At 33.8% G+C, this 260,149-nt stretch overlaps 18 protein-coding genes across 25 annotated transcripts; 7 read left to right on the forward strand and 11 right to left on the reverse strand.

Annotated features, from left to right (window-relative positions):
* The first annotated feature begins 9,771 nt into the window (after positions 1-9,771).
* LOC106720996 lies at positions 9,772-12,613 on the forward strand. Its single transcript, XM_014515810.2, has 3 exons — positions 9,772-9,880; positions 12,114-12,323; positions 12,401-12,613. The coding sequence occupies exons 1-3, from the start codon at positions 9,820-9,822 to the stop codon at positions 12,610-12,612; spliced, it is 483 nt and encodes a 160-aa protein (XP_014371296.2). The 5' UTR covers positions 9,772-9,819; the 3' UTR covers position 12,613.
* A 1,733-nt stretch (positions 12,614-14,346) lies between these two features.
* Positions 14,347-20,035, reverse strand: LOC106720924 (polypeptide N-acetylgalactosaminyltransferase 3). Its single transcript, XM_045681261.1, has 7 exons — positions 19,859-20,035; positions 19,622-19,770; positions 19,450-19,547; positions 19,030-19,210; positions 18,311-18,449; positions 15,981-16,166; positions 14,347-15,742 (listed from the first exon to the last, which is right to left on the reverse strand). The coding sequence occupies exons 1-7, from the start codon at positions 19,859-19,861 to the stop codon at positions 14,708-14,710; spliced, it is 1,791 nt and encodes a 596-aa protein (XP_045537217.1). The 5' UTR covers positions 19,862-20,035; the 3' UTR covers positions 14,347-14,707.
* Positions 20,036-20,480: 445 nt separating this feature from the next.
* On the forward strand, positions 20,481-32,140 carry LOC106720937 (ATP-dependent DNA/RNA helicase DHX36-like). Its single transcript, XM_045681199.1, has 12 exons — positions 20,481-20,813; positions 21,076-21,717; positions 26,421-26,590; positions 26,940-27,102; positions 27,543-27,822; positions 28,214-28,676; positions 29,761-29,991; positions 30,086-30,264; positions 30,677-31,004; positions 31,186-31,448; positions 31,643-31,820; positions 32,011-32,140. Exons 1-12 carry the CDS (start codon positions 20,676-20,678, stop codon positions 32,114-32,116), a joined length of 3,141 nt encoding a protein of 1,046 aa, XP_045537155.1. The 5' UTR covers positions 20,481-20,675; the 3' UTR covers positions 32,117-32,140.
* A 271-nt stretch (positions 32,141-32,411) lies between these two features.
* LOC106720981 (enoyl-CoA hydratase domain-containing protein 3, mitochondrial) lies at positions 32,412-34,662 on the forward strand. The gene is made up of 7 exons (XM_045681289.1): positions 32,412-32,445; positions 32,529-32,641; positions 32,710-32,845; positions 33,286-33,384; positions 33,467-33,558; positions 33,809-33,897; positions 34,037-34,662. Exons 1-7 carry the CDS (start codon positions 32,428-32,430, stop codon positions 34,324-34,326), a joined length of 837 nt encoding a protein of 278 aa, XP_045537245.1. The 5' UTR covers positions 32,412-32,427; the 3' UTR covers positions 34,327-34,662.
* Positions 34,663-36,019: 1,357 nt separating this feature from the next.
* LOC106720955 (ADP-ribosylation factor 2) lies at positions 36,020-37,252 on the reverse strand. The gene is made up of 4 exons (XM_014515761.2): positions 37,001-37,252; positions 36,629-36,891; positions 36,430-36,555; positions 36,020-36,352 (listed from the first exon to the last, which is right to left on the reverse strand). The coding sequence occupies exons 1-4, from the start codon at positions 37,065-37,067 to the stop codon at positions 36,266-36,268; spliced, it is 543 nt and encodes a 180-aa protein (XP_014371247.1). The 5' UTR covers positions 37,068-37,252; the 3' UTR covers positions 36,020-36,265.
* Positions 37,253-38,143: 891 nt separating this feature from the next.
* Positions 38,144-74,043, forward strand: LOC106721011 (putative uncharacterized protein DDB_G0282133). 8 transcript variants are annotated; one of them, XM_014515832.2, is made up of 10 exons: positions 38,144-38,239; positions 64,135-64,461; positions 64,668-64,697; positions 66,418-66,554; positions 68,330-68,532; positions 68,858-68,979; positions 69,089-69,233; positions 71,280-72,836; positions 73,029-73,261; positions 73,470-74,043. In XM_014515832.2, exons 1-10 carry the CDS (start codon positions 38,224-38,226, stop codon positions 73,676-73,678), a joined length of 2,979 nt encoding a protein of 992 aa, XP_014371318.2. In that variant the 5' UTR covers positions 38,144-38,223; the 3' UTR covers positions 73,679-74,043. The 8 variants fall into 8 exon arrangements, with proteins under 8 accessions (XP_014371318.2, XP_014371313.2, XP_014371320.2 ...); XM_014515827.2 differs by lacking the exon at positions 38,144-38,239 and adding an exon at positions 51,763-52,620; XM_014515834.2 differs by lacking the exon at positions 38,144-38,239 and adding an exon at positions 51,763-52,620 and having other exon boundaries at positions 66,463-66,554.
* A 1,553-nt stretch (positions 74,044-75,596) lies between these two features.
* LOC106720986 (transcription initiation factor TFIID subunit 11) lies at positions 75,597-77,479 on the reverse strand. Its single transcript, XM_014515797.2, has 5 exons — positions 77,268-77,479; positions 77,086-77,190; positions 76,415-76,841; positions 76,053-76,237; positions 75,597-75,869 (listed from the first exon to the last, which is right to left on the reverse strand). The coding sequence occupies exons 1-5, from the start codon at positions 77,317-77,319 to the stop codon at positions 75,736-75,738; spliced, it is 903 nt and encodes a 300-aa protein (XP_014371283.2). The 5' UTR covers positions 77,320-77,479; the 3' UTR covers positions 75,597-75,735.
* Positions 77,480-77,922: 443 nt separating this feature from the next.
* Positions 77,923-85,717, forward strand: LOC106720925 (succinate dehydrogenase [ubiquinone] flavoprotein subunit, mitochondrial). Its single transcript, XM_045681302.1, has 13 exons — positions 77,923-78,090; positions 78,402-78,663; positions 78,791-78,864; positions 79,276-79,451; positions 79,975-80,127; positions 80,618-80,775; positions 82,475-82,639; positions 83,049-83,248; positions 83,765-83,962; positions 84,233-84,377; positions 84,528-84,763; positions 84,847-85,025; positions 85,195-85,717. The coding sequence occupies exons 1-12, from the start codon at positions 78,043-78,045 to the stop codon at positions 85,000-85,002; spliced, it is 1,971 nt and encodes a 656-aa protein (XP_045537258.1). The 5' UTR covers positions 77,923-78,042; the 3' UTR covers positions 85,003-85,025; positions 85,195-85,717.
* A 5,115-nt stretch (positions 85,718-90,832) lies between these two features.
* LOC106720991 lies at positions 90,833-92,543 on the forward strand. The gene is made up of 4 exons (XM_014515804.2): positions 90,833-91,058; positions 91,376-91,507; positions 92,027-92,156; positions 92,375-92,543. Exons 1-4 carry the CDS (start codon positions 90,941-90,943, stop codon positions 92,478-92,480), a joined length of 486 nt encoding a protein of 161 aa, XP_014371290.2. The 5' UTR covers positions 90,833-90,940; the 3' UTR covers positions 92,481-92,543.
* A 1,290-nt stretch (positions 92,544-93,833) lies between these two features.
* Positions 93,834-95,417, reverse strand: LOC106720994 (iron-sulfur cluster assembly 2 homolog, mitochondrial). Its single transcript, XM_014515807.2, has 2 exons — positions 95,031-95,417; positions 93,834-94,068 (listed from the first exon to the last, which is right to left on the reverse strand). The coding sequence occupies exons 1-2, from the start codon at positions 95,270-95,272 to the stop codon at positions 93,891-93,893; spliced, it is 420 nt and encodes a 139-aa protein (XP_014371293.1). The 5' UTR covers positions 95,273-95,417; the 3' UTR covers positions 93,834-93,890.
* A 2,478-nt stretch (positions 95,418-97,895) lies between these two features.
* LOC106720977 (msx2-interacting protein) lies at positions 97,896-161,098 on the forward strand. The gene is made up of 20 exons (XM_045681137.1): positions 97,896-98,258; positions 111,765-112,079; positions 136,153-136,341; positions 139,601-139,889; positions 141,769-141,900; positions 142,249-142,443; positions 142,562-142,852; positions 142,996-143,196; positions 143,468-143,586; positions 143,977-144,093; positions 144,265-144,403; positions 145,530-155,077; positions 156,576-156,904; positions 157,009-157,073; positions 157,330-157,436; positions 157,613-157,740; positions 158,007-158,152; positions 158,549-158,740; positions 158,884-159,042; positions 159,329-161,098. Exons 1-20 carry the CDS (start codon positions 98,176-98,178, stop codon positions 159,455-159,457), a joined length of 12,873 nt encoding a protein of 4,290 aa, XP_045537093.1. The 5' UTR covers positions 97,896-98,175; the 3' UTR covers positions 159,458-161,098.
* A 10,974-nt stretch (positions 161,099-172,072) lies between these two features.
* LOC106720926 lies at positions 172,073-178,809 on the reverse strand. Its single transcript, XM_014515731.2, has 7 exons — positions 178,743-178,809; positions 178,417-178,534; positions 177,698-178,335; positions 177,436-177,613; positions 177,242-177,284; positions 175,705-176,964; positions 172,073-172,099 (listed from the first exon to the last, which is right to left on the reverse strand). The coding sequence occupies exons 1-7, from the start codon at positions 178,807-178,809 to the stop codon at positions 172,073-172,075; spliced, it is 2,331 nt and encodes a 776-aa protein (XP_014371217.2).
* Positions 178,810-179,674: 865 nt separating this feature from the next.
* LOC106721000 lies at positions 179,675-181,042 on the reverse strand. The gene is made up of 5 exons (XM_014515814.2): positions 180,980-181,042; positions 180,569-180,899; positions 180,377-180,439; positions 180,124-180,285; positions 179,675-179,738 (listed from the first exon to the last, which is right to left on the reverse strand). Exons 1-5 carry the CDS (start codon positions 181,011-181,013, stop codon positions 179,699-179,701), a joined length of 630 nt encoding a protein of 209 aa, XP_014371300.2. The 5' UTR covers positions 181,014-181,042; the 3' UTR covers positions 179,675-179,698.
* Positions 181,043-181,776: 734 nt separating this feature from the next.
* On the reverse strand, positions 181,777-183,539 carry LOC106720927. The gene is made up of 3 exons (XM_014515732.2): positions 183,101-183,539; positions 182,377-182,560; positions 181,777-182,068 (listed from the first exon to the last, which is right to left on the reverse strand). The coding sequence occupies exons 1-3, from the start codon at positions 183,192-183,194 to the stop codon at positions 181,777-181,779; spliced, it is 570 nt and encodes a 189-aa protein (XP_014371218.2). The 5' UTR covers positions 183,195-183,539.
* Positions 183,540-188,332: 4,793 nt separating this feature from the next.
* On the reverse strand, positions 188,333-189,184 carry LOC106720975 (uncharacterized oxidoreductase TM_0325). Its single transcript, XM_014515784.2, has one exon. It carries the CDS (start codon positions 189,138-189,140, stop codon positions 188,364-188,366), a length of 777 nt encoding a protein of 258 aa, XP_014371270.2. The 5' UTR covers positions 189,141-189,184; the 3' UTR covers positions 188,333-188,363.
* Positions 189,185-193,906: 4,722 nt separating this feature from the next.
* On the reverse strand, positions 193,907-234,588 carry LOC106720998. The gene is made up of 5 exons (XM_014515812.2): positions 234,307-234,588; positions 229,632-230,137; positions 196,448-196,566; positions 194,414-194,507; positions 193,907-194,188 (listed from the first exon to the last, which is right to left on the reverse strand). The coding sequence occupies exons 2-5, from the start codon at positions 229,785-229,787 to the stop codon at positions 194,027-194,029; spliced, it is 531 nt and encodes a 176-aa protein (XP_014371298.2). The 5' UTR covers positions 229,788-230,137; positions 234,307-234,588; the 3' UTR covers positions 193,907-194,026.
* Positions 234,589-235,902: 1,314 nt separating this feature from the next.
* LOC106720995 (glutaredoxin-C3) lies at positions 235,903-238,404 on the reverse strand. Its single transcript, XM_045681315.1, has 3 exons — positions 238,182-238,404; positions 237,924-238,028; positions 235,903-236,080 (listed from the first exon to the last, which is right to left on the reverse strand). Exons 1-3 carry the CDS (start codon positions 238,323-238,325, stop codon positions 235,982-235,984), a joined length of 348 nt encoding a protein of 115 aa, XP_045537271.1. The 5' UTR covers positions 238,326-238,404; the 3' UTR covers positions 235,903-235,981.
* An 11,273-nt stretch (positions 238,405-249,677) lies between these two features.
* On the reverse strand, positions 249,678-251,689 carry LOC106720943 (clavesin-2). The gene has a single exon (XM_014515749.2). The coding sequence runs from the start codon at positions 251,598-251,600 to the stop codon at positions 250,608-250,610; it is 993 nt and encodes a 330-aa protein (XP_014371235.2). The 5' UTR covers positions 251,601-251,689; the 3' UTR covers positions 249,678-250,607.
* Between the last annotated feature and the right edge of the window lie 8,460 nt (positions 251,690-260,149).

Here is a 260,149-nt window from a genome sequence, read left to right on the forward strand (position 1 = left end):
TAACAATTAAGGATTACAGCAATAAATTAGAGCTGCATTAATTCCATGCAGACAATGTGGGTACCTATAAATGTGGGCAAAAATAACCCTAAAATGATAGAAGTGGAAGAAACTCAGCAAGGGCTAAGTAAATATAGAAAGAACTTGATTACGCGGAAGATATTTGTCAGATAACACCACGTGACTATCTGCATATTATAGCAAATATAACCGAATACTTTAATACAGATAAATCTAATATCATCAAGATGTACAAATGTAGTGTGAAATTAAGAGTCAGCTGAGACGTACGGGGCCGGATATAATCGATTGTTAGACCACAAAACTCATTACGCAGCGTAAACGTACAATGTGAAATTTTGATTGTGATGAAACTAAATAAGATTCGAGTACGCAATATAAAGGCGGTAGTCAATGACCCATTTACGTAGAATAGAAAAATCATTGTTTATTTCGATTTTGATGCGGGACCGATATAAACCTTACGAAAATAATGAAAATCACGATTGAGCGACTATGCATTTATTTGTAATACCTATAGTTATCAGTAAGAGAAAAAAACAATAAAACTCCGAGTAAAAATTGATATTAGAATAAATTATGAATATTTATATTAACACAAGCTGTCGCCGCGTGGTATTAAAATCAAACTTAATTAGTAGCCTATGTGTTTTTTCAGGCTACATTCTACATCTATGCCAAATTTCATTGTTATCCATGCAGCCGTTCTGGAGATACCTTCTAACAAATTTTCATCTATCTATCCAAACATTCGCATTTGTAATATTAGTAAGATTAAGATTTTAAGGTGTGACGTTAAATAGCTGAACTGAGTAAGGCAAGTTTGTGTGAATAGGCGCAAAAACTTTGCAAATGTACTGAATGCGGCACATAGAAACGTTTAACAAAACATCCACAAGCGTCCCAGTACATTCTCAATTGGCTCTTGAGTTGACAAAATACGCGTGGTATTCGACAGCGGTGGGCAAACGGCTAGCAAACGGCGGTCGTCAGGTGTGGCCACTGAATGACTCACCGCTGGTCGAATTCCATAGATAACCGGCAACTCCTTTATTCTCTCTATATCGAGCAATGCTTTATTATTCACGATGCCCTTTAACAGCCGCGGCTATTATATGCACTGTGTAACCTGTTAACTTGGTAGCTCTATAATGACCCTCATTGTTAACACATCTATGACTAATTAAATTATCACGTTGTTATCATTATCGTGATGGATGTCAATCGCTTTACAAACTTGTTAAAGTGTGTTACTTACAACTTGTTTAAAAAATATGTTTTGGCCTTGCCTAGGATTTATTTCAAATAATAAACACGTATAATATAATGTCCATAAACAAATGAATTAATTTGAAAACGTCCTAATTAACAAAAGCGCATCGATCGTCAATAGAAACAGCTAGAATTGAATTTGAATAACCGGATTTGGTGCCGGCCGAAGATAACACGAAATTCCCTTAAGGCGAGCCGACACAATGGTCACTGTGAATGGTAACAAGTATTGAGTCCATTACACTACTCTTTGACTTTTAAGAGTCAGGACCAGTCTAGCATGTGCTTTCCCCTCTATCAAATAAAAAACTAACAATAAATTTTAAAAATTCTTGCTTATATGCTCATTTTGTGTGAGTAAATATTTTAAACAGTACAGTTTCATAAAGATGTACTAAAATGTCAGCATGATAAAAATATGATTGTTATCTTTTCCTGACCGCGGCGAAAAGTGGCACATATTATTTATCACAACGCCGGCTTTAACTGTGTCCTTTTCTCTATCGACATAGACACTTCCTTAGCCGCTAACTGGATTCGTGTTACATTTTGACACCCAAGAATTAGAGTAGACGAAGCGGTTGTTTTGATGCTAGATATAGAACAATCAGCTGTGTCTAAATGTCAAACACTAGAACAATGAATTCATAATTTATCCTACTTCACGTAAACTGACATACGATGTCCGTATAAACTAAATACATAATAGTAATTGACGTTACACTTTGTTTATTTTGCTGTAAAGAATTATTTATACTTTTAAATATGGTGTAAGAGAGTGTTTTTTACTTATTTTTTTATAAAATATAAAGTGGCAAAGGAGCAAGCGGTCTTGTGAATTCGCCATAAAGTAAACAAAACGAATTAACCGCTACCCATAGACATCCGCAGTTACAGATGCGTAGCGTAATCTGCACAGAAAGAGAATATATCTCTTTCCTATTCGTCCCCTCCTCGGCCAAATCCACTTCACCTTCTGATCCTTTCCGTATAAGAACAGGGTAGAAAGGGGAAATAATTGAGGCCTCCGTCACGAACACTTATCGGACGTAACGCAAAATGACTTCCACTTCACGCCTGTCTCCGTGGTGGTATTGGTTTGGACAAAAGACAAAACTTCTTGAATTAAAACACGTAAAGAAAAAAATATGATACTCGTATAACAGAAATAATCTGTTCTGTTCTGTTCTGTTCTATATTACCAATTAATCTATATAACAAACACATCGGCAAATTTAACATTAAACTATATCCCCACAGCATCAGACCTTATTACTTACTTCTTTCTCCACACTCCACTCATAATATAACTTCTTAATTAACATTAAATTAATCGATGTCTTTATGCGAAATGAAATTTATTAAAAGTGCAAAGTCATCGTATTGCAATTACAATCGTACGTCTGTGTTGATCTGATCCCTATCTTTGGGTTATTACGTAAATCTCGACATCATTATATTATTTCATATCTCATTTGTCTTCTAATCTTTATTAGATAATAAAAGTGACGAATTAAAATCTCGACCAAATGTCATATACCTATGTTTTAAAGATTACCAAAGGATCCATCCATCCTTCCATCCATCTAAACATTCGCATTTATAATGTTATTTATAATTTTTATATTCAAAATTTATAATATGATTTATATTCAATTATTTAAATTTTTATCTGTGATTTTCGATATTTAAAATCGAATATCGCAAAGAAATCACAACGTTGATGGTGAAAAATGCACACTAAGAAGATTTGAGATAGTGTAAAATTCTAGTGAGATAAAACAATGTAAAGATCATATTTATTGATTAACATGAAGGAAATGTTTACGTCATGTCGTCACATAATTAAATCCAAATGAAAAATATATCATATATATCTGACAAGCGGTAACTTTTACGGCATTCAAAACACAGTTTATTGTTGCTTTACAAATGTTATACTCATATTGTTATAAATTACAGAAAAGCATATTGTTTGACATAAACACTGTAATTGCAAACGTTCGTTGGATCTATTAATTACATAAAAGGAAACTTAAGCACCTCTACACCTGAGTTATTAAACCTATCCAGATAATAAATTATATCAAAAATATTTTTATTTCTTTTTCTATCGCTTATTACGTGGGATTTATGGATCTAAAGGGACAAATAATTCTCACAAAGTCTCATAAACAAACAGATCATTAAAGGTATCCATTTCCGATGTTTAATATTATTTTATTGTTATATCGTCATAACTTATAATTGTCACACAATAAAATCCAAGAACAGGAACATGTATGTAGTGTTAATGCAAAAATGTAAATATAGAAAAGCATACTCAGGTTTCTGTCCATGTTTATTAACTTGACCTATGTTATGTATCCGTCTATCGATCGATGAAAATCATAATTTTATTGTAATCGTATTGTAATGTGCAGTTTTCATTGGCTAATTATTTCGAATACTTATTTGCATACTTTCTAACTACTTTAAACCTATAACTATAACCCAATATTATTACGATTATTAATTACTTTTAACAATCAATATTAATTACACTCAAATTTAAATATATTTGTACAATATAATCTACAAAATAACACGGTTAATTATAAATCAATTCTAAATATCCTTGACATGAGAATACTCTCCAGTGATCACGTCCGATTCCACTATGATTAAGGTTAGTAAACAGTAATTCTTTATAACAATATCACAATGGGCACGTACGAGACACAACTGCGACCTAACCTGATTACTGTGACGTCACAAGGACATCTAGAGACGCACTAAACTAATATTGCATTATCAATGCCAAAGAAAATGAATCCCAAAGTGAAGATAATATCGTAACTTAATTTTGCTTATTTCATTGGAAGACTGCAGTAGGTACCCTTTTCGGTGATATTGCATTTGCCGCTCAAAAAGTATGTTATGTCGAAAAATAATAATGGCAACAACGTCGACATACGTACTAAATCATAGCTCTTCGGGTGACAGTATGCTGGATGATATTCGATCCTAAGGGGGAAGCAAATTTAATTCTTTGACTATACCGGGGTTGTTCGCGTAATAAATATATTCATCACATCCACAGCTCTATATATAATATTAAGTGTGTGAACGCAGCCTTAAGACTTTCCTTACGAATTCTCAGTAATGAATGAAAGGAGTAATTGTTTCTGCTTTCCTCAGCTCGTAAACTGTGCCTGGATGCATGTGCCTTAGTAATTACAATATTTTCTCTCGGACAATCTTTAATGATATTTTAAACTGTTCTTCGACCAATTTTCGCGCCTTCATTTCTTATTTCCGCCGCTCCTCGAATTCAATTTAACACGCATCCAATTTTATGTGCTTACTTTTGTAATTTAAATTATGTAAATAACCAACGCACCATAGGCGGCTCGGTCATAACTTTTCAGATATTTCACGAGACGAGAAAGGATCGAAATTGACTACGAAAATGTAATTACCTATATAAATACTTCAGGATCGACAAGATGCCATCAAGGTATCATAAAATAAGAACATATAAACCGTCAATTTATCGATTTATATAATCGGGAGGTAATTGATTTGATGATTGTTATTTCTTTGAAATTATTTTTACACTCCCTGTTCATTGTATGATTGAGTTTATTTTAATGTAATACTGATGGTCGCAATACTTGCCCTTGCCCCGGTTTATGTAAAAGAAACGATAAAATCGGGGAGGAGTCCGATGTTATGTTAGATACAAGAAATATTCACAATTATTCTTGAACAATAGTCGATGGTTGTTCTGAAATCCCGCGTGAAGCCTCAATACATTTTTATAGAATTGCGCCACAACATTACCTTTTATAAAATATACAAAAATACTGTATTTTCTTGGTTGCATGAATATGGCTATAAAACTACTAAATACCTTTGGCAAATCTAGCAACACTCTTACTTAAATCATTCATAAAATCACATCAGACAAAAACACCCATTGCTGAACAAAAATAAAAAGGCCAGACTTGAAATGGCGTAGTGAGTGACTTTCCTTGAAAACATTCTCAATATGTAAGCTTAAAAATGTGTTGATTAAAATATCAAAACGCTTCCCAATGGCGCGAATCACGCGACCGCGGGGTGTTAGTGTCGATTCAATAAGCAAGATAGTTCGGTAATGTTTTTATTGCACGACAATTGAACTCAATTAGATTCAGACACGACAGCGTTACACACCAAGAAATCTCTTGCGAAGATAAAAATTGCGTGCTTTACACTCTTACCATAAATCTTGTTTCCTCATTCTGCGTAAACATTACCCTAATACTCCCGTTAAGATATTTCCGGTCAAAGTACATATAGTGTTCAAGTGACTCAACTTAAGATTGGTGCACTGTAAATTATTACAGGCAATTGACTGTATTGTTAACACAATTGCCTTACAGTCAAGTTATGTACCTTATTAGAAGCATAGGTGTAGAGTAAGAAGCATAGCATTGCTGCGAGGGACTATAGGCATATTTATCTCGTGGTGGCCGAAAACTACCCAATTAACCTAAGATCCACATCTAAATATAAATTATTTGGATCAACGCGAAGTTAAAAACTTAAAAATTCAAGCTGACATATTTTTTATCTTATAAAGTTTTCGCACACATTTTATGTGCTGTCAAAATTAGATCCGGGATGTCATTTATAAAAGTGAGCTGCTGGACTACACAATAGTCGTGACGTAACGTGCCTACTCAAAAAACATTTGCTCGAAGACAGAATGAGTCGCTAGATACAAAAAACTATGGCGTAAAGGTACGTGCGAAGTACACGTCAGTATGCAATAATACGCAAATGCATATCAGTGAATTTGAAAGTTTAGATGCGGTAAGAAGAAATAAATTAAAATAACGGCCCAGGCTCGTGAGGGCAGTGGCGAAGCGACGACGAGGCGGCGGCAACGCGACGTGCCCGCGGCTATCTCACGCGATCGCCGCGTGTTCAAGGCGGCGGCGACGAGGATGATCCTATCGGCAGGTCACTGTGTCGGACATTTTGGCATCCCTCTAATCTCTATACTATATCGTCTAATAAAACCGAAAGCAAAAACGGTCACGTAGAAAATGCGCCGTTTAGATCACTCTCGGCTACGCCTTATAAGAAAATTATACGGTCTTTTATCACGCCTTTGTCCGCTCAAGTAGATGTTACTGTTAAAATTTGTTTTGTTTTCCTTTTAAATACGTTATGTCGAGCAACTTTCTATATCAAAGAATCCAATAACAAAAAAACTAAGATGTGAATACGTTATAAATTAACTAGTTGATTAATTTAAAAATATATTTCTTAATTAAAGAAAGCAGACTAATATTTTGTAGATAAACTAGTATCTAAAATTGGTAAGAATAGTAAATTACGCAGTGTAAAAGGATTTTAATTACGACAAGAGATATATAAATTAAAGATGCCGCTATACTAATCAAGGTAGCTCAATCAGGCGACGGCAATAAATCTTCGAAAACCAGAAGATTCAATTACACGGCTACCGGAAGGCATGAAAAGTGGCAATAACAAATTGTTCAAGATAAATAAAAGCTCTTTAGTGCAGAGAAGAAGTTCCGAACTCGTTTCTCTTATCGGGTACTGGACGCAACGTTTTTTTTTATTTTCAAGAAATTTATCGATCGCTTAATGTTGCGCTCAAAAATTAATTAGTCCTTCGCGGTGAAAGCTGTGCCGCTTTTAAATTATAACACTCGAAAACACTTAAGTTGGGAGATCACACCGCAGATAAAACCCCGCCTGAGGATGTGCCCAATCGAACCTTAGTTAATGATGGACACTTGATTAGGATTTGATGAGCGTAATAATGTGCTACTGTGAAGATGACTTAAATGCAAGAATAACTCTCGTATATTTCGGCACCGACTGTTTTCACATAGTTGTGCATATTCACTGATTTTTAACCCATGTATCATTTATGTTTTTATTTTAAGTGCATACTTATAAAGTACGTTCTGTAGCAATAATTCACTTAGAAAAAAGTTCACGAAGTCGAAATCCAGAACGCATATTGCGATGAATAAATATTAAACTTAGACTACTTACTTACTTACTAAATTTAGACATAAAACATAAAATTTCCTACACGTATAAACTAAAAATATTCCTATCATTTTTGTCCGAGATAGCAAAAAACGCGTGACATAAATATTTAGTACATGTTCAATTTTGTATCTGTGGTAGTAGCCACTTTATGTAAACTTTCGGATATTTAAAACGTTGTTCACATAAATTATTTTGGCCTTTAAGAAGCCGCGACGTCGATTGTCGATATAATATAAATTATAACCAATATCAACTGAAAGAATTTTAATGTATTTAAAAATACCACAGACAGTAAAATATGCATTTGCATGAATGTATATCGACAAACCGAGTGAATTGATTTATTTATAGCGAAACAGGTTAAATCCTTGTATTTATCATCTGATTATTTGACATTGACAACCATTTTTAGGAGGTTGCATGTTTTCAAAAACAAAGGAAAGGAAATAGATAGGAAGATAGAACAAAGAAGAAAAAAACTATATATAATTATCAACTAAAATTATGTTACTAGCTGTCGCCCGTAACTCCGTCCGTACAAACTTAATTAGTAGCCTATGTGTTCTTTAGGGCTACTTTCTACAACTATGCCAAATTTCAGTAAGATCCGTTTAACGTTTCTGGATATAACTTCTAATAAACATCCATTCCTCAATCTAAACATTCGCATTTATAATATTAGTAAAATTAGCAACATGAAATAAATGAACCTTAAAAATGTAGTTACTCAAAATACATCTTTCAAGAGAATAATAAAATGTAAAGGAAAATCCCGAAGAAACCATTTCATTTGTAATGATAAAATATTAATTTGGTAATCACAACTTTATAAATCGACGTTATCGTGTATTTTATTTAAACAATGTTCATATATGTTTACAGCTTTAAAAAATCCTTTATCGTATCAAAAGATAAACGAAGTCTCCAAATGTATAATACTTTATAAGGAAATCTGAGTTTTGCGGGCAGCTGCAGTACAGGTCATTTCATCTCCAAATCTGGACGCTTGTTATCAATCGGAGGCATCCATACTCGACTCCTGCATACCGACACGACACGTGAACACTACTGTAACACCGTTATACTGAAGACTCTACAGATATTTTATGATAGTCCTACTAAAAAACTATTCTTGCATATGATAAAAACGCTTGTAGTTACTACTATAATTAATAATGAGGAAAATAAGGATCGGTAATTCCAAGGTAACAACAAAACGTTGACTTGTGACAAGATTTTCTGAAAGCTTTCAAAAACAATTAAAATGTTCGTTTGTTATTATTATATTAACTTTCCTTTAAATAAATAATAAATACCGATTTACTCCGATTTGATAATAAGCGGCGCTTTTGTATGTTTATTTAACGAAATCACCTAAAAAGTCTTCTTCGAAAAGTTAACGGCCATGTTCGTACGGAATTTAATTAAAAAGAGTAATTCTTTTATAATCGCCCACGCGTATCTGTTGGTAGCGAACATCTCAAAAGTCCCACGCATCGTTACACTAAGTGGCTGATACTGTATAATCGGACTGATGTACTGATAATGCAATCGATTGCAGAACAAAACTTCATTACGGTACCATTTTAGTTAACAATATTTACTTATTCATGAATTTACTAAAGCAATTATTGAGGATAATGAGTTCTTATCTCGACTAGGTACTACACGTTAATTATCAAACAAACCTAAAAGGATCTGAATACTGCATATGTCATTAGCGCAATTCAAGTTCAATACATCTTTTTACCGTCATTCCTTATAAAAGCTACATATAAATATGTTTATAAACACACTCTCTCTCTCACATTTTGTTATCCCTGTTTTGTCAAAGATAATGTTTTATACATAGTATTTGATGTCAGAAATCAACAAAACCGTACTGTTTCTTCCACTACGAACGATCGACCGAACGCAAATAGAAGTCCATTTCATACTGGATAATTATTGTTTTCAAATAGTTTCCCCAACCATGAACAGATTTTTATATTTTGGCCGAATTATATATCTCTATACCAAATATAGGTATATCGCCTATTATGAAGTTATGAAAGACTATGAAGTGGTAGTAGTTCTTGTGTATCTACGGTCCATTTATAAACTTTAAAATACATTTACGTTTTGCAATCAATAGTACTGTAAAATAAGAATATTGCAATATTTTTATCAAAAGCATTACGACAAACGGTCAAAATCCTGTCCGCCTAAAATAAGACCAGGTCACGATTTATTTTTATCCAGAGCTTACGCCGATGCCTCATGTGGATTAGATATTGGAAAATTCTGATTTTACAATCTAATTATCCAAAGATAGTCTTTATTTTCCATAGCAAACGTCAAAATAATTTACTGGGCCATGATAACGAGACACGCAGGTAAAAGATAAAGGCCGCTGCAAATTAGTTCGATAAAAGACGTCCTAACGGAGCGCACGTGCTTTTAACACTATCCGCGTTCATTCGAATGTGTTGTAACAATAAAATGCTCGTGTTTGTTCTTTTTGTATCCGGACTGATATCATACGGTAAGCTTATTTATATGGAGATTAGTTATTCTGTTTATATAGTGACTCACTTACACTTTTCAATGAACAACAAAAGAGTCATTTTTGTATCAGTCGGCCGTGTTTAAAACAAAACAATGTGTTACATCACGGCGGGTCTGCGGTCCGGTCGCCGCCCGCGCATCGCATCGCACACAATGCTTCTCAACTCGTCTCGCAACTACCGGTTAATAAATATTTATTTAATCCGCTGTTGACAATCGTATTTACATTGTTATAATGGTAGGGACTGTTGTGTCGGCACGACACCGTGTGGGCCGGACTTTTTGTACGCTGAACATCACTTGTTTTAAATCCAGGTCAGTGCCGCGATTGCGATAACTGATATCTGTAGATGAGACAAATAGAAATATCAACAACGGCTGTTAGTCATTATTGTTGCTCATGTTTAATTTCGATATACAAAAATATTTGTAGCTCTATCTACCCCGTTTTTATTTATAATTCTTATCTAGTTTATAAATAATAGCACATAGTATCATACAATAAAGTATAATGTTACAATAGAGACGCTTGCAGCATGCACAATTATGTCGGCCGCCCATCATTGACTTTCTCGCACCACACTCGACCGATCTCTTACGCGTGGATTGACTTCGGACCACCTTAACGTCTCGTCTATACAAGTCTCGAGATCACACAAGCAATCAGTAGAGATGAGTCTCTACAGATCGCTTGTGTTTGCAACTACGACTAGCTCCAACTTTGTACTGTCACAATTAATTATCGGCCGACATCGTTTACTCTAAACCAATGAAGTTTAACAAAGGAAAAACGGTTTAATCCATGTAGACGGCTTAATCTGAAACCTTTGCCTTTTTATTTAAAAAAATGTATGTACAAACATGTTAATCAGCATGTAAAATACGTAATGTACATTTAATTAACATTATTGATTGCATTTCTGTAATTTTACTTAAATGTCTTCTTTTTAGATGTAATCCTCGGCTCATAGTTAACCCAAAAACCAATACCTTTAAAGTAGCAACATGTTCTTAATAATTGTCATAATTAAAACCAGTGTTAATTACGGCCATTTAAAATACATAATAAATTTTAATGAAGATTCAAATTGCGGCATACCGACGGACATTTCTTGTTATTAATTGCGCAGAAAGCGCGAGTGTATCAGAACTTTGTCATGCTGATGGTCGATAAAATCGTGCAAAACGCGACAAAATTACATATGATTGTTGCTTGTTAAAACAAACGAAGCATCGTTCGCTGCGATTACGATCCTTGCAGCAAACTTGGTGGTCGGTTACGATCAAAAAATATCGCAAAGAAAATATAGTACGTCATTCCCAATTACTGCTACGAAGTAAATCAATCAACACTAAGTGTCTACTGAACTTACGATTAATTAAATAAAGGTGTAGTAATAAAATGTCACGAGAGTTTAAACAATTTAAAGTTGTAGTACCTAACAGTTAATATGATTAACTTTAATTTAAATGATAAACATCCCTGTTCAATATATTCTTAAAGATAAAATAATCATTAGATTAAGCCACGTAAAACTATAAATAACATTTCACACTCCTAAGTACACTTTTTGTGAGTATATTAAATTTACACAATGCGACGACACATTACAGTTTTGGAACGAAGTTCCTTATCGCGCGTTGTGAAAGGGAGCTAGACGGAAAAAATTCTTACGAAAAGTTGTCACGACACTTTTTGCTATAGTAACCATGGCAACGACGTGACAATATATAACGAAAATTCATAAGAACTTCGTTCCATCGGGGTGTCCCTTGACACCTCTCAAGTTTTTTCACTCAGTATTGATGATTCTATATCATTCAATTAATGTTCCGGAAGTTTCAAGCACTTTAGAGGACTTTTCAGTCACGTGAGAGACTGAAGGAACTTGGCGTCATCGTACTAATGACAAAATTAATGCCAAATTACCCTACTTTTTAAATTTTATTTCTGTTGTTTCTGGAGCAGAAAATTACTGGTGTTGCCATCTGTTCCGCACAATTTTGGGCGCCTTGAGATCCATTAATAATTTTTATTGGACGTAAATTGCATGACAAGTTCTTTAAATGGATGATGTTTTATCAAAACGTCAATCTAACGATTACATAATTTTTCTTTTCTATTTAAATACATATTTTAATCATTTAAAATTCTTACTTTTTTATAGTATGAATATTTTTATAACTCTCAAAAATTACTTATGTTGTAGTTTCGCCAGAAAGCTGCTTCTACCAACGTTGTCTAAGCTGCCATCCCCAAGAGATTATATGGCCGGGCACACCCTTAGAGTGTCATCCATCAAACTGGGTGTCAGCACAATGGGTGCACAATATAGGACACCCACCACCATCAACAGACTCAAAAGTACCAATAGAATATCGTTGCTTGAAAATGGTAGCAACACCAGATGATAAATCATGTAAGTTGACGTTACTTTTTATACATTAGTTTTTTTTCGGGTAATTTAAAATTAACAATTATTATCTTTAATTTTAGTTGGCAACACTGTGGACGTTATTCGAGGCTGCGTACCACGTGCGCAAGTCGATTCAGTCTGTCTCGCTCTAGAGGCAGTAGAGCGCGCCCGGGGCCATAGTGATGCGCGCTGCTTTATTTGCAACAGGAATAATTGCAACTCAGCCGCGCGGATAAATCTCGAAATAGCAACACCGGCCGCCATTCTGATTTTATATTATGTTCTAAGGTGAATGACAATAATATATTTAACATAATATTATTATTATGAAGAACTCTTATATTTCCATTTTATACATATTTTTAAATAAAACACAATTTAACATACATCCAACATTTTTATTTTTAAATGTATAATATAGGTACGTTAATATTTTTGTGCCATAAATCCCTGTTGTGTAACAGCTTTTTATTTAAAAGTTAATTTAGTTTAATAAGAGAGTTACATAAAGTTTTTATATAAATCAGAGAGATTTCTTTACATTTTTAATTTTTTTAGACTAGAAAATAGCTTAGAGTTAGTAAAAGAAATTGATAATTTCAATATCAATAAGAAAGTAAATTGAACAAAATAATGTGAGTATTTATAATAAAGTAATATCAAAATAAAACACTTCATTGGTTTCTGAGACCAAAATCTCTGTATAAAACATATTGTTATCTCTGTTTTGTTAAAGATAATGCAAGGGATGACGATATGTTTTTTTTACAGCGATTTTGGTCTCGGAGACCAACGATATGTTACCACAAGACACAATTTAAAGAAACTTATAGAATAATATCATAAATTACGTTTTTATAAACATAAATTATTTTATCTTAAATGTTAATTTATTGCCTGGAAATTAATATTATAATTTATCACAACATTTGAAGCTGCCGCAAATTATTTATCATTATAAAGAACTACTAATATACCATTAGCAGATTAAAATTACATATGTTGGTAATTTTCAGACTACTCTTAGTAACACTATGATAAGTTTGTTAGTCCTAACTAATCTTTACCTCAGTGACATTTACAAACGCAAGGCACTTGAAATATAAAATTGCAACAAGAAATCTTTCAACATTCCCATAAGAATCCAACAGAAATAGAAACAGTTTCCTTTAATTATCTAGCAATTAAAATATTATTAATGGCAACTTCCATTTTCAACTATAAAAAAATGAACTTTCAATTATGACGCTAGCAACATTTTATATCAGTGGTAGATACATGAAAACTAAAAAAAAACGAACAAATACTAACTGATCCAAGTTTGTCGGAATAGATTTACTTGCTCAGACTAATGCACTTTGAAAACAAACAGACAGACAGAAACATCTGTAGACGAACTTATTAAAGTCATACTTAAAGTAAATTTAAAAAATGCTGACAAAAAGTTATTAGTATGAAAATCGTTGCACAACCAGTTTTGAATCTATTCTTTACTTTAAAAAATGCGATTAAAAATAATACAATAACTACATATAAGTAATGTTATAATTTAATAAATGAGTTTATGTAATTATTTTGTACTTACCTAAGACAATGAAAGAGTGATTTATTATTACATAAGTTGTTATATTAAATAATGCACTTCTATGTATTGTGTAATATTGCTTATATCTTACACTAATGGAATCTCTTTATTTAATAATATTTATTCAAAGTATTGCTTATATAATTTACATAACCTAAGAACATCACAGTTGTACATATGTACTATATTATCCCGTGATCCAATACATGGCCTAAATATTTTCAACTATTGATAAATTGCAAACTTTATATATAGTGCAACAAATAAAAAATGTAATTGCACTATATTATCCAATCACTTTTCATTAAAAATAAAAATAAATATAAGTTTAAGTAAATTGTGTAGATTGGAACGTTTTATTTGAGATATTGACATTCTTGTGAGATTGAGATGAAATCCTAAGAAATCTAAATTTTCTTATGTATCATTAAGTTATTTCTTTGGGTTATTTTTTAAGTACTATATTTTTCAAATTTGATTACGAGTATTGTGGTCGGCACTATTTAATACACACAAATTAAATTACTCACGTTCAAAACATAAAAAGATTGTAAACTAAAATCAGTCTAGATCTAGATTCATTTCATAAGTGGGTAATATAACATTGATATACTTCTTTACACCTGCAGTCTTATGACAAATATGGAAAAAGTTAGTACCTTGTCTTGTAGTCAATATATAATAGTGTTACCTAAAAATAACTACTTTTATTATAATGAATTGCAAATCATTGTAAAGCAATAAACTGGTTCCTTACCACTAATACAACCTTTTGATATGTTCCATGATATTTAAAATTATTTCATCTCCAGGGAACTCTTTCGAAATGCCATATTTGTTCATCACTTTTCACACATTTCTTAGAAGTTAACGGATTATCTGTTACATTAGAGCTGCTATTTATTATAGAAGTTAAACAAAGACCATCCATCGTTTTCAATCTCGGACCTTTTTGTTTCCAAATTTGTTTTCTACTATCACTACAACCTTTCCATACAGCTCTACCATTTCCTTGTTCTAAACATAATCCTTCGTCGGCCATTATTCTGCCTTCAGGTGTGTATACTACGAGACTGTCGAGATCTAAGTCACTGCCGCAGTGCACTTTCGAGGCAGGCCCACCTAGACCTGGTGTACTGGATATTACCCCGATACAACCACCTTTGTCATTGCGAATTCTGCCAAACCACCTGTCCTTAGTAGGAAAGAAATGTTGAGGCCATACATTCATCAAGTACCATTCGAAGCTCTTACATTTCAAGTCTTCGCGCAGCTGTACTCTGTCCCCTACATTTTGCTCATCTCGAATTACTGCGACAGCTGGATTGAATTTGAAAAAGAAATCCGCCCATTCGTCCATCCACACGGTCGCCGCTCGAGCTAAATTAGAATTCAACACTTTGGATACTCCACCGGGATACTTGTAAGGACTATGTCTTCTAAATATATGACCGACACGTGAACATGGCGTTATTTCGACCCTGGCCCCGCATTGCCACGCTCTCCAGGATAGTTCTAAATTTTCTGCGCCCCAAATCATCATACCCTCATCATACCCGCCCAATCTCCAAAACAAACTTTTTGTGACAGCAAAGAGACCTCCGGCCATCGCAGGCGACGGGTAGGGTTTAGAGGGATGTTCTGCTTTTTGCTTCATCACCTCAGTGCTCGGCATTAGCCAACGAAAATGTAAGCGCCAACTGAACGCACCCCAGTGGGCGTCGATACTTTTCGTATATGCAAAAGTATCCTCCGATAGAAGATCGATATGAGGGCAAATGAAAACGTCATCGCTGCCCGCTCTTTCTAGCAATGGCTCTAACCATCCCGGGGTAACCTAGAAAACAAAAATGTTTCCAATATACAATCTAAACTGTCTAAACTTTCATGAGACATTATAATAAAGAATAAAACAGCTAAACTTCATCTGGTGATACCCAGAAGAGGCCCTGATCGGCTTGTAACTAGTCGGTACCGACAACAGATAAAGTCAGAGTCTGTAAGAGTAGCCGTTTTTATTTAGTTAAAATCCATTTATTTTATATATGTCAGGATGAAAAAATATAATACATTACCTCACAATGTGCATCTAAGAATACTAAAACATCTCCAACAGCAGATCTTGCACCCATTAACCTAGCACCAACGAGACCTTTTCTCTGAGTACTGCGCAAAATTTGTACGTTTTCTAGTTTCGCGACAGCATCTTCCAATTCTTTACCTAAATATTTCCTATCACTCGCATCATCTACTAGAATAATCTGTAAATATAGCATAAGATATAAGATAAATTAGTTGCGACATCATAATGGAACAAGAAGAAATATCAAAAACTAGCTGTCAGATGCAACTTTGTCCGTGTGGAATAAAAAAACATAAATTAGTAGCCTATGTGTGCGTACCAGGCTTTGGTCTACATCTATGTCAAATTTCACCTTGATCCATTTACCTGTTCTGGAGATACATGATTATAAACATCCATCCATCCAAACTTTCGCATTTATAATATTAGTATGATATAATAGTAGAATTTCACTGCAGTGACATATTAATACATATTATGTTTTATCTTGACTTGACAAAATATAGACAATATCTATACAAAAAAAAATGAAGTGTCAGTATATCGAAAAAAAAAATATATATCGTACACAAAATGTCTTTGCATTACTTATAATGAAAAGTTTTTTTAAGTTTGGGCTGAAGCGACTTTGATGGTAATTTTACTGGATGGCAGCTAATGTGTTACTTAGGCTATTTTTTTGTAATTCCGAGCTAATGAAATTGCAGACAACCTCTAGTGTTAATAGTCTAAGATCCCGCTGCAGGATTGGTGCGCTCATCGACTTTTTGTTTAAAACCAAATTTTTATGTTTATTTATAGTTAAGAGAATATATATTTACTAGGGTGCCTATCAAAATTTGGCCGCCATTATTTTTAAAAAAAATATTTTTAATTGATTTTTGGTAAAAAATTTCGTTTATTTATTTTTTTAATAAAATAACGTCTACATAACGGTAATTAATATCAAGATTCTAAAAAATCACGGTTGCCGTTGCGCACCTGGCCGCACCTCTTTGCAGCCAGGTGTAAACAGGTATGATTTCGATAAATTTATACGTCTATAACCTATTTTTATTAATTATATGTCAAATTAAAGCTAATTTTTTTCTATTAATTATCATATAAAGTTGCTTAATTAAATCTGGCCGCAAATAAGGGTTGCTGGCTGTTAAATATAATAAATATTTAAGGTAGAGTGAAAGAGAGTTAGCGCGTAACATCATTTGTCAGACGAGGACAATTAAATACTTGAATAAAATCTAATAAAATTTTTGAATAATACTTTCGCAATAAAATTTTCTTTTACTTAAGTCACCTTGGTTTTATTTTTTTATTTTTTAAATTAATATTAAATATCGACGTTCTAATTAGCACATTATCTAACTCCTTTTTAGAGAATCTTTTATTTGTACGAAAAAAACAATTACTTCAAAATTTATTATCATTTAAAAAAACCATTTAAAATTATTTATATCTAATAGAGATATAATATTTAAGTTTGAATCATTCAAATAATTTGTAATTGGATTATTGCTTCATCAAAATGTTAAAAAAATCACCCTCTAAAAAATTCAGAGTTAGACAAATTCCTAACTAGACCGTCGATATATCAAATCAATATTAATTTTTTGTTGCAATTTTTAAATTTGTCATTTTGAAAAAAATTACATATTTTTTGGAGTATTTATTATAAGTCGTCTCTATTACTCCCCGGTGGTTGAGAACACTAACGTTCGACGCATGCGCAATGGCTTAAAAGCGTCGCACAGCCGGCAATCGCTGTCCTCGTCTGACAAATGATGTTACGCGCTAACTCTCTTTCACTCTACCTTAAATATTTATTATCTTTAACAGCCAGCAACCCTTATTTGCGGCCAGATTTAATTAAGCAACTTTATATGATAATTAATAGAAAAAAATTAGCTTTAATTTGACATATAATTAATAAAAATAGGTTATAGACGTATAAATTTATCGAAATCATACCTGTTTACACCTGGCTGCAAAGAGGTGCGGCCAGGTGCGCAACGGCAACCGTGATTTTTTAGAATCTTGATATTAATTACCGTTATGTAGACGTTATTTTATTAAAAAAATAAATAAACGAAATTTTTTACCAAAAATCAATTTAAAATAATTTTTTTAAAAATAATGGCGGCCAAATTTTGATAGGCACCCTAGTAAATATATATTCTCTTAACTATAAATAAACATAAAAATTTGGTTTTAAACAAAAAGTCGATGAGCGCACCAATCCTGCAGCGGGATCTTAGACTATAATAAGTGTCACAGCAGTCAAGTTCTACGGTAACAAGAACAAATAGTTTAAAGCTTAATTACCTGCTTCAATAACATTGAAGGGGACCTTAATATTACTGACATCACAGTTCTCATCAGAGTGGACCAGGCCTCATTGTGAAACACTATTATCACACTAGCTGTTGGTAGATCTTCAATGTTATACTGCACGTCTTTACAGCTAAAATCAGAAGTAATTTAAAATATAGAAAAAAATCAAGACTAATATCAAAATACAAAAGAGTTTTTGAATACAGTTAGATGTAGTCCGATATAAATTATAGTTAGACCATTTATAAATGACCTATTAGGCCTAGTGGCCCTGTTATTGTAGTAATTTCTGTTTGTATTAATGGAATATATTCCTAGGCATAGAAAATAACACTCAAGACAATACTTGATAAGACTGCTAATGTCCAGCAATGTTTTATAACACATTTTGTCTTTAACAGCCTTTTAAATAAATGTAGTGTGCTAAGTAGTAAATAATTTTTCTATTTGTTTACAATATGTAGTCAAATTCAATAGAAAAGTGAAGTTATAACAAACCAATCTATACAATTTTATTTTACTAAAGCTGTATCACAGAGTTATTAAAAACAAACATGTCATAATCAATTTAAACACAAACTTTTCAAAATAATTCATTTACAATGAGATTGTTAGCCACTGAAAATTGTAAACATAACTTCTCACTTCCATTGAATTCAACTATGGTATGTATAATACACATTATAAAATTATATAATTGAAAATAATACCTCTCACTTCGAACATCAGGAAGACTTCTATTAATAAAGATTCTATCACCAACTAATATGTTATACGAATGCAGTGTATAAAGTTCTCTTGCTGTTATAATTTCTCTTGGGGAAAGCTGGACTGGTCTCCCACCTTCACCTGCTCCTTGGACTGGAGCATAGTTGTTAGCATTTACTGTTTCTGGAAGATAGAAACTATAATATAAACTAACTGACTTTCCACTACTGAAATGTCAATTAACTACATCCACTGATGAGCATAGGTCATACACATTATGCAGTTGAAACATTAGTTAATAAAAACATTAAAAAATTTATGTTTTCTTAATTTTTTCTGGACTAGTACTTTGGCAGTGGCCATTCACAGAGGTTAACAGAGTGAAAAAAGTATTGTAAACTACACATTATTATAATATTTACCTTGTGATAAGTTACCTCCAGAATTACCACCAACATAGTGCCCCACTATAACTCTCATGCCACTTTTATCTACATATGAATTCTGGTCATAGTGCAATCTGAAATAAAAAGTTTCACATTATTTGTTAACAACATCAGCAAAACAAAATGCTTACAATTATCTTTTACTCACCTTTTATACCATGGACTTTTGTGACGTCTTTTAATCGTATTATATAGTTCGAAGCTAACGAATATCATAGCGTTTATAAGAAAAACTAAAATAAATATAAGAATAGCAATCTTCTTCCTTCGGCCTCTACATATTAAAGCCCTGAATTCCTAAAATACGTTTTTTATTAAATTAAATAGTTTAAAGCGTTACGCGTCCAACGAGGTCTTTATACTTATAATTTTCATTTATATTTACCATGGCGAAGAAATAGTAACTGATAGTTTTGTCAATCTGATCTGCACCCAAAATATAGCCAATTTCAGACAAAAGTTAGTATCATTTTTGCATAAACTTATTTATTAACATTAGAGTTCCTAAGTACTATATATAAAAGTACAAATATTCATTTTTATGTAAAATTGTATATCTTAAATTAGTCAAAAATTTATGAGTATTAATTCAATTCAACGACGATGACATATTGTATTGTGTTAAATGTCAATGTCATTATTATAAAGTAGTAACATTCGCTCTCCGTTGTTGTGGACAGCAAAAAGCAAAAATAAAAGGGTTTTTTTACAATTTTGGATTAATTAAAAACTGGATATTAACATTAATACTTGATTTCCATATGTGTAAAATTAAGGAAAAGACCCTTAAAACCAACAATAAAATCAAATTTGCTAGCAACACTTGTTGTTCGTTGATTTTTTAATTTGTTTGAAACTGATGACCTAGGAGCCTAGGACCAAGTATATAATTCTTTATCTGAGCTGATGATTGACTAACAAGCACTGACACTGACATTTGATTGAAATTTGAAATCAATAATCAAAGTGAAATATGAAATTGAAATCACAAAATTTCATTAAAAACTTGGATTGGGAATGGCCGGCTTTAACGCAGTTTAAATAAATAATTGATTTGTGAATAAATTCAGCCTCTAAACCAATCTTTAAGAATAGATATTATACTGATCAAACTAACGACTGATAAAACAAAACTTAGTAATCGATCGATGATAAAATTAAGATATTTCTTCAATTTATAGTGGCTTATCATACAAGAAAACATGTCTCGTAACAGTTGGAATAGACGTGATCAAGGCTGGAAGAATAACCGAAACAAACGACCTCCTGGTCTAAAGGGACGAGAAATCGGATTATATTATAGAAACCTTCAAATAGAGTCTAAAAAGAAAAATGAAAATGTTTGTACAATAGAGTTTTATTTTAGAAATTCGTTGGTATTTTAGGTGCTTTTAAATACAACACAAAAGATTTGGCGTTTACCTTGTGATGTTTGAAAATGTAATATTTTTTTAATTGCTTTATCTCTATTCTAAAGTGATTGATTTAAAAAAAAGTTATTTTTTGCTTTACTGTTAAGTACCCAACTATACCATCCATTTTTAGTCCCTTCTCTAACATTGGACAACGCTAAACTTAGTTATAAAGTTACTTATTTTTTAGATATCTCTTACAATACCTCAGCCTGTGGTAACCTCAGTTAAGAACAATTTGAAACAAATAATATTTACTGCTAAAGAGCAAGACATTAAGCTACCAAATATTGTCACAACTCCATTTTCTCATGTTGTGACAAAGAACATAAAAACAGAAGTTCCTGATATTACAGATGTTAGTAATGAGCAGAAATATGATGAATTTAAGGCTCCATATCCAGTAAAAACTGAAAAAGATGCTGATACATTTTCTAATGAACCAAGCACATCATCTCTTCCTGACTTTATTCCAATTTACAGTGAAGATGAAATGGACTTTGATAGTAATGAAAAACAACTATCACTTAGAAGTTCAAAATCTTATAAATATGCTTATGAAGATATAATAACGGGAACATTTGATGATAAACTTGTGGAAAGTTTATCTAAAGGTATTACTATAAACTACATAGATGAACATACCAGTGATCTAAATGTTTCCTTTCAAGAGGAATACAAAGATATGATCACAAAACCAAAATACAAAAATTTCATGAAATTTCGTGAAACATTACCAACATATAAGAAATCTAAAGATATACTAGATCTTATTAACAATAACCAAGTTATTGTCATAAGTGGTGAAACTGGAAGTGGAAAATCAACGCAGGTACGATTTATTTCAATACATTATATGCTTATTATTTCAATACATTATATCGCTGTCATCGCGCGGTCGTTGCCGTGTGCGCACGTACAGGTGCTCCGCGTAGTTAGTACATCAATATGGATATCGTGAAGTGTAATAACTGTAACATAGTTATTTGTGAGCTATTGGCTTTTGTGCAAAATAAAGCTGATGTAATGGACGAAGACAGTATACTTCGTCTGTGTTCTACTGCGTTCACGACGGATGAAATCACACAGGCAAAAAAATTACTTTTCGAGTCTGTACAAACTACTTCTCGAAAAGTAAATAGGAAAGGTGAAGGAAAAAATAAGCGAGACATGGAAGATATTCTATGTGTGATCAAAGAAACAGACCCTGACTTGGTACCTATTTTTGTGGCAAGGGACTTACAACGTCTTCCCCCGGTCACATTTGATCATGTAGATGTCACGAGATTGTTAAGGGACATTATTAAACTGCAAGATAATGTGTTATTTATAAAAGAAAATTACGCTACGAAAGAAATGGTTTTAAATCAAATTGGTCGTCCGCATATTTCAACGGAAGAATTTCAAACCGAATCAACGGATATCATTAATACTTCTTGCATTGACAACTCGATGACTCAACGCCCGGTTGCTCATTCACTGTCATCTGATTCGCTCGCACGCAAGGGAGCATGTAATTACGATCTCTCACTTTCGCGTCCAACTGAGCGGCTGACCGGAGAAACCGGTTCGGGAGATAAACGTTCTGCAGTGTCGCCTGCGCGTGTAGCATCGCGCCCGGCGAGAATTGAAGTGAGTCAGCCTGGCAACAACTCATATGCCGATGCGGCTGCGCGCGCGCCTCTGGCTTCGGAGACAGCGGGTTCGAGTACGAGTGCGAGTAATATGAAAATTTGCAAAAATGATGATTGGGTCCTGGTGCAACGAAAGCGTAATAAGAACAGATTCACTGCGATGACGGGAAAAGCGGATAGTCATTACAATACATTTAAAGCGGCAAATACGAGAATACCATTTTATATATATAATGTTGATATGAAATGCCAGACGGAGGATATTTCTAATTATATTATGAGCAAGACCGGTGTTGATGTGCAATTAGAGAAAGTAAATATGAAATTTAAAAAAGATTACGGAGGATACAAGTTTATGATCCCAAAAGATAAATTATCGATATTTATGGATGAGAATTTATGGCCTTGTGGTGTATCTTTCCGCAGGTATGTACAGTTTAATAACCATTGGAAAACTAGGGATGAACAGAAATTAATTACTCAAAATGGACAAAAATAACAATAAGACACATAAAATTATGAGTTTCAACTGTAAGAGTCTAAAGAGATCTATGGATTGCATACGGATACTGAGTAAGCAGGTGGATATAATAGCTCTCCAAGAAACCTGGCTGTTACCAACTGAAATACATGAGTTGGGGTTGATAAACAAAGATTTTTCTTATTTTGGTAAATCGGCGATGGACATTAGCAGTGGGTTATTGCGCGGCCGTCCTTACGGTGGCGTAGGCCTTCTATGGAGAAATGATTCATTTCAATCGGTGTCTGTGATCCCCTGTGTTAGTGAGCGTATTGTCGCGATCAAAGTGTGTGTCGCGGACCGGTCTATGTTATTTTTTAATGTATATATGCCTACAAACGATCTTGATAATTTATGTGAATTTGTTGAATGCCTAAGCGAAATATCTGCTATAGTTGAGAATGAAAATATTGAATCTATATATGTGTTAGGAGATTTTAATGCTCACCCTGGCAAATTATTTGGGAATGAGATGTTAAGCTTTTGTGCGGAGCAGAATTGGCTATGTGCGGACATTGAGATACTAGGTATTGACTCTCAATCATATACTTATACTAGCGATGCGCATAGTACCTGTTCGTGGCTCGACCATTGTTTAACTACGATGGCCGCGTGGCGGACAGTAGTAAATGTAAAAATACATTACGATGTTTTCTGGTCAGATCATTTTCCATTGGAGGTCGAATGTAATCTTGAAAGGGTTAGACCCACAACTATTCCGCCTACTATTAGTAATGTAAATAAAATTATATGGGGTGAACGCACAGGAGATCAAATTGACATGTATTTTAAATATTGTAATGATAAATTGAAATTAATAGATTTTCCTCTAGAATTAAGTAAATGTTGTGATAATATGTGTACTAATGTGAATCATCAATCTGTGATAAATAATTTATATATGTGTATTATTAATGTTTTAACTGAAGCCTCTATTAATTGTTATGATAATTTTAGTAAAAAGTGTGGAACAAACCATAGAAGTATTCGACCATTGATGGGGTGGAACAAGCACGTCCGCAATGCTCACCAGGTGGCTAGACAAAAATTTCTTTGCTGGGTATGGAATGGGAAACCTCGGGAAGGAACTATTTACAGGGATATGGTAGAATCGAGGAAACTATTCAAAAATAAGGTTAAATTTTGTCAAAACCATCAGGAGCAAATAAAAATGAATATTCTTGCTACAAAACATGAGCAAAAAGACTTCCGAGGTTTCTGGAAACAAACAAAGAAATTGAGTCCTAAAGCTGGTATCCCAGTGAGCATTGATGGCGAGTGTGAGCCGGTGAGGATTGCTAATCTGTTCAAGAACCATTTCAGGGTACAATCACTTGGACAGTTAAGTGTGGGTGTTGATGCTGGGGTGGCGGACCCAAGTCGACCATTACAAGTACCACCCCGGATAACAGCGAAGGAAATAACTAAAATCATAAAGAATATGACTAAGGGCAAGTCTCCCGGTCATGACCACCTCAGCATTGAACACCTTCAGCACGCTGGTCCGCATTTGCCTAGGTTGCTGGCGCTCTTGTATACCTTCTGTATCAGACATTCGTATCTGCCCGGGGCGTTAATGAGAACGGTCGTTGTCCCGATTTTAAAGAACAAAACAGGCGACGTATCGGATTGTAATAACTATCGGCCGATCTCCTTGGCAACCATAACTGCGAAGGTACTCGATGCAGTGCTCGAGCGGCAGGTGAGTAATCATCTGAAATTTAGTGATGCTCAGTTCGGTTTTAGGCCGATGTTATCTACCGAGTGTGCAATCCTGTCGCTTAAGCATGTGGTAGGATACTACACGGAGAGGAATACGCCTGTCTATGCAGTGTTTCTCGATCTTTCCAAGGCCTTCGACCTGGTCAGATACGACTTGTTGTGGGGTAAGATGAGGCAGTCGGGCGTACCGGGACCTTACGTGGACTTGTTCTCCCATTGGTACCAGCACCAGACCAACCAGGTAAGATGGTCAAACACACTGTCGGAGGAATACAGGTTGGAATGCGGGGTGAGGCAGGGGGGTTTAACCTCACCGGCGCTTTTCAACCTGTATATTAATGAGCTGATCGAGGCACTCGGTAGTACACGTGTCGGCTGCTCGATTGATGGTCACTGTGTGAACAGCATCAGTTACGCTGACGACATGGTGCTATTGAGCCCATCGATCGCTGCTCTCCGGCGGTTGTTGTCCATCTGTGAGAGGTACGCTGAATCTCACGGGCTCCGATATAATGTTAAAAAAAGTGAACTGCTCGTCTTTAAGGCAGCAAAGAAAAAACCTAATTATGTGCCACCTGTAACGCTCGGAGGTGTTCCACTGAAGAGGGTTACGGAGTTCAAATACCTTGGCCATATTGTAACTGAGCACCTTAAAGACGATGCAGATATCGAAAGGGAACGGAGAGCGTTGGCTGTTCGCTGCAATATGCTGGCCCGCAGGTTCTACCGTTGTACCGCACAGGTTAAGGTAACCTTGTTCAAGGCGTTTTGCCAGTCCTTATATACCTGTGCCCTGTGGGTTCGATATACGCGGCGGGCATACAATGCTCTCCGAGTGCAATATAATAATGCTTTCAGGATGTTGTTGGGGCTCCCGCGGTACTGTAGCGCATCAGGTATGTTTGCGGATGCACACGTGGATGACTTTTCATCAGTCATCCGCAAACGGACAGCCTCACTGATGCGTAGGGTTCGTGCGAGCACTAACAATATCCTGATGGTTATAGGCAATAAGCCCGAATGTGTTGTTTTGAGACACTGGGTACATATACATACCCATGTACCTGGTGCCTCGAAACGACGCAGATTTATGAATTAAATGTTTTATTAAGTTTGTTAATTTTAATTTGTATTTATTTAATAATTTTGTCAATTTTCACTTTTAATTTAATTTAATTTTTAATCTTAACTTTACTAACATAGTTATAAGTATTATTTTACTAACAATGTATGGACTTATAATGGTCTGAATTAAATGATTTTTATTTTTTTATTTTTATTTTTTTATTAGTACCGGAGTAGTGAGACAGTCAGTGGCTCAAGGGTTAAGCACTTGACTTGTAATTTGCAGGTCCTGGGTTTGATTTCCGCCATATACCAATGTGTTTTTCCAGTTTTGAATTTCATATGTACATTTATCTGAAGTCTTATGATGAAGGAAAACATTGTGATGCAACCTGCATATATCTGTAAAAAAGAAGTCAATCAACCCACACTTGGCCAGGTTAACTATGGCCTAGTCAACCCTGATTTAGGGTATGCTATGAGCCCCTCAGTGTGGAATTATAGTGAGCTGATGATGATGATATTAGTGCTTAAAAATGTAAATAAAAATACTTTGTCAGATTACATCCTTATTTGAAATGATGGTTCTTTCAGATACCGCAACTTATCCTAGATGATGCGATAACAAATGGTAAAGGTGCTAATGTTAAAATAATGGTGACTCAGCCGAGGAGAATAGCTGCTTCATCTCTTGCAGCTAGAGTTGCTCAGGAGAGGTGTGATGCTTTGGGAAATTCTGTAGGCTACTCTGTTCGGTTAGAGAGGTATGTAATTTTTTTCTGAATACCTTTTTTTTTTACGTCAGGAAACCCACGACACATACTTTTTTATGTTTATAGTAATAGGTGATAAATAATACATTTAGATATATTAAAGATACATTAAAGATAGTGTTTGTGTCAATGAGGGCTGCTGAGCCCCAGATTTCCTGGTTAATCTGTAATATCTTTAGTCTTTTTTTATCCTATATTTAAATACACCGACATATTACATGATTTGTTACATTATGATCCTCTATAAAAATAGTATACTCACTAGCTTATTTTTTTAATTTGTATAACATTTAGGTGTTGGTACTGCATAGTGTGCATAGATAGATATAAAATGTTTCAGAGTAGAAGAAAGACCTCGTGGCAGCATCCAGTATTGCACAACAGGGGTGCTACTTGTCGAACTGGAAGTACATCAGGGTCTGACAAATTGGAGTCATATAATACTAGATGAAGTCCATGAAAGGGACTGTCATGTTGATATATCTATGTGCATGTTGAAACAGGTAACCTAGAATAATTAACATGTTCCAACATAACTATTTCAGTTACAAAGCAAAAATTCAAAGGGACCATCCATAAATTACGTTACACGAATTTCATGATTTTTTTACCCTTCCCCCGTCCCTATCACATCTGTTAGACCCTCCTACCTAGTGTGATATCACATGTTTTTCAATTTTACATATACACATTTGAGAAATTAAAAAACAGTATATAAATAAAATGTCATATTTGTGAATCTTCCCCAACCCGTTGTCACACAATGTCTCACTTTGTCGATTCCCTTCCGCCTCCTTAACATGTGTCATAGTCAATGGATGACTGCTAAGGTGTTTTAATTTAAGTGTATTTATAAGAAATTAAAGAAAAAATATCATGATGAAAGTAAAATCCCAAATTAACATTGCCTATGAATTCCAAACATGAGTATAATTTATTTCAGGTTTTAAAAAGGCGTCAAGATTTAAAACTGATATTAATGAGCGCTACTTTAGACGCTGAAACTTTATCCCATTATTTTGATGATTGTCCTGTGATGAAAATAGAGGGGATAGCATATCCTGTTAAAGATGTGTATTTAGAAGATATTTTGGACATGACAAAGTATAAACTTCCGGAAACAACCAATAGACAAAGGAAGCTGCCAAAGTCTAAGCGATATGGAAACAGGCATAAACAATCAGATGAAATGGAAAAAGATATAAAATATAAAGCGGAAATTAGTATGTATTACTATACTTGGCTAATATTATCAAAGAAGATAGATATTGAAAGTAATAGAAAGGGATTAAAAAAACTTAATATAGGCAGAGATTTTATAGTTATCTATGATCATTATACAAACATGATAACTTAAAATCATTGCTACTAAACGAGTTAAATTGAAATATGTGTATTTCTCTATCATTTTTTTTTTAATTTCATTACATTACTACATGAGCGAAATATTTGTATCCCTTTTGAAGGAAATTACGCAGTTAAAGTTAATATGGAAAAGAAATGCATAAATTTCTTTTTATCAAAAATTAAAAAAAAGCACCTTTTTGTAATTACGGTCGAATTTCAACCAATAGGCGACCACTAATTTTAATTAATGTGCTATTATTATTACAGATGGTTGGTTAGAATCAAAGAAACGTGAACTCGATTACGATGTTTACAAAACACTGCAAGACTCGAGGATTGAAGAATTAAATCTAGATCTAGTTCTAGAACTTCTGAAACGTATCTGCAGGGGAGATCCTGGTGCTGTTCTGATATTCTTAACTGGCATCGGAGACATATCAAAGTTTCTAAGACTGATGAACGAAAGTAATCTATTCCCAAAGGAACGCTATGAAATTTACCCCTTACATTCAAAACTACCGTCGCTAGATCAACATAGAATATTCGAAAGACCACCGGATAATGTTAGAAAAGTTATTGTAGCAACAAATATAGCTGAAACTTCAATAACTATAGATGATATAGTATATGTTATTGACTGCGGAAGAATTAAATTGAACGGATTTGATGTTGAAGATAAAATATCAACGCTCCAGTCTGAATGGGTTTCACAAGCTAACTTACGTCAAAGGTAATTTATTTTAATTATTTACTAGTGTCTCAAAATTCTTTAAGAAGAGGTGATTCATGGCTCTGTATATAGTGGTGACTAAAGCACCTACTAAACAAATTATTTAGCAAGTTTGTTCCATCAATATCATCAATAGATAACATCAGGAGGGATTGTAGTCAAGCGCCGATTTATCTATCTATATATATAAAAGAAAGTTGTGTTAGTTACACCATTTATAACTCAAGAACGGCTGAATAGATTTGACAGAAATTTGGTGGGCAAGTAGCTTAGAACCAGGAATAGGACATAGGATAATTTTTACCCCGTTTTCTATTTTTTATTCCGCGCGGACGGAGTCGCGGGTAAAAGCTAGTCTAATATATAAAATTCTCGTGTCACAGTTTTCGTTACCGTACTCCTCCGAAACGGCTTGACCGATTCTCATGAAATTTTGTGAGCATATTCAGTAGGTCTGAGAATCGGCCAACATCTATTTTTCATTTTTTTTTTAACTGCGCGCGGACGGAGTCGCGGGCGACAGCTAGTATATGTATAAAAGAAGGTCGTGTTAGTTACACTATTTATAACTCAAGATTGGTCGAACTGATTTAGCTGAAAATTGATGGGGAGGTAGCTTAGAACTAGGAGACGGACATAGGAACTTTTTTTATCTTGTGTGCATTTCTTTTATTCCGCGCGGACGGAGTCGCGGGTAAAAGCTAGTTAAATATAAAAAAAAATATTTAAAAAAAAAGAAGTACTTCAAAGAATGACCAAAGCATCAAACAATGCCATTTATAAACTAGCTGTCTACGGTCTCGATGTTCTTCCGGACTATATTCTACATCTGTGCGAAATTTCATCTAGATCCGTTGAGACTTTCCAGAGATACCTTCTAACAAACACCCATCCATCGAAACTTTCGCATATAGTAAGAGTAAGGTTATTTGACAAACTAGTGAAATCTGACAAAATATTTATTCATTTAGTTCATTTAGACACTTACCAGTCAAGTTGTAAATAACTTAACTAGACTTAGTCATTTTTATTTGATCACTTGACTATGGATAGCATTTTATCTATAGTGAATCTGTTTTGACAGACGAGGTCGTGCGGGCCGCTGCCAGCCTGGTATTTGTTACCACATGATGACTACATACCGTGCCTCCACACTTCCTGAACGTCTGCTGCCCGAGTTACAGAGGAGCAATCTGTTAGAACCGGTGCTTACTGTGAAGAGATTAAGACTTGGGTTAGCAGCTGATGCATTTAACATGATGCCCTCGCCTCCTGTACCTTCAACTGTACAATGGGCTGTTAACCATTTGCAACAGTAAGTATTTGTGAGTTTTTTTATTATTATTATTCTGTTTTTTCCTCATAACCGATGTCGTAATAAACGTTTTCTACTGAACATTTGTGTGAAGGTGTGGAGCGCTGGACGCGTGGGAGACACTGACGCCTCTAGGCTGGCACTTGGCACGACTGCCGCTGCATCCCGCAGCTGGCAAGTTGCTTCTTCTGGCCACACTCTTCGGCTGCCTCGACCGCGCCGCCAGCGTCGCCGCTGTATGGAGCTTCAAAGATCCCTTCCAGCTCGTCATTGGTAAGCTAACCTAGATGATAAAGTCTCTAATATTCCTGTCTTTCTCTTAACATATAAAATGTCTTTTAAAGAAAGAAACAAAATGTATGGTCGGTAGTGGATTTTTTTTTGTTTCGGTGTTTAGTGTTTTGGTTAATATAGTAAAGGCTCCACTTTATTCATTGTAAAAAAGAAATGTAATTTTTGATAGTGATATATAGATAAGTAATTTTATTTATTTATTTAGATTAGATAAAGTTACTTTATAAAACTGTCCGCTAACAATGATAATCTGATAACGCCTAATTATTTTAATTTCATATTTTTAATATAGATTCGCCTAAATATAAAATGGAAACTTAAGCTAAAAATTTTTTGACCGCACAAGTGTTGCTCTATCTCGTGCTCTAATTACCCTACCCAATTATTTTAGGCAAAGAAGCAGAAGTTGATGAGGTGAAACGTAGCTTTACATTGGGCGAGCCTAGCGACCATGTTGCTATATCAGAGGCTATATTACAATGGGAACGATGCAGATCGCGACAACATAGAAATTCTTTCGCTTACTCAAACTTCTTATCAAATAATACTCTAGAACTATTAGCCGATATGAAGAAGCAGTTGGGTGATAATCTAAAGCAGATGGGCTTCCTTGCCTCCGGTGATGTGAAATCTCGCTATGAGAACAGAAACGCCAATAATATGAGCCTCTTCAAAGCTATCGTTGCGGCAGCACTTTATCCTAATATAGCTACAGTTAGGTCAGTTATCTATTAAAATACCTCTATATAAGATTTCCTTAAAATAAAGTGAGTAAATCATCGCTTAAGCCACATTTTATTGCATTTATCAATCGAAAAATATCAAGTTTTTACAGAAAACAATCATGTAGTAATTGAGTAAAGAGTGTGATAAACAAATTAAATGTCTTAACCTTTTTAGATGGAGAAACATGCACTCAAGGCATCGACCCGCACAACTCAAAGTATATACTCCCGAAGAAGGTAACATATCTCTCCATCCCAGTAGTGTAATGGCGTCGTCGAAGAACCCGAGGTCTAATAATAGACCGCTGTGTAACCAGCCTGGAGCTAACTGGCTGGTGTATTGGCTTAAACAACGATCTACCTCACGTTTTCTGTTAGAAGTTACATTAATATATACTCTACCTCTTCTCTTTTTCGGCGAGTTTGTAGTGAGCGAGGGTAAGCAATTTTTAATTTTTAACAGCTTTTATATTTACAATTTTTATGACCATAAAGAAGTAATGTTGCCATCTCTTATATAGTTGACTCCCGATATTGACCAGATTATTTTCATCTCTACGTGGCCGCTATTATTTTTTTATTTTTGTTATTTTATAAAAGTCAAACTAATCAATTCAGTGTTACTATTTTAGGTAAAAATGAAGACCCAGACGAATGTTGTTTTTCAATAAAGACAGTCACGGTAAAGGTGAAAAAAGAAGCCGCCGACATCCTGCACAAATTGAGATCGTTACTAGACTTGGTGTTAGCTCGCAAAGTTACAACAGATCAATCTTCATATCACAGTAGATTTGAAGAGGAAGTAATTGAGTGAGTTTTTGATATTTTAACAAACCTTATTCTAGACCCATGTTAACTTTTAAAAAAATTGAGGCACTCTAACATTTGGCATACATTTTAAAATTACCTATGTAAACAAAAAAACATTTATTTAAAAAATAATCACCGAAACTGCTTAACTTTTCAAAATTTTTTATTGAATGCATTTTTTACATTTTAGTGCTGTCATCAACCTTATAACGGCAGAAGATGAAGGTGTTGAGTATATGGATGCCGATAATTCTGAGTCTGACTCCGAGGACTCGTTTAGAAATAGAAGATACTAAATACATTTTATTTAATTTAATTTTTTTTTTTTGTTATTTTTACACCGTAACCCGAATTAAGAAAAATACCAAAGCTTACATTTATGTAAAATTAATTTAATTGTATTTTTTTATGATTAGATTGGAAATATTTTCTCAGCAACATTTGGTTCACCTTGGTTTGTGGTTAATTTTTTTAATGGTAACACACTTGGTTGTCACTTGTCAAGCGATTCATTTTGATTTTGAAATGTAAATATTGAAAACAAGTTTTGTTGAATTATTATTATTCAGATAAGCGAAGAAGTTTAGATAGAAGTTAAAGCGACAAAATGTTCTTAGCATTTCGGGTATGTAACCTCTTTTTATCCTATGATAAAACTTTTGATATAAAGATATTGAAACATATAACTACTGTATTTTACTTTTGCAGAAACAATTATTTACTCCTTTAACAATAAGAATTCGTAATACACATAATGAATACATAATAACTAATGAAAACGACGGCACTCGAGAGATTATTTTAAACCATGAGAAAACAAAGTTAGTATATTTAATGTTGTAAGTTAATTCTGTAGTATATTCTTTAATTATCTTTATTTAATACGCAGAAATTCACTATCAATTAACATGATGAGCAACTTAATACAAGCTATAAACGCAAATAAAGAGGACACATCTTTACGAGCTATAGTGCTATCTGCAAAGGGTAATGTCTTTTCAGCAGGACACAATTTAAAAGAATTAGTAAGTAAATTTATGCAAAATCAGCTAAACCGCTATGCGGTAGTGTCCTTACGTAAGAAATATAAAAATTGGTGGAACTCCAATAAGAATCCAACACAAAGTTTAACAAAAAGAACATAACTTCAGATTTATTCACTACTACCGATGGCCTGAGATGTTAACGCAGAATAAAAAAGTAGCTTTTTATATGCCCACGTTCATCAACTACTGTAAGGTACCACATTAAAGTCCCATCAAAATCACTCCTCCCGCTCTGGAGATTACCTGGGACAAACGCAACCTTACAGATGGACAGACAGATTTTAAAAATTGATTTTTTCGTCACGCAAATACATAATGTGTATGAAATATATATATTTTTTTCAATATTACATACATCAATTTTATACATATGTATAGATAACATACAAATAAAAATAGCACTATAATATTTTTTACAGCAAATTATTGATGGAAAAGAACAACATAAACTAGTTTTTAAGAAAGCCGTTGATCTGATGAAATCAATAATAGATAGTCCTGTTCCAGTACTAGCAAAGGTAAAAGTAAAAATTTTATCAAATATTTTTTGTATCTTCTGTATTCATGACACATGTATGACTAATTTTATAAACTTTAAAGGTAAATGGATTTGCAACTGCTGCAGGATGTCAATTGGTTGCATCATGTGACATGATTGTTTGTTCAGACACAAGCAAATTTTCTACACCTGGGTAATACTTATCTATCAATATTCTCAGATTATTATATTTATACTAATATTATAAAGTGGAAAGATTTATATTTTTGGATATAAAAAATATACACAAACTACTGGACTGACTTAAAAAAATATTTTACTATTAGGAAGATATATCACTGGTTGTAACACAGGTTACATTCCTAAATTTTATTTTATACCGCGCGGACGATGTCACGGGCAAAAGCTAGTGTTAAAATCTTTTACATATTTTTGTGTCACAGGGCTAATTTTGGAATATTCTGCTCAACTCCAGGGATACCATTAGCGAGATCAGTACCAAAATCTAGGGCAATGTATATGTTGCTAACAGGTATATTTTTATTTTAAATTAGATGTATTTATCACTTGCAGTTTAGCATGATTTAGCTTTCAAAATTAAATATTAGTAACATAACCTGTTTGTAATATAATTGAGTATTTTACGATTCTCAATGTTAGCTTTTTTACAGGACAACCTATTAATGCTAAAGAGGCTTACGAGAGTGGTCTTGTAACAAAAGTAGTGCCTCCTGAAAATCTAGATGAAGAAGTAACAAAAATAATTGATCAGATAAAACTGAAGAGTCGCTCAGTAATCACTTTGGGAAAGTATTTCTTCTATAAACAAATAAACTTTAACATATTTGATGCATATAAATTAGGCCAGGAAATAATGATAAATAATACTGAAATGGATGATGGACAAGAGGGTATTAGGAGTTTTGTAGAAAAACGTAAGGCTAAATGGAGCCATAAATAATTAATGTGTCATACAAAGTACTTTTAACATAATTTTTTTTTATACTAAGATGAACTTGTGGTTAGCGATACTGAACATGTTACCTTAACTATTGTTAAGACTGACTCATTTGTCTCTGTATTTTCGAAAAGAATGTGAGGGATGACTATATGTGTCAATCATATCACTGGAGTCAAAACACAAATTTACATGTTCTCAATACATTGATTACAAAATCATACTCTTTTGTATGCGTAGAAATAAAACAAAATTTATTTACACCTAGCGTTTTATTTACCACTTCAATGCATCTCCAATATATAAAACAGGAGTTTTATAAGCAGGACTCACAATCACATTACATATTAACAATAAATTATTTTGCCGAAAGGTTATTTGACAACATATATACATTAATTTAAAAAAAATATATGGAGACATAACATACTGTAGTGTTTTATAATTGTGCATGATATTAATGTTTTTAAATAAACCTATATTATAAAATATGCATAATTGATATAGGTATTTATTGTCTACACTCTGTTTTTAAATGTAAGATAGTGCAAAAAAACTATATCCCAACAAAAGTTCTGATACATCTAAACCACACATGATAGACAAAGTTTTGGAACAAAATAAGAAACTAATAACTAATTATACACTATTTTAAGCAATATTATGACAAAGAACCAGAAACTATAGAACAGAAACTATCATGCAATGAAAAAGCAGTTATTTGGATGGTGTACACCAGCGATTCTCAAACTTTTATGAGTACGGAATGATTTTGGGAATACTCCATATTTAATGGAACCCTGGATTCTAGATTGAATTATTTTAGGGCAGTGATTGTCAAACATTTCTTTCACCGCCCCCTTTGAAAATCAATTATATTTCAGAGCGCCCCTAATTTTTATTTAGCCCTAAAACTTAAAAACCACAATTTCATTACTTTAATTAATTTCAAAGCCCCCCCATTTTTTGGGCTCTTTATCGCCCCCTCCTAGGTTTCAAACGCTCCCAAGGGGGCGTTATCGCCCACTTTGGGAAACACTGTTCTAGGGCCTAGAATAATTAAACACTAGTTGCACTTGCAATTCCTTAAGACATAGTGACATGTGGTGTCAATTCATAAGTTATTGTAGAAAGGTATTTATATACTAATTTTGATCAGTACCTACTTTTGTTAACCTCTCAGGAAGGCTTCGCAGAGTCCCAGAGCTCCAAGGAGCACATTTTGAGTAAAACTGGTATACACAAATAAAAACTAAATAACACTATTGATTCCAATTGGTTATAGGATCAATTTAAAAGTATGCTTAATAATTTGAAAAAACAAAATTACTGTTTAAATGTTCAAAAATAAAGTAGCAATGACTGTTTTTTGTTAATGGCTCAGTTTCCTTGTATGTCAAAATAACATTTATAAGATGCTTAGAATATAATCACTAAAAATTAATTCAAACTCAATGAAACCACTAAACTAAGAATCTTTACTTGAAAATTACACTTAAATAAATAAAATGTGGGCCTTTTTCCACATGCCAACAAAACATTTTAAAATTATCAAATGATAAGAAATACAAGGAAAGACTTTTAATGTTGAACAGATAAATAAAAACAATTAGATACAATTTTTATGTTTATATATTAATTTTAAGAAAATCCATTGAAATACATAACTTTATATTTCAAATTTGAAAAGGTTATAGTTCTTGATTACATTAAGTTACAATTGCATTATCAGGATGAGAATATAATGTAAAAAATGCAAGTATAAAGTCAAAAGTTAACAATGTTTTGTGGAAAAAGACCATTTAAACATATAAAGTTTATAATTAGATATAATAGTAGTCTTTTGTATCCAGTATTACTGGAACTGCATTCTCATTATGGAAAGGTTTCAGTCATTTCGGGAATGTCAATTTTGTTCCCAGTGACTGATTAGATCTAGAACCTATTTCTTTGCAAGTTCATTGGAGAGCCAGTCTAATCCCTCATAGAGACCTTGGCCTTGTGTTGCACAAGTCGCTTGAATATACCACTGGAATGGTGCAAGTGTTATGAGTCATTTTCATCCAAATACTAAATATGTAGCAAATATTTTACTGATATACTTACACGGCGGTTTCTAAGGTTGTTTAGATTTAGAGCGTTTGTTAATTCAGCTGCTGTCATTGCATTGGGCATATCTTGTTTATTAGCAAAGACCAAGATAACGGCATCTTTCAATTCATCTTCTTTGAGCTAAAACGTAATTATGATGTAAATGAAATAAAATTCATGAAATATAAAAAATATTGTACAAAACAAGACAAACCATATTAGCCAGTTCATTTTCAGCTTCCACGATTCTCTTTGTATCACTTGAATCTACTACAAATATAAGTCCTTGTGTGTTTTGGTAATAATGACGCCAGAGAGGTCTAATTTTATCTTGACCACCAACATCCCAAACCGTGAAACTAATGTTTTTGTATTCCACCGTTTCGACATTGAAGCCGATAGTCGGAATAGTAGTGACAATCTCGCCAAGCTTTAACTTGTAAAGTATTGTAGTTTTACCGGCGGCGTCTAAGCCAACTGCAAATTAAAATGTTAACATTCATTTTTTGTTTAAAATCTAAACAAAACACGTAATTTATAAAAACAGCTACACAGTCCTAAAACGATGAGCTGTCACTCGACTCACCCATTAAAATACGCATTTGTTTCTTGCCGAAAAGTCTTGTGAAAACACTCGATATTGTCAGTCCCATTTTGCTGTAACACTAGTGGCCTATAGAAATAAATAATAAACACAATCGCTTCTTCGACAACTACCAAGTCTCCTATTTTGAAATGATAATGAAATTTCTTTTATAAGACCTTATATTTAAGAAAAAGATGTGATGATCTGTGTAGCAGAATGTATTTAATGATACGTCAACCAGTTCAACGCGGCCCTAGGGTTGTCAAGAGAAGTAAAGGTGATATCGGTTTTTATTATCTGTGAGTTTTAATGTTTCTATTTTCCTAAAGGATTAAGTCAGAAGATTCTACAAAAGGCTTTCTTAAACATAGCTAACTAGATAGTATAATAATAAATAACATTAAAAACATTCATGCAAGATGTGTATACAAAGATACATATATTATTTCAAACAACACTTTATCAATAACAATAATTTCATGGTTGTAAGAGGTCATTATTTTAATTTATTTTTCAGAATATGATTGTTACAAGTGAAATGAAATAAACCATTTTGTCGTGTCTTTATTGTGTGTCACTTTCAAATTCTCTGTTTTCTGTGACTCAAAAATATTTACTGACAGAATTAACGGCGGTGACATCATCACTCCTGCCAGATCAAGCTTGTGAGTCTACGGTCTTTTTTTAAGACATAAGCGTATCCAATAGGACTGGAAAGCTATAGTGAGCATGTGCCACGAACACGTAATAGATACTCACGATTGTCATTTTACATGGTTTTAATTTATTTTTAAAACACTATTTTCAGACTGTTTATTAATGTTTGCTAAATAATTAGTTTTATGACTTAAGCACAGACGACAGAATATGGATAGAAAGAACTGTTGTCCAAAACCGGAATCACACATCCCTATTGAAAATCTCAGATTAAATATTTTACGGTTTTACGACATTAAAATACAGAAATCAAAGTAAGCAATTAAATAAAAGAACATTTGTGCTAAATTTGCAGTAAAATGATGTCAATAAAAATAAGTCTTATATATTTTAAATTAATTTCTAAAGTTTTACTTAATTTGTATATCTGTCTATCGAAGGCAGAAGGCAGTAGCAATACAAAGATTAGGTTAATCAGTTGCCAATAGGAATGAACTGCTAAGAATCTGTCATGCGTCGTCATAGAAACGTTTTCGAAAACTTTTGATTTTGTGGCTGTTTTCGACATGGAGATTTATGAAGGTATGTAAATATGATATTAAATATTAGTATATTAAATACCATTAGCCAAATAAGCGTTGCGTTCAGGGCCTACAGTCATGTTAAATTCAAAACAAGTTCAGCGCGAAGGACCTTTTTAGGCACCCTGTTATGTTGATTTAGACTGTTTAGACATATATTTTCATGACTTTTTACTCAATTAAAAAAAAGACATGCTACGATATATTAATCCTTATTTTGTAATGTAAAGAAAAAGTAGATATAAATATCATTTCATAGTAAAATATATTTTATTACGTATAATATTTAATTTTTGGAGTAAAAAAATTATAGAGGCTCTACCACAGAGAGATTTAAAAATACGCCCGAAATTAAAACGTCTTTTCGTTATCCACTATATAGTTTACACCCTCAAGACTCACGTTTATGAAAATACTTTGGCATACAACCAGCCAGTATCCATTTCGCCGGCAATTGACATTCGTTCCGGAAACTCTCTCTAGATTAGATCTAATATCCATGAATTTTCTTGAACTCAAATACTAGGAAACGAATTCGTTTGCTGTGTTTCTGCCCTAAATGGTTGTAATTGTGAGGTGTTAAGAGCGGATGAAAAGACCCGGTAGATACTTAAAGATCTAGCCGCCTAGATCTTTAACTATCTATCGGGTCTTTTCATATTTTCTATAGTTTGCATCAGGTGCCTTTCGAATATCTATCTAAAATAATCCAATTTGTTGCGCTTTATTACTGCAAATCGTGGCAATTCAAAGACTACTTGCGCCGTTGATGGTAGTCTACAGATGATTTTGCGTAACTTATCACGGTGAACTGTCTTGTGAAGATTTTCTTCAGTGGAATACAAAGCCGAGAAAAATGCATACCTTTTGCTGAAAAACCACTTCGCTCTCTTAATACCACATTAGAATCAAACAAATACAAACAGATGTTGCTTTATAATCCGCATTATACATAGATTAATGGTAAGAAGCAGTCGAAAGCTCAATGTGAGTTTATACTAACTTTATTTTTCAGAACCACATTATCCGTTTATTAAAAACGGCGTAGTTATTGTCCGTCAGCATGGTTTCTACGAGCAATAAATATGCATTGACGCGCTATAAACCGAATTACGTCATAGGCCGGTCCCTACTTAATGTTTAAGGCAAACGTGCGAAAGAACATTCATATGACACATAGACAAAACATGTTATCGAGAATATTGGCACCTTTGCATAATGCAAATTTAAAAGCGTTTATGATACAATTTTTCTCATTGAAATAAAATTTAAAGTCAACATAAGTAACCATTCATATAGTTTGTTACTTACTTACCGATGTCCTTGAAAGTGAAGGACGTTCTTAGAGAATAACGACTTACGCCACAGTAGCCCTCTCTTGCGTTAAATTTTTCAATTATTTCGAGGTCACATAGCAAAGCTCTTGAACCCTTGATGCTAAAGCTTAATGTTTGAAAAACATCGTGCACATGAAAAATATTTTATAATGCTCGTGAGAATAAATAATATGATTTAATATATAAAAGCGTTACGTATGCCATAAGAACACACGTTTGAAGGCTAGAGATATAGGACCTAACCACAAAAAACTTAGTGTTTCAATTACATTTTTGCTTCAACATATGTCAACCCTTTTATCCTTTTTATAGCACGATGATATTACATACATTACCAAAAATCATTCCGGAATCAGTTTTGGTGATACATATTTAAGGATAAAACATAAAATAAAATAGTATCAATCACCAGCGATCAAAGGGTTAAAACACATTTTTAACTAAACATAGAGTTTACGGATAGATAGAGTTTACGGATATCTCTTTAGCACAGTCCTTGCACACCTCTCCTCTCTCGTTTCTCTAAATCGCTTGTCACACATAGTTCTGTATCGCCTTCATTTTGTATTTCACCATTCATCTATACAATTTCGTCTTCGTCGTTATTAACAACTTTCATAACATTTAAATGTTGTAATGTAAAACGTGGAACCAATTTTACTTTCCACGTTGTCCATTTCTTGTTGGCTCAGTTCATCTTTATTGCACAATGTTTTTTACCAACATTGCAATAATGTTGTTTTGAGATGTAACAGTATACAATGTATTAAAAAGTAATTTTAAAGCATTTTCTGACTTTTTGCATATCAGTTATTAAGTCAAAAAGTCGGTATTTAATTTGGCAAATGCTGAAATAGATTCGTTAAACTCATAATTTGTAGTAAAAACTTATTTAACTTTATGTTATGTTGTAACTCTTATGTAACTAATTAATTTGATAGCTCTATAAATGTTAATTATCTTTATTTTAATTGTCTATTGTTAAAACATTTGTTTGTATGTAACGTGTTTTATTCTCAGGAAAGTTAACCACAAACAATAAATAGTACGTATTTAATACTTTATGTGGTAAAAGTATATAGCTTGCATATTTTATATGATGACCATAAATGCAGTTTGATCGGAAAGTTTCCTTCCAATAAATCATCTAATGCAATTTCTAGCTTAACTTTTTATACCTGTTTTTTGAAACGCGTTGAATACGAAGCGAGCTGTAAGAATAGTCTTGTCATCGTACCATCATAATGACCGGAGATAATGATCGACTACTAAATTTAAATATAATCGACACTATTAAAGATCTGTATTGTCATGTCATAAAATCAGAAACATTCGACGTTACGATACGAGTTCAAATGTGCATAATTTTGATACTAATATTACAAAGATAAAAGATTTTTCAACAGTGGTAGAGCCCGCAAACAAATATCTGTTGCACGAATATCCCGGTCGATGAAATACCATGATCACACAGAAGACAGATATGAATGGGAAGTAATTCCGCGTTTCATCTGATGATTTTGTGTGCCTGAACCTTATTTTAGTCCTCTTTACCTTCCCACCCGGTCGGAGGATGAGATGCATAGGAAGAGGAAATGTCTTACTGTGCGGCAATACATCTGCAAATACGGATGTCTGTAGGCAGCGGTCGCTTCGTTATTTCGGCCAATTTATGTAGAAGCTTGCTCGTTTCTCTTATAATATAAAAATAATATTAAATAAGCTTTGTGATTGACAGTCATTGTTCATGTTGTTACAAACCCGAACTTCGTTCACGAACCAGTTACTTTTTTATAATTCGAATACATCCTCCAAACCTAAGTCCAAGCAAATAGTAGAATAGCAAGTTGCAGCCGTTCCCGAAAGTGTTTCTTTTGCTTAGAAATAAATATTTAATATTAATATATAATAGTAGTATTTGAGTGTTGCCCGAAGGCCTTATCAATAAAAGATGTAAGAGAATACTATAAACCAGGCTTCAATGACCCAATCTCACAATAGTTTTGCTTTAGTATAAATAACTAAAAAATTATTTCTGCAGAAAGAATCTTTACATAAATTTCAGAGGCAATTTATTGTCAGATTATTAATCGTTATTTCGAAATAAAACTTAATTATCTTTTCTTCTTACTGCATCAAGTGAGTGAAAGTTAGATGATTCATTACTTCATAGAGTATCATGTAAATGTTTGTTAATTCACATTAGATCTTGTGATTTTTCATCAATCACTGTTACGTTATTAAATTCTGTCGTCTTAGCTCTTCCTTAATTTTTTTAGATGACCTTAATAATAAAAATAAAAAACTGGTGTACATCTTAGTTATTATAATAAATTTGTATCCCTGCATAAATATATGTATATTCTATATCTATGTATTCTCTATGTACCTATGTATTCTCTCATAAACATTACAGAATCTATTTATCAGAGATCAAAACGATTTAATTTGTCACAGTGGTCGTTTGGTATTCAATATATGAGATCGTAAGATGTTATATTTTAAAAAGGATTCAAGTGCATTAGCCGCATTTCATGTGTGGGATTCAACATCGCCCACATTTGATGTAGATAATATATTATGATGACCATTGTATCCAATATATTTATTGTAACATTTTGCATCTTGCACCTCCTGCTTATATTGACTTATGTGCGCTTCGCTCGTGACATCTTTACTTATTAAAAAAAATGGTTCCATTTGTTACAAACAACACAATGAAACGAACAAGATAGCTCTTGTGTATTTAAATGTATGTTTACTTGAAAAAAAAGGACTTATCTAGTTAAAACTGCTCGCTTTGATAATTTTAGGGCTCTTTTAATTTTTTTTAATCTAAAATAATTCTTCTTAATAGCATAGGTATTAAACAGGAATAAAATATGACTGATTTTTGTCTAAAATTCATTACGCTTTATAATGGTTAATAGTGATCCCATTAACTTCTTTTGAGAGGTGCGACTTTCACAGACTATTCGTTTGTAGAGTCTGCACAGTATGTACTTTTTTTAAACTAAAATATTTAAAAAGCATATGTTTATTTACGCCTTTCTTCAATTATAAACCTCTCCTATTAAAAATGTATCGTGCAAAGTAGGTTGGAATTTTTTACACCATTTAGCAGATCTTTTATATAGTAATATTTGTCGCTGTCTAAAAGCATTTTACCTTTGATGGTATTTAATTATTTCTACTATATATATTTATTTATAAAATATCGTCGATAGAGTTACAAAAACAATAATTGCTACATTAATCATTGTTGCATGTTATTTTGGTTAAATTTACTATGGGAACTATTATCAAGCCATTCAATTTACGAAAGTGATTTACTACTAAACTTTCAAACGAACTTTCAAAAAGCTTACGACTTGTCTGTTGTGTTTTCATTTTTTTTCTGAATAATTTTTAACCTGTTTAAAATAATAGACTCCTTCCTTGTTGTGTTGATATATCACGTGAATTATAATCCTACATATGTAGACAGAAACACTTTTGACTTCTTTAATTAGGACTCCCATACACGGACTGCTCGACGGATTCGCAGTATGGCGCTCTTTTTATTTACCTCGGAGCCTCTTGAATAATATTAATTAGAGGGTTCACATGTAATAATACTAAATAATTAAAAAATATATATTTATCCACAAAATTTTACAATTTTTTAGGACTCTGCCTCCTGTGGTAGGTTACCTGTGTTACAGGAGGTAGTGCCTTCTCTTAATCTAAGTCTTAAATAGGTAACTTATTTATACAGTATGCTTGTATGTGTACGCGAGCGCGCACGTATGTATATATGTGTTTGTGCTTGCGTATGTGTGTGTGTATGTGTTTTTATTTTTATTATTGTTTGTTTAATTATGAAAGTACTTATGAAATAGGTTATTAAGTCAATTGTAACAGACTTACAAAATAACGCAACTACGCATATAGGAGTAGTTTACTTAAGATATACATATCATTACGAAAAGTTAAATAAATAACAGGCTAACTATGTTAATTAACAGCTAGTAACGACTGCTAAGTTTTGTTCTAGTTCTAGTAGTGGACTAGGTGTTCCAAAGTTTATTTATTCCGCTTTAATATCTTAATGTTCTATCCAGGTTATTACTTGATTTTTAATTACTTTAATACGCCGATTGATCTTGACTATGTTGTGGTATTGTTGTCAGTCTGATTTTAGAAAAAAAAGTCTAGACCGTATAAAATTTATCAATTTATTAACCGCTTTGTCCGGCGAAAAGTTTATCTTGATTAGCAATTGAAAGTCGGTCTGTTTATGTCCTCTTAAAACGAGTAGTTTTCTATAAACTAAATTATTATTTTGTGACTCTATTGTCAATTGTACGAGTCCGTTGTCTAGATGGACATAAGATTCCCCCTTATTCGTTCGTTATTCGTGTAGACTCGTTGTCATCGTTATTTTCGTCTGTCTCATAAATTATATTGTTAGGCATCTTCCGACAAATACGATTGTCTAGTTCTAGTCATATTTGAGTATTTATAATAATTTCCATTTGTAAAAAAGAAATTAAAAAAAAATTATAACAATGCCTTTATTCTTTAAATATAAGCTTTCTAACTTAATTCAAATGAAATATTGAATCTATTTAGATAAAAATATCTGTTTTTAAAAGATCTAACGTGTGTATCTAATGGTATCTACGCATTAGCCGTAATGTTGCAACACTAGTTACGAAACAAGACTCAAAATATATCAAAAGTTGCATCGATATTGAATCATAATGTACATAATATATTGATTTAAAAATCTAGAGATCATTGTACCTTCATATTTAGCATAGGGCAAGACTTTGATCTTTTAACGATTTTTTTTTCCAAAAGTTTTCAAGTAATTTTACCATCTTACCACAATAAAATTCATTATTTACCAACAAAAAAGTTTCCACTTATTATTTTTACTTTCCTTTATTTCCCAAAACTCTACCTATTAATGTCATAATTCTTCGTAATTTAAGGCACTACCATTGTTTATAAGATTGTCGCTTTTAATTATGTTTTAAAAGAAAAATAAACTTGCAACAGTCTGACTTACATTGAAGTCACGTATCGGCCATTAGGTATAAACATTATAATGCAAGTCAGTGCACTGCATTAGTATACTCGTTATAATAGCATTTGCAACACTATTAGATTTACTTTAATGTAACGTGATAAACTTAAATGCTTATTAATCTGATTACGTATTAAAAATAAGTACAAAAAAATATAACCCTGGGACTGTTATTTCCATCAAATAAGCACATAGAATGTAGTGAAATTAGGTAACATATGCATTGTTAAAATGTAGGTACCTACTTTGTGGTAAAAGAAGGATAGCCATCGGAGAAGGCAAACGTTATTCTGTCTACCGAGATACCTCACTAGATATACGATAATTAGAAATTCTTCGTGTCTTCTGGACATGGCTGGCCATTCATTTTATGGCCATAAAAAGCCTACAAGTAAACGGGCAAATTGTCTTAATATGCATGCACGCTCCCAGAAGTGAAAGTTGATAAGTCTTCATTTGTTTTATAAATGTAACTAGCGACCCGCCCCGGCTTCGCACGGGTGCAATGCAAAATATATCTACTACAGAATAAATGCACAATTTATTTAAGGTACTTAAATGGATAAGGATTAATGCTGTATTGTTTAAAATCACTTCGTAAAAGAATAAAAATGGTTATGCTGGGTTATCCCTAAGAGATAGACATATACCATCGCGGACTTTTTTGTTGAACTTTTTAAGGTGAACAATACTGTAATACATTATTTTGGTCTATCTCGTAGGGTTCAGCCAGCGTTTGCAATATAAGCGCAAAAAAACGTGCTTATTTACGACATCACATTAGAAACCTTTAAATTTATCAGTGTTTCTCTACTATATTATGCATTTATTATACATACAAACCTTCCTTAAGAATCACTCTATCTATTAAAAAAAACCGCGTCAAAATCCGTTGCGTAGTTTTAAAGATCTAAGCATACATACGGACATACAGCGAAAGCGACTTTGTTTTATACTACGAGTATGTATTGATAAATATGACGTCTGAAATTATTAAAACCAACAAACCCATAAGTACAGATATGTAAAAATATAGCATTTGCTATTTCTATGAACTGCAAAACATTTTCCTTTCCAGTAGGTGCAATGCTGTTTAAGGGCGGTTTGTGTCTACCATCATGAACATCATCTCCCTGACCTTATCCTACTCACATAGGGACGGTGCACCAGATTTTCGTCCATATCGATTAATCTTCCGTCATCTCAGTCGTCACTCCCTTTTTTTTCTCCTTGTTTCGTCTTTAATCTTTCCGGCACAGTTTGCTTTTGTCTTTTAATTAAATATGTAATTCTTTCAACTACACAAATAAAAACAGCCCGTAGCTTTTCTGGCCCAATCTTAAAAAGTGTGTTAAGATTATAAGTCGTTTTATCTTTCTTTTTTGCGTCTGATAATAAGATGTTATTAAGTTGGTTATATCAACGTGCGGCGAGCGATAAAGATGACATTCATTGAAGAGAAACTGGTTGTAAAGGTGAGCTCCAAATTAAGAAGATTCGAATCGCTTTGATAACTACGCATACATAAAATACAAGCAATGACTTGTTTTAATCAATTAAAAACATATTTTTTGGTACACTATAATAATAAAAGCTTTGTCCGTGACCTTGTGAACTATGTGACTGCATAGTCCGAGTATGTTCCTACGTATTAGATTACTACCTCACCAATCTGAACGGTAGTATAACTTTTTTTTTAATTTAAAAATATTTTTCATCATCAACCTCAATTTCAAATAATTTCATTCATCAAATTTTCCGTTTATTATAACCAAGATATTATCAATTACTACAAGTATTGCAACATGTAAAATATTTCTATATCAATTATTTTAATAGCAAATTAATTTGTTTTTGGTCTTTTAGTAGTTATAAAATAATTAAGGTAGCCAGTATTCTTAACAAAATTATGATAAAATTGATTACGATCAATTGTCCCAAGGCGATACCAGAATGACTTCATACGAAATTTTAAAGCCAGAGACTTGAAACGTGGGTGGTAACTTATAAAAATATCATACGACTCACGTCAGGTTGATAATGAAACTTCGTAATATCGCCCACACGCGGTCTTACGATCCAGTAACACCTGTTGCCTTCGTGCCTACTCCAATGTTTACTTGACGTTCATTCATAGGAATTTATTGCTTTATCTATTAAGTTACTGCTTATACAGATATCAACATGTTTGATTACAGTACTAATAATGAAGGTTTAAGAAGAAATTATCATTTTAAAACATATTTTTTAAATTCACTCTAAAAAGCTGGAGAATCGTAAAAGTACTAGCTTAGTTTAGACCAAGGTCTTCCAAAGGGGTCGATGTCGTCCCCAAGCATTGCTAATTCTCACTCTGTCTTCTTCTATTGACCTAAGTTAGAATTAATAATAATAATAATAGATCTTAAAAGTAGGCAATTTGGCCATGGGGATCTGTGGTAACGGTTCATTTTGGAAAAGGGGTTCACTTGTCCAAAATAGTTTGATCCCTGGTTTAGACTCTACCATTTTATTGAATAAAGGCATTTATCCAATCAACGTTAAATAAATATGTCTGACGACGCCGACAAGGTTTGACTGATCGGTCAATATTTATTTTTACACATATTACATAATGCACACTCGATAGCTTTGCCCATTTTGGAAGCACAGCGGTTACTTACTACAAGTACTTACATGCTATGTATATTGTGAAACAAAATATTCGTATCGCAAAGACCCCATTTCCCTTACGGACCTTCATTTCAAAATATCTGTATTGTTAAGAAGGATTTTGTATGTAATTTATAAATTACTAGCTTTTACCTGCGACTCCGTCCGCGCGGAATAAAAAATAGAAGACGGGGTAAAAATTATCCTATGTATATATATATATATATATTAAAGAAAGTCGTGTTAGTTACACTATTTATAACTCAAGAACGGCTGAATCTCGTAGCTTAGAACCAGGAAACGATATATATATATATATATATATATATATATATATATATATATATATATATATATATATATATATATATATATATTTATAATTGAAGGTAAAATATTCTCTTATTGTGCGTCTCCTCTTTCATCGATTGAGGGTAGGCAACACATCTGCATTTGCGGATGTCTTTGGGCAGCGGTCGCTTCGCCATTTCGGCGAATTCATGTGACCGCTTGCTCGTTTGCCACCTAGTAATATAAAAAAAATGTTTATAAGTATTTAGTGTAAACGTAGTAGTGAAACGTTTATTAATCTTTATTTGAGGTACTTACAACAGATTAAGTTCTAGTTGTAAAGCCTCTTTGTTTTGAAGTTTGTGCGATGTCGTGTCATTGACTTGTTTAGTAATGTTGTCAGGTCACATTGTTTGCATAGCATCTAGTTACTAATACTGTTGTCGATTCACGCAAAATCCATGCAATATTGCTCACGTAAATATTCTTATATGGTGGGTTTACTGTATATATGGAGTTAACTAGTTATGATAAAAACATGCACTTTACGTAAATTGCTATAATTACGGTTCACTCCTTTGTAGAATCACATTGTTTCTAATGATGTAAAGATCAAAATCTTGCTTTTTGCTTTGTGTTTTCGAACTAATTAGAGATTAAATGAAGATGCCATTTTAAAAATCTTTTAGAAAATATTCATTTCATATATTTGGAAATTGTTGCATTGCTTTAAAGTAAAATACGTTCATCGGTCATATGGTAAATAAGAACTAATTGAAATATGAATATAATATAAAAGTTATTTATTATGTTTGTTTTAAGTGGTGTTATTTTTGGAAAAGTTCAAGTGTGCGGCCCCCTGCTTGCTTCTAAATTTATTTTATTTACATTTGTTGGACTTTTAAAAGCCCTCCTATACTAGTGGGGTTAATGCCTTACGTTCGGACCGTGGAAACGTACACAATTCAACCTGTTGTATTGCGATGCCTCAACACTTACGTAATACAAATTACGTACGTTATATGCGTTAGGATTGTTTAGTTTCGTATGAATTGTCCACGAGAACAGAACTTGGCTTTTGATCCCGGTGTTAGATCAACGTCATTAACATACGTGTATTTATTAATAAAATATATATTTATTTTCGAATTACTAACGTAGAGATGCGTACAGATAATAATTGATAGTAAATATTATTTACCGCTATTTTCTATATAAATTTTGCAACAAGAGACACGATTTGGTACAATTTTATCTCATTTCAAAGTCACGACGTAACTAAAGTACTCTTTCTTAGCAACTTAAAGAGTATAATAGACTTTTTTTTAAGAAATATAATCATTTTCCTAGAGGTAGGGTAGAGCGGGGTTAGTTGAGCAATTTTTCACCTGAGCGGATGTAGCTCCAAAATGATAAGTCTCAATGAGTTGTAATGCGGCTTGATGGATTAGTAATTTATCCCTTAACAAAAGTGTCCATAGTAATTTTTTGTAGCAAATCGAATTTAAGAGCTACAGCTGTTTAAATGCGGAAAGTCAAGTATGCTCAATGTACCCCATAGGTGAGGTAAGTTGAGCAAGGGTATGGGGCAAGTTGAGCACTAAGAATGTCTAACTATGAGTTCAATGTTTACTAGAGATGAAGTAAAATATGTGTTTGACAATCAGCTCTTTATTAATATTCTTTTAGTAACAGAACAACAAAAACTTAAAATAATTTTCTTTGAATAATTAACTGAAAATAGAGTAAACAAAACATCAACGAATCTTAAGACTAACTTCAGGATTAAATTCAGTGTTTTTGTTTAAAATCAGACTTAGATATCTTAAAAAAATTATTATAAGATTTTAGCAACTTAATAAGTATGTTAGTATTGCAGCTTTCCTTTCTTCTGTTAGTCTTATCTGCTTCTCTAGAGCCAGCCTTTGAGTATGGTCGTACAATTTCCGGGGAAAATACTGGTACAAGGTCGTCTCGTTTTTTTATTTGTTGCTTGGACAAGCTTCGGGTTCAGCTTGACTGGTTGAGGCACAAGGAGTGGGATTAGGATCAGTACTGGACACCACAGCTTGCTCTGATGATCTTTTTCCGACTCGATAGTTTCTGGTTCAGAACGATCGACTACAAATGATGGAGAAAACTCATCCTCAACAAAAATGTTTGCATTATACGGAAAAACGCCTGTCTTTTGGAAACCGTTAACAATATTTATACTTGTTTGAACAGTCGGCAACGAATCAGCCACTATTTATGGTATATCATAAATAGTGAGGGTTTTCCCCGGGTTGTTTCGTCGTATGGTAAGTTGAGCAACTATAGCTCAACTAACCCCAACCGGGAATTTTAAAATCAATGCGTCTTTATAAATAAATCATAAGAATTGTACCCAGAACCTCTTTATATATCAAAAGTACAATAACTCCATAGAAGATTAACACTTAACTGATTGTAAACATTCAACAATTGACTAATACAGACGAAAAGTTGCGATAAACGACGTATTTACTTTTTGGTCACAAAATAAACAAAACGCTCTGGTGCTTCACTCGTTCGTCCAGCCCCCATTAGCGAACGCGTGGTGATCATCCCTCCCAAAACTCTTTCTTTTCGCCATACAAAGCTTATGCGTACAGTGAATATTTTGCGAGATATTTCGATTGCCCAACTTGCCCCTATGCTCAACTAGCCCCGCTCTACCCTACTAATACCGGTAGATTGGCAATAAAAAAGCAAAGAACATACAAGAGCCGCCGGTTAATAATAAACGGTCGAGAAAATCAGACAAACAAGAAAATATCTAAATGCATGATTTGCTTTACCTATAGTGAAAGAATATGGAATGTATTATTTGTAAAATTTATTTACGCACATACCGACTTCAACTTAAATGTAATAGATACTTATTAGAATATTTTTATTTAAAAAAAAAAACAACCGAATTTATAACCTCCTTCTTTTTGAAGTCGGCTAAATATAATACTGTAACACACATTTTTGCAAGTAACTTTTGTATTTATCGAAAATTCACCCTCTAATATTCTCAATATGTGTCAAAGGTACTTAAAATAAATTATATTTGATTTTAAAATTCCTACCAAAAGAAACCCGAGACCTCTACCTCTGTGTGTGTAGACATTGTACTAACTCAAGTGTAACGCAGCGGTTCGTCCCAGGCCATCGCTTTTGATGCTGCCCATAGAAATTGGACGAATTGATACGCTCTCTCTTTCACACCTATGAATTACACCGAGACAATGGTTAATGAAGCTATACATGCTGGGCTAGTAATACAAACTTTCTTTATGTCCTTTTATATTTAGACACGTATTAATCGATGTATAACGAACATTCATCTTTTGTAGATGTTTTATTAAATCAGTGTACGATGTCGTAAGTTGAATTGATGATTTAAATTTTCGGTACTAATTTAGCTCAGTTTTAACAACTAGATACAGTTTTTCGAATTAAAATGTTATTAAATGAAATGAAAAAATACTCATGCTTAGCAACTAATGCAATTTCATTCATTTCTATTAGTTTGCTCTCGACCCTGACACAAAGAGATTGGCTATTTGTTTTGCTCGTTTACTTTGTTACAACAAGACGTTTCCATTATACATTTGCAATAGTTTAATATGTTTGCTTATCGATTGGACAACACTAGAATACAAAAGTTTAATAGTAGAGTTTCGTGGTCGGTCATAAAAGTGTTTACGAATATATTCGAGCTATTATTACAAAAAAAGTTTTGAAATGACAACAATATAAATCTAAATCTTAATTGGAGCTTAATTGCATTACCTGTTTTGATTATTAGTTACTAAGTGGAAATTAGTCCTGTTGTATAATTAACACTGAGCTATGAACCACAAATAAGAACCGTGAGAATATCTCGAATATAATTGACGCAAAAATCGTTAAACATTCCTTTTGATTTTTTGCCTTGCTCGATCCCGCTCACCCTTGCAATGTGTGTACCCTTCGCACCCTTTGATTTATGCCCGGCCCATTATCCCAATCGAGATTCTTCCCAAAACTTTCCTGATCAGAAGACTAGCACACGACCAGTGTACATTTTTAAAATGCAACGGATATATCGCCTCCGGTGTTGTCACCACGGCCGACGGCTCGCTAGTTAAACTGGCTCTTCTATGCATCGCGTTCGAGTCCATTCTATTTCGCCGCTCGATCGCGCTCGCACGGAAACGGGATTCTGTTAACGGAAGAGGGTTCGTGGTTTTATAACGATTTTTGTAACAGGCCAATGTGTACGGATGGACCGCGTGTATGCGACTCGTGCGTCGGTCGTGTGTCGCTCCGTGCGTAGTGCGTACCCTACTCAGTTGCGTCCACAGCATGCACTAGAATAGCCGCAAGCGCTTCCCGCTCGTCGAGGCTCGTTTACTTCGTGAACTGTTACTACATAAACGCTCATGGAATTGTGTAATCGCATCTCGTACGTCATCTAAATTCGTGGCGACCGGTACGCTCAAATTTATTAATTTCCTAATTTTGTTATCCATTTGTACTCCGGTCCAGTTTTATAGCAACGCTTGTGTCGGCGACTCGTATTTTTTGATCGTCGTATGTGTGCTTTAACTTTGTTTAACTTTTTTATCGTAACGAGCACTGACATGTGATAGCGGTGATAAGTGTCGAACGAGATAAGGTCTTTAGTAATATTTGCATTCTATACCAGTGTAAACGTATCGCGCTTAGTTGATTGCATAAAATGCTTTCTTAATTATAAACCTAGTGATCTAATTTGAAACATAATGTGTATATGACTGATGCGCCAGCGCCGGTATAAGTGTAACGCTGAGCCTATTTTCGTAGCACGGAAATAAGAGCGGCAAAAGGAGCAAAAAGCTATGTCTGCTTGAAAAACTTGAGGACGTTGTGTTGAGTGTATTTCTGTCTGTTGTAAGCTGATGTATACAACCGCTTAGTGATTCCGTGTTTGTTCTATCAATAAGATGAAGAAACGAACGATATCGAAGCTAAAATCATTGTTTGGTTCCAAGAAAAGTAAGTAGTTCTAATAATAATACTCAAATTAATTTCATCAAGATCAAAAAACAGTATTGTTCCTTTTTAGTACCATAAACAATTGTTGGTTGACGAATTCTTTCACGTTTCTTACATAAATTTATGGTCTTTGTAATAAGCAGTATTGTTTTCGTAAGCTTTTTGAATCGGCTAATCTACTTTTTTCACTTTGCTTCAGGAATAATCAGCAATTAATATAATATTAATATAAAAGTTCTCAGGATGGTTTTTTTGGTAAATATAGGTAGTTTATTTAATTGTTATGAGATTTTCCACACTGGACTGTGATCATCAAAGACACTAAACATTATGTTAGTGTATAAATAAAAAAAAATTGTGTAGACATTTTAAGGCTTTACTGAAATTTAAACAAGTATCGACAGTTTTATTACGAAGAATTCAGAGACTGGCTTCCTCCCAAAAAAAATCACTATAAAAAAAATTTAATTTTACCCAAATAGTTGACAGTATAAAGTTAAGGAGTAGTGGATAAAACAATAAAACAGTTTAAGTAATTGTTTTCAAAATATCTTTCATATAAGATGGAAAACGTTCGGAGGAATTGCAGGAGATATTTAAAAAAAAATTATTACTAAAAAAAGCATTAAATCCATGTCTATTATCCGCGGTTGATTTGCGCGCTCAAGCCATCTTATTTCTCATTGGAATGCTATTCAATTGCATATCTTCACGCAATATGCAGCTGTTGGAGATTTTTTTTCTCTCAACAGTAGCACACTCCCCGAGCGAGACACACAGCTGCTTCGTATTTTAATAACAAGCACCATTTGAAGTGATTTTAAAAAAGCCCAATAAATTTATTTATAGCCCACTAGGATGTTCTCTATCTCCATAATTTTTCACACCGCTTACTTCGCTTCCGTTGCTTAATAAATATAATTTCGATTGAATATGAATTGGATTATTGTTGTTCTTTTCTTAGGTAATGTTATATTAAAAAATATATTTACTTTGGATCCAATTATTAGTTTTCTATTAAAACAAAAAATCGTATTACTCTTAACCTGTAAAACAATATGAATGAAATTTTAATCACTTTCAATTAAGCGCTATGAAATCCATGAAATTAGTTTTGTCCAAATTTTAACGTAAATAAATAACCCGGTCAGAGTTCAAATAACCACTGATGCATACTTCAGTGTCAAATCTTTAGAATAAAATTATGTAACAAAAATATGCAGATTTTTCTTGGTAATCTATGGACAAATCTCATTCATATCAATCACGTTTGTGTACTAGCATTAGCTTAGTTGAATTTCCATTACCGTAAGAGCAAATCAATGTTTAAGCATAAGGAAAAACACGATCTTTTTCGTTTTTTTTCGATCGTCAATTTCTGCCCGAACAAGGTCGCGATTCGTTAGCAAGGCGTCATAGTAATTGTCCATTCTTGTCATTTTGTCGCATGCCCTTGAAGTGGTTAGCGTCAAATTGGTATGCAAAGTGAGCTCTTTTAACTTACGAATATTTACTATAGTTACACACATGTATGCCAACGGGCCAACTGATAAGCACGTGTGTGTCTCAAGTAGGGTTGCCAAAAATCAATAAATGCAGACCCGATTACTGGCAGCGAATAAAAAAACAACAATCACACACTTTAAAATTCAACTCCTTTGTAGACAATAATATTAGAAAAATGAAAACCACAACAAAACACAGTCAGCGACTTGTTTCACACCACCTACTCTGATCCGAAGAAATCGATATTAAACCCTGAGGCCGAATATGTACTATAAAAACCGAAAGAATTCGAACCAAAATCGATGAGGTGACAGCCCTAGTCTCAGGCCGATATCAGAAACCTGTGCAGTAGTACACGCATATTGTTCTACGTTCAGTGTTGAAGTTATTGTGCTGAAAGTTACACATGTTTAATACATTGTAATGCTGTAAGTGTACGAAGTAAAATGTTGTCCTGTTTCTGTGTAACTCGTAAAAATGGTAAGGAATGTTTAAATTTGTTAATATCAATCAATATTTTAAAAAAAAGACCTTTGAATATTTCACATTATTTAGCAGTAATAGTCCAGTCATTTAAGCTTAAATTAGGTAAGAATCTCGGAATTCGAGATACCCAGCTGTAAGTCTGTAAATACTTGTATATTGACACCCTAAAAGTTATCTCAAAACCTACATATGGTAGGGTGTAAGCAACCATTAAATTGCAAGGTCAAAGGTCACAAAAATCGGTTTTTCGCGCTTTTTTTGGAAATATCTCATTTTCTATGGGTTTTTTGCTATTTGTATTTCTTTCAATATTGTAGAATAAAAAATTCTCTACAAATTTTGTTGAAGAATTTTTTTTATACGGTGAACCGTTTTCGAGATAGAGGGCGGAGAGCGCGCGGTCACAGCATCACTTCAGCCTCCGGTCGAAAACGCGCCATATAGTTGATGAACTATCAATAAATCAATTATTATAAATATTTGTCAAATTAATTAATTACTGACAAATTTGAATGAACTAGCTGCAGCATTTGAGGAAGAAAATTGTTCGGCCCAGAAATTATTAGAGAGTGGAACTCAAATCTTATTGGCAGTCTATAATGCTCCGAAATCTGTGAAAAGTCTCGATCATCTTTGTTACATGCATTACGTCAAGTCTACAAAACTTAATAAACCTGTACAGCTTTCAAATATTCCACCAACAAGTGAAGCTGCTCATCAACATTTCAACCGTGTATATTATCAAGTTCAAACTTGGTTAGGACATGATTTGGAACCCCAGGTATGGGGTTTGGCAATGCGAAACGATTTTCTGGAGCCTATCATGACAATTTTACCACCTGCTCCAGAAGATTTGCTAAATACAATTTTCTGCAACTGCAAGAGTGGTTGTGGTTCGCGATGCGGATGCAGGAAAGCGGGCTTGCAATGCTCTTTAACTTGTGGCCAATGTAATGGGCAAGCTTGTCTCAATGCTCTACCATATCAGAGCGACATATAATTCCTATATTTTCATTAACAATTCTGCAATTACATGGGCAGGTAAGTGTTGTTAAATAAATTAATACTGAATAAAAAGTGGATAAGTTAGGAAAAAAATGATAAAGTAGAATATATAAGTTAATAAAAAATTGACAAATATTTATAATGATTGATTTATTGATAGTTCATCAACTATATGGCGCGTTTTCGACCCGGAGGCTGAAGTGATGCTGTGACCGCACGCTCTCCGCCCTCTATCTCGAAAACGGTTCACCGTATAAAAAAAATTCTTCAACAAAATTTGTAGAGAATTTTGTATTCTACAATATTGATAAGAAATACAAATAGCAAAAAACCCATAGAAAATGAGATATTTCCAAAAAAAGCGCGAAAAACCGATTTTTGTGATCTTTGACCTTGCAATTTAATGGTTGCTTACACCCTACCATATGTAGGTTTTGAGATAACTTTTAGGGTGTCAATATACAAGTATTTACAGACTTACAGCTGGGTATCTCGAATTCCGAGGTGAACTTACTAAAATGACTGGACTATAAACGATTACTTTCGAATGGTAATTGGTGAATAAACAATTGCGTGTTATTGTAACTTAACAAGACATTTACTCAATTCCTAGCTATTTGAAATGAGTAAAAGTATTACAGATTTGTTTATTGTATCGTATAAAACTGATATACACGGATATTATTTCATTTAAATAATCTTGCTTTTAACCATTTCATATAAGACTAGCGCTTTTTCTTGGATATGGTTCACGTCAAAAGTCAAATGAATTCGAAAAGTTGCAATAAGTAGATAACATTAGTGCCTTATATCTAACACCAAATAAACGTTTTGTAATTTTACCCAGTTTGCTGCTGTTAATATAAACAAAAATGTCATGTTGACGAGGCGTCCTAGTTTGGTACTTACCAGATGATATAGGGTTGCTATCTACTATTTTTAAATAAATATAGTTATACATTAATACAAAATACATTTATAGTTATACATTTAAACATTAACAATAATATCTTGTTAGCCACATATTATTGTTAATGTTTAACGTCTTCGATTAAACTCAAAAATGGAAAGTTTAGTTTCAAGTTGATTTGTATAGAGCTTACCCTATTCTATAGCATTTTTAAAAAGGTGCAGAACTAACCATTTGTTTATTATAATAAAAATTATAACAAATAATACTGAAGCAACATTCATTCGACATCATCTTTAACATTCTCCTGTGATATGAGAAAAATAGCGTTCTAAAAGGGAATAAAACTGACCGATGCGGCGGAAAGATTTACATCTCATATGAGATCTTTTAAGAAATATGACATTTCGTTGCATGGGTCTGAACTGGTTCCTCTATTTGACAACCCTATACTGGTAAAGTACCCGGGTTTGTTTGCGCGTGGGAATCGGACAGGCTCGTGATAGTGCGAGACATTTGTACATCATGCCTCCAGGTTTATTATCCTCGCGTGCCCGCCCAACTCTTATGTCGTGCACTTTACTTTTTATATTACACATTTCTCACATGTTATTGTTGACTTTCTAATTACTATATATTGCTACACTAAAACTTGTTCACAATATTCTAATTTACTTTTGCATACACCGGGATGCGTTCTGTCTTATAGGTTCTGAAAAAGCCTCGCAACGGTTGGGTAGTAATGTAACTTATACTAAGTTTTACCTGTAGGCTTTCTAATCCAAGTCTTGTCACAACAAGTACAGTGTAAGTATGAAAATCAGAGAGACTATTCGTTTACGTCCCACAATTCCATACGTATTTAAGATCTTAGCCTAGAAATATCTATTTACATGATAAATTTACAGTTGACTTTATACCTATTTTCATATTACATCCATAATCCCAGAGATATATCTAGGTCAAGTGTCAGAGTGTTGAAGCTCGTCACATTGTTTGCTTATCTCAATCGATTCGTATACAGTAGGATGCATTTGCACTTAACTATAGCAACTATATCTATCGCAATAGCGTTCAAAGCTTATAACTATTTACGTGTTACTGCATGACTGTATCGTCAATAGAAACTGCAGCGAACGTTTTCTAAGAAACTAAGTTCTTAAGCGTATAATATGAATTCGTCAAGGTCCACTAACGTGCTATACCATGTTATAGTTTGGTATATTTTACGAATAAATAGGAAAGGTTCAATTGGGAAATTTGACACCTAAATAACAAGCTATTTTATAATGTTATAGAAAGAAATTTGTTTTTACTTATTTCTATAACGATTAATCTAATCATTACAGTATCCGAAGAAGTGCCTCAGTATTTACCAGTTATTTAAACGCCATAGTTTAGTGATTGTGAATAATTTCGTAAAAATAGACAATGGTTTGATTGCTTACGTAACAATTGTGTAAACTGTAAACACTCAAACAAAATTCACGTCTTTGCATAAAGCATTCAGTCAGACACTTGTGCACAATTATACGTAAACATTGTAATTTCCATCAGTATTTTAAACAGATTTAATTTTATTCTATGTTTATATCAGTCGATTATAAAATTTTATATTGACTCTTAATTTTTATCTGCATGTGAACTTTTTAAAGCCAATTTTTAGTTTTGTCGAAACTTGTTTTACTTTTGCAATAGTTTTGGGTGCGACGAATTCGCGTGAAATTAAATTGAAATTAACGCATTTGACGGTCGAATATAAAGATCAAAATTATTACTATTCTTGATACTAAACTGTTTCATAATTTATTTTATGAAACCGCGCAACAAATGTCCAACTTTATAAGGCTGTCCTCAGCACACGGTATATAATAATACCGTTAGAATTAAACCGTAAATTAAAACGTATACAGTATACACATTGAGACTCAATGCACCATCAAACACACTATAGGAAATATGCGCAAGCGCAGTTACAACTTTTTCATCACGAACGATAGTCTTTAATGCCAATTTTAAATATCACTTTACCTCATATTAAAACGTTATTGTCATGAATAATATAAAACAGGTGTACCAATCTTAAAATCTAAAAATTAAAGTAAGGTGTACGTAGAGAAACGCAGTTGGTAAAGTTTAGAAGCGTTTATTTAAACTAAACACTAAAGGTAGACCAAATTTAGAGAGTGCCAAAAAGCAAGTAATTACGTAATTAAGTAATGTTAAAATGTCACATTTAACAACTTATAGTAGTGCGTATCGTTACATGCTTGACTATAAAATTTTGATTAAACTAAAAGTTTATAAACTCTGTACTAATCTAATAGATTACAATGAAAGTAATCTGCAGATCCGTTAGTACGTATAACATTATCCGGATACCAGTTCTCACATTATCTCACTAATTTACTGACCTTTATTTACGTAAGAGGTGTGAAGGAGGAACGCTCGCTCAGTCTCGCAGTTAGCAGACATCGCTCGCCCGTTCCCACGGCTGCTCGGCCGAGTTTTAAAAGTTAACCTTTTACAGAAAGCGCCTGACATTGTTTTATGATTCGTGTAATGTATCATGTGGTATCTTGCGGTCACTTTCTTTAGTTTCAATATTCAGGTCGTTGCAAATGTTGCGGCTGTCGCGTCTACGTATTGTAGTGGTGAATTCATAAAATTTATTGTCTTAATAATTTTCACTATTAAAAATTACGCCTGAAATTCTATTATTATAAAATTACTAGCTGTCGCCCGCGACTCCGTCCGCGCGCAGTTAAAAAAAATGAAAAAAGATGTTGGCCGATTCTCAGACCTACTGAAAATGCTCACAAAATTTCATGAGAATCGGTCAAGCCGTTTCGGAGGAGTACGGGAACGAAAACTGTGACACGAGAATTTTATATATTAGATGACTTAAAATGTTTAAATATATCATAGCACAATATTCTGACTATCATTTCCAAAATTAGCAATTTCTCTTCGTATATTCATAATGTTCGATGGAGAACATTGGATTATAACAAAAACTGATTCACTCAGCGCGTTGTCACGCCGTTGTCTCGAGAACAGGAACTAATTTTGTGCTTTATTGACTCTTCGCGCGGATTATGTTGTTTAATTACTATTTTTAATATTGACGCGCTTTCTTTAGCTTTAAAAAATACCGTTTATCTTTAACGTTACTATTGCTGTGATGTCTTAAGACTTTCCTGATTATATTCCCTGATTAGTCCTGCTTTTTCAATATTAATGACATTAATTATAACTATTTTATTCTCACCATTGTGTGAGAAACAAACATCAAATTTTTCATTAATAAGTTATTCTTGATATAGTAAATATAATGGTTAAAAGTATCAAATTTGAATTATTTGTAGGTGTACATGAAAAACTACAAAACATTGTGTACATGATATTTACTTTATTATGATGAACTTTTCACTATAAAAAATGTTTTTCCAATGTTGTTAATTACCAATAAATAAATTAATCTTCGTTAAAAAATATAATAATGACACAACAAAGTCATGAACCATTGCGATAGCAAACTTATCAGTTATGTCTTCAACTTAAACAAAGTTTCTTGCTCGTAGATGATTTATTTTTTACAATTTCTTCTGATTTCAGCAACATTTATTTATCATATTATGCCAATATTCTTTTATGAGCTACAAATCATACTTATCGGCACGAATCGTACTGCATAAATAATATTTTAAACAATAATTCCCCTATAAAAAGTTCCTTTATAAAAGCATTGTCATATATGTCTTCATTATAGTATTAAAAATTAAAATAGACTTTTTTGTATAACTCCAAAAGCAACAGCTAGATACAGTGTGTTTTAACCCTTTCACAGCCGGTAGTTGATATTATGGGTGTCATAGCGGTTATGAAAGAGTATGTGTTACCCTTAAATATGTAACACCAAAACTTATACCATTATAAGTAGTTTGTTTTTTATTTGTCAAGATCGCATTTTGGAAGCCAACGCTTAATCGTATTTCAATAACCATCATTTCTAATAATGTCTAATAATAAATGGATTGATATATCTTTAAGCTATAAAAAAAATAGAATTGATAACCTCTTTCTTTTTGAAGTCGGCTAAAAATGTCATTGAAATACTGTATAATTTTATAACGGTTAAGCCCTTACGATATTACGAAAATCTAATTTCCAAAAAAAAACTATTTTTTAATTTAAGTAATTTTAACTGTATTCTTAAATAAATTAGTTCTAAAATTGTGTTAAATAAAAAGTTAGGCAAGTCAACAATTAACAGGTGTTGACAGAAATACATCAGCGTGCATTAGCTTGACTCTTCCGTTGCCTCTATCCGTTTGTGTGCACTCGGGGAATATTAATAGACGGAACCTCTCTCCAGTCAGACAATCACATCAATAGTATCTACGTCACGAATTTATATAGGACTCTGACCCTAACAAGTAAACAAAAACAATTCTCTTATGTTTTTTTCATTATCGCATGATAAAGAAAAATGTTTAAAAACTTAACTTTTTAATGCTTGCTTGACGAAACACCTTTACAAATCATATAGCTCACTTTTTTTAGTGAAAATAATAGAGATTACAATGTTTCGACAGTGATATTTGTCAATTTTACACTTTGTTTATACTTTAGGTATTATAAAGTAATCTTCCATAGGGTGTTTTTCTCTAACTGTACCAGGCAATGCCTAGTACGATTTCCACCCTTATGTTTCCCTTATTTTCCGGACAATATCCCTCAGGTTAATTTTGAATATAATTTAGATAGTTACATGTGTACCAGATAATAATTAGCATCAATTTGTTTTTGAAGCTTATTTAAAAAATCTGTCGTGATTAAAAAAAAAATTATAATACATCATTATTAGTGGACAAAAGTTATGATATAAAATTGAAGAAATAAAAATTTAATAGCTATAAAAATCCGATCGTCAGTTACTCGTGATATTATCTCAATGGAAGATATTTAGGACGCGTCTGGCTTGCGGCTGCAATTAAAAAATATCTTTAGTACAGAACAAGTCATAAACGGTAAACTAAACAGTTTATTTATTACCCTACAACTATCCTAAACGGTAGTCTATCTTATTTGGTACAAACTGATATAAAACCTCACGTATTCATTAGTTCAAAAACATGTAACACAGTAGGTAGGTTTTCGCTTCCCATCCTTACTGGATACTTGCTCTTATTTAGTTCGAGAACATCCGAAAACTTTGTAGCTATTAAGGAATGCACTTCATTTTGTCTAGTAATGTTAAAACCGCGTTATAACACTAGGTCTAATAGCAAAACTTTTTAGTCCACTGTGTAGTTTATTTCTACTTGAAATCAATTTGTCACAAGAAGCATGTTATTATTTATTCTTTATACCATCCCATAAAAAACTTAAGCCGAAGGATTTTTTAAACGACCACTTAATTATATTCAAGCGTGAAAGTTGAGACAGAACTTAAAACCGAACATAAAAACGTATAGTAATTTGGACAAGGATATCCTTAGCGTTCCAGTCGGCTGTAGACACATCGTTAACGCCATTAATAACTCCAACCCTGTTCTCTCCCCGCTTATTACTTACACTCAGCTCTTTGATGTAGGCAGCCGGCAGACTTCGACCCGCTTGTTAACCACTGTTAAATAAAACTTGTAGCAATTTACGTTCATGGCACGCGTCAACTCATCGTGCGCGGCATAAAGAAGACATATTTTGTGTTGAGAACGGCCAATATGTTCTCGGAAATGCTAAAATCGGTGATGATAGTCTCTACTAACACGGAATTTTAAATCCGTAAATATATTATTTCGGTTTGTAGCACAGCGTATTTGCAAATATACTAACAGTTTATCTTATTTGTGGTTGCTTTAACAGATATTTAGACAGACGCTTTACTGCGTTTACATTTTATCTTCGCTTCCGGAGGAGAATGCTTTTAGAATTATTTTACTTTTAAAAAGAGGATGATATAAGATTATCTGAATTAATTTTAAACTTTATTTAATCTATATTTTTAAAACCGTAACTTTTCTTACAGCTATCACAACTCTATTTGTAAGACAAACTAGTTTGACGTCTTTAATTTAGTAAATACCCGCTTAATAACAATTTTTAATCACCGCCTCATTAATGGCAATTGATTATTATGCATTCGGTTATGAAAACCTAAGTCAAGGTCGTATTACAAGTTTTAACTTGATACATTAAACACTTGCATTTATAAAAGAAACATAATATATTTAATTGCCTAGTGTAGTGAATGAAACCGGTTTTATTTGTCGTTCACGAATACGTTAAATGAGGGGAATCAGTTGCTTGCAGCCTTGTTGTGATAAAACGGAATATAAATAAGCGTGATATTAAAAGATCGAATATAATATTAATTTAAAGACAGTGTCATGTTTAATTTAACGTTACGTCTTCTTTGTTGCTATTGTAAGTATATAAATGTTATTCTTTTAAGCATGATAAATAGAAATGATTACACCTGTGATGCAGGAAGATAAATATTCAGAGATTCCTGACTGTTTTTTCTATCTACACAACTATGCTTTAATATTTAGCCCCTTGCTGAAAAATGTTGTCTTGATCTTAATTTCTTCTATACAATATATTCTATCATTAATTATTTCCACTGTTTTCAAATTGTGGTATTATTCTTATCTGGAAATTGTCTGTTAGGTAATATTTATTAAGTTGTATATAACATGTTGCGTGTTTTAATAGTAATTTGCCTAATCGATGGTCGCGGCCGATGGCTTGCGTCATGTTTACCTTCAACGCGCCCTTGAAAATTATGTTATTGCGCTTAGAATCGCGTTACTATTATTAATTATAATCCCTTTTTCATATGAAAATGGGACGTAAGTAGAAAATATAGAGCAGACAACGACGAGAAAATTATTATAGCAGGTGAAAGTAGGATCAAAAAAAAATTAATAACAGAAGGTAATTAATTTATTATGGTTATTAAAAGTGGTTTCAGAGATAAAAATCCCCCTTAAAACATATTGTTATGTCATTTTTGACAAAGATAGCTACAGGGATGACAACATGTTTTATACAGAGTTTTTGGTCTCAGAAAACAACTTATGAACAAATTAAGTTATGAATCGTGAATTAGTATATTATTTTCATTTAGTTAGGTTTAGTTAGTTTACTTTTTTCGTAACATACAATGTTAGGCTACACTTGCTACATAACAGACCCTATGTAATTTGATCGCTTCGGAAAGTGAAAGAGATGAGTAATTTGAGTCAGGGATAGTAAAAGTGTTGCTGGATTTTACCTAATGATCATCATGTGTCGGAAGTTGTGAGAATTTCTATTTTTAATACAACCTTTCTATTTCGATATCATCAGTTCAGTTGATTAACAGTTTAAGAAAATTGTAATTACATTTTATAACTTCATTTCCCTCACTTTCTCTCACGATATTGTTCAATTATACAACTGTTTACGATACCGTGTATTATATCATTCGTATATAATTCGTTTACAATGAGAATTCTTTTTTTTATTAACCTAACTAACATTGTCCTTCAACATTATTTTTCACTTCATTTAAAATGTCATTGAATATAGTTCACATAATATATCAATTGTTTCAGGTAAACGTCAACAACAAGAAGTATCAGCAAAGTCGTCTCGTTCTGCGTCCCCAGAGCCGGCGGGGGATAGTTCCCCGTGCGAGTCGTACCGGCCGCTGTTGAGGACACCCCCGCCGAGCCATGTAGGACCGCCGCCCTCGCCGCCGGTGCCCACCAACCCCGTGGCCCCTGTGGCGCCGCAGCCCGCGGGCCCGCTACCCCTTATGCCCTGTCCCGTTTGCGCCCGCACCTTCGTACCACAGTCCCTCGCCAAACACGTAAAAATTTGCGAGAAGACCATGGCTAAGAAGCGAAAGACCTTCGACTCATCGAGGCAGAGACGTGAAGGTAATTTTCGGTTTTGTTTTTTATTACAATTATTTTGTGGTTTGCTTGTTGGTGGATTATTGTGATGGAATTACATATTATTTTATTCTTTGTGTGGGAAATATATCATTTATGTTTAATTAGAAACATACTAATATTCTGATATGTTCTTTCTTCTTTTTTTTCGTATATATTTATAAACATGTATATTTTCTATGGATAAAAAGGGCTGGCAACAACGAGCTATCCCAGTTCCGGTGAGTGGGTGAACCATTTACATATCATTGCCTCATTGCCTGCCACAACGACACCAATGTAACGGTGACACCGCGCATTGTATGCGGACATTTTACTAACACCTACAATCATCGATGTAATGAGAATCAGTGCTGACTCTGAATAACATTAGAATTTATAAGATAACTGCGAAGTACCCCACTTACGTGAAGTACATTAATAACTAAATCCATACGGTACCGTAATATTTCATTTCATTGCAAATGATTGTGTTGGGTAATGCTCTTCACGTTCCAATTGTGATAAACTCTAATGATATTCATCTTTGTATCATAACGATTGCGTCGTGTATTGAGTAATACGATAGGAGTTATCGACAGAAGAGAGTTTGGTCTTCTAGAGACGCACTTAAACTAGAGCTAAGCGCAATCAGTACAAACCCAAAATGTCTTCAGGGGTTCTGTGAGTTGAATAGGTAACTTGAAATCGCTGTTACTATTTATTCTAGATTTTACCAGAAGTATATAGAACAGTCTGAAAACAAAGAAAATGATTGTAGCCGTAAACAGCACGATTGTATGTTCTAAACTGTACGAAACGAGGTCCATGTTTGCATAATATATTTGTTCCTACGCTGTGTTTGCTTACAATCGCCTACCATAACCCATCATAGTTCTATGTACATGATTCTCAATCTTTCATCAGAAATGCTCTCGTCGACTATAAATAAAAATCAATCAAACAGAAAAAATAAAGCTCTGAGTTTTGCTCATAGTCATTGGCCTGAAATTTTTCTCAAACATAAAACTTTCCTTTAAAATTTACTTTTTTTTTCGTATTATATTATGACAAATTTTAATATGGCAACTCGATTATTCTGGATAACCTTCATTAATACTCTAACTTATTACTTCCCAAACCTTTTCTCAAATCAAAATTGTTATCGTATCTGATATTTTTGTAGGCATTGAAGTTTGAGAACGACTGGTTCAAGAATCGAATGCGAAATAAAACGATGATTCATGTTTATTAAATCATATTAAATGCAGGGATTGTTTGTCTCGAGCCGTGCCTTGGGTGTGTCGCTTATAGTTCAGTGTGGTTCTGATTGCATATAGTGTCGTTGAATATATCGAGGCAAGACCGCAAAAGTTTACGGTTAACCACGAAAAATAGCATTACATGCCAAAATGCAACCAATACATCGAGAAATAATTGCACAAACATTGCGAACAGGTCGTAATTGCAAAATTTAGGAGTTCTGTTATGAATCTGCGTATTGTGGTCTAGGATTGGCTTACCGCATTTGGCAATCATCTGGCATTGCGCCTAATCCTTTGTACGTATTGACTTCTTTCGTTTTTTTGATTGCGAATTGGTTCGGACGATTAGTTTGACGATTAATTTGTCTTATTAAACAATACATTACTTCATATTATTTAGTACGCAACTCTAGTCACTTTACGAGTTGAAAATATACTTATGCATAAAATAATTGCTATAACATTTACCTAAGAATTAATTATAATAATAACTTTTGGCTTTAATTTTGTTTCATAATTACCTTTAACATAATGATAATTCTGATTAATTAACTTGTATTTAATTAATGGATTCGACCAGATCAGCTATCATGAAATATTCACAATCAATAAATGTAAAGGGAGACATTTTTTGAGTAAAATGTTTAATTATATATTTACTTATAACGTACTGTATACTGATTGTGCGATATTCCAGGCACAGATTTGGAACAGTACTTGCCAAAGAATTTCGGTCTTCCAGAGAACAGCCCCTTCCTCGAGAAGAGCCCGCCGAATACTGCCAAGCCGACGCCCAAACCCAAACCACAGTCAGTTAGGAGCACAATAAAAAAGGTACATACATACTATAAAAGTAATGAATTGAAAACGTCAAGCATGAGTGCATGGGGAAAAACTTTTTTATTATTATTGAATAAGCCAGCGCTTGACCATGATCCCACCTGATGTTAAGTTATGATGTGTCGAAATATGGTGCGCGCTAAAAAATTATGGAACCATTTTAAAATTTGTGTTGATAAAAATATTTTATAAAAAATATTTACTCTTCAGATAGCGATTGAATTTTCTGTTTGAGATAGTTTAGAAAATATTAAAACTTTATATTTTAGAACTGTTATATTTGATAATATATAATTCACTTTATTATCTTTTGTAAAACGTGCAATAAAAAGTTATTTAAGATACGAAGCTTAAAACTTTCGCCATTACTAGATTTTAATCAGTAAAGATGCGAACTAGATAGTAAATACCAGAGCAGACTGGTCGCGATCTTGCTGTCCCGATGCTTCCGCACGTCAATTACATTCGGCCCATTTAATTGGAGCAATTCTTTTTAATTCTTTGACATTTGTGATGCAGTGAATCGATTTTAAGTATCCAGTTACATTGGTAATCCGTATTTCACCAACATCATCATCATCATCCTCAGCTCACTATACGTCCTCTCCGAGAGGCTCGGAGCCTACCCTATGTATGGCCCTGGCCTAGATATAAGCAGGTTGCATCAAGATGTTTTCCTTCACCGTCAATCGAAAAACACATTGGCATATGGCGGGATACGAACCCAGGACCAAATTAAAGTCAAGTGCTTATCCACTGAGCAATAAACGCTCGCTACCGGATTTCATTAAATGAAACTTATTAAATTGTACAAATTAATATTTGATTTAAAAATGTAGTTAAGATAGTACTACTGTAACGACTTCTTTTAAGGAACTATGATTCAAAGTATCGGAAAAATCTTATTATCCATAAATGGAAATTAGATTGTACATACAAGTAGTCACTTATGACTGTGACATTCCTTTATACTTTTTTGTATAACATTCATAATCATAAAACAATATGCTACCATAAGTTAACCTGGATCCGCAGTCCTAACATATTTGTAATTCCATTCCATCCGCTGAAGTAGGGCCTATTTTTTGTTACCAACACGTCTGATAATTTTTTAAAGATGTTGGCCAACAATACGATGTGCCTATATCTTAATACGCAAAAGACGACAAATGAAGGCATTTGTGTCCGATTTACATGACAGTAAGGAATCATTGTGAAAGTGGTTTTCATGTCACGAACGTAAACACCTCGCTAATATATCCCAGCGAGCATTTTAATGTTAATTTGTACTTATTAGCTCAGAGTCTCGTGTGCCGCCTTTGACTTGCTAAAATATTCTCCACGCTCCAGTGCAAAATGACTACATTGATAAAGAGTTCGTACACCTTTGTTATGAAGTAGGAAGAACTGGCTCTATTCAAATAAAGTAGTAGCGAAAAATGCTTGCTTGAGTTACAAGTAAATTGTTACATTCTTTGTTTTTGTCAGGGCGTGTTACAATGTACTTATACAACCTGTACTTTTTGCAACAACACGTTACTTGAGATTTGCGTGCAGATTTGAAAGTAAAAATCTTTGCACCTTTTTCTAGATTACATGATGCTATTTAATTTTTATGGATATTAGGTATTTTAATATTGCTAGAGGTAGCGGTAGTCTATGCTTTATAACATTGGTTCGACTCGGAATCTTTCACGACTTCACAGACAGAAATAAATTTTCTGATCTCCACGTGATTTAATAACGAAGGGGTACTTCTAACATTGCAGCCAGCAGCGGAGCTACAGCGGTGCCCGCACTGTTCCCGCGCGTTCGGCGTGCGCGCGTTCGAGCGCCACGTGGAGTGGTGCGCGGACAAGGCGAAGATCCTGCCCGCCGCTGCTGCCGCGCCTCCGCCACCGCACATCGCCGACGCCAAGCAGCGCCTCAACGCCCGCACCCAGTACAGGGCGCCGCTCGCGCGCGGCAGGAAGTCAGTATACACCCACAACTATCACTTAGTCAAGTTAACTTGTATCAATATGCTTGAATGAAGAAACTACAAAGCAATTGCAACATCTATCAGAGATTTCCTACTCAATAGGTAACCGAACCAGAGTTTAGTGAATGTTTATTAAAACAAGTAGTATTCGAGTTCACTTTTATTCAATATCTTCTTACCATTCTGACTGCTACTTACTACTAGGCAAGAATTATCAATACGTAATAGCCGTAACGTGATAATTGCTCTAATTCTTCTGCTGCTAAAAACGTCGACTAATTATGTTATACCTACTCAACCTACAAATATTCCGCAGGTCATCGCAGTCCCGCGACAAAACGGCCAGCCGGTCGACATCAGTGGACTCTTCCCGCGGGGTATCGCCTCCGCCGCCGCGAGAGTTCGGCGACTACAAGCAGGGCCGCACCAGAACATCCGGTAAATACACAATCAGTTACTCTCACTATAATTTACTCTGTAGTTGTTTACTACCTTAGGTTTTGTATAAGATCTGCCAGTCTGTATAAACAATTGACTTCAATTACAGAGTCAATGTCGAGTAACGACTGCCACGAAGACAGCGCACCTCATGTGCCTGTCATAAGAAATTCAAGAACAACTCAAAACAATTCAGGCGATGCGAATGTTAAGGCGAGACAGGCGAGACTTGCGAGAGACATTAGTAGTACTAGGTATTTTCCGATTTATTTTTTCTTTTATATTACATAGTTATAGCAAATAAGGGGAAAGGAAGGTTGCTTGCACTTTTTTTTTGTCATTTCTTTTAAATCGAATTGATAGCATTAAGCGTTCCTGTCTCCTTGTTTGTCTTTAAAATTCAAAGCATACTGAAACCCTTCCTTTCCTTTTCCATAGAAACTCCCGAAATTCCAAATGTTTCTTACAAAGTAACGCCGATCCAATATTAACCAATAAACCATCTTCGAATAATCTTAGAAATCGAGTAAATGTAAAAAAAAAGCAACAACTAAAAAAACTTGAGGAAATCACTAATAAATATAATGAAAGAAAAGAGAAGATCATTGAAGAAAAAGGCGGATTACCTAAACTTACTGAAGATAGCAAAAGTCAAATACCTGTTATAAAAAAAACTGTATTGCAAAAGAAACGTGTGATAAAAACAGTAACTAATTCAAGTGAATTAGGAAGTCTCAAAGAAGATGATAAAGATACAATGCGTTCGGCACAAAAGCTGAAAATTGAGAAACGAAATCCATCATCAACAAGAAAACAAAAAGATAAACCGGAGTTTCCAAAGACCAAAAAACATAATGTTAAAGAAAGCACGATGAGTTTAGACAGTCTCGACGATGTTCAAACTAACAATATTAACAACAAAAACTGTCTGTCAATCGGTATTAACACTGAACTGTTTTGTCCCAGTATTCCTTGTAAAATTTATAGCAGCCAAGAACAGAACAAAGAGGAAAAGAAGAAAACAAAATATTACGTGAAAGAACTTAACGTGCCGAAAAATTCAAATTCCCTGGTGACAGATGCCTCTGTGGAAGTTTTATATAAAAACCCAAAAATGGAAATGTCTTATGATATGCAATCAAAAGAAATAAGTGAATCGCAACTTGATTTAAAAGAAATAAGCACTGTTTTCCAAGACACTTTGTATGTAAATGAATCAGAAAAGTGTTTTAATAATAGTCTCGCAACGACTGCTGTATCAACTAATGAAGAATCGCGAAATAAAGACAGTGAAAATAAATTTGACGAAATAAATAATTCGTTTGAAGAATTCGAAGAAAACAACAACGAACACGATCTAAGTGAGGAAATGTTTAATGATTCCGTTGAAGATTTTCGGCAGCCCTCAACTAATAATGAAATGAGTCGTCATGGCAGTGGGGATACCTATACGAAGATATCGGAAGGTCCTGCTGAATTAGAAGAGTTTTTTAATTTAACAGATCAAATGATAAACAGTAAAACTGCAAAAGATAAATTAGACAGCGATATGGATGGCTTACATACACCTAACTCTATTTCTATTGAAGCTTTAAATAAAACAGATTTACAAAATCAAAATGTGGACAAGCATGAATTTTCCGATGCATTGGAAGAATTAAAAAGTGATTTAAAGGATATATTGAATAAAACGACTGATGTTAACAGTGATGACGTTAAAACAAACATACACGACATGGAACACATCACAGTTTTTGAGCTGAAGTTCTATGAAAAAGAATGTGTTGAAGAAATCCAAACTTTAGAAGAAGTTAAGCCCCAATTAAAATTGCCTTCTATATCTGAAACGAATAATTTGATGACAAAAGAACAATCTCATAGAAAATTGTTAAAAACGTCAAAATCGAGTAAAAAATATAAAAGTTTTAACAAAGAAACTCGGAATAGCATAGATAACAAAACGTTTATTGTTAAGGAACATCATCAAGGAGATAATAGCGATTCACATTCGATTTCCTCTGAAGCGCCGCCATTAAAATTACCTAAAATCGAAAACAAAAGGTTGTTCCATTCATTCCTTGTACTTTTTGTATGTCTGTATTTATTTAATAACCCTTATCTTAGTAAGGTGTGTACTGTAGTTTTACATGTACTAGAACATTGAGGTAAGTTTTTGTGTGTATTTTATTTACCTTCCTTATCATTGCAAAAATATCATAGTGCTTAGTTTTCTTAGCATAAGCTGTACAAACTTTCCTCGCATATTTTTACAGGGCATGTTTTTACTATTGACATTACAGGCTTGACGACAATTATGATCCCTTCGCGTCTGCAGCTAGACAAATGAAAGAGCTCATGTCGTCTGACACAAATATACCTAAAAAAATGCAAACCTCTGCCAAAGAACTAAATAAAACCCTTCCCGTCCTTCGCCCAAATAAAGATAAAATATCACCTTCGCATCTAACAAACAATACTAAATTAATGAAAGATACACTAAATAAGACTTATCAAAAAACACCCACGTTACAGAGAATGAAATCATTCGGAAGTCCCAGTAACGAAAATAAAAGTTCATTCGGTGGTAGATGTAGTTCGTTCAGAATAAACAGAAATGATAAAAATTCTAGTCAAAAATTAAACACAACGTTCACTAAAACCAGCAAAGAAAATATTAGTACACCAGACAGGACCAATTTTAATAGGAGTAGTAATTTAAATAGATCGTTTTCTAATTATTCTTCCAATTACAATTCGCCCAAGTTAAAAGATAAAATTCCTAAAATAGCACCATCCATGTATCATAGTTTTCAACGCACGACTATAAAACAACCTCTTAAACTTGATAAGATAAAAAATGACGAAGATAGGAAAAATTTCGTTAACCTTGATTCTATTTTATCATACGATAACGCTTCTATGACCGACAGTAACTACATAGATCCCAGGCTGATCAATGAAAACGATAATTTACCCATAAACGTTACCACTATTCTTAATAATCCAGACATAATCAGTAGCATGGAGTCATTACTCACTACGGAAAATCTTCCTGCTAAGTTTGATTCGTTTAACTTTAATGATAAAAACAGTAAAAAATCTTTGGCACAAATTAAGAACGGATCAATTAAAAACAATAACACGAACAATACTAATGCAGCCTCTTTAAACGATCTTAATTCACAATATGAAAAATTTATGTCTTCCTTAGAACAAAGTATAAATTCAAAGACATCGGTTAGGGACGATGAATCTCTTTGCCAAGATTTCGATCTAGAAGAGTTTATGACTTCCTTTGACGAGGAGGTCAATAAGCAAAAAAGTGAAAAGAAACGCACATATAGTTCTACAACTAGGATAGTTAAGCAATCTGATATTTTCGATACGCACAAAACTTCCAGTATAAATGGTGAAAGTACTCCTATTGCCAAAACTTTAAATAATAATGGTATGATACCAGTTAACAAATCGATGTCTCTTGTTTTTAGCAATAATAATATAAAGGGCGAAAACCTTTTCCCATCCTCCGTCAAACGCTCCACATCCCTCCTTGATTCCATACAGAAGAGAGGCACGCTGAAGGCAGACGCCTCGAAGAACCGCCATAAAGCGGACCTGCTCGAACAGGACGTAATGCAATCTCTAAAGGACTTTGATAAATTCTATGAGTCGGAGAAAATAGAAAACAACCAACCCAGTAAAGAAATAATAAGTACCAAGAATGTTCACAATACGACCAAAAAGGAATCACGATTGAAGATCGAAAAGAAAAACAATAAAAATGAACAAATTTCGAATGGTCATTTCTCCCCCGGCGGAAAGCCCAGCAACGATTCAGCGTATAGCAGGTTAGTCAGGTAATTAATTCGTACACAACTGTAAAGTTAAAGTTATATTCTAGAATTTTCTAATGCACTATAACACTAATGATTACCTACCCTACATATCTAACAATGACAATTCTTAAATCTACTGATTGAACTCAATAACATGAAAATGGTTTTCAAAGTTTTATAAAAGTAATGTTTGTATTTATATTTCAATTACAGCTTAAACAGGATATCTCCATCAAAATTATCGCTGTGTAACTCCAAAGAGCCGACCGACTCTGAAGCACCGGAGCGAAGCCAAGCCGGCTCGGAGTCTGTCGACAGTCACAAAGACGAGGTCAGGTCCGTCTCCAGCGAGGAGTTCCTCGCCATGGAGCGATCGGCAGAGATGAGCGAGCCAATACCCAAACTAGACGCACAATACAAAGATCTCGGCAGCCACACGTTAAGCGGTAAGAATAAATAACGAAATTTTTTAACACATACTTCGATAGATTTTCTTATTGACAACAATGACGAAAATAAAACAAGTCAATGTGGTACAACTGTTTTTTTTTTTCATATTTTCAATACAGCCTTCAAACCTCCTTTTGTGTGGTCGCTACTAAGTATTTTTTTACAATAAGTCGATGTTATACGATATATTTTCAAATTTGATAGAAAAGCGTGTTAGTTCCCGAGCGTCGTCGCAGCGCAGCGGGGTATGGCGGTCGCGGCAGGAGCTGAGTTCGAGTGGGTCGGAGTCCTCTGTGCACGCGGAGCCGCCGCCCGCGCGCCTCTCGCGCTTCTGTCACGAGTGCGGCAGCCGCTTTCCTGTCGACTCCGCCAAGTTCTGCATCGAGTGCGGTGTGCGCCGGCTGCTCGTCTAGCTGCTCTCTCACACATCTATCGAAGCTTTGTCTAGTCTATGACGCGTGACGTCATCATGGCGGGAATTCAACATGTTAACAGTTGCTGTCAGCCGAAATGAAAATTCGATCTTTTATTATAAATCGATTGTTTTAATTACTTTGTATGAAATAGCGTACAGAAACTATTTGATCGCCGTCTAAATCGATCCATCATGTTTATCGATTTCTATTACGATCGTTAGATTGGTTCAACCAAATGAATTATTAAAAATACCCCGGATGTAAAAATTATTCAAGATCGAATATTGAGAGATTTAATGATAATAACGAATGCTAATGAAATAGTTCGTTATTCATTAGTTTCAAATCTTTCCAACTCTATTCATATTACTTGGTGCCTTAATTTCATTCACAAATGCTTTTTAATGTAATGTTAGTTATGGATGATTTATTTTTGTGACGGTAAGCAACTGAGTTAATTTTTTGATATAAACCAATTAAAAACTGAAAACAAACACAAACTTATGTCCATTAATGCAAATGTCACATACAATGATTGTATTTAAATAGATTTTAATTTATGACCATAATTTACGACGAAAAGCTGTTGAAAATCCGCTTTGATTTAATAGGAATGTAGGTAATATTTAATTAATAAGTAGTTTGTACTACTTGCTATTAAACAATATGCTGTATCTAAATTTATGACGTGATGTGAGTTATATGGTAGACCATATATGAATGTTGTGCCTTCCCTGTATAGTTTCTACCTAAGGCGATAATAATTACTTTTGAGTATTTTTTTTCTATAACACTATAACCGACAGCATTTAAAAAAATTAAGCAACTGTGATATATGGTCTTTTCGGTTTTAATACTTATCCAAGTATTTCCTTAGAAATTGTGACTTTTAACTATTCTTAAGTGCCAATAACTTTGGTTTTTAAAAGATTTTTGTGTAGGTATTTATATTTTTATTTTTGTTTTGCACTTGTTAACAAGGATATTGTTTTTATTTTATGATTTTATTACCCATGCGAACAAATTCTAAATCAAATCTCGTCTGCATAGTTAGCCATTTTAACAAGACTGATTTAATTTTTGGAATATCAATGAACCTAACTATAACCTGTATCGTTTTAATGTCTGTATTGTGTAATAAAATTAACATTAATATAATTGTTTTTTAAAAATAAAACAAAATCTGTAAATTTTCGTTTATTTATTTACCTAAAAACATTTTTATTTTTATAAAATCTGTGATTAGTACCTATTATAAGAAAACAACACCACAAAATTTTATTTCACTTAAATATACTAAAAATACAATATTATTTACATATTACACATACATCAACTAATTTTTTCAATTCAGTTACTGTTGGTAAATATTTCTATGTCATATAGTACAACTAACTTATCTGGCCCAAGATCTTTATCAGATTATGTAATTTTGTGAGACATGTTGACATGATGACATCAGTGATGAATACATCATCAACTGAATATGTCTGTGAAACTTGAGGTTTCAAAGGAAGGAAGTATGTTAATGATGTATAAGGCGATGGCGGGGGCGTGGAAGTGCGGGAACAAATCCCTACAGCTGCGGCTATATAAAAGCAATTTTTTAACTACATGATTCCAGTGCTTTGTTAAAAGTTGCATTCATAGGCAGTTATTTTGTTAAAAGTAGATTGAAAAGTTTAGCATATTAACATTGGCCAACATTTGTCACACATTCATTATTTTATTATTTCTGTATAAAGTAGGTAGGAAGGCGTAACAAAAATGTAAAAGGGAAATCATAAAATCACAAAAGGGAATACGAGTCTTCTAACTTCTCAAATACAATGTTTTATTATGATACTAGTTTGTTAAGGATTTAATTCACTTATTTTTATTATTTTTATACCTAATATTCAATATCAATGGGTGTCAAATACACTTTAATAAATTCTTAACAATATTTATTATCTATTTACATGACTACTAGACAACTAAGTAATTGACTGTAATGAACCAAATGGTTCCATACATTAAAGAAAATATATTTACAGAGTGAACAATTGAAAATATCAAAGTCTAAAAGTACTTCTGTAGCCTCTCCTCACAGGTATGGCGCCGCGCACTCGCAGTCGACGTAAAGCCTCTCTTAAATGTTTAGGCTGTAAGGGTCCAGCCTCACCAGACTTCTCAAGAACTTCTAAAGCTAAAAAAACATACACATATCAAAAGCTAGGTCTTCCAAATGTTTCACTTTTAGCACCCTAAATAATGATGTTCCTATTGTTACTTTTTTGCTCAATCATTTAATGTAAGCAAAGTTTTATTACTTTTATGATAAAATAGTAGCAATATTTATGATTTGTGTGAAATTTAAATATTTTCTTACCTTCTTCTACAACTTCTCCAACAAATACTTTAGCAATACCTGACATCGCAATTACAACATTTTGTCCGACGGAACATCCTGTTATTGTTTGCATCAAGCGTTTCACAGCTGCTTTGGGAAAAGCCGCTCTTCTGTACATTTCATACCTATCTAGCTGTTCCTCTGTAAAATTTGAGACTAAAACTCTGAAACCATACAAAATATATATATATATATATATATATATATATAGTGCATGCAATAAATAATTATGTTTTCTATTAATATTTCTAACATGAAAGATTTGCTAAGTTTAAATTTTTCTGGGCTCTATTTGACAAACTGATTTAATTAAATAAATAAAATCTATTGTTTATACTCACTGCATTTTTTCTCTCTCCTCTTCTTCCAACTCTTTTTTACTTTTCTTTTCCCTCTCTCTTTCACTTATTAATAAATCTTCATTATTTTGTGAGTCATAATTCTCATTTTGAGATTCATTTATGTTGGACATAACTCCATCACCATTGTCATCATTAGTATCATATTTATGCTGCATATCATATTGTCTATCTTCTGATTGTTGTGTTTCATAACTGTATTCATTCATATAAGGTTCATATGATTCACTGATGTCATGCAAATCAGATTGTGTTGTAATGAAACTATCGGAGTTTTCCGTATAAATACTATTGCCCAGTTCATCAGTGGCATGAGTGATGTCAACATTGTTTAAATTGTCAGAGTAACTTTCAACAATATTACTTTGTGAATCCTGGATATTGTCTCCATAATTAACCAATGTTGTATCTGAAAAAATTATACAATGTGTTATATTCACGATTGAATCTTGATCTTGCTATAGATTAATTTTTATAAGTTACTTTGTTACAATTTGGTAAATACAGAATTGGAAAAAAATTATAAACAATTGTATACAATTACTGTATGCATTTATACCACTTATGGAATTTTGAGCCATCACCTCAACCACTATAATCTAATCATGTTGATAGATCTTGGTAACAACAGTTTACTCCACGAGTATACTTACACTCAGGTTCATCTTTAAGTAATTTTTCTTCAATTTCCAAAGATATTTCTTGAGAATCATCTTCATTGGAGTCACTGTGCTCCAATTCTCGAGCCAATTCATCTTCTAAAAAATAAATCATTTATTGAAAGATAGTAGTTCATATTATAACACATAACATGTTTATCTAAAAATACCTTTACCTCTCAATCTATCTGCTTCCGAAAATCCATCACTGCTGGGATTTTCTGCCATCGTGAACTCAAATTAACCAAGTACAGTAAAAGGTCTGTTATAGGCGTTTATAATTTTAATTTATATCCAAGTTCATTCATAACATTAAATATATCTTCAATTTGTTAAAAAATAAAAATAGATCATAATGGTAGGCTTTGACACTTTGACAGCTTTCAAACTGAAACTTACCATCGCCATCTGTTTTGAGTTTTGAGAAGTGTAACTTTTACCTAAGGCTACCCTAATTGAAGTTGTTTTTCTACCAAAAGGTACTAAAAAGTAATTTTCAATAGTTCTTTCGAATCCCATGAGAAGTTTTTAAAGAAATACATTAAAACCGGTCAACATGAAACAAAAACGCAATGCAAAAAATTTTGGAGAAAAACTACAGTCGAAGTAAACAACCAACAATGTAGTTCGACATTGTTGGTTGTAGATCCATAAAAATGATTGTTAATTAATTTATAAAGTAGTTTTTTTTGAAAATAAGAGTTTCATTAAAGAAAAATATTTTATTTTAATTTTACTTATACATAAAATGGAAATATCAGTAGAATTTTGACATTGGCAGTTTGACAGATTGACACATGATTTGCAAGACAGACAGATCCTGTCCCAGTTAAATTTTTATGTCACAAATGGTCACAAATACAACCGGTTGTGTGGATGCCTAGCGTTACTGTGCTCTTCTAAAATTTAAAGTGTGTTTTTTGTGCTCCGGTGCGGACAGAGAGTTCCATCATGAGCGCTTTATTGAAAGTGGCTACCTCCCGTAGCCCTGCATCATTGGTTAGTACTCGAACAGAGCATATAAAAAAACATTCGTTATGTAACGTGGTAATAATTTTGGAATGTTTTTACGAGTTCGGACATGGTTGGATGCTGATAAAATTTAATACAAACCAGTTTCTCAACACCTTTAAATGTTAATAAATATTCTTACTTGATTTTGAAACAACTTAAATATCTTTTCTGCGTAGTGTAGTGAATTTTAAATAATTTTTGCGTATTATCATCCTTATTTTAACTTTACTTGTACTAAGATAATCTTTGTACAAATTGATTATTGCATAACATTAAACATACATTTAAAATTTCAGGCTACATATCTTTATAGGAATCTTCATTTATCCGTGGGTGGTGCTAGGGCTGCCAAAGATGAGTCTGTAAATACAAATACATCTAAAGCATATAATGTTATTGACCATCAACATGATGCTTTGGTGATTGGTGCGGGTGGTGCAGGTTTGCGGGCGGCTTTTGGTCTTGTGCAGGAAGGCTTTAAGACGGCTGTTGTGACAAAACTATTTCCAACTAGATCACACACCGTTGCTGCACAAGGTGGAATCAATGCTGCATTAGGTACTTTCATTTTTCTGTTGCCTTTTCCTTCTTACATTCTTTTAATGTAATTTATTAAATGCTTAACACATGACGAAGATCTAGAAAGTTCTAATTCTATTTATATGCTAAAAGAGATTTGTTTTAGGTAACATGGAAGACGATAGTTGGCTTTGGCACATGTATGACACAGTAAAGGGCTCTGATTGGCTTGGAGATCAGGTACATTTGATTTTAGAAATCTATTATTATGTTTAATTCAAACAATAACAAAATATCTATTAGTTAACTAAGATACATTATTAGTTTAAATAAAATAAAATTATTTAATTACAGGAAAAAGGTAAAAGTATATTTTTAATGTATTTAGAAATGGAATTTTTCCATTGCAAGTAAAGGCCACACTATTCTCAAGAAAGCTTATGTGTCCAGCATTTAATTACATAAATTTTAATAAAAAATGGTCTAAAATGATGCTATTGGCAAACAGAAATGAATCTGATAAGAATAAGCTTCAATTTTTTAATGAAATTCTCATGAATTTTAAACTTATTTGAACATGTTTGTGTAAATTTTAACAATGGTAAACTTTATTTCAGTTAAACATATAATAATATTGAAACCATTTCACAGGATGCCATTCACTACATGACCAGAGAAGCACCGCATGCTGTTATTGAATTAGATAACTATGGAATGCCTTTCTCTCGCACACCTGAAGGTAAAATCTACCAGAGAGCCTTTGGAGGGCAATCACTTAAATTTGGCAAAGGTGGTCAGGCTCACAGATGTTGTGCTGTAGCTGACAGGTATGTCTATTCTAAATTATCTATGGTAAGGTTTAAAATATAGTGTGGTAGTGAATTGAAAATGAATAGTTGTTGTAGTAACTTTTTTCAGCTGAATTCAATAAAGATTGTTGAAAACATAGATAATATTTCAAAATTATGTTACATTAATGACTACTAACTGTACAACCTATTATTTGTAATAAAAATATTTATGTTGGGATTTAGTAGAAGATTTATATGATAACATGTACAGTCAGGCCCATTTGTGGTATTCCACATACAGAAAAAATACCTTGTTCTGTGCAAAGAAAAAACTTTACTCCTGCTCACAAATAACCAATTAGGCTACTGATTAACCTTTATTTGGACATTTTAAAGCTGTGTTCTATTAGTTATGGATCCACATTGTCCCAATGCATACGAAATATTCAAACAACTGTTGCTTTTAAAGCAGATTACTGCTAGATTCCTTAATAGTACAGTAATTATTTTAACATTATAATGTTTTATTTCAAACCGTTGACTATAAATTATATTTTAGAACTGGACATTCCCTTCTGCATACATTATATGGACAGTCATTGAGATATGACTGTGAATACTTCATTGAATACTTTGCACTGGACCTGCTGATGGAGGACGGTGTTTGCAAGGGATGCATTGCTCTTAACCTTGAAGATGGAACACTGCATAGGTTAGTTTTTAATTCTAATATCTTTGAATTCACATTTTTTTTTAATAAAATCATGTTTTGAACATGCTTTTGGTATACATTGTAAAATCAAGCAACTGTGTAAATAAAGTTTCCTAAAACACTCAAAACGTATCTCCAGATAATGACTGCTAACAGGAAATAATTTAACTAAACTAAACAAAAAGTTTATTATTTTAAATAATGATATATCTGTTCTATGAATGATTATGGAATTTGCAGCAAAAACAAATATTTTTGATGTGGGCAACATGTAGTAAAATTATAAACATGGGTGTTGCCAGGAGGTGGAGACAGCAGTCCCTCCAGGGAAGTAGGGTAGCGCCTCTGCCTCCACCCTCCTGGTGACGTAATGTAAAATATTAATAAAAATTAAATGATATTAGCAAACCTCTTCCCATAGACGTAGCTTAGATCATCGTCTAGCGAAATCCCTGACTAAAATAATATAATATGTTATTTAATGTGTTAGGTTCCAAGCAAAGAACACAATTCTGGCGACGGGCGGCACTGGCCGGTCTTACTTCAGCTGCACGTCTGCGCACACGTGTACAGGAGACGGCACCGCCATGGCCGCGCGCGCCGGACTACAGAACGAGGACATGGAGTTTGTGCAGTTCCATCCCACTGGTAATATACCTCACCTTCATTGTCACTACTCACTACACTGCAGAGACACACAACAAAAAGACAAATCTATATAAATAACACACATAAAAAATAAAAAAATACAGTCGAATTGATAACCTCCTTCTTTTTGAAGTCGGCTAATAAAAGAAAGTCGTGTTAGTTACACTATTTATAACTCAAGATCGGTCAAACTGATTTAGCTGAAAATTGATGGGGAGATAGCTTAGAACTAGGAGACGGACATAGGAACATTTTTATCTTGTGTGCATTTTTTTTTTATTCCGCGCGGACGGAGTCACGGGTAAAAGCTAGTTTAATATGTTTAATGTTTGAACGAATGTTACTAAATATCTTCAGAACGGCTGCATGGATCTCGCTGAATGAGCATAGATGTAGAACGCAGTCTGGAAGAACACACAGGCTACTAATTACGATTTTTTTTAATTTAATGCGGACGGATTTGCGGACAAAAGCTAGTTAATAATAATTTTACGTACTTCTCTGGCTATTTTTAACTTAAATCTATATTAATACAATTAATAAAATTCAAGTGTCTGTATGTAATATTGTAATACATAATAATTCTGTGAAAATACTTTACTTGTAATGAAAAATCAATTCTAAAAATTTTATCTGTCTGTCCGTAAGTCTGGTGTTTGTTTCGGGTAATCACCGAAACGGCTGCGTTAATTTTGACGGGAATTTGAAGGGAAGGTAACTGATGTTTGCGGATACATTATAGTCTAGTTTTTACTAATACATATATTCTCGTTTAAATGACCTTATACGTCTCTCTAAGTTAGGGATGACTAGGCCTTAGTCAAGTACGTTTGCCCAACAATGTACCACTATTGGTTAAACAAGGTTATCATTACTATATTGTCTCATTATGTTTAAAATTATCGATAAACTTTTACAATAAAATTCTTTTATGAGTTTTGAACCCATTGATAAGTTTAAAAAAAACTTTCCAGTAGTATTTCATAATAGACTAGCTGTTGCCCGCGACTCCGTACATCTGTTTTGCCAGACTATGATCTCCATCTAGGCTACAGCGTGATCCGTTTAGCCGTTCAAATAATCTAGTAACAAACATTCATCTATCTAAATCTATATCTATATATATATAGAAGAAAGTCATGTTAGTTACACTATTTATAAATCAAGAACGGCTGAATCGATTTGACTGAAAATTGGTGGGCAGATAGCTTAGAACCAGGAAATGGACATAGGATAATTTTTACCCCGTTTTCTATTTTTTATTCCGCGCGGACGGAGTCGCCGGTAAAAGCTAGTTTTAGAATATTATTTATAAGACTGTTTAATAACTTAAGATGAAGTGGTATTAATTAGCATAGTAAAGACAAAGGAGCGATGTTAGAGATTACTGTCATTATCCATCAGTTGTAATAGATTTTTAATTACTGTTAATTACTACGTTGTAACATGATATTACGTGAGAATAGCTTTAACATGATTCATAACCACAATCCTTCTTATACTTTACAGCTCTGATGTGCTTATTTGAATTATACATTATTGTATTACTTTTAATACAAAACTTAAATTAAGCTGAAAGATTTTTTCAATCATAACGTTTAGATTAGTCGAAATGTTAAAAGATGATTCAAGGTCAAATATCAGATTTGAAGCTAACATTAAAGTTATATAGACTGTATTTATGTACATGTATGTGAAGGTATCTACGGAGCCGGATGCCTGATGACGGAGGGATGTCGCGGCGAGGGCGGGTTCCTGGTGAATGCGAAGGGCGAGCGCTTCATGGAGCGATACGCGCCCGTCGCCAAGGACCTCGCCAGCAGAGATGTCGTCTCCCGCGCCATGACCGTAGAGATCATGGAGGGTACGATAATATTCATTATATTATCAATACTTTATAAATATAACACATTGTTGATGAAAACATAAAATTCACTCATTAAATTGTTGTATAAAAAGTTAATACAAAGTATAGGTCTAAAGTTATCTATGCATAATAATGAAATTGGAGTGTCTGTAATATTGAGAAAAAAAATCATATTTCTTACACTTACTATATTTGGCGTTGCTGACAACGAAAAAGCAATTTTCGACATTTTTTTCTGTCTGTCTGTCCATCAACAAGGTCGCGTTTGTTCCGGATAATCTCCGGAACGGGTGGACCGATTTTGATGGGACTTTGATGGGAATGTAGCTGATGCACGCGGGCATGTTATAGGCTACTTTTTTTTAAATTCTACGCTGATGAATAGAAAGGTTTTTATGTATTGTAGGTCGCGGATGTGGTCCCGAGAAGGATCACGTGCACCTGCAGCTTCACCACCTGCCGGCGGAGCAGCTGCGCCAGCGCCTGCCCGGCATCTCGGAGACTGCTATGATCTTCGCTGGAGTCGACGTCACCAAGGAGCCCATACCAGTGCTGCCCACCGTACATTACAACATGGGCGGCACACCGACCAACTTCCGAGGAGAGGTATCTACATATTTAAATAAATTCCAATGCCGCCGAATGTAACGCGGCATACCAGAAAATTTATTTCCTTTTTTGTTTACAAATATATTACGTGTAGTAGACGCCAGCAACAACAACATAAGTTGCACGAATTGTCTGGCTGGCTCGGTGAAATACCACGACCACACAGAAGATTGGCGTCAAGTGGAAGTAATTCCAAGTACAGTCTGATTAGTTTGGTGCCGGAGACCTAATTTTAGTCCTCTTTCCCTTCCCACACCTTTTCTTATAAGGAAAGGATGGGAAGGGGAGGTGGATTTGATGAAGGAGGAGATGCATAGAAAGGTTAAATATTCTCTTTTTGTGCGTCTCCTCCTTCGTCGATTGAGGGTAGTCAACGCATCTGCAATTGCGAATGTCTATGGGCAGCGGTCGCTTCGCCATTTTGGCGAATTCATGTGGCCGCTTGCTCGTTTGCAAATTTAGTTTTCATAATTTGAATATAATAATGATATAGTTTTGTTTCTGTTACGTCAGGTGATAACTCATCACAATGGTGCAGACCGTGTGGTGCCAGGTCTGCTGGCTGCGGGCGAGGCGTCCTGCGCGTCTGTACACGGCGCCAACAGGCTCGGCGCCAACTCCCTCCTAGACATCGTCGTGTTCGGCCGCGCCTGCGCACTCACCGTCGCAGAGAACAGCCGCCCCGGGGATGCGCAGCCGCCTCTCAAACATGTAACTACTATCCCTACTTATTTTATTACCTTCTAACAAGTTTTTTACCTTTTAGAACAGGGATCCCCAAACTATTTTTGGACAAGTGACCCCATTTTCCTTATTCCATGGCCAAATTACCTACTTTTAAGATCAATTATTATTATTCATCCTGACTTAGGTCAATAGAAGAAGACAAAGTGAGAATTAGCAATGCTTTAAGTTCGATATCGACCACTTTGAGAATCCCTGTTTTAGAAGAAAATACTTAATTCATTAACTCTTTTCCAGACAACGGGTGAAGCGAGCATTGCCAACTTGGACAAGATCAGATACGCTAACGGCAGCATCTCTACTGCGGACCTGCGCCTGCGCATGCAGCGCTGTATGCAGAAGAACGCCGCCGTCTTCCGACAGAAGAGCACCCTAGAAGAAGGTACCACAATACTTTACTTGATGGTACTTACGAACTAAAACTTGACCTAAAATCTATCTATCTAGACTGGATAATAGAAAAGTACTTTGACTTAAATTAATTTCTATAATGTGTTAATATTTCATGAAAAAAAAATTGTCATATTTGCAGGTCAACGTCAAATCCACGAGATCTACAAGCAGATGAAGGATGTGCGTGTTTCCGATCGGTCGCTGATCTGGAACTCAGACCTGGTGGAGACGCTGGAGCTGCAGAACCTGCTTCTGAACTCGGTGCAGATAGTGGAGGGTGCGCTGGCTCGTGAGGAGTCTCGTGGTGCACACGCACGCGAAGACTTCAAGACTCGCCGAGATGAGTACGACTACTCCAAACCACTTGATGGACAGGTATATAGACTTAGATAATCCAATTACATTCTGTATTTTTACCTTTATTATTTATATAAAATAAAATATATTTAATTCAATAGACGAAGCTACCGTTCGAGCAGCACTGGAGGAAGCACACGCTGGCGGAGACGGACCCGGAGACAGGATCCACCTCCCTCTCCTACCGCCCCGTCATAGACTCCACACTGGACCAGCGCGAGTGCAGCACTGTGCCACCAGTCATCCGCACATACTAGACCACACACATATAGACAATTAGGTACAATATTTATAGGTAAACTAGGATATCTAGACAAAATTCCGTCTTGAAGAAAGTTCTTCTTTGAATTACGTGCTGATGAAGTCGCAGACCGCTAGTTAAAAAAATTTTAATTTTTTACCTACGATAATGAGATAGACAACAATTTAAATTTTAAAACTTGTTTCAGGTAATCTCCGAAAACGGGTGCTGACTGAGCTAAGCAGTATTTAACAACACGAAAGCAAAGAGTTTGTGTTCATCTCAGATATTAATTATTTATAACATAATTTATTTTTAGATAAGATCGCTTAGCTTTATAAATTCATGATTTTAAAAGAAAATTATATAACAAAAAACAACCTCAAGAAAAATTACTCATAGTTTTTAAACGTTTGACGGCATTTATTTTCATAGTCAGCACCGAAGCAGTACTTAAATAGGGATTTTTATTTATCAACATTAAAACTCTTATTAAAAACAGATTCTTGCTGTTCACAAGAACTTACCTACCTCAGTACAGTCACAATTTAACACTAGAACACATCTCTGAACGAACGCAGCTCGCAAAATGACGATAAAAGGCAATGTAACACAAATCAACAATTTCTTTGTTAACAATTTTTACTTTATGAAATTATATGATTATGTACAATCGATTATGTAGAATATAAGGATAATGATTTAAACCAACTGTGAATAAATGAACTGATATAAATGTTACTATTGTTTTATTTATGCACATTACAGTGAGTATATTTTGAAAAACATAACCCAAAAACATATTGACATGTCTTTCATCTATATATATAAAAGAAAGTCGTGTTAGTTACACTATTTATAACTCAAGATCGGTCGAACTGATTTAGCTGAAAATTGACGGGGAGGTAGCTTAGAACCAGGAAACGGACATAGGATATTTTTTACCCCGTTTTTTATTCCGCGCGGACGGAGTCGCGGGTAAAAGCTAGTTCTTTATAAAAAAGAAAACAAAGAATTTTTTTATCGTTCATTAACATAAGTTTCTGAGACCAAAATCACTGTATAAAAAATATCGTCATCCCTGTCATGATCTTAAACAAAACAGAGACAACTATATGTTGTAAACAATTATTTTGATCTCAGAAACTAACAGTATGACGTCAATAAACAGTGAAATAATCGGATCATATTTACTGCCTAATATCAAGTTGTATTAAATTCAAAACTGATTTACATTACGTACCTATGCTATTTAAAAAAACATTTTATCTAACGTCGATTGGTCACATGTAGGGATTGCAATCCGGCGTCATTTTCAGTCCGGCCGGATACGACCGGATTCCCATCAATCCGGCCGGATCCGACCGGATCCGACCGGATTGATTAAATCAAGATGATTTTCGCTTTTTAGTACAAAATAAGTAAGTTAATCGAGTGTCACTGCACGTCTATGTAGGTAGTTTATTAAAAATAATTCACAAATATATAAAATCGACTTTATTTCTTAACCAATGTTAAGACAAATAGACAACAAGAAAACAATTAAAATTTAGTAGTGTAGGTAACTAGTAATAATTTTACGACGTAACGAGTAGCTTAGTCTTTCTAGATTTCACTTTCACAGATAGATCAATTTATAAGTAACAATATTAATTATCAAGTAACTATAATATCTAATAGATACAATTAATCTTACGTTATTAACTGAAATGAGATCAAAATCATTATTAAAGTATTTGAGAATGCTAACAAACAAGTCTTATAGGTATTTATGATTATAACAGCTAACATCATGATTTGATGAATCTGTCGAACGAATGAATGACAAAAATTATCACAATAATGAGTTTAGAACTCTTTAGTTTAATCAACTTACGATAAATAAGTACCTACTCATGCAACAGCTATATTATTTTCCCACAAACTGCTAGCACCGGATCCGGTTTTCGGATCCGGTATATTGGTACCGGATCCGGTAACTATTAAATGATGCCGGATCCGCCGGATTACCGGATCCGTTTTTCCGGATTGCAATCCCTAGTCACATGATTATTTTAATGATAAATAAAACCGTTTAATAACATCACATGTGCCTACTAAAAATATGTTTTGTTACAAATTAGGTTATGCGTTGACGTCAAACTTAATGTAATAATATGCAATCACTTTATGATTTTAATATGACGCGAATTTCTTATTGACCTATTTGAAGATGTCATCAAATACGCAATCACGGTGCAACAAAAACAACACTAAAAACTTTACAGGACAGAAATTTGAGGTAGACACTAAATTTTTTCAACGAGCTTTCTAAAATTGGAATGTGCTATACTAACTATTGGTAATTAATGCCCAGTTTAAATTATTCCAATCCACACAATGCATTCTAGTGTGGATTGACGTTACATTTGGGATAATGTTAACTGGGCATAATACTAATTTGCCGCGGAAGGAATGTTAGTTTTTAATCTTATAAGCGACATTATAAACCTGTCTTAATATAAAATGGCAAGCACATGTCCCGCGTTTAAATACGTTTAGGGACGTTCAAAAGTCAAGTTATGTTTAGTGCAATAATTATAGCGTGGAATATCTTAAATACTTTGGCACGAGGTCGTCATTCGTTCTGCCAAAAACGTTCATTTGATTCCTATGAGGTGATGGAGAGTGTAAGACAATATTTGCAATTATGCATCTTACGTATAGCTGTAAATTATATATATGTATATTTGTGATAAACTATAGAAAAAGCTAGAAGGCCTACATGGTATGCGGAATAACCGCAGTGATATGAAATCTTAATTTTAGAGAAAAATTAAATCGTTTTGTTCTATAATGAAAGCGATTAAATGTTATTCAATTGAAACTACATATCACGTTGTATTCTAAATAATCACAAGATGTAACTCGCATACTAACTAATTAGGCATGGCCTGATACGATTTCAAACGGTGTTTCTTTTTTGTACCGTACAAATACTATAGGAAGAAGTACCGTTGACTACCACTCGCGTACTTGCATCTTGCAGCGTGCAATGTCGCGCTCCAAGCGACATCTGGAACGTGAGAGTTTTATCACTTCTTACGTTTATTTAGAAATAAGTATAAAATGTCATATTTTATAAGAAACGTATACTAATAATGATCAATTCATCACAGCATTTGATATAAAACTTATGCATTCATTTTATGATCATACACAAACAAAGCTATAATTTTTTTACTGACTGTGATTAAAAATTACTCTATTACTACTTACTACATGTCATAACAAAGTTTAACGTTAACTTTAAAAATAATTGACCGATTAGTTTAGAAGCTATATACAAACTAACGAATAAAAATTGTAAAATTGATAAAAGAAATGGCGTATAAAGGCTTATACTGTTACCTACAGAAGAACTTTCCCAGATCAATGAAGTTCATTGACCGTTAACCCGTTCACAGTATTCGCTGCACACGTATCTCGGGTCCGCGTGTTAGTCACGTACTCCTATGTATAGGTAACTATGTGTTCATACATGCATTTATTTAATTACAACTGTACAGACAATTACAACTACAATATAACATATATTTTAACCGAACAAGATCTTATAATATAACCGAATAATTAACATCTAAAAATCTAGCATCGTAAGGCCCACCTCAAAGTATTATAATGGTTCTGTTTAACATAAGTTCACTGCCCCATTACATCTACCGTAAATATGTCTTGACTTAATGTTTGCCATAGTTACACTAGACTAGATCATAGTTAGTCTAAAATAATTGGATACTAAAATTGATCATCAGCTTAAATTCGTCCACTGTTTGACATGCGATTTATCCATGGCCAAGAAGTCTGAATAAATTTTACAAGTCCTGGTGCTAATGACTTGGTCAGAAGTCGTAGAAAAAAAATTGTTATTATGTCTTATCACCGCTAAGCCTAGCAACGCTAAAAACCAATTCTTTTTGTGACTTCACGACACAAATCATGTTGCTAAGCGAGTTTTATTAATAATCCTCGCTCTTATTAAAAAAATAATGTAAAACAAAATAAATTAAAAATACCGCAACGAACTCAGAGGTCGCAATGTGATAACGAAAGGAAGTCGTTTGTTGATTTGCGAAATTTTTAGGTCACGGAATTTTTTAAAGTTTCCTTAATACCTACTTTGTCGAAAAATACATTGTCAACTTAGGTGAATTACAAACTATGTTTGTCACAAGTAAATTTACTAGACTAGTGTTTAGATACAATTAAAAATGTATTTTCTGCCATAAAACTAATGATGTATAATTAACATTAAGCGACTTTTTTAGGTTTATTAAACAACTTGCTGTCGTCGCCCGGAACTCCATCCGCGCGTCATAATAAAAAAGTTTTATTATAAACCAATATGTTCTTCCAGATTACGTTTTATATTTATGCCAAATTTCATCGAGATCTGTTGAGCCGTTCTAGAGATACCTTCAAACAAACATCCATCCATCCAAACATTCGCATTTATAATATTAGTAAGATAACAAATTAATTTCCATTTATACAGGTACATTTCACGAAAGTTAGTATATAGTTAATCGACAAATTATTTTAAAAATAATTGAAGTTGAAATATCTTCAACCATTTTTATTATAATTTAATATGTCCAGCCAAATTAGATCAGGGCTTACAGGTCAAGATGACGACTAACTTAAATGACCTCGACTGAACGAAGCTATTCCGTTTTACTTACCGTAGAATTCCACTGCTGTGACACTTGTATTTTTACATATTTTTATCTCTTTCACTTGTTCTTGACAAAACAAAGAATACAAGTATCACGGCAGTCGAATTCTACGGTTAACGACATATCCAGACTAAGATGAACCATATTTATGGAACCATGGATCAAATATATCTGAGGTCCATTTATATTGGTAATCTTAATCACCAAAATAGTCATAATTAATTAACACAACTTTCTTATTTATCCCTCTAAAACAAACAATAATGATAAGCGAAGCGTAGACGAAGTCATAGACATTAAATTTGCTGAACAGTTTAATATATACCAAGTTATCTAAGGGAGATTAAGTATGAAAAATCTGCACTAAGGGACTGCGTTAATAACCAACAAGACTCTGAGTGTAGCAGAAAGTCACGACGAAGAAATACACGGACGGATGCAAATAATAAAACTCCGCCAACATGTCCGTAAACAAATCGGTAGTCATTTAACCCTATCAACTCTTAAATGTAATACAAAACAATATTAGATTGTCGTTGTTTTTTACTATTAATAATATTTTAGATTCCAAAAACATCTATATAAAATCAAGGTAAATAGATATATAATTGCTCATAGAACGGATCGCCGATGTTATTGAGATGTTATAGAACTGCGACACTTACACAACAAACATGAGAAATTATTTCTGTGAGTATCTACCTATAGTATTCCTGAAGTTCAATTATTGAAGATAAAAAGGAACTTCGCAGTAATAAAGAAACTCTTCGTGTAGTTTACATAATATCGTAAATAGATCTATGCACGTCTTTGATTGATGATAATGACGCCTAAATCAAACAAATGAACATCAATCAGCGTACAAAACATGAAATTAATCTGCGTGTGTTAAAAATTTTGCGTAAGTTGAAAAATCAAATAATACTTGAAAAAAAATGTGTACTTACCAACAAAAATCGTACTAGATAAAACAAAAAAATAGACTGAAAGGTATAAAATACGTAAAATATATTTGTCTACCCACATATTTAATGTTATTACAGAGTACCTAGTAAAATCGACGCTTTATCTTTAAATGACCCATTACATTGGCAGCGGCTGATAACATCCCCTGGGGTCAGTATTTCGTAGCCGCCGCGCAGCGACGCGACCAGTCTTATATCTGACACGTCTCTCTCAGCCCGTGTGATTGTGCTCCCTGGGCCTCTCTCTCTTTTGCATTCTCTACACAGTGATTTCATGGTGCTAACTGGTGTTCACCATTCGTACGGTTTCAACAACTCTCGCTTTGTCCCCAAAGGCGATAGTGAAGCGTTCATTTTGACGCCAGAAAATATTGTTCTCAAACTGTGTGAAGGTAACAAAGTGCGATATATCGTACAGATAATTGTAGTTCGTGTATAAGCTTCGAGATGTGATTTTAATAACAATTGTGTATCAATATTCAAACTATAAATTGTTCTTGTTAAATTTAATATTCCTTATATTTCCATTCAAATTCCATAAAATTAATATATTATAAGTTTTTTTTAATTCAATCAGCAAATGCTTATATGCAAATAACTAGACTACATATAAGATTTAATCTTTTATTTATTTAGTTCATAAACAAAAATACATTTACTTACGATCATTTTGTCTTCATTGCTAAAAACTTTTTCATTTTTTTTCCAGCGTGCCAAAGCAACATGGCGTCAATTCCTCCATCAGCATTCTCAGCCAAGCGCATTCGCGAGACCGAACGCAACATGAAGATCTCAAACATCGACAAGCGAGGCCCATCTTCTAAAGTCTTCAACACCAATAGTAAGATTCAACATTAGTTTTCCTTCTCTTCTACACAAAACACTTCGTAAAATGTTTTTGATTGATACTGTTTGCGCCAGATGGCGACACAAATCATTATGTATTGACGGAATTTATTGAGTGTTTTTTAAGAAAGCTTTCAATGAATCGAACAAAAACATTACTAAAGAGTATACCTATAACTGTTTTTAATACTTTTATAAAATACAGAATAGCTAAAAACTGTTTAAAAAATTGAAAACGATTATTTGATGTAGTTCAGGTTAGTTAATGACTAATTTTACCTCTATTGCGATGCGCAGCGGAATTGGAATTTAACAGATTTGATAAAGTACAAAATTACTTATTACTTGTAATTAGCTCATCGGCGCACATTCTTTTATCTACATTAATGTTCTGGTTTAATTTTAGCGACCGGCATACCTGTCGCCAAGTCTTCTTGTGGTTAGGTACATTAAAATATCAAATTAAAGCCTTATATAATTAGGATTATATAAGAGAAAATTTTAATAATTTCAGTGATAGAACTTACTCCGTTGAAATATAACAGCAAGCTAATGAACAGCATTTGGGGCTCCTACAACCGCTACTCGCCGCACAATGTTAAGAAGGTTAACGATGCTCTTACCTTTAATGTGGAATTGCAGCAGTGAGTATCAAACATTTTAACTGAAGACTAATTTAATTACAAATACAAATGTATAAAAACTTTTTCAACCAGAGAAAAAGTTTTATAATTTTTTAAACAACGTAATTATAGGTTGATTAAGAATAGAAATTGAGACATTTGTAGGCTTACACTTTCTTTGATTTAGAGAGCCTACAAAAATTATTATACTAATTAATGGTTTTTTTATTTCTTTACAGATCCGCTGCCAATTCCTCAAACAAGAATGAACCTATGATAATTTTACCAGCTCCCAAACTCGACAATTTTTGGGCTTTAATTAACATCTCGCAATCACAAATATAATCAAATCTTAAAATCTCATTAGCATAAGTGAACTAATTACTGGATCATTATACTTTATAATATAAATAAACATTCTTTTTTTATTTATCCCACTTTTTATTATTTTCTTTTTTACCATGGCCTTATTGCTAAATTGAATAGGTAAATATGAATAACGGCTGTTGTATAAAGAAGAAAATGAGCTCGAAAGGTTTTGGGCCTGCTTCCTACGGTCATACAAAAAAGACCTAGGTACTCAAGCAAATGAATTTGCTTGCGACATGCATAATATAAAGATTAGCCCTAATCCAAATTTCGCACAATTTTAAAGAGATCCAAACAAAACCTTCAGTCTACAGAGAAATTAAAACCCTGACCAGTTTATGACATAGATATAGCATAGATCTCTAGATTGAGCATTTCAGATAAGTTTGATGTTAATCCTTAGGCCCTTCGTATACAAGGAAACGTAAATCTTTGGAACCCAGAAATTTAAGTTAGGCAACGCGATGTCTTAGTGGTCGCGCGTCGCCGACTTCTACCTGGAGTCGGAGTGGAGTCTACTTCTGTCTGGAGTTCTATCGCGCGGACGGAGACGCGGGCGACAGCTATTAAAATATAAACATGAAAAGAGGTTGTAGTCAATTTACGTACATATAGATGGCAACCCTGGGAAAGTCTACCACAAAAAGAGGCCTGTGAAGGCCTTCTAACATGCCTCATTTTTGTGCTACGAACGCTATATTCTAGCGCTAGAGTTCTAGAGGTATAAATATATTAGGTACTACATATCATAATAACAGTAACGTTTGTTTGTATTAAAGTTGTTGCTATTTAAAATTGCCAGGCGTTGCGAAATATTAAGTTTTCATTTATTAAATAGTAAAACACATAATTGAAAAAACAAAAAGCTGGACAGACTATATCTGACAATGACAATCATGAGAATGATACGAATCGAACGACACAACACTAATTAAAATAGGTTAAATGGTCTAAGTTACAGGTAACAATGGACTTATTTAAACTAACATTCACAAGAAAAACATTAAACTTCTGCATCAGTTGTGTGAAAAAATCAAGACATTAAATAATCATACAAACCATAAAACTCTTTGCTTTTGGTTCATGGAATGGTGGAAATGGATTTACAAAAGAACACCAATGCAAACAATCTATAACTTTTATATCCAATTCATAAATGTCTTGTTTTTCAATGTCCACATTGTTTTATTTATCAGGGTAAGAAAAAAAATATCACATTTTTAATAAATTACTTGTACTGAAAAACTCATCAAGCAAATAAAGGAATAAGTAAATGAAATTTGCACATACTAAATATTTTTATTAACAATCTAAAATCTATAAGTGGGTATTAAATCTTTTATTAACAAAACAAAAAATAATTTATATATTTAAAGTCTATACATCCTAATCAATTTTTATAGAGAAGCTAGCTCCACAAGAACAACCAACATCTGCATTGGGGTTTTGGACAACTCTAAATGCAGATCGTATAAGCTCCGTATGATAATCAATAGTGGATCCCCTTATATACTCCAATGATGTCTCATCTACAACTACCCGCACACCATCCCTCTTAAATATTCTGAAACAACCATTAAATGGATTAATATTATATAATTAATTTTTGATTTGCATGTACTCACAATTTCGATATTTCTTTATATTAATAGTATAGGTCATGTTCCAATTATTTTTTAACTCTTCGCTATTAAAGATTTTCTTTATAACTGGCTAAATTTAGCATGCATCACAATAAAAAAAAAATTAAGTAAAGTTATGGTATGAAGAAAATGCTCAATGATAGCACTGCTCAAAGACAAAACTAATTTCTCTAAGTAAGATCAAATCATATTCAATGTCATCTGCAGCGGAATCATAATGGGCATTGCCCATAGCATTTCTAAATGTAACCATAGATTGCCTCTATGAAACATTAATGCAAAAATATATTGTAATCCATCTATTTCTCTTTGAAGAAAAAAACAGGAAAAAAACCTTAAATATATACTATAGGTGGAGTCGTTCATAGAAATTTAACATTTATAATTGAGTGCTGTTTTATGAAATGTCATTTTGTATTGCATATGAAAACACTCAAGGAATTTTTTTTATAAAAAAAGGCCCTGGAGAACTTTTTGTCACCTGACCTTTGAGTTCTACCTATACAACAGTAGTTGCTTAACCTATACAAAAGCATATAGTTTTTTTGTAGATATTTTATGTTAAAACATTAAGTGTATTTTACTCTAGTCAAATCTATATATATAAAAGAAAGTCGTGTTAGTTACACTACTTATAACTCAAGAACGGCTGAATCGATTTGACTGAAAATTGGTGGACAGGTAGCTTAGAACCAGGAAAAGGACATAGGATAATTTTTACCCCGTTTTCTATTTTTTATTCCGCGCGGACTGAGTCGCGGGTAAAAGCTAGTTTGGAATAAAATGGATACTAATGTTGAACAAATATCCTAGATACTATTTTTGTTTGCATGTTTTGCCTTTTAAGTCGTAATTTTAAAAACAAGTTTTAAAGAAGAATTACCTGTCGTCTTCACCAACTTTATCATCTAAATGGAATTTGTATTGAAAACCCGAGCATCCACCGCTCTCCACACACAATCTTAAAAAAGATTTATCACCTTCACAGAGTTGCTTGAGTTTCTGTACACAACTATCACTAAGTTTTATTGCGTCATTTGCTATCTTTCCCGAAGATAAATATTTTTGAATTGTTATGTAACTATTGCAACTTTTCTTAAAAACTGTAAAATATTTAAGGAACATTTCAACTTTCTTTTTAAATCCCTGACACAGAATCTGACATGCAAAAAATAATACAATTAAGCGTGATAACTTTATGTATCATTATATATTAAGATTGGCCCTTTAACTAACAAAACCAGGCAATTTTGGACAATGTAACCATTCAACGAAAACACTAATCATGTACCGAAATAAATTATAAAATGTCAAATGTCAATGTCACCAGTGACATCCCATCTTGCTAACAGAAAAACTATAAGAACGTAAAACTTAGTAAAACTTATAATAAAAGAACTTTTTAAATTGATACTTAGATCGACATAGATTTTTTTTTATATTTATAATAAAATTATTTTGAAAATAAAACCGTTTTACGATGATTACTTTGACAATTCAATAAGGATGTTTAGTAAAATCGGTTGTGAATCTTTTCGGTTTTCGATTATTCGCATAGAAGTTGGAATCGATAGACGCGGAAAAGTGGAAAGTTATGTGAAAACTTTGTTGCTGTGAAAAATGCCAACCATCGAGGTGGTGACGATGAAACTTGGCGCTCTGTCGACTTGTGCAATAGCAAAACTCTATGGCTGGGATAGTTCCAAACAATTCTTCAGAACACTCCTGGTATAAGCGGTAAAAATGCAGAGGGCCAGCGAGTCAAGCCGATCAGTAAGTCCTTGGTCGTTGACGATTCGAGTCGCACGTCGTTTTACTTGCTCAAAAGGAAGAAACTGGTATTTAGGAGCTCCGACCCAAAGATGCTGCTAGTTTTTTGAACGCTCCACAACTAGTAATTAGGAACACGTTCGCAAATGTAAATAATTTTATTGTTAGACAAATTAATTATAGTTAATGGTTGATATAGGTTAATTATAGTTTTTTATTTAAACAAACAAAATACAGATTAGTAAAAAGGAAACATAGACAAGTAAATAATAGGTTAAAACTTAGTTAATCGTTGATTCGTTGGTTAAAAAGTTAACTTCGTTAATCATTAAAACATTAAATTCTCGAAAATTTAACGCAAGTTAAAGTTAATCGTTAAAAGTTAACCATACCAAAATTATGCTGCTTTTGGGACTGAGAGAAATAGGTAAAACAAGTGAAAAGAAGATCTTTTGATGACTTTTGATAATTTGCACGAATTGCACATACTTTTGTAAACAGAATTCACAAATTCACACTTATTGTGGGGACACTTGTTTCACATATTAATTTCACTATATATTCTCTACCACATTAATTCGATCTTTTCACACATTTGGAATTTGATTGCAATTGAACCTGTAGTCAGTTATTGGCATTTGTATCTGAAGTATTAGACAAAGTGTAAAAGTATGAATGCAGTAAAGTGTCCTCGAACCTTCTTTTTTTTGTCCTGTTCAAGTCTTTCCCGGACGCTCTGATGCATCACACTTGCACGCGAACTTCACATATATCTATTACCAACTCGTTCGTTCACCATTCGACTCGCTGAAAGTCGCCGAACATAGCTGAACTTATGAGCGTGGCGTGGCGCGTTGTTTAAACGAAATGACAGCACGTAACCATTAACGGAGTAAATTAACGAAAGTTAAGTTTAACGTTAAAAAGCGTTAACACTTTTTAAAGTTAAGTTAAAATACAATCCGTTAAGCAAAATCTTAACTTGGTTAATTATCGGATTAACGAGTTAATGTCTACCTTTGGTCGCCATATATGGAATTACACATTTCTCTGTTTATACAATTCTAATTAGATCTAGATGAAATTCAAAAATTGTTGTGCCATTATTGGATTTGATTCAATTCGGATTTTATTAGCTTCTATAACTTTAAATTTAAACGTCTTTATAGGTCGTCCATTAATCACGTAATATTTTTGTAGAACCTTTTTGACCCCACCCTATACCTAAAATCAAGTCTGTTTTTGGTAAAAATAAATATGGACATTTTCATAGTATTGTTAATTAATTCAGACGTCATTAGACAGAATATAAAAACTCGTGACATCTAATTTTATCCCTCCGTCCTGTTGTTGTTCTTTTATAAATATGAAGTTACTATGGGTTTCGACAGAAGTGACACTTGTATTATTATTTCTCCATTCATTTAAAAAATAAAGCAACAATATACGTCAATATAAATGTCACGGTAGTTGAACTCTACAGTTATAATCCTATTTTGTAAAACAATATTACCTAAGTTATTGGTAATGATTTATACATGGTCACACCAATTCCCCGAGTACTATGTTAGAACAAGAACGAAACATACCAATGTGAAAGAGATGAAAGAGTTTTGGGGTAAGCTGGCCAACGGTCCGATATTGGTTATAAATGAAATGTCTTTCTTTGGATTTATTTTCTTAGTTTAAAAAGTAAGAACGAAATTATGGAGCGTAAATCAGGTGCTTATCTGTATTTCTTCTGTATCATTGTGTTTTAAACAAAAAAAAATTGTAGTTTAATATTTCACATAATTTGAGATAATTAATATACATATTAGAGAATATTTAAACTTACCCATAAAATTTTAATTACAATTTTTTTCCTCAATTAAAATTGGTTTTATTGAAATTTGTAATTTTGTGCTGGATACCCTACTCCACTTTGCGCGGCAGCGGTCAGAAGGCGGAGCTTATCGGCAAACTCGCGTCGAAGCTGGTCTCACTGTCAATTCGAGAGCTGCGAAGTGTACGCTCGCGTCTATTACGTAGTGTGTTTGTAGTGAAGTGTGTTTTGTGAAGAATTTTCGAATGTCGTGAAGTGAAATATAGAGTTGTTTATCCTCAAAAAGTGCATATTGTGTGATTGGCGTTATGTTTATTGTTTAATTCCATAGTGTTAAAATCAAAATGTGTATAGCACCGTGGTGTGCAAAATTGATTTTTGCCACGTAGTGACGCGAACGGGTAATGATTCCTAATGTGGAGTTCGAAGCAAGATGGTTAGAGAGACTCGGCACCTGTGGGTTGGAAATTTACCCGATAACATACGTGAAGAACGAATAAGAGAGCACTTTAAACGGTAAAATTTTCAGTTATGTTTTATTCTAATAATCATTGTTATTATGTACGTTATATTCACTGTAAGATTCTTGGATAAAAAATGCAAGACTTGCACATTGTAAGGAGGCGTCGTTATTGCTGTCTATGGCTAATTATAAAGCAGATCGATCCATACATCCGCGACCAAAATAGACGAACACACACCGGCATAAACACAAACCCTTAATGAGTATACTTAGTAATAATTTACATTAGCAAATTGTAATTACTGGTTTGCTATATAGTAAATTATTAACTTTAACACATTATATCTACAGACGCTTATCCACTAGGGAAAGTATAAAAAATATTCACTAGGAAAAGATACCAAGTATGTTTTGTAGCTTATTATTCAAACTTAGAAAATAGCAGTCTGCTGTTTAAGGTTACGACGATTTCGATCAAGAAAATAAAGATAAAACACGTTTTTGTGGGAGTGCACCTACCTTCCATGAGATGATATTAATACCGATTACGTATTTGTGTTTATATTTAAAGGTATTTTACGCGAGAGCATACATTGGGTCTGGTATTATTGTGTAAATAATAAAGCAGCATATAAAATTAATATTTTAGCAGGTGTAGGTTTTTTATTTAATTTTTGTTTCTTTCATCATTTATGTTTTGTATAATCATAATAGAAAACGAATGTTTTAAAGTGATTACTAAGTGCAGCAGTTTTAGTTTTTGTAGGTATTACAGGAGCTGTTTCTGCTGACATAGCTTACTTATTTTTACTTTTTGCACAATTTTTACAGGATGGGGGTTATGTGTTCAAAAGTAGTATGTATGTATTTTATGTATGAGTGTTCCTGCCGGATAATCTGATAAATAATGAGTATAATTGACGAAAAGGTCATTAGTAACTTTTTTTTAAGTAACTTGCCATTCATGAATAAACATTTAAATTAAAAAATAATTTTACCTGGTTAGTTTGTATGTCTAGGATATCTGGGATATAAATGATGAATACTATTTGCAAATTTTAATTTAATTATAATTTCTGATGTATTATTTGAGTTGGCTAAAAATTTTAGTACACTGACCTATTTTGTCATCTCACCGTACCTATCAACAATTTCAAGATTAAAAAATTACAATTACAATCATAAATAATTAAAACATTTTTTTTTAACAAGAGTTGATAGTTTGGAAAGTAGTTTTGTTTTTGCTAAGGTTTGATTTTTTTTTGTTGACAATTCTAACATTTTCACTTTACTAATATTATAATAGACGCTGAATAGATAAATAGATAGATAGAATGTTTTAAATATTAATATGTAATAAATTAGTAATATTGAGCCCATGTTTAAAAAAATGAGCCTGTGTTTTTTCGTATTTACTTAATTAAGAATGATAATGTAAATGATAAAATGGGCAAAACCACGACCAAAAAATTTCTATTCCATATTTTCTTCAGAAATGCCATAATTTTATTGAAATCGTACGAGTGAAATTAAATTGTATATTGTCGACTTAGCAAATGCTACATACAATCGAACCTGGATAAGCGAGAGTACAATGAACGGCGTTATTTTTCTCGTATATAGAAGTTTCTCTCTAACTCGAGTTTCTAGCTTAAGAGGTATTGAAAACTTCACATTTAGAGGTTAAATAAATTATGCAGGAAATATGGAGAATATAAACGATCTATTTAATGGTTGAGATAGTTAAAATACAAAGGAAATTCAAAATTAACATAGAAACCCAGGTTTTTTTAGTTTTACGTTTTGAAATTACTTCTAGCCACGGCTTATGTTTTTGTATAGATATAACGGTGGGTTTCCACTGTTGTAACACTTGTATTACGACAATGTTGTCATTAATTATGATCTGATTATATTGTCACGTAAAATAGTTCGTAAAAGTAATATCAATTCAACTAATTAGAGTAAGCCCCAAATGTGCTAAAACACTCTAATTACCAAAATTCCATGAATCATAAAAAACACATAAAAAGCACAGATGATTTCGTTGTTAAATTTACAGAAATTTGTTTTACAATATTTTATAAAAAAAAAACTAGCTTTTACCCGCGAGTCCGTCCGCGCGAAATAAAAAAATGCACACAAGATAAAAAAGTTCCTATGCCCGTCTCCTAGTTCTAAGCTACCTCCCCATCAATTTTCAGCTAAATCAGTTCGACTGATCTTGAGTTATAAATAGTGTAACTAACACGACTTTCTTTTATATATATAGATAGATAATAACTGCAGAAGTGCGCACAACACTACTCTCACAAAGATATGTAGCAGTTTCTTATTGAGGTTCGCGTAAAATCTAGGGTTTACGATTCTCGCTTTCAGAGTTTATGAAGTTCTCGCTTATCTAGTTCGACTGTAGTTAAAGTAGTATACCTTTTGGAATACAGTACAACCTAGATAGACGAGAATCCAAGGGACCCGATATTTTTCTTGGTTTCTATCCAACCAGAGTTACTCGCTTATGGAAGTACAGAAATACATTTTCACTAATAGAGGTTACTAAACATGCAGTGAATAATCGATCCATTTCGTTGTATTAGTATATTTTTTTAGAAAGATGATAAATAAAATTAATCACACAAACGTTTTTTAACCCTTTTTTTTTGTTATTTTTTAGGTTTCACTTTAAAATTTCGTACTTTTAGACATGATTTATATCTTTTATATTGTTATTGACTATTGATGATAATGTTATTGGTGCGTCTATAATGTCGTTACATCTGTATTACGACAATATTGCCATGACATGACCACAGACATTTTAATTAGCGAAATTCCTCGAAAGACTAAAATGCTATTCAGGATTGTTTAATTTAGAGAATTTTAATAACGTGTCGTAAACTAAAAAAAACTGCAACTGCAGATGTGTGCCTACGCTCAACCATCGCTTATAAAGGTATAGATAAGAAGCAGTCTCACTCATAAGGTCCATGCACAAAAACCTGGGGACGCGACTTAAAGAGGTAAAAATTATCGCAATTCCAGGTTCGACTGTATAAAGGTTTCAGCGTTAAAATTTTCGGTGTTTTTATATTGTTATTGTTATATCTCACTGCTATTCATTTCTTATGAATTAGGTAGTGGTTATAATGGATTGAATATCCCTTAGCTATACTAACATAAGATTCTTCGATTGTTATTGCCATAGTAATTTTAATTTATCATTTCTTAGATATTAAAAAACAAGGTCGATTATTGGGTTAGGTTGTTAAGGAAGAAGCTGAAAACCGAATAAACGTTTCACCTGATACAGTAATATCGGGAATAAAGAAAATAATCACTAATAATTATTAAAAAAATACAACCAATCGTTGCTACAACTAGCATTTTGCAATGTCGCGCTCTAAAAGCAATACGAGCTCGCAAGCGGTGCGTCGCTGTCGGGTCGTCGAACTCGCCACGGACGACAATATGATGTCGAGAGGATATATTACCGATTTACTTGGATCATAATGTTTGTTTTGGTTATTATTTTTTAAACGATCTATATATATTTCATAAGTTTTCAATGAATTTTACTTGAGTTTTTATAATATACCTTGCTTAATAATTTAAACATAAAAATATGACGGCACATCACTACCCCACCAAGATTATGCGAACATTGCTTCGATAAATAATTTCATAAATAATATCTAGTGTAGCTACGGTGTAGAAGGACTACCTTCTTCTACGTAGTCATGCTACATCTTATATTATAAATGCAAAAATTTTCATGGATAGATGTTTGTTAGGTGGATCTCCGGAACGGCTCAACGGATATTGATAAAATTTGGCACCGATGTAGAAACATAGTCTGAAATAACACACATATACTACTTGAGTCGCGGGTGACAGCTAATACTAAATATCCTAGATACTAAATATCGTTTACTACTACGTACGACGTAGTCAAGAATAAATATCGTTAACGCCAAGTGCAGTATTATAAGTATTTTTGATTAGTTTTAATAAAATTGCATTGCATTCAACTTACATTTCTAAATATCGTTGAAATTTGAAATTAATATTTTTTTCTATAAAGGTTATTGAATTGAAGTAACTGGTGACTGAGCCATCGAACGGCACACCTTACGGCTCAGTTCGCCTTGGGTAAATGTAGTGGCGCCTTGCGGCAGGCAGCGCGACGAGAAGTGCGGCAACGCCGCATGTTTTTGTACGTGTGTCCGGGCGAGCCGCATGTAGCTACTTCGTCGATACATAGGTGTTGTTATGTAGATTTGTATTGAACGTTTATTCTGCGCCTTCGCCCACGGACGTTGATTTGTAGGTTCTTTGTTAATAATAAGGTTATATGTTAAATTATAACAAGTAAGTCAATTTCTCAACTACTGTTATTGTAAAAGAAAACATTCGCGATAGAAAACACGAAAAACTACGTGATGCATCAATCTAACATCTTATCTAGCCTAAATAAAATGCTTTCGACATCGAGGTAAAAATTGTGATAAGCTACTTATTATAGCGGCAACCACATGTTTTGTTGATTCATATGTTCTACACAACCATTCCAGTCCCTAAGGTATTGATTTTATACGTTATATCAGAAAGTTAGCGGTACGATTGTGTCTGATTTGGTGGCTTGTCTTGTTTTAGTCTAATAAAGAAGATTTATCTTGGCTTTCAGTCGCCTTCGCCGTGAAACGTTAAAAATTAAAATTTGCTTTTGGGGTCTACTTCTAATATGATATCTGTTAAGTTGTATAGTAAAATAGTAAAGTAATTTAAATTTTATTTATTTATTATTTTCACAATTAAGAATACAAGCCCTTCTCATCAACAAAATATTTGCACGATCGACATTTATTCAATTCGACAAAGGTCGACATTAAATTAAAGTCAGACACGATTTTGGTAATGTCACGCCGTGAACTTTTGCCATGGGTCCAAAAGAATGTAAAATTGTTGTACTAATAGAATCCACATCGGTGTTGTAATGTTATTATGCAACTTTTCCGTGGTAACAGTCAGGGCAGCACCCCGTGCAGCATTGCCCGGCCCCACCCGCGCCGCGCTCTATCGACCTGCGCAGGCAACCCGGGCCGTCGCGGCGGGCTCGGCGGGCGACCCGACCGGTTTCAACCCCTATTCCCCCAACCCCGACTCACGGTTGCGCGGTCCGTTTTATCCAATTCGACTCTTGGGCGCCGCATTGCTCTCCCCTACCTACCTCTGTATAAAGTAGATTGTACTGCACATATTTTACTTTTGCTGTTTTTATGTTCAAGATTTTTAGAAAGGAAATATCTAATATAACGAAGTAGACATTATTCCGTACGATCATCTGTCATCTGTCGCCCTTATTTATCCAGGAAGCCACGTCGTAATCTTGCCCAGATATTGGTTGCGTTGAAATCATTTCCCATTTTTATGAACTTTGCCTTTTTTTCATGGGACTGAGATAATTTTAATTTTTTGAATAATTTCATATTAAATAGTATTATTTTTTCAAAAGGTGCAAAAGAAAATAATATTTGCATTATCTAGTGTAGTGTAGTGCAGATTAGTGTAGGTTATGAGGATTGCTATGACACCAATAATGTACTAAATTACAATAACTTTTTCAAAGCCAAAGGAGAATGGCATAGATATAATGTGAAACAAGCCAAATAAATTAAAGTAATTTACAACATCAAAAGTATTGTACATTACCAACATAACTGCTTGCAGCAATATTTTCAACTATTATCTAATAAAAAAAACTTTCTTAAACTTTAATTTGTTATTGTGTTAAGTTCTACTACCTAACAAAGTAGTGATAAATATCATAAATTGAATGTTATGATTATCGAAAGTTCATTTGAATGCATTTACCAGTGGATATAAAAGATGATAATTCACAATAAGTCTTAATACATTCAAGTATTGATATATTTTCAGACAAAAAATTACGTTACATATTTATTATTATATTATGGAACATATCTTTAATTACTTCATTGCATCACGTGCAGTCATGTTTAAGTTTAGTTTTAAGATAAAAATATGTTTTTACTCCTTTTTCATTGTCTATATGTAGTTCGTGTCTAAACTTTTATTTTTGATGATAAACATGACCAAAAATCATTAAATGTATTTCATGTTTTGTTAGGGTTGTTTATTTGTTACGTATAGAAGTCAACGGCCTATGAAGCTTTTTCTTTGATTGTCAAATATAGTAGGGTACAGCAGCGAAAAGGTTAATTTGATGGTGGACATGAATATGCGATAAAGTATTAAAAAAGTTATTCAAAGAAGTTCCGTATTTTGTAAACTCCTTTGAATTATTTTTTTATTTTATTTTTATTGAACCTTTGATACATGTACTATTAAAAGTTTCTGGATTATTTATGCACTCACTTGCCTTTGCCCGCGACTCTGATCGCACTCAGTTAAAAGAACTGGATGCTTATACCATGCTTTATTCCAGACTATGTTCTACATCTGTGCCAAATTTCAATAAGATAATCGTTGCAGAGTTATCGAGTAAATATGTAAAATCCAAATAAACGTATCCCTCTGGAACCGTACACGTTTCCTGGACAAAAATCTATCATATTTCACCGAGATCCGTTTAGATGTTCTGGAGATACATAATAACAAACATATATCCAAACATTACGGGGTACCTGGTATAAGAAAATGCTTATACATGGTTTGTTATCATCGAAAATGATAATGAGTGTAATTGTGTTTGAACGAACCTTCTATAAGCGGTTGTCTTCCGCTTGTTGCAAACCCCGTACGATCAACGGTATTGCACCTCTGATTTAGACTGAACGACTATTTTAAATAAGCACATTTTCTTCAATTGCATTAAATGTTTGGTTCACCTATCGATACTATCCAATTAGGCGTTACCTTGTTACTGGAGAAATAGAGAATAGGTGGGTACGTAAAATTTTAATGTTTCGGTTTGTCACAATTTAACCCCAAAAGATTCTTTGTACACTAGAATCTCGACATCTCGAATGTCAAGCGATATTGACAAAAATTCGTCTTAACAAGAAATTCAGGTATTCGACGGGGAATTCCTAGTAAGATGTCATTATTTTTAACAACTACGACTTACATAGTGTGATTTTTGAATTAGGAGTTATCGAGAATAAATATGTATTAAAATGACTATACAGGGAATTAACTTTTTGTTCTATTTACAGTCTAAATAATTTGAGGTTCCTTTCGCTGAACCCTCAAATACTCGATTATGTGAGGATTCATGGAAAGGGAACGGCATATTTTTTTTCCAACTTAACAAGGTCAAGTTATAGCGATTCCACTGTATTATATTATTTTAAATAATCCTTTTAGCTGTAAATTTCAAGGTTTCTTAGCTGTATAATATTAGGGCTAATAGGGTAGCTAGGTAAGAGAGCCTTTTACTATAAATATTATAAAACCAATAAGATACTATGCCCGCGACTCCGTTCGGTATTAAGTAGCGCCTATGTATTTTCCAGAGTATGTTTTACATCTGTGCCAAATTTCATCAAGATTTGTTGAGCCGTCATCCATCCATTCATCTAAACATTCGCATTTATAAGTAAAATATATATATTTGTTACATTTTAAGCTTCTAAGCTTTTGGTAGTATATCTGAATCCACCTTTGGATATAAATAAACAACAGTTCAATAATAAATGGTGATACATATTCATTCGAATACATTTGGAATTGCTATAGGCGAGCATAATACACAAAGTAGTTATTCAGAAAGTAGACTGACGTCACCGAGCCGGTGTCTCCCCCTCCCGTCCGTTTCCCCCCTGTACCAGTGTTCGTTTCGGTTCGCGCTGTCTCCGTCGCCGTCGCTCCACTGCTAGCAGCAATGCTGTATACACAGCGCAGTTGTGTCGGTTTCACACGGAAACGGGCACGGCGCGGTGTGGCGGGGCGGAGCTGGCGCGGCCATGTTGTAGTAGGCTTGGCAACGTCGCACTAGACATCGACCGATTTAATCATTCTTTGGTGTCGCTGCTAAGTTTCTCGTTATCTGTCTGTCCACGTAATATTTTAACATCGATCGACGCCTGAATTGATAGTAGAATTAGTACTTGTTTATAAAGTATGATGTATATAGGTGCTGAATTTAAGATGATGACGACTTTTAAATTGCTTATCTGTTTAGTTTAATTTAAAAAGCTAGGTTTAAAAATTGAATCATAATGTTTCAGGAGTTGTAGATTACGGTTAACGTTAAAAGTTAATTTATAACTAAAGAATGCAGGTAATTGAACGACATATTTTGTATTCCATTGCATTCCATTCCATAATTCCTCAAAAATGTTTAATCCTTTTTTCTGATGATCACAGTTTTTCTTATTTATTGTAAATAAAATTGATGATGATTTTTTTACGAACTAATACACCCGTTGAGCAATTTAATGTAGGTATTGGTATAAACTAGACGCTACATCTAGTTTATTTTGAATTGGATATTAACAAGTGGCAGAGGTAGCATCAAAAACATCCGTTGCCAAATGGGCCGGTTGGACAAATATTAAAATCGCAAGAAAGAAGTGTTGAATTCTGCGTTTCGTCTAATGAGTATTACTCGATTTAAGTCCGCTTTTTATCTTTCTTTGCCTTTACTAATAACGATGAGAAAGAACTGTTAGAGGAGGCATGCATTCCCTCTTCCATATTATTAAAGATAGAATCTTCAAATTATTACCATGTTGGGTGGTTGTCCAGGGACAGCAGCGATCGCTTCGCTATTTTAGCGATATCTAGATAGGTGTCACCTTGCTCGTTTGTCCGTTTTCCAACTATATGTGTATTAAAACAATAGTAATGCCGTAAAAGAATAAACTATTGACGAGATATAAACGGCAGAGATAATATTGTCCGTTGTATAAAGAAAAATACCGGCTGGTAGGTACGTCGAAAGAAACGAGCGGAGTGGCAACAGCGCACGTTGTTCCATAGCTTCGTAAGAGCGACAACGTCGCATTTTTTTTTGTTTCGCCGCGTCATGGAAACGCGCGGTGCGATCGGCGCGGCAGACCGGCCACTCGCTCAACTCGTTTTGTGAATACGTTAAGAGTAATTATGTAGTTATTTATTTTAAATGTTGTTCTGATAGTTATATACTAGTGACCAGCTTTTCTACTGTGAAATTAACTGTGCGCTTTAAGAATGCAACAGCAGGCAAAATGTTTTTAATAAAGGTTCGCTATAATTATAAAATTATATCATAAACAATATGTTAATAAATGAAGCACTCGTTTACTTTGCATTTGTACATAATTATAAGGTGTGAAAACGATTAACGAAATTTAGTAAGCTATGATAATATAGGTTCAATCATACTCACAACTAGTTGTCAGATACAACTTGTTTCGCGTTGTCCTGTTAAACTGGCGTCGGTTATATTACGCTGAACCCTAAATATCGTTCCAATCCAAAAACATTTTCACCATTGACAAACCTCACCTTTGCGCTAATACACATTAATTACAAAATATTTATATTTATAGACTATGTTCTACATCTGTGTCATATCAGCGAGATCCGTTAAGCTATTTTGGAGATACGTAGTAACAAATATCCAACCTTCGTATTTATGAGTATGATTTCAACGTTGGATCCATACGAGATATATGGGCTTTCAAACAACTCTGAGTTCATCTAACATTGGGAAACTTTATGTGTAAAACAAGGACAATTCGATAAACAAAAAAACCAATCGTTGTTTTGAGATGTATACTGTTGATAAAGACTATTTAAATTTTTATTATTAGATACCGATCAGTTTTGAATGCGTAATTAAGTTTTTATGTATGTTTTATATGAAGGTATATAATTCCATTGTCTTAAACGATTGGACCAGTGTGAGGTGTCATGCGATTCGTGTTCTTTCTCGGAGTGTTTAAGTGATTAAATAGTCTGGTTCCTTTTTATACGATGTCTCAGTTTACTTATGTAGATTTTACATGTATGTAAGTAATTTCAGGATATGTTAACTCTTAACCAATACTGGCGAAAGTTATGTTAAATTAATGTAGTTAAAAAGCAATTTAAATCATTATTTTAATATTCAAGAGAATTTTTTTTAAGGAAATTACGCGAACAGATGAACGGGAAACTTAACATAGTAAAAGTAAACGTGGATGATTTTAAATTTTGATTTTAGAATTTCAAACAATGAGCGATCAATAGTTACTACCAAGTAAACTTTTTTTTGCTCATTGTTTGAAATGGTAGTATGCTCCTGATAACGGACAGATAAGGATAATATTAAAAAAATAAAAAAAGACGTCGCAGATATACGTGCGATTTTCAATTCCTTTTTCTGAGGCAAGCCGTAGCCTACTTTTCATAGCATTTTACATAACTCTAATGGAGGAAAAATTAAGTCATGGAAGTAGATACATTTTAAAGGGTTCAGACATTTTATACACGTAAACTGAACATATACTATGATTAAATATAATAAACCACAAGATATCAATTATCTACGTGATGGTGAAAATAGTTTTTTAATTCGTTTTGTGGCTCCGGAAAACCTAAAAGTCATTAAAAGCGAAAGTTTTATGGGATTTAAAGATAAAAAAAAAATTAAGTGGTAATCCCGTAAAAGTTCTTCGGAAAGAGAGATTAATATTGTATGAGAGTCAGGTCCAAAAAGGGTCGTAGCTATAAGGTGATCCTTATTATATCCTTACGCGTACAATGATACTATAATTTTAAATTTTCCAAGGGACGATCGTATTAAAAATTGAACATAAATAAAACGTTAAAATATCCTAAAACTCACGTCAGACAGATGAGTTACTTTTTCTTATAATTTTAAATAATGGAGCTTTATTTTCTGTGCACGCATTGGTAGCTATTTTTAAATAAATTGGCGAATATTATTGTTAGGCACCTGACAAAATACAAAATAGTAAGTGAACTTTCCAAAAAAAAAAAATAACCATCAATATTTTACGTGTATCAAAAGTTTATCTTATAATGTTTCAAGTGTTATCAATATCATACATAGTATAAAACAAAGTCGCTTTCGCTGTATGTCCGTATGTATGCTTAGATCTTTAAAACTACGCAACGGATTTTGACGCGGTTTTTTTTAATAGATAGAGTGATTCTTAAGGAAGGTTTGTATGTATAATAAATGCATAATATAGTAGAGAAACACTGATAAATTTAAAGTTTTCTAATGTGATGTCGTAAATAAGCACGTTTTTTTGCGCTTATATTGCAAACGCTGGCTGAACCCTACGAGATAGACCAAAATAATGTACTACAGTATTGTTCACCTTAAAAAGTTCAACAAAAAAGTCCGCGATGGTATATGTCTATCTCTTAGGGATAACCCAGCATAACCATTTTTATTCTTTTACGAAGTGATTTTAAACAATACAGCATTAATCCTTATCCATTTAAGTACCTTGAATAAATTGTGCATTTATTCTGTAGTAGGTATATTTTGCATTGCACCCGTGCGAAGCCGGGGCGGGTCGCTAGTTGAAAAATAAATTCAAAACATTTTTTTCTATAGTGAGTCAACGATTTTAAAAGTAATAAGAATGACGTCACCCGTGATCCGTCGTCTTAGTTATTTCGTGTGACGTATGCTGTATACACTGAAAGCAAAGAAATTTAACATATAACAATATACAAGACGATGTATCAATATGCTCAAAACGATTGCTAGCAACTCGGATGTAAAGTTTGACACGATGAGACGTAGTAACTCTACCTGGAACAAATGCAGTGATCCTTCTAGGTTTAGGTGAATTACTTGTATAGAGGTTGTGTTGCGCTGTAATTGCTACAAAATATACGGATACTTGTGTGCGCGTAACAAGCACACGAGTATCTATAACTACAATTGTTTTTATGTTACTGTCTATGTGTTGGTAACGTGCTGAGTGATTAAGCTCACTGAGATTTGCCTTAAAATTAGGTAAAAATAAATTCGATTCAAATCGACCTGTAATTTATTTCATTTTGAATTAATTTAAATAACATATTTTTCGACATATTAATGACTAGTTTGTAGTAGCGACTTCGTATGCGCAGAATTAAAAAATTATAGCGCCTATATGTCAGCCTCAGTGAAAATGTAGTTTTTTAATGATGAAAGATTTTTTTTTAAATAAACTCAGTATTTTTTTAGTGTAGTTAGTGTAGCGTAGTACAGTCAGTAGTTAGTGATATTAATATAGATGTCGCAGGTATATTGTGTAATTACGCCAATTATAAACGGCGTTGGTGTTTTACATAAACACGGCGTGTTATAAAATGCCTGAGGCAAATTGAACTCTAGTTCAATTGTCGTTGGTTGAATCTTAATTTACATTTTTTTCACATCACAAAACACGTTTTGGCTTGTTAGTTTGTGATATTTATTAACATGTTCTAAACCTAACCTAACTTATTCACTTTGTTTTTATTTTTATTTATAATTATAATGTTCCAAACTTAACCAACTTAGCTATTGCATTATCCGCGTGTTTTTAATTGCTCCCGTTTGATAATCGAAAGCTTTTTTTTAACTTACTATTATAAATATTTTTCAACTCATTATTATTTTGTAAAAAACCTTTTTAAAATATAGTATTTTCATTTTTTTTAAACACTACTTGACGCCGTTTTGTTTGTTTAGATTATCAGCGGCGCCAGAGTATGAAACAGAACTCAGTTCTTCAATTTGCCTAGGCATTTTATAAACGGCGTTTTAATCGACGTCGAATGTTTATAACGCCAACTTTCTGTAAAACGCTTGCGCCGTTTGTACACTGCGATTTACATGGCGATTTGACCTTTCCAAGTAAGAACTGTCGTTAATTAGCGTGAAACGGCCATAAATTACATAAACTTGAACACACTTGTCAACGACCGAGCTCTTACTGATCAGCTAGACACTAGCTTTGCGGAGGACGTTAGTTGCCTCTGCGTTTTCCTGTCACCGAGTTTCGTCGTCTGACGACAGGACAGTCCGCACGTCTACACCATCTCGCTGGCAATCCACAACCGTGCGGTTTTCGTGAAACTTTCTGTCTCGCACAGCCGCGTTGAGGAATGGTCTGACCTCGGTGGTATTTCCAAACAACTACGACTTAAGGTCTTTCAAGAAGCGAGTGTGTCACCTTAAAATCCGGCAACGCATCTGCAGTTCCTCTGATATTGCAGATGTCCATGGGCATCGATGATCACCTCGGTGTTCCCGCTGCTACACGAGCCCTCTTATCTTATAACCACCACCCACCCTTCTCTAATTAGAAAGGATGCAAATATCCTCTTTCTGTGCGTCCCCATCTCCGTTGATTAAAGGTAGACAACGCATCTGCATTTGTGGATGTCTATGGACATCGGTCGATTCGCTATTTCGCTTATTCAGGTGGCCGTTTGCTCGCTTGCCACCTTTTGATATTTCTGTAATTAGGCATCATATGTCTATGGGAATTCTTCCTTTTTTAAACGTTTTTATTTTTTCCCTCTTCCTTATATACTTAATCTATCTTTAGTATCTCTTTTAGATATTGTATTATAAAACTCAGTTTATTTCTTTACAGCTATGGCCGAGTCCAAAATGTCAAGTTATTGGGTAGAATGGAAAACGCGAACGCAGGTGCAAACGGAACGACAATTTCCGGTTTTTGCGCCACGGTCGCCTTTATGGACATCAAGTCTGCTTCGAAGGCGCACAACGCGGAGCACGTATTGGACGAGAGGACTCTCACCACGGAGTATTACGAGCCCGCAGCGATACCATCGGCCGCGGGAGCTACCTCGGCGGGCTCTTCTCCCGCCGGCTCCGGCTACTCAGGCTCCTCGTCCTCCGTGAACTCTGCGCCTGCACCCGCTGCTATCGCACGCTTCCACTTATCGTAAGTACACACAATTTATCATACATTGACCTGGATATTATCTGCGAGTATCATAAGCCCCGAATGCAATCAAGATGTGAACTAATATTGTTAACATTTCTGATGATTTATGCACACTACGCTAATATTAATAGTTCTGTATTCTCCAAAAAACGAACATTTCCCCAAATTTATCGAAGTATTTACAATTTTTGTGGTAATTTTTATTTTTAATAAAAAACCAACAATTTTTTCAGGAAATTAAACTTTACTTCTTTATTTTTTATGTAATAATTAAAGAAATTTATGTTAAGAAAATATTTTTTTTTCTCACAATGAATTCTTTGGATAATAAGTAAATTGACTAAGGAGACAATAAAATTTTAAATAAAAATTAGAAGATATTTATTGTTACTAAGTAATAATTTAATTATTATTTAAAACTGTAAAGTGGCTTTTTCCAATATTGTCGTTGTAAAATTATTGGCTTATAATCTCAGTAGAGATATTTTAAATTGAAGCTTAATAAACTAAACTATTTACTTGATAAATATTAAATTACAATTATTATCGTTGCTTTGTAACATCATTATAACTATTTATTTTAATTAGCATGATGAATGAATGATTTCGGAAATAACACTTGGTCGCTTTTACTGTGAGTTTTCAGCGCCTAAATAGATGCTGAAAAACTTATCTGTTTTTAAAAGCCAATGATGTGATGGCACTATGTTTTTGCGCACGTATTCCGGCAGTCATAGAGTGAATATTACAAACTGAGTCCCTCATATTAATGTACTTTTAAATAACTATTTTCATGAATGCGGACACTAATCAACTAGCGAATTGGTCACTAATTTTTAGCCCGCGAATTTTGAAACCGCGGGTAACGGGGAATCGGGGAAAAGGTGACTACTGTTTTATCACGTAATTAAAAAGTTACTCTCTGTAAAAAGGCCAGAAATGCATCTGCAGATCAATGGGTCTAAAGCTGATTGTAGTTCTTCTGATCTCACGATGATTGACAGCACTCACTGAATCTCAGAGGCGCGTGTGCGATGGTCAGCTCTGACGCCTACACGGTATTGACTCGCAATGCGTACGGCCGCTGACCTGACCATCATCTGCGCAATTTACAATTAGGCGAAGCATTGCTAGTTGATACTATAAAATATAAAAATGAATAAAAGGAACATAACAGTTTATGAATTAAAATCTATAGCGATAAAATTATTTAAATTTAAATGGTTTTTCCATAATTCGACCACAAATTATAACAAACGATGTTAACGTTTTAAGTGTATATTTATTTACAAATAAAACGATTTATTACCAAAGTATTACTAATTCAGTAATTAATTTTGGTAAGTGTTATTTTGTTTTAATTGTGAGATTAACTGGTAACACTGTATTTTTAAAAACATTATTTTTTGAAATTATACTGTAAATAAACTTAAACTGTGTTTTAAGGTATTGTGCATAAAACATCGTATAAATATTTTACTTCAGATTTTACAGATTTAAATTTGTGCACTATCGAGAATAATTGTACATAAAAAACAAGAATTATATAATGTTATTACAAAATAGTAAAGTATAATGTCTATTAAATAAATGCTAATGATACCTGCAGATGAACAGATATTTTTTTTTATACAGCAACTTGCCTTTTGACGGCAATCATCGCTACTACATATTATGTACCTACATTATTACCCCAAATTGTTTATTTTTGATTAGACCCTTAATGAAGAAATTTAAAAATATACCATAACCGCATCGCTTCATGCTTGCAATTATGTTGTGGTTAAATAATTTACTATATAGCAACAAGCATGTTCGTCTTAGTTTCTGCACCAACATTTAGGGTGCCGCCGCCGCCGAGACAGTGATCTCGCGACTGATTGACCGACCTGCCTGCGTTTAAAGGATTGCAGTGTAATTTGGATTGCAGTGGGATACGCACCCGAGAACAGTGTAAAAGTGCAGTGATTAATTGTGCAAGTGAACGATGAATTGTGGTGTCTATAGTGTCGTGAGTTCGTAACAATCTGAGCATATACGATCCATTATAGGTATGTACGAGTTATATGGATTGTTAAAATCACTGTGGCTGGCGGCGGTCCCAACTACGTTTTATATGCACCTATTTCTAACGCTATGTAATATATACTGTCCTTTTGAATGTCATAACTCATAACAGATTTATTAACATACGTGTTAACAATTTCATTGCAAATTTTTTATGTATCGAGGTATTTTTCTTACTTTAAATTTTGTGAATTATACTTTTAAAGCATCTCGTTTTATACTGCAAAACTCCGATCAAGCGTCATTCAAAAATAACCAAAAACCTTGGTTGTGCTTGGGATTCGAACCAGCAACCTTATGCATAGGGTCGGCTTTAGCATTTCCGGCGCACTGGGAGAGATTTTAAAGGCTCCCTCTAATTGGAATTCAAACCGAAAATACGTAAAAATGCGTACAATGAAAACCATTTCTTAAGACATTCGAATTGCTTTATTAAATAAAATGCATGATGTTATATGGAGACAACATATTGTATAGTAGTATAAATACAGGGTTAATAGACATATCCCAGATAGGAGGTTATAGGAGTGACTATTTGGGTTAAAATTAAACCCCATATACATTATGCAAAAGAGAATCATTTATATGCAGCGCCCATTTTTGCTCGGCGCCCTGGATGGTCCCTACCCTAACGCCTCTACTGCTTTTGCACACCAGTCGAGTTATGCCACTCGGCTGTGCCTTGCTTAATAACGTCACCGTCACGTCAACAAGAACGTGACGGCGCCGAGGTAGCGACAATACATTTACAACAGCGGCTTGTCCATCATCCTCCCGTCACCCGAGCGCCCTCATCTCAGCCGCCGATATTTTGCGTAGATCGGCGATACCGGTAGGTCATGACGGCTCGATGCACATGTCCAACACGCAGACCCCGTCACGTCGTAAACATGCGTTTTTGTTTGTTTTTATAATAGAGCTAGCAGAAAGAAAAGAATGTCTGTTGTAAAAAACGAAAAATGTTTCTTGAGATGAAGTATTACGAAAATACTCCACAGAGATCGTCGCTGTGGACAAACGACCGCCGTCACGTCATTTTAATCTCGGACAGAAATAAGCTGGTAACGGCGACGGTGACGATATTGGTGGACAATAGCTCTTACAAATGATTTCGAAAAAGAAGTACAATGCTTTGTCGTAACGATAATGTCACTTGAGTATTTAACGGATAGTTTTGCTATTTAAGACGCGCGGCTCTGTGCGGATATCAGCCCCATAGACAAAGTTCATTCGCTTCGAAGCGATTCTAAAACGAATTTCAAATGATTGTCATTTCTATGGGATCCCGCAATTAGTCATAATCCATGAAAATTAACAGACTAGCTGTTTATATCTATCTACCTAATAATTTTACTATATTTATGAAAAAATATTTTGTGTTATTCACTTAGCGATGTTAAATAATCCATTTCTAAAGCTTTTCATAGAATACTTGTTAAATGCAAGGAAAATCTTAGTTCCTTTGTTTTTAACAAACACATTCAGAGGTATAAGTACAAAACTAACTATAAGATATTAAAAATTTAAAACAGTATAAAAATGGAATCATAAGAGTGCAATAGATATGTATTATGTATAGTATGATAATAATATTAAACTCAAGACATACTCCTACATTCCTGTGTCTAAAAAATGTTTGCGGAAATTGAAGACATTGTGCTTTTAAATTATTGTATTTATTTTGCAAAATTCAGTAAAATAATAGCTTGCCTTCACAGAATTTCTATTCTGGTAAGGTCTCAGTTTCTATGTCTATACTGTATCTTTTTTATGGATCTATTCCTTCTTCCCTTAATTTTATCATCTACTATTTAAACTCTACCTAGGATATAAAGAGAACTAAAACACACAACCTCTACTAAAACATACAATATCCACTAAAAATAGAGGTTTCTGTTACTTCCTCATGTCAATTTACTTATCACCACGAACTGCTTATATACACTTACGAAATTAATTCACCCTTTTGACTTAGGAATCTATAGGAATTAGAAATCCTATAGATTGCCTCCTTTTTCATTTCAGGTAAACATTCTACAATAATTTTTCATCTGTTTTAACCGTTTTTGCATTCTAGAAAATCTTATATATAAAATTCTCGTGTCACCACTATTGTCGGACACTATTGACACACGGTTGTCAATCGACCAACATCTATTTTTCATACCCCTATTAAGTTTTTTTTTAACTGCTCGCGGACGGAGTCGCGGGCGACAGCTAGTAAAACATAATAATTTTAATGCCTGTCTATGTCAATATCTATTTGTGATGTAAAAGACATTACATATACTCATGTACATTACATATACTTCTAAAGTTCAATAAATAAATTCACGAGTCAAATGTGTATCTTTAGACTAACCAATCCGTAAATTTAATATTGGTTTAATTAATATAGAATTGTAATGAACTATGATATTAGATTGTCCAATACGACCTCCAATAAATAAAGGTAAAATCTTTACATTCTTAACAGTTATTTTATAGAACTACAGAATGGGATTTCATTTTGTCCCAACTCAATAGGCTCAGCTTATATTTTGGTTCACGGTGGGAGATCAAATGTTACTTCTTAAATGTTTTTTAAACAAATAGAAAAAAATCACTACTACAAATATAAAGTTTATGCTTACAACACAAAATGTGTATACAAATTATGATTTATATGCTTAGAATTTTATAAAGGTTATAAATAACCGACAACATAAAATAGTAAGTACTCTGAAATTAAATCCCTTATACTTATTTATAGAAGTATCTAGAGCTATGTTTTCTTGCTGGTGATATAATGTATTTCCGTTTTAACACGTGTCATATTAATGCGCTATTGACAAATTTTGAGGTTATGTACATACTGAAATTTATAATCTTTTAGCAGCATTCGTGTATAGTTTGCAAGTTATTTTAATAATTTTTATAAGACTCCTTATCACATGTAATGCAATATAATTTATTACAATACAATTTTATTGGTAATATATAAATTACAAGCAAAAAAGTAAAAGTATATTTACAGTTGCATCTTTCAATAAGTTGTAAACTTCTAATAAAGCTTTCAAAAATTTGAAAACTTTACTCAGCTTTAACAACTATGATATAAAATGTAACATCAACATACCATACCATCAACATAATATGCCATTTGAAAACTTCCAAATCCCTGTGCAAGTGCCGGAGATAATAAAAATTCTGTGCCATCAACCATTACATAATGGTTGCTTTACATGAAACAATTACGAATAACATTTTTAAACTATTTTTATTCTATTTTTTCACTGTTTTTACTGTATTTTTAGCCGCCTTCAAAAAGAAGGAGGTTATCATATTACTTTTTGTTACACTGAAACACTTGATTTTAATGTGTAACCGCAATTGAATTTTAATGTGTAACCGCAATTGATGAAATTACAACAAAGGATTTTGCCATTAGCTGAGGATTACCGTTACCAAGTCTCCAACTATTGTTTAGTTTAAATATTCAAAACTAAATTTCTCCCCTTATAGCCCGGGAGCCAGGTACATTTTCGGTCAATTATTTCCTCTCGAACGAAACTTCGTAAAATGCATAAGGGACTTATACTATGAATACTCGCGACCATTAGCTGCGGCTCGGTGGGTGGGGTGGGCAACGGCAGCCTCCCACGCATGGAGAAAAAAATTGTTTTTCAGTCATTTCCTCTCATTTGAAAATTTATCAGAGTATAGTTTATGTAGTATTTTAAAAGAAAAACATAGTCAGCTGACCATAACACGGTGGATTACACGTCAGCTGGCTCCTTGAAAATGAAAAAAAAAAAAAAAAATTTCAAGCTTTCAAGGTACCAGCTGACAAACTTTCCATTGAGATACAGCAAGCTGACATTAATTTTCATTGGTAGAAGCATATAAACGATCACCAGGTAAATTTTTAGTTGAGAGGAAATCATTGAAAGAAAAAAATCTTTTTTTTTTCATCTTCAAGGAGCCAGCTGACGTGTAATCCACCGTGTTATGGTCAGCTGACTATGTTTTTCTTTTAAAATACTACATAAACTATACTCTGATAAATTTTCAAACGAGAGGAAATGACTGAATTTATTTTTCTCAATGCGTGGGAGGCTGCCACTGCCCATTCCACCCACGGAGTCGCAGCTGACGGTCCCCTGTATTCATAGTATAAGTCCCTTATGCATTTTACGAAGTTTCGATTGGGAGGGACTTGGTCATGAAAATCTGTCGGTGACTCCCGGACCATTATTATATATACCTTTATAGGATATATTTGAAGAAAGTTTAAAACAACTAGTAGGCAGTTATTGTTTTGAGGAGTGTTTAGATCAATTTTCACGTATTAGCGCTAATGGAATATCTCCATACATTCATCCCCTGTTATGGGATGAATATAATAAAAACCTCTACGGTGCTTATACGATTTATTTTTATTATTATAGATACAGATATGCAAATTTTCATGTCTCTAGCCTATGAAAAATATCTAGATATGAACCATTTCAGACCTCTAGGACCTTAACAGAAAAATTTGCCAAAATATGAAATACTAATTTTTAATAATTTGTCAAGTATATAAAAAATCTAAGATTATCGCAAGTTTTTTTTTTTTTAAATTGTTATTAGAAAACCATACACTGCCATCCATACAAATGGTTTGATCGAAAATTATCTGTCCTTAGCAACTCAGTCTACGCGGATTCAAAAAGAGACGTAATAAGTAGCCTATGTTTTTATCCAGACTATATTCTACATGCCAAATTTCATCAAGATCCGTTGAGCTGTTCTACACATATCTTCAAATATATCAATCCATGCATCTAAACTTTCACATCTATATTATTAGTAAGATTGTAATTTAAAAATAATGGGAAATATAACATCGTTATTATGTTCTCACTGGCCGAGACAATTTTTTTCGGTTTGATTCCATACAAAAGTAATGATTTCCTTTACACTGCCCCCTCACACCCGGATAAATTTAAAAAATCTTGAATGTCTTGATCGACATATTGATTGGTTTTTTAATTGAATTTTAAAATATACGCATACTGTAAAAGGCGATCATTTTTTTATTGCACTATCCCGCACAAAAATTGTTGTTTGTCGTTGTTCAGTCAGAACATGTTATATCGATATGTTTCCTTATAATCTCTAGATTTCAATTACAATGATAATCAATTTTTAAGGTTTCAAAGGCGCGCACACATTTTCGATGTTATTGAACAAAATTAAATGTCAAATAACAACAACGTAATGATGGAGTTGCTTTTTTAACGTTAATATCTAACCACAGAAAACAAGAGACGCAAATCGCTGCCATCTAATTGTGCAAGCGAGTGATACTTACAGTAATTTATTAGAGAGTAAGCAAAATACAGCTACCTTTTCGTTTACCTTTTTCAGCTTTTTGAGCCTCGTTTGCCTTACAACTTGACCTTGAACCTTGTAGTTATTGAATGGATAGGCTATAAGCCGTAGTATTTTGTCTATTTGATTTTCGCCATTTTGGGGCTGATGGTTGCGGTTGTTGCGGTGGCGATAATTCGAATTTAATAATACAGAAATTGGAACAAAAAAGCTGTTATTTATGATTAATGTCCTATCCATATATACCGATCAATGGCTCGACATGTGTTTGTCACAACTCTATGTATTTAGATATTTTTTTGAAAATGTTATAATTGTGATAAATTTATATTTAAAATTTAAATTAAAAAAAATAAATTAAAATTATATTTCGTTGGGATTAATTAGTTCATCTTAATTCACCTGATAAGGTAACTGTTTCCGGTATAAAGCAAAATAAACCACAAATTAACGAGAAAATAACGACTCAAGAAGAGACTGAAATTTTCAACGGCCGTGAAATGGCGCTATTTGCAACTAACTTCATGACCAATATTAAAATTCAAACAAGGATTTGACGTTGAATTGGTAATATTTTACGCGAATATCCAACTTAAACAACATTCTACGCACTGATTTATGAAATTCAACCCAAAGGACTTTACCATAAAAAACTTAAAAAGTGTTTAAAATACATTTTGGCTTAAAAATGCGTCGTCGACCCTTTAATATTGTGACTGAGCCATGATTAATTCTAATTTAAAAACAAGCACGTTTAATGCATTTTAAAAATCAATGCAAAAAAGTAATAAATTAATATAAAAACGGTATATAATTTTTAATATACTAAATAAGTACATAGAATGTCTAAATAAGTACATCGATTTTCCAAAAATCAACTCTTGTATTAGCTCATATTAACTGTGGGTTTATGATACCGAAATCTCTGTTTGCAACATATTGTCATTTGTTTGACACAGATAATAAACAGGGATGACGATAACATATCGTAGATTATGTCGTCCGAAACCAACGGTAAGTTTTTGATGACTGTCACACACTGAACCTCTATAAATAGACTGGCTATACGGCGTAGTATTTTGTGCGTATTTGATTTTCGCAAATTTGGCGCTGATGGTAGCGGTGGTGTGGATTCGAATTAATAATATATATATATATAGTACTAGCTGTCGCCCGCGACTCCGTCCGCGCGGAATTAAAAAAACAAACAATAAGTAGCGTAAATGTGTTCTTCGAGACTATGATCTACATCTATGCCAAATTTCATGGAGATCTGTAGAGCCATTCTGGAGATACCTTCAAACAAACATGCATCCATACATCCATCCATCTAAACATTCGCATTTATAATACCCAAGAAAGGCAGTGCCTTAGCCGTTGAAACTTAGTTCAAGTAGACGTTATAGTGTGTCTATTTAAGGATGATCAGTTTGACAATTCAACAGAGATGGGTTGAGTAAATTCTGTTTTGAATTTTTTTCGATTTTCGATGGTTCTTCTCATAGAACTTGAGATTGAAAATTTCGCGATTATTGTTTTTGAATTACAATATAAATAAAATTGATTCTTTTGATTCCTAATTTATATTATGAAAATTACAAAAATAAATTAGAACATCAAAGTAAAAATTGAGGTGTTGACGATCAAACAATATAATGTATTTAATGTTTTCTACTTAATTGTGCGATAAATAGCCAAATAACTGCAATGAATTCAAAAAGTTATAAAACGCCTCAATTATAGAACTTATTTGTTCGTATAATTTTTATCACAAGTCTGTCTTGTAAGAAATAAATAACATCTGGTTATTTATTTCTTTTTTGTTCGTTATTCGCGTACGGTTCGACACTACGACAACCGTCCATTAAGTACCGCATTAATCCTCATACAAAACTAATTCGATACTTCATAGGCGTCAGTTCTCAAACTAATCCTTAAATAGACAACACTATATTGTGAACTTACAGAAATTTCGCCGTTTATTGGCAACTTCACTGTTGTTGAAGTTTTTTTGACATTAAATATCATTCTGCGATTGTCAACATACGGTAATTAAGCAACGAACATGTGACAAATATATTTTGTAAATGAAGTCGATACTTTTTCGGGTTTTTTACATGTTATATGTCAAATAGCGTGACAAGTGACATCTCTCAAAATGTCAAAGTGAACGTCAAAGAGTTAAAAGAGTGATATCACAGTCGTAGGGGATGGCAATAGACAAAACACGACAAAATTCATAAGCAATAAAGATGTCGGATATGTTTGACTTTTGAATCAAGAACAGACAATTTAAGGTTACTTTTACATTCTACAGTGGTAGACGCTAGCAACAACATCTGTTGCACGAATTACCCGGTTCGCCTGGTGAAATACCAGGACCAGACACTGTCTTCTATAGGAATGAAGTAAGAGCAATTCCGCGTTTCGTCTGATGAGTATGGTGCCGCAGGCCGAATTTTAGTTATCTTTCCCTTCCTACCCTTTTCTTATAAGGAAAGGATGAGAAATGGATTTCGACGGAGGAGGAAATGCATAGGAAAGGGATGTATTATCTTTCTGTGCGTCCCCTCCTCTGTCGATTAGAACTACCTCTGAAATTGCATATGACTATAGGACTACTCAACTAGAATTAAACTTATAGTTAATACTAATGAATGACTTGGTAATAATAAAATAAATGGAAACTTTAGCACCCCAGTAAATTCTGTTTATTTCTTTTTCATAAGTCTAATTGTAACAACACAAGCACAATAAGGTCAAATTCTGTAGGCAATATTTTATTTTCAAACTTTTCCATTATTGCAAACTTACTTTAATTAAATTATTGAGCGGTCTTTAGGCTGACCGTACAGACACAAAGCTTTCAACTACCGTTAAGCTAAAGCTTCTTTCTACTGCTCGAATCAATTGCCCAATGGGAATATGCATGTATTTATTATTTTATTTTTAAACATTTCTACTAGTTGTAACATAAACAGAAAAAAGAAACAGAAAAATAAAAGCTACATTAAGCTACAAAGAAATATCAAAATCACAATTATTTTTGTCCGCTTAACCCTTTCGCTACGGAGCGCTTACGCCACAATGTGATTGCTCTAAACGGACCGCATTACTGAAGTACGGAGTGCTATGAAGTAATTTAATTTTTTATTATAATTTTCATGTAATATTTTTAATGCAATGAAAAATACTAAAGTATTTAAAGCCGAATATAATATTAATAATCAACTTTGGTATGATAAACTTGAAAGCATGAAAACACACATACCATGTACGAATCATTGGTAATCAATGATTAATTTTCATTTTAAAGATAGTTTTGTATCGTTCTCACAGTAAAACAATTTAAAAGAGAATTAAAAAAAATTGATTTAATTACTGTAGATTTTTTGTACATTGGCAACACTGCGTTATCTTCCACGAAAAGAGTAGCGTTATGGAACTTAGCAAGGGAATTTAAGAACAGCCTCTTTTTAGTAATTAAATTGTAATATATTATAAAATATTTCATAGACATAGATCTAGGATTTTTATAGCAATAGGGCATATAAAAAAACATTTCATCAATTTTGGTGTCACATGCATATTTCCTATTGAAACTACACGGGATATGTGTTCGTTACCACTGGCTGAATGTCGTAAAAAACGGTTTATGCTGGCACAGAGAGTACAAAAACGGGGTGACACTACACATTGTTTTTATTAAGTTGAAAGTTTGAATAATTATATGTAATAACGTGCTATTTCATTATCAGGGTAATTTCGGCACAGTAATTAGAATTTGTAGATATTATCTATCATAAAATTCAATTATTTCACATTATTTTTTCATAACAATTTTATTGTATTTTTAACAAAAAAAATATAGTCAATGTTAGCTACGAAATACTGAAAAACAAAATTTGCACATTCGAATTGCCATGTGTGTGTTTCCCGTTAGATTTTTTTGAAAAAACTATGTTAGATTCAGAATCTACCACACTATTATAAGAAACAATAAATTATTAAAAAATGAGAGTAATTGTAAGGTACTTAAAAATGTATTTGTATTCCATTTAACTGACTAATAAAACGTTTAAAAAATATTTACTTTAATTTGTTTTAACCTACTGTGACAATACCAAAATATGTAAAAAAAAATTAACGTTTTATAAGCTTTGTCACTGTACGGTGTGTCTCTAAGCCTTTTCGTCATAATTCCAAATTCAAAACCGTAGACACAATTTGACTTGTTGGAATGTTATAGAAAGGCTAGGTTTATTGATGTAAGCGGCGACCGTAATCCCTTCGTTATTTACCGGGAAATTTATTTTTATTTAACAGAACCATTTATAAATTACAATAACTATTAATTGATACTCGTCTTACGTCATGTTAAATTATTTTTTTATTGTTTCATCTTAAATTAATTTTTATTACCAAGATTTGGAAAAATATAAGGTTATCTTCTCAACCTGTGCTAAATTTTAATAAAACATGTCGAACCGTTGTAGAGCTATCAAATAAATATATATTAATCAAACTTTATCCCACGAGTACCTTACACATTTCCTGGAAGGTAGTCTATTTGTTCTTCCAGACTGTGTTCTACATCTATACCAAATTTTGTTCAGTTCAATTCATTTTAGCAGTTCTGAAGATACTTTGTAAGAAACGTCCATCCAAACCTTTGCAATTAGAATATTAGTAAGATATAGTATGTACAATTATTGCGTTTTTTTATTTTATAAGATTTTTTTGTTAGGTCTGACAGAGAAACAATTGTTTCTTGATTCGTAGGGATATGATTCGATTGCTATAGAGATTTTGAAACTTCTGATCAAAAAACCGCGACAAGTGGTTTTAGCAGTTCTAATGTAATGTTAACCCGACACTGCCTATTGAATTCTGTAAAGACCGAAACAGGTGGAAATCTGAAGGTGCAAGATCAGCCAAACATTCCTAATTTTTCTGAGTGGTTAAAGATGTTTGAGGTTTAACGATATCGTGATAAAAAACCACACTCCTTCTGTTAATTAATTCTGACCGCTTTCTCTCAACGTCTTGTTTAATCTCCTCAGTTGTTCGCAGTGTAGCTCAGAATTGTCATCTGAAATGCCTGTTCTAACGCATAGATTTGACTATAATTTTTTTTCCTTGCGTGGTATCGTCGATCTGCTCCGACGCCAGTCACACCTCTGCGCTCCCACTGCCACTTTTTTGCGAAGCCGCGTTATTTTCGCACGTGTTTGTCGGCAGAGTGCACACGGTTCATTATATTTCTTTCAGCGAGCTCGTGAGGCACGCAAATATCGAGCTAAATGTGAACCCAGTTTTTTTTTTCAAATAACTGTTTTGTGGTCAATTCCTAGTACTTCAGGATCCAATGTGGAGTTTGAGCATGCATATCCTATACATGATTAAGGTCAAGGCTTCAGTTCAGGCTGGAAAATCAAATCGGCGAATGCCAACGTATTGAATATAAACATAAATATTTCTGGAACGATGGGCATGAGCGTTATTTTATCTTACTAAATATTATAAATGCGAAAGTTAGATGGATGGATGGGTGGATGGATGGACGGATGTTTGCTTGAAGGTATCTCCGCAACGAATCTTGATGAAATTTGGCACGAATGTAGAACATAGTCTGGAAGAACGCATAGGCCATTTGTTATGTTTTTTATTAATTCTGCGTGGACGCGGGTAAAAGCTAGTCATTCATAAAAATTAGAATTTATGTTGGTACTTGTGTGCATTAAGTGCACTATTTACGACACGGACTAATTCGGTATTATCTTCAGGAGTGATGGCAGCCAAAAAAATTACGGAGGCTCCGCCATAGGGGTTTTCTTCCAAACAGGCCACTGCATAACGTTCCCTTGATCTTCAAACACTCGCCGACGACGATCCTCGCCAGATATCCGGGCATCATCTGAGCATATACCGTTACTCCATTCCACTTGTCTTCAGTAAGCATAGTTTTGAGCGAATCTTCTAGGAAACGCGAAGCGTCTAGGAAACCGGCGTTCACGGAGTAATCTAGTACCCCGAGCTGGCCGATGAACGTATATCTTTGCAATAAAGCTTTTTGGCGGACTGACGGGTTTCTGGTAAACCCCTTGACTCTTTCAGTGTCTTTAATACTAAAGTGGCTTTTCGATTTTTAAGTGCTTTGATAACTAAAAAAGCGATCGTCCTGAGGCTCAGTGGATCATTTTCTTCCGGAACTTGGCGTTCTATCGCAGGTTGTCGTCGCCTGACGCTGCCATGTAATTTGGACAGTTTCACGACTAAAATTTAACCCACCGAGACACGTTATAAGCTACAAGCCTTTTGTCAACCCGCGTTGTAAGTTTTCCATCTTTACTTTTAATGTCCATTTTAACATCAAAACTTACAATATTACACATAAAAGTTGGGTTAATAAAATAGTTAAAAATGTTATTTACCACAGTAAGAAAATGATGTAAGTTTCGCACTATTAGATTTTTCAGTTATAAATAAAAATTAAAACTGCCAGATTTTTTCTCCGACTTCCGATATACGTGGCTTGCGGACAGACTGGAAAGAATTAAAAAAAATGGTCTCGTTATCAGCAACGCAAATAGATCATGTGTACGAAACATGATTTTGAAAAGGTCTGATTATATTATTGTTATTGAAGTCACATGGTCTATGATGAAAAGGATGATGGGGTCTGATGATACGTACATTATTTAATAGAGAAATACTTAACCTATATTTGGTTTCGATTGAAAAAGATTGTTTACGATTTGTTAATTTTTATGAGTTTATTATACGCCTTAGAACGAGGCAAAAAATAAAGTGCATTATTGGCGTTTTTGACTTTCTTTTACTAAAAAAGCAAAATTCCAGGAATGCTAATTAAATCAAAATCAACCACATCAACATATCACATACTATGAAGCTTGCAAACGTAATCCATATTGATGTATGGTTCCGTACAATATACGGTACAAAATCTGTTAGATCGTATCTCCATTTGAGACTTTCTGTAAAAACGCGACAAGAAGATTCATTTATGAAACAATGAGGGATGAAAAATGAATATTTTTTTTAAATGTTCAGTGTAAAAGGTCTTTGCAAGAGACTGATGAATCACCTATATTAACCTTAAAAGATGGTCTTTATTTGAAAGAGCTAATGTTCTGTGGCTAGTGGAATAAGAAAAAAATCTTTCACTATGTTTTTATATAGACTAATGAAACGATGCATTCCAAAAAGTATTGTTCTAAACTAGATAAGTTGAAAAGCAGCAATCCTACAAAAGTCCAGAAATAATGAATCGGAAGGATGTCATATTTCAACAGGAAGATGTCCAATCTCATGCGTGTTTAACAACTGGACAAAAATGTTTGCAGTTCAATTAGGATATTTCCTCCCAACCATCGTATTCTCCTGACCTAGCACTATCAGATTTCCACCTTTTCCAGTCATTAGTAAATTCCCTTAATTGGAAAAAGAACAATGGCAGCCGCCTATATATCAAAATAGTTGAGGCTAATTGATAGCGTCTAACAATGAAAAATATCTTCAAACAATGAGAATTAGTTGCGGAACAAATATCTGAAAGAAATTCGGCCTGAGATAGCCGCAAAAAATAGATAATTTGATTTTAATTTTTAGTTTTTTAAGGTTAAATATACTGACGGATAAAGATAATTCGCAATGAAGGATGTTATTTAAGTAAATATCTAGTAAGTGATTTTATTTTGTATATTAAATCAGGACTGTATCGTTATAAATCAGGCAGGTGGTGGTTACTTAGTAGTTATGTGGCTGATTTTGAAAAGTATAAGAACCGCTAGCTGTCACGCGGCATGTTGGTACTCTTGATTATGCTACGAGCGCGTAGCGACGCGCCGCGATCGGTGCGGTTTGCAGGCATTTAAAAATGCCTCAAGCTCAAAAAACTAACTTTTTGACGAAGTATACCTATTATATATAATTATTGAAGTTCTCTCAGTATCTTTTGGAAAATAAGTATTGGAATATCATATATAATAATAATTTCTAATTCGTACACTTTGTTAAATATAATTACAAAAATACGGCTTTTTTAAGTGGTGGGAACACTTTAATTGGTAATAATCAGATTAGTCAATATAAATTCTTTACATAATTATAATGTTTCTGTGGCATCAACAAAAATACAATTATTTACGTAAATTATAAAAAAAATATGTAAATTAATTGTATCTATATGACATTTCTAGACGGTTATTCTTTTTTTCAACTATTTTTCTGCCATTGTTCTTTCATCTCATTGGCTGTGATGATTGTTTGTCGAAAAATTTGAGAAGTTCTGGAAAAATTGAACTCTTAATATGCGTATAAGAAGGAGGTTATGAAACAGTATGGTAGATAATCCTTACTAATATTATAAATGCGAAAGTAACTCTGTCTGTCTGTCTGTCTGTCTGTCTGTCTGTCTGTCTCGCTTTCACGCCAAAACTACTGAACCGATTTAAATGAAATTTTGTACACAGATAGTCTAGAGCCTGAGGATGGACATAGGCTACATTTTAACGCGAAAAAGGGGTTGTAAGGGGTTGAAAGTGGGGGTGAGAGTTTGTATGGAATTATGGTCATTTTTACAGGTAGAAGGTTGAAACTTATTTTCAAGGCTGATTTGATAAAGATAAATATGAAATTAAATTTTTCGAAAAATTTTACCCCCAAGGGTGCTAAATAACAATAGGGGATGAAATTTTGTTTGGCAATATATTCGGTTTTGGTGAATGTTTTGTTTAATATGCTTTGCTGTAACCCTTACTAATATTTAGTCTAGAGCCTGAGGAAAGACGTAGGCTACATTTTAACGCGAAAAAGGGGTTTGAAGGGGTTGAAAGTGGGGGTGAAAGTTTGTATGGAATTATCGTCATTTTTACAGGTAGAAGGTTGAAACTTATTTTCAAGGCTGCTAATTTGATAAAGATAAATATGAAATTAAATTTTTGTAAAATTTTACCCCCAAGGGTGCTAAATAACAATAGGGGATGAAATTTTGATTGGCAATATGCTCGGTTTTGGTGAATGTTTTGTTTAATATGTTTTGCTGTTATCCTTGCCAATATTTAGTCTAGAGCCTGAGGAAGGACATAGGGCACATTTTAATGCGAAAAAGGGTTTGCAAGAGGTTGAACGTGGGGGTGTAAATTTGTATGGAATTATCGTCATTTTTACAGTTGGAAGCTTGAAACTTATTTTTGAGGTTGCTAATCCTTACTTCCTTACTAATATTATAAATGCGAAAGTAACTCTGTCTGTCTGTCTGTCTGTCTGTCTGTCTGTCTGTCTGTCTCGCTTTCACGCCAAAACTACTGAACCGATTTAAATGAAATTTTGTACACAGATAGTCTAGAGCCTGAGGATGGACATAGGCTACATTTTAACGCGAAAAAGGGGTTGTAAGGGGTTGAAAGTGGGGGTGAGAGTTTGTATGGAATTATGGTCATTTTTACAGGTAGAAGGTTGAAACTTATTTTCAAGGCTGATTTGATAAAGATAAATATGAAATTAAATTTTTCGAAAAATTTTACCCCCAAGGGTGCTAAATAACAATAGGGGATGAAATTTTGTTTGGCAATATATTCGGTTTTGGTGAATGTTTTGTTTAATATGCTTTGCTGTAACCCTTACTAATATTTAGTCTAGAGCCTGAGGAAAGACGTAGGCTACATTTTAACGCGAAAAAGGGGTTTGAAGGGGTTGAAAGTGGGGGTGAAAGTTTGTATGGAATTATCGTCATTATTACAGGTAGAAGGTTGAAACTTATTTTCAAGGCTGCTAATTTGATAAAGATAAATATGAAATTAAATTTTTGTAAAATTTTACCCCCAAGGGTGCTAAATAACAATAGGGGATGAAATTTTGTTTGGCAATATGTGAGATTTTGTTGAATGTTTTCTTTAATATGTTTTGCTATTACCCTTACCAATATTTAGTCTAGAGCCTGAGGAAGGACATAGGGCACATTTTAACGCGAAAAAGGGTTTGCAAGGGGTTGAACGTGGGGGTGTAAGTTTGTATGGAATTATCGTCATTTTTACAGTTGGAAGCTTGAAACTTATTTTTGAGGTTGCTAATTCTATATAAATAAATATAAAATTAAATTTTTGTAAAAAATTTACGCCCAAGGGTGCTAAATAACAATAGGGGATGAAATTTTGATTGGCAATATGCTCGGTTTTGGTGAATGTGTTGTTTAATATGTTTTGCTATTATCCTTACCAATATTTAGTCTAGGGCCTGAGGAAAGACGTAGGCTACATTTTAACGCGAAAAGGGGATTGTAAGGGGTTGAAAGAGGGGGTGGAATATTGTATGGAAGTATCGTCTTTTTTTACAGTTAGAAGCTTGAAACTAATTTTTGAGGCTGCTAATTTGATATAAAGAAATTAATATTCAATATTTGAAAAAAGTTTACTCTTAAGGGTGCTAAATAACAATTAAGGATGAAATTTTGTTTGGGAATATTTTAGATTTTGTTGAATGTTTTGTTCAATATGTTTTGCTGTTACCGTTACAAATATTTAGTTTAGAGCCCGAGAAAGGATAAAGACTACTTTACAACGCGAAAAAGGGTTTGTAAGGGGTTGAAAGTTAGGGTGGAAATTTGTATGAAAGTATCGTCATTTTTACAGTTAGAAGCTTGAAACTTATTTTTGAGGTTACTAATTCTATATAAATAAATAGGAAATTAAATTTTTGTAAAAATTTTGCCCCCAAGAGTGCTAAATAACAATAGGGGATGAAATTTTGTTAGGAAATATGTAAGGTTTTGGTGAATGTTTTGTTTAATATGTTTTGATGTTACCCTTACCAATATTTAGTCTAGAGCCTGAGGAAGGACAAAGCCTACTTTTTAACGCGAAAAAAGGGTTATAAGAGGCTGAAAGTGAGGGTGGAAATTTGTATGGAAGTATCGTCATTTTTACAGTTAGAAGCTTTAAACTTATTTTTTAGGCTGCTGATTTGATATAAATAAATATGACATTTTAAATTTGTAAAACTTTTACCCTCAAGGTTGCAATGTAACAAAACGGAATAGGGGATGAATGTTTGTATGGGAAGATGTTTATGCGAATATTTTGTAAGTTTCATATTTTTTTGGCATTTTTTATAAGTTTAAGTAAAAACCACAACAACAACATAATTCACGACCCGTAACCCAGAGGGGTAGGCAGAGACCCAGGACCTACATTTGGCGCGGTCCGGGCACACCTCTTTCTATGTTCTTCTACATACATCAAAGCATAGCACGTTGGTTAAATAAAATAATTAGCCCAAAAAAAATGCTACCCAAAATAGTATTTCACGCGGACGAAGTCGCGGGCACAGCTAGTAATTAAATGAATTTGAATTAGCTGGGTTTCAATTTCCTTTGAAAAATCGGCACGAATTTTTCTTACAACTCAATGCATACAAACGCTTCAATTTTATTAACTGTATCTAGATAAATAACTAAATGAGTGAAAAAGTGAAACTTGTGGAAGCTCTCCCTTGTCACCCAACAACCCAACATATGTGGTACCGTTGGCGCCGTGGTTTCATCTTGATCTTACAAAACGATACGTTTCGTCCGTAGAACACTGCGCGTATTGTAAGCGTATCGTATCTTTGTTTTAGCGCAACGCAAGAAAAAAGTGGAACAAGTTAAAAAAATCGGTTCTATTTTTAAAGAAAAAATAACAGTTATAATTCTTTACGCTTGTTTTTTACGCCAGTGTGGCATGTGTTACGTGCAAGATGCATAATTTTTAACACCATAATTTTACGTGTAATGTTATTATTATATTATATTTAACATTACATAAAATAATACATAAAACTTTGCGATAAGTACATAAATAAATGTAAATAAATATAAATATTCACTCTTTTCACAGATGACAAATCAAAAACGATTTTACGTATACGTGAAAATTCTGTTTAAAAGTTTGACATTTTTTTTGTTTTATCATATTAATTACGTACCATTTGCGCAGTTTATCTTTTATCAAAAACTGAATTTCATTTCAAAACAATTTTCATAATATTTACGACAGCCGGCCGAAATAATTTATAGCCTGCATAGATTATGTGCACCGACGCAAATGTGTGGCGATACATATGTACGAGCACAAGAATTATGCAGTTTGCCGTTACGTGTGGCCCCAGCATAATGATATGCTGCCGCACAGCTTTATGTGCGGGCTTGTTTGAACATGTACGAGGTCGTATTGCTCTCGTCTTGCGCTTATTGCTATACGCTTACGGTACGCCGTAATGTGCGAAGGGCCTTACGTATACAATGCTGACATATATATATATATATATATATATATAGTTTAGAAGATATCGTACTAGTGTATGTGTTTGTCTATCTCTCCGTAAGTCGCGTTTGTCCCGGGTAATCTCCGAAACGTCTTGGCCAATTTTGACGGGTCTTCAACTGGAAGTTAGCTGATGTGTGCGGTAATATTGTAGCCTACTTTTTTGCTTTCTAAATCCTGTGGTGACACTCACTGGCTCGCATCTCTGGGAGCACCGCATACAACGGAGACCGAATCTTCAACGACTGAGCTCTTGACAACGACCGATCGGTTGGATTCTTCCTGGCCTTGCGGAGGAGGGACTTCAAAACCTGCATGTTTGTCTGCATCTTTCCGTATATTCAACAGGTAGTGTTCCGAAGAATTGATTGGAACGATTCCTGACGCCGAATTTTACCATCGGATGACAAGACACATGGCGGAATACCATCCATATTACCTTATTTCTTTTCTATATAAGGTGGCAAGCGAGTAAGTGGCCACCAGATTTCACCGAAATAGCGGAGCGACCGCTGCCCATAGATATCCGCACTTGCAGATGCGTTGTCTATCTTAAATCGACGGAAGATCAGACGCATAGAAAGATAATATTTACCCTTCTTATGCGTCCAGTCCTTTGTAAAATTCACTTCTTCCCATCCTTTTAAATAAAATGGTTAAATAAAATAAACTAAAATTAGGCTTTCCGACACGCATACTCATTAGACGAGACGGGGAATTACTTTCACTTCACGTCTGTCTTCTGTGTTTTCGTGGTGCAGGTGCAATCACCTGGCGAGCAGCCCATTCGTCCAGCGGATGGTACTGTTGCTCACGTCTACCACTGTTGAAGTTCTACTTGGATTGACTGATATTCCACACCGGTGCTATTCTCACGGAACTTCTTTCCACATTGTGTGTTGTCTATACTAATATTATAAACAGGAAAGTTTTGACTGTTTGCATTGAATAGAATCCCATATGGAATACTGCTCGCATCTCTGGGCGGGAGCACCCCAATACCAGTTTCGTCCATTTAACCACATACAACGGAGGGCGATTTGTATCATCAACGACCGAGCTCTTACTGATCGGCTCGATACTCTGGCGTTGCGGAGGGACGTTATTTCCCTCTGAATTTTCTACTAGTAACTATCACGGGGAATGCTTTGAAGAATTTTTTAGAACAATTCCCGCCGCCGTCTTCCGTCATAGGACGACGCGACAAAACGCCAGGTTCAATCCGCACTTTCTTTCTCGATGGCTGGCAATCCGCAATCGTGCGGTTTTCTCGAAACTTTCTGCCTCGTACGGCCGCGTTGTGGAATGAATTGTCCTCGGCGGTATTACCAAACCGCTACGCCTTAGGGCTCTTCAAAAAGCGAGCGTATCATCTTCTCAAAGGTTGGCAACGCATGGGTGTCGATGAGCATCTCGGTGTTTCCGCTACTTGTTTGTCCCCTTATCTTATAAAAGAGTCTCTGAAACTACTGAACCGAATTGAAAAATTCTTTTACTGATGGGCTGCTACGCAATTTATTACTAGATTTTTTTTTGTTATGCGCGGTCGAAGTCGCGGGTAACAGCTAGTTAATAATAATTTGCTAATGTTTCTAATATTAAATTAAACAATACTAAATTGTATTTCTATTCAAGTAAACATTTATTATTTATATGGGTACAGATTATAAAAGTGGAGTTTTTGTATGCAGCGTCAAAATAAATTTTTATATTAAGTACACGTGACGTTTTTGCGTTACTCACAACATAAAACTATTTTTTTTTGACTGTGTCTGCAAGTTCGCGTTTGATTCGGGTAATCGCCGAAACGGTTGGATCAATTTTGACGGGACTTTTAATAGAGTTGCTCGATTAACACGTGGTATTTTGAGTCTTATTTGATTTTCGCCAGTTTGGTAACCCGATAACAGATGGAACAAAACGCGTACAGATAACACTTGTCTGCAAAAAATCTTCCTTTAAGAAATTCTTTTATAAAGAAGGAGATTTTATTGCCCTATTATTATAGTAAGAGCTGAAAACGTCGATTTCTAGCTATTCGTAATTGGGGATGAAAACGAAATTATTTTCGAACGAACCATTTTTATGCGGTGTTCAGTATATTAACGATAAAAAACGTAACACTTGTGATAGTGTTTAATCACACTGTCATACTAATATAATATTATAAATTCGAATGTTTAGATGGATGGATGGATGTTTGTTTGAAGATATCTCTAAAACTGCTCAACGGATCTGGATGAAATTTGGTATAGATGTAGAACAAAGACTAAAAGAACACATAGGCACACATAATAAAGTTTTTTTTTTAAATCCGCGCGGACGGAGTCGCGGGCGACAGCTAGTATAGTTGAACGAGTTTTGAGTGAAGTTTTACAATCGTAATTGCGTAATGAGTTAATATAGGTAATTTAAATAAAAAAAACGATAATATTAATAGAGTAAAAAATAATTAACAAGGATAACGTAAAATAAAATCTATTTTTTTTAATATGTAGCCGACACGAGATCAGATATCGATAAGGCATAAAAATGTATTTAAAAATCGAAAGAGCCTAGATTTAACGACTTATTACATAACTGACCAGACAATTTTATTCATTTTGACGTTAGCCACCATATCAACGTATATTGAACTGCAATATAAAAGACTACATCTATATTAAACTCATTAGAAAGAAAGAAAGACATTCATTTGTTCAGTATACAGTTGACCTGGAAAGACTTGTACAACGAAGTACCACAGATTCCTTGGTCGAAAATATGACTACTTTTTTTTTTTTTTTTTTTTTTTTTTTTTTAAGTCTGGAAATGCATTTACGCACCCCTACGCCGGGCTGTGCAATGGCGTAGGGAGTGTGGAACTCGCCGGCCGCAGAAGGCGACCGGAATACCCACTAAAACCAGACTGCCCTCTGACGCGTTACGGCGGGGCCACGGGAAACGCGCTAGCTTACTTCCGTGACCCCGCCTGCGTTTGGCCCTAAGGAGCCCTCAATTTTGAGGCGTGGGGAGAAGGGCAGCAGCAAATTGCCGCCTCCTTCTCCCCACTCTTCTGCGCCGGAGCGGGGGCGCTAGGGGATCCCCTTCGCGCTCCCGCTCCCTCTCCTCCTTCTGCGATATGACAGTTTCGCAGAAGGAGGAGACCGCGTTCCAAGACCTCTCACTTCCCAACATGGCGCCCACGACGGCGGGAAGTTAGAGGTCGCCGCCACCAGGGTGCGGCGCTCTTCTGTCCAGGCGCAGCACACTTCAAGTGTGTGCTGCGCCGTATCCTCATCGGAAAATATGACTACTTAACCCAACTTACCTCAATCCAAAGTTGCTTCGTTTGGTCACGAGAGGGCTTAAAATTTGCAAATTATTTCGCCTTTATTCAAAATCTCTTATAGTCTTTAATGTATATAAGTCATATTGAAGCCATAGTTTTATTTGATAAGATAAACCTTTTTGTAAAACAAACCTTTATAATAAAATCAACAGGGGGCTCGAAAACATAGCTCAAATAAAAATTCAATTATATTTTTGCAACCGCCTGTGCAATGTCAAAATTTAATTTACTAAATACTGTTTTATTAATATAACTAAATTCTGTTTTATGTATTTATAATTATTTTGTAATATGTTAGTTTTAAGTACGTTGTTATGGTGCAAAGGATTAAATGTTATTTTATTTTATTTAAATTTCGAGACGCCTGTACGTTTTATGACAAAGGTTTGTTTCATAGAAAGGTATATAGTTTATGGAACAAAAACCGTGTTTACAATTTGAATAAAATCTGTGTAAGACTTTTTGATCAACGTATAATAATTTTCAGTTAATTTTGTCATATTTGTGTTACACCTAAATAAAACAGATAAATATAATCTAAGTAAAGTTTAAATGTAAGATAATTTCCATTATCTCTGTGATTTTATCGACGTTTTTGTAGAAGATTCAGCCTGTGCGAGCTAAATTTATAACCTTGAAAATTTGTAAACAGTTTGGACGAGACAAAAATTTCTTGTAATCAGCAGTTTCAGTATCGGAACCATAAACATCATTCACAATTTCAGCCACCTGACATACTTTTTCACCTTCAAATAAGATATCGTAATGAAACGAAATTTCTTTGATAAAGTCCGTCTTTAACAACCTGTAACTCGCAACTTAATGTTACAAAAAAAAAAAAAAACAGCCAAAGGTTATTTTAAATGTGAACTGTTATAACGAGAACAAATCTAAAATTGTATGCTCGATACTCTACGATAGCACAGCCTACCTAAAATAATGGATTTCTTTTTCCCCTATCTACTATTATTTAAATGTGTTTTATTTGCAGGGGAGAAGAGAGCGCCGGTAATGCATGTGCCATGGCCGCGTCGGCGGCGGCTCCGGCCACGTGGCGCGGCACCAACGACAGCGCTTCCGAGTTCTGTCGCCGGGGCACCACACCTACCACCTATGGCCGCTACCAGCGGAGTAACAACACCGCGCCCTCATACGCTACACCACCCTCCAACGTAGAAAGGTAACCTGACGGGATGTACTCATTTATGTCACCAAGTTAAAGATACGCCCTCCGAAACTCAGTCCTTAAAATTTGTGACCTGGTTCGACCGACCGCTTCCTGGTTTACGTAATGGTCTATTTTTACAAGTTATATAATGTTTCAAATTGATTAAATAATTGTTATTAATTAGTAATTAAGGTGTCAGTATATTTATTAGTACATTTTAAACCATTAAGCGACAAGACGATAAGTTACGACTTTGCGTGTAAAGTGACCCGTTTTTGTATGATGGCAAAGACATTTAAGAATATATATAAATGAGACATAGTGAAATAAATTTTCCCAGTATTTAAATTATAATTTCCATAATTATAAGACCTTCGCAATATTGTAATAAGCTCCCTCCAGTTTTGAATATTTTTATTACTACAACACTGCCAGGGCCGTGTTTTTTATTTATTTTGAGTTATCGATCAATTAAAGTTTTTATGCAGTTTTGAAGCTGATTTATTGGTCAATGCTATGGTATGTTTTATTTTGTAATTGCGAAGTCAGTAATATATAAAAAAAATTATAGCGTATAAGATGTAAGATGGTATAAGGCAAGTATGCGCCTTGGTGAAGGGCAAAAGTGGTAGTCGAACAGTTCGAGTAATTGATTTTGTATCTGAACTGAAGTGAAGTGGTTTCTCAAGCTAGTTGTAAAGATAAACCGGTTCCGTTGTCACACGAGATCGCGGTTTTCCTTGACGACGAACGAAGCCGCCAGTCTTTAAGTACTTTTGATAAACTCATCGGACAGTAGTACGGCTTAAATTCAATTGTGCACTCAAATTTATTTGGCTATGCAAGGCATGTAAAATGGCTACAGCTATGGCGGCAATTTCAGGCCGAGTATCCATATTTTTTGGTCCAAACTGGCTCAAAGTTTAGAGTAACCTTATGGAAAAAATAATCAGAAACATCGGTAAAAAAGTCCAACTTTTGCCAATTAAAGTTTTCTCCTCCCTTAGGCAATGAAAACAATGAACAGACTGGAATTCCTTTTCTTTTTCCATAATTCTGAATTTGAAATTTAAAAAAGCATACGAAAAAGATGCTAATAAATCAGCTTCAAAACTGCATAAAAACCTATTGCTCCACCTAACATTTATTTTTAGCTAGGGGCAGTCAAAACCTAAAACACTAGGTGGACAGATAGATGTCTCTGGGAGTGTATTTTGTTAGCGTGTAGGTCTTTAATGTATCCACGATCAATCTACATACGGTAATTTTGATTTATGCTTGGTCGCATTCAATTTACAAACTAACACAAAAAGTATAAAACATCATATTTAGGGCTAGAAGACTATTCTGAGAACGCTTATAGAACACTATTTTGACTATAATTTTCTTAGATAACGTTAACACTTTCTTACCAAATTATTGACGAAGCGGCGTTATACTTTAAAATATAAAAAATATATTTGTTGCCGCATAAAACGTATAAATTTCCGTATATGCAATTTCGTTTGAATTACAATTGCAACATTTTATAAAAAAATGGATAAATGTGTTTCCCTATCATGTATTTTCAGTCTTGAAATATTCTTGTCATTATTATATATTATTGGCCATCCACCGACGAAACTAATTTATGTGCTTTTGAGTTGAAATCATGTAGCCAACGGCACCAGATGAAATTTTTTATTGTAATAACAATAAACACCTTACGATTCATGCCAAGACCCCATTGCCCTTCGTACACAATTCAACGTAAATCTTTGAATCCCGGCAATTTAAGTCGCTAACCGACTTACGCCATAAAACGTCATAGAGGTTCATACACAGCGTGCGTCGCCGACATTTCTATCTGTGATTTCCAAAGATAGTTGCTCGCAACCTGTTTCTTTGAGAAAAGTTGCTGCAATTGTTAAGATGGCGGACCAAAGCTATACAGATGATATATAGTCGCAATGTCTGTACTGACCTAATAGATAACTCGCGTCGACGATTCGATGTTTTATGTACGGAGCGCGCGCAACGTGATTCTCGTGACTTATAGAACCTAATAGAACAGAACCACTAAAAATTAAAAACTTGGCCTAATAGAACAACTAAAAACTTAAAATAGATTTTCTATAAGTAGTCACTTGAATCCTTTCATTTATTGCCCATGTCAGGAGTTTGTACAAAAATTTCGGTATTTCATTCGCCATTTTGTATTTTCATATAAAGTTTTATCTTCTATTGTCCCTTAATTTGAAACCCATGATGGGGTGGTTGTATAACAATAGGTCATACGCCATTTTCTGACGTTGGCCATTTTGGATTTCTCATTGGGAAAATAAATAAATACAAATAAAAATTAAGTATTGTAACCATTACAAACTTAATAATAATAAAAAAACATTACTAGATATAACATAAATCGTAAATAAGTGAAAAAAAAGAAATAGTGTTGCAATGCTGATCCGATAGGATACTCACTCAACTTTGTATGCTCGATCTTCCGCGAAAATCATTAGAATATCTGCATGTTAGTTGTCGCAGTGGATAAACAAATATTTTTGAGTTCACATATCGAATGTATAAATTACTAGAGTTTACCCCTGAATCCGGCCAAGAGCAATGAAAAAAATCTTTATTAGTTGCCTATGTGTTCTTCTAGAAAATGTTCTACATATGTATATGCAAAATTTAAGATGGGTCTCCCATTCAGCCGTTCTGGAGATACGTAATAACAATCATCCATCCAAACATACAAACTTTCGGATTTATAATATTAGTAATAAAAATAAACTCCATATGTGTTTCGTGATGAGCCGTGAGCTGCCAATTTAATTGATGAGCCGCAGTTTATAGGTTCAAATCTATGTTACCTGAACTTTTGAACCGGTTCAGAACTGATTTTCACACGTCTACATAATTTTGTACAATACCCCAACATGGGTATCTAATTAAAGGGCTTTACGAGTAGAGTTCAAATGGCCAATGAGCCAATGACACACTTTACCATGCCCTAAATTTGGCTATCAAATGAAAGGAATTGACAAATAGAACAACGTGCTAAAGTCAAAATCAATACATATTACCTAAAAATATAAATGAATTGCTTCAAGTAAAATCAACTTAAAATATTTTTTTATTTTATTACTTGTTTATTTTATATTTAATCCTTTTTATGTCTTTAAAATAAGGTTTTGAGATGATAAAAATGGTATTGAATTAATTTGGTTTTATATATGTACCTTTAGTTACAGAATAATTTTAAGACTAACATAGTTGTCATTATCAGAACTACTCCACATCATCGTTGGTACGCGAGTGGGGATCGGGCTACGAGCGGTGGCGCAGCGGGCGCGGGTGGTGCAGTCGGAGGCGCGGGCGGCGGGGAAAGCACACCGAGTACGCCGGGCGGCGCCACGGAAGGCGGCCGGCGGCGGCGGCGTTCCGGTTCGGGCTCGTCGCGCTCCGACACCAGTTCGCCGGAGCCCAGCGACACGTCGCGCGCCTCCACGCCCGCCGCGCCGCCGCTCGACCGCCACCCGGCCGCGAGGCGCACACCGCCCACCCATCTGCATCAGGTACAGACATGCTCGCTTTGGTTACTTACACCGGTCCTGTGTTACCTCCATTCGAAGATTGAAGAGGACGACTTTGTAGAATTTAGTCTAGACCGTAGAATCTAAGCCAAAATGTAATTTTATGGCTGGTGAAAAATTCATCTTTAAAAATTAAAAAAGTACATTTCGATGTACAAATGTAAAAATTTAGTACGCACAGGCTGGATGATCGTAAAAACACAGATGTTACAAACGATAAAATCACAAAGATAATGGAAGTTAGTGTATATGTAAGCCTTAGTTAGATTACATTTTTATCTCCTTAATCTTATTTATTATATTTACTTAAACGAACGTATGACAAAATTAAGTTAAAGATAATGGATAACTTTTCCCCAACCTCATATGAAATTATTAAATAAAAACTATTAAATAAAAGTAGGCTAGATGTACAATCAATCAATGATTGCTATCTAATAGTAATGCAGAGAGAAAACAAAGGGGATAAAAGGGGGTACTCGAATATTTGTAATGTATTTTTAAATATTTAACAACGATATTACCACGGGAGCCCTTGGTACTGTTTCTAAAATGAATAACTATCTCGTCTTTCGCTTTGTGGTATGAAATAAGGAAATTGCTTTGTATCTTTTGGCACTTCTGAAAAATATTTACTTTAGCACTATTTAATCCCACATAAGTCACTTTTCTTATTTATTATATTCTTAGAATTTTATTTTATATATTTTTTACTGTGGAAAGGTCTGTTCTCGGCGGTATTTACAAATCGTGTTAGACTTATGGTAGACGTCGTTTTTTCGAACGCATTAATAATCTTACTAATATTATGAATGCGAAAGTTTTGATAGATAGATGGATGGATGTTTGTTTGTTTGTTTGTTAGAAGGTATCTCCAGAACAGCTCAACTGATCTTGATGAAATTTAGCACAGATGTAGAACATTGTCTGGAAGGCTACTTATTAAGTTTTTTTATTTCGCGCGGACAGAGTGGCGGGCGACAGCTATTAAAACTATAATAATATTATCATCTGCATGCTCCAATAGCTGCTGAGTAACTTTTTCCTAGCTGCGGATAACTAAACATCGGTTGGTGCGACCGTCACAGGCGGCCATGGTTGCGTAGTGCGTAGTGGCCTCGGCCGCGTGTCGCGCGTCCCGTAGAATCGACAGCTATCTTTAGGCCGTTTGTCCACCAACACCTTTACCGTCACATCAACGAGAACGAGATGACGGCGCCGAGGCAAGCGACAATACTTTACTGAAGCGGCTTGTCCACCGCACGCCCGTCATCCCGAGCGCCGTCATCCCGGTCGCCATTATCTTGGCCCAATATAAATATAAAACAATATATTGGGTCATAAATATAAAACAAAATAATTTAGGGGTAAAATGTAAAACAAAATATAAAATTATATAACTTCAAACTTTTTACGTTTTTACTACTGTACTGTTGGTAAGAAACGGGATTCTTATCACGGAATATCGGGAGCTCAAACAGCCTAATCGTGGTAAGAATCCCATTACTTACGAACAGTATAAAATATAAAATTAACTATTTTTAATCCACTGTGAGCCAAAGTATTAATTTGTGTTAAATTTCTCGGCAATACGAAGATTTTTTTTTATTGTACTTACCCCTCGCCAATCGGTTATTAAAATGAAACAGTTTTATCTATCTCACATTTTGTGATCTGCTTGACATCTTTGTTATTTATTTATTTTAATATTAAAAATTTCAAGCCTTTTCTTTAAAGTATGTTCATCCATCTTATTTGTTGACATGAAAATTATTTGTCGAATATAATATTGTTTTTTAATTAGCTGCAATAAATTGTAAAACATATTAGGTGTTCTGTACAAAATTTGATGGATAAACAGTGGGCGTCGACAGCGAACGGGCGTCCGCTTGCGATCTGCGTGCGCAACCTGCCGACGCGCTCCACCGACAGCTCGCTCAAAGACGGCCTCTACCACGAGTACAAGAAGCATGGCAAGGTGGTCTGGGTGAAGGTTATTAATTATGTTTTTTATTTTAATGAATATCATAGTCAAACGAGTAGTGGATCACGTGATGTGGTGTTTACTTGTGTTTGGCGACTACCGCTCACTATAGGCATCCGAAACAAACAAACCGCTTCCTATTTCTATCAGGTGTTAGAAAATGGTGAATGATGAAAGGAAAAAGTGTGTTAGTTGGGCACCTGGCACCTCGATTGTTAACCGAAGCGCTGTAATATTTCTTCCATACATCTCTCTTCGGTGTGCAAGTAGCATTTGCATCCCTTCTTACAGATTTTATCTGAGAGAACTGTTAGTTAGTAACGACTACTTAGTTTTTAATGATATTATTTAATGTAGGTGGTCGGTCAAAATGCAGACCGGTACGCAGTGGTGCGATTCAAGAAGCCGTCCGACGTGGACAAGGCGCTCGAGGTGTCGCAGGACAAATTATTTTTCGGCTGCAAAATATCCGTTGCGCCGCACCAGGACTGCGACGAGGACGCCGAATCTGCCAAACCTTACGAGACTGATATTGATGAATACCATCCCAAGGTACTTTATATTACAAATGTCCCATTATTAAAAGATTGTATATTACTAATAGCTTTATACTAAAAGCTAGAAACGTAATGAAAATAGTAGAAATATTTGAAACCAATGTTATTTACAGGCCACCAGAACTTTGTTCATTGGTAACTTGGAAAAAGATGTAACACAACAACAGTTAAGAGATAAATTCAAACACTACGGGCGGATCATTGAAATCGACATTAAGAAAGGAAGCGGAGGGGGCGCGGGCTATGCTTTCTGCCAGTACCAGTCGATATCCAGCGTGGTGGAGGCGATACGCGCCATGGACGGCGAGTACGTCGGTGGGTCGCGCGTCAAGCTCGGCTTCGGCAAGCCCGTCGCCACCACTTGTGTCTGGGTCGACGGACTCACGGAGCACACCGAAAAACAGGTACCCGCATTATTATTTAACACGACATGTATATTTGTAAATAACACTGTAATGTAAAATTGAGCGTGCAATGCTGTCGGTTGATTTGTATAAATGCAATGCAGAGATGTTACGGTATGTGTATGTCGTGTTGCGGTTGTCAGGTGCTGAGCGCGGTGTCGCGGTGCGGCGCGGCGACGTCGGTGTGCGTGGACCGCGCGGCGGGCGCGGCGCTGGTGCACTTCGAGCAGGCGGCGGCGGCGGGCGCGGCGGTGCGCGAGCTGCGCCGCGTCGCCGCGCTCGCCTCCGCCGCCGAGCCCGACCACCCGCGTCTCGCGGTCGACTACGCCTCGCGCGAGTGCCAGGTACATACACCCCCGCATACCGCAACACCACATCACATCACATCACATCACATCTTGACCATATATCCTAGCCGGATGGTATAGTGACTTTCGGCTTTCGGCGAATTTTATATTAAATTGTCCTCAAAAAAGTATCAAAATTAGTTTAAGGGATTTTCAAGTAGTGCTTCAAGACAAATTGCCAGGTACTAGGAGCGTATCCAGCATTTTAATAACATATAATATGACAATGTGTTACATGGTTATTAAGTACCCACCTGTTATCACTTAGGAGGCTTTCTATGAACAACTGGAGAAACACGGGGGTTCGGCGACCATGCCTGGGTCTGAAAGATTGGCGGGTGATCTCAGTACGCGCTACTTGCCCTCTACTAGGCATGAACAACTCAGGTCAGTTAAACACCATTTTTTTTCTGTACAAGAAAGTGACAAACATAAAAGCGGGTCTTTCGGGTCGCTCGATGTCACGCTACCTCTTCCCATCGGCATCTGCCAGTGATTTGCAAATGTGTGATCAATTAATATGATAATTGCACAGGATAAAAGTGAAAAAGAATATTTCCTTTCCTTCTCGATCGAATCCATAATGAAATTCACATTCTTATTCCATCTTATCCCTGTTAGAAAAGGGCGAAAAAGATCACTTAAATAAGTCCTTGATACCTCATACAACAGATGATGCGTAGAAAACTTGTGGACTGTGTGTAAGGTCAGAGTATTATTTTGGTCGTATCGACCCAATCAGCAAAAGACATTTGTACAATATGTTTATTGAAACAGGTACGATGGGGCCAGAACGCGAACTCCAAGTTTTAGTCGCGCGTCTTCACGGACTCCTCGCTATCCAACACATGAACATTACGATCCCGCCGAGTATGCGGCCGATAGGCGGTACAGGTAACTTTCATTAATTACATACTATGTAATATCTAAGTTAAGTCAAAGCCCAATCATTACAGATTGCACAGTACTTATCTTTGAGTTCAGAGTCCTATTGGATCTTATTTAGCTTAGCATTTAATCTTATAATAATAGAATAAAACTCATGTTTTTTAAATTAATTTACAGGGTATATGAAGAGTTAGGGTCGAGCCCACAGACTGATGAGACGCCATACGAAGATCGCTTGCAGTCAGTTGTGATTTCACCTCATCGGACACACAGGCATAGGCGAGATTCGAGCCCCGAGGACAGAAAACATTCAAAAGTAAATTTTGTAAACTTAGAGATTCTCGTGATATTGTTGTAGGTTGTGTGACAAAACGGTAAAATTCAAAAATACAAAAAGTTATAACACGATTTCGAGCTCAGTGATACTGACATTGCACTAGAAACACTGGTATTTTTACAGAGCTTAGAGATCTTAGAGCAAAATAATAATTGAACTGTGGTACATCCCGCAACAACAATATTTGTTGTTTGCACAAATGGGCCGGGTCTACCGGTGAAATACCACGACCACAAGAGTTTTGTTTGAGATGAGTGTGCGTGCCGGAGGACTAATTTTACTCCACGTTTCCGTCCAAACTTTTCTTATAAGGAAATGTTTTGAAGTGGGACGTATAGCAGGGGAAAATGTCCTCTTTCTGTGCGTCCCCTTCTCCGTTGATTGAAGGTGGGCAACGCGTCTGCAATTGCGGATGTCAATGCAATGCGGATGCTTTGAAATCATAGCTGTCCGGTTATTTGCAAATCAGTTTAATATATAGTATGATAAAAACTAAAATGTAAAATAATCAGCCTGACCACAAATGTTAAAACCCAAGCCATGATGCGGTAAGCAACTATTCCAATTCATGGAACTTTTTTCTTTTAATGACAAAAGTCGTTTAAAAACAGCGTTATCATTACATTGTGTGTATTGATTATTTTGAAGTTTTCAAAGTTTAATAAGTAATCTACATTAATACTAGCTGTGCCTTCGACTTCGTCTGTGTGAATACTGTCTTCTGGTAGTATTATTTTAAAGTATTTTGGCTAATTATTTTACTTAAACTTATAAAACATTAACTTACAAAACATTCACATAAACCTTACATATATACCCATACAAAGTTTCATCCCCTATTCCCTGTGCTTACTTTTATAAACTTTGAATGTCGGGGTTATTTATATTCTCGCATTTCAGTATTAGACAAATTAGATTTTTTGTTTACATTAACTAACCTCTGAAACTACTTCACCGATTAAGAAAATACTTCTACTGCTGGGAAGGACTTTAAATTGACATAGGCTTTATTTATTATTAGCTTTTTTTAAAATTCCTCGCAAACGCAGTCGATGGCAACTACTAGTATTTAATATTAATAAAAGTCAACCTAATATGTTACTAGGAGCGGCATAGGAGTGCCGGTGGAAGCTCTCGGCGGTCGCGATCAGGGTCTCGCGGCGGGTCGGCGCATGGCTCTCGCAGACGTCATCGTCGGAGAAGAGATGGATCAGAGTCGCGGGGCTCGCGCGCTGGTACCCCGCTTCGCGACGAGCATGATGGGCTGCCTGCCGAGCCGCGCCGCCCGCCTCGAGAACGGCCGCCGCTGCCCATGAGCTTGCCGCTACCCAAATTTGCCGCACAGCTTCTTCGTACGGTGCCCTCCGCCCCGCGCCCCCCTCAAGCCTCCGCCCCGGACTCACCGCCGCGACCGCCTTCCGCGTCCTCCTCCAGTACCGGTTCTGCACCCCACTCACCCTCACTGGAGGAACGTATTCGCAGTCTTGACGAGAAGTACGAAAAGTGGAGCGGCTCACGAGCTCTTGCAGATGCTCCCGATCGCGCTCGGCTTCGTCATAGACTGCTCGAAGTCGATATAAATGAAGTTAAACCATCGGAGGTTGTGCGATCTTTGCTGGCTAAGCGATCGGTGTTCGATGAAGACTCTGAGCGGTTAGAAGGGGCAACGCGACCTCCGAGCCCGAGCGGGAGTCCTCATGCGCGCCCGTCTCCGTGTGCTTCTCGTGCCCTTCGATATCCTTTTCCGACCCATCCTCCACACTTGCCACTTGTATCACCGGTGACATCATCTGGGTCGACATCGTGTTCCGTCCCTTTAGCGGTATCTACTAATGTACCGCCTTTGCCACCGTATCCACCGCCACTCGAATGCGAAATAGAGTCTTCAGACAGGCCGGCGGACCCCCGCCTCAATAGACCAGAAAAACCCTTCAGATTAGAAAGACTAGGCAAGTTTAATGAGAGTGATTATAGAGCCGATACACGAATTCGCCTAAGAACCCCCTCTGTTGACAAACAACAGAACGAATTATCAGACCACAAGACCTCACCTGGATCTGACAAAGATAGAATAGAGCTTGATAAAGAATGTAAACGTGAAAATGAGAGCCGTAAGCGAGATTTATGTTTCATTGGACGAGAACAGGAAATAAAGCCGCTTATTAAGGATGTGTTTAAAGAATGTTTTGATAAGATTGATTCCGTTATTCAAAATAGAGAAAGTTTGCCAAACCAAGAGATGGTCGAAAGTTTAAAAAAGATTGAGGAAAAGTATCCACTCAGTTCTATTAAAACCGAAAAAATATCTAATCATATTGAACTTTCTTCTGAAAATGATAGTAAGATTAATTGCAACCATATTGAATCGGATGGAAAACGAGATAATGAAGATTTCATTATATTAGATCCATTTTCTACTAAACAAAACTCCGAAGACATCTTTTTTAAACATGAACACCATAAAAAGTTAGAAACATCTAAAGATAATACAAAAGGAAAATATAATTGTGAAGATAAATTAGACAATTGTTCTCCGATATTAAACAATTTTGATATGAATGATATTGTATCAAAAGAACCTCAATTATCGAATCACATTAATGTAGAAACAAATAGAAAAAATGACACACAATTGGACATTAAAAATAATGAAAAAGACAGAGAAAAAACGATTTTAAATTTGTTTGATGTTTTCAGTAATCAAAAATTAGAAAAAGAGAATGAAGAATTGGATCATTCTGAACCTAGATTACAGATTATAGAACCTATTATATCAAATACGTTGGATAAAAAGTTTGGCGAGTCCAAATCCTTTGAAGATACTATCCGGAGCGATCACGAAAAGTCAAAAAATTGCAAAGATCGCGCAGAAAAAGACAAGCATGATTTGGAAAAAGAAAAGATAAAGAAAAGCAATAAAGTGGAAAAGCATGACATGGATAAAAAAATAAAAGAAGAATCAAGCAACCATAAAACCCATTCTGAAAGGCTGGATAAAACAAAAGCGGAAAAAGATGCGGGGGAAAAATATGACAAAGATAGTGAAAGAACTAAGCATACTGAGGATAAATTACGTCACGAAAACCATAAAAAAGACAAGGCAGATAGGGATAAAAAAAAGGAAACCGTCGAAATTGAGGTCAATAAATCAAAAAGAGAAGACAAATATAAGTCAGAACGAGTGAAAAAAGACAATTTCGACACCAAACGGGATCATGCTAAAAAGGAACATGATTCAAAAGGTAGCAAATCTAGAGATGATAGTTCCAGGGACCTATGTCGAAAAGATTCTACTGATTCGTCTACATCAAGGGCGTCTCATGATTCCTCGAAAACAAAAGATTTAGATAACAGTGAGGTGAAAGAAGAGTCTAAGGTGAAAACTAAATTATGTACCGATCAATTAACAAAATCCAATTTAGAAAAAGATTGTTTGCAGAAATCCAATGATTCTAAAATTGATAGTAAGCATAAAGTGGTGAAGTACGATATAAAAGAGAATAAACTTGGTTCTGATGGCCATTTTAAGAACAAAATTGAAAATATTTCTGATCATAGTACTAAAAACAAGACTGATCCAAGTGAAAAACAAAGACACTACTCTCTAGACTCCCCCGGTGTCGACTGTAAACGCAAAGAGCGTCTAAATTCTTGTTCAAGTTTACCCCCAAATATAGGTAATAAAAGACGATTATCTTCGCAGGACACCTTTGATTGTCTTGAAGAAGTTAAAAAGTGTAAAAGTGACACAAAGTGTCTTGAAAAGAGAGACTCTAAAGATCGCAGTGCTGATAGACATAAAACAACAAAATTCAATAAAGGACATTTTGCCAAACTAATAGAAAGCAAAACCAAAGATGATAAGAAAAATCTAGTTAAGCCACCTGATGAAGGTTTTGTGGATATTAAAGATAACGAAATTAAGGAAACATCATTATCAGACAAAATCAAACATTTAAAGAAAAGTCCTAAACCTGTTGACTATGACAAATCAAACGATAATTCCGTTATTCATACGGACGCTTTGCGAAACGATTTAGATTTTTTAGCTACTTTAGAATTACGATCAAGTGAAGAAGATGAAAAACAAAAAGCTCTAAGAAAAGAAATGAAAGAAAAGAAACGTATACAACAACTACAGCAAATACAGGAACTGCAAATGCAACAGGATGCGATGCAGCAAGCTGAATTAATAAACAAAATTAAAGAAGGAAAAAATCATAAAAGTGATGATAAGAAAAAAGAATCAATGAGAGATAAACGCATGTCAACTGAACGCAAAAGTAAAGACGAGAAAAATGAACACAAGCGGAAGCATCGCAAACCAATCCACAGTACAGATAGTTCTGATTCTGATGAACCTAAAAAGCATTCTATCTTTGACATAATTGATGATGGACCTACCTACATATCAATGTACGATAAAGTTAAAGCCCGTTCTTGTAAAAACATGCAAAAACAAGAAGAAGAAAAACGCCAAGAGAAGATTAAAGCTAAATTTAGTCAATTAAAGCAAAGTAGAGCGAAACGGGAAGAAAAGAAAAGATCAAGCTGGGATGAAGACAGTGATTCTGAACATGACAGAAGAAAGTCTTTTAAAAATTCTATGGATAGTTCTTCAGAAGATGAACAAATAGTGCTTCATAACAAGAAACGCGATAAGTCTCAAACTTGCTTAGATTACAACCGTGTTAAGGCTGTTGATTATTTCAATGGTCCAACCACTGAAGACGAATGTCGCAACAAGCTTTCTCGAAAAAATTCTCGATCTCGCATCATGTCTGATACTTCGGATGATGACAGTTCAAGAAGAAATTTTACTAGAAGTCCTCAGTATGCTTCCAAAATAAAGAAAGAAGTCCTCTCTGATTCTGAGTCTCTTCACGGTACTAAGGATACGAATTACCCCCTTAAAGAACTGAACGATGACAAGATAAAGAAAACATCCCTTATCAACCTTTTTGGAAAATCTGACTCAGATGATCACAAAGTAAAATCCCAAGAGGTCGATGACGTAGATTATAAGCTTCATACTTTAAAAACAATTCCTAACGATCTTTCGTCTGAATCTGAGTCAATTAATTCTAACCGAAATATGTCAGAGAATCGAAAGAAGCATAAGAAAAAACAAAAGAGGCATAAATCGTCATTTTCGGATGAAGAAGTGAAAAGTAATAATGAATTAGATGGCGATGTTAGATACAAAAACTCCGAAAAAGTAAGGCGCCATACTGCTAAAAAGGAAAAACGTAGAGACAAGATTCGCGATAGCGTAGATACCGATGAAGCTCAATTAAAGGATGAAAAATCAAAACACAAAAAGGATAAAAAGTCACCAAATCACTCGTTTGAACTTCAAGAATTGTGTCCAACGGCTAAAAAGGATGGAAAAATGGAAGATATTTTTGGACCTTTATCCGATGAGTCAGACAAAGAAAGTCGTAGTCGCAAATCTTCTGGTAACAAATTAGAATATATATCACAAGATTTAGATGCTATTACTGCTCAATATGCCAAATCGAATTCCTTAATACATTCAGAAGAACATAAAGAAACGGATAAAGACGATAACAAACGCAGGAAAGACAAGAGGCGAAAAGATAAAAAAAATGTAACTAAAGATGATGACAATAGTCTGGACGTAGATGCTGTTAGTAAAGCAATTGAAGCCAGGTTATTCGCGGATTCATTATGCCTAGATGATAGCCGAGCAAAAACGGTTTTATATGAAAATCAAGCTTCACCTGAACAAAGTGATCACAAGTTTGATGAAATTACTACAAAAACTGATTATTCAAAATCACACGAGAGGCATTATGAGAAGTTCAAAAAAGAATTTAAAGAAAGAGAAAAAAGAAAGAAGAGAAAGAAGAACAAAGAAGACCGACAAAACCGCCGTGAACATCACCACTTTCATCATCATGATAAAACCAAGGCGGAAGAAATTGTCTCTGTTGTACAACCTGAGGAGATGCCTAAAACATTGCTTAAAGATATACCTTTACCTTCCGAGATACAGAAAGTTGAAACCTCAGATAATTCAGAAGATTCCAAGCTGACTCTAGAATCTCAGAGTATGCCTCGATTAACTGATACACCTCCCATGTTAGTACTAGAAGATAGGATCAAACACGAATTTGACTCTAATAAGATTATGATTGTTGAAACAGAGAATGATGTACAGCATATAAAAACTATCGAAATAAAAGAAATTCCGATGCCACCGCCATATAATAATACAATTGAAAATATTAGTGAAGTTCCATTGCCTAAAGATCCGCCCAATATTGAACACAAAATAGATAGTTACATTCCTGTTATTGAAATTGACGATAACGAAACCGCAGTGCGCAGTATTTCAAATTTAGAAAAAGAAACAGAAAAACCAGTTGAAAAAGTTGATCCGCATTCTTGCAAAGTTGATAAGAAATTAGAGGAAAAGCCCAGAGCTATAATTTCTCAAGAAGAAACGGAGGATGCTGTCGCCGCATTGCTGGGTGAAAGTTTCGGTGGTAAAGAAGATTCTTTTAATATTTGTTACGAAAAAGTTGAAAATAGTAGTGTCCGCGAAATTGAAATTGAGAATACAGCTATAGAAAATGATAATATTCCTGAAGAAGACGCAGAAGAAATGAGACAAGCTGTGCAAAACCTGAACGCAAGTGAAATGGAAATAAAGCCCGACACGCCGGTCTCCGATAATGACCTGTTGTTGATTGATACAGACACAGAAGAGGCAGAAGATACTAGCCAAGATGCGATTGAAAGATTACCTGTGAATATAATCGCCACCAATCAATCTCTGAATAACAATACCAAAGTGAGTACTTCTAAATCGGAAGAAGTTTCTAATTCCATCGTATCAAAACCAAAGACAACTGTTGTCTCTTGTAATAATAATGAAACAGATGACACTAAAAGTAAAGAATCTATTATCACCTGTGCCTTACCTAAAAGAGACACAACTGTGGATCAGCCTACTTCCACTGCAACGCCAGTGATTACCTCGTGGACATTATCTAATAAATTATTAGAACCACAGTTATTAAACATATCTTCAAGTCCGGCACCGTGCAGAGATACAAATGACAAGAAACCAGCGAATATAGCTGCCAACATTGTTCAAATTAAGACGTCAACGACTCAAGTTAATAATTCATCGAAACCAGTCCTCAATGCAACACGAGTTAGTGCACCGTATCAAGTTATTAATCACATCCGTCCGCAGATAGCGAATATGCAACCTCCTACAATCAAGATACCAGAGTCTCATATTCTTTATCAAAAACAACAAGGCATTGTAATTTCACCTAAAACAACTTGTGATCCTCGATTGACAAGTCCAAAAGCTAGCCCTCAAGGAGATAATGTAACATCTCCTAAATTATCTAATATGGCCATTTTAAGCACATCCCCTCAAAGTTTAAATAATGTTGGTATAAAATCGCCTAATGCTCTACATCAAAGACCTCCGAGTCAAGTTACTGTAGTGCGAATGCAGCAACCGCCTTTAAGCCCAATCCAAACAATGCACATCCCTGTTGGTGCAAGAACAATGGTATCACCTAGTCGGCCAAATTCGGTCTTAGTTCAAACAGGAGCTCCTATACATTTGAATCGTTTGCCAGTTGCTCCAGTGCTGACCCCTATATCAAAACAAGTGAGTGCAAGCAATATGTTTCACCAAACTAAAACCAATAACGTGAATAGTTCGTCTGTAACAAATCAGCCTCCAATTTTAGGACCAGAATGTAAAAAAAATGATAGCAGAAATGTTCCAGAAAACATTGCTGAAAATACAAAAATAATTCTATCGCCAACGCGAATACAACCAAATGCTACAGTTTTGACACAGAATCGTATTATTTCGATGCAAAATGCGATGCACGCTGGAAGTATAAACCCAACTTTGCAAATGCCCAATAAAATAATGATCAATAAAAGTCCAAAGACTGATAAGCAAGAATTTCAATGTCAAAAATCTGAGCATAGTAACATAACCTTTAACAACAAACCTATAATACATGTGGCTAATGTTAGTCACTCAGGAGCATCTATAATTCAAAGTGGATCAAAACCAGTGATGTGCACAATTCAGGAAGCAAACTCTATCAATAGAGGACAGGGGTCTAACGTTATACATACACTTAGTTCTCAAAGAATGTTAACATCTTTAAATAATGTGATACAGTTGGATTCAAATAAAATTCCAGCATCTGTTCTATCTGTTTCTGCTATCAGACCATCGACTGTTCTTACAAAAACAGACAGTAAAAACTGTACAGCTACTACAACATCTAGTCTTACAAATGTTGTTATGACGCCCTTAATATTAACGACGACTACAGGTGCGAAAACGCCTATAAGAATCAATCTGAAAAACGATACGGATCACGTGGAAAACACTTTTGGAATAACATTAAAAAATAACGTTCCACATGACAAAGAGAATGTTGTTACTGAACAAAAGGATTTCGTTTTTTCCAATACGAGTGGGTTCGGCAAAGAACCTCTTAACAAGCCTGCAATTGCTACAATGGAAGTTGACAGTGGCAATAAATGTGAAACAGATTTTGAGGAATTGTTAAAAGATAACACAAATGAAATCAAGGTTACAAACGATCCCGAAAAGAAACTTGAAATCAATGTCGGAAAAACAGTTACATTAATCACACATTGCAAGGAAACAAAAAACAGTGAAAACAACCCTGAGAGAGAGGAGACCACGAATGTTCCGATATTAAACGAATGTAATGAAAATAGTGTTGCAGTGAGTAAAAACAAAAACGATAAACCAATTAGTAGCCAAAACGATAACACAGATATTTTGAACATGGCTAAAGATTCTTTTAACAAAATAAGCGAAGACTCTGTTTGTAATGAAAATGTAGAAGGAAGCGAGGCAACTAGTAATTTTACGGCAAATAGCATAATATCTGAACCTGATAAAGTTACCCAAACAGAAACTATCAAATTGAATAAAGAAAATACTTTTAGTTACTCTAATATGTTATCAACTGAAAATGACAGTGAAAGCCAAACTAAAAGCCTAGACGAAAATGATTATTGGTCAGCTAAAGACATCAATATAGAATCGGTGATTAAAAAAGTTGATTCCTTGTGTAACGACAACATTGAATTAAATGAGAAAAGAAACGATTTTAAAACAAATACAACAGAAGTCATTACTTCAGTTCTAACATATCCCGTTATTTCTAACAATTGTGACAAAGAGTCAACCAAATCGCTGGAAACAGAGAATGATAACATACTTAATAATCAATTTGATGATGATATTGTTGAAAAACAAATCACACCAACTAGTAAAAGAGGTGGTCGGAGTGTTAGAGGCAAGAGAGGTGAACGAAAGCAAGATAGAGTACAGACACGGCAAATTGCGAAACCCGCTCGAGGAACTGGATCAGGTAAACGCGGACGAGGTCGAGCAAAAGTTGATAAAAAAATTAAAAGCTTAGTGAATAGTACTGTGAATATGCCCGGAGACGTCTATGACTTTCACGAAGATTCTGGTGATGAAACAGCTACATCACCAAATAAAAACGAAACAAGACCAAGGCTCATTCTTACAATCAAAAGTCCTCTATCTGGCCATTCTAACGTAATCGCTTCATCAACTCTCAGCATTACAAGTAAAGATCAAGAAGAGCAAATTAAGAATAGCGATAAAACTAACAAAGATGAAAAAACTGAAAACTTTGCATCGCCCTCGCCTAACACTAGAAAATCAAGAAGGTTGCAAGAAAAAGATGTTCAGCGTGTCAATGTATTCGATGTAATAGACGACGCTATTAAAGGCCTTTTGCAGACCAAAACTAAGGAAAGTCCTAAAAGGCGACAAACACGGCAAGCACTTCCTAAGGCCGATAAGGCACAAAACGCGGATACAAGAAAATCTCCAAGAGGTGTTAAAAGAACCAGGGATAGGAGCTTGTCAGATGCATCTATAGACAGTTGTGATGAGAAATTGAAAAAAGAGGAAATTATTAGAGACACTAAAATCCAAAAATTGACAGAGACACCCGTTGTTACGAAGCCCGTATCAGAGCCCGTCCAAGTAATTAAAACTGCCCCGTCATTGGTTATTACTCAGACACCGAATCCGGTACCGACATCGACACCGATGCCGACACCGACACCGACACCGATACCGACACCGACACCTATGCCGACACCCACACCCTTTATGAAACCACCAAAGAAAATGATATCTGAAATTAATGCCAAGTTGGCGAGCGCATCAGCGTCTGCCACTACTATCATGGGCGCCACTTCTCCTACTGTAGCCGGCGTGCCGGGAGTGCCCGGAGTGGCCGGCGTGCCCGGTGTGGCTGGTGTGCCCGGAGTGTCCGGTGTTCCGGAGCGAGCCGCCCAGCATCAGGCGGACAGGGCGCCAGTGGAGGCCGACAAGCAAGGAATACCTCTGCGGGAACCCCGAAATCCAGACTACGTATCTGCCACAGGAGAGTCGAATGATACGAGCTTCGTGCGGCGCCTAGTAGACAATGTGCCCGGAAATATGATGCCCGTCGGCGCCACCGAGGCTACCGACGCCAGAGTGCAGTCGCCGGCGCTGCCGCACAGACCGCCCTCTGCGCACCGATCCTCCGACCGCGCTACCCCCGTTCTTGTGAGGTTAGCTATATGTTTTACAAATGTTACAAAATACATATTCTTTATTAATAAACTAGCTTTTGTATGCGACTTCGACTGCCCTGAATTAAAAAAGGATAAAAAAATCTCATATGTTATTCGAAGTACCCACCTTTAAATCTGTGCCAAATTTCAATAAGAAGTTTTAAATCGCGTCGGAGTCATCGAGTATATACGGGAATTAAAAGTACCTCACGGGAACCATACACGTTTCCGGGATCATACGTAGCCGATGTGTTCTTCCAGAATATGTTCTACATCCATGCTAAATTTCCCCAAGATCCATGAAGCCGTTCTGGAGATACCTTCTAACAAACTTCCATCCATCAAAACTTTCGCATTTATAATATTAGTAAGATAAGCAGATAAAGGCTTCGATAGTCAACATTTTATAACTAGACGCTATCTCTATTTCAATCAGTGATTGATAGATCTTACTTTCATCTCTTTCAAATACCATTTATCTTTCGTGTTCTCTACATTTATCCTCATACCTTTACTTTCTAGAGATTCTTTCAATACTATTTATCATTTCCTGTAAATCCTCATCCGACGACGAATAATAATATACAATCGAATAATATTTGTATAACATTGGATTCTATATCTTCCATGTAGTCCTTTTTTTTTGCTGAAAGTTATACATTCATAAATCTACTTCTAATAGATTTATCCTTAAATTAATTAACAACGGCTTAACTCACGTATGATCGTCCGATGACGACGGCACCGACTGCATATAGTGTGCTGGACACCAGAGTGGTACGAAACTAGTTGGTGCAGTCACCGGACGATCATATGTGAGTTAAACCGTTCGTAATTAAAATGTTTCACGATAATTTAACCAATTTAGGTTTATCCTTGCTATTTTTTTAATATTATAAATGCGGAGGTAACACTGTCGCACTTTCACGCCCAAACTAGTATATCGATTTATATGAAATTTGGTACACAGTCAGTTCATAGCAACAACTAGAGTTCTAGAGCCTGAAAAAGGAAGGCTTAAAGCGAGAAGGGGTTGTAACGGGTAGAAAGAGGACATGAAAAGTTGTCTAGAGCAATCGTCATTTTTACGATTAGAAGCTTAAAACTTATTTTTTCGGCTGTTAATTTGATATAAATAAATATGAAATTCAAAGTTTGTAAAAGTTTTACCCTCAAGGATATAAAAGAGAAAATAGGAGATGAAAGTTTTTACGGGAAAATTATGTAAGGTTTTATGTGAATGTTTTGTAACATAATGGTTTCTGAGATCAAAATCTCTGTATAAAACAAATCGTCTTCCCTGTCATGATCTTAAACAAAACAGAGATAACAATATGTTTTAAGCGGATATTTTGATTTCAGAAACGGTGAGTTTTATATGTTTTGTTGTATTGTTTTATAAATTTAAGTTAAATAACTAGCCTAAATAAAAATATAATGTTATATCAGACATGTAATATGATTGTAATCGATCGCGCGATATTTGTTTGTAAAGGGGTGGCGAGAGCGAGGCGGAGGTGCGTTGCATGGCAGGAGCGGGCGGGGGTGGGGGCGGGGTCGGGGGCGCGGGCGCGGGCTCAGTCGTGGGTCCAGGGATGGGCGTGTGTGCGGTCCCGGCGGCGGGTGTCGTGGCGGGGGCTGGCGGGCCGCGGGTGCGTGCGTACGCCGTCGCCGCCAGCTTGCCGCGTGGCGCGCAACTACCGCCGCCGCCGCACCACGCCAAGCCGATCGCCGCGCTCGGAGCTCAGCACCACCCGCACCACCAGCATCACCAGCAACAACCACATCACCAGCACCACCAGCACATCCAGCACCATCACACCGGTATGATGCTGTTCAGAACAAGACTCTTGTTGCATACACAGTTATATGTTTTCTATAATTTCGTCATTTCGAACACATATAAAATTGTATATCAATTTGTCTAGGACCAGCATCTCGGGTCACCATTACGAGCGTGCCGTCCATCAGTCCACAGGGCCAAATGTCTCGTGTAAGTGTTTTTAATGTTAAATATTCTCATTTTATTGTAATTTACAATTACATGTAAATGAATAAATTCTTTATAAAATTGTAATTTTGTTCACGCTACCCGGAATAGTCTGCGGATTTGGTAAGAAGTCCTCCACCCGCGCATCAACAGACTTCTCCCGTTACTTCAGTATATCACAAAGTAATTAAATTCCGTATGTTTATGAAAGTTAATAATGTTTAATGATAAAAAATAAAAAGATTTTATTGTTCGACAGGGCGACGGAATGTACCCTCACTTTTCTCATCAACACTATCAGATGTATCAACAGCATTTCCGCGCCACCCAACACGAAAGCCGAGCTTCACCTTTACCCTATACGAGGTAAGGCTTAACCGACCAAGTTATAAAAAGGTCCTCTTATCTCTATAGCATGTAAAAATGTAACCTATAGATATATATTGTACAATAATATGTCATTAATTTGACGTAGACTTACTTTTTGAAAAATGCTTTGTTTGTTTTAGAAGAGCATGTATAATGTAATGTAGTGTGCGCAGGTCGCTGGAGGCGGAGGGCTCGGAGGCGCCGACGCCGCCGCTGGAGCTGCGCCGGCCGCCGTCGGCCCGCGTACCGCGCCCCACGCACTCGCCTGCGCACTCGCCCGCGCCCGCCGACCGCCTGCTCAGTCAGTTGCATCAACACTCCTCCTCTTCATTTTCATACTCCTATCAAACATGTTACACTCTTAAATTGTATATAATTTTATACTCCTATTAAAAGAGAAAAAAATGCCATCGCTCAGCTTATCTGATCGAGTCGAGTTACATTTTTCATTAAAATCAAGAAGATACGAGATATTATTAGAGAAGTCGCTTTAAAAATAGTATTATATGCTTAATGTAATGGTAATATTAGATGAGGTAAGAATTTGTTTGTTTTGCTCGCATGCAGTGTGCTCGCCGGGATGCCGACCGCCGGCCGCGCACAACTCGCACGGCGCACACCTGCCCGCCGCGCTGCCGCCGCCCGCCGCGCCCGGCCCGCCCCACGCCTCGCAAGTACCGCGTGAGGCCGACTCGCTGCAGATGCTGCTTCGGGTGAGTACCACCATACCACGCCCCAAAGTGCAACAACAGTTTCTCCTTAATAACAACAAATTGTACCCGCCATTTGTTGCAAAGCCAAAGTGTTTACTAGTACTACCCATGCGCAGAAAGATTGCCGATGACTCAACCTCTCTTTACCAATGACCGAAAGTCTGCTTAGTACCGTCAGTTAATGCAGCCTAGACGCGTTCGTAATTTTTTGCTTTTGATCCGAATTAATTCATTGTTGTTTTGTTGAGTTTTACTTGTTTTTTATGTAAGTTATTCGTTTTTCTTACTTACTATTTTCTTATCGATACGGGTAAAGTTCTCATTTAATGAACTTCAATGATTGAACAATTAATTATACATACAATTAATAAGAATTACAATAATGTTGATCGGCAGCGCTATCCAGTGCTGTGGCAGGGGCTGCTAGCGCTAAAGAACGATGCGGCGGCGGTGCAGATGCACTTCGTGGGCGGGAACCCCGTGGTGGCGGGCGACACGCTCACCGACGGCTGCACCTCGCTGCTGCGCATCGCCCAGCGCATGCGCCTCGAGCCCGCGCAGCTCGACCAGGTGCACCGCAAAATGAAGGTACGCACACATTTATCGACTAATATTTTTATGAAGTTGGAATTTACTTAAAAAAATTATGTTCGTTGTTGTATTTTAATGGTAATTACGATTTGTTTTATGTAATTTAACTTAAATTTATTTTGAATATACGACGTTTGCAGCTTGAGAGCGAACACTGCATCCTGCTGGCGCTACCTTGCGGCCGCGACCACATGGACGTGCTGCAGCAGTCCAACAACCTCAGCAGCGGTTTCATCACGTACCTGCAGCGCAAGCAGGCCGCCGGCATCGTGAACGTGGCGCCGCCCGGACACCAGCAGGTCACTCATTTATTTATTATTAATCCGCCCATGTTCGTAATAATCTTCGCATACATGCAGGATACATGCATGGTTTCGAATGCTTTTAAGGGCGGTATTATTATTGAGTATTTTACCAATCATAGCGGTATTAGTCTTATGAACTAATGGCGATTTTAGTCGATGCGTAAATCTAGTAAACCTAGCTAAAATTTATTAAAATGGGGATTTCGTTGTATAATTTTAATCCAATTGATTATATTTATTGTGTTGCAACTAATCTTATTCTTAATTATTATTTGTGCAGGCTGTGTACACTGTACACATATTCCCATCGTGCGACTTTGCTAATGAAAATCTGAATCGCATCGCACCGGACCTAATGCACCGAGTGGCCGACATCGCCCACCTGCTCATCGTGATTGCCACCGTATGAGACGAGCGGCCCCGGTGCCCCCCGCATACATACTGCGACCTGCGTCAGCCTGACGCGCGACCCCACTCCACGACACGCGACACACGCGACACACGTGACACACGTGACACACGTGACGCGCACTCTCCGAGCACGAACTGTGACACCGAGAGACGACGCCGCTGTTAACTTTAGAAGAGTACTTTAATTTAAGAGCGTTGTAAATATGGCCAGGTTGTGAAAGTTCGTTTAATTTGTTAGGTTAGGCCAGCGACCTGGCGCGCGGCCGCTGTGGAAACGTTTGTCTCCTCGCCCCACCTCGCCCCACCTCGCCCCACCCCGCCCCGGCCACTATAATGACGTAACGTTAGGATATTTATTGTTATCGCGCAGTGTGACGCCGCACTCGCGCTCTTAATACTAGAGTTAAGTTGTAGCTTTGTAAAATACTTTTGTTATGGTCGACTGGGTTCGACCCTATTCGGAGTTTAAAAATTTAAAGGTACAGTAAAAGTCAGTTAATTAAAAATATATTTAATTTTGGGTTCCGATTAGATGAGAGGCGATCTGTCGAGCATTTTTAATCGTTAGTGTAAATTGTTATTTTGTTTTAAGCGTCTAGTTCTAAAGTAATTTAAATTTTTGTAAATATTCATAATTAAAGGTCGATTTATAATACTTAGAATCGTTACGGTAGGTAATGGTAACGATAACTGGGTCGAATGATAACCGTTAATTGTAAAAACGATAGTTAAGCGGTACGATTAAATAAGTAAAATACACGTGGAAAATAAACTGTGATTCTGACTTTTTAAAGTGTAGGCTTATAGTTAGTTCTATGGAGTTAAATAAGGAGGTGCGCGGGTAGTGGGCAGCGGGCAGCGGGTAGCGGGCAGCGGGTTGTGGGCAGCGGGCAGCTGTACTCCGCCTCTACTGTTGCAAACAACTAATTATCCATACACCCAATCATGTAGAATCACCAATACTACTGTAAATTATCGTGTTTTCTTGAAAACATTTCATTTCTGAATTCCTAATACTATTTGTAGAACTACACTGTTCGTTCCATTCCAATTCAAGTGACGACGGTTATGTTTTTGCGTATGGCTTGTATCTTTTAGGACCGTATTGTGCAGAACATTTTTCTCCGTAACTGTTGATCCACTGCGTCATCGTCCGTTGTTTCGTTTGCCAAACATTTCCACAGTGATAACATTATACCCGCTGATTTTTCAGTTTTGTAAATTTTAATAAACGTAAAGAAATGCAAAAACTAACAATATTGTACTTCTCATAAAGTTTTGACTGTCTGCATCCGATGTCTACTAACTGGTAATAAAAATGTGCGCGATTCCGAGCAAGTCCCGGTGCGAAGACTTGTTCGGGGCAGGCGGTGTGAGCTTTGATACAAATCGGCGATCGCTGCTGTGAAGTGCGGAAGAATCAATTTTTTTTAAGATATGTATTTTTAATTATAACATCGAAGATTCATTTTAGTCCAGATACGTAACAAGATAACATTAACATATTCGACCACCGGGAGCACGCTCACATCGCCCGCCGTCACCTGCCGAGGCTCCTGATGGCGTGTCACGGCCTCGCGTGGCATGTCGCCACTAGGCGTGACTTGTCGCGACTAGGCGTGGCTTGTCGCGACTAGGCGTGGCTTGTCGCGACTAGGCGTGGCTTGTCGCGACTAGGCGTGGCTTGTCGCGACTAGGCGTGGCTTGTCGCGACTAGGCGTGGCTTGTCGCAACTAGGCGTGGCTTGTCGCGACTAGGCGTGGCTTGTCGCGACTAGGCGTGGCTTGTCGCGACTAGGCGTGGCTTGTCGCGACTAGGCGTGGCTTGTCGCCGACTGCTGACGTCAATCTCGCCTAGTATAGTTGGTAAATGTACGACAAAGTTGTCGTGCGTGAAACAAAGTACAAAGTATTCATGTATTGTAATTTTATATTTACGGTATAGGAAATAACAACACAAGTAATGTTATGTATATTCTTTTTAGGATTTAATCTATAGATATAAAATAATGATATTATTTGTCATGTTTCCGTCGCAAACGGTTCTCGACTTAGCTAGGAAGAGCACTAACGAACTCGTCACTTCGTCCATTAATTTTAACATAATTTTATTACTAAAACTGATGTGGATGCCCGAATATAAACTCTATTTATTATTATTTGGGTTCCTTATAAAGGATAGCGGTGTAAATAAATCGTCACAGTTAATAGTGTTTCAGTATTTAGACTCTTGTGGTTATTACGGGATAAAGACCGCGCGTCGTGCGCTAGCAAATTGTATAAAATATATTTATTGCGGTCGTCTCGCATCGGTGTGAAGTATGGTTTCCTCGTTTTGTCAATTCGAATGCACCTGTGTGTAGGACAGCCGCAACAGCCGCAACAGCCGTCACTGGTTCTGGTCTGGTCTTATACATATCTGCATTCGTATAATGTTGTACACTGTCTCAGATGTCAATTACTGGTCACATTTACATATTTTCATAAAAGTTTTCATGTCTCATGATCATAATCATGAATAATGGACATTAATTCTTTTGTTCAAAAGGAGTAAGCCGTGAATGCAGATATAAGACGAGTTTATCTAATTAGCGATATGAGAAGTATAATATAGTTTTGTTTCAAACCGTTCTCGAAACTGAAGATTAGAATAATCCACATCACTGCTGTATCTTGATTGTTTTAATGAAGAGACGGTAAAGTTATACTTAAGATTGGGCAATGTCATCCTCTCAATAACTTGTGTAATTGTACTCGGGAATAAGTTATGGTGGGGATGACGTTAACAGCGGCAAGGGAGGCGGCCGATGCCGGTGTGCGAGTTGATAGAGTTTAAATAATTGTAAAATTAACATTTGATCTCAAGTGTGCAGCAAAAGTGAGGTGAGCGCTAGAGTAGTACCCACGGATCATGTACAGAGAGAAGCCGGACACCGCCTTGTTACTGCCAAGTTGCCTCGGTTAATAAAAACAAATCAGTGTTTATTGGCAGTTGCATGAGCAAATCCAGTAGCTTCTCTGTTTGTAAGTGCTCCGCGGAAATATAGCATCGGCCGCATCCCCGTGTCACCGCCTTCATTGACTTTAATTGTAGCAGAGAATAAGAAAATAAAAATATTGTGATCATATTTCTACTTTAAGTTTAAAAAGCTAGGACCTAGATGTAATTGTATATTTTGTACATATTGAAAATAGTATTGTATCTTTACTCCCTTATCCAAAAAGCCCAGACTCCTGCGTGTTATGTACCTCCTACCTACCAATACTATTAAAAAAAAACATTACACAAAAGTGTTTTTATTTTTACATCCGAAATATCAAATGTTATAAAAATTGAAATATTATTTTTATATAAATTTGTACTAATTACACTGTATATTGTATAAATTTATTATACAATTATACATGCTATAGTAGTACTTACATTCTTTCATCACGGCTATACGACTGTTAAGGAAGAAGAAATAAAACAGTTATCAAACGACATTAATAATTCCACATTTATTTAAATATACGCTCTACTACCTCTAATCTAAGTGATAACAAAAAAATTAAGTATATTCTTTCTTAATAATTTCCTTTTACAGAGATTTATTTTATCATGATGAGATGTGAGGCGGGTCTCTACTAGAAACCATAAATGAGCGTAATTTGAAGCATAAAGTAGTAACTATTCACTCAGGGTTTAACTATAATATCCCGACGTAAAAGTTATTTAACGTGTGTTTTTAACAGTAACATTAGCAGACCTTGCAATCTCTTACCATAAAAAACTAAAAAACACGTGTTATACAAATAGGTATTTGAGCAGTGAAATCTCAGTGTAAAGCCTTAAATATCGTTTCTAATACTTCTATAGGTGGGCCAATTTAATAGGGCACATTTAACATCTATCAAATTTAGCTTTATCGTCAGGCAAGCTGGTTAAAATCAATATAATAAATAGAATCAATTCGGATTTCAAACATATTTGAATCGAATTCAGTTGTTACGAAATATTCATGTTTTTCGTTCGATATTTTTGTAGCATCCTTAGCGTTAAAAAGAAAAATTTCACTGACGCAACATTATAACGACGTTTAATTGACATGATTAAATATGTAATCGAAATTTGTGAAAAGGTAAGCAATTGGTACAACATTTTATGCTGGCCGTTATACATTTTTATGAAGTGACAAATGTGACTTATGGGTCATTTACCCACCTATAATGGGATTTAAAAAAGCATAGATATTTATGTTTGACACTTAGGTTTAATAAAAGTTTAGAAAAGCATAATTACTGTCGATCTATGACGGCTATTGCTAAAGAAAATTAATCGGTGTACAACAAACAACAAAAGTGACCTATTATTCTGAGATAGAACAGACTTTAGATTCTATATGGTTTTTTAAAACGTAACATTTCTGCATTAACCCACATGTGCTACGAACTAAGTTAACATGTGGTCTATATCTAAAGATTAGGATTAAGTAGTAATCGTAACAACAATACAGCTTTGTTTTCGCTTTTATTCGATAAGTTCGTTGATTGAAACGCAATTCACCTTAATTTTGGTATACATTTTTTAAATGATATTGATACCATTTAATAACATATCGTCTCATGTTATTCAGCAAAATAGTTTAAATCAGTGTTTATCTCAACGAAAGAGTTGAAATTATCAGTATGGGAATTTTTGTTACGATTGAAAATAGTGGAACTCTGAAAGTGAATCCATTTCAGCACATTTATTTTGTTACTGCTTTGTCGTCGTTTAGCCTTTTTAGAAAAAGAAGAGCAAAAATGCTAAATGCACTTTATTTCCTGCCATTTTCTAAAGTGTATAAAACTATTAAAAAGTAACCAAACTTTTATAAACCAAACAAGTTGAAGTTGTCCTCTTTTAGAATATATAAACATGTCATATGTTTTCAAAAGTTATATAATATATTCAGGTCTTTTCTAAGTTACGAACTTATTGGACAACCTAATATATTAATATAATGAAAGTAAAATAAATTCCCCATACGTTATTGGGAAAAAATTGAAGTACCTAATTGAAAGGAAGAAGATTTTATTCCTTTTGATTGTCCTATTGCTCGTGATTACCAAACACACAACTATGCAATCTACATTTTGAATCGTGATATGCCGCGTTATTTCGCCAATATGTACACTAGTGATCCAATAACTTTGCAGTTTGAATTCTAACAGCCCTGTTTCGTCATCAGATCGGCCAATTTGAATACCCGAAGCCAGCTGAATAATTCGGGATTGTTTGGTTCAGAACTTGACATTGTCGGCTTAATAAACTTGTTCTGCGAGGGTGGACGCTCCGGCGTCGAATGTGTTGGTGACTTGCTTAGACCTTTTTGTTTTTCTACTGATTTGACACCTGGTGAAGACATCCTGAAAAGACAAAAAACAACAAATTAATTTTTACAGTGTATAGTTAAGGATATTGGGCCCGATGAGAGAGGCGCTGCAATCGCAGTTAGTTCTTTACGAGACTAGCCGTAACAAGTTTTTACTAACAACTACTGAGTGATAGGTCAAACTGATAATATTCACAACATTTGAATGAATAGATCAATTGAAAACTTTAGAAACCGCACGTCATGAAGCACGAAGTTGTCGCCGGTGACCCACATCGCGCTAACATTTTATAAATCTATTATAATATTGTTACTGGTCATATAAGCCATACATTTAGAGTTTCTGTCAAACTACGTACATTTTCTATTCATAGTTTTATTCTACGAATCATAAGTGTGTATAAAGTAATCGATAATATCTGTCTAACCGCTCTAACCTATGTTGCTAGTATTTTTGTTTTGACATTCTTATATTATTAGAATTTCAAATTCATAAAAATTTACGATGCTAGAAAAAGGCATAGAAAACTTCTAATAATAATACTGAGACCGTGAATGTTCCAGGTCAGGAACTTTATATTGTGCGTGTCTGGCGTCAAGCGACAGCCGGCGAGGGCTCGTACTTGTGCCTGTATGGTTTATTTTAACATGCGATAACATTAACCGTTGCAAATCGTACGTTACTGTTGGCAGTTGACAACATATATTCAGTGGTCCAAGTAATTATGATATGTTTTTATTTTTGTTTTAGTTTAGTAACGCTTACAGGACTGATATATGTACATCTGATTATTAAAAAGAAACCGTTTACAGTGAGTGAAGAAAGTTGTTGAGGGCGTAAGTAACTTCGTTTTATATGATTTGTACTCATTATTTGTTAATAAAGCTATGCCTTTCAGTTATGGAGTTAATATAAACATATGTAACTACTTTGGAAGCGACTCTACCGTTATTGAATTTAGATAAGGCGTTTTGTAACATGTACACATAACGTTGCCACAAGTCGTTGACCCAGTGCAGTGGGCGTCAGATCTTCTTTGACCTACTTACGTTTTCGTCACATACTGCAGAGCGTTATGTGGAAAATGGGAATCGAGGTTATCCTACAGTATACTGGAAATATTTGATTCGACGTTATTGAAACGAATTGTTTACATCATATTACAAGTGAATTCTTAAAACTGGGCCAACATACAATTTATAAAATCTGTAATATCGAAAAAAACATATTTCTCGAACATGATGTATTACTTACAACGAACCTACTTCCTAATAATACTTATATACAGAGTTACTTATAACGAAAAAGCAATTTCTAAAAGTTTTGTCCGTCTGTCCGTTTGCTCCGGGTAATTTTGAGGATGGCTGGAGATTTTGACGGAATTTTTATTGAAAGGTACCTTATCGGTGCGGGAGTAACTTAGGCTACTTTTTTTTCTACATGCAAGAGAATGTAACAAGGCATGTCCCTACAAGGTTCACTGTGGGTTTCCGAGACAAAAATCTCCGTTTAAAACGTATTGATATCTCTCTTTTGTCAAAGATAATGTCAAAGAAGACGATATGTTTTAAACAGATATTTTGGTCTCAGAAAACCACCGTTAGTAAGTGTTAGGCGAAATATATTATAAATAGGTATAAAGGTATAATATAGTGTAAAATAAATAGGTACTAACAATTAGTAAGCAGCTAAAATTTTTGTATATTTAAGGTAAAAAATGGACAACAATTTTATTTTTTCCCAGGGTACCAAGTTTCACGGCGACGTACACAGTTTGTGACGTGCTTCTTTTAATTTACATAAGAAGTGAATTATTTCCCATTCACATGAATATTTTAGCACAGTTTCAGAACACAACAGAATTTTATTGCACGTATTATAAAATTATTGGTCTCACTATTTAAAGATTTAGTTAACACTCTGAATTGAATTGTACATGCTATGAAACATCTTATCTATCATAAATGGCTATGATATTAGGGAAAGTCATAAATATCAATAAAAAAGACCTACGGAAATATTTTAAAACAAAAAACATAAAACCATAAAAATGTTTTAATACAAACTCACTTGTTTGTTGAAGTGTACGAGAGATAATTATATTTTGACGATTTTATTACTTCTATCTTCTTATTGTATCACTAAGCACAATAGCATTGAAACCAGTATAACTTGACCTATTTAACTCTAGGATACGACCGCGCAACGCCACGACGCGATTTGCTCTGCTATAGCTAAGCGCCACCAACTTAAAAATACGCATATTGCTCACTAAATATTATATGGTAGTGCTCATAAAATGACTTTTTCTTGTTGCCGACTATATGCTACATTTAAACATAATAATGCATAATTAATTCTACAAAGTAAAGTTATTTTTCCCTGATTTACCGTTGGTTCTGAGACAAAAATCTCTGTTTAAAACATATCGTTATCTTTGTCACCATCTTTCACAAAACAGAGATATCAATATGTTTTAAACGGAGATTTTGCTCTCAGAAACCCACGGTAAGACATTTATTTCATACTTATATAACAAAAGCCCAAGAAGTATAATAACTGACACCATATCGACCAATGGTTGGACCAAGGTCGCTGACCTCAATCCCTTTGTAACCAACGAGACCCATTTGCCTTGTTCTACTTTTTTTACAAACATACATTACGTAATCACAATTTAATAGCTACGTTAATTTACCTATTTATTTCATCAAATTAAAAACATGCGAAAGTTAATTTAGTTGTCCATTTTTTTAGATGTACAAATAAGTACAAAGGTCATTTAAATACACTATTAACTAAGTTATATAATGTATGTAAACTTACTTTTATACGATTGGGGTTGACTGTTGTGTTGCTGCGTCAAAACAAACTCTTCGGCTAATTCTTTGTGACGAAATGCTCTAAAAGGGGTGAGTGGTGCGCGGGGAGAGGAGTATCCGCGCGTGCTCACCTCCACCGGACCTACTGCGCAACGCGTTCTTCTATTCATCTCTTCACACTCCATGTCAATTCATAACCGCTTTCACTTTCATTTCACGCAACATATTTTTAGCTGTTATTAATAAAATTCGCAATTTTATTTGCCCTAATGAAGGTTGATGCTTTGAGATAAAGTCCCTTTAGCACTCCAGGAGACAATGTGTATTGCATGTGTTAATCTTACTAATATTATAAATGCAAATATTTAGATGGATGGATGTTTGTTAGAAGGTATCTACAGAACCGTTACAGCGATTTCGACAGACTTTGGCATTGATAAAATATAGTGTGGGAGATCACATAGGCTACTAACTTAGTTTTTTTTGATTCCGCGCGAACGGAATCGACAGCTATAATATCTGAATAAAGACTGTAGTTGTATTTATAAGACGTGGTGAAAATTTAATGCATTTAAAAACACGAATAATATTAGTTATAATACGATTACGACTAATTATCAGGTATAATACGATTTACGATATAGAATTATTATATAATATTTATGTTTTAAAGATTTAATTTTAATTTGAGTTCTAGAACAGTTTGGTCAATATTGAATGAATTCCTACCCATTTGTATACTAAGACCAGATTCCTTAAATTAAATCGTTACTAACTTTCATCCATTACGCAAGAAAGGAAACGAGATGAATTGTGATGGCGTAATTGTAAGTTTTTAATACCTAAAGATATGAACAAAAACATATTCTTGTCTCAGTTATTCCAAGCAGAATAAGACGATAGTCATCTGGGGGCACAGCATTGACTGCGACATGGCGTGGATGTAAAGTTCAGTTATTTTTACCATTGCTAAAGTATAAACTTCAGGGTTTGTGGAGACTTTGTGGAAAGCTCAATTATTTTAATTCGTACGAAAATTATGAAACTTTATTAAGGTTAGTTGATTCTTTCACCGAATAGAATGATTACTTGACACTTCAAGAGATGTCGCTGCAAAGAAATAAAACATTTTGTTTAACATTGACAGTAGTGACACCTCTAGGTAAATAAAAATAACAACTATTTGGGTGCCCTCTTGTGAAAAATTGCAGTAGTATTTTTCCTCATACCAAAGCTCACTTAGTAATTTTTACTTACAATAAGAGATGGCGCTTTAATTGAAATGTTACAAACTATCTTGAAAAAAATGAAGATTCCCTAATGAATACCGCGAAAGAATTAAATAATATGTACGAATATCAATTCGTCTACCTTTGTAAGTGGTGCAACGGTAATCATACGCTATTTCTTACTCGTAAGTTATCACATGTAGTTAACAACACATGACGGCTTAATTTTTCACAGAGTTAAAGCAGTTTATAAAAGTTTAGAAAGAATTGGTTTAGTTTGGTAGGGCGCTTACTGCAGTTCTCTACAAAAAATCTTCAAAATTTCACCGTTTATGGTTTAGTAGCGAGCGCCGTGAGGTGGTAAATTTGAATTTTTCAGCAGTTACCTTTTCCAATAAATCACGAGCAAAGTCGTCCTAAGCTCTCTGGAATCGCTATCTTCAGCACTTTTAAATATAAATTACACTCCATTTTATATGTGTTGTGTATGCATAACAATAATATTTATCCTTTTCTTTATACATATTATATAATAAATAATGAAAGGCATACGAAATACATATTATTTAAAATGAAATACAATTCGATTAATCCATCAACGACGCAATAAAAATACTCTACCTGAAATCAGCGTCATATATCTGCTCAAAACTCTGGTTTGGAAGAAATGATAATTGGATATTTATATAATAAATTTTAAATAATTGAAGCCACAAATCATAAGTAAAATTTTATTTGTAAACATTAAATACTGTTTTATTTTATTTTACTATCAAGATAAAGTAAAACGTGTAGTAGGTTTGTGAGCGATGTACCTAGTTCGTTTCGGTTTCGTCTCTGCATCTAATTGGGCCCGTCCAATCTCACTCGGGGCCTTTCCCATCCGCATCGCAGCTACGGGCGGTAATAAAATAAGCAGTTTTTCCGATTCTACCTTACATCCTGTCACTTCGTATTCTCGACGCAACTTTCGTTTGGGGAAAATCGAGCGAGACGCCGCTCTCTTGCGAATTGCAAGAGCGATTAGTTTTGCTTATATATTACATTGAACAGTATTAAGACCCAAGGAAAGTATTGAGACTTAATTAAACGAAAACTAGAACAATAAAGAAGTTACTCCTGATATATAGAAGATAACTTCGAAATGAAGTTGCAGTATATAATTTGTTATGTTCTGGAATCCTCTGTTCTCTCGACTAATAAAGTTGTAACCAAAAGATATCAGTACCAGTCTGGCAATCTATTTATAGTTATAACTAGCTGTAGCCCGTGACTCAATCCACGCGGAGTTAAAATAAAAACTTATAAAGTAGCCTATTTGTTCTATATTTGTGCCAAATTTCATCGCTCCGTTGAGCCGTTTAGGAGATACCTTCTATAACAAACATCCATCTATCCATCCATCCGAACATTCGCAATTATAATTTTTGTAAAAATATATTTTCCAATTTTAATGCTCACGCAGCGCTAGCAAATGAAATAAATATACTTATTATGAAAAAAAGAAATTAACTTTCAAAAGTATTTTTGGTATCTTGGAGGTACCGTAAAATATTGCTTATTTATTTGGTATGCATTGAAATATTCGTTAGGAAATATGCGAAGATTTCAAAGCGGCGGCGGCGAGGGCCGCTAAATGGAATGTCCGCGGCAGGGTGTACCAACGAAAATGAAATTTTATGACACTCTTAATGCATCTTATTTCAATTCACATTTTACGTGTCCATTATAAGTCAAGTTAATTTTTTTTACATTATATTACAAATCAGAAGTGACATATGGCAATAAAGTTTGATTGAAACTGAACTTTGTTAGGTTCGAAGTAGCTGACTAACTAAGAGGAAACAAGATCATTTTCTTTAGATTGTACATAGAATTCAATTATTATAATTTTTTTGATATTCAATTTGTTATTATAATTTTTATGGGCTATCAAATTCCATTTAAAATTTTTGATTTATAATTCACAGACTTAGCGTAGAAGTTACTCGTACAATATTGGGATTAAAACTTTATTCGACATATAAGAAACCAGTGAAGTCTATTTTCCATACAAGGCAAAGCTATCTAACTATAAGTTACCGGCCGTAGCGTAGCTATGTAGTTTAAAAATGTTCATACTAATTGATTACATTTTCGAAAACGAAATGGAAAGGTCGGTACCGTATTAAGCTTAGATGGATGAAACATTTGGTCACTTTGATCCAATATTCAGTAAAGCTCTCCCTCGACCCGGCTCTACTTAACTGTATACAACAAATGAGTGACCATTTTGTTACTTAAAAATCACAGATCCTAATACTTTTTTCTATAAAATATATGGTTTGTGACTACAATGACTGTTGACAACATACGGCAATGAAGGTAGCAATTTAGTTTTATTCATATAATATAATACAATATTGAACTAAATATGATATAAACTTAATTAGTGAAATTTGCGGTCGTCATTTAATTACTTAGATAAACAGCTTAGAAAGTTTAGCTGACAGTCGCGGAGCCCGCATCAGGTAGTAAACTATTAGCTGATCAAATAGGATTAGTGGAGAAAAAATAAAAGAGAACGCACCAATTGAACTAATTTCAATGTGCAAAGTATTTTTAGAAACATAAATCATTCCAAATTAATAGAATATCAGTACTGGCTGAACAGTGTGATTGCTGCAAAAAAATAATTAAAGCTTTATTAGGTATAATTCATTATAAAAATCAAAATTAATCTTTCTTTAAATCAAAATTACTCTTTGTAAGTAAAAAATATGTAGAGATCATATTACAAAACAAATATTGTTGAAGTGAGATCATTGTCGATTCAGGTTAAGCTTTTTGCGTAATATTTAAACAAAAGTTGACAGAGGCAAGGGCCTCCTCGGAAATAGTCCAGAGGGCAATCCGAGCCGGTACAAGTCGGCCGAGACACCGGGGCACCTCTAGAATACTAAATAACGAGAATCTTTATTGTACATGTTTTTTCTTGTTTCATTTCAAATATTCATCTCGTTACAAAACGATTGTTTCATTGTTAATTTTATGTTGTAAATAGCTGTCGCCAGAGACTCCGTCCGCGCAAAATTTGTTCTTTATCCGTGCCAAATTTCATTAAGATCCGTTGATCCGTTCCAGAGATACCTTCAAACAAACATCCATCCATCCATCTAAAACTTCGCTTTTATAATATTAGTAAGATAAGATTCAATACTGCCCATCACACATCGCCCATCAGGCATTGTGCCTGCAATTAAGACATTAATATAGCTTAGAGCTTTTAGAATAGTAATCAGTGTAGTATTACTTATTACGTATTATTATTACTCGTATAATAAACGTACAAAATGGGAAAATAATAAAAAAAATGTATGATAATGTAGGGAAGAGATTGAAATGAAGCAGTGCATTGTGAACGCAACGTACACCACGTCGCGTCGCGCCGGAGAAAATATGAAAATTGGAAAACCTTTGCGGAGACCGAATAAATATCAACCCTCTGCCTAAACAGATTTATTGTACGATCACCTGAAATTTCGTATATTTTTATCGAGATGATATCTCTTATGATTTAATAGAATTTTGTAAATGATATAATTGAAGTTATAATAATTTAAACTGAGTATTTACTAAAATTTGTTAATTGTCGCACTACTCGCCGCAATCAAAATCATTAAGTAGAGAAAATGACCTAGGTACTTAAAATATACATATTGTAAAATAGAAACAACCAATACTGTAACTTTAAATAAAAATATAGGGACTGCAATAACGATCCATTACAAAGCAGTATCGGGCCGCACGAATTAATCAGGCAGACAAGCTTCGTGGCGCCACCATTGATTTTGCCAACTTGTCTTTTAGTTCGTATCACAAATCTCAATTTTATACTTATCATGTTTTACAGTTAAAACCAAATTTGTTTTAACATTGATTTTTTCCATTGATATCGACAATTTTATACATTTTTATGCTTCTGACTTTTGTATAACACGTAACAAAAGTAATTGTAAAATTGTTTATATTTTTTTAAATTTTTATTCATAAAAGACGCTGTAGCGTTAATACGTAATTTTTTTTACATATAAAGTGAGAAGTAAGGAAAAGTTAAATGGAAAATATTCTTTAATATTACCAACTCTCATGGGGTGTATCTCAACTTGGTAATCCTGGTGTGGCTTTCAAGTCATTTAAAAAATTAAGATTATCATTTCATTATGATCTCAGCACGAACTTTTGAAAAATTTGAATAAATTTCTTTACAAAAATCAACATTCAGTCGCAAATTTCCCTAAAGAATATAAAAAGGCGTCTTAGAAACAGTTACCAAGACCACAATATTATACAAAAACAGACTTTTTTAAGTCAAAAATATTTTAAAGACATTGTTTGGTTATTGTAACAAACCTAACCTCTAATTACTCATTCTGAAATTATTCTAGAATTAACGATTTCACTTCGACAGTTTGTAAACTGTCCAGTAATTTAACCTCAAACTGTCAATAACTTCTTTAAATTGATTTTGGCATCAGCCTATAACATAGCAACTAAGGTTAAAAAATAAACTTCACAATGACTTAATTTTTTTATATTATAAATAGATAAAATTACCAAAAGTTTTGGAATTTGATATGCAAACGTGCTGACTGCAGACGCAAGTCGTATCAAGAGCTAGGAGCGATTTAAATTGTTATTAGTTTACGTTGGAGATGCAATCCCTTCGCGAAACTCATTTGTTATTTCCATCATGAACAATTTCGCCTACATTATCACCGTCACTTTTCACGCACACGAACAAATGTCATATTAGTCTTACTGGTGTTTAAGAGTGAAAATAGTTAAGTAATTTTTTACATTATTAATCACATGCGAATGCTGGAACATCTTTAATTATAAAACCTGAATCCAATACAATTCATACTTGATAAACAAAAATAAACAAAGACCCATAAAATAATAAGAAATAAATTTATAGGGAATATTCCGGAAGCCAATATGATAAGGCTCGAACATTTTGTTTATGTTATAATAATTAATTAGTGAAACATAAAAATATGTTGATGAAATACCTTATTATATTTCATTATCATTGTCATTATTTTAACAATTGCGTGAAAATACGAACAGGAACATCTTTAGAAATAAATTTTATGAATAAAAATTTAAACATCAAACAGTTTTTCATTATAGTGTATTGTCATTAGAACACATTAGTTCTCATCATTATGTGTATAGTACACTAGTATTCTAGAACAATCTATCAACACGATTACATTCCTAGATTTAACCCAAATAAACAAACAAGAACCAAACAGTACGAGAAATCTACACAAAAAGACTGCCAAACTAACCATAAAACAACTTTAAGTATGACAGTAAGAAGTTGCATTAATATCATTATGGTTCCCAAAAATAATTATTCGTAAAAACCATAACATACTAAGTTTGGTGATTGAGGTTTGTTTTTTTTTTCATTTGCAAACAAATTATTAATAACTACTCTCATCCACGCTTTTCCCGCAAGAGGAAGAAAGAAAAGTTTAATAGCTTTTATTTTCATTTATTTTACAATGTAACTAAATAAATACATAGTTTTTCAATAATGAAAATTACAAAATGTACATTTATAAAATGGGCAACAGTGCTTTCGTCGGAGCAAATAGATTTAGGTGGGTTTTACTAATTAAATGTATATCCGTTGGCGAAATGGAGCGGATGGGAACCCATTAAAGTCCGACGGACGGACAAAACATTCGAATGCCGTGATCCCTTTTTACACCGACCGACTGGTATAAAGCGGGTAAAGTTTTAATTCATCGCCTACAGCCTACAGCAATGTGTAGTAACTCTGCATTTACAAAATATGTAAGTTGTTAACACATTTTTTTATCAATTAGCTCTTCGAAATAAATGCTGAAAATATGTAGAATGATTCTTTCCTACCGTCAATTATGCATCATTTGTTAGTAATATGTATTGGAAGATTAAATGAGCTTATCCAATGATTTTTATCATTTACGCTTTCTTCGGAGATATTATTATTTAAACATATAATTGTTGCAATATGTTGGTAACGGTTGGTATGTTGATAATGTAAAAAAACACTTAATACTTCTCTAGACTTGGAATTTAATAAAAATATAACTTATTAGTAATACAGATTGGAAATAAAATGAGAAAGTAGCTTTTAAATGTATTTTGTTTGTAATCATTTCTTTATTACATAAATATAATTTGTAAATTAGGAATCCGCAATGTAATATTAGTCGGTATAATTTTGTTTATATTTTAATTCAATTATGTGTGTGTTAATTTTAATAGTACGCTATGTATCAAGATATAAATAGGCTTGTATATATGATAATTTGGCACGGGCTGAATGGGGAAGCCACTGCATAATCTCGGCTTCATTTATGATATACGATATGGTGTATTATCGCAGATCGGTGGACTATTCCAACGTAACTGCTGAATTACCTTATACATCCCACCTCGAGAAATGCGAATTAAATTGCGTAATACAACACTGAACCATACCTACTTTGTACATATATATAGGTAGCTATAATGCGAGCAATAAAGATGTTAATGTTTAAATATTAAAGCCCGCTTAAATATATAAAATTATAGCTTATAACCCAGGGGGTAAGGATTTGGCGCTATGCTTGCAAGCGTCTTTTGTTTCATCGATAATTGACATCCATATATTTAAGAATGGGCTTTGTGTATGAATGTATAAGATATTTCATTGTGTATAATAGTATTTTAATTAATGTAATTAAAATGATGTACTTCGTGATGGAAGTATGAAGGTCGCTTAGATATAAAGTGTTTGTTTACATGTTTACTTACTGAGTTTTCTACTGGATATTTGAATTCATCCGTTTTATCATAAAAAGGGTTATTATCCTGTACAAATTTCTTATTATAATCGAAAGGCGAGAGCGATTTCAGTACGGCCGCCTTGTGTGACCGCCTGGTGGGGGCTAGGGTAAACTGTTTAACTGGTATATTACCATAATTTACTTTCTTCTTTTTAGAATTTTTTCTATTATTGTCGTCACTAATTTTCTCGAGTCTAATATTTTGTACTATATTGGCAAGGATTTTGTGAGGGGAATGGTCTCTGTCGACCCACGTAGAATAGACGTTCTGCATATGAAAACCTTTTAATTTCGAACCGTTTTCCGATGTTTTTTCCTTTGTGTTGTTAAAATGCGGTGGAGATTTATATATGATTGGCTTAGCATGATATGGTATTGCATTAACAGCTGATGGTTCCTCCGGCCACAAATTAATATTAAGAGTTTTGTTACAAGACTGTTGATATTTATGTGGTGAGTACTCCCCTACATCTTCTTCAATATCTGGAATGCCTTTGATAAAATTCTCAATTTCTTGTAAACTCAATGGTAGCATTGTTGATGCTAAGAATTCAACTTTGTCTTCGATATTATATAGGTTTTCGTTACTTTTCTTGCGATGCTCGTTTTTTTTGCGGTACTGTTCAAGATAATTCTTGGGAGACCTAGCAAATCTCTCCCAATACGAGTGCGGTGCATAACTGAGTTCACTAAATATGGGGTAGCTCGGTGTATTCTGATCTAAATGCTCGATTTCAATGTCGATTTGTCGATTATTTTTTGAATCGACGCCCCTTATAAGTGTTGCTATCTGTTTACCAAGCTTAGAGTAAAACATATCGTCTGCTGTTTTAGATTCCTGAGGATACATTTCAATATTAAATCTTCGACTGGGTTCTTCGATTTTCGGTGGTAGTATAGGAATCCGAGTTTTCTTTTGATTAATTATGAGTGGTTTTCGATTTCTAACAATTGGCTTTATCCGTGGAACAACTGTTTTATCTGTATCATTTAAATTGACTCTATGAATCAACTCTGATAAATATTTGAAATTAGCTATATCGTTGTCAACTAGCGGTGACTTAATGTTAGTTCTATGCTGTAATTCAAGATTAGCAAATGGATCGATTTGGAATGTATCTTGTATTTCTGTAGATGACGGATCGGTTTCCTCCATCGGATCTACTTGCGTTTTTTGTTGTATGTTATTAAGACCAGAATTTTGAACTAATTGTCTCAAACGACGTAGCTGAAAATAAAATTTTATTTAAAATGTGTGAATTTATTAGACACCTATACTGATATGCTTTAAATCTTGATCCTGAGAGCCTAGCACAAATATTCGTAAGGAAGTTTTTGTAAAGTCGACGATAAAATTTATATTAAAATTAGCACCCCTACAGGGTGTAAAGTACACCAACGAAGCTCATACAAATTTTGACACGTTTTGTCGATGACGTTTGAACGCGCGTGTCGCAAATATTCTTACTAGGTCCTCAGATATATTAATAAATAGAAGTACTTACTGGATCCATTCCGCCATTATACATCAGCATCTTTTTCCTTTTACTGAAACAAAAATAGCCAATATGACATTTTTCTATTTATCAAGGATAAGGAAATTAACATATTTTAAAAGATATGGTTTATAGCTTATGAAAAGAAAAACAAATAAGAAAAGTAGAAACGTTTAACGTAATGCTAAAGATATTTTACTTACTTTTTTCGAAGAGTGCCTGGTGCTTGACTGACAGTAGTTATAACATCTGTTGTCGTTTCAGCTACTGTCGGCTGTCCTGTGGATGCTGCGCTTGAGGAAACCGTCGATGCAGCTGTAGTTGTAGGTGAAGACTCTGTTCCTGGTGGTGAGGATTTTTCCTCACAATCGGGTAACATATCTGTAAGGTATTGGAAATAAATTTATGATATAAAAATAATTTAATAAGTAAACCATATCATTAATGAGACATATTTGGCCTTACTCGGTGCAGGAAAACCAGGAAGAACGGGTGGTACAGGCACCATGGGGTACATGGGTAAGACTGGAGGTGGCAAGCCAACTGGGGGGTAGAATGGAGTTTCTATGTTCGGCAGAAAAACAAAAGAGGGCAGTGGAGGCTTTGGTTTCTTGTTTACTATTACGAATTTTTTATGTCCATGGCCCTTTTTATCACTTTCATCTTCCTCTTTACTAGAATTAGAGGCGTCTGAACTATCCGTTTCCGAATCTGAGTTGAATAGGCTGTCATCTTCTGTTATTCTCAACAATTTTCTTCTTAAATCGTCTTGCTTGAGTTTCTTTTTCGATGAACCTTTCTTATCAGTTTTGCGGCTTTTCTTTGCGTTCATATTGACGTTGCTGACTTTTCCGCTTCTTCTTGTAATGCCGTTTTTATTTGTATTGTTAATAACTTGGCTTTCAATTGTTTTGTAGAACTGGTTATAAAGCCAATCGCCAAGGTCGTCCGCATTTTTTGCTATGTTATCTACATGATCATCTATAACATTGGGAGCTGGAGAAGGAGTCTGGGGAATAAGCTCAGGATAATCCATTTGTGATATTGAAATTCTGGTCGGTTCTGCTGCATATTGTCGTCGATATGTGTCTAATAAATTGGAACTGAAACAGATAATTTGGTTATTACAATGTAACTATTACAATTTATTTTTGTTTTCTTTATTGATTAGTCGATATCATTACTTATGTTCACATATTTTCGTATCGGTATCGAAGTAATATCCGGGGTGGCAATGACAGCCGATAACACAGCCAGGGATCCCATCGATACAATATTCGAACCTTCCGTGTTCACCACATTCTGTAAATACGTTAAAAGTACATATATATACTTAGTTTACGACATCAAATCTGTTTACAGATTTATTCGACAATTTAGATCGGTGTAGTCCTAGACGGGTTTATATATAGCGGTATTAAAACTACCCTAAACCGATGTTTTTTTATGTGTAGATGCACCAAATTAAAGTTTTTGTTGTAATTAAGACAAAATATAAAAGTTTACTCACCATATTGCGCTTCTTTGGGATTAGCAGAAATCAGTACAGCGAAGACCAATATAAGCCAAATTGTCATTTGTGAAAACTAAACCTAAATGATATCATTATTTAACAACGAACTTTGTTAGATTGTAAATGCTAAAAGCTTTAAATTGTCTTGATATTTTAACTTCTAACGTTAAACTCAAGGCGCTAATGACGTGTCATTACGTAACTGAAAGTGTTGCCAATTATGATGTTAATTTTCGTTAGAATAATTATCATTTTAATTATTAAAACTAGGTTAAATATTCATAGTACAGTAAAAATGGATTATTAAACTAAACTACTACAACTACTAAAACTGAAATATTAAAGGTATAAGAAAAAGTATTAGTAACATCGGGGCTTAGGAAACAATGGCTTTATTTCATGGCGACTTTTTCCTTTAACACAATGAATGCATTGTGTTGCTTCGGTAATCACCAAGCAAAGTAACCCTTATATTGCATTTACTGATTAATTTTTATATTTCCTGTTAATTTGCTAAGTATTAATGAACTAATTTCTTTCTTTTTTCATAAGAATTAGTGTAATTTAAGCAATTTTATAAGTTATGTTAGCAGTAAGCATTTGCTGCTACTAAATATTTTTTTATTGTATTCGGAAACCTTTTTCTATAAAAACAATCTTCGTTTTCTATTATTTAAAAAAATATCAAACATGTTCTTATAGTTTGTCTTTTATTTGTGAGGATAGTTTTGTTTTTATCTATTTTTAAGAATAAAAAATTCATCCAGAATAAAAAAGAATGAAAATTTCATGTACATTTATATTATTTTTAATGAAAAACAATCTGATTTTTTAATACACCTTTATTTTTAAATAATATATTACTTTACATTTTATTTATTTTTATTATTTATTTATTTGACAAGGAAGTTATATACGGCGTTTTTTAAATGTAGAGGTCGATCTTATACATTCTAGTTGTCATCTCCCAAATCTGGAATTCCTTTAAGACCCCTGCAATATGAAAAATAAATATAAATACATAAATAAACAAATTATACAACTTACGGGCATTAATGAATCATATTTTCGGCCAACCTCGATGAAGTAAATTCAAATAAAAAAAAAGTACGAGAAATTCAACAATTTCAATACGTAGATAAAAATAAATTTCATCTTTTTTTATAACTTACTGCTACATGGCTAACGTTACTACCCGTAAAAAGATAAGACATTTATAACCTTGACATGCTATGGTACTCGGTGCTTAAGAGAAAAAAATAGAAAAGTTGAAAAGAAACTTGTTCCCAACAAATGCTGGTTACGCACTTGATTTGGCACATCTGGTAGAAGAGTATTCTTATTTCCGATGTGCCAAATAAAATGATAGGCTACTTACTTGGTACAATCTTCTGGCAGAACACATTTATGTGTGCGGTCATCGCGCACGTAGGGATGCACACACACGCAGCCAGGCTCACAGAAGGGGTAGCAGGGACGCAGCCGGTCGTGCGGGTTGTCGCATGTCACTGACGCACATCCCGCGAAACATGGCTCGTATCTAACAAATATGTTCATTACCAACAACAATTACAGTCTTTTCTTCTCATATAATTGTAAACTGTTTGAAATTAATTAAAATTATAAAGTACCTCTCGTGAGCTCGGTCGCAATTCATCGACATTGATATTGGTTTCTTTTCTGGTTCTTTTTCTCTACAAAAAAAAACAGACATTTAAACATTGAAAAATATTCAATTTTTATATCTCAATACCATATCAAGAGGAAAAGTATTAAACTATGACTTTTGGTAAACTATAAAAAGGTATGTAAAAGTTCATTACAGAAAAGATGATGGTCGAGCTAAATCATTGGTAACTCCTGATATCATCTTGTCCAGTTCATCGTATCGCCTCTGTCCTCGGAACATGCTCGAGGGCGGGTCCATGTCGCGTTGTCGGTCCATGCTAGCGTAACCTTTATCGTCGTCGGAATATCTCATGCTATCCGACTCCATCCTACGTCTGTCATCCCAGTCCTTGTGATCTGAGTCTATAGGTTTCAATTGAGACTTCTTCCTCCAATTCCTCCTCTCTTCTCCGATTGTGTGCCGTTTGTTCTCACCGTCTTCATAATCGTAATTATTCAATCTCGAACCAAAAGCGATCACATCATCTGCAATTTGAATTATAGAAAAATATTAGCTTCAAACTAAATCATTGTTTGACATATTTTGTATTGTTTCTTATCCTTACAAAGTAAGAAGCCCAAAAATAAGATTGTACGCATTTTGATGCTCAGTTACTCTCCATATTGTTCGTAAAATAGCATCGAGATAAACTCGTGCGTTTCATTTTACGTTCAATTCGAAGCCGCTAATCGCAACAATTTGATGATTGTTGATAAAAAGTAAACCATAACATGACGGATATGTATACGATCTGATGGAGTAAAAAAGTGCCGACTGTTGGTGGTCTTTTTTTATTATCATCAAGTTTATTTTTGATAGCCTATTTTCTATAGACGGCGACGTTTAAAAAAGTAACCATCGACATCAACCAGCTCTATCTAGTGTTAAACCATAAAGCATTTAAAGTTATGTGCAACCGAAATAGCACAAAAAATCCCTTATTAACAAGTAAACTATTATGTCGGTCATGATTTTTTTCAAGGATCTTAGAGAAACGATAATTGATTAGTAAAATAAAAACCACAATGAGAAATTGAAAAAACTGTTTTTTCTTACCATCTATAAAATGTATATTTTCACAAGCATCAAATAAATATACGTTGACTTAAAAGTAATCTAGTGTTTTGCTTGGTTTTTTTTAATACAATTTTAACTGTAATAAGTCTTTATGGTTTTTGATAAGTTATAAATGCAGTCATTATCATATCATCTCACCCATACATTGTCTCTATGTTTCGTTTTTAAATTAGGAATCTTGAAAGCTTTTATTTGTAAAAAAATAAAATAAAAAAACGGTGACTAACTATTAATTACAATTAAATAGTTTATTAATGATAAAAATTTACACAAAAATAAATGATATCAATTTATTTGTTTAATCGGCGATCTGAAGTTGTCTTTGTGAAGTAATTTCCTCGGCTGCAGAGCTTTTATTGGTGGAGGTGCAATGACGATGTTGAAATAATTGCCCATACGGGACACTTCGTTCCCTCGCTTGAAATCTTCCATGTGGTTGTTGGTAGGTCCTCCTTCTTCCATGTCCTGAATTTCCTCACGCTTTCCATGACTCCTCGGTGTTTTAGCTGGAGGCACGTACTTCGGTACTGGTGGCTTCGCTACCCTCTTACTTGGTACCGGTATTCCCATTTGAGTTCTGTAATAGATTTAATACGTATTAGTATAACCATCTTTTTCCGTCTCTTTTCATTTTCTCATTGCTGGAGATATGATAAAGTTCAGCTGTTTGATTAAATGAATGATTTAAAAGATCCGATGTTTGATCTGATATGAAAATAAACCTAAAATTCATATTACATTGTAGAAAATACATATAAAAGGTAGCAATGATTTTTGGTATCGGAATTAAGTTTTATTTACTTAGAAAACATGTTTTCTTAGATAGATTCGTGTCAATTTTATTTTAGTGAATATATGTAGTAGGATGATCATGGCAATACATACGGAGAGCAGTCTTGAGGTAGCACACACTGGTGAGTGCGGTCATCCCTGACGTAAGGGTCGCCGCACACGCAGCCCGGCTCGCAGTAGGGGTAGCAGGGGCGCATGTGGTTGCGGGGGTTGTCGCATGACACCTCCGCGCACCCTCCAAAACAAGGTTCGTATACTTCGTTCGGCCAATAGCAACCTGAAAAATAACAACACAATTGTTATAAAACCTTACTTGCTGTAACTTACCAGTAAAAACTTCTTACTAACTCTGCATCTAAGCTAACTTATTTGATTTTTTTTGTCTCCTGCAAAAGGTTGGTAAAGTTACTTACTCGTATAATTATAATAATAATCATTAAAAAGCTAATTTTTGTATTAATTTGCAAGACGAAGTAATAGTGTTGTTACAAGTAAAATAATTTAGTACATTTAAAACTAACTCAAAATGAAAAGGTAATTCTTTAACCTATTGTAAACCCAAGCTCAATACCAATACCGTGTAAATCTTTGTGGACTTTTCGAATTTCTTAGTTCTTTTGGACGTCGTTTTAACGGTTCCATTACAGTTCCCGAGGGAGCTGTAAAATAGCTTACACTTACTAAAATACCGATAGTATCCAAGTAATATATCTTTCTTATTTCATGATCAGTACTATAAATCTATTACTTTCAGTTTAAAGAATAAAGTTAACAAAGGGAATTAATAGACTTATAATATAATTAAATATTCAAATACCTTTGCTGATTTTTTCTTCGTCTCGACATCTCCCGCGTTGAATCCAGTAAATGAGAACAAAGTAAATCGTAAACGACTTCATCGGATGACACATTTAAACAAAGTAATCGCAAACACTATAAATTAATCGGTAAATTGAATTGGCGAGGTCTTTATTGCTATAGGCATAGAGTTTAAAATGACATTCAATCTAATTAAAATAGTTAGAGCGTCTTAAAAGGATAAGGTCGTTAATGTTGGTGATAAGGGTATGTTTGGTAAACACGGGGCGCTCCGCTAAGCCTCGCCTGATTGAATTATTGCTTGCGTTTGCACCTGCACTAGCACAGACACACAATCGCCTGCTCTCACGTTCCTTTACACCCTAGATTCAGTCTATAAGTGGAGCATAGATTATTTAGCTGCGAACAAGTTGATCGAAAATTTATAGTTTGTTAATAATACAGCAAAAGATAATGGAATTTGTGTGTATATAATTTAATGTCATCTCATGAAAAACTTACTTACAAAGTGTACAACACATTTTAGTCGTAAAATTACTGAAGCATTTATTTGATACAACTAGGATGCGTACCGCGTATAATTTAACGTACAATACATATTTGTATTGAAAAAAAGAAGAATTTGAATTTTGTTTTTATGATTTTCCATGACTATGAATCGATGTAATTTTTTTTTGTTTTGGGTCATAACAACATTGACTAAAATGATCGATACCCTGATATTGTTCATTTAATGAATGAATCACGCCAGTAATAATTAGTGAATGAGAAATTGCTGACATGTTAAATAAAATATTTAATGACGCGTATTGTAATACCTGAAAATAATTAAAATTAATCATAAAGTTTTAGTACCATTTTAGCAATGGTTTACAACAATAGTAATAAAATTCATTGAATGCAATCACTTTAGTAGGGTCACAGAACATAAGACCTAGAGGTCCGAGTAGTAAATCACGACTGTTCGTAGTTATGTAAGTCTTTACTACATAATGTAAGTACATAGTACTAGTCTTTACTACATAATATAAGTATATAAAATTTATGAAATACATCCCTATACAAGTGTATAGGGATGTATTTCATAAATTTTATTTAGAATAGTTTTATTTTATTAAAAGACGTACTTATCTTTTCATTCAAATGTCATGTTTGAAAATTTTGCTTATTTAAACGTCGGTTTTACTTATAGTTTATATTTAGAGAGGTATTATTTAAAGTATTGGAAAGATGTTTGTACACTATCTTTAGTTATTATAAAAAAACAACAATGTTACCAAAGATCAAAATATACATACTCGAAACTAATCCGATTACCCTTCTGAATAAAGGGCGTTAGTGACTATAATAATTTGGGTATTATTTTTTAAAATGCGTCATAATATCGAAGTCGATATAGTTGGAACATCTCTATGTAAGATTTGGCAAATAAAAATCATGATTGCAAGTTGTAACAAGTGCGATGTCTCAGTGGGAGTGCTCCGGGCCTTGTTATTGTTAACACGGCGTTTTATGTACGAGTAGCTTTGCCACGGGACCGGGTTCCGCCTGCGAAAAATTGCTTTCCCGATAAAATATGATTGCATGATTTTTTCCTTTTTTTTATTGTTTATGTCGTTGCGTATCGGAAATGCTGTCGTGCGTTCAATTGGATGTGATATTCGAGATTTCTTATTTTTGAGTCTATCTCGCACGAGAAAATCAAATTGAATTGATAGCAGACAAAGTTTTTCGTACAACCGTTGAGTGATTAATGATCGTTCAATTGTTTTTTTTATTACTGCATGTATTTCGTCTGCTACAAGATGACGTCACAACTGGTAGGATGTGTTCCGTTAATATTTGATACCCAATACGTCGCGGATGGATTGTGGACCTGGTCAGCGACTAGCTATTACCAACAATCTAAGTCAAGAGTTTCAGAGTAGACTGTCGTCAGCGTAACATGGATTTAATTTTACTTTTTTGCGGTAAATCGTCATAAAGAAAATAATCATTTTATTATTACTATTATCCAATGCTAATTTGCATACAATTAAACGATCGTTTTGGACAAATGATGTTTTATTCCAAACACGTGCAGCACAAATTACAAGTGAAGCAATCTGTTACCCCTTATATAGTAGCCTTCCAATGTCCAGACCTTTTCTTCAACCTAATTTCGGAACCTGCCATCGTATTTATAACACTATCTACATGTTTATTAAAGTTCATTATCGGTTGACTTTTACATCAAGGCTTTGAATATTCGGTTAAAGAAAGCACTTCAGTCTCAGGGGTATACAAAGTCCAATATATTCCGGTAGAACGTGGAGAAGATTATGAGTCTTTAAGATTACCTTTTGTAAATAAAACTGGTACACGAACTAGTGTACTGTACCATTTCAGTTTATAGCGAAGTAAATAATATGAAACATCTATAAATAATGTATGTTTATGCAGGACAAGCTGTTGCCAGTGACTCCATCCGCACGGTGTAAAAAAAAATATAGTATGTAGGTTATGCTTTCTTTCAGAATATTTTCTACATCTGTGCCAAGTTTCATTGAAATCCGTTTAACCGTTTTGTAGATACCTTCTAACAAACATCCATTTATCCATACATTCGCAATTATAATATTAGTAAAATGTAAATTCATTTTCATGTGAGGTTCTACATAAGTACTTAAAATCGTTAGAGTAAAACATTAAAGCATTGAGACGACTTTAGGGGAGTAAGATTTCTGAATGGAGATTAGTTACGTATGAGTAAAAAGAAAGTACCTAGATCCAAACCTTTTGATCAATCATTCAATAAAAACATTTAATAATGAGATTGAATGTGGATGGCTATAAAGGTAGAGGAAGACCAAAGAAAGTATGGATGGATTGTGTGAAAGAGGATATGCGTAAGAAGGGGGTAAATTCAGATATGACGGCTGATAGAGATGAATGGAGGAGTATTGCATACTGTGCCGACCCTCCATAGGGATAAGGGCAAGTTGATGATTATCATTCAATAAAAATATTTGACAGTAGTTGCATCCGAAAAGCCCAAAAATTATCAGAACCAAAATATAATATTAAGAACATTTTATAAGTAATCTTAGAGGACAATCATTTTATGGTCTATCATTGATCATTCGCACTCGCATATATAATAATTATTTGTGTTGGAAAGATTCTAATTGTTTTCTTACTACACTACGAAGTATTATATCAAGGGATTTTAAAAGTTAATGCTAGTTGTAACAAAAAAAAAATTGTAAGAAATAAATAAAATCGCAATGTTTACTTTAATTGTAGGAAGAACTGTATCTTTATTAAAGCGTATCTGAAACTATCTCTGCTGTGTATTGTAAATACGTGAGAGTATATTATATATTATAGTATACTTTAAGTTCATTGTTAGTAGCTGCTATCTCGAACACGTAGCTTGCAATTCATTGCTTTTCCTCTAACTGTGAGTACCTGCGCTCACCATATCTACTTGCTAACTCACGTTCTACATCTCAAAATTACTTTGTTTTACTAACTATATCTAATTAAATCACTTTAATATTAGCACTATGATTTTGTTCAGTCAATTTCGTTGGTTTATTCATGTTTCTCGTATATTTTTTTTACATTTACAGCTTTTTACAAGATACGACTGAGACCTCGTCTTTAATTATGCATGCGTAATTAGCATTATCACGAGTTTGTAATTTTAGTTATTTTCATTGTTTATGTTGATGTTAAAGTGTCATAAGGTCAACAGTTAACTATCATCATATTGTTATTGCTTTTGTATTTAAATAAAATTCGTATATTTTTGTCGTTAAAAAATACTTGTCTTAAATCCTGCATCAAAGTTTGAATGTTGGAACTGTTTTTTTGGACTGTTTTTCATATAAGTATAACTTATTATTTATTTTGGTTATCTTAGTTTGCAATGCTATTTTCTTCATCATCATCATCATCATCAACAACAACATCATCAACCGAGGGTCGTCCACTGCTGAACGTAGGCCTATCCCATCGATTGCCATGATATCCGGGCCTATTTATAATGTACAAATTCAGAAAAAAAATCGGATTGTTTTTACAGATGTGTATACATCTTCAGTTTTTATAATTCTCGTGATCAATTTATGAAAACATAGGCATTAAAATCATCTTTACCAAATAAACCAACTTACGTATTAATATAAATGAAGACGTAAATATTAAAAAAATAAAAAGTGGGTACACAAAAGGTGGAATTTAAAGTCACATGCAAATAATTAGAACGCAAAATAAGATAATTGGATGCGACGACTGAGCCGGGACGCCGCGCCGTGTGCGGAGAGACGAAGTAATATCGGGTTGAGTGGTGTTTCCTAATTGAAAGTCGCGGTTTGGTCCAATAACAATAGAACGGGGCTCGGTTACGTTCGTCGTGTATAAATTAGAGAATTATATTAATCGCGGATAACAATCGCTCGTAACGCTTAACGAGGCTCTCCGAATCGCTGAATTCGTACATTTTGGAAACACCCCTTTTAGCTTGCAAATTATACGAAAGTTGACGCACAATAATTTGTGCTTACAAAGTTTTTATTATTTGGTTTGTTTTTTATTCCCCTTGTAATCGTTATTACTATTGATGCATTTTGTAAAGATTTGATGTCACATCTTTTAAATCAATTTTCTAGCAGATCGTTATTTTTTGTTTCGTTTCAAAGTCTGTTTCATTTAATAAAAGATAACGTTTGAATTGCTGGGTCCCTGGTACCCAAGGTACGTAAGGATTACGAGAACAAGATAACTGGAATTGTAATATTTATAAAATAATGGTTTCTCAGGAAATTCTCCGTCAAAAGAACACGGAACTGAGAGTATCTTTGAAATGAAAGAATAAAGATGTAATATCCCTATTTAACCCAACGCTAGTCCCGTAGCTTTTGTTCCTCGAAAAGTTTAACATTAATTTACATTTCTCGCTTTTGTTCTGCAAGACGTCATCGTCAAATTAGATGTTTGTTAAACAAACTTATCAGGGCTTTGAATATTGTCGACTTTATTACAAAGCCGTAACTGAAGCGTACGCATTGTGCGAGAACGCACTCACAGTAAACTTGAAATCTTATTTACTTACGAATATACGCATTGTTTAATTTATGAAGTGTCAACTTCAAAGGTAGAGCCCAAACCCACTTTGGGTCGCAGCGCCACCTGAGTAAGTATAACTTAAAAAGTAATTTGGTAAAGAAAATACTAATGATGTGTTTCAAGCATTTTATTATATACCCATTTTGATTTTATATTATTGTCTCGACTTTGCCGATTTTTGTTCCACAATCAATCAACATGCAACTTCCAGTAACACACCTGGCTTTGTCACTAGCGAGATATATTATCATTTCCGCTACATCTTCACTTTCGCATACCATTTTAAGGGGAAGCATGGCGGCGAAGTTCGTCATGAGGGCATCATTATGCTCACTGTTTAGGCCGGCTCTCGTGAAGAAGTTTGTTCTCACCGGGCCTGGGTTAACAGAGTTCACTCTCACTCCCTTGTCCGCCAGCTCCATAGCGAGACATTTAGTGAACATGTCCATAGCGGCTTTGGACATACAATACGGAGTCATAGTGGACATAGCTTTGGTTGAAAGGACACTTGATACGTTTACAATGTTGCCTTTGGTAGCTTCAAGATATGGAATAACTCGATGCGTAAGCATATAAGCACCGCGAATATTGGTCTCCATGATTTTGTCCAGAGGCTGCACACCGTCTCTTATGCCGGCAATTACAGAAATGCCAACATTGTTAACAAGCACATCAATTTTTCCGTGACAATCTATTGTTTCTTTAACTATTTTCTCTACATTATCTTCAATAGTTATATCGGCTGATATCAATAACGGTGCGTGTCCACTTTCCGTTTCGCAGTTTTCGGCGACTTTTTTAAGATTATCTATGTTTCGTCCGACGATGGCCAGTTTTGCGGAAGCCCTAGCGAAGAGTACAGCGCAGGCCGCGCCGATGCCTGAGCTTGCGCCCGTTATTAAGACAACCTTGTTAATAAAGTCCATTCTAACCGAATGTTGGTTTCCGACTAAGTGACCGAGAGACACTAAATATGTTATATACGGCTATGTGGTTTGCACAGAGTAGGATTAAATAGAGGCAGGTAAATTATATTTTTCTTACGAAACTGTCTTTTTTTACGTGATATGTTAAAATTTAGAAACAACATAATATTTAAAATAGATTGTATGTGTGTTTGTTTTTGGGCGTAAGCTTTAGATAAGACTAGACCAACTTTACAAAGCTTTCAAAATTTGATTTTGGCTTTCAAATTTAATGGATTCTAGATAATTTTAAATTATTGTTTGCATGCGTTTATTGTTAGGAAGTAAGACCACATTTGCATTTCAACATATAAGTACATTAATATAATATTACATTAATTAATAAAATAACTTCTGCGATTTGTTTTGTGACAGTCTGTCGTTATCATAGTCTGTGATATTTTATAAATACCCGTCACAAATGTAATCCCATAGATGTGACGCAAGCGACGCAGAAACCAAACCACGGCTGTGCATATGTTGTGTATAACGTATTTACACGTATGTATTTGGTTTCGTTTTACTTAATACGCTCTACGTATTTTATTGTTAGAAATAAATAACCGTGACATCCTCACCTCGCACTATGTTGACCTTCTGACGTCACGTGTTAAAATCGCGCTTGGTATGATAAAAAGTATTTACCTACAAAAACTAAGATTCGGTATATTTTTGTTAACAAGGTAACAATTACAGTGTTTTTGTTGTATCTATCTGTATTCGTCTACGGTTATTTGATCTGTTTGTCATATCTTAAAATGAGTGTAATTTATCTTATTAATGTTTTCTTTTTTGTACACTTATAGATACTTTACTAATGTACAGCTTTTAATGTTTTAAAAATGAGAAAACCACTGTGATTATTACATAACAATTACGTTTAGATAATCTTTGAACTGTTTCAGATGTTGGTTATGTCGTCTGTGTCTTACTGATTGACATCTATTGTAGAACGATTCAATGAGGACTAATTGCTTATCAAGAGTAATGAAATAATAGGTTTTCATCAATGGAACGGGAGGGCTCCTTCGGTTGTTCGCTAAAGATTTTAATTTAAAGTAACTGTTTTAGTTTTGGATATTTTATTTTACATTCCCTTTATTTATTTATTTTCTTTGAAGTAATGCTTTACTTTAAAGTGAATAAAATATGAAAGAATAGATAACGTCAGATTTATCATATCTGCGGTTCCTACGTACATTGCAGTAAGTGGTAAATACCTGATTTTCAGTTTATGTTTGCATAACTTTTAGAACCCTCAACATTTTAGGTTTAGTTAAAGAAATAAAAGTTTTCATCAAATGTATTTAACTTTTTAGGCATTCATAAAAATCAAATATTTACAGAATTAAGGGTGATTTCCGAAGTAGTAGCGTAGTATATTTTTTATATATAAGAGACCAGATAAGGGTGTTGTAAGCTATATAGGGTAATAAAACAATAGTTGATTCAGTACAGTTTTTCTATATTGTGTCGTTGCGCGACCGACAAAAGTATTGAAGCAGCTATATACAAAAGTTCGCTTACATAATATTACAAAATAATTAAGACTTACAGTAAAAGCTCCCTATAATTTGTCTTTGGCACTTGCATTACGTTAATATACACATTATACTAAACTTAAAGAGATTTTAGGATAAGTTAATTAATATTTTCCATCGCCTAACTTATACAATGTAAAAGAATAAGAGACCAAAGTACATAGTAAAAATACTTTCTTATCACATAATACTTATTAATTACAAAATGAATTTATAGAAGTCCATATTAAAGGCAGACATTTGTAGAAGTCAGTTGTGAATACAAAAAGAAAAACAGAATAATAATGAGTTCAATCAAACAAAACACAGTAAAAATCAATAAAGATACTAGAAATACAATAATTGCCAGTAATTGACATTTCGTTGTGAAAAATTATATAAAATTACGTTTATTTTAATGTTTAATTATGTCTTATTCAGATCTTAAACATGTGCACACTTATATAAAAGATGTAACATATTACGATATTGTATAAATTTGCAATGATTTCTACCTTAATCGCTGGATTTTTGTGAAATCAAATCATTTTTCTGTTATAATTACTTATAGATTGACATTGAATCTTCGATTTTAGTAATTACGTACTAACACGGATTAGTGAAGAAGGTGAAAATTCTACTAGAAGCTTAAAATAAGCTGTAAAAACACTACGCTAAAATAAAATTCTACTAAATCACAACCAATGCTTATAACAATCCTTTACGGTAATTAAAACTAACATTACGTGTAAATTTAATACTTAAAATGAAGTTCTTAAGTTTTAGATAAATAAATTACTAAATTAGTAATAATAGAAAGAAAAGAAAATCCTTAAAAGGTGCACTTCGAACCTACAAGCGTGCGGTCAATACAAAGCTTCTAGTAATTATCTAAACCTAGATTTAATATACCTTCAGATTACCGGTTTCATATAAATTAAAATACAAAAATGATAATACTAGAAGGGTAGGTATTATTAGGGTGTATATGAGAAAATTTTAGTTATAGTAGTTTCCGCAAATACACTAGCATTTGCGTATAAAAAAGTACAACGAATAGTATATTCCCTTTTAATTTTGAGACAGGTTCGACACGATTATGAATTTGAAATCTTTTCGAGACAAAATCTTCTTAAATCATGCTAATGCTGATGTTTACGAAGTTAACAAGTGGTGACTTTGTGGCTTTACTCTCTGGGCCTGGATAAGTTATCTGAAGGTATGTACAAAAAGGAGCTTAGTGTACTCTTAGATATATACAAAAAATATCTATAAATGCTGGAGGGAGTGCGATACTGGACGTTTGTGTTTTAGTTTTAGATAATATTTAGACATGTATTACAAAGTAGTACTAAAATATGCTTATCGTAAGTTTTAATCGATTTATTTTTAATTTAACATTTAATTCTCGTTAATATTTAGTAGATGTGGTAAAATACAGTGTTGCATAGTACGAAACATAATCAAAATAATTTCATCTACATTGAATAAAACGTATAAACGAAATACGATATAAACGAAAAAAAAAAACAAGTAAATATTCTTATACTCGTAATAAACAATGTAACATCTTACTTGACTATAATAGATAAATGACGTAGGTAAAAAAATGGACGTATGCAAATAAATAAATGAAGTTCAAAATGTATTTCCACGATCATACACTCAAATAAGTTATGTTCGCGACTAAAGATCAATGGGTGTTCGATAAATTATTATATTAATTTTGTCCATCGAAGCGTAGAATTTAATCACGCTCACAGCCATAATAAAATTAATACAAAAACATCCCTTACTAGCATAATAGTTTATTTACGCCCGGTTTCTGAAAGGTCAATCAATTTCGTTTACGATTATATTACAGTTGAAAGTTGATTAACGTAGCCTAGCAACCTAGAACGTCTGTTTTCCTTGTATTTTACACGAAGCCCCTTCGTTCACAAGGTAACGTGAATCTTGGAAACCAATATTGTATTCATTACGTCGCGAGTGTGGCGTTGCACGCGGTCAGTACACACATCGTCAAATCTTCACACAAGTCGTCTATTTAGCCAGTACAGGCTTAGCGACTACATTTGATTTGTTCCACCATCCATCCATATCGTGTCCTCGAATTTTTCGCGAGTTTCTTGACAGACAGGTTGCGAACGACTTTGGCGACGAAAGAACAAAATATCACCATGCTTGCCTATGTACAAACCTGTATGGCATTGTAGTGCACAAGCCCGCGTGTACGAACTACGAAGGGCCTTGACACTTTTGTTGCCTTTGCCTTTTCAAAGAGAATTTGAGGGATGACAATAACTGTCAACACAAGTGTTAATGTAGTCGATACCTACAGTTAGGCGTGTTAGTTAAATATAAGTTTGACAAGACAGAAACCTAGCGTTACTTTACAATACATACTGGAATAACACCAGTCTATTAATACTTCCATCAAGCAGGTACGTTTGACTCTTTATCCCTTATTATAACATTTAATTTACCCTATCGTATCGAATTAACACAGAGTAGTACAAGGAATTACAAAGTTATCTCCTAATATTACATTTACAAAACAATAAGATGGTTGGGATTATTATAAAAAACTACGCATAACAAGAATATACGCATAATAAGAAATAAACATGGATGTACGAGTATCTATCAACTTGTCTAAAATGGGACTTGACAGCTATGACGTCACAACGGTGTTTGTTATTCTGCTCGCTTAGTGCCTATTGTAAGCAATGTTTTTAAACTACCCAGGGTTAGAATACAAGGAAACTACTAGACAAATACACAACTACATCTACAGCTACGAATACTAATCAATTTTTTTTAAGATCACATTATCGCTTTGCAATATCTTATAGCCTAAATGACTAGCACAATTTTGAAATAATTTTTTATTTAATCATTAATTAATTTAGTTATTATAATTGGAATAAGTAATTTAATATACAAATACATATTATGTTAATAAGTCCATCGTAAGGTCAACCGTCTGAAAGATAACTTTTTTAATTGCAAATCGAAAATAATAAAATAGATAATTTCCTGAATTTTCAAAATAAAAATTAAAAAATATAATAACTGTTAACTTAAATGGTCCGGTGAAAGTAGAGCTGATATCGCGATTATTTCTGCTATAAAAATGTATGAAAAATATATTTACTTAGGCATAGAAAATTACAAGACAATATGACAAGACAGTTGAGTATGACAAGGATCTTATGGCACTTTTTTGACATTGACGGAGGACGCTTATGAACTGTGCAGTTTATTTTAGTTTCTCTTTTGACCACCGAGCCAGATAATATTGTGGCGCTATACAAAGTTGTGGTTTTATGATGTCTTAAGATGATGTGACTCATGGTCACAGCGGCGGAGGACTGCGAAGTGCGTCACTTGGAAGGTGTTAGTGGCTCGGCAGCCGCGCTCCAGCGTGCCTGTCATCGTGTATCCCATGTTGAAATCAGCTTGTGTCACATTCGTCGTCAGGTATAACTGGAATACATACGAAATTAAACAAAAATGCTAACTGTCTTCCACGTTAAAGATTCGTAGGTGATTTAATAAGAAATTGAATGGAGAGTAGTAGTAGAGTTAGTAAAATAGATCCCTCAGTCTTCTTTTGTTTACTTATAGTACTAATTTTAAAACCGAAACTTGTCTAACTTTGATAAGTTAATTTAAAGCACCTATAGTTTTTGAATATTAAACTCTCATTACCTTAAAGTCAGAATCAGTGGCAAGATGCTTGAAGGTGCCAACGATGTACACCGCATTAGCACCGCTGATGACCATCCGTGCCTGAGTGCTGTGCCTAAACAAGTTAGAAGAAAGATAAAGAATGTAAACATATAGTAATTACTTAAGAAACTAGTTTTGCGAAGCTGACGATGTTTCTGCTATCTACGTAACGAAATATTTGATAAAACATATATGTTAAATCATACGTGTTTAAACTTTAATTTATTGAGAATGTAAATTAGTTGTAAGAGCGAGCTGTTTATTACGAGTTAGTTAAGCTATAATATATCAGAGTGGTCCCGGACGGGGATCTTCAGGCCTGCGCGCTGCCAGCGCGGCTTGCGGCGAGTTTGATTAACTGTTGCGACGGACACATACGATATTATCTGACACGTTATTTGTTGAATACTGAAGAACTGATAGTGTTGTTTACCTTTTTGTATAATAATAAGGCAGAAGCTCTCGGTTCGTTATTTATATTGAAGACTACAAGAGATGGGATGCACATTTCGTTTATTAGGACTAAAGTTCGTTCGTAATTTTATTCCTTGCTCTGTAAAAATAATAAAATCTTAGAGGTAGAGTAAAATCTTTAGTTATATTGGGTTATTTTACGGACGTTATTTCTTTATTATTTCAAAAAATAATGTAGAAGAAACTATTAAGTAACAGTTTTCGAGTGTTAATTTTAATCCAAAAAATGTCTAAGGGGAAACTTTGATCTTCCTAAAACGTTTGCGACGTATCATTCCATCATTAACTAAAAGTTGATAATGACGTAATACATATCGGCGTAGTGGGCTATTGACATTCGTGGCACGTCTCTAGGCGTGATGCTGCACGTAGCGAGCACCCTAACGGCCTATGTAATGGCGGCTTGCTCTCTAATAGCCGCAAACATCGCTCTCAAGCCCTCGAACAGTTCCCACGAACAAATTAAAAACGTTTATGACCACTCCGGGTGTACTATCCACCTTGTTATTGGTGTTTATCATCTGTAAGAGCCTGAACGTTTCAGCCGAAATACATTCATGTTAAAAACATCATGGCCCAAATTACTTTTTATCCTACTTTTTAGTTGACCATAAACAGTAGTTAACGTTTCCTTTATTCATTCAATGAACAAAGTAGAAGTAAAGTAACAAATAATAAGTAGTAGTTTGTTGTCAAGTGTTAATTTTATTCCTCCATATTTATTTACGAGGTGCTGCACCACGCCTCGGTGGCGCTAGGATCGCGTGCTAGTAGCGCCCTCTGCGACCTCCGGCCGTTTGTCAAACGGCGATACGCTCACCTGAGCCGGGCGTTGGTTAATTACAACAACGCGCCTAATGTTTCTTCGCAGATGATAAACTGCTTCCTTTGAAGAAACTCATGAACATTTTCAGCTTGTTATTTCCTGGTGTTAACGTATTTTATGCCTTGTCCCATAAATGTAGAAATAATTACTTTAATGAATGCTGCTATTCATTATAAAATAGAAATTTATGCGATTAACTTGTATGTCATGTTTACAAAAGTTTTTTCCAAATATTTTTTAATACACTTTAAAATCATAAAAATGTTACAACTAAAAGTGGTAGAGCTCGCAAATATAACATCAGTTGGACGAATGTGTCGGCTCGACCGGTGAAAGACACGAACACTCAGAAGACAGGTGGAAGTGAGCAATTCCAAGTTTCGTCTGAGGAATGTGCATGACAATTTTCTTATAAGGAAAATAGGAGGGAGATTTGGCAGAGGAGGGAACAAATAGGAAAGGGTAATATCCTCTTTTTGTGCGTCCACTCCACTGTCGATTACAGTTTGGCAAACGCATTCGCAAATGAGAATGGGCAGCTTCGCTATTTTGGCTCGTTTGGCAACTTATACTACTATACTACCTTGTACCACAAAAAAACTTACATTCATAAGTAGATGGAGAAAAACAGATTATGATTATGAACAATAACATTACTTGGTTTTATTATCCGAAGTTGTTTTTACTAAAGCATATTTTAAGTAGTGTATTACCTCTTGGTGCCGGCGACTTCGATGACCTTGCAGCGCGAGCGGCGCCACCAGCAGGGCTGTAGCGTCCAGTAAGAGGAAGAAGCACTGCGCGCCCACCCCTCTTCTGGAAACATCAGCACCTGAAAATGTGTACACATGTTGATGTTTTGAACAAGAAAGCTATTGGTAAAAACCTTTTCTAGAGACATAATAATTACTATAGTAGACGCTATTTTCTTATGTAAGTTTAATACACTTGTAAATGTGAATTTTCATAGCTATTTATGTATTTACATTATGTGCAAATTTTAGAGTGCGCAAAAAGTGTATTTATTAGATCGATGATACTTAACAAATAATTGTAATGTGAGTTTCAACTCAAATTCGAGATTTCTCAGACCAAAAAACAATTTTGCTAAATTAGAAAACTTTGCAAGCCTTTCGACAGCGGCGGCGGTATGAAAAATAGCTTTTTGGCTAAAACTAATATAACAGGCCAAAAACAAAACGGAGCGGAGTCGTAACGAAGTTGTTGAGCGTTCGAGTTTACAACCGCGGGCGGCTGCGGGCGGTGGGAGTCTGTAAATCGTCCGCCTTCGTGTTTACGTTTAAAGCTCGGAGTACTTCCCGGGGCTACGTCAGCGTAACGTAAACGCGGAAGCATATTGGCTGCGGGGATTCGAACGCTCGATTGGTTTCCGGCGTTCTGTCCTCATTTTCTTCGTCGCGAGTTCGGGCAATATTTTTTTTCGTAAAGAAGTTTTCCCGCTTTCGACAATATTGCGCCAGTTTCAAAGGCGCAGTCGTCGAGGGTGAAATCGCTTTCACGTTGGGTGAGCACACTAATGATAGAGTTCCGGACACGACCCGCTCCCGGGGACAATGCGCACTCGTCCTGTGCTCTCCTGCGCTCTCCTGCGCCCCTTGACGAATCTAACTATTGTTTAATGGGTTTAAAAGCGTTTCAATGTTGTGAATTTCAAATGCTTAATGGAGTACAAACTTTTTTCTATGCTCTCGTTGCAATACCTTTTCATTTAAAAAAACACTTTAATATCTTAAATGTAATGAAATGTTTGTAATAAAATTTCAATGAAAATTAATTTAAATTTAATGTAAATTAAATAGAAAATTTTCAGCAATTGTGTCACTATGACTGTTTGTATGTCTTCAAAACAAAACAAAAAAAAAAAACAATATCTAATATAATACTTCTTATAAGACTACAAATTTAAGTTAACTCTATAATATGTAGGAATTCGCAATGGGGAAGGTATCAATGGATAAAAAGGGGAAATGTAAGATGCAATTTATTGAAAATTATAAAAAAAATATCACCAAATTATAAATATTGTTGTTTCCCTATATATATAATTACTAGCTGTCGCCCGCGACTCCGTCCGCGCGCAATAAAAAAATGGGGGGGGGGGGGGTTATGAAAAATAGATGTTGGCCGATTCTCAGACCTACTGAATATGCTCACAAAATTTCATGAGAATCGGTCAAGCCGTTTCGGAGGAGTATGGCAACGAAAACTGTGACACGAGAATTTTATATATTAGATTTATTTATATTATGGCTCGATGATTTATATTCATTGGTTCCAGACGAAATCACTTGAGTATCGGTGCGTTTAATATTCATCGGTGCTTGTGGTCCGGCGGCGCGTCACGGCACCTTTTCACACGGATCGATCTATCACTCCCGCTGTCGATGATCGGGGCTCGTCCAATTACTACGCGCACTCGTCAAGCTTTTTCATCTACCTATAATTGCTTTGCTTTTCAAATTAACTGAAGCGATATATTGCTTTTCATAGGGATTTCAATACCTCAAATCCATATAACAATATCTATAAAAAACAAACACAAAAATGTTTTTAGTTACGTCACTCGCATTCCAAGTAATTATTTTACAACCTTTTTTACTCGTTTAGATCATAAAAATACGATTTTCACGTTTTGTTGTTAAATTGAAGTGAAATGGGATTTTTATTTTGCATTTGAGCTTCGATTCGGATTACGAGGCTGTGGAACTGAATCTATAGTCACGTCCTGCTCCTTGAAGCCACTTGACTGCCGCCGCCTACTGTCTGGACTTGCAGGACTCAATAGATAAAATGGAACTTCTATTTCTTACACGTTTATTTTATTTGCTTTTTATAGAAATTTATTTTTAAAGATCAATCCATTTATTTATTGTTGTAGTAGATTGACTTTTAAATCAACACTAGAACATTTATGAATTTTCGGTATCGATGACTAATTATGACCATTATACCTTTTAGACGAATTGAGGCTGTCTCTGAAGTTGTGCATGGCACCTGTACAACATATTTAACAATGACATTGGGAAGCACTAGCTAAAAAGTTTTATAGACGTTAATGTTATTTATGTCGAAGAGATAGAACTTTTGTGTTATTACATAAAAATTATACCAATATACCATTATAATTTTACCAATAAAACAATCTGAAATATCATCGGAGTCCATTCTCAAGCGCGGTATTAACATATCACTTTTAGTCCGAGCGCTGTAATACCACGTCCGTACCTGCGAGTGCGAGTCGGTGCTCTTCGCTTTAATTGGGTTTAGTCTGCACTATGAATAACGCGAGGATTGCCGTTTTAGAGATTTATTAATAAGATTAAATGGAACAACTTGATTTGCTAATATTTTAGTATTCATAAAGATCCTAACTGTATTGACTATTTTAGTACCGGACTTTATATATATTAAAAGTCAATTTGTATATTTTCATACTGTTTTTAATAGAAGTTTTCTATAATATATCAATTTGCCATCTTTTTCTCATCTCAGTGAAAGAAATTCACATTACGAAACGATGCATAAAAGTAGTAAAACTACACTTTAATCTTCTTCGAGTCGATAAAAGGGACGGCCGACAAAGTATACAGTTGGTTACGTCACTTTCTTTCATACTTCATGATATTGTTTGCTTGTTGAAGTGTGTTTGCTCGGCCCTCTGTCTTGTAAAATTGATTTATGATAGCGACTCGACCGACACGTGATAATATTTCTTATATAGTTGTACAGTCGATACTAAAAAGGATAGCATTATGAGGCAAATTTTATTTTTTTAAATGTTTAATCAAATGTTTTTATACGTAGTACCTATAAAATAAGCTCTTAAATTTAAAAGTTAAAAATATATTCCTGCGATCGAAATATATACCGGCCACCCTTTACATGTATCATCCATGCAAAATAATTGCTTCGCCTGACTGACACTTTCTGCGCAGGCAGCGGACGCCGCCGAGGATCCGGTGTCACAATTTAATTAACCCTGGATGTGAGGCGGCTCGCAGGCTAGCGGGCTGCCGGATCATTTCATTACCTTTCATTAGCCTCCTACTTCCCGATCTGTACATGTTTACCTTGGTTATAGGTTGCTTCAGTAAATGTGGAACTACATAAAACGATACTCTTGATTAATAGTTAACAAATTAACTGATGTTAGCAGTTATATCTTATAACGGAGATGAACCTCTTCGTCGGATGGTTCAAATTCCTATTATTAAATGCAAGATTACATTTATATCCATACTAGCTGTCGTCCGCGACTCCTTCCGCACGGAATTAAAAAAACATAATTTCGTCAAGATTCGTTGAGCCGTTCTCGAGATACCTTCAAACAAACATCCATCTATCCATCCAAACATTCGCATTTATAATATTTATAAGATTTAATTGCATAAAACCCCCCTTTTTTGTTCATGATGTTAATTTACACATTTTTAAGAGACGAGTAAAGTAAAATAAATAATATGAAACCGCCATAATTTCATCTAAATTTATCCGAAGAAAGGGTCTTCTTTTAATAATCTCGCCAGAATTGGTGGTCCCTTTATCCCTGTATGATATATTCCAGGATAACTTTGGATTGTCATAGAGGAAATGCCCTATGGAACGACACCGGGTCTTTGTGGCGGAATTGCAATGGGCAGGGAATTGAGTTATGTCGGTGTCGGACGCGAGCGATGCGACCCTTTGTCGCGTCATCAACCTACAAATTGGCAGTTTAGCCGCCGTCGCCGCTGCCGGCTCGCCCTGGGCAATGCTCGATCAGGACTCGCACTGATATTTCGAAAAATACAAAGGTTATTGCCGTCCTCTGGGAATGGAATATGATGAATGGACAATTTTTAAAAGATAATTTAAGTAAGGAGAATAATACGTATGTATGTACTGTTGAAAGAGACCTAACAAAATTGACACAGCATAAAAACTTGACAACAGGTAAACTAAAAGTATAATCTCTCATTATTTCGATAGTGTTCTTTTTGTTTTCAAATCTAAATATTGTTTCATATGGAAATTGGTCTTGGGTCTAATTATGTCGTTACCTCAACAAAACTTTACACAAATATATGAATTAATTACAAAAATTGATCCTTTGACCAGGCTTAGGCCAACCCGCGGCTGTAGCGCCTCAGATGATAATGATGACGATGACCCTTTCAGTAAAAAACTTGCGTGAGCATTATTACTATTATTAGTCTTGCTTTGTTAAATTTCCTGTTATTTGCTATCGATTGTGTTTTAGAAAAAGAAACCGTGACTAACTAGGCCAGGGCAGTACGTTAGCGCAAGTCATTCTGTTAGCCAAAAATAGCCTCGTAATTCATAGTCGATTTGACATGGGAAGCGCGCTAACGATGGATTCCATCGCTGTCATCACCTAAATAATAAACAAAAGTAATCCCTTAATTACAAAGCTCGGTCTCCGATGTGAAAGTGAGATTTTTTTCCATAAATTTTTAATAATAATTTAGAATATCTGATGAATACGGTACAATTTGCTGCTACACTGAGGAAAGCTTAAATGGCCTGGTAAGAAAGACGCTGCTATCGCGGTTAGTTCTGTCAGAAAATATGTTAAACCTACATAGGTATAGAAGATTAACAAAAATGAAGACAGCACAGTACGACGAGGATCTTGTGACGGTTTTTTGAGATTGACAAGGAGGTACTAGTGAACGATCAATATTTAGTTTGACTGATGTCCACGCGGGTCAGATAACTTTGATGGTCTATAATTTTGTTTGCTGTTTGAGAATTACTTATAGCGGCGTTGCCATGGTAACGTTGTTGACAATTTCAACAGACGTCGGGGAAGGGCCTCGCGACTTATCAGATAATTGGCTGCGTGCGTCCCTACTAAAGGCAATAGTACAAATTTCTATGAACTTAATATTTTATCACAATAAAATGCCGTATCAAACAGTAAATTGCTTTGAAAGCATGTTAATTTAATGTTTCTGAAGATAGCTAACAGAATAATTATAAAATTGCTTGTAAAAAATGTCGCACACATATTTCTTGAAGTTACGGTCAACGGTTAACAAGTCCTTAGAGACTTGCTATACTAGTTTATAAATGTTTCATGTTTTGAAAAAGGACAGATGATTAAATTAATCATAACGCTTAAGTATTTTATTAATTTTGTAAAATTCATTCGCACGACGCTACCGTGAACGCTAGTGGTTTATAAATAAAGATTTTCCTTTTTGATATACGCTCGATCAAATTTCTGAAGCGAAGTCGTCGGGAACAATAGGTCAGAAAATAAGAAATTCTTTTGATATACGACTGTACGTAAGACTATCCGCAGGATGACTCTATTGTACGTTCTAATGGCGCGTATCTCTCATTACAGAAATGTCCTTCGAATGTCAATATATTTCTTACAAGTTATTTTTTAACCTGTGGTAAAAAGTAAACAACCGTTTGTTTTACTTATATCTTTTGGGAAGATAGGTACAATAATGCTACATTAGTTTTCAGTTTTTGTCAGTACTTGTGAGTTTTCGAAGCAACTTGTACAAAAGAGGGTGTTTTTTTATAGTCATGTTTCCACAATAACGATAAGAAACTGTAAAATAGGACGTATATCTGACAAAGTGTGAATGATTACAATTCAAACATTTAATGGCTGACCATAGCAAAATTTTGTAACTAAACAATAATAAGTTAGACAGTATTGTATTGGTAAATAGATTGGCATTGCAGACAGCGATGCGGCGAGTGGGGGCGCCCGCGGCGAATCGAGCCCTGCATAGAGGGCGCTAAGTGACGACTGAACCTCCTCATTGAAATAAGGGAGCAATCGAACGAACTTACCTAAATGAACCACCATTCTTTTATATGGAGTTATTTTTTATTTGTTTCAACAGTTACAACAAACAGGTACATTAAACGTTTTAAGATGCTGTTTTACATTAAAATAACAACTGAGGCTTTTAGAAACATTAAGTACTTTTTAAGGAAATCTACACTCAACGCGTGTTTGCGACTCTGAGTATAGCAGTACGCCTTAAAAAAATTACCGTTTCATGTGTACACTTAAATTAAAAAAAAACATGGTATCTCATAACGTTTTTTGATGATCGTAATACTTGTTTTTAAAGCCATCATTTTTAATAGACTTCTCTACATGCGTATTGTTTAACCTAAATACAGGTTTAAAGTGTATCTTAAAGTTACAACATAGTTGTAACAAAAACAATAAAAGCTTTGTTAAGTTCACTGCACGCGTCGTAAATTTAACTAAAGCGCCAACAATGCGATAGAGCTCACATGGAGAAAACTCAGAACAATCCTCTGTACTCATTGTGTTAAGTATAAGAAGAGGATTGTTTTAAAAGAGAACTACACCTAAGATATTCAGCTGCTATCTTTTGTGTGTTTTTAGGGTTATCTTTATTTAATTTAAACAGTTTTTTATTTAATATGCGGTTCTTTTAAATACCTATTAGTATTATGCTTTCTTAATTCCATAGTTCGCTTTGGCAAATTCGCAATAGTTGTAGTCTTCCTAAAATTGAAAAAAATGAGGGATTATTACGTACAACTTGGACCCTGCATGTAGTATTATATTTTCTGATTATGAATTTTATTAAAATTCATTTAACTATATATTAAGGATAAAATAAATTGTCAATTATAAGAACTCTGTGTCAGTGGACAGCACTTGATCGTTGAGGGACGCTACCGGAGCGTAATCGCCACAGTAATCCCGTTCCATCGATGGCTTTATACCGCATATCAGATAAATCGCAATACTAACAATCCATGGACAGCGTACTGACGATGCGTTCGTTCGGTACGAGTCGAGTTTAATAGCTGCACATAATTCAATTGTTCCGGACTACCGGCCTGCGAAACTATATTCCTTTTGCGTCGGTAGCTTGGTTCATGAATATTGCAGCGTTTGTTCATTTAGGCTCTTTAAACGACCGGTGCAAACCAAATTGTTATTAAAAATTATATCAATAAGTACTTTAAAGTTTTTGAGTATGGCGGTAGCATGTTGACACCACTAACAATTACGTATGTAATGGAGTAAATTGTCTTTTCTTGAGACTTTTGTACTTCGCGTTTTCAATGGTTGCCGATTTTCGTTCTTTCGTCTATTGAGGCAAGTAATGTATGGAGAAACAGACCAGACAGTTTTTACGCATTTCTTATTCCATTCATTGTTTAATCGCCTGTTACTTTAAAAATGTAGCTTCTTCGTTTCCATGTTTATTGATTGATTATTTAACTGCAACCTATTTTCATAGCAATTTTAATTGCTATACCTCTGCTTATTTTCTACTTTAATACATGTATTAAAATATTGCTGGTTCACACGAGGTAGTCGTTACCGCATGTACTATATATAAATTACTGCGGCGTGAATTGTAAATTGGACATTATTCGTTCAATTTCCCAACGGCTTAAAACTTTACTATGCAGTATATTATAATTTACTCACATATCTATTAAGCTTATATAGAAAATGTGGATATAGAAAAAGCATATTTATTTCTTCTATACTAATATTATTTAGAATAAAGATTTGATTGTTCGTTTGCATTGAATAGGCTATGAAACTACTAAACCGATTTATAAAATTCTTTCAATGTTGGGAAGCTACACTATCGCCGGGTGACATAGGCTATATTTCGATAAAGTCGCGGCAACTGCTATTAATAAAACAAATGTATCAGTTTGTAACATAAAATAAATAAAAAAAATATATATTGTTACTGGTTATAGATAAGGAAGTTGTTACAATATCGAAAATGTCTGGAATTAAAGTTTGATCGGACGTCGAGCATTTCCTGTTCGGAGCACGTGCACACAATATCATTATGAGTGTCATCAAAATAAAATTGGAAATGATTGTGCGAGAGTATTGGCTCGCGTCTTAGCGGGGTTACTATCACAAATATTTAATACAGCTGACTTCCACCGCATCCTTAGGGAAGATGCAATAATATTGCTAAGGAGAACTAGACTTTATGTAAAGAAGTGAGAGTTGATTTTATAGTTTGTTCTATTAAGATTAAAGCCGTATATATGTTTTTGATTTGGTTAATTTCACCGTGATTTCGAGCACAATTTACCCTTAGATCTGAAATGTAATAACACCGCAAAATTAATATGGGAAGGACAGTTACATAAACCGACGTCAAACGAACGCCTACGCAATTTATTGTTATTTCTTTTTTTGAAATGGTATTGAAGGCAAGATAATATTATCTTATAATTTCACTTACATAATATAATATAAACCAAACATTTTTCCCAGTAGAATTAAACACGTAGTAAAGGTTTGTGGACATTTTACGGCAACTTAAACATGCTGTTGGTTTTGTTATCGTGATATAATAAATTTCAGGGATCGTATAAGAATCGAATAATCGAAAGGAAGGGGTTAAAGAAAAATGTGCAAATTACAATTTATGTACGAGTAATTCGATTTATCCAAGCCGTTGTGGTCGCGCCGGCAAAAGATCCTGTGGGATAAATGACCGCGACAAACTGCTGGAATTTCAATGATATCCCTTCGACCCAACATTTGTACAGCTTTAAATTTAAAGGAAACAACCGTTTTGTCGGGAATTGGATTTAACATTTCGATTTATGATTTTGTTAGCAAATGAAAAATATGTTAAATAATACTTTTCAATCAAAGTAACGTTAAAACTTTGTACTAAGAGTTTTTAGTGAGGTTTCAACGTATTATCTGAACATGTATCTAAATCAGAATATTGTTAAGCTAATAGATTTAGAATTCATACGGCTATTTGCAACAGTTCATTTTTTTTAAATTCGAACAAATATATGAAAATTGATATTGATATAACAGAGGTAACATATTCAACAAAAATGCTTTGTATTTTTTAAAGCGTGCAGTGGATCTATGCAAAAACTTTTGCCTGAATTTTTTTTTTCATTTTTTAGATATCCATTTGGAGATTGTTTCACTGCCGCATTCCTCTAATATTTTAAAAAATTACTTTGCATTATAAAATTGCAATGTACATACACTTTTATATTTACGTAACATATGTCTTAGTATATTCTAACATGTCAGCTTATTTACTATTTATCAATCTATTTTTTTACAAATGACCTTAACTTGTTTCTAGCATTGCAAAATGAGATAACTTTAATATCGAGTAATGTCTTTCAGGAGGTAATAAAGACTATCAACAGGATAAAGTGAAATTGAAATGGTAATACGAGTTAAAGAGATATATTGCAAAAGGAATATATTATGCAGTTTCGCAGACCGTTAGGTTGGAACAATTAAATTACGTCCGGCCATTAAATTTACCTTCGTAGCAAACTGCATGCAGCTACGAATCTCTGCCCTCTGTCAATACGAAATACATATCCTATGTTCGGGTATGCTCAAACATGTCCATTGTAACTGATTTCAATTTGATTCACCTCGTGTACCGTCTTCTGTTGAAAAATAACAGGCAGAATACTTGAATAAAGATAAAATAGAATTGCCACAGTCATACTAAAACATCAGACTATAATGGCTGTCTATTTTTCTTTATCCTCCATACGCAAAACTATATTATTTACTTTATTTTTTATTTTTATATTGAATCTTTTTGTGCTACGGCTACGAGGCTACGAAAGTCTACGATTAGCTACAATCTATTGTGCGAATTGTATTGAAGGGTATCGCTAGTTGCTTATAATTCTAATAAATTGTATTTATATTAATTTCTATATAAGTCGGATGGAATTTAATAAATATCATAATCACTGATTAGAATTAGTATGTCTAAGTTGTAGGGCGGCGTTCATTTCGGCTGCACAGTACGACGTCGTTGCATGTAATAATAATCTACGACACATTTGTCGTAGAAATGTAGATATATGTTATTTATATTAATAATTGAGTGTGCAATTACTTAATTACTACATCTTCAAATTAAGATCATTACTTAATTAATGATGTCTTTAGTTTTAAGCTTTATAAATTACGATAAACGGTGCTCCTAAGCTACGTAGATTAGGATACATAATGATGTTTGCGTCCGTATTAGAGAGATTATCTAATAACCAAAATAGTAAATACATTAGTTTTATATGCGCAAAACCAACTAAGGTTATCATAACAAAAAAAAATATTTTACTAATTATGACTTTCCATCCATCCATTCAGCCTCGTTACGCCCACTGCTGGGCATAGGCCTCCCCCAAAGTTTATAACTTTAGGTTATTATGATTTCTTTTAAGACTAAAAAAAAAAACTTTTAATTTTTATGATTTTCTTTTAACTTTTCAAAGTTATAATAAAAACTTGTACAAATTCAAGCGAAGTATGCAGCGATGTGGCTTATCTGAGTTGTAATTAAAAAAAAGCTCGGAGGCATTTCCCTGCACCTCCCCCGGCGGCTCCCCCTCCGGCGGCTTATTGGTAATTTTGTGACAAAGCTTGCTAATAAGCGGCCATTCGGAGAAGGGTAAAACTTTTCATAACACTTTAAGTTACAAATTAAAAATGGTTACAGCAATATATATGAAAGAGGACGTTTTAACTATCGAATTCATCGGAACAAAAACATACTGTAGTCATACGGTTTTTCAATGAGTATTAAAGATATGACAAAAATGTTTTTTTGCTTGTGTTTCGGTAGTGAAAACTCACACAAAAGTGCTTTCATTTTAACACTCTGTTGTGTTTGGCATTATAGACGGGCAAGAATATCTGAACCTTTGGACATTAGTCAAAGTAAAAAACTTGAGAGGTGTCAAGGGACACCCGGATGGAACGAAGTTCCTTTCTATTAATTAGTGAAGGAACCAATGTTTATTCTATGAATAAAAAACTTAAGTCTTCACAAGAAGTACATTTTATTTCTATGAATTTTCGTTATATATTGTCACGTCGTTGCCATGGTGAAGTAGCGCCCATTCGTCGTTAACATACTTACTATAGCAAAAAGTGTTGTGACAACTTTTCGTAAGAATTTTTTCCGTCTAGCCCCCTTTCACAAAGCGCGATAAGGAACTTCGTTCCAAAAATGAAAGCTGACTAACGCCACCCTGTCCACGTCAAAAAAGTGTCATGAGATGCTTTTCGTACTGTAGCTGTCATGTTTTTATTTCATGTCATTTTATATGCCCATGTAGTTTTTACATGTCTTCTGACAAAACTTACCTCAATAGTAGCGACTCTCTCACCGGCTTATGTATCCTTTTTTGACACTGACCTATAAAAATGGACTGGCTATGTGACGCAGTATTTTGTGCCTATTTGATTTTCGCCATTTTGTCGTTTATGGTAGTGGTGTTGTGGATACGAACTAATAATATAAATAGAAAAACTGTCACGTAACATCAATAGGCCATGTTTAAATCAGTAGTTTTTGACTTTATTAGAGATGCTTGCTGATGAGAATTCATGTACCTATATGAGAGTATTTACAAAGGATAAGCCAATGGTATATATTGAAGTCCTATCGAAATATACAAGCATTGTAAGCTACGCTTGCAGTAGGCGCTCGGGTACCGTCGAGTAATGTCCAATTTACAATTCAAGCGGCTGTAATTTGATTTATCCGACCTATTGTGACTCACTGCACCTACTGAAAGCGATCGCGTACAATAAGAAGATAAAAAAATACAAAAAGAATGAATAAGTATCTCAACGTACTTCTATCTGAATTGTAAAATTTTCCAAATAATAATAAGTATTTCTTCGAGTACATTTATCAAAGAAAAACATATTGTCGTGTATTAAAAATTATATCTCTATTTATATAAGTCATGTATGTACAAAGCCTATATTGTTGGATTTGCCAACAATGTCGATTCGTAAAATCAACACAACAAAAACGACTAACATTGTCAATGTGTACCAGGGGAACAGAATTTGCACTATTCCGGAGTTAATAGGGACAGTCGTGGACAAAATTGCATTGCGTGCGAGTCAACGGTCACAAACTGACACGGACGGGTTCACTCTGCGTCAGTGATAGCGACGGATTTTTAACGAGCTTAGACACATTTTATTCTTGGTTTTGAAAAATCTCTAGAAGTGTACTGGTATTAACCTATACTCTGGCAAAAAATATTTAGCTATAAACAGCATTAAAAGTACTGGATTAGTCTACGTCCAGTAAATAGTTATTATTAATTATGTTTTTAATTTTGAAATTGAAAAATGTTTTTTCTATTTAACTACACGTAAATTTAAGTTAACTTTTATTACAATTTCAATTTAGTTATTTTATCTTTTCTTCATCAAAATGTATATTCATAAACTTGTAGTAGATTGTAAACGAAAAAAAATGTAGTTTAAGATGCAAAGTGCATTCTTTCATGGCGGTCTAAAAGTAATATAATTTTGGACTCATTTCAGTGCACAAATGAAGTTCATTTAGACGTGAGCAAAGTGGTGAAGTTTTGCTTCGTTGGGAAACTTTTTGTGTGAAAGTTATCTAAAGTTATACGACTTTTGCGGTAGAGGCTATTAAAATGATACGCCTCAATTGCTAGTTCTTATAAAGTAAACGATTATCTTTATGTAAAAAAGATACAAAGTCATGCGAGATACTTAACTTACCAGGGATTACTTTCCTTTCGATAGAAAAGTTCGAAGGATGTATAATGCCTGACTATTACATACGTTATGTTATAATTACTAGAACGATGTGTTGTCCAGCTGCCTACAAAGGATTGAAAGATTAAGGTATATATTTATTTCCATTTCATCGTTCGCTAAAATTCAGTTTTCAATAGTATATTTTACAGTAAAAGGAAAAAATATGTAAATCTAAATACACTTGCAAAGCTTTAAAATTTAACAGAAATTTGCTTCAAATATTAACTATTATATCACAGAATTATTCAGAATAGGAAATGACCCTCGGGCAATAGAGTAAAGGGTTTCCGTGTAGTACATGTACATAATTTTAGGTACATATAGTATATATTACATAGAATTAATAGTAGAGAATATAATTGTGGATTGTGGGTGAAATATTTTAGTCATATAAGTTGCCAATAACACTTTAATGCATGACAAAAGCCTAATAGATAAAGTTTCAGTTTTGGTAGCAGCACGAAAAATATCAGAGGTAAAATGATGGTAAGATAACATTGGCTTACAGTAGGGTAATTGTGAACTATAAAAATATACTTCAATTATTTAACAAAATAAGGTTTCGTACTGTTTTGACAAGTCTCGTAAATGAAATTCATATTATATTAGGTACTTAATATTGCACATAAAGTTCAAAGAAATATAACTAACAATGTGACTTTGAGACTGCGAGAGTCTAAAGTCGTAGTTATATGGTAGAGAGGTGTAAGGAAAGATAATGTTCAATTTACAATTCATGCGGCCGTAATTTGATTTATTCATCCTTCATCGCCCCGGGCACGCAACAGAGAAATGTCTTTGGAAAAATGTTTGGAATTGTTTTCCTTTTGTTGCCTTTGTGTTAACTTGTGAGGTGGCTGGGTGAATTTACGTTTTTTTTCTTTTTCTTACAAAAAACGCTTCTAAAAGAATGTAGCTAAATGACTTAAAAAACTTCACATAAAATTCATAAGTGTAGTTATAAAACTGCGATTAGCTGTGCTGTAGTTTGAATATTTTTTAATTTAACCTTTTTGGACAAACAGTTTGTAAAAATTAAAAAAAATGTAAATTGTTTATAAGAATTTTTCTTCTTTTTTTTTATAAGCTTTTCTAAGATGTTTTAAGTAAAGTGAAATTTTTACCTAATACCTGATGAAAATCAAAATAGCCTCCCAAGTGATTATACTAAAAAATCTGGTATTTTAGAAAGTAAAAAATATACATTTTCTGCACAAAAATATATTGAGATAAAAGGCAAATATTTGCGTTATCTTATAATTGAGTTGTTTAAGTCAGTAATTGTCGGTAATTTGTATCGCAAGGTCTGTGGCTTATCAGAGGGATAATTAAGATTATGTGCGGAAGCTTTTTCTCTGAGACGTACCAAAGCTGTTTTTAATTTTCATCTTAAAAGTATCTTTGGTTCTGTTTATTAATAAACTTTTTTATACTTATTAAAATTATCGCGTTGTATGTGATTTTTGTTTTTAAAATATATACCACGTTACAATTCCTGCTCTTTCCAGGATGTTAATATACAATTATAACTTATTGTAGATTTCTAAGATTTACTGCAGTCATTACGCAGTATCACGTATTAACACATTCAGTGCCATCGATATGAACACGAGTTTTTTTTCATACGAAATAATTGTAATAGAACTGAACATGTTAATACAGATAAACTAAATGTATTATATTGTAAGTGACACTGTTCACTCACAAAGATGATGAAGCGAGCAAAATATTGCATATCGTTACAAAGTTAGCTGTATACATAATTAGTACACGTACGTTGATTTACATTCGCATCAAAAGTTATAAGTACATTTGCATATCACTGGTGTCGTTATACGATACAAATTGTTGCCTAAACTTACGACGAATTAATACAAGTTATTTCACTATTTAGAATAACCTACAAATATATTTAATGTTTTCAAACCACGCTTATAACTGAACATGTGATAATCATTGAATTTTATTACTGAAAATAACTTAGTTATTTACTTATAAAACAACTATTTATTCAAATTATCGTTTTCTGAATTATATTTTGAATTTAGAAATAATACAATATGTTTTATTTTTAAACTAACACGAGTTTAGCAGAAATAATAAGTACCTTTATAACATGGTGCATTCATCACAGCGCCTCTGATATGTTGATGAAGTCGAGAGCTTATTATGCAAACAATGAAAGTTACCAACTATCTCCATGCAATGTACATGGCTACAATATCCTGAAATTGTTTCGTTACAAACCTTTTTAATATTTCGTACCTTATGTTAAATACGAAAGCAAATACTATCCATTACCTTATTCATTCTTTTTATAAGGATGTTGAGTGTCATTTTGATATGTAATTTTTCCATGTATTTAATTAGATTTTTTTAATTGTACAAAACAGTGTCGAAATAATATACAATTTCGATATGCCAGTAGTACTCTATTTAATATCGACAAAAATTCCATTCTTCGCATACATATTGCATTGTATGTAACGCAGAGCTATTTTTTAAATGTATATCTGTCTGTCTGTCCTTAAGGCCGCGTTTGTTGCGGGTAATCTCCGAAAAAGTTGAACCGATTTTGACGGGACTTTGACGGGATATTATAGGCATATTATAGGCTATTTTTTTATTCTGTGCTAGTACAAAAACATAGGCTAATCACTTGCTTATAAAAAAGTTTTATATTATTTTTTTCTCTTAAAAAGTCAGTGCAGATAACATTTGTTACTGTATTTCTATGAGAAATGTAATCAAACATTAAAGTTATTGACTTCGGTAAATATGCAATTAATGAAGACTGAATACAACTAATTTATTTTCGATCAAACGAATTACAATTTGTAGCATTACCGTTTATTGAAAGGTCTATTGAGTGCCAATTAGTCTTTGAATTCACTGCTATTGTGTATAAAATTGCTACTTACTTTGGATTACATATAGTAAACCATTGAAATACAAAATCTATATGTATTTGAACAAAAATGTTACTGTATTTGACAACCCTATCAAAATTCGTATATGAAATTTATATTATAATTTGTTATGCTTTGATATTAAAGCTTAATGTATTTTTTATTTTCAATATAAATTTGTAAAAAAAATTTCACATTTGTATTTGATATTTTTTCGTAATATAAAAACGAATATGAGTTTAGCTAAAAGCGAACAGCCGTTATTACCGGGCAGTAACATTAGTAGGAGCAGGGCGCGATGACTGGCCGGATTGCCTCACCCGCTTTCACAAATATGATTGTATTGAGGTCGAGCCAGCTAAATCAAAAGATACATTTTTAAATTTCGCAACAAATGGATAACAAGAACTTACTACCATTTACTATATGTATATTTTAAAATAGCGCCAATTTTCTGTTAGCTCTGGTAGATTTTAAATTGAGGAACTGAGATATAGCCTCTAGGCTAATTTCACACATTGTAGCCTAATAAGGAAATAAAAAAACGGTGAATAGTAGTTAACAATAGGCCGTAAAAGTACCAATACGACAATTTGGCGTATAATAAGAATTGAATGCCATCTTATTTTACGATAGATCCTGCTCCATAAGGTTAGTTGGGTAAAAAGATATTCAGTGTATGCACACATAGTTCAGACTTTTCGTTAGACGCAGATAGCTTTTAAGAGACATCTATCATCATTGAGAAAGTTACTTTGGGGATAGAATTTTATCAAATAAACGCGACGGCGAGGCGATGATCAGTATTCAGAATGGTGTTTGACAATTGTAAAAAAGGGAGGGCGTAGGGAAGCACGACTACATTGTCTTAGAAATTTATATTCAAAGAACTTGAGTAAGATTCAATATACGTCACATTACAGACAGATTGTAAATATGTAGTTGAGCTGAATAAAGATTAAGCTATTCCTTCTACCCTAACACATTATAAGTTCTTATATGTAATAAACACTGTTTTAAAAATAGCGCATTTTATTTACATTTTTTTTAAGTCCATATGTTGATTTTTGCAAAAATTTCAGTAAAATATTCGTATTATATAAGACGGAAATATCTTAACGAAAAACGAATGCGTTGGTATAAAATAATACCAGATATACTATATGCATTTCCATATCAATAGGGATTCGGTCACCAAAAAGAACCGCTGTCCTGCCAGAAAGCTTGCTTTGTTATGTGATTGATAGTTACATAGACTCAACAATAAATACGCAACCAAATTCTTAAAGGCCGCGTTGCAAAAAGCCTGCATACATTAAGTTTGAGGGGAAAAGTTGGAGTACAATAAAAACCACTTTCCGCACGCCACGCGTCAATGCTAAACCAGTAGGGTGTATGCCACCGATTTATTATGTGTGTTTGGCATTTTATAAAGAGACAAGACATAAATAGTGCTAACAAGTTGGCATTAACAATACCAAAATAGTTCACAAATAGAAGAAGAACTGTAGCAGAAGGGTTCACTGAATCCAGTAAAATTTTGAAAGGGGTTTACGAGAAAATAGTTTAGTTATCTCTGTTCTAAATCCTTGAATATAATAAATAAACCATAATAAAGTTAATTTAAAATCAAAACAGCATGTAGCGTAGCGTATACAATTCGTAGCATTTGTAGGCAATCATCGTTGTTAGCCCCCGTTGGGCGCCAATTACGCTTCGGAATTGGAGTGATTGCTCGGAAAATTGCTCGTTAAACCTGTATACAGGTATTAATACTATTCACTGTATTGTATACAACTATTTATAAAATACCATATATAACATAGTATGTGTATTTTGTGGTTTGTGCTACGGATTTATTTTCCTGGCATTCAATTACCTTTATTTTTTATGCCATGAAACAAATATGGAGATCATGAAGCATATATAATGGAAAAAGGCATCCTACGTGCCACAAAAGGTATTATGATAGGAATCCCTACGTAGAACTGCGCCTTTGCACGACACTATATAAAACCATCTAATTCCAAGAGTCACGACACCATTCTCGTCGAAATACTTGTGCGTTGCTCGACGGAAAAAATAAACAAAAACTAGATTACAGATCTTAATTAAAAAAAGATTTTCACTTAACCGAGTTAATACATGTCTTTTGTTTACATCCTCGCTATATCTTTTGAAGAAGAAAGATGTTGAGTATCGAAAGAAAAGGTAGGGGTGGGAAGATTAGATTCTCTCCCAGCCAACCTTATATACGGGATAGAAACTACAAATTAAAGTGCCGCGATTGGCTATTATTCGTAATGATCCGTAGCTTCGAACAAAATTAATTACCGGTTGGGTCAATGTCCCCTCGTACGGCTACGGGAGAATCAATGAACTGCAAAGATACGCTCCGAGAACTTGATTTGATTTAATTCTGTTTAGAAATAGCAGTAAACTATTTATTTAGAGGAATTCAATTTGTATATTAGGTTACTTTTGCATTTTTTCTTTCAATTTAATTAGAGGAATGTCAGATGTCATACATAGTGGTTTACGATTTTTCATTTTTTTCAGTGGTTTTGTGTAAATATAATATTAAGAATTAAGTTATAAAGTTTATGTTATTATTACATGGTTATGTAAGGAGTAACTATGATTATATATAAATCTAAATTATATAAGATTATGTATATAAAAGCGATATGACTAAATAAAACGTTTTCTCCTTTGTTAAGAGCTGTATGAATATAATTAAATATTAACCATCAGACCGGTATTATTCTGGTTAGCTAAGTCTCTTTTCTGCTTCGGCGGATTCCTTGAAAATTAGCGTTTAATTGGCTAAAGGAGCTAAGACGAATTTAAGATTTTATTAATCAGAGAAATCGCTTTTTAAATAAAATGCTTAGAAACCAAGAGTATTCTTAATGACGTGCGTTGTATACAAATTTCTTATATACTGCTATATAACATGAAATCTTACTAATATTATAAATCCGAATGTTTAGATCAGGGATTCTCAAAGGGGCGTGATATCGAACTTAAAGCATTGCTCATTCTCACTCTGTCTTCTTCTATTGATGAAAAATAATAATAATAACAATAATTGATCTTAAAAGTAGGTAATTTGGCCATGGAGGGTCTGTGGTAACGGTTCATTTTGGAAAAGGGGGTCACTTGTCTAAAATAGTTTGGGATCCCTGGTTTAGATGGATGGATGTTTGTTTGAAGGTATCGCCGGAATGGCTCAACGGGTCTTGATAAAAAAAAATAATTTTTAACGTAAATAGATATTTATCGAGTAAAATGTATACGATTCAATATGTTGTATCTGTTGCAAAACGATTGTGTACGGAGGCATTAGGGTGACGGGCCGAGTGTTTGTCCGACACTTCAAACTCCGATGGGATAATGACAGACCTCGATCGACGTCGAGTGCCGCCCAAATTACTTAACGGTCGCTATTAATTAATTCCCATCGTATGATTTATTACCTTATATTTATTGACCTTATACAGCCAGTTATACGTTCTTGGGTATTTTCAAGAAATATACTTGCGAAAAAGAGTGGATAATGCTAGGTTACCATTGTTCCTTGAATTTAAATAAAAAAAACACACACACACATTATCATTGAATACAGGTTATTTTAATTAAAGTTATTAAGATTCATGATGTCTATCCTTGAAAACTTTATGTAAAGTTTGTGAATTATTTGTTGAATTACTTGAAATGGGTACTGTTGAATTATTCGTATTTGTATTCAACTTGTATCGGGGACGGCCGGTGAACGGTTGTAACGTTGTTTTTGAATTTCTGTTCACTGAACCTCCAAAGTTGTGCAACTTAATATTCATAGCACGCGAAAGCTGCTAATGAAAGACTTATTTAAGTAACCTTAAGGATTATAATTAAAAACTTAGGAATTTAAATAAGTAATCAACCAGACGGCTTGAACCTTTGATAAAATAAATCTGATTAAATTTTTTACATCTATACAATCACTGACAAAAATCGAAGACTCAAAGTAATATAAAATATACATGTAGTAAAAAACATTAATACATAATGCTGTGTAATCATATTATATAATATAATAGATATTATGTGTCATACATATTATATAGCAAGTTGTAAAATGCAAATTTTCCATATGAAATATTCAAGAAGAAAATAAACTGGAACTATATAATGTATGTTTACGTTCACGGTCCAAAGCTCTTCGTCGTCAAATGTTTGCTCGTGTCAAAATTAACTATTTATTTTTAACTTGGCTTTTGCCTGTGTACCATAAACGGTCAATGTTTTAACACTCATTCAATAGATTCAATCATTTCTTTGAATAAAGGCAATTTTCAGGTCTATTGAACTTTCTATAGAATCTAATAAGCATGGAGTTGTGTAATTAATGAGTAATAGTTGGCTGCTAATACTTTAGATAAAAAATAGTTAAATAAATTTTGATAAATATAAACAAAGAATAAAAAGTGAAATATAATGATTAATGTATACAAATGACTTGGTGAATATTTATGTAGTTTGTCTTCGAGAGCTTAATCTAAGTTGGAGTGGCAAACTTCATTGGAAGCTAATTCAATGAGTAACTTGAGTTTGCGTTCAATTTGTATACTGTAACTGTTCTGTGATATCCAGTGGTATGTTTCAGAATCGTTTATTACGAGTATAACAAATTAATTATTGCCTCATCATGTAAGTCTATCTGAAAGATCGATCCCACTAATTTATCATTACCTTATTTATCTAAGACTTGACGTTCCAAAAGAGCAAAAACATGTAATTTTTCTTGCAGATCACTTTGAGCAACATAAAATTTTTCATAAACTTTTATATTTTTCAAAACAAAACAAACACTATTTCTCAGTTGGTTAGTTCACATACACATCCGCCTCAATGTTGAATAATGGAAATATTTTTCCATCTTACAAGTTCTCAGAGCACCTGAAGAATAAACTGAGCAATTTTACTTTAAAGCAAACTATGTCTGGTCGGAAAATAAAAGGAAAAAGACCAGTGTACCGGCCAAGGTAAACATTATTGTGATTATTTTGTTCTAGACGCTATGTTTTGAAAATGTGAATACGCCTTTCATATATAAGTTTATCTTCAAAGTATGTGATGTTTTTTCACGATTCCTTTATAAATTTAATATAGATATTAGATGAATAGCGAAAAAAAATGGAAAACGTATGAACATATTTTCACGTATTTAGATATAATTTCGATTATTCATAAAAATGGACTAAAGGATAAATATTCAGCAAGAATCTTGAGCAGAAGTCTAGAGTTTGATTCAGTTAAGTAAACTTTGGCACTAATATTCTAGAGATATAACATTTCTTAACAAGTTAGTGTTATCAAGACAGGACGAAAGTCGTTTAGTCGGCTCACAGACAATCTAGTCCTACAGTTTTAATTGTAAGACAAGATAATATTGAAGTTATGTTTCTTTAGGTTTATTTACATTTTTAAACCAAGATCTTAAAGAGATACTATGTGCTTTATCATAATGTTATAATATTTCTGTTAAAAAAGTAGAGCAGAAAATGTGATTCGAGAAAAAATACCTCGATGCTTTAAAACACATCCATTTCATTGCTATTAACTAATATTTTAATAATCTTACAAATATTATAAATTCGAATGTTTATATGAATTTTTGTTAGACGGTATCTCCAGAACGGCCACGGGATCTCTCTGAAATTTGGCATTGATGTAGAACATAGTCTGGAAGAACAAATAGGCTACTAATAAAGTATTTTTTTAATCGCGCGGACGGAGTCACGGGCGAGAGCTAGCTGTCTAATAAATCGTATTTATTACAAATTATATAGTTACAAAGTTATGAAAAATGGTAATCGGTCTTTATAAATCGTACAAATTGCGGAATAATTGAAAATAAGTTAAAAAAATACCTTATCAATTACAAAAATACAAGATCGATTTCATTGATACATGTACGTAGAGCTAATAAAAGAATTGACAAAGAGGCGATACTGGAAATTGTATATATGTGGTTTATAAAAGGGGAATGCGTGACAAACAAAGAAGCAATCTAGGAGAAACAATCTGGAAGTGGATCACTGAATGCAAATAGAAACCGATACATATGAGATGTAGGCGAGGGAACTGTGGGGACAATGATATACGAGTAGGTACACTTTTATATTTCTTGACTCAAACACAAACAGGATCTTTGTTTTATTGAAAATATTGACATTTATGATAAGTTATATATTTTTATGAAAAACGAATAAAAAAAAATTGCCTAAGTTACTATTGCTTATATCAGCAACCTTTCAGTAAATAGTCCTGTGAAAATCGGTCCAGCTGTTTTGGAGATTACATAAAACGAACGCGTACTTGTGGACAGACAGACAAAGAAAAAAATACAAATTGGTTTCTTGTTATAAGTAACGGAAATAGATCATTATTCAGTATATGTTTTTTTTTCGATATTTTATATAAACAGTTTTGTTAATGTTATAGATAAATAAAAAATCAGTATACTCGTAAATCAAAGTAATACTAAATTAAGATTTAGGTTACCATTTGTTCATTAAAATACAAAAAAAAACTCAATTTATAAATTAAGCTGAATTGTATGTATTTGTAGAAAAAAAAGAGAAAAAATTAAAATGATTTCCAAATGGAATACAAATAATTAAATTAATTTAATAATACTCTTTGGTATACATTATGAAAATATTTTTCGATGAAACAAAAAGCAAAAGGTGGGAATGCATTAGTTAAAACTCTGCGACGTTTTTATTTGCTTCTAGAATTTAATGCACAATAATTCTTCAGGAAAATGCAGCTTGCACGCGATAAGAATGCTAGACAGTTATATTTGTCTGCACAAAATGTTTACGTGCCACTTTCATTCATAAAAGGATTGTTATACAAAAAGGTTTTGTAATTTAAAAAGGTTAGTTATTTAAAACAACAGAAAACACCACCAAAAATTAAGCCTATTCTTACGCATTTGTTTATTAAAAAGTTTACCTCAATATATTTTTGAATTATACACACACATACACAATTATATACATAACTAGCTGTCGCCCGCGACTCCGTCCGCGCGCAGGAAAAAAAACTTAATAGCGGTATGAATTTTTTCTCGCCTTTTAAACCTTCCCTAGACCTCCACGAACATTTCAAGACTAAGATAAGATAAATCCGTTCAGCCGTTCTCGAGTTTTAGTGAAACTAACGAACAGCAATTCATTTTTATATATATAGATAGATAGATATAAATAACTGTGTATATGAATTGAGTCATAAAATAAAGTTATTTTAATGTACTTTTCAAATTATACAAATCTCTCTAAAGCGCTTTTTAAATTACTTATCTTATTAATTAAACGAGCAATAGTACGTTCGTCCTAGATTAGAATTTCTTGTAACTACTATTCCAGTAGGTAAGGTTGGGTGGCAATAATTAATCTATTGTCTCCGCCATCTTGTGCGATAGAGATTAATGAAGTGTGAAACACATTGTTCCATTCAATTTTGCTTCATTTCATTTTGTTGCGAAACTATTTGGCACTTCCCTTTATTGCTTACAAAGGTGTTTGCGGTTGTGATAGCAGTTTGATATTTTGTAGCCTGTCAAACTTATAAACTGGAATGATGTGTTAATTAGAACGAAATAAAGGTTAAGGATAAGTTGTTTTTTTTAAACAATTAATGGTTACAATGAATTATTTGCTTGAATATTTTTTAAATAACCATGTGCTTCCTCAACTGGAATACTTGTATTCAAACTATTTCTAAACATATATATGTATAATAAGGTAATATTATGTTTCACAGAAGCGAATCGTCAGTTTAAACCCACTTTTCATTTTAAACAATCTCTCGTAAGTTTCCTTACCTTACCTTCAATCTATCAAACTTAAGGCTTTAACAAAAAAGAACAACAAAGAGTTCCAAACGTAAACTTAATGTAACACTACTTATCAAGTTTTACTTCTTTTAGAATAAGATCTCTTTGATAAATTCAACGCGAAGTAAAAAGTATGTAAATCTACAAGTTTAACACTGGAACTTTGCAAATGTACTTAAACGTATCATTTTCTCTAAAGAAGCAGTGCGCTTGAAAATACTTTAAAGCTGTTTCTGAGAAACACTAATTGGTATAGTTAACATATTTTAATAGATTACTGTAATTGAATAATGTGAATAATTTTAGAAACAACGTAGTAGCTTATGTTAGTTAAAAATAGTAAAACTCATTTTAGACACTGAAAGCGATATAGTAATTGCGATCTTTTGATAAAACATTCTTCTTAATACTTTATGTTCTTAGTTCTTTAATACTTTATGTATTTAATTTGATAAATTATCGGATTTTTTGGTTCAAAGTATTCTATAAACTTCGCTGAAATATAAGCACGAAAGAGCTCTGAGTCGGACTCTTCGATTTAGAGTCTTCTTTGAACCGACTTCTAAATTCATTAATGTTTACTTGTTTTTAATGAACATTTAATATCATATTTAATATTTAAAAAAATATGGTTTCAATACAAGAAGAAGGTGAAATAATTTTGAAATATGTTTATTTAACGCATATAAAATACAATATGGCGGCGAGACGTCAGCACACTTGCAACAGTTTCAATAAAGGCACCCTCCATAAGCTAAATAATGCACCTTCGTTTAATAAAGGCACGTGCCACATCAGGTGTAGTGCTAATGAACTTCTTTGTTATAAACTGTTTCACAATTTATAAAACGGATCGGAGTTTTTTACACCTGACAATACAGAAAAAGTCATGAAAAAAATATCTGTAGTAAAAATGTAATAAAATAGAAGAAACACTAGTACAAAAATCTTTTTATGTCTTTTTTACTCTCTTTCTGAAGTAGGTAAAAAATAACATTTAAAATCGTCAATCGTTTAAAAACTCCTGAGAGTTTATTGCCATCGACAAAATGTGTTAAAATCTATCTTTGTCTTTTACGTCCGATACATTATTTTACGCTGTACAAATCTAATATAAATTTTATCGATGACTTTACAAATACTTTTTCGTTTTTATGCTAGGCCTTCTGATTTGAAAGCGTCAGCCGTCACATAGCTAGCGACATGCGGGTAAAAATGAAGAGTGATATTCACCTCGCTATAAATGTATAAAGGTGTATATTCATAAAAATAACAAGAAATCGATGTGACAAAAACATAATAATTTACTAATTTAACGAATGATGAACAGAAATCTTTACCTTAAACAAGGGTCTGGTATAAAAAAAGATTTTTTGCTAATCAATTTTTCCTTAAATCACTCAGCTTCGCAAAAATTAAGTGCTTTTAATTTAAAATTAAGGAAGTCTGCACTTCACTTGATGAGTGAACCTTTTTTTGTTATTATGCAAAGCCTAATTTAATGAGCGCACTCTTAGTAGCTCACTCAGGCAAATTTAACCTTTCCTTTAAAGTAATAGCGAAGCAACTTACCATTTTTTTAATAAAAGCATTTGCATATTTCGATACTTCAAAAATTCATACTTTTTATTAAGAGTATTATAGTAACTATGTGTTTAAATGAACTTTTTAAGGTTAAATTTGAACTAGTTAAAATAAAACGGGGTTAATAATGACAGTGAATAATTAACTTGGAAATCCTTTTCCAGCAACGACGTTAAACTTTATCGAAAACATTTAAGGTGGTTTGCCTCAAAAATAGGCTATATCCGCAGTATCCACACTGGATCAAACATTTCGAGATTGTCTTGATCGGTAGCCAGTAACATATAATGCAAAAAAATGGACTAAAGCGGAAAACTAAACTGCAGAAATCTGTTTGACTACAACCAGCCACCAAATACGTGTGATATGAAACAAAAGACACCTTAATCTTGTCTTAGGCTTGCTTAAAAATATACTTATGTACTTTTAAGACATATAGCTTAGCTTAGCTCTTCTGTCAGTCGGCTGGAAAAGGTAAAATTTTTGAATGCTAAAAATAATAACATTTTGATATTTTATTTCAACGTTCGATGTTCGAACGAAATTTAAATATAAATGCTAGTAGAATTTCGATATAATTGTAATCATCGAGTGGTACACATCCGTCTGCGGTAGCCGCGGGCAACCGCCTTGTTATCAATCACGCCAGATATGAACTAAATTGATATATTCTGTTTATGCTAATGTAACTTTAACACACGCATTCATTTACAAACCGACCTACAGTTTTCAATTTATGTTAAATAGCTGATATCCGCGACTTCGGATGCGTAAATAACTCGAAGTTGGTACTCAATTATGTATATTAAAATGTGTTTTTTTTTTAGTTTCAAATAACTCTGTAAAAGAAAAATAACTATAAAGTTTTACTTATAAACTTCGATCGTATAGCTTTAATAAAATATAATATGATCTAAGCCTAAAGGGGGTAAATTCATTTACCACCTTACCTTTTTAATTTCATTGTTTTTAAATTATCCCACCACTCACCCAATCAAAGAAAACGAAAAGAAAGATTTAAAACTTTGCTTCTAACATTTTTCATTAACTTTGTAAGCAAAATTAAAGGCGTTTAAGAAGCTATTCAAATTTTGCTGCAACAAATGGCCGCCACACAAAGTAACCACAGAGGCATATGACAAAGAGTACTTAACCATCGGCAGTATGAACAATTCTTGACTTTATCATCTATGACAGTGAAAAGGAATTGATATTTGCTTCAATTTAAACTTTGTTAACCCTAAATATAAATGAAATTGCCTCTTCTAAGTTCCCTTCTCTAGAAATGTACGTCAATATGGTCTTTCATCCACGTCAATAAGGTACCTTTTACTCACGACTATTATAATCAACTCCAGTTAAATTAAAAATATGCTGTATGTTTAAATTATATGTTTAAAAAAGATAATATGAAATAAAATAGCTTTATCATAAAAAATCATTAATACATTTCGATTTATGTATGTAACAAGCCGTGTAATGAGATTGCGGTGTAGGTACGTGGATGTGGATTTATATTTGGCTTCATTCACTACTGTAATGATTTCATCTCTCGCATGATGTCAAGTGGGGAGCGGCATTAAAAATTTATTGATGAAATCATTTCCGATCACGTATAAATTCGATGATATTTATATTGTAACTTATATGTAGTTAAGATTATATTTATTATATCGAAATAAGAATGTACAAAAATTAAAAAAAAAATAGTTGTATGTAACCAAAAAAAACCTTTGTTTAAAAAAAAACATATGATTTAAAAAATAAAAAGAAAATCAAAACATTTTTTACTACTTAGTACATCTCATTTGGTATTCGTGCTGAGTATATTTTCAATGCGGTTTTATACTATGCTTTCCACGAAATTGAAAATCTCTGGCTTCTACGTGACTTTTAACTCGATCTGTGTTTAAGGAAATCTCAAAATAATGTTAGTTCTGGCTCCGGATATCTGGCGGTAGCCATTCGCTTATATACTACGTCGCTAACTTTTATATTCTGATCCAAATTAAATAAAAATAAACTACTGATATGAAATTGAATTTCTATTTCGTAATACACTTCATACATATCTGTGTATGTATTTTCTGTACTTTTAGGTTTTAAAAGCATTGGCTAGAAGAAAATATTCTCATTTGCCTAAAATATACAAAGAAATAGTATATAATCTAGAATTGTCATAAATCACTTGCTCACATATAAATTACAAATTTAGTAAATGGCTGTGTTTTTAAATTAAATCCGTTTTGAAAGCAATCCACCTTAGTAGTGAGAATGGTGAATGTTTTAGAATTCTAAGTTGTGTGGTGCTTTTAATATTGTTAATATGTGCGGGCCGAGTGTGTTGGACAACTGTTAGGAATTTACCTAATGTAATGTCGACTTACAAAACTTTATACAATTATTTGTAGCTTTATAACTTTAAACTATGACTTTTATAAATGAGATTCAGTTATCGAATTCATTTACCTTTCAAAATGACAAATATTTATCAGATTTACATACGGAAAATACTGATATATAAAAGTCCAAAGAAGCAAGCGCAATAAAACATTACATGATAGTTCAGACCCTTTTTTGACATTGTACCTTTGCAAAACAATTCCTTCTAATAAAATCCATAAACCGGAGTTATACAAAAGAATTTTCAAGTAGAATTCATAGTGTAAGTTAATAAATGAATTCAGTGAATCTAAGCGACGTAATAAATCTTCTAGCAGGTGTGAAAGCAAAGTCGATGAGTGTTTACTCGGCAACACGTCCGACGCGATATTGGCTAAAAGTACAGGTGACAGAACTTCCGATATTGCACTTTGATTTGGCTTGATGAAAATACCCCGCACGCTCCGTCTGCTACTCTAACGAGTTCAGCTTCGACAAATAGAAGGAGCCCGCAAAATATTTGCTCCCTTTGTCAAAACAAAAGATCTTCGTTTATGTAAAGATTAGCTGTCGCCCGCGACTCCGTCCGCGTGGAATTTAAAAAAAAACATAATTACTAGTCTATGTGTTCTTACAGACTATTATCTACATCTCTGACAAATTTCATTGAGATCCGTAGAGCCGCTCTGGAGATACCTTCAAACAAACATTCATCCATCCATCCACTCACCCATCCATATACACATTCACTTTTATAATATTAGTAAGAAGTAAGATTTATATAAAGAATACGTCAACCTTTCTACATAAAATTACAACCTAAACATTCATACTTCTTATTTTAAGTTGTAGTTATATACAATTTTTTTTAAATATATTCGTTAAATAGTTTCTTTGTTGAGAGCCAATGCTATAAAGGGTTATACTATAATTTTGCTTTAAAAACTTTAATCCTACTTGAGGTAAGCGTTACTAATACCATCAAGTGCTAACAGTTGCACATTGTTCTCAGTTGAACTGTACTTGTCTGTTTAAGAGTGGGATTTAAATGAAATAGGTAACACCTCGCTATATATGCCACTGTTCACACTTCACACTGGTTACTACACCTAAAGAACTTGTTCAAAAACTTATTGTTGTCTCCTTTTGTCACTATGAATGACAAAGATGACGATATGGTTTTGTAGAGGTGTTACAACCTTTACAAAACCAGATTGTCATCTTTGCAATGGAATATTTTCCTCCTCCTCTTTCTTTTGTACCCGTAGACTAAACCTAGCATTAAAAGACCAACTAAGTAAACCTACAAAATGTAGAAAATAAACATTATTTGAAACACAAGAGCAAACAACAGAACTTACCAATACTTAACATTAACGTCGTCCGATAGAGGGCATTAGTTTTATTGATACAGCTTTTGCGAAGTTTCAACGTTATCGTGAAAATCAACATCTGTTCGCTACGACACAACAATACTAGTTACTTTATTTTTATAAATACCAGATGCACTTTGAAATTTAAAATGGAAAACTCAATGTATACATACTAATTCTCTATTTGTAAGTATATTCAATTTATTTTGTTAAGAAAAAAAAGGTCACCGCCTGGCTTTTTCTCAGTTGAAACTTAACAGAATTTTAACTTAAAATTATTTTAACCATTTTTATGCTTAACTTTTTAAGAAGTTTAATGATCTTTAAATCATTCAAAGTTTTTTATATTATTCAAATATTTAAACTTTAAAAATATTTTAGCCTAACAGTCTACGGTATAATGTATTTAAAAGCAATGGCGAAGGTCCCTTTGGTCGTGTTTGTGTTTTCATTGATTTTACATTTCCAATGCACTTGAATGTTATCTTGTAAGTCAGTGGCTGCTGTACCATTCATGTATTGAAATCGGACGCATTAGCACGATTGAAAATTTCTGTGCAATTCACAATTTCAAAGCGATAAATGTAGCTTCTTGCGGAACCTTTTTTATAACATTGCAATCGTCCCAATAGTTTTTGAGTTTATTCGTTACAAACTTACAAAATCACTATATTTTATCGTAAATTATATATTTATCGTAAATGTAACACTAAAGTTAACTCATAACTTGTACTAAAGCCACATGAGTTCACTTAGTTTTTTAGTGCAAACTTCTTGCGCCGGTTGTAGCGAAGCGGTTAATTAAAGTGGGGAAAGCGCTGCACGTCAGCGGAAACTAATTTGATGTTAAGTTAGCAGTTCGCGGCTAAGTTATTTGCTCAAGTTACGATGCAACGCTAACACTTAGTAATTACAATTATTTCTCAACGTTAACAACAAGAATGAAAACACTAGAACCTTAGAAATTAGCAACTTTATTTTCTGAAGTTTTATTAGTTTTTTAATATAAAAGATTTCAACGAAATCAAGTAAAAGTAGACAAATAAATGATTTATGTGATTTAGAAGTAAAGCTTACTAAATTTGCCTACCAGGAGTATGTTGCCTGACATTTCAGAATTACCAGGCGCACCTTTTTTATGTACGCTAAAAGGTTTTCTGTTATAAAATTTAAAACTATAAATTATTTGAGTAGAAATTTTCGTTAAAGGACAAATGTTGCATCATATCAATCCTCTACTATATGTGATAAAAGGTATTAAAAACCCATGGTTATCATTTAAATCAACTCATAAATCGTTCTTAAGTTCCACAAACTGCGGCACGTGTGTGGACATTGTGAAAACTCTTCCGCAACCGATGCAGCTAAGAAAGAAATTCCGAAGTAGTTAGTGGATAAGTTTCCTTGTTTGAACTTTTATCACAGTTCACGAACTAACTTGAATTTTAAAATGCTAGAACGTTCTTTTGAATATTTCGTCAAATATGAAAGCTTCACAAGTTTCGTAGATACAAGAGGAAGAAGAAATAGCCGACAGTTTACTTTGCATGATGTTACCGCCGGTTTTCACTGTACAAAACGTACTAAAAACATTTGTTGTCTTTGGCTCTTCAAAGAGAATGAATAAAATGCTTTCGCATTAGTATTCTGGACATAAAAAATCATGGTTATTTTAAAGAAATAAAGTTTATTGTACACTTATTATCACAACCATTCTATAAATATTTGTAAGAGTCATTATACCTTGGTATAAACATCTATCATTATTGATTGTCCATTTTCAAGACGTATTTCAGTTTTATGTAGGGTATATGTGACTGGGTGTGGGGGATGCTTGTCATCGTATCCGTAACAGACACATTAGCAAGATGGAAAACTGTCTGCAGCTGTATTTCAATTTTTCGGCTCGAAGATATTGAATATAAAAAATATCTGCATATTATCTGTTATTAAGAACAATTCATATTTTGAAATCTTGTTGTTCAAAGATGAGAAAACAAAAATAGTAAAAGTTTCATTAATCTTAAAGTGTTTTTGACTACTATTGTCTCCGCACATTACAATTCATATAAGTAAGGCAAGCTAAATTACCGTACAAGTTCAGTGGTCCTTAACTGTGGTGTTTAACTTACCAAATGCAATCTTGTTGAACCGCCGAGCTCCGAGGTTCGGGCTTATCGGAACTTTGATTAACTTTGACGTATTCTACCATGAAATATGAAGGAAGCCGATACGTATCGTTGCTAAGACGTTTCATTATCACAAAGTCCCGTTGTGGTTTTAATAAGACAAATTATAATCAGGGAGAACCTTCATCCAAGAAATTTGATGTTCGTACAAAGACGTGACATAGTTTGGATGAGTATGTACTTACTTGCCATGTATGTATATACTCTAAATATACAAACTCTAAATCTACGGGTGCAATAAACAATTTTTACTAAATTAATTGTAATAAATTATACATAGTGTAAGAGCATTCATTTTCTCAAAATAATCAATGGCAAACTATATCAAAGTTAAAAGCTAAAATTTTAAGATTTCAAATAATAAAAAGTTGTGCAGTAAGCTTTCCACATACTACCATATTATTCATATTTTAATAGAGTTATTAAAATATCAGTCCCACGGTTAAATAAAACTTGGCGTTAACTAAGTTAACGTGAGGAAAACTCTGCGGAGTACATTAAGTAGATACGTCACTTTGAATTTTCCGTCTCAAAGCAACGACGCGACGTACGCAGTGAAGTGTGAAACGCTATTGCTACTGTTGTTTGCATAAAAATGTTATCTAATTTTTATTTAACACATTTATGAATTTATATACCTCTAGCTACCCCCTTTTGATGTATCAGTAGCGCTAGATCTATTGTTAAATACCACTTATGTATTACTCGTTTTTCGTGGCAGTATACGAACATGTCCAAGTTCAAAAAAAGAACAAAAATATGAAAAACGAAACAAAACAACATGTGCTTCCAAAGTTTAGTTATCCTTAAATAACAAACACCAAACAAAGTCAATTTCATTTCAAAACTAGGAAGGCTAAATCTTGTGAATGCGTCATTCGCTCGGAGTATGAGAATTATTTCCACTGAGGGAGCGGTTAAGCGGCGAACGTACCGCTTAAACAACGACTGCGAAGGTGAATTATTGCACTCAACTTGTTAGCTACACGATTTATTGACGGCCAAATTCTGTATCTCAATGAGAACGCTTTGTTTAAACCTTGCGGTGAATGTAGACTATGGTATTACTTCGCACTTCGCACACATCAAAACAATATAACCGTCGGATTGTTAGCATAACTGTTACGCAATGCTAGATACTTTGAATTAATCAATGTAGAAGAAAATTTTACTAATGTTGTAAATGCGAATGTTTAGATGGATGGATGTTTGTTAGAACGGCTCAACGAAACTTGATGAAATTAGTCTGGAAGAACACATAGGCTACTTATAAAGTTTTTTTTAATGCCGCGCGGACAAAATCGATATCGGGCGATATCTATTAAAGTAATAAAGTAATACTAGTTAAAACAGAAAACAGTAACAAAAGCCGATTTTTTTTTATTTATTCTCTGACTTTTTTATTTCAAATGTAAAAATTTTGTTTAAACACAATAAAAGAACAATAATGACAACGTATATTTGTAGGTAATATTTTCATATAAATATTCTTGATATTCTGCGTTCTCGGCCGCATTCGTCCTCCCCGAGGCAGCCAATTAAAGTTAGCGAGCGCACGACGACCGCCAACTAAATTGATACAAAGTTACCAGCTCGCGAATCACTTGTTAAAATACTAATTACTCTGTCGTACGAAATGTAAAATTATTACAGACATCCGGACAGACCGTCGAAAATTAATACAATACTGTGTCTTACTTTGTCACATAATTTACATCTACACCAAAATTTCTTATCAGAATAATCTTTAAATTTTCCTTCTGGCTTAAAATTTTGTGAGACACCAATTTATTTTCTATAGGAAAAAAGCCCCATATCGATTCATTGATAATTTATGAGAAATATAGAAACCGTGAGAGGTTTGCTGGGACCGTACATAATAAAAACTTAAAAATACTTAGAGCTATAATTATATATGTTACTAGCGCTTGTTAAAAGGCAATATACCTACCTTCTTTGCCTTCCCGTTCTTCCTGAGTAACTTGGCACAGCAGAGCCCCCTGGTATCGGGCAAGGGTGCGGGCGGGCGGCGCGGCCAGCACAGCCGGCGAGGACTGGGCCCCGACGCCTCTGCCTCGCTGCGGGCCTCTTCCTTATCCTCGCACATCACTACCACGTCACAATACGTCCCTACACTACCAACATACTACCCATCGTGGTATCTACCAATGCTTTACGGCACCGACTAGCATTGTTTTCCCCGTAAACCTACCCACGATCCACGATAACACAATCTCGCTCCAATATATTACAGTAAATAGCCAGGATTCAAGCTAAATTCTCCTTTTTACGCGCAAGCTCCGATCTCACTAGTGTTACAGGCGGCTATAAAAATAAATTAGTATGCTCTTTGCAAAAATAAGTTCGATATCTTTGTACTATTTGCGTTAAAATTTAAAATAACAGCTCTTATTAGCTTATTTTGAAAACGGATCTTTGTAACGTCCGATTAAGCATCTGAAACAAAAGATGAACCCAGTTACAATAAAATAACACTAACCAGAAATAACAAATATCAATAAAAACGAACAGCGTATAAATTGCGGATATCCATGGGATTCGGATCAATTAATGTTTGGTGATCCGCTGCTTGTTTGCCCCCTTATACTATTAACAAAAATTAAAAAAAAAAACTGTGTTTGATCTTAAATTCAGTATAAGAAAAAAAACTAAAATCTATCTTTAAAAGCATCGTGTTGAATAATAAATCCTTTCCATGGTAAAACCATTATTTGAAGCAATTAACGCAAACTCATCAATAACTCCTTAAAAATTCACTATTTAATATTCGAGAGGGGGAGACGACTATTGATTGTGACTTACTAATTTTTTGTTTAATAACAAAGATTTCAAAAAATCATTATGAAACTATATCGTGAAAAAAGGGTTTAGTGTCGAGACTATATAAAAAATAAGAAACAATAACATGTTAATTTTAAACTTAAACAAAAAACAATAGTTAATATTCCGTATATGAAGTATTATGTCATATCTTAAAATTATATTATTATTTTATCATATCAATAAATAACTAAATCGGTAAAAACATTCTTTTCATGTAAACTAGCATTTTTAAATGTACAAAGTCTTTGAAACACGTCAGATGTTGTAGAGGCGGAACGAAAAGTTATTAGTGACGAGTGGTAGCGTGTGTCGGCTCGTCGGCTCACCTATCCTGACAGCACGCTAGCTGGATCCGTTCCAACGGCTAATATCCCATTCTGTTTGTCTTGCGAGCCAATAAAATGACTTTTATGCAAATCATACGAATTCTATACATTTTTGATGAGTTAGTCCGCGACGCATTCGAGCCGTTTAATTAATATTTTTCCATTTAAAGTTTAAAACTTTTAAGTGTTTGATTCCATCTAAATGTTTAGTTAGATGGTTAAAAAAATCTTTGATTTATTCTTTTGTTATCTGTATAATATTTTTGGAACGAAGTTCCTTATCGCTAATAGCGAAAGGGGGCTAGACGGAAAAAATTCTGACGAAAAGTTGTCACGACACTTTTTGCTATAGTAAGTATGTTAACGACGAATGAGTGCTACTTCACCATGGCAACGACGTGACAATATATAACGAAAATTCATAGAAATAAAATATACTTCTTGTGAAGACTTAAGTTTTTTATTCGTAGAATAAACATTGGTTCCTTCACTATTTAATCGAAAGGAACTTCGTTCCATCCGGGTGTCCCTTGACACCTCTCGAGTTTTTTTTTTTTTTAGGATAGACTGACATTGCGTCTTTGCTTAATCAAGTTTTTTAAACTTCCTATAATAAATTAGGAGTTACCAACCTAACACTCGTAAATTATCAAAAAATTGAATATTAGGCATACAGATGTTATTTTAAATATAATAAAGCGTGCAATTTAATTTTTAATTCGATAATATCGAAAACCAACACTTTATAATAAACGTTTTGAAGATACAAAATCATGCGAGTGGGTTACAAATATTTTAAAAATATAATATGTTGTACGGCAATGCAATATGTTTACGGAAATTTCTCGACTCACTGGTTCAGGTTTTATATCAAGAACAAATTAAAGTTCCCGCATCGAATTCACAAAGTATAACAGAAACTAATAACATCATATCAAAGGAAAAAGTTAAGGATCACTCTTTTATCTTGAAACAATTTTGAGCATTACTGTACCTTACCTATATAGGATTTTGATTCATTCTGTTCCTCAATTATTACGACACAATGACATCTCTGGAATTCTATTATTGATAGTTTTATAATTTACTGAAATATCTATAATATATCGCATTATTAATTAGTAAATAGCTTTTTGTTAAAGCTCTTACAATATAAAAGATAATTGTGTTATTCATAGAATTGTAGGTTAATTAGTAAAGAAACGTCTAATATTTGCATTATTATTTAAATCTCTTATGGAGTCATATCCCTAGTACATAGCTTGTTATACAAGTACGAGAGGTTTTTTATCTGTTTGTGTCGGGTGCACCGCGTCCCTGCAAACTGTTTTATGTTATAAAAATCAAGCTCATTTCAGTCTACATCGAGTCGACGTCGCGGATTCTTTGAACGAAATGAAAATTAGAGGATGAAAGAGAAAATTAGCTTGTATTTTAAAATACACAACCGGTAGTCAGCAGAGTTTATCTGTATGAATTAAAAATAATTTAGTAAGTTCAAATTGAGCTGAATTTATCTATATATTTAATGCAATAGTAAATAAAATTTTAGTGTAGTAAATGTAGTGATATAAAATGAGTTTGTTTTTATTTTATGCTTGTAATTTCTTCAATTTGGATATTTGTGATAACTAACTAGGGTGACGCAGTGACCCAAAGTGGGCCTTGGGGGCCTTGGCCTCCGACAACAAAGTCTCCACTTTCTCCGAATTTTTATACTAAAAAAATTAGATATATAAAAGCATATTTGTGATAACATACAAGTTAATACAGCGGTGTTATTATTCAATAGAATACGAGTTATTTTTATCTGCTATCTATGAGAAGATTAAATCTGACAAAACAAGAACGTGCGGTGCATTTTGATTTAAATGACAACTTCCCGCGGCCAACCGGAGATTAAACTCCATTAAAACGGAAGACAATATGATATCAAAATTTAAAAAAAAAAGCACTTCTTTGCTGCCAATTGCTCAAAGATCCTAATTAAAGAATAATTCTAAAGGTGAGTATATAGACTTGATCATTTACTTGTAACAAAACAACGAGCCGCTCTATGTTATGTTCTAGGGTATCCCTTTCAGACGTGGTTTGGAAACTATTCTTTTACCTGTATTATACCATTCGTAAAAACGTAACATTACATAGAAATACTTGAGAAAATGCTCTAGTGTTTGTTTGTATAGCAATCTTTAAAATACATCATCATGTAAACTTTAAAAGGGTTCATGAATAGTTGATGTTGTAAAGCTGTAGCAGGATATTTACAATAAAATATTGTTGTAAAAGATATTGAATATATTAAACTACAATATATAATTCAGACAGAAAGTTTAGTTTTTAAATTTTAGAAGTTTTTTTGTCTACGGATACTCGCTTAAATAAACTAAACTTTTTATAACATTCAAATGAGAAGTTAATAACTACTAATACAATGTGAAAAATAAGTAACGAATCGTTCATAATATTTTACAAAAGCAATTATTTATTTTTCAGTACTAAAACAACGAACTACATCTTACCAAAACAAAGGATGCATAAAGGCGCAGAATTTTTTATTCTAATGACTACAGATTTTTCACTTAAATGATGCTACGAGCGAGGTAACTTTTATCGTAGCAGGTCTACGCGGTTAGGCGTTACGCCGCCTAGAGACGCGAGCTGTCTGAGCGGCGGATGAGCCGGCGTTGCCTTATATTGTCTGTGGAGCCTCCCTCACCCACCTAAACATACCCTTCCCGCCGAAACGACGCCCGTAAACTCCGTTACGAAAATTGCCCTTCGTAGCAAAAACGCAATGAGCCAGCGTTCCGTAGATACGATACAAAAGAAATTTCATTGATAAATTTTAGTTTATATTGTAAAAATTAAAATTAACTACAGAATTTTGCAAATGATTTCCATATTAAGTAACTGTATTTTCCACTTATAGTTAACATCGTGTTAATATTTTTAATTCCTTCTATTATTTGTAAAATCTTAAATAATTGTAATATAATTATTCATTTGATATAAAATAAATAAATAAATAATAAAACAGAGCGAATAGATTTAAGACCAAAAGTAAGATTTTTTACACACTACCCTACATAAACAAAACCAACATCTATGTACACTAATATAAACAGGAAAGATCTTTTTAGTTAGAAAAGATCTGTTTATAATGGGTAAACTCTCAAACTAATGAACTTATTTGACAATTATTTAGATAGAAATGTCCAGAAGTAACACAGTTTACATTTCATTGTCATACTAATTGTCACCGATCATTTTGTTTGCATGTCGTGTTATACTGATATAGTCCAGTTTAAGATGAACCACATTTTAAATAAAAAGTCGAAGATAATGAACGTTTTTAACATAAAAGTTTTTTATGTTTAGTGCAGTACATAGTTGAGTAGCTTTTTTTTCTTATAATTAACAAATATTTTAAAAGAACATATACCTAATATTTACCTTGCGCTTCCTCATTCACCTAACATATTCTTTGATCACAAATCACATAAAGACAGATAGGTTCACATCTGATGTAGTACAATACTACATATCTTAATACGAATAAAAATACTAAAAAACAATACAAGTTTGTTTACACTAAACTATACAAAATAGGATATTACAAGATGTTGTGGGGCGGCCACGAGTGCCGTCTGGCGGCGGACGGGTGAAACTGTTGCTAGGGCGGCCGAGCCCGGGGTAGCGAGGGTGCTTTGTCCCTCTCGCACGCACTCTTTATCTACGAGCCGCGTTACGCAAAAACGAGGCTTTTATCAATGACATAGGTAATATAACTAGTAAACGCGCGGTGTACGCAACCTCGGCCGCCCCGAGGCTGCGCGTAGTGGCCTTGATCGGGCCTGATGTTTTCATCCCGCGAGCGTAATAAAGCGTTTAGGGAGGGGACAGGCGACTCCTACTGAAAGATTTATGGTGAAATCTGTAGAATTAGTTCGTGCCGACTTTAAGTCTCCACTCTGCTAAGGGGTGAAAGACTTGTATTAGATTTTTATACATTTGCGTTTACGATATCCTGGTTTATATTTGGTGGATAAACATATATCGGTAACTGTAACAATGAAACGCTAGGCTATATCCGTGTCCAGTATTTCTTATTTACTGGATTTTCCACTCTCAAGTATTAAAGTCAACACTTTCGTTTAATAAAAATGCTTATGCATCTCGTATCATATTTGTTGTCAGCCGTCAGTTTGGACATGAAATTGAACTGTTCGATCAGCAACTAAGCCTTGGGTAACAGCATAACGTAATTCAATGAGGCAATTCCGCTTAATTATTGCGGACTTGTTTGAAAATGGATCTTACCTCGATATCAATACAATTTAAAGACGTATTTACGGTCACTTATCTTATTATACTATCTATACTGATAGCAATTATTTTTATCAATCTCAAGTTTTTTTTGACGCAACAAGGTTAAGTGTAAAGTCATTGTAATAATGGCTAGCATCATTCTGATCAATTCAAATTTTTGGTCTTTTCATTCTTGATGTTTCCGTACATACCTATAGTCGAATTTAATGAAAATGAGAAATTATAACAAACCTATCTAAACAATTTTCCTTTTAATCACCCACTTATTAAAAAAAGACATTAAAATTATTTAAACTTGCGTGAGACGTTATACAGTTTATTAAAAACAGACATAATTTTTATATCTTACATTTTTAAACACTGAAACGTTCAGAAAAAAATTACATTGTCAAGCAATAAATTGAATTTCATCCTTTGAACTTGAACTCAACAACGTTTTACAAGTGCAGAGCATAATAAGAAAGTAATAATAATAAACTGTAAAAATAAATTTGAAATTCTATAGTATTAGGATGATGTTTCTTCATTTTTATTACAAATTTGGTGTATTTATTCATTGGCAAAATAAAAAATAAAGATAAGCGTAACAAAACACTTTATTGTTTTTACAAAAATAAGTACGAAACATTTAATTTTTTTTTTAGATACATATCTATTTAAGCTATAAAATGCTTTAAACTTAACAAACAATTGTACTTAACAAAATTTTGTATTTAAAACAGATGAAAATAAAATTGTGATGTTATTTAAACAAATATTTTCTTATAACTTTTGCATTTTTGTACTTTATTAATATAATTTAACCAATCAACATTGGTTCGAGTTTTCCTGAATCGAGCAGAGCCTTGACATCAGAACCACCACCCACACAGTTTCCATTGATGAACACTTGTGGCACCTGGGAAGTGAAAAACAACATATATTAAATTCTAATAAGAAATACAAAAAAAATTAAAAATAATATTTTTATAGTATGTAATATTTATATATATTAGGTACATAATGTTTATCGGATTAGATGTTTCATTTTTTTATGTAACTAGCATGGCTGAATGGAAATGGATAAAATATGAAACAGAGTTAGATTTTAGTGGCTACAAGACAGTTTTTTTTTTTTAATCTTTAGAAAGTCACAAAAGATAGCTAGTACTTCATAATGTTAAAAGAAAAAGTCCTAAAGTACATTTTGGTATAAGGTAAATTCTAAAAGTGCAAGCAGTGGAGCGAACTGCTAAGTCAATTTTGTATGAATGTGCCACATCCTATCAAATAATGTACCACAAAAATAGTGTGTGGTGTACTTAAAAACTGCATGCTTATTACTATTGTATTGAGAAACTTTTAATTTTTTACTATCAATAAAGTCCATCCGTGATAATCAAAACCCTGTTTAATCTATTATTTATATATTATATATATCTTCTTATATATATAAAAGAAAGTTGTGTTAGTTACACTATTTATAACTCAAGAACGGCTGAATCGATTTGACTGAAAATTGGTGGGCAGGTAGCTTAGAACCAGGAAACGGACATAGGATAATTTTTACCCCGTTTTCTATTTTTTATTCCGCGCGGACGGAGTCGCGGGTAAAAGCTAGTTAAGTTAAAAACTTTACATTTTAATTGAAAATGTATTTTTCTGTTATGACAAAAATATCCTTGTGACAACTGAAATCAAATAAAACTAAGTTGATATACAAACAAATCTTTAAACAACTTGACAATGCCACTTCATTTTAAGTGGACATTTATAATTGCAATCAAAAGAGATTACATATTATGAAACATATAAACAAGATGTTGATTGAAAATATTGACACATCTGTAATTTTGTTTAGTACTAATGGGTACTATATAGTACTGATGGGATACTAAACACTTATATGAGGCCCCAACAGTTCTATAAAATTACAGGTATGGGGTACTATTGGGGTGCACCCAATTCATATTATGTTTATGCATAGTTTTACATTATATTGTTACATATATGTACAATTGTTTGAACATAATTATTTCGTTATGTAAAGTAATTATTTTTGTAAGTAATTATTGTTGTTTGTGAGAACTAATTACGTTAATTTTAGTCAAGATGATTTGTACTTCATACTAGTATGTATAGGCTTCTCATTGAATCTGTATTTTGCAGGTTATGGGGTACTCTTTGTAAAAAAATCCAGACTTCACAAGGTCTTGGGCAATACTTTATAATATGACTAAATCCACATTTCAATGCTGCTCTTTAAAATATTTGTCAGATTACATCAGGTATACTGTATGTTTATTTTCAACTGATAACCTAAGAAAAGGTTATATTGATTGTTTTGCATAAGCATATTGAAATTTATTTTTATCATATTATTCACACAACAACTTCAAGTACCACCAAATATAAGGAAAATTATATATATTTTTTTTAATACAAACATAATTTATTTAAACAAACTTGTTCACTTCAAACTTATTTTGGTTATGTTAACCTTTTCACAAGTTTTAAATGTAAATATTCTTAGATAAATTTTCTTGTACTGTGGTGTAAATTAAAAGTTTATGAAATTAACAAAAATGATTAAAAGATTATAAAAGTTGGTATGTTTTGGATATAAGAAAATTAGATAATATAATTGCATATATACACATCACATCTATGTTAAATAAGAATTTAAAAAAATACTGTAACAACTAAATTCTATTAGCACTGATGATGTCATTATGTTATGAAATACCTAAAATTAAACTTACGGTTCGGAACCCGGTTAATTCTGCCAGGTTTTCCTGGATAACACTGCCGTCATCACGCTCGTTTAGTTCAATTACTGTTATCGGTTGCTTCACTTTGGCGAAAACCTGAAAACAAAATTTAAAAGTTCAATTAAGGTTAGAAAAAAAATTAAAAGCTTTAATAATGTGTCAATTTAAACCTTACAACATTGTTATACAACTTATTGCTTTTAGTCATATTGAAATCGTGATTTAATTAAAAAATTAAAATAAACTTACATCTTTCGCCAACGTACAATAGGGACAATAAGATTTTGAAAATACCACTACTTTGTCTTTAGAAACAGCGTCCTTGATGAATTGTTTTATTTCAGCTGAACTTGCCATTGTCGCGGTTCTTGCTTTAGTGGCTAGTAATCCCATAAAATGTGGTTAATATATATTAAATCGAATTTTGATTGTGCAAATGATGAAAGATAATTTGTTTGATTGGTTTGGTTGTCAGTTGTCAATTTTTCAAGTCATGACAGTGACGATCAGTTGACAGTTAAATTTTAAAAGAGTAGAAATTAGTAGAACTGTCTAAAACAAAAACACCAAAGCACTATACAAAATTAAGAAAACGTATTTGATAAAAATAAATCAAAGTAACAAATAATGTGCACTAACATTAAATGAAACAGAAATGTTTTAATCACAGTGTATCAATAGTGATTTGGAATTATTGTTTATGAACTAATTATGTTTGCCACAGCCGAAGGTTCCAAAAAAAACCGAGATTGATTCTTATAATTTAATTTAATGAATAAAAATTACAAATTAAACTTATTACTAACTATGCTATGTTCCCTCCGAAGTTAGGATTGGAATTACTTAATCTATTACAATTAATAATTACGAAACATCGGTGTCAATGCTGCCTCAGCGCCTCGTGTCCACTTAAGTGGGTCGCAGCGAAGTCAACGCACTGCTGCGTCGGCGATCTTCCTTATAGGCATATATGTAACACCTCCCCCCGCAGACCAGCAACTATTTGAGAACTTTAAGCGAAAATGTTGCTGGGAACTCAGGGTCTTGGCTTCGATTTTCTTTAACATCTTCATATACTCGCGGTGGTAGATTTGTAAGGTTTTCCTTCTTAGTTGGCCTCCACCACTTGTACCAGAGTCCTAATCCGATAAGAATAGCTGCACTGCATGCAAGGGTATAAAATGGTATCGTCGTATGGTATAATATGGTGTCCGAATTAAGGCTGTTGAGTTGTATCGGATTTTCGAAAGTTAGCTGTTCCTGAATATCGTGAAGTCCTTGCAGGTTGATTGAGTTAAGATTTATGTGTTTAACGTGTGCGACTTGATCTTTTATGTCATATGGAATTTTCATTATTTTTAGAGGTTGGCCCTTTATTTCGTCGTTGTCATTCGTGATGGTGAATTCCTTAGTTCTTAAGTAACAGTTAATTGGGATAGTGGTTAGATAGCTCCCTTGTAAAGAGGTGTAGTCAGTTTTTCCACAGAATAGTTCCACTCTCGTTGGATGAGGGAAGCACACGACAAAGTGCTGATCGTCCAATTTTTCCATAGCCTCCTTGGTTAAAGAGATATTATGGAATCTGCAGGAATTCTCTAGGACTTGACTGGTTATAAGTTTCTTGATGCAATCCCCATCTGTTCGCATTTGGGTTCCCACGTCCTTTTCACATAAATACCAGGTGCTTAACTTCGGGCATTCTGCCTCTATGTACACATGATATTTTTCAGATGTTGCTATATATGGATAGGAAGGAATTAGGGCTTGGTTGTGTTTGTTAGGAACGACCGATAGTCGATATAGGTTATATATATCTAAGGAAACTATAGGAAATTTAAAAATTATAACTATTCTATTGTCAGCATAATATGACCCTGTCCTAATTATATCATAGTATTCTCTAAGTTCTAAATCTAATATTTGACCCTTATTATATACCCTCTTAAGTTTATCTAGCATCGATTTTAATGTAGTTATATCTAACATAGAATGATGTGCGCTCGATGCGCGTATAAAAGCTAACGTATTCTCTATCCTAAGTAATTCTGCTAATAAATCATCTATATTTTCACTTATAATATCTAGTAATTGTGCAAATTTAGCGTATTTAATTAAACTCGAGTCTCTATAAGCATTTTGGTCTAGATACTGTTTTATAAAAATAAATCGCCTAAATAAATATCTAAATTTAAATTTCTATCTAGGTCTAAAGTACGTCGACGAGCCTGCTGCGATGCAGGTGCCCGCGATTTACCTAAAGGTTTAGGGTGGAAAATTTTGGTATAGGATAACTAAGGCTTAAGATTAAAAGGAAGCAACACGTGAACAATTCAAGTGTACTTACAGTATCATATTAATCTGGTATTCTTTGGTGAATCGATGACTGGATTCTCCTCCGGCGTGCAGCAGGTTCGTTGCTGGATACTCGATGAGGGACTGGAAAGTCGCCCGGGCCGCCCGCGATGATCTTCTATTCTTGAAGACTTTTATACTCGCAATAGACCCGCGAGTATCCTACCGACTGCGCCAATTATGTTTGCCACAGCCGAAGGTTCCAAAAAAAACCGAGATTGATTCTTATAATTTAATTTAATGAATAAAAATTACAAATTAAACTTATTACTAACTATGCTATGTTCCCTCCGAAGTTAGGATTGGAATTACTTAATCTATTACAATTAATAATTACGAAACATCGGTGTCAATGCTGCCTCAGCGCCTCGTGTCCACTTAAGTGGGTCGCAGCGAAGTCAACGCACTGCTGCGTCGGCGATCTTCCTTATAGGCATATATGTAACAAACTGTAAATATTAGTACTAACTTGTTGTGTTTTTTGGTAATTTTAGCTAAGAATATTTTTATAACAAACAAATTTCAAGGTCAAGAAAACAGCCGCTGCAAATTTTTATGACTGAATGGAATATTTCGTTTTTCGTCAGCATATGAATATATTTGCATGTACCTAATCGTTGGTATTTGAGACCAAAATACCTGTATAAAACATTGTTATTTTTGATTTGCCAAAGATATTATTTGAGGGATGACGATATGTTTTATTCAGGTATTTTGCTCTTAGAAACCAAAGACAAATGACTTCCTATTCCTATATAAACCGGTGAACTGATTTTGATAAGTACTAATGTGTAAATATCAGTAACCTTAACTTTATATGTGTGAATTGATTTGTAATTATAAAAATTCAAATTGTGAGCTAACAAATGAATGTCCTTGCTTCATTTATACGTGGTATCCTTAGCCTTCCATATAATTTGCCATTTAGATCTGAAGTCGCAAATTTGAAACATGTCTTATGAGCTGTAGTAATTAGCTAACGGTGAATACTCGATTGTACCGTACAGCGAAATGTTGGCAGCACAAGTTCGATTCCAACCTTTATTGACCAGTGCTGCAACGATGGGAATAAAATAATAAGAATAATTATTACACATACACACGCACACATAAGTACGAAGTGTAGCAGTGCTATGTTCAAGACATTTTACTTTCGGTTGATTTTGCGTATCACGTATTTGTTAACTAATTGTGGGTCACAGTCGAATCACTCGTGGTAAAACAAATATTGTCAGCTCTCATTCTTCTTTGTATAAAACTGCATTAACTATATCCTTTCCATGGTTGTTTCAGCAGTGGAAACTAACAATGAGACATGAATCATCAAGGTCATTACGTACACTTGTGAAATATTTGACGGTCCTTTCTCTTAAGTTTTACTTCAGTCTGAACATTTAAAAAAGTTTCAGTTGTTATTGTTTAGAATTTAACTTTCCTCAATAGTCAAGAATTATTCCTTTTTTAATTACAACCTAGCAGTTGCCCGCGTCTTCGTCCACGCGAAATTATTAAAAAAATAGTAATAAATATATACCATGTCACCCGGGATAGTGTAGCTTCGCAACAGTGAAAGAATTTAAAAATCGGGTCAGTACTTTCGGAAACTATTCAATGCAAACAAACAATCTTTCCTCTTTATAATATTCGTAAAGGTACACTTTGGGCCAAACATTAAAAAAAAGGCGAAATTGTTTATGGAACAATTTTCCTTTCCTTTACTTACCGAATTAGTTATATTTACTAAATATTTTAATACACAAATCATTTCGCCGATGAGATCATCATGATAATGCAGATGCTCAGAGAAACAATGATTCAATGAATACTAAAGTCTTTACTAATGAAATGAGTGATGTTTTTGTTTGATTACTTTGCCATATTATCCTTTAGTCGTATAAGTTTTATAAAATACACTAAATAGCTAACAAAATACTTTTGTTAATAATTTTCATATTACTTCGTAGTCTTAATTTTATACATTAGAATGTCAGTAACATTATGTTATTGTGGGTTACTACTTGGGAAGCAATTCTTTATGGGTTACCTTAACACAGTATATATGGGCTGTTGTTAGGAAAAAACAAACGGGTAAAATACATTAGATACCCGGTTACATTTCCGGAAGAAATTTTGAGGGTGGCAATGCAAGCGTGACTAACTAATGCCCATAAATAAGTACTAGAATTATTTAAAAAACTACATTATTCCGAAAAATATTACACACAAAAAAGTACTGGTCACCAGAATTTTCATGATTGCGTAGTTGGGTGTGTGATCTCACCAACTTAAAACAGAACAATAATGCTTTGTTATAATCCAATGCCGACTCAGCTCGGCCAAGCGTGCCTGATGCATATACATTTAGAAGATATGTACGATGCATAGCTAGAACTAGGGCTGCCACCCTGTTCGAGTTTGAAGACTTATTCGCGTTTGCATGATCGCTAAATGTCGTTTTTTCTAGTCGTCCACCAATGAGACAAGAGCTGATAAATGGTAATTGCAAGTTGGCAACCCTAACTATAGTGCATGTGATAAAATCTTCAGATAAATGAAGAATATTGTGCGCCAGATGCACGCTCATACAGTTAATGTGAAAGTTATGTATTTCGTTTTAAACAGAACAGTTACTAGACAGGCAGTTATTTACTGTATTTTTAAGATATCTCAATTCTAGTACATATATCAATATCTATTTTTAGTAATTAAAATATTTTTATTGTTATTTACTGTGGAGATAATATGTGCTAACTTAAAAAATAACGAATTAAATGACTATTACGAGAATACTGTTAAGAAATGAACAATTAATTCAGTCTTCAAAAATCTCTATTTAATATCTAGTTTTCTGACAATCACAACAAAGTCTTCCATAGCAACCCACATGACGTTCCAAAGACAATATAAAACTATAAACATATATCAGTATATAAAACCTTTTTATAAAAGAACAATACACGTTACAATACTATTTTATGTAGTATGACCTATTAACAAGTCAGCCATATTCGGCTATCCTTAATATGTCGCCGATATTAGCGATGATCGAAGATTGAAAATATTTTAGAAAGGGATATGTGCATTTAATGTAAGTGATACGAAAACATTTGAGATTTCGCAACTTAAACGAGTACACAATCAGTGTGAAGCACAAGCAAGTCTGTTGTGAACTTACTAAACATCTCAAACCGGATCCTTTGCAGTTAACAACACAAAGAACAGGAATCACTCTCACCTATGTTTCAATTGTTGCTTATTAACAACAATATTTTGACCTAAAACGTGCTTGTGACTCACATACGCTAAATTAGATATTTACAACATTTCAAGGCTCTTACCGTAAAATTATATGAATGTATTGCTATCGACAAAAAGGAAGCTAACAAGATTACAATAGAAACATATTTAAATCAAAATGTATCTAATAACCAGCTAACTTAGATTATGCATTGCGTTTTTACAGAAATTTCAAAATATTCTCCTGAAGTTTGATAGATTTGGAAACACATTTATATTCAGTAGATGGCGCTATCATCATAAATCAAGCTATTTGATTAGACCTCTTCAACAGAGTACATAAAGCTTTCCAGCTTCTTTGTGTATACAAAACCAAGTGCAAGGCCAAATGACGAACACTACCAACAACAATCAGTTGTTGATCACAGATTGTCAGTTGACTCTTTTGTCGCCGTTTGTCATGAAAGCCATAATACTGGAATGACAAAGGAAAATCTACATTAGTGGTAAAAAAAAATATAAAAAATAACGAGTTCAATTTTAACTTTCAAGAGCAATGTTCCTTGTTATGTTTTTTATTAATTCTAAAAGTCATTGAACACACCAAGGTTATTGGTTTTGTTGGTAATATATAACATACAATACTTTGCAGATAAAAGTAGTTATAATCAAATTCAGTGTCACTATATCACGGCAATTTAATAATACATGCTGTTTAGTTTTAAACACGAAAACCAATTTTTACCATTAAAAGTTTTTTTATCAATAAAAATTGGTCACAAAATTAACAATTATAAAGCTAACAATCTTTGTAGGATGACAAATAAAAACATTTGAATATAGGTACTTAGGTTTTTCAGAATATCTTGTACAGAAATTATTAATTTGTACATGTAATCTAATTTCCTACTATATCAACAGGTTGATCAAATAGAAACAAAACGCTCGATAACACAATAAAGATGTGTTAATTCATATTCGAGACAAACAAGAAATTATCAAGAAATCATCGTGGGACAGCCGTCTTCCATGTAAGGTGCAAAGTTAGTTTGTTTTGAAATTCACACTCACCACCTGCGAAGCGAATAGCGTCATATTGGAACGAGTACATTCATGTGTTATATCGTAAACAAAACTTATACAATATTATCTGTCATCAATGTAGTTACATCATGGCATTTGATTTGAATTTTGTTATAGTTCCATTCTTTTTAAAAGTATATAATAAAAAGAAATATATTCTCTTTACATTTACCTTTAGGTATCAAATTTTCCATCAAGTATTTGAAATCGCATATTTAATTTCTATGTTACTTTGAGAAGTGTGCATATTCTGAAAGTTGAGTATTAAATCAAAGACCGGAAAACACTCATTTTGCAATCCAAAAAATCCTTCTACTATATCGAATGTCAAAATAAAGAAAATCGTAGACTTGATTCACAAATGTAAAGAACAAAGTCCATAATTATACCATTTACGTTATAAAATATGTGTGCTAACCATTTCTAGCCGAAGTATGTAGCCTAAAACTAAAAAAATCTTATCACCCAATGTCATGAAAAGATTAAACAAGTAAGATAAGGCTTTAGAGTTGTAAATAGAGATAAGCCGAGAAATAACCAGACGAAGCCACGTGCTTTGCTTGTAGAGATAATAATATTGTATTAAGGTTTTGACCAAAATTAATATACTCGTAATAATGTGCTAACTAAAATTTGAAAAAGTTAAATTCATATCGCTTGCAAAAAAAGATAAAACGATCCTATTTGCAAAAATCGACAATAAAATATAAGCAGAAAAGAAATTTCTAATAAAACTTCGCTAACAGAAAGGAGGCAAACCATCGTTCATTTTCTTATACCGCTATATGAACGGTCATAGTTTGTTTCGGTTAATATAGCACGAAACAATGGCGCATCGGTTTATGCATCGCAGAACCACATCGCATGTGAGGATAATACATGACGAAAATGTTTTCTAATCGAATAAAATTAGACAAAACCAATTATCTATCGATTGTAAATTTCAAATAAGACTGTACTAGGTAATGACTATGATTTGTCAAACGCAAAAGTACAGATTTAAAAAAATAACTATTGCATACTGAGATTCATATTAAAATATACCAGCTGTCGCCCGCGATTCCGTTCGCGCGGAATTAAAAAAACTTAATAAGTAGTGTTCTTCCAGACTACATTCTCCATCTGTGCCAAATTTCATCAAGAAGTTCCGTTCAAAGAAAAATCCATCCATCACTTTTGAGGGTGTATGCAAATTCTTGCTTAAAACGCATGACGACTGTCAGTGGAATGACTTGACACTTATTATGTTATCACGAAATCAAACACCGACGATTGACAGTTTAATTGCTAATCATAATAATCAAACATAATCTATATGACAAATGTATATGTTTCATCACGATAAGATGATAAATAGTTGAATTTATTTATTTATTTATTTACAATACAATAAAAACCTAAAATAGAACTATGTCCCACAAAATTACATAAAATAATTTGACTGTGGGATCAAAAAATTTAATTTAAATTTAAATTGATATAAAATAAAATTAGATAATAATAATTAAACATAAGTAAGTAATTAAAGTAAAATTTTAAACTAGTCTTAAATTTTTAAACATCATTTTCCGTTCGTATCATGCAGTTATATCTAATTCTGATAGACCTCACATACAACACCATTGCTATCACACATGTACCATAACATTAGACCCACAAACTACAAAACAGGGCAAGTGAACTACACTAACACAGTATTTATTAATAAACATTTATTGTGGTATTGTAGACGCGTTTTAAAATATACTTAGTATAAGTAGTACAAGCCTTGGCTGAATCGATGTCAAGAGTGTTGAAGAAAGACATTTTTTTAATTCTTAATAAATATTTTCTGAGTAAGTAATCTTGAAATTGAAAAATAACTTACATGTAATGAGAGATTCGTGCTAAATTAAAGTTATTTCAAAAGTCATATATGAATACAAAATAATAACGGTAAAAGTAATGTGTTTTTGTCGAGAGAAGAGTTGTTAAGAAATGTTATTAGTTAACGGCGCTTGTGTCGCGTTAACACCTTGAACCTGAACGAATTGCTTACTCACAACACAACGACGGTCTTGCCATAGCAAAAACATCATCTTATATTTCGGGAGAAAGGAAAGACCATAATATAAAGAGTACAATCGACGTGCATGTCTGCGTAGTAATATACACCTTTTGTATTTCTAAAAGCAAGGTTTACCTGCACTCAAAGTAATTAATACAAAGATTTTATAATTTACCAACCTATACGTTTTAATTTTAGTGCAAGGGTTCCTTTTCACAATTCTAAAAATGAACACTTTTTTACTAAATACACACTTTAAAATGACTTTAAACTAACAAGCTATGTTTAAACACGCTCAGTATTCTATAAATGTTTATTCTGTCTTTTAAAAAAAATTTCGTTTCATTTTATACACAACTTTGATAAAAGTTAACAAAATGTGGCAATTATTAAACAGTCATGGCAACACTGAGAGCAAAGTACAAATGTATTTACGTAATATTTGCTTATTAGTTAAGAACATGTAAGTTACGGTTACTGTTAAAGAACCGCATGCAAGTCGAGGCGAGCGCGGGCGTTATGCGGTTTGCGTTGGCACAAGATATGGATCACGATTCGACCGCTGCCGCACCGCAAAGACATGTTTCGAGTTTCTACTTGTATTGTATCGAATAAATTCGAACATTCCAAGAAGGTTTTAATACTCGCAGACGGATCGAATTTAATTTATATTGGACATCTTTATTTCATAACTTTCGATCGAATGATAAACATTTTTATTCCGCAAAGCTACTTAAATTATATTACTGCCACGAATTACTTTTACCAAATGAAACATTTGAAAAAAAATCTTGTCAATCAAAGAGGTTAAGAAAGTATCCAAGTTTACATTTTTTAATAATAACTTTTTAAATTTGAAAATACAAAACAAGGAAAACCTATATAAAACTCTAAATAAAAAAATTGCATGTTTCTCTATTCGTATAAGTGATTTTTTTAGTAATTTTTTAGCTTTACTTAGCGGTGACGCTATCGATTGCAACATGTGAAAATTATGCAGAAAATGTTATACTGTGATGCGATCATTTCGTGTGGGAATAATACGTATTATTGATTTTATCAAACACGGCTATCGGGCCATAGGATAAGATAAGCGAGGAATAACAAGTAGATACACAATATTGCTACAAAAATTGCAACGTAAACTTTACGACACCATAACAATATCAAGTAAAACCAATACAGTCAAAACCGTTTATGGCGACATCGTTTAGAACAACATACCGGTTAAATTGACCAAAATCAAAGGTCCTGGCTGAATGTTATATACATATCTTTCCTATTAATAACTGTCACCGGTTGTTACAACTATCGGTTTTTACGACTCAATATGAGTAGTCCCTTCGATGTCGTTATAACAGATTTTGACTGTATTTACTGCGAAATGTTTATATTTAAAATTTCGTCGAAATCGGAACGGTTTTATCTTTATGAAATTAAAATGTTACATTTCTATGTATTTTGTAGGTGCAATGAATTTTTATTTAAATTCATACCTTTTTCTACTTCCCAAACTAAGTATCATTGATATTTTTAAATAAACTAAACACTTAAAGACCTAAAGTTGTTCAAATATCTTTAGCGAGTGTTTATTTTATCTTAGTAGAGATGTTCATAGAGTGTAGTGTTCACTATTATAGGCACCGTGTTAATCCTTTGCTTCTTAAATTATATATTCTCTCAAAATAATACTTGCATTTTTAATTCTGTTGGATATCATAACTGTAATTCAAAATAAAATTTGATATCCTTCTCCGTGTTATATAAATTACATGTGTTATTAAAAAAACATCATGAGTTGTGTCAATGCTTTGAAATATTTATTATTTTGCTCTATAAAATGTTGAACCACTTTTTTAACTTTATTTTCGTAAAGTATAATTGTAGAAAGGACAAGCTGTACTTATAACATCAAGGCCACATAAACACCTGCATCAGCAGATGCGTTAATGTTTTACTTTCCATTTAAAAGAATATTGTCGATATGTAGTAGTTTCAGTGAGTTTCCACCGACGTATAGGTAATACAAAAACATATTGCTGTTCCTCTATTTCTCTCTCTCTTGTCTCTTTTTTAACAAGAACTGATTTAACTATAACTTTTATAAATTGAAGGTCCTAATCGTTCTGAATGTAAACACTGTTACTTTATGAAGGCATTTGTTGAACTGGTTGACTTTGACAAACTATTCTGATACCTCACCACGAGGGTACTTTGATAAGCAGATGAATAAATTGAACGTTAACAAATTAATCTAATTGAATGTCACTACCAAATAAACCTGTTTTTTACGTAAACTAGAAACAAAACATTGCAAAGAGATAACATTGTAACACTTCGTTGGATTATTTCGTACACGCTCTGTTTGCTTACAAAGGAGGTTATCGAACTAAAACTAAACATAGATACTTAAAAATCGTACAACTTTGAGTAAGGATTAGGTGACAAGTGGTGGGTCCTTCCGGCGCTGCGACGGAAGTACCACGTGACTCAGGCGAGGTGTGCGCGTGCGCCGCGCGGCCATTGTCCACGCATCGTCGACTGTGACGGCCGACGCCGACGTGATCTGTATGAACCAGCCTAGCGTACAACCTGCATTATTCTGCAATACTTTGCTAATATTTGTTACATGTTGCTCTAGATCTAAGGTGAAAATTCTAAATTGATAGTACCATATAAGTCCACATTATTTAATTTACATTGGTGGTTGGTTAATATTGTTGTGGTAAGTTTATCGAAGAATTGTGCTTTTAGGATAAAACTCAAGAGAAATTAATTTTTGTTATGCTAATGCATACTTCTAACGTTAGGATAAAAAAATACAAAAGTAAGCGAGCTCGTTTTGCTCTTATTCACACATCCATTAGACCTTTACACTGCTCTGTACGGAAATAGTGTTTTATATTTTGTTTCTTTTGCCACTTAACACTTTAGTCCGACCTCAATCTAGAAATGAATAACTTATAAATTACCTTATACTTTATTCCTATAGGTTACAAATGAAATACAGTTTGTATAATTAATTATGTAATTCATAATATCAGGTTCTAAGCGTCGAAAATTTGACGTATTTACATATAATGTATTAATAAGCTGAAAACACTGAGATACATTGAATATATTCGACTTTCCGATGAGCGTCTGAATAAACTTATCCTAAGAGAGCATGGAGATAGACGTGTGACAACATTCGATACAGCTGCGGCTGTCCTCACACAATACGCAAATAAAACTAAACAATGAGCACTCAACACTAGCGGACACGAATTTAAATAATTTAATACTGTCCCATTCGTATCCAAACATACATAGAATTCAAATCACTTTGTATAACGAAGCCCATTACAGACATATCGCATCGACTTTTTGGGAACTTAACAATAGTAAATGCGCAACAAGCCTCACAAAATATCAACAGCAATAATATTGAATCACTTTGTATAATAGTCATGAATTATCACAACATATTACTTTTATATTACAAGCAAAATAGATATAGAGAAGATTTAGTTACATATGAGTCATGTTTTTCAGTAAAAGTGACTCTACATACACAATATAGACATGAATGAATTTTAAAATGAGAGCTCGGAACCGTTAGGCCCACGCGGAAGTATTCGAGGTTACTCCTACTTAACTTGAAGATGACATCCGAATGCATAATTAATAATCTTTACTTGCACTAAGCGAGGTCAATACAGTTCAGATATTCGTTAAAGCAGATTGGCTAAATTTCATCACTTAATTCCGAAACCTTATGACTGAGATATTGTATTTCACCACACACTTGCTTTCGAATAACTAGTTTTGGTCCCGGGCATTAACGAATCAATAGTTTTCAAAACACTGGATATCACAAAATACATATTGTTTCAATGTGCAAAAAACACCTGGCGAAGGTGAGGGCAGCACATCTGTCCTTTGTAACAACAGCGCAGTCGCGATGCACTGAAAGGTCAGTCTTTATCACGTAATAATTCTGATTTTGCTCCTTTCTCGTTGCTATGGAACGAAAAATTTTGATTGTCTTTATGTATGTAAGCTTTGTCCAGTTTAGCGGCCGGTAATTCGTTATCCTGGGGTGCAGTTGTTGTTATCGTCGGTACCGGGGACGGATCAATGTTTTCATACTGACAAAATTCCTTTAGCCAACGTTCCGAATTGTAGGAAGGTCCCTCTCCGCCCAGCTCAGCGGGAAGAATATCGAGAGGTAACGCATCGTGAAGCGTCGATAGGTTGTTTCCGTGTAATACAATTCTTTCCCTCGTCTTCGCTTTCAAATAGGGTTTAATAACAGCTAGGGCGGTCTCCACGTACCAAGGTTGTCCAATAAAATGTATGCTTTTAAACCTAACAGGCATGCAGTCCTGAAGGCAGTCGATCATTAACTTTAAAACTTTAGCTTGCAAACTGCACGATTGTTTGAACGTGAACTCGGTCCAATCCACAATAATAACGTAGCCGTTGGCTTGATTTTGAATATCATTGAGCGTCCGTTCCAATGTGAGCAACAACGCTCGGTAGACGGAGAGCAGCGGGCAGGCATGCGGCGTCCAGTTGGAGGCGAACATGAGCAGCACGCACCTGCCGCGCCGGTCGCGCTGCGAGAGCACGCCCGGCAGACCGTCGGCCAGGGCCCGCAACACGCCGCCGTCCGCCACCGCCCACAGCTCGGGGTGCTCGCGCCGGTACTGGTGGTAGCGAACTAACAACTCGAAACTCTGCTGGACGTCGTGTTTGCGCGCGTACAGAAACCGCCGCAAAAAGTTGTCATCTTGACATCGACTCTTGTCGCGTAGGGCGAGGTTGAGGCTCGAGTCGACGGCCTCCTTTAGCCCATCGAGGGCCCGTTGCCTGTCCCCGTCGGTGAGCCTCTTCCTGGATACATCACAGAGGCGCTCGTTCTGCATCTGCTGCAGCCTCCAATCGTATTCGGCGTACTCGTTCATGTCTGGCGTGGCTGTGAGTCATGCGGCCTTTCACTGTAGCAACGTGAGGTGCGCGCGCGCCGCCTATGCCCGAGGCCGACTGCGCGCCGTGCGGCCGCGCGCCGCCGCCATCGCTGCCCGTTCATTAAACCGCGTTGTGCTGCCTTCACATTACAAATCTAGGCAAGTTACTTGTACAAGTACACTTGAATATTAAATTAAATCATGTATCGTTGTTTTAACTGTAATTAATATTTTGAAAATAAATTTTAAGTGTATCTACCACTTAGTTTATTTAGTACCATTTAAATTACAATAGTAATATATCGTGATAGTGTAAACGTCAATAGTGATAATCGCATAATACAATTACAAAAACTAGACAATGTAATCTACGACAATAATCAAGACAATAAATACATAAGTTATTTAATAATGTAGCAAACCACAATGCATAAGCAAGGTTATGTTAAAATCCTGCTGGCGCAGCGATCAAAAGTGGGTTTTAACCGACACATGGATTTTATAATTTAGAATAATTCGATTACAAAATAAAGTGTGTTTCATAATTTAATCAAATTAATAATAAAGTAATAATTGTCACCAAAGTTATTTTATTTCTTTTATACAAGTAGTTTATACTACAAATATTAAACTTTTTTGTAAGAGACAATTTTTTTGAAAATTTATTGCAACAAGTTACCTCAACATAGAACACTAAGTTGAGCGAGTGCCCTCGACCGTTCGAAGGGGGCACAACTTACCCAGTCAGAGCGAGTTATAAATAAAAGAAAAACTGAAGGTTGACGTTATACCGGTCAATTGGTTGGCTGGTTGGTGCGCTGACGTGCGCCGCAAGGGACGCTACATGAGTGCGAGAGGGACGGACAACTTCGTACCACAGTTTCGAAGCCTTATACGTATTATAAACGGATGGCCGAAAATCGTATAACGTCCGTGCTTTGTTCACTTTATCGTACGCCTCGTAACCGTAAGCGGTAACATTTATTACACGAGTAGCATTTTTTAAGACAGCACTCATGGAGTTACTGTGAAGATATATCGAGAAGTCATTAGCCATCCGATCCTTTACGACCAGTATAACTTGATAGTCACGCGCATACACATACAAACATATGTACATCTTCATTGTACTATAGAAAACTCAACTTACAAATATAACAATCTATTAGTCATTTACTTTTTAACAAGTTATTGTTAAATTTAAATAATAATTATAATCTGTTACTTCATTGTAACAAAAAGATTGATTTATATTTAAGTAAATACGTTTTGAGCTTTAGAAAGACATCAACGAAACGTGCAGCTATGTGCTGTTGGGACAAAGAAGTGTTCGGTCCCTTGGGTTCACTTTCTCTTCGATATATAGTTAACTATGTCATATTATATAGTAAAGGTATGTCAGTCATATTATATGCTATGCTTTAAATTGAAGAACATAGCTAAAAATGTTTACTATGTAGAAAAACTTTAAATGAATGTTAAGAAAGAGCAAAGGTTTTGTACATTTAGCAACCTGAAACATCAAATCAACTTAGAAAAAAAGCATGTAATTTTCACATCACGATCGTAAATAATATAAAAAACTATATAATGATTGCTTTCAACTTTCAAAACATATGGACAAAGAGCATCAAAATATGTTGATATTTTCTAATGACTAAGGTTTATTTGTGATTGATGTTGGTACATTAGTTTGAAGGGCAATGACTTTTTAAAAATTATCCGTGTCGATGCATCTTATGGTCGTTGCCCCGTGTGACTAGGCATGTCGTGTGATGTAAAAATAGACCGGTAACTACTGTAGAGTCAAGATGCGCCTCAGACACTGCATTGCCAACAACTTGAGTTAATTTGCTTATTGAAATTAAAGCTAAGTAAAACGTAAATATTGGCAAACAAAGAAAATGAGGATAAAAGTAATTGGCGTAATAGATTTTTGCATATTATAGTATATTGGTAAATGAAATATAGTTTTGTATAAATATCTTTAATCTATGATTAGGCTCTCATTTATCTTTTAATATTCAAAATAGTCTTTGTACATTTTTATAAGTACATACTTTAATTGATCAGCTCTAGGTTGAGTAGAGTAGATTAATACGAAGTAAGTAGAGTTAGTGAATAGACTCAAAAATCTCTCCGTTTTGTCCTTGCCTGTTATCTTTAGATGTAACACCCACGGTTCTTTCATTTGTTTGAACATAGTCGACGGGTCTTTCCCTCTCTACATTTTTCGAAGTATCCCTATCGATATTGCAAACCAGAATTGTTGATATCTCTGACAAGCGATCAATATTCATTGATAATTTCTGATAAGCTCTAACAGACAACAATTGATAAGGAAAAGAGATTTGGATTAAGGACCTAGTGATGACAAATCTAGGACTTAGACTTAAATAGTATGTACTATTTCAATTACGTCAATAACTGATACAAAAATCTTAACTTATATTTAGATTTCTAGACTTATTGACATAAAAAAAAGAGAAACAAATATTTCAACCTAATATTTTATACTTTCTTAGTATTCGTCTTTAACTTAAACCACATTAAATGTAGAGAAAGTCACGACAAAAATAAAAAAAATAGTACATGTACAAAGTCATGATATAATAAAATAAATACATCTTTACACACTCATTAGTTGTTCTCTCATTTAGAAATCTTAATATTTTTTCGTTTAGTACAGAACGTGTTTCAGGTCTCATTATCTATGTAATTTAGATGATGATAACTGCGGCATTTTGTGTTCAAAACAAACCAACAGACGTCTGTCAGATAAGTAAATATAATGTGAGCACCAAGACATTATCTGACTCATGCGCCGGTTGGTAGTGCATATTTCCACTAGGAGTTAGCCACACGACTTTGTCTGTGCGCGCGGCTTACAACAGTTCCACTGTTCAATTGAGACTGTGCAGTTAAATCTGAAGGTGTGTAACAGGCCTCTTTTTATTTAGCAGTCGCAGCTGCGGAATAAATGGGAAGTACCAAGCGGCCTTGATCAGCAAGAGCCGCGCGATTATGCGCAACGTGGAAATAGGACTTAATTGTGTCTGCGTAATCTTTGTGTCTTTTAAACGGATACTCCGATCGCTTTTATTGGTCACAAACAAGTTTCAACTCGTAACTCTTAACCCAAATCCTAAAATGACGCGATCTGAGTCACAATATCGAAAGCTTATAAATGCTGAGCTTAATCTTGGAGATTTTTTTCTCTTTTGATACGTTACTGTATTAATCTGCTATCAGTAAGGCAATCATTAAATAGAGCAGCAAAAAGTTTGTGTGTACTTCTTTTGAAGAGGATTGTCCGAACGAATGAAAATGAAATTTGACACAATTAATGTGAAGAAGAAGTGCGTAAAACTGTTTTAATGAATTTTTTTTTTTATTATGAATTATAGTCAATTTTTTACCACCAGTAAGATATAAATATACAAAGCCTTGTTATTTATTTATTTATTTATTCGGAGAATTAACAGACACAAGTTTATGTTATAGTTACATGCGTACAATCTAATCTATAAGTACATAAAAACTTATATCCTAAAATATTCTCACTGAGACATACATAATTACAAAAGAAGCTACAAAAAAGTAAGAGTACATAGTAAGTGTAAAGTGACAAGTAATAATTATATGTAAACAGTCCAATCAAACATATTCTGCCCGGTAACAAAGCCACGTTACGATGAAAACAGTAAATTATATATTTACAAGTGTATAAGATGCAAGGGTAATTTAACTACTTAATTTAATAGTATATACTTAATTACTTAACCTTACTACTAAGTGTCATAAGCCCATTACAGATAGTAATAAATTGAATTGTAAGTATACCTACGTTACACATAGATACATTTATCTTAGCCCACAATAGCATTTATTTCTTTTTTAAATTTATATAAGCTGTTGCCGAAAAGGTTTTATGATAATCATTAAGTTTTTTACTAAATTTGTATTATTAAATTGTGTACAGTCTGTCTCTACAGATAAACTATAAAGATGTGTGATATAAACTAGGTGTCACTGATTACAGAAGATTTTTATTATCAATATAGGACAACGTTGTAGTTTATCTTTCTCGAATGTAAGAATAGTAACATAATTTTAACAATACATCTTCATCCATGCATCTGTTGTATATTTATAAAAATATGTACATATATAGGTACATAGGTATATGTATAATATATAATCAGCATGTAAATATTTTTATCATTATGATGCATCATCATGATGCACGGCGTAAGAGAACTTTCTCTGTATATAGTAAACATTGTTTATTAAAGTAAACAATATTGCTTTACATACTCTTTGATCTGATTATTGATAAATGCCTCTAGCACATTACCGCGATAGCGAAGCGGAACCGAAGCGAAACAAAATTTGTTGATATTAAACTGGCCGTTCCCCTAGCCCCGCCAACATACGCCCGAGGAACATTGGTTTTTATTCAATGCGAGTCCGACATAATCCGCTCTTTAACACATTGAATAAAAAAAATATAATGCGAAACTAAATTTACCTCGCGTCAATCTTCGCTTTGATTCTACGGTGTACTAGAAGCGTTGCAGCAACAAATTCATATGCACTATGGGCATAGACTGTTGATCTAATTCCATAGATATCAGATGCATGTTCGAGGTTAGAATTTATCGATATTATCTGCTGCTGTATTTATCATGCAAATGTTTCTTGCCTCAAGAGAAAACGGAGAGAGCGTGCGCGTCCAAGTGTATAATGCACTTTTATGTTACCAGCTCGTCCGTCAATATTGTTTTTCCCTATTAATAAATACATCTGGGATCGATGACTCGTCAGATTTCAACTCACAAACTCTAAATCATATAACAATCAGTATCACGAATCATTTGCATGTGTATTTTTATAAGACTATTCGGATTTTTTGTTTAAGTTATATTATTTATATTAGTAATTAGTTATATATTTAGTATATTAGTTATATTTTTAGTAAATTAAAGAATAAGGGATAACAAATATGATTTTATACTTGTGTTTCGGTTAAGTATATAGATCGCTAAAATAGCGGACAAAAAGCGGCCTCCGGGACGGCAAGGCTGTCGGGCCGGTACCCTCGCTCGCCAAAAATTAACTTGAACTCGTTTCACGCTACTCATATATCGACATTAAAGCTGTTAAGTAAAACTATTTCACTTTATAGGAGTCGATAATACACAAAAACAAAAACAAAAAGACAAATACGCTCTTGTTCTTACTATCCAGATATTGATAAATAACCTAGTATTTATTATGTTTTTTACTACTAATAAATTGACGCACCAAATTGTAGAACTTAAACTAGTATAAAGTACATTGTCTCTTTACCAAGTATACGATTTTTTTTAAATGTACGAACCAACCGATCTACATAGTTTTATTATAAGTAATATAATTTCAGATTCGAAGATCAGTTAATAACTAAGAATAAAAACAAACCAATATCAACTAAGGTCGTAAAACTTTTCATCATATTACAAATGTTCTTTAAAAATTATTTACACAACCAAGTATTATGCAACAGATTATTATTGTAAATCCAATATAAAAAATATTGATTTATCAAAAGAACTTGTTTGTTCTGACTCATCTTACACGATATGTAGATTTATTGTAATCAATACATAATGGCGAACCGAACAACTGCGAAACAACTTTTCTAGAAAAATAAAACACTTTTTTACTGTACTACGAATGTTTCGACCGCACATTTATACATTGTTACATTTTATAAAGCTTAAACTTTTGTAAAATAACCTTCTTCTTTTTGAAGTCGGCTAAAAATGTCATATTAAAGTTAACATTTAAATTACTCGTAAAAGTCTATATAAACACATTCTACTTTGCTGTCTCTGACTCTACAGTATTTTCGTGTGTGGTCGTTATTTTCTCATATTTAAAATGTGAACCATCTAAAAGTAATTAATTATTCGTATTATTTACTTTTTTAATTACATTTTATTAACATATATAGATAATACTAGCTATCGTCCGCGACTCCGTCCGCGCGGAATTAAAAAAAAACGTAACAAGTAGCCTATGTGTTCTTCCAGACTATGTTCTCCATCTGTGCCAAATTTCATCAACACCCGTTGAGCCGATCTGAAGATACCTTCTAACAAACATCTATACATCTAAACATTCGCATTTTAAAATATTAGTGATGATGATGATGATGTCCTCCGTGACGTAATCCGTCAATGGCGAACCTTGCCATAATATTAGTAAGAAGTAAGATAGACATTATCATTAAATGAAGTGGTTAAGTTGATTTAAGTCAATATAAATATTTGTATATTGTTACTTTTAATCATTGGATACTTAGTATTATTTATGGATAAATATTAGTCGCCCTTTCGACGATAATTCATAAATAAAGAATCTATCTATATATATAAAAGATAGTCGTGTTAGTTACACTATTTATAACTCAAAATCGGTCGAACTGATTTAGCTGAAAATTGGTGGGCAGGTAGCTTATAACTAGGAGACGGACATAGGAACTTTTTTATCTTGTGTGCATTTTTTTATTCCGCGCGGACGAAGTCGCGGGTAAAAGCTAGTTTATAATAAATATCTTTATGCACATCTTATTCAAATTAACTTTAATTGTCTTTTTCTTTTTCATATATCGATTCAAGGTACAAAGTTTTCGCTTCACGTAAAAATAAAATGATAAATATCTACTACGAATATATTTAAATTTATGGATATAAAATGATAATCTATTACGAATATTTGATAACGGCTGCCTTATTTAATTAATTAAATAACGAACTACTATACCGGTTTGGTTTCTATGCGGTATCAGCACACGACTGAGGCAGACAGATTTAAATGTCTGTGAAAATTATTATTGGTACAATTTACTTTTATTTTGCTTATATATCTCCGGGACTAATACTGATATATATATTTTAAATTACTATTATGTACAATATACTATTTTTAACTTTAGTAGTTTTAACATATTCTTCATATTATCTTAATTAATATTTATTAGCCAGCATTTGTAATGTGAATCTGTCACTTGGCTAAGAAAGAGAAATCTTTGAGGATATAATGTTTCGGGAAATAATGTTTATTCGTATTGTATTTGTTATTAATGTTACTTTAGCGCGCTAACAATAAAGTGAAACTAAATTAACTATATCATAGCTCATCTGTTTTTCCTCAGTTACATATTTTTCTAATTGATTAAGATTTCCTTAATACAATGTTTGTCAAATATACATGCTAAGAGTATAGTATAGAGTAGACACAAAAAAGTACAATAATCTGATGCGACTTGTTTTCTTTTTTGATCTTTTACTTTTATTTTTAACGGGACATCACCTTTTTGCACTAAATTTTACAGTTATCCATTAACAATTGACATTTATACGTGTCTTAAATGTACCGTTGTGAGATTATTTTTTAAGTATTTTTCAATTTAAAATACTGTTTAAAAGACGTAAGATCCACTTTGGACCTGTCTCTGAGGAGGTCGCGGTATTTCGAGCTGACATTTTTATGCAACAGATGATGGCTTAAAATAGTTCTTAATTATTTTTGTATTAAATTAAAGTTAATCAACACTAAGAGCCTCGCTTAATGATCAAGTAATAATTGTGTATCACGTTAAGTCAGTGACATTATAATGACCATGATAATATAGTTTTTTTAATCGTATGAACGTTCTAAAACATATCTGAACGAGGAAGTAATTAATTTTCTTTTGCTTGTTTGAATTCGATTGAAAATAATCGGCTTTCGATTGCTCTTATAGTTGGAATAAAAAATACGTTCGTACTTTCGATTTTAATAATTATAGATTATGTAAACAATAATATATGTTATAGAATGAACGAGGTTCGATAACTCATAATCAAGACCTATTTGATAAAAGTAACCTTACGTAATAAATAAAGGCATTAACTATCCAATTAAGTAAGTGGTAACTCCAAGCGGCTAGGCAAGGCCTAACTCTCACAAACGGTCAAGTCTGAGATCCGTAAATAAATGCTATGTATGATAAATGCTGTAATCTTTAGTCAAATCTAACCGCTTAGTGGAATAAAGGTCTTATAGAACCTTGCTACATTCGCCACAACCCATTCTAAGTATAATATGCTTGCTAGGCAATAAATATTTAGATATAACTAGTTGTCGCCCGCGACTCCGTCCGCGCGCAGTTAAAAAAAATCTTAATAGGGGTATGAAAAATAGATGTTGGTCGATTCTCAGACCTACTCAATATGCTCACAAAATTTCATGAGAATCGGTCAAGCCGTTTCGGAGGAGTACGGGAACGAACATTGTGACACGAGAATTTTATATATAAGATTCAGTTATAAGTTACATAAAATCAATTATCGAAAGTGATAAATCACATATTTGATAAGATTTCAAAGATAAGATATGATGCAATTATAATGACATCTTCATAGTCAATTATCACTACAACTAAACAACTATCTTAGGATTAGATTTATAAGATAATATCATCTCAATCACGTATGATACAGGACATGCAGCTAAAT

Source organism: Papilio machaon, chromosome 15 (genome assembly GCF_912999745.1).
Source record: "Papilio machaon chromosome 15, ilPapMach1.1, whole genome shotgun sequence".
Taxonomy (NCBI): domain Eukaryota; kingdom Metazoa; phylum Arthropoda; class Insecta; order Lepidoptera; family Papilionidae; genus Papilio; species Papilio machaon.

Bases quoted from the DNA above. Each gene is read 5' to 3' on its own strand.
- LOC106720996 (XM_014515810.2), top strand. From the start codon at position 9,820: ATGTGTTGTAACAATAAAATGCTCGTGTTTGTTCTTTTTGTATCCGGA. The intron at 9,881-12,113 runs GTAAGCTTATTT...CTTATGTTGTAG, and splicing joins ATCCGGACTGATATCATACG to TTTCGCCAGAAAGCTGCTTC. The intron at 12,324-12,400 runs GTAAGTTGACGT...CTTTAATTTTAG, and splicing joins AACACCAGATGATAAATCAT to TTGGCAACACTGTGGACGTT.
- LOC106720924 (XM_045681261.1), bottom strand. The intron at 16,167-18,310 runs GTAATTAAGCTT...CTATATTTACAG, and splicing joins CTTCAATGTTATTGAAGCAG to ATTATTCTAGTAGATGATGC. The intron at 15,743-15,980 runs GTAATGTATTAT...TTTGTTTTCTAG, and splicing joins TCTTAGATGCACATTGTGAG to GTTACCCCGGGATGGTTAGA.
- LOC106720937 (XM_045681199.1), top strand. From the start codon at position 20,676: ATGTCTCGTAACAGTTGGAATAGACGTGATCAAGGCTGGAAGAATAAC. The intron at 29,992-30,085 runs GTAAGTATTTGT...ATTTGTGTGAAG, and splicing joins GCTGTTAACCATTTGCAACA to GTGTGGAGCGCTGGACGCGT. The intron at 31,821-32,010 runs GTGAGTTTTTGA...TTTACATTTTAG, and splicing joins TTTGAAGAGGAAGTAATTGA to TGCTGTCATCAACCTTATAA.
- LOC106720981 (XM_045681289.1), top strand. The intron at 33,559-33,808 runs GTAATACTTATC...TTTGTGTCACAG, and splicing joins AGCAAATTTTCTACACCTGG to GGCTAATTTTGGAATATTCT. The intron at 33,898-34,036 runs GTATATTTTTAT...GCTTTTTTACAG, and splicing joins AATGTATATGTTGCTAACAG to GACAACCTATTAATGCTAAA.
- LOC106720955 (XM_014515761.2), bottom strand. From the start codon at position 37,067: ATGGGACTGACAATATCGAGTGTTTTCACAAGACTTTTCGGCAAGAAA. The intron at 36,892-37,000 runs GTGAGTCGAGTG...TTTAATTTGCAG, and splicing joins ACAAATGCGTATTTTAATGG to TTGGCTTAGACGCCGCCGGT. The intron at 36,353-36,429 runs GTAAGTATATCA...GCACCATTCCAG, and splicing joins ACAACCTTAGAAACCGCCGT to TGGTATATTCAAGCGACTTG.
- LOC106721011 (XM_014515827.2), top strand. From the start codon at position 52,569: ATGAAGAAACGAACGATATCGAAGCTAAAATCATTGTTTGGTTCCAAG. The intron at 52,621-64,134 runs GTAAGTAGTTCT...CAATTGTTTCAG, and splicing joins ATTGTTTGGTTCCAAGAAAA to GTAAACGTCAACAACAAGAA. The intron at 64,698-66,417 runs GTGAGTGGGTGA...GCGATATTCCAG, and splicing joins AACGAGCTATCCCAGTTCCG to GCACAGATTTGGAACAGTAC.
- LOC106720986 (XM_014515797.2), bottom strand. From the start codon at position 77,319: ATGGCAGAAAATCCCAGCAGTGATGGATTTTCGGAAGCAGATAGATTG. The intron at 76,238-76,414 runs GTGAGTATAAAC...GTATGGTTTCAG, and splicing joins GAGGAGAGAGAAAAAATGCA to AGTTTTAGTCTCAAATTTTA. The intron at 75,870-76,052 runs GTAAGAAAATAT...ATGTTTTTTTAG, and splicing joins TGGAGAAGTTGTAGAAGAAG to CTTTAGAAGTTCTTGAGAAG.
- LOC106720925 (XM_045681302.1), top strand. From the start codon at position 78,043: ATGAGCGCTTTATTGAAAGTGGCTACCTCCCGTAGCCCTGCATCATTG. The intron at 80,128-80,617 runs GTTAGTTTTTAA...TTAATGTGTTAG, and splicing joins GAAGATGGAACACTGCATAG to GTTCCAAGCAAAGAACACAA. The intron at 80,776-82,474 runs GTAATATACCTC...ATGTATGTGAAG, and splicing joins TGTGCAGTTCCATCCCACTG to GTATCTACGGAGCCGGATGC.
- LOC106720991 (XM_014515804.2), top strand. From the start codon at position 90,941: ATGGTGCTAACTGGTGTTCACCATTCGTACGGTTTCAACAACTCTCGC. The intron at 91,508-92,026 runs GTAAGATTCAAC...TAATAATTTCAG, and splicing joins TAAAGTCTTCAACACCAATA to TGATAGAACTTACTCCGTTG. The intron at 92,157-92,374 runs GTGAGTATCAAA...ATTTCTTTACAG, and splicing joins TTTAATGTGGAATTGCAGCA to ATCCGCTGCCAATTCCTCAA.
- LOC106720994 (XM_014515807.2), bottom strand. From the start codon at position 95,272: ATGTTCCTTAAATATTTTACAGTTTTTAAGAAAAGTTGCAATAGTTAC. The intron at 94,069-95,030 runs GTAATTCTTCTT...TGGTTGTTTCAG, and splicing joins AAAGTTGGTGAAGACGACAG to AATATTTAAGAGGGATGGTG.
- LOC106720977 (XM_045681137.1), top strand. From the start codon at position 98,176: ATGGTTAGAGAGACTCGGCACCTGTGGGTTGGAAATTTACCCGATAAC. The intron at 141,901-142,248 runs GTTATTAATTAT...TATTTAATGTAG, and splicing joins GCAAGGTGGTCTGGGTGAAG to GTGGTCGGTCAAAATGCAGA. The intron at 155,078-156,575 runs GTTAGCTATATG...TTGTTTGTAAAG, and splicing joins GCTACCCCCGTTCTTGTGAG to GGGTGGCGAGAGCGAGGCGG.
- LOC106720926 (XM_014515731.2), bottom strand. From the start codon at position 178,809: ATGACAATTTGGCTTATATTGGTCTTCGCTGTACTGATTTCTGCTAAT. The intron at 178,535-178,742 runs GTGAGTAAACTT...ACGTATTTACAG, and splicing joins TCCCAAAGAAGCGCAATATG to AATGTGGTGAACACGGAAGG. The intron at 176,965-177,241 runs GTAAGTACTTCT...TTTTATTTTCAG, and splicing joins ATAATGGCGGAATGGATCCA to CTACGTCGTTTGAGACAATT.
- LOC106721000 (XM_014515814.2), bottom strand. From the start codon at position 181,013: ATGCGTACAATCTTATTTTTGGGCTTCTTACTTT. The intron at 180,440-180,568 runs GTAATGAACTTT...TTTTTTTTGTAG, and splicing joins GCTCGACCATCATCTTTTCT to AGAAAAAGAACCAGAAAAGA. The intron at 180,286-180,376 runs GTACTTTATAAT...CATATTTGTTAG, and splicing joins TGCGACCGAGCTCACGAGAG to ATACGAGCCATGTTTCGCGG.
- LOC106720927 (XM_014515732.2), bottom strand. From the start codon at position 183,194: ATGTGTCATCCGATGAAGTCGTTTACGATTTACTTTGTTCTCATTTAC. The intron at 182,561-183,100 runs GTATTTGAATAT...GTTATTTTTCAG, and splicing joins CGAAGAAAAAATCAGCAAAG to GTTGCTATTGGCCGAACGAA. The intron at 182,069-182,376 runs GTATGTATTGCC...AATCTATTACAG, and splicing joins CTACCTCAAGACTGCTCTCC to AACTCAAATGGGAATACCGG.
- LOC106720975 (XM_014515784.2), bottom strand. From the start codon at position 189,140: ATGGACTTTATTAACAAGGTTGTCTTAATAACGGGCGCAAGCTCAGGC.
- LOC106720998 (XM_014515812.2), bottom strand. From the start codon at position 229,787: ATGTGCGAGGATAAGGAAGAGGCCCGCAGCGAGGCAGAGGCGTCGGGG. The intron at 196,567-229,631 runs GTAGGTATATTG...ACACATTTTCAG, and splicing joins AGAACGGGAAGGCAAAGAAG to GTGCTGATGTTTCCAGAAGA. The intron at 194,508-196,447 runs GTAATACACTAC...TAACTTGTTTAG, and splicing joins GAAGTCGCCGGCACCAAGAG to GCACAGCACTCAGGCACGGA.
- LOC106720995 (XM_045681315.1), bottom strand. From the start codon at position 238,325: ATGGGATTACTAGCCACTAAAGCAAGAACCGCGACAATGGCAAGTTCA. The intron at 238,029-238,181 runs GTAAGTTTATTT...TTTTGTTTTCAG, and splicing joins ATTGTACGTTGGCGAAAGAT to GTTTTCGCCAAAGTGAAGCA. The intron at 236,081-237,923 runs GTAAGTTTAATT...TTCACTTCCCAG, and splicing joins AATTAACCGGGTTCCGAACC to GTGCCACAAGTGTTCATCAA.
- LOC106720943 (XM_014515749.2), bottom strand. From the start codon at position 251,600: ATGAACGAGTACGCCGAATACGATTGGAGGCTGCAGCAGATGCAGAAC.